The following is a 236,020-nucleotide window of genomic DNA, read 5'->3' on the forward strand; positions in this document are numbered from 1 at the left end:
CGCAGCTGAAGGTGCTGCATTCGTTCCATCGGCCGATGAAGATATCTGCCTCGTCTTCATGTGTAGCTGAAAATGTCTGCTAAAAGCTGTAATTAACTGAAAATGTCTGCCTTCGCTCTATTCCAAGTCCAAGATGTATACCTTCATTCCATTGCAAGCTAAAGATGTCTGCCTCGGCTTCATTCGCAACTGAAGATGCCTGCCTCCACTACATTCGTAGCGGGGTGTGTCAGGGGCGGCTTGAGAAAAATTCTTTCACGTGCGGGACCTGTTGTTTTCATTGACTTCATTTTTCTTTTGTCGACAAAGCATTTTTTCCCTTTCCACTCGGATTTAGTGCCCCTCATAGAGTGGGGGGCCCCGTGCGGCCCATCACACGGCCCAAGGAAATCCTGATCTCCTCTGGAAATCCGTAGTGTTCTGTCTTTCACAGGGAGCCGTGCCATCAATAAGGTTGGTGGGGGAACACTATCCTAGATCATGGAAATTATTTTAAGGGTACCGCAAGGGCAAAAAATATGAGTGTGAATACTGCCCTAGACTTCTTCGAAACCGAGTAACACCATCTATAGCAGAAGGCCTCCTCGCGAAGCTCGTGACGTCACTGAAGTAGTTCATTTCACCTGTAGCCATTGGATATAGCAGGCATGCCCCATCTTTACCCCTTTTTTTTGTAGTACAGTCGAATCCCTTCATAACGAACTCCAAGAGACACTGGCCAAATCACTTCGTTACATCGAAACTTCGTTATAAAGGAATTCCAGGTTTTTTTGCATTGTTCTTATGCAAACTTATCTGGGGGATTTCAAAAGTGTTCGTTAAAACGAGATTTTCGATGTAATGGTATTCGACTGTATATTTTTCTGGTTTTGAAGGTTATAAATTTTTCCATATTTATCCGACTTTATTTGGAAATTATGCATTATCACCACTAAGGAGTGAAATAAATGTAGTGAAATTTAATGAAACTTTCTTTGATTATTGTGCATAACCACCGAAGTATTTTTTATACACACAGTAGCATATAGGAACTAATTGCGACCGAAGCCAAACGTCGTATAAATGTGAAAGTTGTATAAACGAGGTTTTACTGTACATCATAGCGGACACTTCCCGTTAGCGGACAAAAGTTTTGGTCTCATGGGTGTCCGTTATCGAGAGGTTCTACTGTATTAACGACTGAGTTCACTGACAGAGGTGTAACTACAATCGCAAGTTAAACTCTGTCGGTAAATAACGGCCGTCTCAGTTATTAAAATAGTTATTAAAACAGTCTCCAGTTGAACAATGTTATTAAATTATCAAACAAAAGAGTAGAGAAAAACGGAAATTTTTCAAACTTTTATTAGTCTTTAAAAAAAATTTGTTGTTTAACAACTTGATCGAGAAAAGCAAAGTGTGGCTTCTCGTGTAATGCTTAAAATAGTTTAGCACAGAAATGTTTCCACTATTCAGGGGAGTTCCTGCGCAAGGAGTACCACGGTTTAGAAAAATAAAATAAGGTGTCTGATATATATATATACTTTATATGGCAAATGCTAGTAATGTGTTGCCAACTTTCTGTATTTTCGAACGGATTCAGAAATATGCTGTTCTTATGCCGCATAGCTATTTGTTTTGACGCACAAATGGGGCTAAATCGTTTTTCTCTTGCTTGGCGTGATGCGTAGTTTCGCGTCAGTTCGCCATTTTGTGCCGGAAGTGTCTCATTCCGAAAATCAAGTTGTCATTTCCTTACGAGACATTTGTGTATTTCTTCTCACAGCTCCCATTATTCACACACAACAGCTTTGGTTCATTAATGATGACGCGTGCAGTTTTTAATGCTTTTTTTAACTTCATTCATTGTAAATGTCAATCTGTATAAAAATCTGTGTGTCATGTAGGTTTCTTCAGAATATTTGACAGGTTGGTTTTTTATGGCCAGTTATGCTATACTCACTGCGCATGTGCGAGAATCGATTTCTTGTTGTCAGAAATTTTCCCTTTTGAAAAGGTTTCTGGCCTCTCCCCCGATTTCTATTTGCTGAAGAAGAATTAAAAGGATTTATATCCGTTTGAAGCGTGTCCCTTAATTCTCTTAAATGATTTTTTATTTTTGTGTGTATGAGATTCTGGAGCGATTCCCTATCGCTTTGATTCCCGACAACCCCCATTAGCTTCACGTCATCTGCGGAGCTAATGGGGTTGTCGGAAATCAAAGCGATAGGGAATCGCTCCAGACCCACTTAAACAGGATTGGAACATGGGCAAATGAATGGAGCATGAAGTTTAGCCTCGACAAGTGCATGGTCGCTCATTTTGGTTCCGACAATCCACGGTTCTCTTACGAGTTGAATGGTGTCACTATCCCGGATGCAACTAGGGTCACCGATTTGAGAATTCTCATTGACGAGCGGCTTAGGTTTTCTGAACATTGTTCAGCGGTGGTCAAAAAATCGAATAGAATGCTTGGTCTCATTTTCAAAAAGGTCTCTCCGCGTTCTCCTAAAGTCATTCTTCCGCTTTTCCGCGGCTTAGTTCGTCCTGGACTAGAGTATGCTGTAAGGTTTTGGAGACCCATACCTCCAGAGAAGAGCTACACGTGTCCTTATTGGCACACCGGGCTCGAGTTATGAGGAGAGAGTTCATATTTTGAATTTGGGAGAACGCAGGTGTCGGGGTTGGGGGATATGATGGAATTTTTCAAAATTTTCAACGGGATGGATAGGATGGACCTTGAATTATTAGTACGCCGTCAATTAACTGCTTTTATAAGGAGACACCAGTATTGTTTGGTAAGGGACAATTCTAGAGTATGGTGTCACAGGGAATTTTTCTCTAATAGGGTTATTAATAAATGGAATAGCTTACCCCCGGGGGTAGTAAATTCTAACACAGTTGACACGTTTAAAAAGAAATGCCATAAACACGTTGGGGTAAATCGAGAAGCTATCCATACTTAGAATAAGACAACCATAAGTATTCTTTATGGGCATTGTATAGTATTTTATCATGTATATATATTGTTTTTAATTGCATTTTTTTATTGATTTGGGTTGCTGTATTTTAGGAACAAATGACAACCATATTTGCTATGGGCATCTTTTTCTCAGCCACCTCGTTGGGCATTTTGCATGTTGTGGCTTTGTATATGTATTCACTATTTTAATTTAGTTAAAGCTTACGAAATTTAGAATCTGGACAAACTATGTTTGTTTTGTACTTTATTTTCTATAAAAAGTTTGCTTAGTTAAAACAAATTCTCGTGAAAATTCCTGTTAATTTGTTGATACATGTACGTTTAAATATACCGTGAATCATTATTTTTTCCCCCTATAACAACGCTTCAAAGTATTTTAACATTTTATTTGTTTTTCAGAATTTACCATACAGACCTCAGCAAAAGTCACTGAAGCTTAGCATGGCCATATTACAGTAGAACCTCTCGATAACAGGCATACATGGGACCAAATATATTGTCCGCTAACGGGGAATGTCCACTTATGGGGGAGGTACGATATATACAGTGGCATTATACGACTTTCACATTTATATGAAGTTCGGCTTCGATCGCAATTGGTTCCTCTCTACATTTTAATGTTTAAATGTATATGTTACTTGTGTGCGTGAAAGTGGTTATGCATGATCACCAATCGGCTCGATAAAGAAACTTTGATTAAATTTCACTACATTTGCCACTTTTTCCGGCGATTATGCATAATTCCCAAATAAAGTTGGAAAATCTGATAGAAAATAGGGAAAATTTTGTAACATTATTTCTTTTCATTAAGCCAATTAATTATTTTTACCCGTACATGATACGCGCAATACATGTTTCGCAATAAAAATTGAATAAAAATAAAAATTGTAGAAGATATAGACATTCATACCGACATTATCATGTCTTGTAATTCTGGCTTTCTTCACACACATCAACAAACAAAACCAAACCAACACACACACATTACCATTCAAATTCACCATCCTGGACCATAGTTATGTTCAATTAATTAAGTAGTTAATTGATGATTTATCATATTCACTAACACAATCTTGGGATTAAACATAATCTTAGTTGAAATGACAAATTCCCGGTTTATGACCAAAAATTAATAAATTTTGTATTGAGTATGGAAAAGAAAATTCAGTTTGCCTGATTTTACTGTCCGCTATTGAGAGTATCTTCTCTTCCAGACAAACTGTGACCTCCGGTCTGTCCCCTTAGGGAATATAAGCTGGTTCGTCTCAAGAGACGCAAGCCACGGTGGAAAATATCGAGACTGTCCGCCAGAGCCGACCTAGTCATTTAGCGGCCCCGTGCGAAAACAGTTTTGCGGCTCTCTTCAATATTATAAGAGATCTGTGGTAGGGGTTCCAAGGCCTCATTCGAGAATATGAGGGGCTACTATCGATATGGATTTACTGCCTTATTAGTGTTTTTCACCAACAGGTATGGCCACTATCGATATGGATTCACTGCTATATGTGTGTATTTTTCACCAATAGATCAAGAAAATTTCGTTCTGGCTTTTTAAAGCAGTTATCGTATATATATTATTCGTAGTCAATGCGATAAAATCCAGTTTTACGGCCCCTAATATTTTGCGGCCAGGTGCGATTACATCCTTCGCACCTGGCGAAGTCCAGCCCCGGTGTCCGCTAACAGGGAGTGAAATACTTTAAAGAGCTATTCTCCGGAACCCAGTATCAGAAAAGTGTCCGTTAACGGGGAGGTTCCACTGTACTTCACAGTATTACCAGAACTCTGTTTATTGCTACTATCACTTACTTTCTCCTGGGACCTAGATATAATATAACACTAACATATGAAGTTAATATTATGTCTATGTTCAGTGACCATTACGATGGCTTAAGGAACCGCAGGAGTCCACGGAACACCGGTAGAGAGACGCTTGCTTATTACATGATAGACAGAAAGTCGAAATAAAAAAAGACAATGAAGTTTCATACGAATAAATTTATTCATTTATTTTCGTATATATGTTGTGATTCATAAATTTTGTTACACATATTCTTTGACTTTTTTTTCCCAGTATGCTTGTGTGCCGTTTAACATGATCCGGAGAAAAACAAGAATGGAGTAAACAATTATTTTTTTTTCTAACAGTAAAGCATTCAACAATTGTTTCACAACAATATAGATTTTTTTTTTAACAATCGGAAAAGAAATATTTTTTTTTCCCACAACAATGACGGGATTTGAATACAAAAAAAGAAAAGTTTATAATTATCATAGCTTCACCTATAGAGCCCTTTTTTATGCTGCTGCTGCTTGTTGCCACGAGCTGTGCATCAAATAAAAAGCGAATCCATGTCCTCGCACAAGTTTTCAAGAAAGAGTTCTTCGCCATCATTATTATTATTATTATCAACATGTAGTTTATTATTATTATTATTTAAGGCTCGACTATCGCATTGTCTTGAACCAAGCCAGTATCTGCAAATGTTGTCGCTGCTGCACTCGGGATTTTAAATGACGGGATTTTCAGTGGAGTAAGCTGTAGGGTATCGACCAGATGGGGAACATTACTAGGTATGAAGTGAACACCAGATGCCTATATGAAATAAACATATATTAGACAGTTGAAATAATTCAATACAGAGTGGTTATAAATAAACTCACACTACTCAGACGTATGTAGCGCCCATTCTGATGGAGGTATTTCAGTGAAACTTGGTATATATGACCATGGGGGGAAAAGAAAGAATCAATAAAAATAGTTCAAGTTTTGAACATCAGGTGAAAAAGTGGTGCTATTTTTATCGTAGTTATCTTTTTCCTATGGTTGGAATAACGTATATATACCAAGTTTCAATGAAATACGTACACGACAACGGGCGCTACATAGGTCGGAGTAGTGTCAGTATAATTCAACTGACACTACTCAGCTTAATTGTACTGACACAGGAATCGTCAATCTGCTGCTCATGAGCATCGTGTTGCTTCTTGAAGCACTGAAGGGGATGCTCAATGCCAATTTTCAAGTCATGAGTTAATGATCGGAACCCCATTTAACTGTTAAATTAACCTTTAAATGCGTAGCTTTGCACATATTCAAAAGGTTTATTACTGCAGCCAGTTTGAAGATAGAAATTCAGAATTGACTTCTCACATAAGCTAAGGTCATATTCTTTTCCTTTTATATCTTGAATTTGTTGGAAGATGCCCTAATTAACGATAACAACTCTTTGTTGCAGAGCATGTGTGGCTGTGATTTCGCTCATTTGTTAAACTGTTTTGTTTGCATTTTTTTTTTTAACCGTGAAGTTTGCAACTCTAATTTTTTTTCTTACTATAGTTTGGACCACAAAGAAGGTACTGATGTAGTTGGTAATACATACTAGTAATATATACAGTGTATAACTAAACTGATGATCAGAACCGTAAGGGGGGTGATAGAACTCGCCAAAATAAACAACGTTCATCATACAATGGGGGGTCGGAAAGCAAGCGGCGAGCTGCGAGAGGGTGCCTGCGTGGTGAAAATGTAAAATACAGTAAAGGCGAATAATAAAGACTAAAGAATTTCTTCATAATCTAAAACTTTACAAGAAATGCTCAAATGATCGACCACCAGCTGGATGTGAACGTAGCCTCGTTCGTAAACAGTTCAGATGCTGAAAACTGTGACAGACCCCCGGTAAAGGGGACCAGCGTCCAAATGGTAAAAGTTGTGGGAAATTCGTTTAATTTAAGGCCTGAACCCGTTATAGATGGTGGGGGGGGGGGTTACTCTTTACTCTTTCTTCACGCAACACACGCCATACTGTCATGTGGTCGACACCTTGGTCACGACCCAATGCTCGCGTGCTTCTCTCATGCTGGCCACCAACTACATCAAGGATTGCCTCTATTCGATCGAACGTTCTCACACTCCTTGCTCAACCTGTGTCACGTCTTTGGGTGAAGAACGAGACCGTCTCCACAAGTTGAAATAATCTCCGATCTGGTGCCGCCCTGTTTGGAAATCGCCTTACCTACTTTACCGTACACCAATTCCATTCCGATCATGAATCGCCATACGGCAACCAGTGGAGTTGAGTAGGAAATGAAAGTGTCATCTATCGGTGGTCGCCCCGTTTTCTGTAAATAAAGACTTTTTTTCTGATGCTCTTGCCCGGATTCGAATCCGTGGATTTTGATGACAACCTTCATAGTGAAGGGCGAGCTTCTTACCACTGCGCCTCTCGGGAGCGCTACAGAGTCTTACTGCTTCTACAGCGTTGCCGTTTACAGCCCCGTAAATAAGGTACGTCGGCAGAGATGCAGCAATCGAATATTGCTGCTTCTCTGCCGACCAATAGCAACTGAATGACAGGTTCTACGAAAGGCGACGTTTCATCCACTTCAGAGAAAGCGCCTTCTCGAGGCTCTGCGTTTGCTTTCCGCACCCCATTGTATGGTGAAATTTGTTTGTTTTGGCGAGTTCGATCTCCTCTCACAGCTCTGACCATCAGTGTAGTTACACCCTGTATTTGGAATGTGACATTACTTCAATTTACAATAGTGTTACAATAGTATACATTTTACTTATATAGATGAACGGCAGTATATTGAAGAGGAAAAGGCCCGGGGGAAGATCCAGGATCACCTGGATTTCAACGCTACTAAATGACGCAGAATGTACCAGCTATAGCCAATTAAAGAGCAAAGCCCAAGACAGAGATGAGTGGCGGCTGCTCAACATAGGGTAAACAAATCTTAGGACTGATGTATCATTGATGAGATAATATTTGTTTTATGGGTGATTTTTAAGACTCTATGCGGTCTCTTTAAGGTTCTTTTATAAAGTCCTTCACAATTTGAGATAATTTTTAATGATTTTTCAGGCTTTCTATACGCGTCATTAACTATAAAAAAAATTTGCACATTTAAGGGTTAACGAATTCACATCACACTAACCTGTATATAATCACTATGTCAGATCTGCCAGATGAGTGTGCGCTATTCATTTTTTTTTATTTTGGGTACAAATAGTGCTCGAGAGACGAAATATGTTGAAAAACTCAGACTTGCGGCAAAAGAATCGTGACTTATATCTAATAATTCTGAAATTATATTTGTGCTTGAAAAACAGGGGTTCTCAAACTGTGAGACACGTCCTCATGGGAACACGTGACAACTTTCAAATTTTCCGAAGTATTAAGATTTTCTATAAAAAAAAATATGGCATTGAGAGGAGCATAAACATTTAAAAACTTTCGTCGGAAGGTGTGAGTAGATTTTGGGAGCTCGGAGGAGTTGCTACAGCAATAGCCTCGAAATCCCCTGTTTTAAAGCATGAGTATGCTGTACACATTTTATGCATGGTTAAATTCCATGTGCTGCACGAAAACGTCCGTCTTTGATGGAAATAATAAACATCTGCGATCTTATTCGACCTCAAAATAGTACAATGCTCACCTATAAAAATGTTTCAATTTACTCTTCAGCTTCTATTTTGGATTTCGGTCTTCCGGCTTTCATCATAGGCTATATAATGAAGAAAGCATTAAAGCAAAAAAAAAAAAGCATAGCATGAAGCTTAGCAGAAGCAAGAAATAGAGAGATACAGCAAAGTAATGAGTGCCAAAAATGATTCAAAAAGTTTAATTTGATCGTTGTGAGTGTTAAGCTGGCTTCTATAACGTGTTGTAAATAAATTATAGGCCCAATTATGCACTTCGAAGCTGTGATAACGCTGCTGATGAAAGTGTTTGTTACATTTACTTTCATATTTTTAAGCTCCAAAAGAAAAAGCCAAATTTCGCCAATCGAATTAAATGCTATCTTACGCAGGGTGGATCGTATCGACTACCCAACAATTACACACGTGATTCCTTGTGAAAAACTAATACAGAAAAGTATTTTCCGTTTCAGGATCGGACAAACATTAAGGGACTTATAACGTGTTGATATTTTGTGGCGTGTCAGTTTTCCAGCGGTCAGTTATGTACCATACGCCCATGAACAATAAAATTCCCATGAAGCGGGTTGCCGCTAATTGAAAATGAACTAAAATATTCGATTCCGTTAAAAGCCAAGTTCAGTTATTTTCTTTAACGATTGCCGCGTTTTCCTCTTCGTGTAGAGTGATGTTAACCTTGTTATTAAATGCTACGTTCGAACGTACCCCCCCCCCCCCCACCCCTACTGGCAAATTTATTACCAGCTATGTAGCGTATTAACCAAACGAGATCTATTGGAAAAATTGTTTTCCCAAAATCAACACTTTTTTATGAAAATGCGGTAAATTTCTTCACTTTACTGTTAAGTCAAATTTTTTGACGGAACGAACAAGGAAAAGAAACTGGTTTGAACAGCTTTAGCTTTCTTGCTTACTTTCAGGGTTATAGCATTGCTCTCAGCTTAAAAATTCCAAGTTATACGTTCGGCTCACGTTCGGTGAGTTTGGCAAGATTTCGAAAGTTACGTCATCAGTTTTTAATGCATTATGCCTGCATAATTATTGGTTAAATCAAAATACTGAAAACACTTTTTCATATTAGTTTTTCACAAGGAATCACGTGTGTAACTATTGGGCTGTCGACAATCCGCCCCTTATTAACAACGATTCATGAAGCATCATCATGAAAGAAAAAATAATAATTTGTGCACTCAAAAAATATGACGCTTTGCGTTATAACAGCAGCAAAAAATACAAAAATGTTTATGAGTGAGGCTAAGCAGCAGCAACAGCGAACAAATTGCTATATACACATTCAAAACGTAAACCAATATCTTAATTAAACAGCGCATTGATTTTAAGCGATTTTAGAAGGTATTCTCGACCGGAGAGGAAACTCAAACCAAGTAATTATCAATTACGAAAAAAAAAAGTTTATATTTACGATTATTTTGTCGTAACTCTTATTTCGTAGTTACGACATTTTATCAAGAAGCAAGAAATGGTTTCTACATTAATGATGAGAAGATAAAATTTTGGAAAAACTCTCGAACTCCACATGCCTTACTCAGCAAATATGCTGATAAAAAAATAGTCGTAGCAATCTACTTGTACTTAAAAGAAATATAAATGTACATTTTGGGCACCTGTACCCAGATTAGGATCTCCGCAGGCTTGTTATTATGCGCAGAAATTTGGCTGATAAGAAAGTGCGTATTTGTAGTCAAACGTGACGTGGGCAAACAGCCACCCATTATTAATTTGTCAAATACGATCTATAATATACAGGGTGTGCCATAAATATTTTAAAAATTCATAAAAATAGAAGTAATTGGTATATTTGAATGTGGTTTGCGAAAAAGTTATTCTCGCGAAGGGAAATTTTTTTTTAGCTCGGGAAAAAAATTAGTTCAATTTTTTGTCGATACAGGGCGCTGCACGAAAGTCTAGCATGAGTGATTGGATCTGAACCTTACTTCAATCTCCTTTGTATCTAAAAAGTTCGTGAAGCTTCGCCCTTCGATTCGTGGCTTAGGTAAAAAAAACTTCACCAATAGTATTTTATCTACCCATGATCAATATCATGATGAAAACCTTATCTAAAAGCTTGTCGCAAGAAAATTCAGAAATGAGCCGTTAATAGTACACCCTGCATTTTATAGGACTCTGATTTTCACATTGCCAGTGATTTTCTTTCATGCAGCGTCCTTTATCGACAAAAATTTGATCTAAATTTTTTTCTGTGGTACTAAAAAAATTCCCCCTTCGTGAGAATAACTTTTTTTTGCAAACCACATTTAAATATGCCAATTTCTTTTCCTCTTTTCTGTAGGTCATTTTACGGTCATTGTTTAAGGTAAGAGTCTATTAGCTTGAAACAGTTTACCTATGAGACATACATTGCATAGAGAGACACTTCAAACGCCATTCTTCACTTCTACCATGTCATTGCTGGACAAACAGTCATCTCGAATCCAGCATAATGTGATTTTACCCATTTTTACGAAGGGCAATATTACTTACTACTTAAAGGGAATTCGGCGCCATCTGTCAGCCAAAGTTACAACTAATCTAGGAAACTGGTTTTTTTTTTTTTTTTGTTGAAATTCCAGGCCTGATCCATTGAACGAACTACTTGTTTCATATTATTCAAAAAATAAAAACTTTGTCTGGTTTTTTAAATAACGTGTAAACCAGTAAAAAGAAAAAAAAATCATATATTTTAAAAACGTGTTAAATATATTCAAAGAGTTGTTTCTGAAAAAATCTGCACGTGTACATTACAACTCAAGTAGGTACAATGGTGAAGACAGTCAGCAGCGGGATGTGTATGTTTTTTTTTATCCATTTAAGGAACAGGGATTACTGTGCGCAATATTTAGCCTGATTCCGATTACCGATTTCGAGGCCTATGTATATCGTATTAGCCATCAGGTATAGATGGTCAGTAATGCAGCACAATGATCAATGGTAGTACTCACAACTGGGCTTGGTGCACGTCCGACGGATGCGGAGCTACGGTTCTTGGCTCGCAATTTAGCGACGGCGTTTTCAGCCATGTCAGCGCGTTCCTCGGCATCTTCGAGCTCTTGCTGAACTTTGCGGAACTTGGCCAAGTTCAATGCTGCGATCTCTTCCTGCAATGACAGAGAAAACAACTCAGTATAATAACAATTGTTCGTAACAATGCCTTTTACTGAGTAATCCAACAGCAGGACCAAGATGATTCCGCAAACACACCCCCCCCCCTCCCCCATCTACAAGGGTTGATAATGTACTCACTGCTTCTTCGATCTGCCTCTTGTAGGTCTTGATCTTCTGCTGAAGTTTGTCGACAAGGTCCTGCATGCGCTCGTGGTTCTTGCGATCCTCGTCAGCTTGGAATTGCAGTTCCTTGACGCGACGCTCGGACCGCCTGACGTTCTTGGCGGCTTCGGCGTGGCGGCGCTGTTCGTTGTCCAGCTCGGTCTCCAGTTCCCTGACCTATCGGTAATGGTCAACATATTAGTTTCGTAAGAATTCATACTTTGTATGTAGGGTCGGACTTGGGCAGGTGCAAAGGGTGCGATTGCACCGGGCCGCAAAATATTAGGGGCTGTAAAACTGGATCTTTGAGTAATTGCATGAGTTTTATTGCAATGATTTCGTATAATGTTTCACGATAACTGCTTTTCGAAAAGCCAGAACGTCAAATTCTCTTGATCTCCTGTATATCGATGAAGAATTTGTTGATTTATCAACAGCGGTAGTGAATTCACGGCCTCCCCCGCATCCTTGAATGGGGCCTTGATTTTTGATAGGACCCCAGACTAAGATTTTCAGCTGGCTTCTTATATTGATTTTCAAGAAATTTTATAAGTTTTAAATATTGGAAAATATAAGATCAATACCTAAGGCACCATCCAGAGCCCTTTCATCCTGTTTCCATAAGGGAGGCCATGGTCTTAACAGCGCAATGAGCCCTCGGGAAAAAAGACTCTCTGGCCCCGTCACCCTTTCACACTTGAACTGCCAGTCACCCCGATTCAAAATCTTATTTCATGTATTAGACACGATTTTGTTTTGCATGTCTCGTTAACGATGTCTGCATTATCCAGTATGACCCTGCGTTTAGGTGGCCCTGCTTTCTGGAACCTCCTCGGAAAGGGTTTTTTAAGGATCCTAATTCCAAGACATTTAGGCAGACCCTCCCTCCACCCACGTAAATTGGTAGAGTCAATCTCTGGCCTAACCCCCGTATCACATCTCTCTCGTGATATTGAAGAGGGTTTCAAAACTGTTGGTTGAAAGCTCTTTACCTTCTGTTCCAATTTCTGGATGATCTTCTTTCCACCTTTGAGAGCGGCGGCTTCGGCTTCATCAAGTCTGACCTGGAGTTCCTTGATCTGGGATTCCATCGCCTTCCTCATCTTCTCCTGTTGTTGGGCGTGCTCCTGCTCTGCTCTAAGCTCGTCGGCTAACCTGGCGGCGTCGACCATAGCCTTCTTGGCCTTCTCTTCGGATGACTTGGCCTCGTTCAACATCTCGTCGAGGTCGGCGTGCAGGGCCTGCATCTCACCTTCCAACTTCCTCTTGGCCATGGACAAGGATGATGATTGGGCGGAAAGCTCGTTGACCTGCTCGTGGAGCTCGGCAAGCTCGCTGTCAGCAGCACGGCGGGCACGGTCAGCCTGGCAATGACAATCAGAAAAAAAAATTATTGATTTTCCACAGTTAACTATACTTTATTCATGGACGTTAATCCATTAATTATTCACGACAAGAGCGTCGGAAGTGTTTTAGACACGTGGGTGCTCGACTTGAGTTTTATGTAGAAAATTTTGATTTCTTAACTAATGCTGGTGGGTGCTCACAAAGGCGTATTTACAGGTGCTATATATCTCAGGCGGCAAAATATTTTTTCCCATAGGCGGTAAAACCATAAATCAACCACTGCCTAGAGAGTGAAAGATTGACTAGGTCGATAAGTGACCAAACCAGTGACATAAAGAGTTTTCCATGTGAGTGACCAAACAGTATGCAACCATGTGAATGACAAAAACAGTAACCTAGAGAGTGTATGAGCATGAGAGGATCAAAAAGTGTGACTTAAAGAGCTAGTGACCAGGTCAGTGTGTAACCAAGAAAGAGGTGCAAGCATGGGCGTGACTAGAAGAGTGACTTGGAAATAGAGGCGTATTTGCGAGGGCAAAATGAGGAATGGGTGGCGAACAAACTAAGACTAGAATAGGAGAAGGGCGACAAAATCTGTGTTGCCGACAGGCGAAAAAACCACAAATCCGCCTCTGGCTGTTTATGCTCGTGCTACAAACTAATGTACGTGCCCACAGACCCCCACCCCCCACTCATACTGCATAACTCATTCATTTTTAGGCGTACTCACCTGTTCGAGGAGCTGTCTGCTCTCTTCCAGTTCTCCGTGCATGGCATTGCATCGCCTCTCAGACATGGCGTACTGTTCACGGACCTCATCCCTGGCGCGCTGTTCCTCTTCGAGAGCCTGTTGGACTTCCTTCAGTTGGATCTGGTGCTTCTTGATGTTCTTCTGGGCCTCTGCGTTGGCCTTGTTGGCGTGGTCGAGAGCGATCTCGAGCTCGTTGATGTCACTTTCAAGCTTCTTCTTCATTCTCAAAGCCTCGGCTTTACCCTTGGCTTCGGCTTCCAGACTGGCCTGCATGGAATCGATTGCTCGCTGGTGGTTCTTCCTGTATTAAGGGGTGAAAAAAAACAGAGGAATGAAGCATTTCATAATGCCAGAGGGTGCATTGATTAATGAACTAATGTTTAGTTAGCCTCCTCTTGTTTCCTCTTTCTCAGAAAGAAAGGACTTCAGGAGAGAAAAAAATCCTATAGATTTCACACCTATTGGGTGATGACACTTTTTGAGGAAAAGGGTGTTGAACTGACTGGGGTAGGGGGAGAAGCAATAGAAGCTACCATTACAAAAAGCTACATACAATATAGCATCCTATCAAGGCACGGAGAGGACAGTTTTTTTCCCCGAAAAGACGGCAGTAGGAGGACCTCTGTGTTTCGAAGTGTCTGATATGGTTGATAATTGTAAGAAAATCTAGGATTTTCACGCACCTGGTGTTTTCGAATTCTTCTTCCTTCTCCTGTAGTCTTCTGTCGATCTCCTGCCTGACCTGGGACAGTTCAAGCTGAGCTCGCAGGACCTTGTTCTCTTCTTGTTCAAGAGCAGCTTCAGCCTCTTCCAGAGCAGCCTGCAACTCTTCCTTTTCGAGTTCCAGCCTCTTCCTGGCCTTCTCGAGTTCGTGAACGCTCCTTCCGCCTTCACCAAGTTGGTCAACAAGATCCTTGATTTCATCTGAATTCGAAAGAATTGGAAAAAATATTCATTTTTCCTCCGTTGTTTTTTTTGTGAGAAAGTCACTGATATCTTTTCCAAACCACCACGCATAATAGTATAGTAGAGAGATTAATGTTGTTTACCCTGCAAGTTCTTGTTCTCCCTCTTGACGGACTCGTAATGTTCTTGGCTCTCTTCGTATTGAGACCTGAGCTTGAAGACTTCGGTGGAATAGTTCCTGCATTCCTTCTGAGAAGCGTCAAGTTCGGCAGCCAAATCATCGACCTTCTGCTTCCATTCGGAAACGACCCTGTCGAATGATTTCTGCTTCTTCTCCATGGCAGATGCAAGGGAGTTGGCCTGAATGGGAATTAAAAATGAGTCACGTAATTCGTTTTATCACTTCTATTACACAGTGCAAATAAATGCAGCACACACATGTAGTTGAGAACCAAGCCCTGAGGGAATAGCACTAGATGTCGAGAGAAAATTAAACCAGGCTCACCTTCTCAACTTCGATGGTCATGTCCTCGAGTTCACCTTGTAGGCGGGATTTGGTCTTCTCGAGGCCACTGCATTTGGAATTGAGCTGGTCGATGGTCTCCATGGCTTCCTGGAGCTTGGCATCCAGTTTGCGCCTGAACGGAAACAAACCTGGATTACTAAATTGCTCTCGGAATCGAATTAATGCTGGGAAAACTATTGCTTAAATAGAATCAACCGTTGATTCAATTACAATTTTCTGTTTTACTTTTCTGTTAAATGGTAGATGTGACACCAAACTTACTTGGTTTCTTCAAGCTCTTCCAAACGGGCGAGACCTTCGCTTTCGTATTTGGACCTCCAGAGCTGTACCTCGGCATTGGCCTTGCTGAGCTGCCTCTGCAAGTCAGCCTTGCTTTCCTGTTCCTCGTCCAGTTGTTCCCTGATACTGTCGAGATCGTGCTCAACGCTGCGGAATTTGCCCATTGCTGTTGCACGTTCCTGAAGAAAGAAAAAAAGAAAAAGTTAAAAAAAAACCGAAAAAAACTACCATGTGGTGGCGTACAATAAATCGAACGTGATTTAAATAAGGATTTACGTACCCTGCTCTCCTCATCAGCCATGCGCTTGACATCGTCCAACTGTGTCTGCAGTGATGTCTTCAACTTGCTGAGTTGGCTGATCTGTGACTCGGCCTCCTCGAGCTGCCTCTGCATTTCACCGTTTTCGACGTTCAATCGCTTCTTGGTGGCATCCAAGTCACCGAGAGTCCTGTGGGCTTCGTCCATCTTGCCCTGGAGCTCGGTCAACTGCATTTCCAGCTGTTTGGATTGTTTCTCAGCATTGGCCTGGGGAAAAAGAACAGGAAAGTTATCAATTTACGTCATTTGAACTAGATTGGTTTCATTGAAGCTAGACTGATTGGCGAATTTCATGAGAAAACAAAAAGCCTCATAATATCCTTACTTTTTCAAAAAGAATTTCAACTAATATCATAATGATAGTTTATAGCACAACCAGTATCAGTTGACCAGTATCAATATTCCTAACGCAGTGCCTCAATCTTTACGTCTTTGCGGAACCCTCAAACATCTTTCTAGAAAAACATACCCACTACAAGAACAGGGTGTTCTTCTTGATTGTACAATGTTCTAGAGTGTTCACTAGAAAATTTCTAGAATTTTAATCCTTGCTATTCAGTAGTATTTTTCATGGGACCCCGATGATCAAATCACCGTAGTTCAGTATTATCTTAGTTGAATGTATCTCGTCGCTCAAGAATATTCAAATACGGATATCGCTTGATCTTTATGAAACCTAATATTTCTTGAAGCATTGTTCATCATGCACTTTTCCACTCCTATGGGTCAGGGGCGTAGCCAGAAATTTCGTTCGGGGGGGGGGGGACCACTTTCATTTCGGGGGGGGGGACCAAAGTGACAGAACAATGGATTTGGCCATCTTTTCCCCTTTTTTCGGTCATTTTGTCACATTTCGGGGGGGGGGGGGACCAGACCCCCAAGTCCCCCCCCCCCCGGCTACGCCCTTGCTATGGGTGTATGGGCATAGTTAGTCAGGTTGGGTTTAACAAGGTTTTCAAAGTGTATGTCGTTGCTTCTAGGGGCTTTCGTGGTGAGTTTTTTCGATATTTATGTGTGCCTGCTCTGTCTTCTAAAGAGATTCTTTGTTAGACTATTCTGGAGAGCCGTGGATAAGCATAGGCTGAGGTGAAAAAGCCGCGGGTAACAAAAGTTTGCGATCCACTGATTTATGGGGATGTAAAAACACATCATCGCCCCGGCTGAGGAAGTAGCCCTGATCATGTATGTGTCAATTTGCAGATTGCTGCAAAATACGCGCACATGCACAATGCGCAAAGCTACCACAATGGCTCACGTCAGGTGCTACTGCACCAGGTATCAAACTTTGAATTTTTTGCTCACGTGATAAAAAATATTATTTTTTCATAAAAAAATTGTAGTAATAATAAAATAAACTACGCTTCAACCATGAGAATGTTTTTTAAAACATTTTAAATAATATAAAAAAATCACCGAAAACTATTCTCTGAAATATCACACGATTATTTTTGCCCTGATCCCCGAATCTGTTTAGCGCAGTCCTCATCATGACATGACACATAATACCATAAATTTTCCATGCAATACGAATTGTCATGCTTATTCTAAAACAGAAATCACCTTTCTCCGGCAAAAAGTATCCAACGTTACTTGTAATTTGTTCATCTCAGCCGATGTGATGGCACATTCTTTTTCCAATCTATAGTGCACATAATACACACACAAACGCATGCGCAATAAGAGACATAAGTTCGTGCATTTAAAAAAAGGTAAAAATATCAATTTAGTGTTTTAAATAACGCGATAAATCTATTTTTTTAGAAAAAATCGTATCATAATATCCTATGATGTTAATATTAGAAAAAAAATCCATATTTATATGTTCATGCAGGAAATTTTCTGTGAGGTATGAGCCGTACTCCATATGGGAAAGAATGCAAGCACGGGTAGGATATACAAAGGAATGCTTAGGTATATGGTGACTCGTGCTGTGGGTGTCACTTTTCAACTCCATGCCCCAATATGGGCCACACAATCGAGCAGGACATTTCTATTTATTTTTTACCTTCTCCTTGTTAACATGGTCCACACTTGATCGTACATCGTCGAGTTCACCCTTCATTTGAGCCTTCTCTTTCTCTAGCCTAAGGTAAGGTTCATTATAAAGTTCAATACCCCAACAAAATACTGTCAAATTACTGTTTTGACAAATTATTGGACTATTAATAATCGCGAAATAATATTTTTTATGAACATAATTGGACTTATCATTGTTTTGATAAGTCAATCTCTTCGCTGATTTAATAGTCATTGTTTTAACGAATCATTGAACTATCAATGATTGGATGTTCACTTTTGTGACAAATTGTTATTATTCACTGACTTAATAGTCATTGATTTAACAAATTATTGAACTATCAATTATTGATGGTCTAATAATTTGTCACACCATTGAACATACAACAATGACAGTTTTTAGAAAATCATTGGACTATCATTGATTGAATTTATCACTATTTCGACAAATTGCGACTATTCACTAGTTTAATAGTCATTGTTTGGACGAATTATTTACCTATGAATGATTGAATGAAGGCAAATTATTGGATTAATCAATGACTTCACAATCATTGTTTTTACAAATTATTGGACTAATCAATGACTTCACAATCATTGTTTTTACAAATTATTGGACTATACTGACCGAATAAACATCATTTTGAGAAACTATTGGACTACCAATGATTGCATAAATATTGTTTTGACGTATTACTATACTATCAATGAATTAATAACATTTGTTTTGACAAATTACTATACTATAATGAATTAATAATAATTGTTTTGACAAAAATTGTGACTATCACTGATTTAATAATTATTATTTTGACAAATTATTGGACTATCACTGATTTAATAGTCATTTTTTAAACAAAATTTCGACTATCATCGATTGAATGATCACTATTTTGACAAACCATTGGGCTATCATTGATGTAATAATCATTGTCTGGACAAATTATTTGACTATCTCTGATTGAATGATCACTATTTTGACAAATTATTTGACTATCCACAAATTATTGAATCATCACTAATAAAACTTACAGTAATTTCAAAAAACCAATCATCTAAAAGTATCAATAAAGATATTGACACTTCGGCTTTTTTGTTCAATTAGGTATAAATATCATAGAGGCGTACACAGTATGCCTTAAAAGAGAGTAATTCTAGTAAAACGACACATACCTGGCCTTGTGTTTGTTCAGTTGGTCAATCTGTTCGCTGAGCTCAGCAACGACATCGTTGTGCTTCTTCCTCAGGTTGCCCAAAGTCTGTTCGTGTTGAAGGTTGGATTCCTCCAAATCCCTCCTCAACTTGGACATTTCGGCCTCTCGCCTCTTGTTGAGCTCAACCTACGAAAAAGTATATTTTCTTATTGAAAGGGTCAGCTGGAAGGCATTACGTTTCACTGCGCTGTTACGCATTCATAATTTAGACGTATTCGCAATCATTTACGTCTCACCGTTTCTATCCTAGGACACATGGTAAATGGACTTACCTGGGCTGATGTAGCGCCTCCAGCTTCCTCTAACCTCTCACTGAGCTCTTCGATTTCACGGGCCAAGTCAGCTCGCTGCTTCTCAGCCTATAATCAAACATAGCGATTGAAGAAATTCACAATTAATGAATTTCTTACTGATCAAACGGAATCAATTAATATCTTATTGGGGAAACGGGAAAAAGTCTCGTCCAATATTATAGTTAAACTCACCTTAGCTCTGGCTTGTCTTTCAGCTTCGAGTTCCTCTTCAAGTTCTTCAATACGAGCCTATGTGCAAAAACATACTGTGATTACAATGCTAGCCTTTTTAACCCAAATCATGAATATTAATCGTATAATTATTGTATTGAAATGTGAGAATTTCGTTTTATTGGTCCATGTATAAAAAGCTGCGATGCATGAAAGCACAAAAAGAAAAAAATTCAATGAAATAATACTGAAATTCCAAATGAAGCTTACTCGTTATGGTTAATGCAGGTAATTTTTTTTTAGAGCATAGCCTTAGTAGAAGCGGAAGAGAAGGATATGTGATCGCTCACAGAATGGCTAGTAGAGAGCGAAAGAAACACACCAAAGTGACGAAAGAAAGCCTTGTTTTTTTTTAGACATGATAAAATTTCTCAAGAGATTCCTACTTCATAAATCAAATGGACAGTGCTAGGCGACGCGGAGAAAATCGGTTCTTGCAACGTCCGCATCATCCTCTTGGTATCCGTGCTCAAGGTATAACTCGGCGACACGTAATGAGATTTCTGATACGGATAGAAGACATCTTTCTTCAAGAAACCTTCCCCCCTCGAAATCGTCGACACCGCCGGACATGTAGCTAACACCACTGGTGTTTCTCTGAACGATTCCTCATCTCTGACCCCGTTCACTACACCATTCACTGCAGCAGTGAACGCAGAGTCAGTGTCGATTAATCGAGATGATTCGGTTGTGGTATCCATTGTCAATTATTCGTAGTGAGTTATCCTTTCTCTTGAAAACAATGGACCGCCGTCGATGGAGCGTCGAAGGTCTCGCTGGAAGAAGCTGACTAGACTGTGAGGGGTGATGTAAAACAACACACAGCGTTGGCAAAATATCCAGAGCAAGCAAAACTTCTGGAAGGTGACGGAAGAAATTCTATATCCATCTTTCTCTTCGGGGGAAGACGTTCCAAAAATGAACACTCACAAGAGATGACTCACTAACCGAGAACTCTCTCTCTTTCTGAGGCATGTCACGCCGACTCATTTCTAGTGTCCCGACACCTTTTTTAGACGAAACATCGGGAGTATGTCGTGCTGTTTTGCATGAGTCGACAGCTGATGAATATTACGATTTATTTTTTTTTTAGTTCAGGGGAGGATGAGAGACATTCACACACACTGTCAGTGACGAGGTGACATTTTTTCTAAGAATCTTCAAAAAATATCTAGAAAAATCAAATGCCTGGAAATTTTTTCTTCGCTCATATGAATGCTTACATATGTTATAGAGATTATTATCCAGTCTCAGAATAGTTTACGATCCAGGAGTAAATATAATTTCACTTTTCATGGCCATCTTAAGCATAGGAAAGTTGAATGAATGAATATAACGCTCTTCATGACTCATTCGTAGCACTCATCAGATAAAAATTAGGCAAATAAATGTCGTTCTAAAAATGCCAGTGTGCATATCCAAATAGGCCAGTGGTTCTCAATGTGTACACCGCGCTTCTAGAAGCGTCGCCAACCTCTGTCAAAGGCTTCGCGAAGCATTGGTGTATTGATTTTTGTCCGTTCAGTGCCTCGAAATGATTCTTTCCCAGACCAATCTGACAAGATGCGAATAAACGATCACAAGCCCGAGGGAGTCGTGGGTGTTAAAAGTTTGAAAACCACTGTAATAGGCAGTTACTTCGCCCTTAAGGGATGGGGATAGATATGCCATGCATTGCTCTCCACCATGTTTTGATATGAGAATCGATGAGTTAGTTTTTTGACAACTTGTTGCGAATCTAGTGGGTTGCAAAGCAAATTAGTTACTCCATTCGCAATCTCACAAAGTGACGATCTCTTTCTGAGAGAATTTTTCAATGAACACAATTTTCACGTCTGTTTGATGATGAATGAATGCTTCACTGAAGGTTTATGCACTCGACAACTCTGTATGACACTCGAAAAAATTCATTAATTTCAGCTGTTTATAGGAAACTGAATCCTTTTGAGCGTCTAAAAGCAACCAGTTCTTTTTGCAAGTCACTTATATTATATTTGCGAGCCACCAAGTACGAATTCGATTGGCGACATAGATACTCGGGACCAGTATTTACCTCCCATGAAAACAACTTTATGAAATCTGACATTATCCATCAACTGAATGAAATAAGAGCTTCGCGCTTTGACGCGTGCTACCGAAACGGTCTATTATTATAATTTTTTTTGCAGTGGACTGTATGTGTTAATTTAGATATACATCATCATAGTGAAAGTTATTGTTTCCCCCCCCCCCTCCCCCGTGGAATTTTGAGTTTCCGTAGGGACCAGAGTCAAAAATATTGTCATAGGAAAAGCAATACGTAAAGAATGATTTTAATCTTCCTCGGACCACAGTTTGGAAAAAAGCCTCAAAATAATTATGAATGTGAATGTCTGAAATTATATAGAGTAGTACAGAGAGTGAGAGGGTTTTTCTCAACCCAGCACATATCAAGGTAAAAAAGACTTTTTCTGAATATTATGCGGAGGTGAACTCGAAAAGAAGTTAAAGTAAATTTTTAATGTATTGGGGGTCATTTTGGGGGTAATTTGCTGAAGTTAGAGGGAGGCTACTAAGATTATGCTTCATGCGTACGTGTTATAAGAAGAGCAAATTCGTGTCTTTCACGGTGTAATTTAATAGCGCGGTTGTCCGGATTGCAAGAGGACCGGGATTCGATTCCCAGTAGTGATCTCAGTTTCAGACTTTTCTTCTCTTCATATAGAACAATCTTCTCAAAACGTATTTGCCCCATATAGCCTCCCATCCCCAGAAAGATTTTTCTCGTCTCAACGCCCTCTTGAGAAAAATCCTCAAAATCCTATATTATAGTTTATTCTGCCGTTCTACAAGGGTCAATATCGCTCACAAGGGAAACACCGACATAAAAGAAGAATATTAAGTATAAATGATGAGAAGATACAATATAATTTCGGTTTAAAAAAATTATACTAGTGGTCTTCCAAACTGAGCCGCAGGTAGCTTTGTGAGCTCTTTGAAATATACTTTGAACCCACCACATTTCCCACTTTGAACTCTGCCTCTGGTTGTATATAATTCAAATTTAAGGTCTAGAGAACTTATGATGGTATCAAGGGTTCTTGCTTGTGTTTGATTCATAAATGATGGGACATTTCATTGATATGTATACACGAGTTTTCAGTTTTTTTTACTAACGTAAACATGAATTTATTTTACCTCGTTTTAGTGGGAGAAGAAGTATCATTAGTGAAAGTGGAAGAAGCTTTTTTTTTCCCGGTCCCTAATGCATATTTTGGGCACAGCTACTGACTCATTTTCAGGGTAATTTGGCAGGTGATGCCAAATCATTTCCCCGTATTCTCAAGATATGAGGTTATAAATGTTTATATATTTAGTTATTTGAAAAAAAAATTAATTTTAATGAAACGGATCTCTAATTCCTTGAAATCCATATGCATGCATTTTCTTCCCAGTATAGTCTATTTTGTTCATCGTGTGATGTTGCAAAAAATATTAGATCAAGAAATATGAAAGTTCATCATAACTAATGAATATAGTTTTGGATTTCAGTTGAGAGTCAAACAGTTGAGGGGGGGGGGGAGTTTCATTTATTTATTTAATAATTGTTTGGCCACGAGGCCTATACAAGAGAATACGGTGATGACATTTGACAGAAGAACAGTTCATGTTAAAAATAAAATCGGAAATTGTTGAACAATCAATACTATTTGATGTATGCCAATATGTCAATCGATTAATGTTCTGGGAAAGAAACTAAATTTGAAACAACCTGAAATTATCTTTGCCTTCATCAAATATATATCGTCTATACAAAGAACTTTTTGGCTGGAACAGTGAAAATGACACATATTTGAGAAAAATCTGACTACCATCATTAGTTTTCGACACATCTCTTTGTTGTTATACCTTTAAAAGCATTCGAGAGTTCCTGGAATGCTTCCTCACTTTCCATTTAACTGTCTAGCTGTTCTAATGACTACAATCCTCGTGTCACGAACATAGCCAAATCTTGGCACTTTCATTTCTAGTTTTATTTTTAGAATCAGTAAAAGAATCTAAAGATAACAAGCATGATGAATAAGATGCGTGGGTATCACTGACACATTATGTTTGACGAGAAGTCGCAACATGAGTATTGATGAGTGTGCGAGATCTTGATGCATTTTGGGATGAAACTTTGGAATCTAGTTTTCATTCGCTGCTAAGAACTAAGTTGTGCACTGTGCCATTTCTGATATATCTAGATTAGGGGTTCTTAACCTTTTTCAGCCGCGACCCAAAATCAATCAGCTTTGCGACCCATGGGACTGCTTGTTCTTCAAAATTAGAGATACCAGGGACGCAATGAGTGCATTTGTAATAGGACTGTAAGTGGATCTGTACGACTCATCTATGAATCCGCTGCGAATCAAATTTGAGTTGTCACCTGTAGCTCAAGAGCACCTGTTTGTTAGTGGGTTTGCAGCCCCAGCGAATCAGAGGTTTGGGTCGTGATCCATAGCTCAAGAATCTCTGGCTGTTATTGAATTTGAAAGACCTACATCAGAAACCTCGCGATTCATACTTGGGTCACGACCCATAGGTTTAGAACCCCTGAACTACATCCTCATCTAGAGTGCAGAGTTTCACAAACTTTTTGTTCCAACGCCATCTTAAAAAAAATTGTTTCTTTCTCATCGGTTCCCCCCCTCCCAATTCAAGCCTATCCATTGGATTATCTATTATATATCAATTGCTTCTACTGTTTGTTCCCTGCACCATTAAATTGCCCACTTTGGGAAACACCGATCTTGTGAGAATATCACTGTCTTTGGTAAAACTACTGCTCATTTGGTCACCTTTTTTTCCATGCTATGGCTATCTTTACATATCAAAAAGTTTTGTGCAGACCTCGTGTACTTGAGAATAAATTCCATAACCTTACCTGCAGTTCCTTGATCTGTTTCTGGAGCTTGGCAACGAGGCTCTGTTCGTCTTCCAGCTTAGCAGACAAGCTTGCCATCTCTTTCTCTTTCCTGTCAATTTGGAAAACGAAAAGTCAGTCAAAAAGTCTCGATAAAACAGAACATATTAGTCATGGACATGATTAAAATTATTTTTTATAGTAGTTATAGCAATATCATCAAAGTACCCTGGATCGTTGCTTCTCAATATTTTTTCGTCCGTGGCCTCCTCTGGACTGTACCATATTTTGTTCTCGTAGTCCCACCCCCCCCCCCTCTCCCATTCAGGAGCGAGACCCTTTCTATTTATTGAATTGATTTATTTTTTCAGTGAATTGATAGTGAATAAAAGCTTTTTAATATGGTCGGTCTCCGGACCTCAGGGATAGAGATTAGAGATCTGCGAGCTTCCTCCTGTTCTGGTTCTGCTCAAGACCGTCCGTATATAGTTTGCCCCCCCCCTCCTCCCTCCCCCCAGGACAAAGTAGTGTTCTTGGGGTCCCTGTATTTTAGCTAAAAGCACCAACTAGCATATTTACATACTTGTTTTCGAAAATCATACCACCAGCTCTCATCATGTAGGACCATTGGCCTGTATGGGCATGTAGCCTCTGGGCCATGGTCAAATGAGCTCATGAATTGAGACGGTCTTAGTTCAAGGGTTCTTCTGCTAATTTGAAAGCAATCACAGTTTCACTTTTTCCCATCTATGTTGCTAAAACCTTCATTTTCTCACACCTGAAAAAACTTTCGCAGCTCTCTGTAGTCCCTTAACCACCTGTCATGGATCCGCCTTCACTTGATTTTAAACACCCCCCCCCCTTCCCTCAGAATATCCTACACAAGGGAGTCATTGATGTGCAAGATTGGGAGTGACTTCCCTATAGACCAGAGGTCTCTTCAACCTTTTTTGTAGTAGTGCGAGCACTGTCTGTACCTATCATCAAAAGAACACTCTTACGGCAAGTTTGACATACGAATGCAGGAAATCAGGATGATTTTAATCCTTGAATGCAATTGCTCTTTGCTGTACCAAAAAATGTGTAAATCCCCGATAAATATAGAATTAATTCTTATGATAGTATCAATTGTAATATTATTGGTTTTGTACATGTGGTTCCCTATCCTTCTGGGTCTCCACGATCAAGATAATAACGGGATCAAGGAGATAACGGGGGGAATGCTGACCTCTGGAGAGTCTGTTCCAGTTCCTTCTTGTTCTTTTCCAAGTCAGCGACTGCTTCTTGGGCAAGTTTCAGGTCTCCCTCGACTTTCCTCTTGTTTTTCTCAACATCGCCTCTCAACTTCTTCTCTCTTTCCAGAGAATCTTCCAGCTGTAAGTGTAAATAATGATTATACTCTCAGAAACATTCATAATTAACAAATTCATGAAACTTGAAAATCATCATGACGTCACAAATAACGTTGGAATTAATGAAATTTTCCAAATTAGTTGAGAAGTAATAGACAGATATGAGTTACAGAGACTAATCCAAAATTTCGATGGATATTTGTTAGGGAATGGTCCTTACCTCGTCCAAGGTCTGTTCTAACTTGGCCTTGACTTTCATCATGTGGTTCAGCTTGTCTTCGGTGGCCTGGAGGTCTTCGCCAGTTTTCTATCAGGACGAAAATATCAAAGGAATTAGTATAAATCGATAAAATATCGATAAATAATGACATGATAATCATTTAAATAATTGTTTTTGTTGCGAAGTGTTTCTCTACCTGTCCCATCTCTTGCAGTTGTTTCTTCTCCCTGTTGAGCTTGTTGATGAGTTCATCTTGGTGAGCGATTTCGTCATTCAAGTTCCTGATCTGATGGTCCTTGGAAGCCTTGTCTTGCTCAGCCTGAAATGTTGCGATAGTTTTTAATTTATTTCGTCCGAAAAAAAAATATTGTATTCTTTACATTCAATTTTCCACAGAATAAAATGCGTCTTTTTCCCCCCGTTTTCATGAGCTCAGACAACTTGACTATTAATTAATTTTACTATATATTTTTTTTCTTTATGCAGAACCTTTGATTTTTATGAATTAAAGTTAAACAAAAAATTTATTTGAATGTGAAGTGGATATCGACAGTATTTAAATGTTAGTCCAACACCAAACACGTGGTTGTTTGGTGTTGGACCCCCACTCTGTCCCTTGCGAGATATAAGAGGTCCACCTTTCGGCTGGGACATGATGGAAAAATCCTGCCGGTATCTAGGCTCGGCCACAGGAGTCATAAATTTTAGTCCGGTTCCGGGCATAATCTCAATAGTTCAGAGAAAAAATTTAAAAGTAAAAAATATATATATTGGAATAAACTTAAATTCTCAATTTTTTAACGAAGGATCACAGCAATTTATGTAATGAATAAATAAATTCCTTCGTGTTTTCCGATTCCTTAATTCCAATTGTTTTAGGCCTCACCAATCTCATGGGTTCAAAATTATAAATTATTCCCTTCTCCAAAAGAAGCAGAACTGCGGATTATCTTTAGAAATTTTTAATTTTTTAAATATAAATTTATTATTTACTTTGCACCGGACCGTACCACTGGCGAATCAATGAAGTTAAAATAAATCCCAAATATATATATACAGGGAGATCTGTTCCGTTGTCAGACATAAGATAAATCTTTCATAGAAAAAAGATTTTATATATAACTTTATATTAACTACTTAATATATACAAGTTGTAAAGGCATATCTTTATACAGGTTGTCTTGTGAGCGCTAATGCGGCCTTTATCTCATCAACCGTCCATCGGGAGGTATGATTCCAATTTAAAAAATGCTCAAAATGCGTTCAAAAATTACCCTGTACCAGTTTTGAGAGTGAAAATACAGTGTGTTACAAAATAAAAAAAATCTAAATTTTTAAAACGGTATTCTTGCCCACTAACTTCCAATTATATAGAAAGTTGTTGCCCCGTCCTTCCTGAGGCCAACAGATAAATTTCGTTTCTCAGTATAAGCTAAGATACTCGATTCAATATTCGCTAAGATATTTGAATTAAAAAATCGGAGTAAAGTTATGAAAGAACAGTAAAAGCGAACGGACAACCCTCCTTTCCCTCATTTATGCTGTCCTTTCTCAACCTTTCTCAGATTTTGAATTCGAATATCTCACATATCTTAGCACTTAGAAACTAGGATTTTTTTTGTTGTTGTCCTCAGAAGCTGGGCAACAACTTGCTAATTGGGAGTTATAGGACGGGGGACCGTTTAAAAATTTAGTTTTTTATATTTTGTTACACACTACCTTTTCTCTCTCAAAACTGGTACAGGATAATTTTTGAACGAATTTTGAGAATTTTTAAATTGAAACTATACCTTTACGACTGACGGTTGATGAGATAAAGTCCGCATTAGCGCTCACAGGATCACAGGACACCCTGCATATATATAGGTCCACCTTTATCTTTTGAACCGTTGGTACTTCAATTAGCAAAAGTATCCTAATAACATGCCCATTTTATGTCATTAATTTTAGTAAGAGCCGTATATGTATCGAGGTACGAAACTTTTCACTGTCACATGGTTCTCTAACTTCCAATTAGAAAGTTGTTGCCCCTCTCTTCTGAGCCCTATGTTTCCATTCACTGAGATATTGTTGATTAAAAAATGAAGAAAACAACTCAGAATTTAGAAAAGTTTTAACAAACTGCAACTGCAAAAGAATGTTTCGATTTTTTTTCGAGTTTGTCCTTCATGCTGTTCTTTTAATTTTGAGTGATTTTTTTAAATTCGAATATTTCGGCTGATATTGCATTTAGAAACAATAAACAAAAACCGAGAATGTCTTTCTTACCTTTTGGATGACCAAGTTGAGATCTTCGACTTCTTTCTTGAGATTGGAGATCTCTCCTTCCAACTTCTTCTTGCCTGCACTCAGGTTGCTGTGTGCATCTTCTTCAGAGTTCAGTCTCTCTTGCAATTCCTGCAAACGAAGAGCAATATCCGAAGCGTTCAATTTATCGTTCTCCATCACGAAAGCATCGCCGTTCACCATACTAACGGCAGCCATTTTTCTAATGTATCAATATATTTTTCTAACTGTTTTCATGAAAAAAAAAATTTTTTATCACAGAAAATTAGTATAAGTTCGATATCTCCAGTGAAATTAAGTCAGAGATTAATCCATCGGGTAAAGCTATTGAGTCATCACAAGGATCACAACCACCACGAACGATGATTATCCGTATGAAAGTGAGAGATTATTTCAGTGCGTCCGATGACGAAAGTCTGAATAAATCACCAGGAAAAAAAAAATCTGATAGGATACAAGTAATGTATTCACTGTGTGCTAGATCACTTCAGAGATGAGACAAGAAACGAGAGAGAGAGAGAGAGAGAGAGTGAGTTCGTATCACGGATGTGAACGGTTTCGTCTTCGCTAATGAGGAGGGATCGTGGTCGCAAATCAAAACTGGAAAATAAAGTTCGGATTATATCCAGGCAAACACCACACAAACTACGTGAGTCATTAAACGTCATCCAGACGTTATGAATAGGAAGTAAAAGAAAAACATACAAAAACCAACCTCTCACATGTCAAGTAAAAGATCAACCTCCACCGCCTACGCTAACGCCGTTTTGGCATTGGAACAGAGACAGGCCCTTATGGATTCATGTCCTTCTTTTTCTTTTCCATAGCGGTATCTTATGTTCGAAACACACGCTTTGAATTCGTCACGCGAAAACTGACACGTTTACTTCCACCTCCCTTCAACTATGTACGTATACTATATTTATATACATTCGAAGGGAAAACCTCGACATCTTTCTTTTTTGTTTGATGGTTTGAAAGGCTTCTGAGCAGATCCTGGAAACTGGCCATTTTCGGTTGATACTGCCGATGATCAAAAGGAGGAAAAAATTGACAAAAAAAATATGTATTTTGGAGGGAAGATTGATGATGTTGAAAATTTTGTATTTACGGGATTGGATACAGAAAAAATACGGTGGCCAAGGGAAGAACTTGTTATCAACCACTTTGCTTGAAATTCATCCTCCTCTATCCATCAACTAGTCAGACTTGGATATTTTGCTAACTATTCCACGATATGTTTGAAGAAAATTCTAGAAGACCCACAGAATAGAGCATCATTATTTGAAAAGTGGACTTATTACACAGCAACTTGTTTCTTCTTAAATTTTTAGAGTCTGTTCTAGCTTGCAAGGGCCTTGTTTTAGAGTTTTAAATATGCGCCCGACGTTAACAATTTTCTATTCGGTATCCGGTATGACTCTTATCTAGGGATTCTTAACACTTTGTGTTCCCCGAACCTTCTCTTTCGATAACACGAAGGCCAAGGATCCTTCCCCCCCCCCCTTGCCATTCAGATAAAAGCTAAGGACCTCTTTAGCTAATGAAAATCAGCATATACACATAAATCACCAACGAAAAGGACAAATGGACTGGCAAATAAAAAATTACCAATGAATTTCGACACTCTATAGTTGTTGTCTTCAGAGAAAAAACATAACCACTATCACGCTGACCAAGGATTCCAATTGCGTTGATTGGTTAACAAATCTTAACTCCCGGTTTTGCTCAGCATATGCATAGTCTAAGAGAAAAAAAGGGGTACTTTTATCATCAAAGTTCATGGACCCCTGAAATTTCTTCGAGGACTAAGCGGCGATGCTTCTCTATATCATTTATGTGATCTGCTGTGCTTTTCCATATCACTCAAGCTACCACGGCGAAGTTCCGGATAGCTCAAGTGTCCCACGGCATATTTTCATATGACATAAGTGACTCGCGGCACAGAGCATATAAGTGATCCGCGACACTTTTACGTATAACTCAAGTGGCCCGCGACAACTTTCCAAACCAATGCAATGGCCCGCACTCTCTTAAAGGTTGAACCATCCTGGGTTTAATATAACCACATGATTCATCCACGACATATCCCTTTCATGTTCTTCCGAAAGTTACAACGAGTACATCATGGCATTTGCATTAGTATAGAAGAAAGTTGATTTTTTTTTCTATTTTGAATATATTCAGTCATAAATCAACGACAGAACACAAGGACGGGTTTGTGTTAGTCTGACTCTTTTCTAATCAGTGCAAAACACACTCGGCTAATTACCCACTGGATGTCATCTCAGACATATTTTCGTACTCTACGCCCTGTTTCACGTCCACCGATCTCTCTCTTTTGAAATTTAAAAATAGTTATTAGATCTGATCCCCTGACTTTTTTCCCCCTTTTTCTCTTGGATGGAGTCCACAATATATATTCACGTGTCAAACACTTCTCATTCTCTTGAGCAAAATGGGCTCGGATTTCACATTGCACACATATACCTTGTGAAAGTCCCATCTTTGTCTACACGTTGTTTGAATTGAAAAGGGGGGGGCGGAAAGGGAGGGTGCCCATTAATTCTGTCGGCAGCATTCTATTTGAAGAGACTCTATGGAGGGTAGAGAGAGAGAGAGACACACAGAGCACCAGACACCTCCACTTTCAGCGTGTCATCACGTACTTCTTCATAGTCTCGTTGCGAGGTGTTAAAATAGCGAAGTTCTCGAGGGCCTACGTTCAACAAAGGAGTTAGCAGGTGCTAATGTGAGATCCTCGAAAGTAAAAATATAGCAATATTTTATGGGAAGCCCCTACTTGATGAAAACTACCTTTCTGCACACTTAAAACATTCTGAAAATTTTCCAGGCACTTCGATAAAGGCAGGAGTGTAGACTGTTGTTATCCACTAGCTATTGTTATCCTTGTCTAGAAATAGATATTATCCTGCGGAAGCTTAACATTCTAAATTTCCAAGTCTTTCCTTTCATGTGGTTTGAGGTTTGTTTCTCGAGAGCTTCAGTTTCTTTTCAAGCCCCTTCAACTTGTCTCCAGTTTGTTCATGCTTAGTAAGGGCAATGAATGAATGAACGCAAGGACTCTGCCACCGGACTTATCCCGTTGCCTATGAAGTATAATAATTAAATATTTGTACCGTTATAGACCTGTTGCTCTCTGTGGCTTTTTAACGACTTTTAAGACTTTTTAACGGGGAGATGCACTCTCCGCTCGCATTCACGCCTCGAAGTTTGGAACCCCATAAAGCCAACTTCTGCTGACCACTACTGTACTGTGGCACCGGTAAGGTTCGAACCCGGGTCCTCATGCTGTGAGTTCGTCACTATGACAACTCTACCACCACAGCGAAAAGCTAAGATAGGGCAATATTTTTTCTGTCAATTCGCTTTGTAACGAGTGAAGGATAACCGTGATTATGTTAGGGCGAATGAACATTGAATAGACGCCAATAATTCAGTTCTGTCTTAGTGATACTACTCTACTATCGAGGTCATTATTACCAGTTCCCTCTGCATCGACCTGCAAGAAAATGTTTTCCACTTGCAGAGAGATCGACGTTCTATATCTTTATGTCTTTCCCTAGGTTTGTTTCTTTCCCGAGGGATTCCTGGGTTTCCTACTGCTTCTTTTCAAGCTCCTTCAACTCTTCCTCGGTCATTGCTGAGGAGCAAGGACAGCTGGTTTTTCTATTCGATTTTAACGAGCTCAGACTAACTAAGAATCTGTCTCCACCTAGGTTCGCGTCTTTCTCGAGCGGCTTGATTGGTTTCCTTCAACTTCTCTTGAAGCTCTTTTAACTCGGCCTCAATCAGGCCATGCTGAGCAGAAAAAGGGCAAGATCTTATCTTTCAATTCACTTTGTAACGAGTTGAGGCAAACTAAGAGACTGTCATTCCTAGGTTTGTTTCCTCTCGAGGGCCCGATGAGTCTCCTTCAGCCTCTTTTCAAGCTTTTCCAACTTGCCTTCAGTCATGCTAAGAAGAAGCATCAGCTTGTCTTTCAGTTCGATTTGTGATGACCAGTTAAAGTCTTATAGAGTTCATAACGCCGGTCTGAAGTGAATAAACGGGTGCTGTTCTAGTATTCAGTTATAAGCGTCCGAGTGGTGCAATAGTAAAACATACTCGTCTACCACCATGAAGGTCGCCGTCAGGTCCACAGGTACGATCCTGGAGGAAAAAAAATGACTGAAATAACAAGTTCTTTCTCCTAACCACCCTGAGGAGAACACCGATAGATGGCGGCCTTCATTTCCAACCCAACTCGTTTGGTAGTAAAATTGCTGTATAGCGATATGACCGAAGTTGGTGTGTGATAAAGTAATATTCAGTTATATTGAATGGTTCAATCCAATCCAGAGTTCTTATCGAGATGTTACTACAATTATCATAATTTCCTGCGTGTAATTCGCAGGAGTGGATTTCGCTACATCGAGGAAAAAATTGCATTGTATAGGTAGGCCTCAGTGTCATTTTATCCGAACGTGAAAATTTCATTAACTAAAAATGAAATTTAAGAAAAATGGAAGTGTCACATTTTAGTAGAAGATATGTCGAAGATTTTCCTACTCAAATCTATATTCTATCTACAAATCCATTTAATAATATTGTATATATTTCTATATCAACCTCGCAGAAAAAAAACCTGCCAACAATACGAAGCGGTATAAAGACTACTTGAATACTTTTTTCAATCCTCTTCCAATATCCGATGATTTGCAATAATCATAACGACATGAACGTAAAAAGTATATTATTTGTGTAAAATAATATGAAGCAGCTCTCAACATTGTAAGCGTGTTGTATAAAACGGAAAGAGAAACCTGTTGTTTACGTATTTATATGTTTGTTATTCTAGCAGAAGTCGGCTGTGAGTCTGCTTTATGACAGAACTCATAAATGAAGCTCTTTTATGAGCGGGATCGCAATACTTACGTCACAACAAACTGCTTACGACGGAACAATAAACTGTTACTGTTATTCCGTGACATCGTAACATAATATGTGGATTTCATCCGGAGAATAAGAAAATCGTTTTGTTTTCACTTAATTAGTTCTTGGCGAAGTTTTAATTAGCCAGCAATTAGATTACGATCTCGCAGTCACGTTAGATACTGCATAAGTTAGGGCCACACTCATGTCCAGCCTGGTCTAATAGTTCTTCGCAGATATTTGCTTCCAATGCGCGCCTTTCCTTGCTATAACGAAGCACCAGCGGCATGAGCTGGCTACACGCTAGCTCAGCTAGGCTCAATGTTCCAATGTTGGCGAGCATTTGCTTCCAAAACACTCTCTATGTTGTGACTGTTGGCGTTCTTCGACCGCGAGACGGATTGGAACATCGGAAAGGAAAGTGGCTCCTTTGACTTTGAAGGGGGGGGGGTAGGTCCCTGTCGTTCTCTTTGACCAGCTTCCCAATACCTACAAGCCTCCAACATTTGACGATCATTGACAGTGGTGGAGCGGCCACACACTACTCGCCCATGACCTATCTTGCAACGTATTGGCCCACGCTGGACACGGGTGTAGCCTCGTCTCAGTCACATCTATCCCTATCTACATATAGGTTATTACGCGAACAGTCAGATGGCTATATTGCTCACCTGCAGTTGTCCCTCAAGGTCGTTCTTGATGGATATGCTCTTTGCCAATCGTTCCTCGAGGTCACCGCTGCCTGACCTCTCAGCATCGAGCTGCAGGAAGATGTCATTCTTCTCCTGCAGAAGCTTGACGTTCTGCGTTTCCAAGTCTTTCCTCAGCTTCTCTTCCTTCTCGAGGGCTTCCTGGGTCTTCTTCAGCTTGTCTTCAAGCTCCTTCAACTCGTCCTCTACTCTGGCCATGCTGAGAAGAGGCTTGACCTGATTTCAACGAGAAAAAATAAAATTTAATTCCTGCGTTACAAAAGAATCGTTTATTTGGTTCGAAACAAGCCCGTTCATTGCTATCATATGCATATCATTGTACGCATATTATTACCTTTTGGTAAAGTTTGTACCACAGCCAGTTGCGGAGTGTCAAGAACTTTCTCAGATTCCTCTGGATGACCAACAGGGCAATCCTGAGAAAAGATATAAGCACAAATCTCAGTTTCGTATATAAATCCAAATAATTTTTTTATATAACGCAATTTTAACACATTGTAATCAGTAAACATTGAAAAAATTATAAAGACGCAAAAATTAATCGTAATAATGAGTTGTCGATGGAAAAACACTAGAATATATGATAATAATCCATAAGTCCTATTATCTTACCTCTGTTCCTGCAATTTCTTGAACTCTTTCTTGCCGAGATACCACCTGATCCAAGCCTGCAACCAAGTGACAATTTTGCCCAAACGATCGTCACGCATTTCTTCAAGACGACCCAAGATACCGGCACGGAAGAAAACCTGCACGAGTACCAAAAACGTTACATCAACTCACGTGCAATCTTCAAATACACACTGAGAAAATGACATAGATATAATTCAGCTCTGCAAACTGAACCGTTTTGTTCGAGCATAAATAAAATTATAGCTGTATCGTGCACACCTGAAAAATCATGTTAGTGACAGGCTTTAAGATGTTAGTGGTTTTTTTTTTCTATTGGAAACCGAACGTAGTATTGCCATAGCAAAAGTTATATACGTATAATTTTATGGTTGCGTTAGTCAGCGATACTGCTTTGATTTAAGCTTCAAGAAAAGAGTTTTAGCATATAAAAATCATATTTCTGCTTTCTTTATTCCACGAACATTTATGGTGATCTGGTCGTGCATTTCTGAAGCAATAATGACTGTCTATTAAGTGTCTATGGATATTTATTGGAGCCTATATAATCTTATCAGTCGTGATAATCTATGAAGAACTCAGCAAAGTGTGTAACATTAAACCACCAATTTTTCAATCGTCATTTCAGTCTAATGGGACCTTAAAGTACGGTTTATAGTAAATTACGAACTGATTTTACCCATTTATCTTTTCGTGGTAACTCAATGAGGTATGATGGGTTTGAATTGCTGATAGTGACATTAAAAAGAAACCTGTTAGCGGATTCCGGTTCCGCATTTAATAGTGATTTTGAATTGTAATTTTTTAGTTATATCGTGATATAGAACTTGCAATGGGCAAAATTGCCTGAGCTCTTCCCTCTCGGGACACCAACGATTGATGACGGTGAGTCTAGAAAACTCGTTCTATCATCTTCCCTTAGATCCGAAGAATTCAGGTAAAATCCATGCCCATATCATCCAACACTGGCTATAGACTACTATAGCTGGTGTTGTATCATCCAACTTCCATTTTTGTCATTTTTTGGATAGGTGTGACACACACACGCGTAACTATATTTTTTAATAATTTCTCGGTCAGGAAATAGTTTTTACAGCCGATAGCCCTGGATAATTGAATCAGAATCCATTGCGCGGTCGCATTGGCCCCACTGTATTCCAAAAGTCGAAGTAGCGTCTCTTTGTGAGAAAGGTCGCAGACAAGAAACAACCAAACTGTTTTCGAACTTATGCGCGGGCGGAAACATTATCATACCCATCATAAGTACAGAAAATCGGTTTTTCTGGGTATATGTCCATACATGTGTGGGCCGTACTAGGTATTTTTTAAAAACTAAAACCTTTTTATGCAATGTTTCATCGAACAGTTATCAATAATCAATTGATATTCTGTCGGGCAGTTACAAAGCTTGTAAGTTATAGAAGCCAAGTTTTTGCTTATAATCCTGCTTATTATTTTAAAATGCAGCAGCAAATCACATAATTGAACGAATTCAACTTACTCTTGCGTGTGTTTTTTTCATCCATCAATGTTTTATTTTTTTACGTGTTTTAGTCCAGGAACGTTTAGTTTACGAAAGTAGAGGAAGAAGGTACAAGGAAGGTTCTTATAATGAGTTGGGTAGGAACAAGGAACAGGAATCATCGAATGCAGGAAGACTTGGGAACAACGCACGGTCTTGCTGGAAAAATTCAAACACAATAAACAAAGAAGGAAACAAAAGGACACCATGTGAGAGCGAGAGATAGAAAAAGAACGTATGGATGTTAAACCAGCAGTACTCACTTTGGTGTTTCCAGTACGATAGTCATTGGCATCCAACTGAATAGCACCAAGTACAGCTTCTGTTACTTTCTTGGCATCAACGAATCCTTTTGGTACAGCACTGGCAGCCAAAATTGTGTAACTACGCGAATTATGAGAAAATTCAATTAACAATAAAGTACTGGCGATTATATTTTTATATTTTCAAATATAAGAATCAAACCAATATATAGAAAAAATCATTTTCCTTACCGTTGCTTGAAGTCAGGGTACACCATCCTGTTGGGGAATCCCTTCCTACAGATACGGATTCCTTCAAGTACACCGTTACATGTCAACTGGTGCATTACTAGGGCAGCATCGATCACACCTGTAGGAATAATATTGATGGGGGGGGGGGAGGAAATGGCAGTGTGAGTAACGGTAATGGAAAGTTTCGCACAATATAGTTCTAAAACACACTGTGACTCGTATACATATGGATAATAGGAAAGAAGATTTTGGGTTATTGAGCTGCGGTACAGAAAGATTTTAACTTTCGTTTCGTCCACATTCATAAAATCATATCGATCCCAGGATGTCCCAGAACTCTCCGGTCAAAATGAGAGGTGTGATAGTACACGTCAAGACACAAACAAATTTCCAGTGGAACGTAGGGTCATAGATAATTTTTATTTTCACCGCATGTTAGCATAGAACTTAAGCCACTGGTACCAAAAAAAAGGAATAAAAGAAATGTCCTAAAGTAACCCTGTGAATATTCTCCCTCCCCCACACATTCGTAATACAGGTAGAGATAGAAAAGTGCGATATTTTTCTACCCTTCGAAATTGCTTGTGTTGACTGGACGAAAGAAATTTCCTTTCCGCTCCTCATGGTGTGAGCAAAGATGCCATATTTTGACGACTTATGAAGTGGAGAAAATGCATGTATTCCCTGAGCATGTGGGTTGTGACCCTGAGTTGCATTGGAAAGATTGTTTGTCTCTTGAAGTACACTATCACCCCCGTCCCTCTAATTTTAGTGATAGAATTCTGGAACACCCTGTGTATATGATTCACAAAATCAATTCATTAAAAAGTATTCTAATTTTTCATCAATTTTTACAAACCAAATTTTTGAAATTCGATTTTGTTAAGAAAAGAAAACCTTATCGCTATGACAAAATTGAATATTTAATTTTTAGTCAAATTTTCAATATTTAAATTTTTTTTAATTTACGTAACGTGAAAAAAAATTAATGCATATGTAAGAATCTTAATTTTTAACGTTAAGAGAGTTACAGATATATACTATATCAGAATACTTTAAATAATTAATTTTCAATTTCTACCTAATTACCAAATTAATAATAAACAACGGTTCCTATTACTTTGAACAGTCTGAAACGTCATAGAGTAAATTTCACACATTACAAAACATATATGAATCACACTGATTAACAATAACTATATGTATAACATAATATGGAAAGGTGTTATGTAAGAGAAAATTGTGAGAAAAAGAAATGGGAACTTTTTTCCAATAGGGGATAGAAGTTTAACAAGGACAACATTCTTTAAAGGTAACGTTCATGGAAATGAATTGAATGTTAATGAACAGTCAGGATATGATCACTCTGGGATGATTTCAAGGGGTTGCACCAACATCCTAATCCTTAGGTTAGAACTTGGTCCGAAGTTGGATCGGTTCATAAGGAAAATGAAATTTCTCTTTCGCTCTTTAGTCGAGAATTAAAAGGGGGTTGAGGGACAGGAAGGTGGTACAACCCCTAGATTTTAGAGTGAAGAGATAGGAATAACTATCAATGAGAAAATTCGGGATGATTAAAAAGATGTCATAAGTTACTCACGGTGATCGTAATCTCAATCTGAACTGCTCTCTTAAATTTCATTCTAGTGTGTGTCCGATAGTTTTCAGGTGAGAAATTTCTGATTTGGAGGGTTTTTTTTTTTTTTTTTTTAAGATGAAAAATAATCAAGTTAATTAGTTGTGAAGTTAATATGATGACTTACATATATATTCAGTACGGGACATTGAAATTTTGTGATTAAAAAAAAAGATGAAATTGGTTTGATGAGAAAAATTAGAATTATTCACAATTATTTATAGAGTTCCCAATAACGGCAACATAAACTCTGCAGATCTAAAATATTCACTCGGAATAAATAAAAGTGTGGCAGAGAACCTTTCTTTTACGCAGTTTTTCTAATTGGAAGTAACAGAATGGCTGTGTTCCCTATCTTGTTTGTTTTTTCTAACGATTTGACGTCACTTGGAGCAGCAAAACCAGTATTTATTCAAAGATGGAGATCGCTATCCTTTCTAGGGCTTTTTTAGTATTTGGTACAGCGCAAAAAATAAGTTTTGACTAAAGGCGCCTTTGAAGGAGAGCGCACTCGTTGTTTATCTCTGAGCAAAGATCAGGTATGCCGTTTCAAGTGATGTCTCGGAAATCATTGAAAAAAAAACTGGATAGGGGAACAGCGATTGGCTATAGTGATTATACTGACGGTACACTTTTGCTCAAGGATGGCAGATGAGTCTGCCTGGCATTTTAAAGAGCTCTAGTTTCGAGAATTTGTAAGTAATTAGAACCAGTGTCTACCAAATGCCTAGGATTTTCACCGTCATGTCATCGACCGGCTTTTGTGAGCCAGGGTAGCAAGTGCTAGTTTCAGTATCATAAAACTATTGGAACTGGTGAATACCAGTTGGCAGTACCAAAAACTTTTCGCCATCATACCACGAAGAGCTTGTGTAAAAGACGTGAAAAAGCATCGAATAACCACTTCAACTAATCGTTGGCGTTATCGATTGGTAGGACACTGTTGAAGCCATGAACTTGGCTTCCCGTTCTATTCGGAAACTATGAGTCGAAGACTGATGGTTCCTATATATAGGCACTCTTTCAACTAAACCAAGCGAGGATTCTTGTTCGCCAGAGTTTACGCTGTCGTTACCTGACATCCCACATAACATTTTATTCTAAACACTTTTCAAATATCATTATATTATAAACGGGTGCTCCAACTTGATTAATTTTAATTGAATGCGTTAAACTTAGTGAATTCACACACACACACACAATAACTTCTTCGGACTTCTTACCTGGTGATTTGGTCTCATTAGGGATAATGCATCGCACAAAGTGAGGAGCGGTACTGCGCAGTGTTGCCATCAGCTTGTTTAACTGTTCCTGTTTGCAAAAATCGTTTCTTAATGACAACTCATCGCATTATACAGCTTATTTGTTGTTGTTTTGTCGTGAGTATGAATGTTCTTACTAATGTGTATTTGTGTGTGTTGGCGCTTATATAGTGCATCGCCGATGTCTAATCCTATCACTGCATACTTACAACACCCGGTTAATTGACATCTTTTGGAAGATATAAAGGATTATAAGAGAGAAAGATTCCATATTGTTTTTCAGGTAAGGTATGCATTCAGGTAGGAATATATATTCAATAAATAGGATTTTTTAAGAGAATGGCTTTGGTGTGTTATTACGAACGGAGAAGCATTCTTCTTTCATACGAATACTTATAGAGGGTAAAAGAGAACAGGTAGTTTCATAATCCGCGATTCCCGTCACCAAAGGAGTTGGATAAACCGGGTAATAAATGGGGTACAGGCAATGAGAATCGAAAGATCGAGAAGAAGAAGTTCAGAAGAATCTTTGGGTAGGCGGGGACCGAGTGAATATTAATCGGTGCTCGGTTCAATTCGACTCATTTTACCTGGCTGTTTCATCTCGTTTGGAATGATGCATCGGACGAAATGTGGCTGCGTGCTGTGCAAGCTAGCCATAAGCCTGTTAAGCTGTTCCTGTAGTCAAACAATGAAGCAAATACAAGTTAGTTTACACACAAACAACACAGCATTGAACTCATGTCAAGTAAGCATCATTAGTAAAAGCTTTCACTGCAGTTACATTAAAAAAAAAATGCGTTTCTCTAATATCTACTCTAATTTATGCGGTAGCGTTTCTGTTAAAGCAGTTTTTAATGAGGTAGGAAGCAATTATTATACACTGTGTGGCAAAAAAAAGGCAAATTTTAATATTTTAACCATATTTTACGGGACAAGTAAATTTTCCCACCATATCATCCGGCCCTTAGTGGAGTAGACGCACCTCATCACCCCCTTTCCTGGATCCCCGCCCGGTAATCTAGTATTGTTTCAGACGGGCTGGATTAGAGTTAGCAATAGAACTGAGGTCAATTTAATACCTCAAACATATTCGGACCTTATAAACATCTTCATCCATTAATAGTCATTTTCTTTTCTGAAAGCGAGGGCATGTTTCCAGGATGATAATGCCAAATGCACCCGCTATAGTAATAGATTGAAATCTAAGAATTCATTCTTTGCTGATCTACCAAGGATCTGGTAAAAAAACTGATAAAAATTTGGCTAAAACAAATTTTAAAGAAATTGCATTACACACCTTTTGACGAGAGGAATGCTTTCGTGTAAAAAGCGTGTATATATAGCAACGTATTATAGTTAAGGGGCTCTTCTTTTTTGGCCAAGCAGTGTATAACTCGAGTGCTTTCGAGACTAACAGAAACTAAAATGAGCTTCTAAAGCAATTTAATATTCAGATCTATATATATAAAAAAGCAGCAGCATATTTCTTTAAATGATATGCGAAAAATACTAATTTTTTCATGAATTTAAGTCAAGTATCCTTGAAAATAAAGGATTTGAGTTTTCAAAAGACAGTATATTGGGAAAAAAGATGAAAGCCTAAAAGCATTTTTATAGTCATTATAAGCTTCAGAATTAATTAATAACTAAACTGTCAAATGATCGTTGCAAAGAGAAAGCATGAAGCACTTTGAAGCATTCATACGCAAGTGAGTTTTAAGCATTGTGCTTTGTTAGAAGCAAAATCATACTCTTTATATATACAGTAATTCGCTTTTTTAAGCATAAAAGTAGAAAGCTCTGTACCGTGACGAAAATACGTTCCAGAATATTCGCAAGAGAATCGACTGTAAAACTGTCCAAAACAAAAAGTATTCGGTAAATATTTTTTTTTCCTATTAATTTTTCGGTGGCCTAATTTGAATTCCATTGAAGCTAAATTGAATTCTGCAAATGGTCAATGTTATATATCTTTAGTTGTATGCTTCGTATATATATATTCAAGAAATATCTCATTCAAGTGTTGTAGCGTGTCATATATTACTTCAACAAAAATCTTTAAAAAACAATGACATAATATGTACACATGAAAATATACGAAAAATATATTCTTGAGATCAACGTTTCTCAGTATTGTGGCCGTTCCGGAAAAATCCCAGAAATGGTATCCCCGTTCGTAGGAATCCCCTACAATGTGGATGGGAAATCCATGGAACCTCCGCAACTTGGAAAGAAAATCTAAGAAGACCTTGCAATGTGGGAATGGGGTGATTTAAAGGAAATGCAAGGGATGAAGACGTAGAGGGGACTAGAGAACTTACTATACTAATGCTGACCGTAACTAGAATTTTTGTCGCCCCCCACAACTTCAAAATTCAATAATTTTATAACAGTGTTTTTTGTTCCCACCTAAAATTTCCGTCCTCTAAATTTTTCCACCCAGGGCAGTTGTCCCCTGCCCCCCCCCCCTAGTTCCGCCCTGCTGAGGATTGCTAATTACTATATGTGGGGGGGGGGTAAAATCTAGGTAACTCCTACAGTGTGAGGCAAAATCAGGGGAACCTCTGAAACTTGCAGGGGGGAGTGGGTTGTCCTAAGAAATCCCTAGAATAGGGGGGGGGGTGGCGTCGGAAGGTGCAATTTAATAAAATGTAAGAGTGAAATTTACAGAAATTTTGCAATTTGTGGGAAAATACGAGGAATCTGAGGCTCGGGAAGACCCTTCGATGTGCAATAAGGTGAAATTTAGGGGAAATGTAACGTGTGTGTTTGTGTGTGTGAGGACAAGATCTATTAAACCTCTATAATGCTGGAACAAAAATTTAAAAAACCTCTGCAATATTGAGGTATGGTAACATCAAGGTAACTCCTACAATGTAAAGCTAAATCTAGTGAAACACAGCAACGTGGGTGTGAGGCTAGAGAATCTTGTTCAAATGGACAACAACTGGGAGCGAAATCTTGGGGAACACGTGCAATGTGGCCGTGAAGTCTAGGGAAACCCTTGATGGGAAATCTTGATGATAAATGTAGGCAATCCTTACAATACACAAGTACACTAAAACATTGCTAGAGCTATCCATAACTACTTTTTTCGGAATCCCAGTCGAGAAACGTTGTTTTCATAGACTGATGACAAATAAATCAATAGTATGAGACGGCTTTCCCTGAGATAAATGTCTATCAAATAGTATATTTTTCTGTTAAATAATTAAAGTAATAAAATTATTTTTCAATATTCTTTTATGAATTTGATCTAGTCTCTCATCATTGAACATTTATGAGCAATGATAAAGTCATTATCTCACTAAATATTCTTGTATTGAACGAAATACATAAGTTTTGATACATACCCTGTACAAGGCGGATACAGTCTGGAAACTGGCACCCTTCTTCCTGCCGCCGCCACCCTTGCCTCCTCCTCCGCCTCCCTTAGGCTCGTCACCAAGGCCAGGATGATCCTCAAAGATCTCAGTCAAAAGCTTGTTGGAACCCTTCTTGAACTGATCGACGACGGTGTCGTTTACGGGATCCTTGTTCTTTTCCAGCCAGCCTGTGATGTTGTATGGTACCTATTTTTCGTGTGGACAAGTACAAATCGTACATGTACATGTTTACATTGTTCAGGGAATTTCAACTTTTAATGAAACGGAGAGAAATACTTTCATGTGGGAGGAGAATAAAAACTCTGGTACTCACGGTTCCGGCGTAATGGACAATGGCGAAGTGGGCTTCCTGTTGACCGGGCTTTGGTGGCCTGGGTTTGATGAAGTTGGGTGATTTGCCGAGATGGTTGGAGTTCAATTTGTCGATGAATGACTTATCAGTAGCTTTGGGGAACATACTCTCTTCCTCAAGAATGGACAAGATACCCAGAGGCTGCACCAAACAAAACGGAAATTAGACTAAATAAAAATTTAAGATTTCATAATAAAAAATAAATATTGAAACACTAAATGTATGCTATCACTTTACTTTCTTTTACTGCAGCACTGGAGCCCTGGACTCAAGAAATTTTTGGGGGCCTTTTGAGCGTAATGTATGTATCCAAAATCTCGTATTAGTAATAATTTTCAATACTCTGGCCTAATATCTGGGCCTAAGTCTCGTTCGTCCGCTCCTTAGGTCGCCTTCTTTGATGGGCTAATTATTTGATCGCCATATTTCACTAGCTGTTCCCAGATCGGAATAATTTTTGTCTAAAATTATTAAGGAATGTCACAATCAATGATAGAGCCAGGACAGTGTTCGGTTTGACGGCAATAAGTGTTGTCTGGACCACGTTCTGTTTAAAAAGCCATAATTGTCTATACAGGTTGGACTCGTTCAATTTGATGGCAACAATTGTTGATAGAGGCTGGACAGTGTTTAGTTTGGAGGCAACAATTGTCGATAGTGGTTGGACAGTGTTCGGTTTAATGGACAATAAACAAGTGATAGAGACTGGACGTGTTCGATTTGACGGCAATAGTTTTTAGTTTTGATAGAGCCTGAGCCATGCTCGGATTAATAAGCAATAATTATCCATAGAGGCTGGACAATGTTCGATTTAACGGCAATAATTGTTTACAGAGGTTGGGTTCTTTGTTTTGCATAGAGGGCAATAATTATCGATACAGCCTGGAACGTGTTCGATTTAATGGACAGCAGTAATTGTTGTTAGAGCTTGGACCGTGTTCGGTTTGATGGCAATAGATGTAGATTGTTCTGTTAAAATCGGGATATTCTAATATCCCCCCCCCCCCAAATTCCAGTAAACGATATTACATTTGGAATTTCTCAATGACTCGAATATTTTCGATATTTTCCCATCCGAAAACAGAAGTCAACAATTCGGTAATCCTCAGTACATGTAATTCCATCATCTTCACCTACACGTCATATATTAAGCATGAAATATTTAACCTTTTGTTTACAGGTATGAGTTACGTATTAAAAGTTGTTTTTACATTATACAGGAAAGAGTAAAAACAAAGTAATGGTGTCCAGTTGCGTCTCGGAAACGGTTATTTCCGGAACATTCCTTATCGGGATTGATTTAGAACTTTATTTTCACTCAAAGTGTTCTTGAACTTATCTCACATTCACTTGTCGTTCCCAGCATATCTTTACAGGTTTTAGTGACGAAGAAACGTGGCACTTATTACGTTATGAGTGTTTACGAATTTTTCCGCTTGTTCATGGCGATTGACGTTCCACTTGCAATGATACTTTGTGGTGTAACAGTTATATTATTAAATTGAACCTTTTTTTGTGAACATGTAAAATATACATAACATAAAATAATACAAGAATAAAATGAACTAAATGCATTTGCTTGTAAGCGCAGAAGCTGAAGCAGAATGGTATGATATCATGCGGAATGACCAAATTTAAGTGAATGGATTGGTATATGTACACCGTCTGTGCAAAAAGTTCCCGTACTTCATTTTTCGTTAGCGTGTTTTTAGTGCTATGTTTTGAACAAATATATCCTTTGCTAAATACTATGGCACTATAATTGTAGATTTGTGATCGTTGATTGTTGATCCCCAGAGGAGCTGTCTACTCACCGCATCACGCTACTGTGCGTGTTATAATAAGGAAAAAATTCTTCTGTCTCTGTGGTATATTGGTTAATGTGCTTTCCTGGGTTGCAAGAAGAGGATACTACAAGCTTTTTTTTCAACCTCGGCACTAATATCCACAAAGCCTCTTTCTTTGAGGATGGGTCTGTCCAAGATTGACAATGAATAGTAACCTTTTTTTTTGTTTCCTCAATGTTCTCGAGAACATTCTGTACAGATGGTGTATACAGCTCATGATTTAAGCACATGTATTTAATAAATGATTGTAAAATATCAAAGCAATGAAGGGGCGAGTGAATAACGCATAGCATTAGAATTGAAGCCGAAAAGCAAAGCAAAAGCTAAGCTGAGAATTTTTATTAATTAACGAAACAGTCTCAGGATTTCTACACTTCTACCGCAGTCTAACGGAATGCGTGACGTCACTACCCTGTCAGGCTGGACATTTCACATAGGAAAAATGATTTAATGGTTATTCAGAGCCATACCAAGCATCCTTCAGCGGGATGTTAGTAGGCTTTGAATTTGTACTTGGGAGAATCGGTTCCATTCCAAAAGCAAATGGTTCCATTTAATTTAATGAAAATGTATTGAGTCTATCGAAGAAGATTAGGATACTTTTTATTTGAATAATCGTATTGTGAAATGTCCAGAATGCGTAAAAGAATAGAAGAAGAAGAAGACGAAAGAAATTTCAAAGCCACACTCATTTCTCTTTACCTTTTCGATGAGCTCGATGCAAGCGGCCAGATCGAGCCCAAAGTCAATGAAGACCCAGTCAATACCTTCCCTTTTGTATTCTTCTTGTTCCAGTACGAACATGTGATGGTTGAAGAACTGCTGAAGCTTTTCGTTGGTGAAGTTGATACACAACTGCTCGAAACCGTTGAACTATAATTTCGGGACAAGTCATGGTAAAAAAGCGGATGAAGCATTTGTTTTGTGTGCATTTTTTTTTTTTGCACAGGAAAAGCAGAGGGATAACAAAACAAGAAAAAAGCGATTTCAGATTTAGCAAAGGTTATGTAAAATAAGCATATTTTTTGCTATATGAACAAGGAACGAGAGTGTCTGTAGAGTCATAACATTCTGAGAGCATTCAGTCATTACTTAATTCGTTCTTGAGCACCAATGTATCGGGTGATATTTTTGGAATTTTTAAGTTTAGAAATCTCTAGAATACTTTCAGACTCTCAGATCACTCTTAATTCCTGTCATACAACATAACAAAACAAGCATATTAAGATAATGCAAAATAAGTTATCTCAATCAACCTGAGTTTTTCTGCAGCGATTGGTCGAACTTGCGTGAAGCTTTTTGTTTTGATTGGTAGACAAAAAAATAAATATGCAAATATAAAAGCGGTGGCAGCAGCAACGTGGTTCCAGACATGCACGAAAGCTGTAATTACAAGCGGCAGCGGCTGGCTTTGCTGGGCTTTTTTTTTTTAAGCGTGTGTTTTCAGTTTTTTCCGTTTAAAGCCCGTTCGTTACCTTTTCAATAAGCTCAATACAAGCCGCAAGATCGAGTCCAAAATCGATGAAAACCCATTCGATACCTTCGCGGGTGTACTCTTCCTGCTCCAGTACGAACATGTGATGGTTGAAGAACTGTTGCAACTTTTCGTTTGTAAAGTTGATGCAGAGTTGCTCAAAACCGTTGAACTAAGTATGAAGGGAAGGAAAAATAGTGGTTTTTCGGGAAAGGAATAAAAGGTTATAACATGATAGATAGACAAAGAAAGAAAGAACGATTCGGCTAAAGGAGAGAAACACACCACACACATAAAATGGTATAATAAGGATGTACTAGAACTAACACAATCGTGTGAGTCAGGTTACATACTGTAATCTATCCAACAATGACGTAGCGTGTGAAGAAATGAAGCATAAAACAAATTTATGCTCTGAGAAAGACATGAAACCCCTCATTTTGAAGTGGGGTCCCTAGGCTGGGATATTTGGACGGCCCGCGCAAGCCAGACTTTTCATGGGCCTACAGTTAATTTATAGCAGGAAAAATAAAAAAAAATGATGGCAGTTGTCCCGGGCTCAGAATTGGAGCCCTGTCTACCCCACCCTTGTGGAGGAATGGAGAAAAAAATCACAATCGATCAAGAGTCCTCAAACTTTTTGCTTCCTCGATTTTTCAATATCTGCATGTGATATGTGCCTTTCCCCCAACCATCTAAAATCTATTTATGCGAATCTCTTCAATTTAAAAATCTGCATGAGCTTCTTCTAAGCTTCTATAATTTACACCTTCTTCCCATGAGCTCTCAAAATCTATATAAACATCTCCTCTAAACTCTCAGAGTTTGCATTTGCGCTTCCCTTGAGCGCTACCAAAATCTACATATGCACCTTTCCTGAGCTCTCAAAAACTGCATATGCAGCTCTCGTGAGTTCTCAAAATCTGCATATGCACCTCTCCTGAGTTATCAAAATCTGCATGAGTGTTTCCTAATCATCCGAAATCTGCATGATGTTCTCTAAGCTTCCAAAATCTACATATTCTTTCTTTACCCCCTGAGCTCTCAAAATCTGCATATGACCTTCCATGAGCTCTTAAAATCCGTACATGCGCTTCTCCTGGGCTCTCAAAATCTGCATGAGCGTTCTCTAATCTTTGAAAATCTTTGCATTCTTTCCCCGCGCGTTATCAAAAAATCAGCATTAGTTTTTTTTCTTCAAATCTTGTAAAATCTACATCTCTCTTTGCTGAGGTCTAAAAATCTGTATATGCGCCTCCCCTGAGCTCTCAAAACTTGCACCAGCGTTCTTTAATCTTCCAAAATCGCAAAATCGGCATCTTTCTTCCCTGAAATCCACATTAGAATTCTCTACTTTTCTGAAATCTACATCTTCTTCAACTGAGCTCCCAAAATGTGTATATGCGAATGAACCCTTCAAATCTGTATATTCACCTCCTCTGAGGTCTCAAAATCCGCAGTCTCGCTTACCCCGAGAACTCAGAAACTACAATGTTTGCTATATTCAAATAATGAGAATGCTTGGGAAGAAAGTTGAAGTTCTCCTGTGCCTCCACCCTCGGGAAACTTCCGTGTCTTTTCGTGAAAATATCAACATAGATCATGATTAGCATGTTCATTAATCGTCGAGGCATTGCAAAAATTAATGTAGTCTTTCCCATGAGACGCTAATGCATATTCAAAGGAACTCGATCAGAATGTGCTACACGCTACGCCATTGAAGAAAATAATCTAAATGTAGTTTCTGTGTTATGAGTACATTATATAACTACCTCGTACCCTGGAGCAGAAGTTTACAACCTTCTCTGCGAATTCCAAGCACCGTTTACGCCCGGCATTAGAAGAGCACTTATGGGGAAACTAAAATATTCTCAAACTCGAAAAACGTGATGCGAATTCATGAATGCAAATTGAATAGATCGATTCAATTAAAATTTTGATTAATACCTCACGATAAGGAATCGGGCATAGGCATAAAACACTCTTGTATGCTCCAGTGAACACTGAAATACTCGCTCAAAAGGTTAAAGACGTCTGCTCTAGAGTTAATTTGAATGATTTCAGACGGAGATTTACAAAGAGAAATAAAGTTTTTCCGAGTTCAGTGATAAATGCTTGAAACATTTTTTGCAACTGATACTCAGCAGTTAATTAGATGTGTACAGTATGTATTAGTAGAAAATTGGGGGAAAAAACTATTTCGCGGTATGTATGCACTAAATCTACATACTAAAAAACCATGCGTTAGAAATTCTCTTGATGAATATATCAATTAAATTTAATGATTCTTGGATCTAACGGCGACCTTAAACTCGTAAATGTGAAATGATCCGAAAAATTTCACATATGCCGAACCGGAAACCACGTCTGCTAATCCGAAGAATGATCTGCGGAACCATTCATGTCCGACTAACTCTGTTATGGAAAACCTTAAAAATTTAGAAAAAACTTAATGTTAAACATAAAGCTATTTATTGAGTACGAGAGTTGGTTTATTAGTGGTGCTCAACAATGCTGTATAGACACTTCAGACCACAAGTTAGGTCAGCGAATCTGAAAATGTTTGACGTCAACCTTTGTTTAGAGGCACTATGAGTTGATGTATTGACATATGTAATTTTTCTTTTCTAAAGCGTCTACATCCGCGTGTTATGTGTTGTCCTTGAGTGGTTTGCTTTGCTGAAATTTGCCACCAATGTGTGCGGATGTCACGAAATAATTCCTTGCGAACCAAGCAACGCGCACTGGACGAACGCCAAACTTGGGATGACCCATCGAAGCGACGGTCGGCACATTGGATACACTTGAGTTGCTTCTCTTAGATTTTGCATAGCAAAGGCTGGGGTGATGCAATCATAACCGGGTTGTGCGTGGTTGAGAAAAAAGCGGAAGTCCCGCGAATTTATTTTTCCCCCACGGTCAAAGAGAGTAATCATATGTAAACGTACCTCAAGACCATTTTACTGATAAACGATTACCAATGAAGGATAAGAGAGCCAAGAATGGCAAAAGATTGAGAACTAGTGTGTTAGATACATACTTACTCGGTCTCAGAACAAATAGAATTTCACTTTTTCTTCTCAGTCTATGAGCATGTGACAAAAGAAACGGAAGCTATTGTAATCGAGCGGTCTAACATGGTATAGGACTACACTCAATCCTTATCATGTTTTGGAAAAATCCCCTGAGTTCACAATGTATTCAAAATAGTGGTAGCATAGAGTACGTCATACAATCCAACAGTGTCAACAAGAACTGCAAGAAGCTGGCTGGAAACATCTGCATTATCACACCTCTAACGAAGGACTCTCAAGAATGCTTGGGCAGCACAAGTTGAGTCCGATCTGTTCAGTCGCTGGAAGTGCTCTACCGTTTCCTTTCCCCCCCCCCTACTACTCATATTCATGTCTCGTAACTTCGCCCCTTGGAATCCCTACCAATATCTACTCCAAGCTTCAACCTAAAATGAAGGTGTTGTTCGCTTTAGAACAGTTTCAGACATTCTTCGGACAGTGCTCGATCCTTTCGTTATTGTCAATAGATCAGGCAGTGCTGACGGCATCCGCATCATTTGGCAACACGTTTTAGGAAATTTTTAGAAAGCCTGTATGCGTTCTATATCACTTGTAAATAGGCAGTTGCCACTATTAACCAACTAACCCATGTATGATTCATTTTAATTAAATAGATGTACACTATATGTACACTATTTTTGATTAAACTATGTACAGATAATCAAAGTTCCCTGTTCTGAGTATTCGGTATGGAATCAACGTGTTCGTAGAGTTTCACTAACAATGTATGTGTTCTTTGAAACCCAATGAAACTCTTGAACAATGCTATGCCCCTTCGTGAGAAAAAAATTAGAATAGAAATAGAGTGCTGTGTTAGGGATGTCGGGAGGCCCTGCCTAAGCAGCTTAATTTTTGCACAAATCAGAATTTGCACTGATATTTTCATAGAAAACACTCTTCAGTGTGGAGCATAGCAACAGATTCCTTTGATCTTACTGTCTTTTCTATCGCTGCATTAAAATGTTCTTGGAGTTTCATAGCGTTTCGATGAATAGTTAAGTCTAAGGCATCTAGAAAGGAGGGCGGACTCATCGGAAAATTGGTTTTACTGCTCCAAGTGGCATCTAATCTTAAAAAAAAAGTGCAGTATAGGGATCAATAATTAACTATAGCAATGATACAGACGTCCATTTGCGCGCAAAAATGGTGGATGAACAAGCCTGTGGTTTCAAGGAGCCCTGGTTACGGCTGCCGATAGCTCAGAGCAGGGATACTTTAATCATTTACAACATGTATTATATCAGCACAATTCAGTAAAATTATTAACAAACAAAAAAATATATCAAGGAAACAGTTATTTTCCCGATATTATGCTGAGGTGAGCTCGGAAAGAAAAGTCATCACGTCTCCGCCGGGACTCGAACCCAGGCCCTCTTGCATACCGGGCAAGCATGCTTTTCTTTCCGAGCTCACCTCAGCATAATATCCGGAAAATAACTGTTTCCTTGATATCTCTGGCTGAGAAAAAAGCCATCTATATCTCTCTAAAAAAATATATATTATTCCAATAAAAGGAAAAAATAATTCACCTTTCGTTGAGGATATATCTATCAATATGAATCAAATATTAAGCAAAATCCCATTAACTCACACTTTTAACTCAATATTTGAATTTTTAGACTGTATGAATTCAATATTCAAGAGACATTATAACACAATATGGTTGACGTCGCAAGTATATACGTCTTATATAACTAAGATTAAGATTTTTCAGGAACTTACGTCGAAGATCTCAAAACCGGCAATATCCAGTACACCAATGAAGTACTGCCTCTTCTGTTGTGTGTCCAAGGTCTCGTTCAACTTCTTGACCAACCACTTGAAGGTCCTGTCAAACATAGCTTTGGCCAAAGCACCGAGAGAGTATACGACCTATTTTTTCAATGATAATAGAAAAAATTAACATGTATATAACTTAATCATTAGAAACATCAATGTATACAGGCTCTCCCAGATTATTCGTCCACGAGACTATTTCTGCAACTATTGACTTTGGAATTATACTTCCAATTACAAAAAGTTTTCAAATGACATGCGGTTTCTTTAAATCTCGTGATTTTTTTAAGGGCTTGAATACATAGAAGAAAAAAAAAATTCATACGGTCCCCGTGGGCTGAAACTTCCAATTAGGGAAATGTGGAACCAGCTCCGAAAAATAATTTGCAAAAAAAAAATTATTCACATTTTCAAATGAAATAACCAATATCAGATATTGAAGATGTAAAATCATTATGTTTTGTCAACTTATTGGTGTGTTGGCAAGTTTTCATAAGCTGGAAAATTTCGATTAGGGCTTCTACAGAAATGGAATGATCTCGAGTGTTGGTTATTCCATTTAGATTAAATTTTTATATCATTTTAAATGTAATTTAGGTTTATATGCGCGAAACAAACCCTCGGTCATCAGTGAAAAATATGCTGAAAACTTCAAAGTCAAATATATCCGTTAATATAGCATCTAAAAATATGGAACTTTTTTTGAATGTATGTATATATATGTATATATATTGATTTTTCTATGAATGAAACACCTTAAAAATTTTTAAGGTGAACATTTTAAAAACCGCTCATCATTTAAAAAAAAATTGTAATTGTAAGTGTGTTTCTAAAGATATATTCACTGAGCAAACAATTTCGGACAGAGCCTAGTATGGATGGCATTAATGCTTACGTACCTGTTGCATGCTCCTGCCCTGAGTGACCATCTCGTTACCGACCTTGATCTTGGGTTTCAGCAAGTTCTTGTAAAAGTCAGCTGCGTTGACTCCCAACAAGTGGGAGATCCTCTCACCCACCTCGGTACCGTCGGCCTCGGCCTGCTCTTCTCGCGGCCTCTGCTTGAATTTCATCTCGCCCAACATCATGCAGGCGGCAGTGATCTTGTAGATCTCGTCTTTGTAACTTTGAGAGAAACCCAAGACGTCGAAAGCGTGCTGTTTTTATTGCGTGCAGGAAAAATGGAATAGAAATGAAATGATTATTGACAGTTGACGGAATAACCCTTGAGACAAACAATAATAGTACATGCTTTGCCTGTGGTGATTTTACAGTTTATAAGGCTCTTTTATTTTTGATGACGATTTTTCTCATTGTTTCAAACATACGAGTATAGGGTGTCTCAGAAGTGTACCGCAAAAACGACATGGATGATGGTACACGTGAAGACAATTTCTGCAATGGGATGATCGCAAATTACTTTCACATTGAGTGCAAATTAACATGGAATTGAAGCGCCATTATCGTCAAAAAATACGGGAAGATAAAAGTCCTCTAGGTGTTAACCCCTAAAGTGAGAGGGGCAAATATATTTTCCCTACATGTGCCCATAAAAGAATGGGCGATATTTTTTTTTCTTTCGTTGTTGCTTATGGCTGGAAGGACGAAATTTCCTATTACTTCTCACGATATAAGCAAGGTTGCCCTAATTTGATGACTTCTAAAGTGGGATTTTCACATTATTCCCCCCCCCCCCACCGAATAAGTGAATTTATGCGAAACTATACTAGCAATTAATATGTGAATATTTTTCTACAGCGCTTGAGCTTAACATCTACATACTCCTCTTTTGAATTGATACATCAATCATGTGTCATCAGTTAACTAAATAAAACACAAACGCATTTGCAAATACACTGCATTTCACACATGAAAAGTTAACCGATGAACCGGCGTATTTCTTAGAATAAGCGCCTCAGAGACATGAATTGGAATAAAATTCTCAATTACATAGTAGAAAGTAAATGTGGATACTTTTAGAATTTATTTCGAAATTGAAGAGTTTTCAATTAGGGGAAAAACTAATGCTTCTGTTAATGAAGAGTAATACTACAAATTTCAAAATCGTAAGAAGCATCAGTGGTCCTTATTCCGAGAAATACGCTAATATGTAAACGCATAACTCCAAATCAAAGCAAAGCCATGGAAGGGAATAACAAAAGCTGAGTTTACATACATAATATGTATATAAGAAAGCGGGGGAAATCAGATAATAGAAAAGCAGTAGAATTTTTGTTAGTTTTTTCATGCATGAAAAAGAGTGAAAGCGTTTGAAATCAGAATAAAAAAATAAATAAATAAAATAAACAATGATATAATTTTGAAACGCTTTTAAATATAAATTTAAAATAAGCCTGGGGGAGATGAAAGCATAAAATCATTGCGAGGATCATTTAACGGATATTGAAAAGCAATGAAAAACTAATGAAAAAGCATTAAAGTAAACAGCAAATAGCATTGGAATAATGGCGGTAACATTTTTGTGGAAACAGCAAAAAAGCATTGGAACAATTGCAAATAAAAGCGTTGGAGTAATTGCAAATAAAAACGTTGGAGTAATTGCAAATAAAAGCGTTGGAGTAATTGCAAAAGAAATTGCTGGAGTAATTTGAAAAAAAAAACATAGGATAAATTGATAAAATGATAAAAAACAGGGGGGTGTAGTTGCAAAAAAATTGGAGTAATGTGTTTAAAAAAACATTAGAATAATTGCAAAAATAGAGCAGGAATAATTACAAAAAAGCCAAAGGAATAATTGCAAAAAAAGGTATAGGAATGATTACAAAAAGGCCATAGTAATAATTGCAAAAAAGATTTCGAGTAATTGCAAAAAACAGCCAAAGGAATAATTGCAAAAAAGGTATAGGAATAATTGCAAAAAAGGTATAGGAATAATTGCAAAAAAGGTATAGGAATAATTGCAAAAAAGGTATAGGAATGATTACAAAAATGCCATAGAAATAATTGCAAAAAAGCATTGGAGTAATTGCAAAAAAGCATTGAAGTGATTGCAAAAACGCATTGGAGTAATTGCAAAAAAAGCAGTGGAGTATTTGCAAAAAACATGGGTGTATTTGCAAAAAAAATAAAAATAAAGCTAAAAATCAAGCGAAAGCAAAAAGCAGTGAATTTTTCGAGCTTGTGTAGCATGGTTACATTGTGCTGCCTGTGCATGAAGTGCTATCAATAACATGTATTGTTGCTTTATTTTTCAACAATAGGCTTATACCTTGTACATATTTGGGTTTACTTTCATTCAAAGCTGTGCTCAAAGAATGAAATTTCTTTATTACTAGTCAGATAAAATCGAGTGAATTTCCCGTTTCAATCTTGAAATTACATGTTATGAAAAAGACTAAAATTTGAAAAGAGTGCAGGGGTTTTCTAAAATGCTTTGTTGTGGCAGCTTCGCTAATCTTTAAAAATCTTCTTGTGATTTCCTGTCTTTAATAATGCCATCTAAAAGGGTTTCATAAAGTTGATAACTGAGTAATTATCGTTTGCGCATTTGCAAAGCATGAAGTGAATTTATGCTCCAAGATCAAGGATTCTGAAATTCTTTGCTATGGCAGTTCTCATGTACTCCTAAAATCTGCACGCGTCTTCTCTGAACTCTCAAAATCTGCACGAGCTTTACCCCCTAAGCCCTATAAAAATTAATTTGATGCTTAAAAAACTGTTCATTACTGAGTAGTTTCACAAATTCAAAAGTTCTCACGTTCACCCCAAAGAGGTGCACTTAACAGTTTGAGCTATAATGAATAACGTCTCTACATGACGCACATAATTGTTGTTTGTAATTTAATATATAAAGTTGGAACGTCCAAATATAATGTAAAATAAGCTATTGTAACAGAAGCCATGCCAAGCCATTAAAAAAAAATTGCTGCGTAAGCTCGTTTTCTACTTAAAAAAAAATTAAAAGCAGAGCTGTGCAAAGCCTGGGTTTATCCACTCCATTCGCAATATTGTGGCCTGATCGCGTCTCTCATTATACTCACGTCAGTGTCTTTCATTTCCTGAACGTCATCCACACCGGGAATTTCGGTTTTACCTTGTGATACGAAATGGTAGTCGTAGATATCGTCGGACAGAAGACAGATTTCTGTGTGCCATAATACATAAATCGTAGATAGATAGAAAAGAGGAGAAAGAAAAGAGAGGAAAATAAAATTAGTTCTAAAAGAAAAAAATTGGGTGACATTAAAGAGAAAACCGAAACCGTCAGATGATGAGTTCGTCTGAAATTGAAGGAATTAGTCTCTGGACATTTTAATCAATCGCGTATCATTTGAATGATAGATGTTTCTCGAAACGGAATGGGGGTAAGAATCTCCGATTTCTAATATCGAAGAGAGATTAATATGATTCTTGGGATATTGACAAGAGAGAGAGGAGGTACGTATAGTGTATTCGAAGAGAGAAGAGAGAGTTGGAGTGGTATAGCTTTGCCATATACTTTTATGTCAGGTTCGTTATATACTTACGTCCGTGAGACGCATTTCCTCTGCATCATCTACATTTGGGATTTCAATTTTTCCTTGGGACACGAAGTGGTAGTCATAGATATCATCGGATAGGAGACAGATTTCTATTCGGCAAAAAACAGCAAAAAACGCAGTTAGTTCAATGTCTAATATGATGATGAATCTCTTTCAAATAGGAGTGCTTCTTACATAAATATTTTGTGCCCTTCTTGCTCAATATCGATCGGTTCAATTCCATCTTTTTTTTTTCCATGAGTTCATTTATCTCAATTCATTCATTCACATTCATTTTTCTCATCTACCAATTTTCTGTTTCTGGTATTAATGTCGGAACATCCTCACAGTACAGTATAAATAAGACTATCTTTAAATTTCCAATAAATTACTATCATATTTTTGAATTGCACGCGGCGTCTATTGATAGAGTCCAATAGTCGATGGTAAGATAATCGAGAATGCGATTTTCTCATGTTAAATCTCTAAGAAAGTACAGTCATCGACCTAGATTGTTTTTGTTTTTTTCGGTATCATTTACCTTTCTCTACGTCTCTATAGGCATACTGAATATGTATACAAAATATATATACATATGTATAAAGTAATCTAGATAAGCATAAACAAAAAACTCATGCTTTAAAAGATTATATTACTGTACCACACAGTATACAGGCTGTTCTGTAAGTGCTAATGCGGCCTTTATCTCATCAACCGTTCGTGGTTTCAGTTCTCAAAATGTGTTCAAAAATCACCTTGCACCTCCTCTTTCTAACCAGAACATGGCTCGCCGCTCTGTCTCAACGAAATCGCCCTGTACCAGTTTTGAAACTGGAAATACAGTGTGTCACAAAATAAAAAATCTAAATATTGTATATAAGCCCCCCCCCCTCCGTCCTCTAACTTCCAATTAGAAAGTTGTTGCCCTGTCTTTTCTGAATCGAACAAAAGAAATCCCATGTTTTTAAGTGCAATATTCGCTGAGATATTCGAATTCAAAAATCGGACAAAAGTTTTAAAAGAACAACATAAATGGAGGGAAAGAAGCGTTGTCCGTTAGTTTTTGCTGTTCTTCCCTAACTTTTCTTGCTTTCTTAAATCAAAATAACTCAGCAAATATTGCACCTAAATCAAGGGGTTTTTTTTTTACCTTGAGCTCAGAAAAGATAGGGAAACAACTTTCTTATTGGAAGTTAGAGGACAAAGAGATCGTATAAAAATTTGGATTCTTTATTTTTCGACACACTGCATTTTCACTCTCAAAACTGGTGCACGGCAATTTCTGAACATTTTAAAGCATTTTTTAAACTGAAATCATACCTATATACCAAAACGATGAACAGTTGATGAGATAAAGGTCACGACTAAAACAATTATGACAATCTTAAATAATTGTGATTTTATCCTCACAATATGAGGACCATAGCAATTCCACTTTTCATAATTTTGGAAGGTATTTAATTCTTGCAACCACCACTAGACATCATAAACTAAAGAATTGCTAATGAATTTTTTTTGCATGTTGCAATGCAGAAAATGTCGTATACCTAAACTGAAGATGATTGTTTTGGGGTACGAGTCTTATGTGTTCCAGAAGTGATATATATATACTATCTTTCTTCCAAAATTGGGAAGCAACAAGTTGGCAGGTTATTGCGTGTATATTGTTGGCCTGGTTGCTCTCTGTGGAGAGATTTTTTCAAATGAGAGATCAGCTGGCGTTCTCTCGCGCCTCTAAGTTGGAAAATCAAAGAAAACAAACTCAGTCAGAATTCCGTTAAAACTTCAGTCAAATTCACGAATTTGGTTGACCATCACTGTGCCACGTGTGGGAATCGAATCCGGGAACTCGAGAGGAGTCCAACAAAAAAAAAATCCCTTGTTAGTCTATCGGGTCAACGCCCACCAGACCACAAAATTACGAATTCTTTTTCACAGTTAATTCAAAGACATCGTATTCTTGCCGATAAGCAATCACTTTGACCGAACCTTTTACTTTCTTTGAGAGCTAAAATTCTCATCTTGTTATATTCTCCACTTGAAATCTCCACAAGGAGAACCAATGAATGAAAAAAGTGAATTCTAATTTCTCGGTAATTCGAACCCAACGATTAATAGCAAGATGAAGATATAATCACAACTATATCACAACGTAAGATTATATGCCAATTTAACGAGAGTATAATCAGTATAGCGATCTCAGTAAAAGAATATGAACTAAATATGAAAATATAATCACGATATCAAGATATGTGATCACAATTCTGTGGTGTTTGGTCCGAACATGATATCTCCAAAAAATGGCTTTTTGATCTAAAAGTAACTCTTGCGAATTATAACTAATTAAAAGTGAGGTAAATGCACATATACGTGCGTACGGCTGAACAAGATGCTGATGTATGATATTTTCATTTGTATTCGTGTGTAAGCTTTATTTTTGATTTTTAAATGACAGTGAAAATGCTCATATCTCAAAAATGTGATTTTGGAGCTATCATGTTCTGACCAAACACCACTGAATTATGACGACAATATGAGGATATATGTGGTCACAATCATGACAGCAATATGAGGATATATCATAGTTGTGATCATATAAACCTCATAATGAATGTTCCTTCGAATTTGCGCTCATACAGGGAAAATGCTCCCGCGATCATATTGATCCAAATAGATGAAAATGTTCTAAGAGTAACGGCTATAAATTAAGTAAAGTTAAGTATTAATAGTTATGATAAAAAAAAGTTGTAAACACAAAATTTTTTTACAATTTTTTTGAATGTCAATTTACCTTTGAGATTCTCAACACCTCCGGACATCATCTGGTAGAAAATATGGTAGGAACGTTCCAAAGTTTGTTGGGAAATGACACGAGCTTTCTCCAACAGATCTGTAATAATAATAATTATTATTATGAGTCATTTCATGCGAATCTGCATTTTAATTAGAAAGTTAAAAACTACTGTCTTCCTCATTAATTTACTCCTAAGTCATTTAATCAAATTTGAAAAGTTTTCACTAAACGTACCAAATTCCCGGGACGCAAAGTTAAAATTAAAAAAATTATGGAAATTTTCAAATATTTGAAACTGTTATTAATCATATTTGAAAAAAAAAAACTAAAATTTTTATTCTTCTAATTTAATGATTAAACAAAATTTAGAGCAAATGTAAAGCAAACTCATGGCGCCATCTATTGAAAATTAAGTTCACCAGCTTTTAATTGTCGATTTCAGTTTCCTCTCATTTCAAACATTGCGAATTTTCGAAATTTAAATGGATGAATGAAGTATGAGGTGAAAATCTCATTTCTCTGTCTTTCCCTCAAAAAGTAATGATTTTATGCTAAAATGAACATACATCAAATTCAGACAAATACTGTAAATTTAGTTGTCAAACTATGATTCTGAAACGTTCCAAGAGGAATACCAAAGTTTCTTAGGAAACATGAGAAAGTTCTAAAATTTTAAGATTTAAAAGGAAAAGTTTTTTCTTCTTTTTAAGCACTATCTTGAGAATAATGGGGTATGGGAAGGCGCTTCCAAACTTCCGGAGCTTTTATGAGGCGGATATAGATTTCAGAGCCTCGGGGAAGCCTCTACTTCAAATAATTTTCAAAACCCTGCCTATACATTGATTATTTAAGGCTTAAGTTGCTTATATATAATTTGATTAATAAGAATAACATGATAACAATTTCTAAGAATTTTCAGAGAATTCGAACTTACAAGTTTCAATATCGGCACCAGCCAGTTTACCCATGGGACCGAAGTGAATACGGATGAATTTACCCTAGAGGAGGACGAAGAAAAAAAAATTGATGACATATTGAGCAATCAAATTCATCTTTTGCAGAATATTTTTCAAAATTTTACTATATTTTTGTGAACTCTTGAAAATGTTGGAGATATACTTACGAAACGTGAAGAGTTATCGTTACGGACTGTCTTGGCGTTACCGAAGGCTTCCAGTACAGGGTTAGTCTGGACGACTTGATCTTCCAGGGTTGCCTAAAGAAAGAAAGATTACGAATCAAAACCCATTAATCAAACAACGTCACAATGTAATTATAACAGTATGTGAATTTTATTTCCTTTCTGTGTTCGCAATGGAAATCGACGATTTATAGTTGATCTCTACTGAATTCTGCATTTAAATCAAACTGAACAAAACACGAGCTATAAAATTATTGGAGCTTCATAAAAAAAATTGTCCAGCAACAAAGGTTTCTCGGCTTCTACGATGACTTTCTTTTCTAATGTGTTCAACAAATATGCGGATGATTAGACAAATTAGGACAGTGGACTTTTTGGTATTAGAATAATTAGGCAATTAGTACACTGGATATTTTGACATTAGGACGTTGGAATTTTTGACGAAAAGATAATTGGATAATGAGGAAATAGGACTTTTCAAAGAAAGGATAATTGTACAATCAGGACATATCGGAATTTTCGGCGAAAGGATAATCGGACGATTAGGACATTGGACTTTTTGGAATTGGATTCTAGACATTTGACTTCTTAGGAGTGAATTTTCTACAGTAGATTTTTTGGAATTTTGGATTTTAGATAGTAAACGTTTTGACATTAGGATCAGTGAACAATTAGGACATTGAACGTTTTGGCATCAAGATGAGTGGACAATTAAGACATCGAACTTTAGAAACTGGATTTCAGACACTGAACAGCATTTTTTATTCGAGCTATCTACTTTTTTCCTTTCTGTTTTTATTTATGTTTTATTTTTCAATAGTAACTTGCGTAATATACGCAATAGAATCGTAATGCATAAGTTGAACTTGCTCAAAGACGTTAACAAAAGTCACTAAATTTTCAAGTCATGTCTTCAGGGGTTATTCAGGAGATATTTTTGACAATAGACAATTACACAGTCAGTAAAGGAGCAGAGATTATTAGTCATCTATGATGGCACTATAATGATGTTGACTGTATATCAGGCACAGTGAGTGTTTGTGTTTGCAATTGCATATTATTACACTCGGCCCATTTTTGAGAAACTAATTGAAAAATCCAATTTGAGAAATTTAATTTTTGAGAAATATTACTTAGACGTACCTTCTTCTCCTTTGGTGCATCTTTGCCCTTCGGTGTGACAGCACCGACGTTGGCGTAGTACGCAATTACTTTCTTCGTGTTCTCAGTCTTTCCGGCACCAGATTCACCTCTGCATTAGGAAAAGAGAATAATAGTGAGCCACATTAAACCGTATACATCAAAAGTGAACAAGTGAAGGCAAAACACCATTCCATGTATAATATACACATTAAATGTATTTGAAAACGTATCCGTGTTTTGCATTTTAAATATCGGATTCGTTAGGGAAGCTTCTAATAACCGTTGTTATGTGGAAACTATCTTTCATAAATTAAACAGGCTCCAATACTTTCACTCCCACCGAGATACCACTAATTTTAGGGGTTAGTCTGCAACAAGCAATCGTGCAAATAAATAACAGCAAATTCATTCATGATGTCATAAAATCCTACTGAAAATACATTTCCCCCCCCCCCATTTTTCATGACGTGAAATAGAAATTTTTGTTATCAGTGTGTCATCTGGGAACTAGTAAAATTTGACTGGTTGTTTTTTAAATAACTGGTTAACTTTTCTATTATAATTGATAGAAAATAAATTTTCACGATGGTACTTACGTGATAAGCATAGACTGGTTCTCACGATCTGTGAAAAAGAGACGAGAAAAAAAAATCGATCAATTTATCAATTTAAATACTGAGGCAGGGATGGGGAGGGAAAATAACAAAACAGACTTATTCCACGAAACAAAAAAAAAACAAATATAAAAAGTAAAATGAGTTAAAAATTAAAAAATAAAATTTTTATTTTTCCCTAAACATCCAAACGAATCAGCTGGGAATAACATTATTACAACTTGTATATATTCATACACAGTTCATGAAACCTGCTCACGAACCTGCTCGCTGGCCTTTCGGGTAAATAAATAGATTTTTAAAAAAACGAATGGGGAACCACCATGTAACAGCTCTCATGGAATGGTTCCTCAATAATGTTTCTTGAACAGTGCTTTCAATGAGCGGTCTTCGACATTTTCGTCTCAGAAAATTTGATGTACGTAGTCGTATGCAGCGTTGTATTTAGAATTTTCGCTGACTGGAATCATTTCGTAGAAATACCGGTCAGAGAACACTGATCTAGATGCGGGGCAACAACAACGTTTCCCTACCCCGTTCCTAATGCTTTAAGCCGGGTTTTCCTAGGAGCAGGTTTTCACGCTGCACACGGCGCAGAAATTCTACTCCTAGGAAAACCCGGCTTTAGGCCAGTGGTTCTTAATCTTTTTTTCCATCCCGCATCAATAGTGCAATAGGATTGCACTGCCCCCCCTGGATAATGCGTTTTCCATCCGTTTGAAAATTTTGTTTTTCTGTAATTAATTATCCATTAATTATAAGTTATCTATTAATTAATTCCTACAAACTCTCGTGCTTATTATTTAATTCCATTCTCGGCTATGGTTAATATTTAGTTTGGCTTCTTTTTTTCATGAAAATTAATTCAAAAATAAACTGCAAAAAAATTACTTTTTTACAGTTTCTGAAATTTGGAAAAAAAAGATTGAAGGACTATTGCTCTGATTATTAGTGAAAACAGTGCTTACTAGTGTATCATTATTAAATTTTTTTACCCTTATTGATTCCAGCTGGAATAACGAATGATAAATGTTTTTTTGGCACTTGATTGAATTTTTTTCACGTTTTTCTTGAGTCATGCTCACAACAGTTTCAAATCTGAAAGCACCACGCTAACAACAGGAAAGGTACAAATACAAACATATTTTATAGGTATTAATGATATTTTTTCTCGATCGAAGTGGAAAGCAAGTACGATTGTTTAATCGAAATAGAAACTTTTGCCACACAAATTTCACGTGACACGTTTTTTCAAGGGGAAGACAAAAGATGAGGTGCTAAAACATCGGAAAGATTCATATTTTTTTGAGAATGGAAAAATTCAGTTTTTATCATTTCAATTTTCCTGTATAATCCCATTCAACATGTTGTGATTTTTTTCTCATCCCGTACCTTCAGAAATTCTTCCGGGCTTCCCCCCCCCCCTTCCCGGTTAAGAACCAGTGCTTTAGGCTATAATGTCTTTGGAACAGTACTTGTTGACAGATACGGAAACTAGTTTTCCGTATCTGTCGTATTAACAGGGGAGAGTCTACCTGTCTTCATAGCTTAGTTGGTAGAGCACTCGTCCGGTAAACGAGAGACCGGGGTTCGAATGCCCGTGAGGGCAGAGATGAATTTTACTTTCCTGAAACATCAATATCTCCTCACACAGCCAGTTTTTGGTATCTGTCGCATTAACGGAGTGACGTCTTTCGTCACGAACAGTACTTTGCCTAACAATTTTTCTCTAACAGGGCTTCAGACAACGTTTTCCATGAAGTGATTTATAACATCGTTCACCAACAGTGCTTTGAACAACATTCAATAACAATGCTTTGAACAACATTCAATAACAATGCTTTGAACAACATTCAATAACAATGCTTTGAACAACATTCAATAACAATGCTTTGAACAGAATTCACCAGCAATGTTTTGGACAGCATTCACCAATAATGATCGGATAAAAATGTTTCGTAACAAAGCTTTGAAACACAACAATTTAACAACAGTGCATTGGACAGTGTTTTCCCAACAGCGCATTGGACAGTGTTTTCCCAACAGCGCATTGGACAGTGTTTTCCCAACAGCGCATTGGACAGTGCTTTCCCAACAGTGATTTGAACAGCGTTTTCCAGCAGTGGTTTGGACAGCATTTTTCCAACAGTGCGTTACACAAGAACGTTTCTTGAACAGTGCTACGGACAACAATGTTTTTCAACAGTGCTTGAGATTTTCATGTTTTCCCTATGCTGACCGACAATGCTTTAATGCATTTCCCACGATTCATCTGTGGCCTGCCAAGTTCTCTGTTAACAATGCTTTCGACAATAATATTCCCTTAAAAACGCTTTCGACAATAATATTCCCTTAAAAACCGCTTTCGACAATAATATTCCCTTAAAAACGCTTTCGATAATAATATTCCCTTAAAAACGCTTTCGACAATAGTTCTGCCTTAACAATATACTTTGACTAATAAAGCTTCCAACAATGCTCTGAAAGTAAGCATTCTGCAATGCTTTGACCAATAATGCTTCCCAACAATACTTTGACCTAGAATGCTTCCCAACAATACTTTGACCTAGAATGCTTCCCAACAATTCTTCTTAACAATGCTTTGATGAACAATGTTTTTCAACAATGCTTTGATGAACAATGTTTTTCAACAATGCTTTGATGAACAATGTTTTTTAACAATGCTTTGATGAAAATGTTTTTCAACACTGCTTTGAAAGTAACGTTTCCACCAATTATTAGGCCTAAAATGCTTCCCAACAATGTTCCAGGAAATAACAGTTCCTCTCAATATCTAATCCCTACTTTGTAGTTAATGTTGCAATAGAGTTAAGGCAATGTGACGAGTAACGTACCGGTACGTGAAGCTATTTTTTGTACAAAGAAAATCTATTTTAGTTTTTCACTTTAATACCAGAAGAACATGTCTATCATTGACAGGCCAGCAATCTTCATCAGGTCGCAAAACTCGAGGGCTTTGCTCCAGAGTTCCTCAAACAACCTCCTAAATCGTCTTCTCTTATCATGAGCCTTTTGGGCAAAAAACACCACCTCTTCGACTTATTACATTTATATTTACACCAATTATCTACTTATTATCAGAGTATATTTTGTAAAAAAAATTCTATATTATAATAAATTAGAGAGTAATTATTTTTAAGCTCTAATGTGTTCCCATTTCCATAGCCCTTTCTTCATTTGTGGTATGTAAATTCACCAAGGAAGTTTGATACAATTATTCATGTGCAATCAGGTTGGCCTCCTTGTGAAAATTTATCATATAAAATTAATCTTTTCCAGAAGAATGTAATATAATTCAATCGAAAACCGATTGATGACGTTGAAAGTAGTCACATTTTGGTAAGAAAGAAAGTGGAAGCTCTCTACTGTTAAAACGCTATTCGAAACACACTGGTGGGAAGATATTGTCCGAAGCAGTGTTGATAAGACTAAATCACAATTCGCAAAACGCTATTCAAAGCACTGTTGGAAAAGTGTTGTCCGAAACACTATTGGTTTGAAGAGTGTTGCTCAAAGCACTGCTGGGAAAACGATGTCTGAATCAGTGTTGGGAAAATGTTATTTAAAAAAGATGTCGTCCATTGGAAATTGTTGTCCAAAAAATAGTCCCGCATTGTTGAGAAAACGCTGTTGGAGAAAATTGTTGCATAAAGTACTGTTACAGAGACATTATAGCCCAAAACATTGTAAAGCGGGCAGGGAATCATTGCTGATGCCCTACATCTAAAACAGCGTTCTACAACTGGTGTTTCCACGGAATGATTTCAGCTGCGAAAATTCCAAAAACAACTATGCTTACGGCTTCAAATAAGTATCAAATTTTTTGAGGGGGAAAATATCGAAGATAGCTTTTTTAAAGCACTATTCTGTTTGGTCCTAAGAAATATATCACTATTAACCTACATCAAGTTTCAAATAAAAATGTGAAGGAGATTCAATTAATGAAAGGTTTCGATTCCAGGAACCTCACACAATGTGTGCCAAGCATTGCAAGTCTCGTTACTGGAAATGATGGGTTCAAATACATTTTATTCAAAATGTTATGTAAGAAACGTTCTTCACGTTTCATACTCGGGAATTCGCGTTACCAGAGAAGAATTCAGATAATTTACAACCGCGTGATTAGGTGGAGGTCAACATCATGAGCAAAGTAATCTATTGTGATACCTTCATTCTTCCAGAGTAGCAGTAGACTTAAAGGTAGGGCCCTATAAACGTAAGAATAAATTACAGTCCTTGGCTTCGAAGCCAAAAAAGACCTAAACGGATAATAATAGCTTTTCTCTGGTAGAGCAAGCAATTCGTACGTGGTGTTGGCCTCGTACATTGCATTATTTTTCCTCTCTCTCTCTCCCGAAATGGTATTGTGACCGTGCTAAGACAGACGATACCACTGACTTTTCTCTGTCTTACTATTCTATTCAAAGGCCTAAACACAAAAAAAATAAAATAAAAGAATTTTCTTGGCAACGTTTCCAGCTATTCTCTTCAACTCCTGAGAAAGAAGTGCGGCAGGCTCCTTTCTTTCATTTCGTTTTGGCTCTATTTGTTCTGGGCCTCCTTTTCTTCTGCCGTGATCCATTTTCTACGTCTGCATATCTTCATGTTTTTTTTCTTACGTGTTATATCGGATGCTTACGTAAGGTAACTTTCTCAAGGTAGAAGAAAAAAAGTAGGTGTAAACGAGCCGCGTAGGGGCATTACACCCCACACACGTGACTCAACTGGAACATCCTGGATAAAAAAACATGGAGCTGAAGTAGAATTCGTTAGTTAGCGAAATAGCGTTTCCTGATCTGCTTAAGCAGTTCACGTTTCTTTCAAAATTTTGTTCAACAAAAATAATTATCTATTTCCTACATTTATTAATGAGATTATATAATATTAGGTCTTAATCCGGGGTTTACGCATTTCTGGGAGTGCGGGAAATCAATCCTAGACGGTGCAAGAATGTGAATCAGAATTCCTTCGAAGTGTGACCTAGTATAAAATAGGTTAAACCCATTATTCCAGGAGCTGAGACTTATCATGATTTCTGGTAGATTTTATAAACAATAATTTCTGGAAATAGAACGATCAATAAATTTCTTTAGGTGTTTTATAGGATTTTAATTTCGATTGGTTCTAATTCTCGATTTCTAAATTTCTATTTGGTTTAATTTCTATTAATGGTGTGAAACTCCTTTTTATTACAGAAAGAGATTCAGACCTATTTCGAACTACCTCTGGCAGAATTTTGTTTCAAAATATCTCTTCAAAGTGACCCTTGACTGGCATGATCACACAAATCCAATCATCAAATAAACATATAAACATGATTGGAATTGAACTGAACAGTGCCCAGTTCAAAAAGGCATTAAATCGAAATTATGTTTTAACCACCTCACATACAACCTTTTGGCAACAAATTTGCATTAGCTCTATTTTACGAATAAATCTGGTAATCTTGTCTCCTAACCTAATCGCACGTTAGAAAAGGAAAGAGGGGAAAAGAAAATGAATATAAAAGGAAAAAAATAATAGATAATTAGATAAGAGAGTATTTTTAGTCTTTTTTTCACCCTCAACTCAGTTGTGCTCTTTCGCTCTTACATGTATGTAGTAGAAAGATGCATTATATTTGAGGGAAAAAATCATTAAAAGGAGTATAGAAAGAAAGAAGAGAAAGAAAAGCACAACTTCAGTTAATAGGGTTACTATAAAGCCTCGAGATGGTGAAGAGAGAGGAAAGAAAACACAGAAAAAACTTTTTCCACTGGCGTTTAACGAAGTATTCCGTCCATGATCGTAAAGAGGTTAAGATATCTGCATTTGAACGATTCACTTTGTATGGAAATGAATAAATATCTACTAAGATATAATTATAGTAGGGAATGTATAAGCAGAGTTGAGAGTTGCTGCTATTCTACAATATGTAGCGGCATTTCCCACCGTTCTCATGGTGTGCGTAACGCGAAAATTCAACTTTCTGTGTTGTTGTTGCCCTTTTTTGAACTGGCCCGTCGACATGTACCGAGTTCAGGACCCGACATTGACTCAAAGGCTCGGGGCAGAGTAAGCATTTAGCTCCCGTCCCCCTGAAATAAATTATAGGCAGAATATACTAATAGAGAAGTTTTGTATGACCGATGCAAAAGAATCTCGTGTATTTAATTTTTCATCTCTCGAAAGCCCAGATCAAACTGATTGAATGATTTTCTTTCTTTTTTTATCAAATAATAATGATGACGAACACCGTATCATTAAGCACGTTGTATACTTACTTGCCAACATGGACGAGTAAGCACCGTCAGCAATAGCGAACAGATGAGGAGGTACTTCAGTACGCCTTTTGCCCTTGTAGATTTGTACGACACGATTCGTGTAAATGGGGTACCTTTTGTATGGGTTGATGGCGACGCAGAAAAGACCGGAATATGTCTATCGAGAAAGGAAAAATAAAATAAAATTTTAATAAAGTTCAAAAAATTACAAGTCGTCATTAGACTAAATTAATTTACAGTTAGATAACGGGCGTATTGGTTGAAATGAATTTCTTTTTGTTGAAAATGTCCCCACGTCAGGGCCGTCACTAGAATTTTTGCCGCCCCCACAACTTTAAAATTCGGTAATTTTACAACGATTTTCTTTGTTCCCATCTAAAATTGCCGCCCTCCTAAATTTTGCCGACCGGAGCATTTGCCCCCCCCCCACCGCCTCTTCTGGTTCCAGCCCTGCCCCACGCTCAGGCAACATTAACATTGTATTCATTTTGGGTCAGTAGAGAACTCAAGCTGTCCCGTCATAAGCTCAAAAATCCTCGCTAAGACTTAGACAGAAAGTGTCCAAGGAACCATACCTCTACGACTCAATTTCCGGCTGATACGAAAAACAATATTTATGATTTCACACAGAATCGAAACCGATGCCCTACAAATTGATAGTGCCTACCAATGAGCAGCGGTAGAACGCCGAGAACCTGTTAGGACCATTTATAGGCGATAACGGTTGTAAATGCTTTTTTTTTCAATTCCTATGAAGAGAATGGGAAGCCACTGTGTAGGAAACCTGTTAGTAACAATGATATTTATTACAATTTTGATTGTTATTTCTATTCATACTAGTCGTCGAATAACGAGCCTGATGACGTCAGTTCACACAATTACAGTTTCTAACTTCACTGTGAATTTACCACGTACTTGTCCACGCGCATCCACAGACCTGTCAAAACATGTTTTTGGTTCTCTACTGTATACGAAAGTCGTAGGTGTTATCGATTAGTAGGGTTTCCAACTCAATACGCCGGATATGACAAGGTCCGTCTTAACAGAATCATACGCCCCCGGGCATAATTATTATTTTTCACGGGGGAGGGGCTACTGGGCTAGAAGTACCTTCGTAAGCTTCCATGCTTACTTTCAAAATTTTTAGCTAGATAATGAGATGTTCCGCACTGAACTCATTTGGGCGGGCCAGTGCATTACAACGGCAGTGCATTGAGATGTAACACAGTGAATTTTATTTCTTCATTTATCTGGAAACTATAGGTCCTAGGGTATGGTTCTGTGGACACTTTTCCGGAGCTATTATGAGCGAGGATTCTTGTTGCACAGAACTTATCCTGCTTCTTACGGAACATCCTATGCATTATTTGTAGACTTTTCCGATAAATTTCAGTCGATGATACCATCTGTTCATTATAAGCCTGTGAGATTATACAGTGCATATTTGGGTATTTAAATTAATATTATAGATATTTTCAATTAAACGATTGAATGATGATACGGTTAAATAACTTGAGGGGTTTATTAGTTGAGGAAATTAGCATAAATACTGACGTAAATGAGCTGAGCGTAGTATCGTTGTCTCAAGTTGTGCAAGACACTAGCATCGTTGAGGTATGTCAAGTTGGACATATCATCAGCTTTTTCGTATTTTGGAGGATTAACCTGCTGTAGAAGATCTTTCTTGACTTGTCGAGACTGAAATTACAAGAAATTAAGCCATATTGTATTGAGAATGATATTATAGATAACATGAAAAACAAAGCATATGCGAGTCGTCCAGTTGCAAAACTCGTTGAGTGACAACCAGATTTTTCTAGAGAAAATCAGAAAAACTTTTGCATTGTGCATTTTTCTAGCTGACAGCTTGTTAAAATGTTAATTTTATGCCATCAGAATTTCAAATTTCAAGCAGTCAGCTCCATAAATACACTCTACATAAGTTTCTTTTCACTTTCTGTAAAAAAAAATCTGTATGGGATTATCCAGTTTTGAAACTGGACGACTCATATGAGAAAGACGTATATTAGAGGGTTTGCAACGGCTTTACTGGGCTTCTTAAAGGTGAACGCCCCCCCCCCCCAATGCTAATTTTAGGAAAATCGTATTTTAGAGGGGGAAAAAACTTATTAATGGGTAATTCAAAAATTCCGAAATTCTCGAGCCTCTTATCGAGTAATTTTTAGTGTCGTTCCTCACAGTTTGACGACCCCTGGAGCAGTGCTCGCCCACACGCATCTAAATGCATGATTCACGCATTTAAATTCAATTTTACTCCAAATTTCATTGAGGATTAAAAAAACTCATTCAAAAATTTTGGGTTTTTTTTTTTTTAAATATAGAGTTATTTCTCACTGATAAAAAAAAATACCGCTCTTTTCACAACCCCCCCCCCCCGTAAAATTTTGGAGAAGAGTGTAATTACTCTTCGATTTTATTTTCGGATTAAATTATTCGGACCAAAATTATATTTTCGGATAACATTGCCCTGGAGACATATATACATTTTTCTTACAAGTTCGACAACAAAAGAATGCTGTGCCCCCTCCTCTCACCCTCGACATGAATAAAATCCTTCTTCGTTTTAATCTGCTCTGATTATATTTTAATAGCGAAAATAATCATGTAGGCACATAATTATGCCCTGAAAATACGTACCGTGAAAAATGCTCATGGAAAATCATATCTAAAACAGTGACTCTCAAATTCGTAGTTATTTATGTGAATCACAGCAGTAATCAACACAATTAATATAATCAACTTCATTTAGTGCTTTGAAGGTTCTTCGGAAAGAAATCACATTTCTGAATGGCTCGACCTTAATTTGAAGGAAGCCTGGATATTAGGGCAGCTGCCTGAAGATTAGAGTCTAATATGTTTTGATCGCTTAGCGAGTATATCTGTTGTTCGAATTGTGGATCAGGAAAATTATGGACACATTTTTTCTCAGCCATCTCGTTGGGCATTTTGCCTGCTGTAGCGTTGTATTTGTATTTATATTTGACCATGCAAAAAATCAGGTCCAGATTTACATTCCTATCTGAAACTTTTAAATATTTATCAAATCCCTGTCTAGCTTCATTCTCTACTAATGTCTTTTTTGTTTAAGGTGACATAATAAGGTGAGATTAGTATATTTTTTGATAGACTTACCTCTTGTCCTTCGAATTCAACCGTACAGATATCACCCTGGGTGCTCTTGATCAGACCGAGCAAGTAGCCCTCTTTCTCGTCGACCACCCAAACCATCTTTTTACCATCGTAAGGCTTCGTTTGATCTTTACGTTTCTGTTCCATAGAAACGTAAAGGTATTGGGTGGGATCTGGGTCCTCTGCCATGGTTAATGACTTGAATTCACTTCAAGCAGAAGGAGCACAGATTATCTCGCAGCAGCAAACTGGCACACAAGCTTCGACCAGAACAGCTCTACATGAGCGGAACAAAACAAAACATTAGAAAAAAAAAGTTGCACTATCTTTTAGAAACAATATTAACACAAACAAGTGCATGATTAATGTCAGATCACAATTGCCTCAGACGGCGGATTTCAAGCACCATAGGTAGGATTGTCTTCAAAGAATGAGGAAGCAGCAGCATTGAGCAAACACACGCGAGCACGAAGATCTAAACCTTTTTTTAAAAGATTCTGGTTCACTTCCAACCACAGATTCAAAAAAGAAAATGTCTCCCTCTTTTTGAATTTGAATTTACAGTTAAAGTTTGCTGGAAAAGAAACAAAACCTTTCAGCAAATTTTAGCGGTGAATTCAAATTCGAAACAAATCAAAAAGTGGATGTCAATTTCTGCGGGACGAATAAATCGATGTTCGTTTATGCGTGTTTTATTTATATCTAAAGTAATGAAAGATCCAATTCTCCAAACACTTTGCGGCGTTTCTTGTTTCAATCGAATACATGAAACCATTTTTAAAGTTCAATTAATCATTTTTTTTATAATATAATCACAACTTCTATGCTATATAATATTTTATTTGTTTATCATATTTATGTTTATATTATATTGTCTAATAAAATAATTTTTCGATGTGCTTATTCATAACGAATAAGAACAGGTGATTTTTATTCCAATAAATGAATGATAAGATTCATTTTTTTATTGATGGTTATTTTCATCTATTTTTCAAAAATAAAATGAAAATGTAAAAATTTTCTAGAAAAAAAAGTTTTTCGAAACTTTCCTAATTAGAAATTTCCTAATTTCAGCTTTTCCAAATTAGTTTATATTTAAATGAAATTTTTCCATCGAAACAGCTTGAATTGAAAGAAAATGTTTTATTACTATCCTAATATGGAATTATTGGATCGTAAATTGGTTGATTTTCCCTAAATTGAGATTTTTAATTATTTTTGTTTCATACGTATATTCTTTTATATTTCTCTTATGTTTTCATACATTTTTCTTTCTTATGCAGCTTTCTGAAAATTCTAAACTTGATTATTTCCGATTACATAAATATCTAAACATTCTGTCACTTTTTTTTGTAATAAAGTTTAAAATTTTTCCCATTATTATGTGAAGCGATTCCTCTATTAACTATTCCACCAAACACCAACTCCGGCCATATCGCTATATTGCAATTTACTGTCATTAACAAGTTGCGTTGGAAGTGAAGGCGCCATCTATCGGTGGTCGCCTCAATCTCTATACAAATACATTTTTTCTTCCCCCGATTCGAACCTGAATGCACCCTTCACGGTGGTAAACGAAATAGATTCTTAGAGCACAAAAAATTAAACAAAGTTTTAAATAAGTTCTCCGGTTCCCTCTATTAACCAGGAAACTTGTCTAAAAATTTTAAATTTTTTCCATTTTTTTTGTGCTCTAAGAAGCTATCGCGTCTGTTGACATAGCTGTCTCACAAGTCTTATTATTATTACTTTTTTTTCTGAGGATAATCAATCTAAACCTGTAAAAACACATAAACTTGTAGACCTACGGTATTTTTCTTAACGTCAGCTGTGTCGTGATCGTCATCATCATTGCATCATTGACGTGTGAAGTTGCATGACGCGAGAGATTGAACTTTTATTGCGAAAAAACCTGTTTTTCACTGTATTATCAGAATTATATAGTATTTTTAATATTCTTTCATGTTCTTGTGTGTGTGTGATTTCGGATTTTTATCATTGTTTGTCATTGGAATCATTGAATTTTTATTTTAATAATTATATAATGACTGAAATTATTATTAAAAATTCCATTTAAATCTTATATGTAATGCATTAATATTAATTATAATTAAATCTTAATTGTTTATAAATTTTAATTATTTATTATAATTTTTAATTATTTATTGTAATTTTTAATTATTTGTAATTTTTTCTTCTTTATTTATAATTTTTTACTATCCATAATTTATAATTATTTATTATTTACACTATTAAAATCTCATAATTTTTAAAAAAATTGTTACGAGTCAATTCATTTGTAAAAAAAAAAAATGTGTTTTTATAAAATAATTTTTCCATCATAAAATATTTGTCTTTTTGTTCCAGCCTCAGTATCGCTTGCCTGAATGTCACAGGCATATATTAGACACCGATACCGGATTTGATTATGTTATTATATGATTTCCGTCAATTTTGAGCTCATTTTTTGAGATACAACATGAATGGAATGAAACATAATGAATTTTAATCTATCTATTTGGATAGAATTTAAATTAGCGAGGAGTAATAATTATTACTGATGCTTCCGTTTTATTTTTGAATTAAACTACCATAGATTATATACGTTGGATTTGATTACCATAGATTAAGTTGGATTTGATTATCATAGATTAAGTTGGATTTGATTATCATAGATTAAGTTGGATTTAATTGCTATTGATTACGTTGAATTTAACTACCATAGATTATGGTGGTTTTTTTTTCAGGTTACTTCAGTAAATATTACTTGAGTTTGATTCTTCAAACATTTTTTTTTTTCATTTTATAGCAACAATGAAGAAATTTCGCGATGCACCGATAATGAGAAACAATATAGAATGTATTGATCCAAAATTGATCTGATTGTTCTAATTTGATTGATTGTATCCGAGACGCAATAAATTGATTTAATTTGCTACTCTTCAACTTAAAATACATCAATAATAACTAACTGAGCAGTCAATGAGTGCTTTAAATAGTAGTTTCATGCATTGTTATGTTTCTTCTTCATTGAGAAATGGTATGAAGACCCCTATTAGTAAACGACCATGTCTTGGTAATGAAAACGGTCATGTGTATTTATTCTTGCATCACAAATCAGTTACATACCTATGAGTATATACATCTTACTAACTATATTTAAAACTTTCAATCGAAAATCTCAATGGATTTATTGAAGTTAGTGTGATTTGAACCGCTCTTCTTGTCGGGAAGTTCTCGTAAAATGAAAAAATTCTAGGCTGTACAACTATCCAAAAATATTTTCTATTAATATCCATGTCTCATCTTAAGAGTATTGAGACATTTAAAGAATTTGGCTTCGAAACACTTTCAACTATTTTGTAAATTATTATACGTTTCTTGTTCTTTCCACAGTGATTCTCAAAATGAGAAAAGAAAAGATTATGCTTATTTATGACCTTATAAATTCCCATTTTCTTCAATCAAGCATCAAGCAACCATTGCTTTAGACTGTGTTTAAAAATGACTTGCATGTAAAGAGGGAATATTTCAACACAGTCACCATGGGAAAACCTCAACCATACATCAAGCGGCGGCATTATATATCATGAGATTAAGTTCTCACTCGTAGAAATCAGTTGACACAATTCAAATAAGTTTATTTTTCCTATCAAGTTGCTTTCTTTGAAATAATTGATTCAAACTACTATTTCTCAAAATGGCACTGAATCGTAAAATTATATTAAATCTATGACTATATTTTATCGACAATTCAAAAAAGTTTCGTTTCTGTTTTGAATCTATCTTGAAAATTTGGTTGGAATGACCAAGTTTTATCCTAATACCTAAACCTCATCCCAACTCTTATGTCTATTAGATCTTGGAGATACACTAGGCTACTTCAAAATCATAATAAATTTCATGAAATAAACTGTTCAAAGGAATTTGCATACACAAAAAGTTTTTTGGGGCGTTTTTACTTTGAACATAGACTTGCAAATAAAAAAATCTAAATTCGAATCGATTTCTATTAATTTCTTTTTCAAAATTCTTTTCACTCCTATATCAAAAGATTGAAATATTTTGTTTCCAAACTTACGTACAGCTGCTGCTTCCCTATAGCAAGAGAGGGATAAGGATTTGTGTCATTGGAAAAATGGTTCTGTGGATAAGGTATATCGGATTAGGGTATATATCATATACGTGTATAGGAAACACGATTGGGGTTTTATGGGTTTTCATTCAGGGAAATGGTTTCTAATGTCTATAGTAATATCAAGGATGTCATTCATGAGTTATGAGGATGAGTAATGGAAAAAAATGATGAGGATGTTGGGTTTGGAGAGGTAGGTTCATAAAAAAAGGATGAAGGATTTGGATGAAGACAAAAAAAAGAGGATAAAAATAATAATCCACAATTGAAAATCTTTAAGCTTCGTATCTTCGACGGATTATCCATAAAGCATCAGTATCACACATGAAGTATAAAATAATAGTAGTAATAATAATGCATCGAAGATGCATTTAAGAGAAGCAATAACATCGATGTTCGCACACTTACGTTGGAAAGCTATTCTGCGTGGAGCGGTGAAGCGGGCGACACTTTTAAACCTGGGCTATCGGATGTCCCTATTCGTGACTTAAGGGAATTGTAAATTGGTATCTTCCACGCGATTGGCTGTCACGGGATGTCGGGGCGGTATTCGAACCCCTTCCCTAAACAGTGCGAGTTGTCTGCCAGAGAACAAATAAAGATGGTGAGAAGAATAAGAAAAGTAAGGGGAGGAGAGTGAGAATGACGTACGCCATCGTTCCATTTTTGGGTCAGAGAAGTACGAGTGCCACTCACGGAATCTGCTTCCACCACTGTTCCGGGCTTATTTTTTTTATTTCCTGCCCTCCCATGTACCGTTCTCCTCTATTTCTGTAGAGCGACTTGCCGCCGGTTGCCATTAGAAATGCTATACTAAAAATACGTGAAGACTACTTCCTTTTTGCTTTGTACGTCTTTCAATACGGTGGCCAGATGAGGCAGAGCGTCGATGTGATGTGGGTTACGCCGCTGTCTCAAGGATTGGAATAATTGTGATAGTTCAAAGTAGGCAGAGGGCCGTGAAAAATAATCAGGAAATTTCAATTATATTTGGTCTCACGTCATCTATCCAGTCCAACACGAGTTTTGCCACGTGAACTATTTCATCAGTAATCTAATACATCAGAGCATCCGATAATCGTGATGCATTGTTAGCATTCCTCTCATTCCGTTGGTGATATGAACTCTGCATTGGCGTCACAGCCGGTGGTGATCGGCATCCATGGTAATTTGTGGCACAGGCCCAGGCACGACCAGAATCGATTCAGAAATCGAAATTTCCTGCATTAAACTCAAGACGAGCATCCACAGGTTCGAAGCACTTCCAATGCTCCTGGAACTCTGAGATTTTGATAAATCTTGAGCAGAGAAAATTTATAGCTTTGCCTTGAAAGAGCATTACGAGATTGTCATAGAGTTGACCATAGGCATAAAGTTTCGATAATATTGAAAGGCAGGTCCCAATACAAGTTTAGATGCGTAGATTTGATGCAAGTTACAGCCAATCATCCAATGTTAAAATTGTAAAACATTTTACTATTTACTTGAAATCTTATTGACATTCACTTTGAAGGTCATGGCAATGTTATCCTAAGGCATGGGCCCACCCTGCCTCTCACGTGCATAGGAAAGGTTTCATAAAAATGAGACCCGGTTAAAATTTTCGGAAATAATCATTTGAATTGTGTGGTAGGTAGTCATTTTTTTCAGTCAAGTAAAAAAACAGGAGGCCTCAAAAAAATCTCTTTTCCGGGGGGGGGGGGCAGATGCTCTTTACACGGCCTTGTGTCACAGCAGCGAAAATGGCGACTTTCTCACAACTCCAGATGTTAAGAACCGCACTTGACAATCAGGACAGCATCTATAATAGCTATATTGCATTGTCATTTGAAGTCTCTTCGGAAGTTAAAGTATTTCATCGCAAATGGGATCCTGAAGTCATTGCCCGGCAGAACTTTTCAATTCGGATACACTTGCCAAAAAAAAAAAAAAGAACTTCCTTTTTGTAATAAATTAAAAGAATGGATGTAATAGAAACCTTCGAATAAACACTCCATTCATTTCTACATGATTTTTTTACAGGTTTTTGTCACCGAAGTATGACTATCCGTTATAGGTATTTAATGAGGGACTTCTACTCATTGAAAAATATATATATATATATATTTCAATGAGTAGAAGTCCCTCATTAAATACCTATATGCCTATTACAGTGACATCTCTGCTAACGAAAGCCTCGGATTACGAATTTTTCTTTCATGATTTTTCTGCCTCGGCTAACGGATGTGGATGCGGCTAACGAACATTTCCGTTGATGCACATGCTAACATAAAACAGCCGCGTCGTGAGCTGAATTTTGGCGCAGATTATCAGAATTACTTTCACTCTAGTCCAATTAACCCATGTCCACCTCGGAATTTTTTTCCAGATGTACTTGCACTTCTCATTCTGAAAGTTTTCGTACCATTTCATGCAAAATGAAGGATTCAGCTATCAGAAAATAAATTGAAACAAAAGGAAACACTTGTTTTCAGAGCACGCGTTCTTTCAGTGCAAGACAGCTTAGCATCAAACTAAATAGTCGAAGTATCACTGTCATTATATTATCTCGATACATGCGGAGCTACAGAAAACACTGATGTATTTTCTTCAGTGCCGAAACTAGAGGGGGTGGCTGGTTTAGTGCCCCAGACCAGTTGTGGCGAACATTTCACCCGTTTAACCTCTCCTAATACATTACAAAGGTGCGCCAAAATGCATGCTTGCCCCAGCTGACCAAGCATCTAGTTGCAGCCCTGCTGTTGTTATATCATGTAAATTCAGATGGTAGTTTTAGAGTTGTCAAATGTGTTTCATACCAGAAGGCTTCGGCTTTATGCAAAGATAAATTCTTTCATTTCTATCAAATTTACCAGCTACACCCGTACAGTGCAATCATTTATAAAGGGTGTCCTGCAGGCCCGTCATTTAGGCTTTTGAAAATACACTAAAAATGGTATATATATATATATATATATACCTACATTGAGTACATGTGCTTTGCCCCCCCCCCCAGAAAATGGTTGCCCATCCTCCACCCTGGAAAAAGTTGAAATGACAGCCCTGGTGTCCTGTAAGTGCTAGCACAGCCTTCATCTCATTAACCGTCCGTTGTAGAGGTGTGGTTCCGTTTTAAAAAATGATCGACAGGTATTCGAAAATTATCTTGCGCCAATTTTGAGTGTGAAAACACAAGTGTGTGTAACAAGATAAAAAACCTAAATTTCTATACGGTCCCCCTGTGCTCTAACTTTCAATTAAAAAGTTTTTACCCTGTCTCTCCTGATGAAAACAAAAAAAATCCATGTTTTTAAGCGCAACATTCGAAAAGCTGCGGAAATTTGGGAAAGAACACAGCGTTGAATGCCGGTAAAACGCTTTTTCCGCATTTAACACTGTTCTTTCCCAAATTTCCACCGTTTTTCGAACTCGAATATCTTTGAATATTGCATTTAGAAATCGAATTTTCTTTGTCGGCATCAAGAGAGACAGAAAAACAACTTTCTAATTCGAAGTTAGAGCACAGTGGGGACCGTACAATAATTTAGATTTTCTTATTTTCTGACGTACTGTATTTTCACTCTCAAAGCTAGAGTGAAAACTCTAAAAATTTTCGAACGCCTTTTGAACATTTTTTAAAATGCAACCATACCTCTACGACGGACGGTTGATGTGAAAAAGATCATGCTAGTACTTACACGACACCCTGTATATCAATTAACTCGTGTAAAAAATTCTTTCGATCCCCGAGGGCATGGGTCTCCGGATCGAGTGATACACTGAGACCCTCCTGCAAATCGAGCATGATTGATGATTATTAATATCGATTGATTGATGATTATCAATAGTGATTGATTGATAATTATCAATAGTGATTGATTGATAATTATCAATACTGATTGATGATTATCAATAGTGATTGATTGATAATTATCAATACTGATTGATGATTATCAATAGTGATTGATTGATGATTAACATTTTCATTGTAAATTTTATATCTAAGATATGCATATTTTTTCTCTTTTGTGAGGGGGGGGGGGGGATCGTCTTATACAAGGTTTTCCATTTTTTGCCGTTTTGGTGGTCAAGGGTATAGCCACTATATAATCCTTATACAGTCGCCTTAGTCAAGGGCGTAGTCTCCCAAACTTTTTGCTCCATCGGCCCCTTCATCAGAAATTTTTTCCTCTCATCGCTCCCCAACTCAAGTAAACCCATAGGATCCTATGTTAAATCAGTAGGTTCTATCGCCCCCCTAGACCCTTCCATCGCCTACCAGGGGGCGATATTGCCCACTTTGGGAAACACTGGTCAAGGGTGTCGTGTGTCCCCGTTCAAATGAGGTTAAGGGGGACCCTATCTAGCTGGAATCACCAGCCTTCAAATTTGCATACATTCTATCCGAGAATCACTGTACCAGATCTCATAATCATAAGGCCGTTTTATGCATTTGACGCACGCCCAGATAGGCCCGTGACGGCACTCTTGGCTGTCTTCAAGTGGTGAAGGGTAGGTTTATACATGAGTATATACGGTATTTAAATAAATTATTAACAAATATTATTTCACAATAAAATTTGAATGCTGTTGTAAAATAATTATAATAAAAGTAATTAATTATGTTCATTTTAATAACTATAATAAAAATAATGTCTATTTACTTTTATGAATTGTATAAATTACCTCTCTCCTGGATATGGCAGGCCATGATTAAGACAGCAGGGAGCATAGGCGGAGATTGACTTGGAAGTCTGGGGGGGCACGATGATGATGTCAATTCATCTATACATATATACATTAGATCAGTCGACTCCACGTTTGACTCTGGGGGGATTGCCCCCCCCCCCCCACGCCTCCCGCATCTCCGCCCATGGCAAGGAGGTCAGAAAAATAAAATATCGTTGATCGGGTGTACCAGAAAGTCGTAGCGATAAAACAATCATAAACTGATGATGATGATGCACTTCATCACCCGCCAATGGAATTTTTCTTCTTTTGCTGTGTCTTCTGTCATAAAGAAAAAAGAAAGAAGAAATTAACAGACGAAATATGGCAACACTGAATGTGTCGTCTGCTACGAATCAAACAATGAATAATCACACATACCTTCAGATGCGCGCGTACAGTGTGATTTCTTTTTCCCGGGGGATCACTTCGAAGATGTTCCCGCTCCCGGATATTAATTAAATGCCCGCTTGGACAATTCGATCCCGGCTGGACTTTTAAAGCTGCAATCCGTATTATACATACAATATACATTCTAGTAAGTTATGCTAATTTATTAATTACGAATGCATGTTTTTAAACTATAGCACTCCGGTATTTTAATAAGCGTAACGGTTATTTCGTTATTACGAGCGATGTTTCAGTGTTTCAATCGTGTAGTTTCAAGTTGTTTAGGGTTCCCCTTTACATCAGGTGTTTTTAACCTATGGGTCGTGACCTAAACTTGAGTCGTAGGGGCTGCCGATAGGGCCGTAACTAGAATTTTTGCCGCCCGGGGCAAACATTATTTTCCCACACCCACAACTTTAAAATTCGATAATTTTGTAACGGTGTTCTTTGTTCCCCACCTAAAACTGTGATCCCCTAAATTTTTCCTCCCTGGGCAGTTGCCGCCCTGGCTTCCAAGATGGGTCAAACAAAATCATTTACAGCCACAGGTTCTTGAGCTATGAGTCTAGATCCAAACTTGATACACAGTAGCTTCCTAGATGAGTCGTGCAAAGCTACTTACAGTCCCGTTATAAATTCACTTATTGCGTCACTGGTTTCACTAATTACGGAAAACAAACAGTCCCGTGGGTCCCGAAGCTGATCTTTTAATTAGTTTTAGGTCGTGACTGAGAATGGTTAAGGAGCCCCTGCCCTATATATTGGAGCCGGGTACCTGGGCTTGGCTCAGGATTCCTGACTCTTGATTAGGACCCCCCGTCAGGATTTCCCACCATCTCGCCCCCCATAAAAAGGCTTTATAGTGTAAAAATAATAATAGTATTATGAGAAAAATAGTATTTGTAATGTGGCGTAAACTTCAGTATTATTAATACTGAAGTTTGTCCCGGTCTCCCTGAGATGGAGCCCTGTCAGCCAGGCGCGTACGCAACGCGCCCAGCTGTTGACATATAGACGGGGTACGCCAGGTTTGGGACAGAATCGTCATGAGAGCATGATGAGCTCCAAAGTGAGGCCCTACCTAGCTGAAAATACTTTTCTACAAAAATTTGTATGCTTACTTTCAGAAATTTCAATCGCATCTCTGTGTTGTGACGCCAATTCTTCTCTTGCAGCCCTGGGGCAAGTTGGTGCTCATGGGTTAAGATGGTACTGGTTTGGGAGGGGCACAATGTGAATGTCTTCCACACAAAATTCTCATTATCCAACATTCCAAAAAGCATTTTTGAATTAACAGAAATTGATTAAGCTAGCATATATATAAATATTTACTTTCGATATTTTTAATTACTTTACTAAAATATTTAAAAGTATTTCTTTTTTGTCGTCTTGTGGACACAGGGGCCTGCATCCATCCGTGCGAACGCCTCTGCTGTCAGCATTTCCCATGAGCGAGGGAGCATGGTGTTATCGTATTAGTGTATTAACTCATCATATCTCTACCTGTTGGATGGTGATGGATCGACCAGTTGTTTAGGCAAGTGCTTTTGGAGCAGCTGTTGATAAAAAACGAAGTGTCTGTGTAGCAACTGAAATTAATAGATGCCGTCGTTGTCATCTCCCCACCCTCCATCGTGTTTTCCTATGGTCTCGGTTTCATATTTTCCTTTCGACTCGATTGCAATTTAAACTCGTTGACATTAGCCCAATAGGCATAGGAGAAAATATTACTTGTGAGTGATTTCCGCATGGGCAAGTATGGTGTTTTTGCCCACTGATTCATAATTCCAGGAGAATCAAATTTAAGCACCAACCTATCCAAAACATCTTTGAACCCTAATTGTGGGGACCCCGCTGAGGCGTTCGTGTGGTCAGAATTACAAACTCGCTTGTGAGGACCAGGGGTCAAACTCCACCTCCGATACAGTGGTGGTCTGCTGAAGTTGGTATTCTGTAATTCCAAACTTCAAGGTGCGAATGCAAGCCGATCTCCCCATTAAAAAGTCTCGCCGCAGACAGCAACAGGCCCACAACAGTACAAATATTCAAACATCACACTTCACTCAGAATTGGTAATGCGGATGGCACCAGTAAAAATTCACACAACACTATATACGCACTCAGACTGTTAGGTACAGATACTCACACTTCCGGCACTACTCAATCGGTAGTAAAATGCCCATGGCGATAGACCGGAGTTGTGCTCTGTTTGAAAAAAAAAATTGTGGGGACCTCCTCTAATGCTCGCTTTGCCCAGAGTCTCTCTCCTCAAGTCAAAAGGTATTAAGGAAACGGATATTTTCTGAATATTATGCCGAGGTGAACTTGGACAGTAAAGTCATCTGGTCTTCTCCGGGGCTCAAACCTAGGTCCTCTTTCAAACCGGGCAAGCATGCTACTATCTACACCACTGAATGAATGAACGCCAGGGTCTCTGCCACCGGACTTATCCCGTTGCCGAGATCTCTTCCAGGCCAGCTTCGTGGAGAGTCTGCAACAAAGGGAATGCACCTAACAGTCTGAATGTGTAGCTAGTGTTGTGTATGATATTTCAGTGCTGCCATCTATACTTCAAATTGTGAGTGAAGTGTAATGATTGAATATTTGTAACGTTGTAGGCCTGTTGCTCTCTGTGGTGAGACTTTTTAACGGGGAGATCGGCTCGCATTCGCGCCTTGAAGTTGGGAACCACAGAAAACCAACTTCAGCCGACCAGCACTGTGGGGTTCGAACGCGGATCCTCGCATCGCGAGTCCGTCACTATAACCACTCGACCACCACAGCGGCTATCTACACCACTGGAGACATGACTCTGCCATCTTTATATCCAGAAAATTATTATATTGATATTATAAAAAAATATATATGTTTCCTTGATATATCTAGGCCGAGAAAAAAAAATTCGTCTATCTCTTTCTACCGTCCCAAGTGGGGGCCATTAGCTGAAGTTAAGAGAGGCTACTAATGCCTCTATACTTCGCCTCATACCACAGTGCGTGAAATAAGGAAGGCAGAGTCATGTCTCCAGTGGTGTATATGGTAGCATGCTTGCCCAGTTATCAATATGGCCTGGGTTCCAGTTCCGTCGGAGACCAGATGACTTTTCTTTCCGAGTTCACCTCGGCATATTATCCAGAAAATATCTGTTTCCTTGATATCTATCTTGGGCTGAGAAAAAAGCCACCTATCTCTCCCAAAGGGTATTGTTCGTACAATACGAGATTTCTTTTTATGTCGATGATAAATTCATCATCAACGATAAATGTTCGCTAATAATTAGTTTCGGGATTGAAACACAGAGGCACCCTTAGGAGTATGCAACAGGTACGGTTAAATTGGGCCCCACACTCATGTTGTTAGAAATGTAAAAATATATATTAATTAATTATTATTCTTTTATTTCGTATTATGTAAAACAGGGTGTCTGTGAGCTCCAGCTATGAAAATATAAAAGCAAATACTGAGAAAACAAATTCGTCTTCGGAAAATTTTCTTCAGTCCAAATTTTAATCTATTTTGAAATTTTCATTAGTTTTTTCGTTAATTTACATTTAAAATAGTGTATTTATAATTTTTTGTATGGATATTTTTAGCAACCCTCTATGTTCTATAATAATATATGAACTTTTGGATGCAGGTTCCCTTCACTAACAAAATATATAAAATCAGTGCTGAATGGAATCAAAATAGTGCCCAGATCTTTTAAATGTTCCTGGTCACTCTGTTGCTGCCCAGATACAACATGAACATCGACATATAATGGGAGTGTTTTGGAATTAGAAGAAAATATAATTGTATATATTGATACAGATTTTTAATACTAATACAAATTTATTGACATCATACAGTGTGTAATACAGTCGACGCTCATTATAACGACCCCGCGTTATAGCGACCATTCCATTACAACGAAAAGTAGGATAAGTCCCAAATTTTTTCATATAGACAGTATCATATACGCTTACCTTTCGATATACCGACCACCCGATTTAACTTCCGTTTTGAACGGGACGCGTAGATTCGTTATAAAGAGCGTTGACTGTATTACCATTTTTCTCACAATAGTTACTTTCTAGATTTGAGACACTGGAACAACCATTGATATTTCATTTATTGCAACAAGATTTTAATAGAAAATCAATGGGGGGAGCCTCGTATGCGTGACGTCCCTAGTGTTATGGCAGATGTCACTCTTTCGTGACGCATCGTGGTTGGGTTCGGTTTTCGCAAAGTCAAAATCCCCAATATTATACATTACAACCATTGCTATTCATTAATTAATTCAGATGCCAATACTTTGATCCCTGCCAACTTGTTGGATGTCCTGCAACCTTGATGCAGTACATGTTGCCTAGTTCAGAATAAATTAGTTTTGTCTCTACGGGTGATTTTATGAAGGATTTCTAACATTAATAATCAACGCTATGGTGAATAGAGAAAAAAACTATCATTCGAATAATATTTCCAAGTTACAATTTGGTTGTTAAAAAAGTACTTAAAAAAGATTAAATAAAAGCTTATAATTCATTGCAACCTTACAAGCATTATAGCTATTGCAATGTTTTCTCAGTGGACGATCGCTGGAATCGTACAAAGAGGTAGTAAAAGCTATGGATGAATATAGAATCGTACATCCGTAGTTCAAAAAGGGGGAACGATGGAAAAAAATCCGAAGATGCGTTGTGTAATTAACGAAATGCGGTTGGGTGATTTTGGTCTATTGTTTCACCATTTTATGGATAGATGTCTTCAGGGCCGAAACTAGGAAGGAGAAGGCGGATCTCATGCCCCGGGTGCCAGAACAGCGGAGGCACAAATTTCACCCTTTAACTTCTCCTTTAGCATTAAATGGGACCGCCAAAATTCGAACTTGTCCCTGAACTTGACCAAGCATTTACTTGAGGTCCTGGATAACTTCAATACCAAACTCAGCAATTGGATGTGCTGCTACCACTTTAATGTGGATGTGTGTGTGCTCCTTTTTTTGGCATTCAAAAACCCATTTTTGACCGCTCCTCAAATTCATGACCAAATTGCACAATTGTTTTACATATTATAACCAGTTACTATTTTTTTATTTTATAAAAAAATTATCTCTGTGCACTGCCATGGAAAAAAAACTTTCCAGATCAAAAATCGGTAAAATTTTCAAAAATTTCATTTTTGAAAAGTCATAAAAAGTCAAATATATTTTTAAACAATTTTAAGAAATACTATCGCACTCTTATTATACCTCTTAATTTCCAAAACTGTTGATTTCATGTAAAAGTGTATGAAAATTAATTGAATTTTTTTTTTTATAACAAAGCATTATTGACAATACCACGTCGGTCAAAAATGCTTTAAGAAACTATGTAAAACTATAAAGAAAATTCATTCTAAAAACTGAATCTCCAATGCTATAAAATTGCTTTGTAAACATTGGTAAATAATGAATATTCTTCATAATGGTAGGGACGTGGAATGGACGAAGAGACGTGTCCGATACTCGCTAGCCACGGGAACAAATGGCTTCTTCGACGACGGCCATCAAATGACAAGATCGAATCCTTATGCCTTGCATGCAGTGTCGCATTCTTGGACGATCCCGATGAACTCGTCGTCAAGAAGAAACGAGTGCTCAACGAAATTCTCGACGGCCTGAAATGCACTTCCGAAAATGTGGTCAGAAAGTTCAACATGCAAGAGAACATCTTATCTGTATTATTAAGTAAGGCGTTTGGACATTCAATCAATATTTATTTTAATTTTTGCTCGACATTATACATTTTTTGTGCTTTGAGTATCAAAAGAGAAAAAAAAATTTTTTTTCAAATAAATCTTTCATGTTATGAAATATGATTCATGAGAAATATGGTGATGAACGTGCATGTGTGCATGTCATGTTCTTGTTTTTACATGGCGATGGGTGTTTTCATGGAACCTAGCTCCACGACCAGAAATCTACAGGGTTCGTAAATAGTTCAAAAATTCATAAAAATTGAAGGAATTGGTATAACATATGTATATTGGTTATATATCGGTTATATATTTGAATGCGGTTTGTGGAAGAGTTATTCTCACGAGGTCTGATTTTTTTTCTTTTTGTAGAGACAAAAAAAAAAAAATGCAACAAATAGGTTGAGTCATGATTTTTGCACAGATAATGCTAATTATTTGTGAATCTGCTGTATGCAATGAAATAAGTGCGTAACATGATTTGAGAAAGAAAAAAAAACATTAATAACATTTTATTCGGTGTAGTGAACGACCGGAGCAATATGAATATATCAATTATCATAATTATATTTTATTTATAGCTCAAAACTTTTGTACATACATACAGTATATGCGCGCGCACATATCTATATACCGGGATTTTAAAAATGGCTTTCGATGTTGTTTATGGGAAATAGGTAATTCTCGGGCTGTTTTTTGAATAAAGGATGATATATGTAGATCGGTGAATGTCGAATGTCGTTTGGGAAATTGTTAAATTCAATTTAACACACTGTTTTGTGATTTTTTTCGTGTGGCGCTCTTCCTCGAAAAAAAATTGATCAAAATTTTTTCTTCTCTCAAAAAATATTCCCTTTCATGGGAATAAATTTTTCACCAACCACATCCATACCAATTTGAATTTTTCAACTATTTACAAATATATGGGACGCTGTATTTTACTGTTGGTGTTTATTTTAGGATGCCATCACACTAAAAAATGAATAATTCCTATTATAAAATTAATTTTACAGCTTTCATATTCTGCTATGGTGTGAAAGTGTTTTTTCAATATTTTTCATCACTCTCGGTATTCCGCGGTAATATTCCCACATTACACTCATATTAAGATTTTAAAAAATTCAGTTTTAATGGGATTATTAACACAGATAAAATAACTTATTGTTAATTCGTAAAAAAAAATGTAATTTAAATTCTTGAGGAAAAAAGTTTTTCTTTATTTTTCTGTTCATTCTAACATTTGATTAGATGTCTTAGCTTGACGCTTTGGTAGGATATCTTTTGTTTATAGTCAAATTTTTAAATTCTTCCAAGTATTCTAGCCATGATAGGATTTTATTTTCAGCATTGTTCAGTACAAAATAGCTTTCTTCGCACAAATGTACCGTAAAGAACTGCAAAAATACGATAAATGCTATCAATACTATACCCGTAGAATGATCCACAACCAAAAAATTGATTTTTACATAAAATTTGAGCATATAATATGCTCTCTTTCTCTCTTCGAACTTCTTGATTAATTCTCTAAAAAACGTTTCGTGGCGCACGTGCAATTCACTCTTGCACACAGGTTGAAAAAAAAACCTGGTCTATAATAATAGAGCTTCATCTTCAATTTTAGTTTGTTTGAATGATTTTAATTTTTTTACAATTATTATTTTATCACTAACACGCTCACATTTAAAACATTTATTTCGATGATTTTTTTTTTCATTCTCCATCCCCTTTATCTCTTCTTTTGTGGTGCCGTACCTTAAAATAATTGAACTTTTATTTTTTTTTCAATGAAAATTTCAACGCCCTTTCTTGCGTAGTAATTTTTTTTCAGCTGGAAGAGGATATGAACAGGCATTTTATTTTATTTCCCGGTTTCTCTCTGAAACAGAAGATTCTTTAGTTCATCGTTACGTGCCGGATGTTCAGTAAGGGACACTCGCAATTAGCGAAATTTGAAATGAAGCCAAATTGTGAAAAACAACGTGTGCATATTCCGTTGCTGCTGAGCACTTAAAAGAAGCTAGAGCCATTTTTATCCATATGGGAAGCGAAAATTGCTTTCCACCATTTTTGTCACGTTTTTCGTTTCCCCCAACTATTAGAGAATTATTCATCGTACAGTTTTTCTTTTTTTCCCCTACACGTTTAACCAACTTTCAATATAGGCCTACTGTATTACTTCTCATTACACACATATATAAAACGCAAAATTTCCATAACGAATACTCTGAATTAAAACTTCAGTGGTTGTTCTTCAGAGCAGGAATTCCCAAAAAATGCTACATTCATGACATCATTGAGTATGAAAACAGAATTTCAAATATCTCTACGTAATAAGGTTTGATCTCTGGATTTGCTGTGGAATATCACTTGAGATTCAGTGATGCTGCTTCGCGGGTTGAGGAAACACTGCTCAAAAGCGTAGTAGAGCCAGAGTACTGCATGTAAGTTATTATTTTCAATGAGAAATTATAACATATTTGGATACACGCGTTCATTTTCTGCATAGATCTAGAGATTTTCTGAGAGAGCTTTGATAACTAAAATTTTTTCGAATTTGTTTCAATGATGTTTCCATGCAGTTTTTTGACGATAAAATATATTACAATTCTAAAGTCATTATTAATTTTTTTTTTATTTCAAGTTTTTTAATGAGAAATTGATCTGAAAACGCGAGATTTTTCTCTTACACAGAAGCTGAGCATTAAATTTTCTTTTCCAAACATATCTTTGTTATAGGATTGGCTTTTGTTTCAGGTTTAGCTTGTGGAAGAAACGATCAGCTCACAGATGTAGCTGCAGAGTGTAAGTTGGCACAATTACATAGTTTTAGTAAGATAATTCCAAAAATTTGAATATTATAACGCTCATTTTTTTTAGTTTCCTTTGCTCTTCCCCCCCCCCCAAAACACCGAGCGTAAAAAAAAAATGGAAGAGAAACACTCTATATTTGTCTATTATTTATATAGTATGCATATTCCACTGCGCTATAAGTAAACTTCCTTGTAGCTCAGTGGCATATTCCTACACTACCCCGAAGGAAAGGAAAAAAAAAACTGTCTTTCTCCTGTTATCAATCAACAAAAGCTGATTTGAGCCACTGGCAGTTGATCTGACAGGTTGTGTGTGTCCCAACTTCAAGGCGCGAATGCGAGCCGATCTCCCCTTTAAAACGTCTCGCCACAGAGAGCAACAGACCTTGGCCACCCTATTTTTCCGCTTGTTATTAAATGCGGCAGAGCGGCGAACGTGCCGCGGCACCGCAAAAAAATATTCTATTCAGGTCAGGCAACAGACCTATAAACAGTACAAATGTAATTCAATCATAACACATCACTCACTTCACTTCTGAAATATAGATGGCAGCACTGAAAAATCAAACACAACGTTACATAAGCACTCAGACTGTTAGGTATACGCACAATTACACTTCCGGCGCAACTCACTAGGTAGTAAATCGCCCATAGATGGTGGTAAACCTGAGTTGTGCTCAGTTTGAAAGAAAGAAAGGTGTGTATGGGGGGGGGGATGGATAGCATGTTATCAGGAGATCAGAAGAGGAAAACTTAGGCTGAACACATAGTCAGGTGACCACAAGGTACGGGAGTACATAATTGAGATAGTAGAGTGAAGGATACGCGAGTTGAAATAATTGCGACTAGGAAGGAGAAAATACATGGGGTGGCGGAAGAGATGTCCGCACATAGTAAAGGAGAAGAAGGAGATAGAAAATTACCGGAGGGGTTCTGAAATGTAAGGGTGTTATGATGATGATGATGCCTCCACAGAAGAGGCAGAGAGAAAAAAGAGGAGAAACGAACCAATCAGCAGAGATAGCAAAATTCCCCACATCGAGGTGAAAACAAACACCGTTGTTCGAACCCTCCACCTCGTCGAGGGCCTCTTTCTCTTAATTATGTGAGGTTTAGAACAAAACAATACAATTGTTTTTGCCGCTAATCTCCATTATGCACTCCCGTACCTCGTGGTCACCTATGTGTTCGGCTTTACAGCGGTATCTAGGCTCAGAACTGCCGAAATAAGAAGGTTTCAAGGAACCGTTCTCATTGCTTTTGTAAGAGTTAATTAGGGGACATGGCCTCCATTTCCTGCACCGGGACTCCAAGGATGAGGTTTCCAGCGGGCCCACGGACAAGAATTTTTCGTGTTAGCCTTTAAAAGGAATTTATAGTGTGAAAAAAGATAAGAATCGTCTTGGGCCCGTGCTGAAGCCTTGTCAACCCCAACTATGTGAGAGCCGTGGCGTTAAGTTGACAAGAACATGCTCAGCTCAGCTGTTCGAGAGTGCTCAGTTCGAAACTCTGTTCGAACACGGTGATTTCGTTCCAAAAGCTATGCGGCTGTTTCGTCTTTGAAGGAGCTTCGGAATCCTCTTCATCTTTCATCAAGGCGTTCCAAAAATTTCATTAAGTTTGTTGGGTAGTTAAGGCTGTAGTCAGCTCAGAGTTTTTCTGTAGTTTCCAACGTCGAGGTGCGAATGTGAGGCGATCTCTCCGTTAAAATGTCTCGCCACAGAGTGCAACAGGCCTACAAACCGTACAAATATTCAATCATAACACATCACTCACTTCACTTCTGAAATATAGATGGCAGCACTGAAAAATTAAACACAACGTTACATAAGCACTCAGACTGTTAGGTATATGCACAATTACACTTCCGGCGCAACACACTAGGTAGCAAATTGCCAATGGCAATAGACCTGAGTTGTGCTTGGTTGAAAGAGAGAAAGAAAAATCAGCTCTTAGAGTTCGGGGTTTTATCAAAATAATCATGATTTCTGATTTTTCCTTCAGAAATTTCTTTCCCACTGATAGGAGCATAACTTGACTGTCCATAGTCAATAGATTTGAAATGTAATAAGAAAAATTCATGTAATTCCCGAAGCAGTTAAAAGAGTATTCATTCGTTTTTTATTCATGTTTTCAGAATATAGCGTAATAAAAGTTCCAGACATTGCAAGTATTTCAAATGTTGTTCTGTATTTGAAATTTTCAGGTTTCATCTTCTTTATCCTACAGACGAGAAACGAGCATGTGAGTGAATTGACCGTGCAGAGATTGGCTAACTTGGTAGGTGAAGAAACCTTCTCTCTCTCTCTCTCTACTTTTTTCTTTCAGAGATTTCATTGTGTGTATGTGTTTCTTAGTTCCTTTCTCTGTCTTTGGCGTCTTTTACGCCTGTCTTCTTTATCTGTGGCACACACAGCTAACGAAAAGAGACAGAAGCATTCTTTTTCGGTGACGCAGATGTAGGAAAGAAGAAAAGAAGAAATGGAAAAACAACAATCTTTCTGGTAGTGTGGTTTTATTTTTAGTTGCGGGCTTCGTCAGGCCTCTGTGTCTTATCCCCTCTTGAGCATCAGAGTGCTTTTCAATTGTCACTCTGGCGGCAGTCGTCCTCCTCTGAGTAACGTTATATAGGTAATTTTCTACTGAAACTAGCTACTGTCGAAGGTGAAGTCGATACTTAGAGACGGGTGTTCCTTTTTCTTGTTTCGTTGTATGATTAATCAACTCTCACATCACCATCAGCATACATACATACATGGATATTGCCGTTGTATAACATTCTACAAAAAGTTATTCTGAATGATAAATCTAACCGTATTGACGTTTTCCAAATGAAGCATCATACTTTTTAAATGTGAAACTTATTCAATGCAACACGGAATATTTTAAGAAAAATCATGAATATATATATATATATATAATTGTCATGTAAAAGATGACTCCACTACAGTGGTTCTCAAAGTGCGCGTGACTTCTATTTGTAGGAGTGATTTGCTGGAGCAAAGTTTAGCCGACTTATACGCATTCTAATGCCATGTGGGTACCGCCAGTAGGCCTATACAATCACCAAGACAAGGGAGCCACGCGTGTTCAACGTTTGAGAACTATTGCTCTTTTGGGAATAGAATAAGCCTAGTTCTTGAAATATTTGAAAGGGCTTTTGGGAAGGACTTGCTTTTATCCTAGTTGTATGGGGCATTTGCTTAAGGTACTCCTTTTATTTCTGGGGAAACCGAATTAAAGCAACATAAATCTGCTTACTTATCAAACATAGGTGTCAGTTAAAGATGAGGAAGGGAGGGAATCTTTCTCAAGTCGAAATCCTTTTTATTCATTGATATTGTGATACATTATTGATGTTTATCTAATTTGTATCTCGTCGTATTCACATAGTTCTCAATAGTTCTGTCCTACTGAATACTACTTCACCGCTAAAAAAAATTAGGGACATTGCAAATTCGGTGATAATTAGCGACATAACCACATAGTTTTTTAATTTTGAAAAAAAAAAAGATTGAAATGAAAATTCATCACACATTTACATCCTTCGGGGTATACTGATTTTTTTAATGGAGTCACAAATCACGTGTTATCGGCAGAAAATGGAACATGTAACCAACTTTATAATGGTGGTCGAAAGAAACGATCGAATGCTTCTCGATTGCTTCAACGAATGAATGCGATGTCTCAACAGCGTGATTTATAGAAACTGGAACCGTAAGCCGAATATCAGAGCAAGTTCGTAGGCCTTCAACATCACAAAATGAAGATCGATATTTGAGACTGACGGTCAAGATAAACCGCAGGATGAATGCCACTCATCTACAGGAACAAATTCGGATAATTACTAAAACCTGCGTTTCAACTGAAATTACGAGAAACTGACTCTACTCTGTTGATCTTTATGCTCGCAGACCTATGGTGTGCATTGCTTTGACCAGATGCCACCGTGCTGCACGCAGACGGTGGACACAAGAACATGTCAGTTCGGGTAGAAATGTAGGATCCAATGCTGTGTTCTCGGATGTGTCCGGTTTCACTTTCCAACCTGAGAATAGTCGACTGTTGATCTGGAGAGAACGTGGCGCTCGAAACTATCCCGCATTCACGTATGAAAGTACTCAGTATGGAGGAGGTGGGTTGATGGCCCGTGTGGGTATCTCCATAACTGGTCTCGTGCATCATCGGATGGATCACTGATGGATCAGTGCTATAGAGACGAGATTATCAGACCCTTATGTGGCTGTGGTTCCTGTTATATATATATGTTATATTTATATGTATGACTTGGCAACAGCGCACAGCGCGAGCTTCAATGAGCGCGCGCCGTTCGATTGCTGTGGCATTCGAGTTCTAGCGGCCATGACGGTCGGTTGTGTTTCTCCGTAGCTATTGTACTAATGTTGGAATAAAGCGTATTTATGCTATTGTGTAATTCCGAATGCTCCTCCAGTCTGACTTTTATAAATGTCTAGTGAGAGACATTTCAGTGGCGACGAGGATGGGATCTAACGTCAGTCTGCAGGAGTTGAAAATCATCGTCTCGGCAGGACGGGAACAAGATAGAAGCAAGCGCTAGCGAGGTAGGCTTAATTTCTTCAAGCGATTTCCTCATACGCTCCGGATGGCAGGTTTCGGTATAATCGGCGAATTCGACCGCGCGAAAGAACCGTTTTCGGAGTATGCCGAGCGATTGTATCAATATTTTGTTGCGAATGAAGTTACGGATGATGTCCGCAGACGTGCGATATTCCTATCGCTGGTGGGTGCGCCGACGTATGGCTTGATAAGGAGTCTGGTGTCTCCAGCCTTACCCACGGATCGAACGCTAGCAGAACTGATAGACGTTCTCAGGAATCATTTTGAACCGGCTCCGTCGGAGATCGTAGAGCGGTTCAAATTCAACTGTCGCTGTAGGAAGCCGGGAGAGTCTGTGCCAACCTTCATAGCCGAACTTCGAACTCTCACCAGGTTTTGCAGTTATGGGCGTACTTTAGCGGAAATGCTACGAGATCGGCTCGTATGTGGGATAAATGATGACGCTATTCAGAGAAGGCTGTTGGCGGAAAGAGATCTGTCTTTCGATCGGGCGTCAGAGATCGCGATGTCGATGGAAGCGGCCTCGAAAAACGCCTCTAACCTGCGTGGTGACAACACGTCTCCAGCGGAAGTGCTGTTTGTAAAGCAGACGCAAGCGAAGCAGCAACGGAAAAGTTCCGGAGGTCATCACCCGTCACAAGCCAAGGTTATGTTTTCCTGCTATTCTTGTGGTGCAAGTGGACACAAGTCCTCAACTTGCAAGTTTGCCAAGAGTACGTGCCATTCATGCGGGAAGACGGGACACTTAGCCAGAGTATGCAAGTCAGTGAAGAACAAATGGAGTGTTGGAGTCAAAGGCCAAGGACGTTGTGCGAACAGAGTGAATCAAGTCGACCAGCTGGATAACTCGTCTCCGGCGTTCGATGTGTTGACGTTGAACTCGATGTCTGATTTCCCACCACCTTGTACCGTGCAAGTCGTGATTGAAGGGCTACCTATGGTAATGCAGGTGGATACGGGAGCACCTTTTTCGGTGATGCCTTATTCGATGTTCAAGAAGCACCGATGTCGATTTCCACCTTTGAAAAACACTCGTATAAAGCTCAGATCTTTTACAAGGCATAGTCTGAAGATAGTGGGTGCGATGGATGTTTCTGTGAAGTACGAATCCAAATTGGAAATTCTTCCGATCCTTGTGGTGGATCAGTGTTCCGTGATCTTGATGGGTCGAAACTGGATCCGCGAACTACGGGTGTTGAGCACTATTTATTCGGCTGGCTCTACAAACACGATCCAGGTTGACGTGAAATCTTCGTCACGGGACTTGCAGGCCGTCTTGGATGAACATCAAGAACTGTTTTCGGGGGGCCTCGGGAAGCTGAAAAATGTGAAGGTTCGTCTGAAAAGAAAAGACTGTGCTTCACCGAAATTCTTCAAAGCTCGTCCCGTGCCTTACGTTTATAAGAAGAAGGTAGAAGAAGAAATAAGTAGACTTTTAGATTTAGGCGTTCTGGAACAAGTGTCGTCATCGGAATGGGCGACACCTGTAGTACCAGTCCTAAAGGCGAACGGTAGGATCCGACTGTGTGGTGACTTTAAGCTCACCGTCAACGTTGCTACAGATCTCGAGAGGTATCCGTTACCCAAGGTCGAGGATTTGTTTGCTCGTCTTTCAGAAGGAGTGACTTTTTCAAAGATCGACTTATCGGATGCGTACTGTCAATTGGAACTGGATGAAGCTTCCAGGGACTTATTGGTAATTAACACTCATAAAGGGTTGTTCAGGTACACGAGACTGCCTTTTGGGGTAGCGTCAGCTCCATCAATTTTTCAGAGAGAAATGGACAAGCTCTTGCAAGGGCATGAAAATGCGTTGTGCTACCTAGACGACTTGCTGATAACAGGCAGCTCTGTTTCGGATCATTTAAGGAATCTGAGCAAAGTGTTGTGTACTTTGCAGGAAGCTGGTATCAAGCTACATCCCTCGAAGTGCTCGTTCATGCAGACGTCAGTAGAATATTTGGGGCATAGAATCGATGCAGAAGGACTACATCCAGTGCAAACGAAATTGGAAGCCATTGAGAAAGCTCCTGAGCCAAAGAATGCGGATGAACTGAGGTCTTTCATAGGTTTGCTGACTTATTATGCAAAATTCCTTCCAAATATGTCCTCTATGCTAGCACCATTGTATAAGTTGTTGAATAAGAATTCATGTTGGAAATGGACTGAGCAGGAGAGGAAGTCCTTCCAAGAAGCAAAGAGAAGATTGTCTTTGTCTTCGTTGTTGGTCCACTTCGATGAAAGTAAAGAAGTGCGTCTCGAGTGTGACGCTAGTCCGTACGGAGTAGGAGCTGTGTTGTCTCATTCTTCAGATGTGGGCGATCGTCCTATTGCTTTTGCGTCTAGATCCCTGACGAAAGCGGAAAGGAACTACAGCCAGATCGAAAGAGAAGCCTTGTCGTTGGTCTTCGGGGTTACACGGTATCGGAAATATCTTCTTGGAAGAACATTCACTTTGGTAACCGATCATCAGCCCCTAGTGAGCCTGTTTTCTGAGACTAAACCAGTGGCTCCAATGGCTGCTTCTCGCATTCAGCGATGGGCGCTTGTACTATCAGGGTACTCGTACAACATTGTGTATCGGAAAGGATCTTTTAATGCTAATGCTGATGCTTTCAGTAGGCTACCTGTGCCGACAACTGTGACTGATTCTCCAACGCCTGCTGATGTAATATTATTGCTGGAATCTATGGATGATGGCGCGGTGACCAGATTTCATTTCCAGAAGGAGTTAGATGCTGATCCTGTTCTGTTGAAAGTGAAGAGATACATAGCACAAGGCTGGCCCAGGCGTGTAACGGCTGAAATTCGTCCTTTCTGGCTCTGCCGAACTGACTTGTCAGTGGAAAACGGTATTATTATTCGTGCGAATAGAATATATGTGCCACCAAAGTACAGGAAGTACGTGCTGTCGGAGCTTCATGGGGGTCACCAAGGTATGGGTGCTCTCAAAGCCTTGGCTAGACAGTCTGTGTGGTGGCCGAATATTGATCAGGACATTGAGGACTTGGTGCGTTCGTGCATCGATTGTCAAGTCGAAGCTTCCGTTGCTCCATCAAACTTGGCACCATGGCCTTCCACAACGGAGCCTTGGAGCAGAATTCATATCGACCATGCAGGCCCGTTTGATAACCACATCGTTTTGTTAGTAGTGGATGCTGCCACTAAGTGGTTGGAAGCAATTCCGGTGTCTTCGACATCGTCAGCTGCTACGGTCGCTGCATTACGATCCCTCTTCGCGAGATTCGGACTGCCCAGGACAATCGTCAGTGATAACGCAACATCGTTCACTAGTCAGGAGTTCTCGGATTTCCTTCGTAGGAACGGAGTCATCCACGTCCGAGCTGCGCCGTATCACCCGCAGTCAAATGGGTTGGCTGAAAGAGCGGTGCGCTCCATGAAGGATGCGTTGAGGAAAATTAAGAGCGGCTCCTTCCAAGAAAGGCTTGACAGATTTCTGTTTCACTATCGAAGGACACCTGTCTCCTCAACTAGTCAAGCCCCTGGTACGGCGATGTTCAACAGAGTCATGAGAAGCAGGTTGGACCTGTTGAAACCGGGTCAACATCTGGCGACGGATCCCGATCTCAAACCCAAGTTTGCACCTGAGGATAAGGTATGGTGCAGAAACTACGCAAGTGCCCCAAGGTGGATCCCAGGAACGGTCTCCGCTTCAAGGGGTAGGGTCATGTCTGAAGTGAGTACTCCTTCGGGTCACGTGGTTCGGCATCGGGACCAATTGCGTCAACGGCTTTCGGTGTCACCTTCGCTGTCAGCTGGTTCCGAGATATCCCAGCAGCCCAATAAATCAGAGGGGCCCGATCAGACGGAGAATACCGAGTCCATCAGAAATGAACCAACGAAGGCAAGGAATCCTCATGCTGTTGATTCATCACCTCCTCATCTGAGGCGATCGCAACGTCGCAGGCGACCACCTGAAAGACTAGGTGTGTAGTGAGTTGCGTTACTAAACTCGTGCATTGTAGTGCAGACTTTCTTTTAGAAGGGAAGGTGTTATATATATATGTTATATTTATATGTATGACTTGGCAACAGCGCACAGCGCGAGCTTCAATGAGCGCGCGCCGTTCGATTGCTGTGGCATTCGAGTTCTAGCGGCCATGACGGTCGGTTGTGTTTCTCCGTAGCTATTGTACTAATGTTGGAATAAAGCGTATTTATGCTATTGTGTAATTCCGAATGCTCCTCCAGTCTGACTTTTATAAATGTCTAGTGAGAGACATTTCAGTTCCCAACTTCGAGGTGAAAATACGAGTCGATCCAGCCTTTAAAAAGTCTCCCTCACAGAGAGCAACAGGCCTACAACTGTATAATTATTCAACCATTACTAGGGAGCGGATTTCTGTATGTGTACATATATAATATATATATATATTATATATGTATATATTTCTTTTCTTTTTTTTCGCATATTTCGCTATTTTTACGTCATAGAGCATATTTTCAAAATATATTTTGCGTGTTTCATAATATTTTCGAAGAAAACTAAATTTTTTTTCTGGAGAATTCCAATTTGGCTTCAGACTGATTTTTTCGGTTTACGCCTCTGACGAGAGCTCTCTCTTCTTCTTCTACTTAGCAACCTTTTTGAAAATCATGTGCAAGCGCAGTGAATGTGCGCAGTGAATTTCGAGTGCACCATTTATGGCTACAATTTTTATGCACAAAAAATTAAACGTCCTTGCTGATTGGTAAAAAATCCTGAAATTCAGGTTTTTCAACCAATCAGCAGCGACATTGAATTTTTAGAGAATAAAAATAACAGCCCTTCAACGACTGTAAATAGATCAATCATTTGAATCGGTGTCATGATCGATTCAAATCAATCGGTAAGAACTCATGGGAAAAATTGGCTAAAATTGGTCAATGGGAGAAATTTTTTAGCGTTTGTAGGAAATTTTGAGAGGTTTTATCAAATAAAAATAATTATTCAAAAATATTTTTTTCAAATTTCGTGCAATGCTTTTTTAAATCTAAATATTCGGCTAGATATTTCAACCTATATATGGAATTTATTTGAATGGATTGTTTGCGACTGATTTGCTTTCTACGTACGTACTCGTATTTTCATCAGAGACTGATCTACATAGATGAATTTCTTCATAGAAGAAAAAAAATAGTTTTTGTTTCCAATGAATTTTTCATGAAGTATGGCACATATAAAATTTAAACAGAAGTATATTTACCTCTTTGAAATTCACAAGTTACTCTTTCTTCATTTCCAAACCAGAATAAATGATAACTTTCTTCAGCCTTATAACAGTTCAGTGTTGAAATTCTATTACTTTTGAACTGATTATAATTTGACATCATACTTTTTATTACTGAAACTATATATATGCTCCCAACTCTTCATCTGCCAGTATTGTGTTGTCAAGAGCAGTGATGAGCAAAAAATATACTTTCAGTTGCTACAAACATTATTCATGGCCATTAGTTTAGCAGCTTGGTGATTTTTATCATACATCGTTCGTCTTTGGTTCTACCTCTTGGGTTCTTTGGCAGCTATCGCTCTCTTTCAATGCTTATTACTCCAATTCTTAGCCAAATTGTGTTGTCATTTTCTCAGTCCAGTCATACTGTGAATGTCTGTTGCGAATTGATTTCCAGCACATGCGTGTTTTGCCTCCCCCCCCCTTCTTCCGTTTTCCCTTCTACCCAAGCTCAAATATAAAAGGCATATAAATCAAGTGATTCACAACCCTTGTTCTTGAAATGAACAGAAACATCTTGAGATACCTTTTAATAATTAATTGCTAGTTATTTATCTTGTAAGGAATGTCATTGAAATTAGGGAAAAAAAGAGCGTTTCATTCCAATCATTAGGGAAAGAATGAAAAAAAAAATTTTTGTATACGCTACTATGGTGGTTTCCAGTGTTTATGTGTCCATGGTTGAATGTATAACTTTTCATGAGAGCGGCCTGCGTAAATGTAGAAATTTATTGTCAAAAACGTACTATATATGATTAAAATGTTTCTCAGAATTTGTTAGCCGTTCGGGGGTGATAAGGAAAAGTGCGGAGGGCACCTTAGCACCCGCGGGTAACACGAAAGGAACCACTGCTGTAATCATATCATAATAACAAGTTGCTTATAATGACAATTTTTTGTAAGTGTTTTTTTTATAACTGCAAGACTAAACGAAAAAAAAAATTAAATAATAAATAATTTTATATTGATTTTGCCACTTGGTCTTTCAATAAGTAGCAATACGTTGTTATTGATTTACAGAACTAATTAAACTAATTAAACCGAAACTAATTACAAACGAGTGATGCACCAGATATGTTTGGAATTTTCAAAATGATTACTATAATAAAATACGTACTTCAAGGCAAGCTCATGAATGTTATCGTAAATTTATGTTCCCTTTTCATGCAAGTTCAATGGAATTTCAGAAATATATGATGGTCGAATTTCAAGTTATATATATAGAGAGCTTTTCGTGCTTTAAGAAACCAGAGGTGGCTCTAAAGATGTGCGATTCGAGCAGATGCACAGGGAGCTACTACAAAAGACATGCCGAATCAGTGGTAAAGGGAAAATATATTAAAATTAGAGAAAACATTTCTATGAGTAAAAGCCTAACTACGTATCATTAGATTATTAGTAGATCTAATGATTAGTAGAGAAAACAAATTTTTGACGCATGTTATCCAGGGCTAGTCCGATTAATCGATTAATCGGATCGGTAAATCGATCAAGTGTTAATCGCAGTTAAAAATTTTCATTAAGTTAATCGCAGTTAAAAATTTTCATTAAGTTAATCGCAGTTAAAAATTTTCATTAAGTTAATCGCAGTTAAAAATTTTCATTAAGTTAATCGCAGTTAAAAAAATTTCGTTGAGTTAATCGACACGATCAACCCGATTAAAATTCGATTAAAATTGTTATTAAAAGTTTGTGAATTAACTTGATTTGTTTGAAAAAAAATCGATGAGATGCCTTACACAAATTATGTTCCCATACATAGCATTTTAGTAAAGTGACAGTATTTAAAAATATTTGAATCAATATTTTGATTAAACTTTACGACAAGTCTATTCAACGAAAATGATGATTTCAGTTTTATATTGAGTTTGGTTGGAGTTTCAAAAGATAGGATCGAAATTTATTGTCTCCAATATGAACAGTAGTTATTCCTATTCTTTGAAGCATCTGCTCCTCTCCTCACAAGTACCATTTGAGAGAATTTTCTAGTTAAACAAGCTAGATGATCCAAAATAGTTTCAAAATCAATGAAAAACCTAAAATAAAAGATTTTCAAAAAAAAAGAGACAAGATCAATATTAAATTGTTTTAAACGGGCAGCCTTTATTTTTTAATTATTACTATATTTGTTTGCATCTGCAAAATAGGTGTGTGAAATGAATAAAATATTTTTTATAGCATAAATTATTATTATTTGATTACAAAAATATTCGATTAATCGATTCTCAGCTCGAATTTTATCTAACTGGGAAAACAGCTGCTAGTTTTTTCGGTCGTTTTTACTGTTACGGATTATGAGCCGGAGGGGTCTTGCACGGTAGAGAATATTTCTCAAGGCGCAGTTTTTCCACCTGAATTTCATGGATTTGTGCTTGTATGTACTGGAATACATTATTTATCAAAAAATTTCAATATTAATTATTGGATGTAAAATAAATAGATAAATAGATAAAGGCCGCTGTGGTGGTCGAGTGGTTATAGTGCCGGACTCGTGATGCGAGGATCCGGGTTCGAACCCCACAGTGGTGGTAGGCTGAAGTTGGTTTTCTGTGGTTCCCAACTTCAAGGCGCAAATGCGAGCCGATCTCCCCGTTAAAAAGTCTCGCCACAGAGAGCAACAGTCCTACAACGGTAAATCATTCAATTATAACACTTCACTCATAGTTAGAAAAACTGGGGACAGATGACAGCACTACACATAACAAGCATTACACAGAAACAAAAAACTTTACGTCAGGTTGCACTACACGTACACGCACATTCCCGCATGTACCGATTCGTTGGGGGTTTGTTGGGGGGTTCCGCGGGGGGAGGGGTGCATGTGTGGTGTAGCAGTAGTAGGTAGGGCCTCTAAAAAATGGCTCGGGGATCCATGATGTCTTAAGTCAGCCACCTCGTTGGGCAATTTGCCTGTTGTGGCGTTGTATTTGTATTTGTATTTGTATAAATAACGTTAGATGAACATTTTTGCGATGTTTTGGCTATACGATATCCATTGTGAAGTGTATGAATTCATTTCGTAACTGAAGTTCTCGTGTATGTACTATTCGGAGAGCTTTTTCTTTTTATTCGGAAATTTTTTTTTCTCTCTCTTTTTTGCTAACCGCGTGTGTTAAACTGATAATCTGTAAGAAACAAAATCTTTTTCTTTTCATTTCGCAGCAAAACTTTAAATACTTTCATTTTTAGGAGAGTTTTTCTTCCCTCTTCTCTATATTCTCCTTGGCACTGAAGTGAGGTCTGAACAGAAAAAAGTGAAGAGAAAAGCGTGCAAGACGAAAATGAAACTATTTCGAAGGGAAAGAGGATTTCGTATCGGTCGGTGATTCATTTGCAGAAACCTGCACAAAGCACATGGTTATTTCTGTATCACCTCGACCATATCACTGTGTCATAAATCATCGGTGCGCAACAGTAAAAACGTGAGGTATAGAAGCAACTAACGGTTACGAAAATATTCTTTATGTTGCATGGTTTTAAGAACTAACTTCAATGAAAAGAAATATAATAGCTTCCTTCATTTTTTTAGCTACTTTTAAAATTCGAAACGCATTAATATTACAAAAATGAAGCACGCTAATATGCATATTCACAATAAGCAGTTTTTCAAGTAAAAATCACTAAAATACACGTTTATAAAAAAATCACTGGAATTCATAATGCAGGAAGGAGAGCTGTCGAGTTGATACCCCTATCTCCCCAGCTGAAATTATGTTGTGCTTTGTTTTGTTTTTATACAGAGTATAAAATTAAATCACACGTTTTCTTTTTTGTTTCTAATCAGCATTATTGCAACTCGATCAACTACGAAATAAAATAATTTTTTGTAATAGGGGCCACACCTCATCGATTAATCCCTGCTCGACTGCAGTACAAAAAACTTAACATAAGTTCGAAGATGGAAAAAATTACCCCCCCCCCTTCCTGAGAAGATACTGCGTACGCCACTTGCTCTAAGTATGAGAATACCATTCCCGAAATTCCCCCTTGCCACATTTTACTGACGAACCTTATTTTATTTTAATAACTATACAACCCCCTTAAAACATGAATGCCGTATGTAAGCTCTACACGTTTTGTTCGGATAATTTTTTTCTAATTGGAAGTATGCTTCTAGGATCAATGGTTTGCCAGTAAAATGCTGCAAGGGGAATTAAGTAATCCCGCTGTATCTATTTAATAGTGATGTGGTTCCACTGTATTATTATCCTACAGCGAGTTAATATCAGGAATCTATGTAAACCCGATTTCCAGCAAACCTCTAATTAGTTTTACAGTAGTTAAGTAGTCTTGCTTGTTATTCTCTAATAAAATGCTTGGATGTGAGAAACTTCAGGCGAGAAATCAACCAAGAATTCCCCTCTTCAACACTTCCACTCTTTATCTCAGAGTTTATTAATAAAATCTAGCTCCCCAGCCCCCCCCCCCCCCAGTGCAAAGTCATCACATTTTGAAAAACTGCGAGTTTTTTGTTTCCCTCCTTCCTCATCCGTCTAATTCATAAGTTTTCTTTTCAGCATTTTTTGCTACTCTCATTAGAAATAAGCTCGTGTATAAATATACATGATCACAAGCAAATTGAAGTGAAAATTTTGCTCTTGGCAATGGTAGAAACTGCCGACATATACTTGTTTGGAACCGTCCCTCGTAATTTTAGTTCATTACAGCAAATGTGGTTTTGCTAGATCACTGGAGCTCCTGAAAACATGACATTTAAGTGTTTTTAAAAAACGTAGAAAAAGTTTGTTTGTGTTTCTGGGAAGTTGAAACAAACTTTATTTCAACTTTTTAAAACACCTAACTGTCATGTTTACAGAAGATCGATCTTGAAAAAACACCTTTTCTATGCATATGTACAGGGTAGTAAGGAAAGTCCCCAGGCCACATTTTCTGGAGAACCGTTGATCTTAGAAGCATAGTTCCAGTTAGTAAAAGTATCCAAATGATGTATAAATTTCAGATACGTCATTCATATTTCAAGGGGTTGCATAGTTATTAAAATACAAAAACTAACTTTTTATACAGCCCACCCATTTGTATTGTCACGTTTGCAGAGAACGGACAACAATATCATATACTTTATATAACAATACAATATCATAACATGGGAAAAAATTTGTTTACAGTTATCTGGACTTCGGATAATATTATCAATATTTTTTCCATTGGAAGTTTGCGCATTCTGAAGCTAACGCTTAACCAAACTTAATTTTTTCCTGTAAGTCATCTTTATCAGGAAGCAAGAGTATATGTAGGAGGCTAGGAGGTGTTCTCTCCCACCCCCCGTTGAGAAACATTCCCTTACTTAATGTCGTAATCAGTCCATAGTATTCGCTGTGATCCATGTTAGTGTGTAGCTGCTTTTGCAATGTCCTTCCTACAGAGAAGACAAATGTATGACGAAAAAAAGTCCTACCCTTCAGTTTTAGCTCAGTTTGTTGCAGTTGACCAGATTCTAATTTTTTTTCCTCGAGATTCTTTCTCAAAGTATCTATCAAACATAATATGTTTATGAGCATTAAAAAAACTAATTTGTGATAAACATTAGGGAGTTTCATTCTAACGCCTCACAATGGCTGCATAATAAAATGCAGGATTTTAGCTTTTTAAAAAAAAAAAAAAAGAGGTTCCGCTTTAGAATAGAATAAAAAAAATGGAAACGATTGAAAGCAGTTTGCAATCAATCAATTATGTGGGAAAGAAAAACAGTTGTCCCGTTTTACCATACACCAGCATACCATGCATCCCGTTTGACTAAACAAGATGTATGTCACCGTACTTGCGAACAGGACATTTTTTTCGGGTATGGTTATCAGTAGAGTACGAATTATATGCACTTAAAAAGTGGCAAAATATGCACTTAATGCCGAAATATGCATTTAAAAATGAAAAAATATATACTATCTTTACACACATCCATATCTTTTATGGATATATTTTTTCCGCCACCTCGTTTAGGCAATTTACTTGTTGTGTCCTTTGTGTTTGTATTTGAAAAATCCTGAATATATTGCATATGCAAATAACTTCTATATATTTTTTATTAGAGCATTTTCAATTTCTATTTAGTCGTGGCGGTTCAGTAACGAAAATAACAGTAAGAAAGAATTGCCAGACTATTTCTAAAAGAATTGAGCATTTTTGACGCTAACGCTGAAACAATTCATATTTGAAAAAAATCCTACCTGCGGGAAAAAAAACCCGATGTTATGAAAATATGAGCAATATTCATTTGGAAAACTATGAAAAAGTGATTGAGCTTCAATAAACCTTCACAAATATGCACTTATTCTGAAAATTCTTTGATTTTATGCATTTATATGCATAAATGCTGGAAAAAGCCAAAATATGCAAATGCATATGCGCATATGCATTTGCATATAATCCGGGCTCTAGTTATCAGAAACCCTGAGTCCCAATGTGATGTCATTAAGCGGCTTGGACTGTATGACGTATTTTTTTCCCGGTAACGACGATCCTACAACTACTACACCGTACATGCCTCGTAAACATTCCTTTGTGGAATCGGTACATGCTTAAACGTGTTTTCTGAGTATATGTGTGGCCCTAACGAATTGATGCTGTCAGCGTTGTGCGTGTTCCGTGTTCTAATGGTACTACCATCTGTTTCTCATGTTTTGAAGTGAAAATGACAGATGCCTGAATTTTCGTGTTGTGCAAGAAGAATCTACGTTATGTGAAAACTTGCCTATCCATCCAAATTTGATGTAATTGATGAATAAGTAACGTTAAGAACTGTGGATCCCTTATTTACAGTTTTCTTTATGGGTTTTATAAAAGGTTTTGAGGATTCGCGTAAAATGGGAAATTATGTCGGTGCCAATATGTATTTCTAGTGTATCTTGTCATAGGTGGAGATAGACTTGAAAGGAGGCTAGGAGTAGGAAGGGGCGATGATGATGATGTAAATTTTTTTCTATTCATTTACATTAGATCAGTCGACTTCATCATTGACACTAGCGGGGGTACATTGCCCCCCCCCCCCCCGCATCTTCATACATGTATCTTATTCAAATACTACCAGAACTCCATACACACACACCTTCGATTAACAAAATGTCATGAAGTAAATCTTTTTTTACAAGTCTCATTGGCGCAGAATTATCAATGGAGCTAGTACGACTACTAAGCATATGTTACGAACTCTAGTAGTGACGACTAGAGAAGACTCGAGTGTCGTCTTCTCATTACAGAAAATTTTCGGTGGTAAAAAAAATCTCCGCAACCTCAACCTGTATCTTCAGTTACAGGTATCCAAGTTTCTTTCATACCAGACGAATTACAGAAGGAGAAAAACATTCATACACACGAGCGCACAATGCACCGGAGGTTACAGCATTCACCCATATTCTGCTTTCTAAAAACAGATCTACATTCGTGGTAGAATGTTCCGTACAAAGAGCCTGTTAAAGAAACGAAACGAACTTTTATTTTTTTTATGGGGGGGGGGGGTCTTTCGCTGCTGATTCGTGAGCACGATGGAGGTGAGAGGAGAGGGACAAGAACACAGCTATTACTATTGGATCTGAGCCTTGCGCAGAATGCGATCAAGTGGGCGAAACTCCTCGGATTTTGAGCTTTTTTCAAATCAGCACATCTGACGATTCACGAGAATAGAACATCTCTCCTCGACTAAGCATAGTGTTCTTCTTATCATCTATCTTCTTATTCCTTTCTGACCCTATTCCGCGTTAGCAAAGAGATCTATCTCTCTCTATCTTACCACCATGGCCCGTCCAATGTTAAATCTTTTTTTTTTTTCCTGGACACCTTCCAGTTTTAGGAACCTGTGACTGGGTCATTCTCGTCAATGAATGAACTTCCATTCCTTGAGACAGCAGAACCCATACGAAATGATTTTTCTTTTTTATTTGCATCCCTTTTATGTTATTGATTTGCTAATAGTGAATGCTATCGCTGCAGAAACGGTAGTACTCTCGATGTTACGCAGTATAATCAACTGAATTTTATGCTAGTATAGTACACAAACTATATTTCAAAAAAAAAAAAAAAACTTACATATGCAAGTGAAGATGCAGAAAGAAAGCTTAAAAAAGGGATAAAAATCAAAAGAAAGCGCCAATCATTTTGTATTTTCATTAATTTTCATAGGTCAAAGGTATTCCATTCTTAGCATAAAAATATTTGCTATATTTTTGTCTGAATGATTAGAACTGCTTTTGGAAATCCAGCTTTCTGCAAATAACGATTCTGAATCTTCGAACACTTATTAATTACATCATTATAAGAAATCATTTGCACTTTATCTGCTTTCCATCTCCAGACACAGTTAAATAGAGTATTTCGAGCGTCCTCACTTTCTAACCGTAAAAAGTTTTGGTCGCATTGTGGAAGAAACATATTTTTTTCCTAATCATTCTACCTCAAGTAGTCGTCTGACGTCAAATATGACGTTATTATTGAATGATTTATCGTTGTAGGACTGTTGCTCTCTGTGGCGAGACTTTTTAAAGGGGAGATCGGCTCGCATTTGCGCCTTGAAGTTGGGAACCACAGAAAACCAACTTCAGCCGACCACCACTGTGGGGTTCGAACCCGGATCCTCGCATCGCGAGTCCGTCACTATAACCACTCGACCACCACAGCGGCCAACAGGCGTTTTAGTTTAAACTAAACGGAAATTAATATTTAATGAAACTAATCAATAGTTGTGAAGTCTATTACAACTGAACCACACATGCACCTCATCCATATTTCTCTTCGGAACCTCTAACGATGGTATGTGTTGGAATGTGCGTGTGCATGTAGTGAAACCTGACGTGAAGTTTGTTTCTGTGTAATGCTTGTTATGTGTAGTGCTGCCATCTGCTACCAGTTTTTATAATTATGAGTGAAGTGTAATGATTAAATAATTGTATCGTTGTAGGCCTGTTGATCTCTGTGGCGAGACTTTTGAATGGGGATATCGGCTCGCATTTGCGCTCTACTTGTGAAGTCTACATAAAATAGCACCCAATGATACTGCTACGATAGCGCGATCAGTAAAGGCACGGCGAGAGATATCTACAGACTAAAGTGACCATACGTCCCATATTTCCCGGGACAGTTCTAGTTTTTCTGGCCGTCCCGTTGCTGGTTTTGACGTCTATTGAAACAGCCTCTCTAACCTTACAAGAGATAATTCCCCGTATTTCAATCAAGGAAATATAGTCAGCCGAATACGGACGCATTTTTTTTTAAATATCTCTTGAAATAGTGCCATTTCTCTTCTGAAAGTCGGACTATTTGCAAATGGTCATTTTTCAGACGCATTTTTGACGTCTTCAAAATCGACAAAATGACCATTTGTATCACGTCTAGTTCGAGACATTTTATGACCTCAAAAACCGTTTTTATTGACGTCAGACGACAACTTAGAACCTTTAGCCGTCCTATGACTTGCTTCCCCAAAACGGTCGGTCCAGAAAATTGTTTTCTCAAAATACAATGGCATCTTGATAGTTCTAGGCTCTTTATAATTCAAAGGACTGAAATTTTTCGAATTCTCTTGTCAAGGCCCTCTTTTTTTCTCCCCCTCCACTTCTCCAAGAACGTGACTGTTTAATTTTCTTTAACGAATGCGAGTAATTTCAGTTTGGATAGTAATGTAATCGAGCTAGCCAAAATTGTTTTTAATTAAGAAAATGTGATGCTATAAACCACAAAATATTTTTAGTTCTATGTTTGTGTAAATAAGTACATCCATGGCCCCCACGAGGGGTGGGCTGGCAAGGCTCCAGCCCTGGGGCCCAGGACGATTTTCACCATTTTTTCGCTTTCTCACGCTATAAATTCATCATAAAGGGGCCCGTGAAAGCGTGGTCGGGGGCCCGCAAAAAATATCATAGCCTAGGGGGCCCTGCTCGAGGATGTAGGGGGCATGCGTACATCATTTACATTCTTCACAAGATTATGGGAAAAATGAATAACTGCGAATGGACTCATTAAATCTAAATGATTAAAAAGAAACTTTCCAGTTTTATTTAAATTATTTCAGGGTGTTGATAAGCAAAGTCATCGTGAAACCCCAATTAAGTTCGAAGGATCCAAAGGGGTGAACACCTGAGCTTGTGCATGCGTTGGCCCTTTCTCAGAAAGAGAATTGGACCATGCTCTAAATTAACAAGCTTTTGTCCTACTTCCACACTCAATGCGACACTCGTATGAAGATATCTACTTCTTTCTTAGATCTGAACTCTTCTCTATCTAAACAATGAACAATGATTTCTCTGCTTGAAATGTTTGCCTGACTTTTTGGCAAAACACCGCTCGGGTGCTTGAACGCTAATTGACAGCAATTAGGCCCCATGAAAGCAAAAACATAAATGCAAAAATATAAAATACACAGTAAATAGATGCGAATAATATCATCATCATCTCTGTTCAAATGGAAATTTATTAATATTTCATGGAGGGGTAAGCGGAACAATACACACCACCATTATGGGACTTTGAAAAGTTAATTAGAAAATTCACAAATGAAAACATTGATCCTCGAATTTGATTGTGATAATTTTAATCCTGAAAATGGATTTGCAATACAAATTTATGACACTTAAAGTGACAAAACGTACTGAATTTGAGGTTGTAGATAAGACAGATTCCTTTCGCCAACGCAATCAAATAAATAGATTTTGGAAATAAAAAATTGCACGAACGATGAGAAAGTTAGCAGCTAATCTTCCCGCCGCTGTGGGGGCACCGTGATAGACTCGTACTACGAGGATCCAGATTCAATTTCCACAGGAGACACAATGATGATCAGCTGAAGTTGGTTTCTGTGGTTCCCTAACTTCGAGGCACGAATGCAAGCTGATCTCCCAGTTGAAAAGTCTCTCCATAGAGAGCAACAGACATACAAAGGTACAAAAATTCAATCATTACACTTCACTCACAATTTGAAATACAGAGGGCAGCACTGAAGTTTCGTACACTACAACACTAGAGACGCATTTAGATTGTTGGACGCATTAGACTGCATTTAGACTGTGAGATTTGTTAGACTTGCATTTTGACATTACACACACATACAACCATTCGGTAACCGAGTGAGTTTTTGCGCCAGTTCACTACCAAGTCGGTAGTAAATTGCTCATGGTAAGACTGGAGTTGTTCTTGGTTTAAGACAGGGTTTTCAAACTGTGCGCCGCGGCTCCCTGATGTGCCTCCAATCTTTTTCAGGGGCGAAGTGGAGTGGTGACCCTGGCAAAGGGTTTCCGGAAATATTCTTTGTTAAACAGCTCTGGAGAGCCGGCGAAGCTTGCGGATAAGCATAATACGGGAAAGAGGCGCCGCGGGTGGAAAAAGTTTTGAGAACCCATGGTTTAAGAGAAAGAAAAAAATGGAATATAGGAACGTAAATGTGCGATTTTTCTTTCATACGTGTACTCTCGCCTATTCCATGAATATGATGTTGAAATTATTTAAATTTCTTTCATTTTAACGATAATCACACACAAATTTACCCAAATACTACTTAATGCAGTACGCAATTATTTTTCATTTATATTTCAGACTCAAGAAGAAAGAAATTACCAGCAGAGTTTAGTAAAGCTGCAGATCATTGGTCAAATTTTTGAAATATTTTCTCCAGTTTGTGAAAATTTCAAACAAAGTGCTGGTAAGTAAGGCTATTCCTGAAAATTCTTCATCATCATTTGAATAAATATTTCTCCTTTTTTTTTTTTAAAGTAATTTCATATACAGGTTTACTGTTCGACCGTGGGTGGGCATCAGGCCGTGAATGACGAAAGTCATTAGCAAGGCCCGGATGTTCTTGACCTAAACAATCCGAAAAAATGACCATACAAAATGGTCCAAAAACTCGAAAAAAATGCCTTAAAAACTAAAAGAAAAATGACAAAAAACAGCAAAATAACAAAACGTATTTCTTGAGAAACTGAACCAGTCATAATATTGACTGGAGGTAAAAGAAAAGAAATTCTTATAGTATCTATTGAAAATCACATTCATTCACACATTAGATTTCATCAAAAATTGCCAATGGAATTGTTCGAACAAACAATTCATAATTTATGACGGGGTACTAAAAGAGGGAAATATCACATGTGTGATCCAAAAAGAATGATGACCCCCCCCCCTTCATTCCGGCACCTGAGACCCCCGCTCCCCGCACCTATTACATGCGTTGAGACGGATTGCACTGCTCTGTTTTACTGTTCAAGATCAGCTCTGAACACAATAAGACAACTGAGATTTTTGTCAGGGGGTGATTTTGCGGAATATGATTTAAAAAGTGGCCATATGATCCATATTTTATTGAAAAAAATTCATATTTTCTACTGTTTTTGGAAGCCCCAACTTTTTCTTTCTTTTGTTTAGACTATTCTAAACAACTCACTGCGCTTAATTTTAGTCTTCTTTTTACCACCATCGGCAAAAAGGGCCGCAACTGGGGGGGGGGGCGGACAGGCGGCTCTCGTGTACAGGGCGCTTGATCAGAGGGAGGGGGTGCTAATTTCATTCTCAAACCTCTCCTTCAACATTACAAAGGGGGGGGCCAAAATGCACGATTGCATCTAGTTGCGGCTTTGTCGGCAACATTTCAAAAATAATAAGTTTAATGATGATTGTCGACTTTGCTTACTTTGTAGTTGGCAACTTTTTTCAGTTTGTCCTGTATTTTATCTGATAATATATGGTCATGAAAAAAATATCAAAGTGTGAACTGTAAAATTGGGAATATTATGGTCACATCACTTTACTTGTACAGGTTGAAACCGTCCGGAGTGTGGTTTTGATTCTTCATTGTTGTCTCCTTTGAAATTTTTTTTTAAACATTATACTTTTTTTATTTAAAACATTCCTTTTTTTGCAAGCATAATTTGTCAGTTTGTTTGAAATCAAATATTTTCAATTTTCTTTTTGATAGATAATTCTCCCTTCTAAACACCCATTTCTTATATTTTCTTCCAGGCTCTTATTGTTTTATTCAATATTAATTTCTTTATTTTTTCATTCAGCTGATGAATTCATCTATTATTTGGCTGTTGGATTGACTTACCCTGTTGAATCAGTAAAGCAGTCTATTCTACTTCTATTGAAGAACTTGTACAAGCCTAGTTCCATAAATGAAACTGTATCTTTCAACTTTGTGGATGCATATGTTTTGAGAGGTGTGCTGAATGCTCTAAAAGGTTCGAGCACTAAGGAAGTTCTCGTCATTGCTCTAGGTATCAGACTTTAAAATCATTCTCAAACCTAACATAAATTACATATTCTGATTAATTATTTTATTATATCTTAATGCCAACAACATTGCACGATAAACAGCTATCTTAATTAGTCTAAAATCCATCATCACATTTTAATAAAGATGCGTAATAGAACTCTGTTATAGTATGTTTTTGGGAATTCAAGGATAGGATTCATTAACATTTTGCTCATATGACAACTGCTTTATCATAATAAACCACTTTGATGGAAAATTCAATCCTCTAAACACAGTTTTTTTTTTCTCTTACACTCTTATTGCTTTATTCAATATTAATTTTCTTTATTTTTCATTCAGCTTAACAATTTGTCTATTATTTGGTTGTTGGATTGACTTACCCTGTTCTGAAAGTATATAATAATACACTGACTGGAAACCACAGCCTGCCCTACAATTATAGTCATATAATTTTGTCTTTAAAATGACTAGCATCACTCAAAAAAAAAAATTTGACACACCCTAGGGCTGGTGTTTTCAAACTGTTTGCCTCCAACTTTTGTCAGGAATGCCACAGAGTGGTGATTCTAACAAAGGGTTTTCAAAAAATTCTTTGTTAAACAGCTCAGGGAAGCCGCGGAGCTCTCAGGTGAGCATTGAATTTATTTCACTTACAAGAATTACACTAACATTACTATTAACCACAAATGCAGCATATTGTTAGAGAAATGGAAGCAAACAAAGTTTGAATGTTCATACAGAAATAGTTCTTCTCACCACCTGGACACATATGCAGACTAGTCCTGTAACAGTTTCTTTTTTGACCTTCTATCACTTTTTTGAAGCTATCTTTTTTTGTGTATACTCATGCATTTTTCTATACAGCACACTCTTTACTAGTAAATTTCTGAGCTGCTGCGTCTGTTTGAAAGAAAAGAAAGCATTCATTTTTAATATTTTTCATTGCTAATAGAGTATAGCCATATAAAACAGGTTTTTTGGTGGTAAGTTTTTGTCACCAGGAGAATGTGACCTTTGACAACTGATAGATGCGGTATTTTTACACATTTAGATCCACATGGAAGACAAATGGATTTGTTGAAAATACTTAAAAATTTTTAGTTAAATTTGTAGTTAATTTACTTTTGATTTATAAAGCATGTCATGAAATTATTTATTGAGAAACAAGAACTGATGATATCTGTCTTTATTTAGATCTGTTTCGTGAACTATTGGCCAATCCTTGTAATATATCGACAGCCTTTGAACTTAGTGGTGAAAATGCTAACATCACTGTGGTGTCAAAGAGAATTCTATTTTATAAAGACGACTTATTGCTCCAAGTTCGAATGGTGCAATGCATCAACCAGGCCTTATCAGTATGCAATGAAAATGATATTATTGCATTCCTTGAAAGCGATATTCCCGGTAAATTTATTTTTTTAATATTTGTACATTTTTATGACAAGTATGTGTATGATAGAAGAATATCTTTGTAATGAAGGGGCTTTAGAGTTTCACTTTTACACAATGTTAAAACAAAGCACAGAACCAAAACATTGAACATTTCAAAAATATAAAACATACATTTATGGATGTTAAATGTTTAGATTTAATTTTATTAAATTTTAAAAAATCTCCTTTAACCAGTCAACTGTCCAATTAATTTCTCCGAGCGTTACCCGCAGTGCCCACTTTTTTTTTGAAAATGTGCGCGCTTTTCCCTTTTTTTTGCCTTTTCTTGGAGGTTTGAAATATTAAAATATTTTTTATAGCTCGACTGTGTCGAGACATAATATGACACCCCAAAATTGGGGAGGGGCGGTTATAATGTCCTGTGACTAAAAGAAATGCTGTTGATGAATTTATGTGGAACCATAGTAGTTGAACCTTTGCTAAAAGATATATGAGTAATAAAACAGATGCATCTTCGTAAGGGAATTGGAAAAAAAAAATGATGGGGATGCAGCTTTGCAAAACATGACAAAGATAATAGTAATAATAATCTCAGACCTTGAAATATAATTGTCAACTCCATCTAGTGATGAGATAATAAAGTAGAAGGATGGCTGTACAGAGATGGCAGCACATGTATGACAAATTATTTTGTCATATCTGTGAAAAAGACAGAAAAGTCTTTGTGTCTGCAAATGCCGCCGTAGGCAACACCATTACGTATATCAGTGACGGCAAATGCCGTCTTAACCACTTGACTGGTGAAAAAAGACTGAAAAAAGTCTGTGCGTCGACAAATGCCGTCGTAGGCACCAACATTACGTGTGGCAGCGACTGCAAACGCCGTCATAACCACTTGACTGGTTAAACAATACATTTTATAATTTTGTGACAGTGAAATTTGTTTCCTACAAATTTAATCCTTGCCATCTATTTCTGTCTTTCAGAAATGCTGTTTGAACTGCTTATCTCAGAAAGTAATGTTCTTATCGAGTAAGTGCAATATACCTTCTTATTCAGAAGCTATAACAAAAAGACAGATAGGTAGTTAAATTTTGTTATAACAAACTTTGAGACCTAAAATTTGGTTTTAAGGCTTTTGGCATGCACAATATAGCGAAAGATTACTGTATTTGCTTTATAGTGTTGTATTATTTGCATTACATGTAAGGTGTTCGTGTTTAATTAATTTTGCAAATAACATTAATTTTGCATCTCTTACTGTGAACTGTACTACTAAACTACACATGCACCACGTGAATATTCTTCTGAACAACTTCTTACGAATTGGTACATGCTAGAATTGAACACACTAGCATGTGTTCTATACCTAACATGAAGTTTGTTTCTGAAGAATGTTTGTTATGTGTTCAGATAGTGTTGTCATTTGTCTTCCAAATCTGGAAGCAACAACACACAGCAGGTTATTTTGTATATTGTGTAGGGTTACCAGATTCGAAAACAGAAAGAAGGACACCTGTACACTCACCATTTTTAATGCCACTTTTCCTAATTTTCACAACAGATGTCGTCACTATGAATCAGCATTGGGTGTTGTTTGCATCCTGTTTTCTTTGTTTCTGAATGGAAGAAGTAACGTCTCGCACCCTTTCTTCCTTCAGTACACCTCATTATATATTAGTGAGCAAACAATGGTATTCTTAAAATGGACGTTGTGGTTTTCATCTTTCAGAGCTGTTTTTTGGACTGTCTTTTTCATATTCTAGAGCAGTCTTTCTCAACCACCGGACACTGACAGCTATCAAATCAATCTGTGAATGATTCACCATTTTTCCCCCACCCATTAGTTGTGCATATGACCAGGCCATCAACTCACAAAAAGAAACTAACTGGGCTTCAGGTTTCAAAAGGTTGAGAAACATTGTCCTTGAGCAAGCTAGGCCATGGTTAGAATAGTACTGTATCTGCTGCCCTTATTGCAACTTAGACATTGTATATTCTCTCTCTTCTTGTGTATTCATCTTGTATCCTGCAAATTTTGATGGTGATTGCTGAAAGTGTGCAAACATGTGTGGAAAAGCCCATGTTAATGAAGAGATATATGTTTCTCTCAGAGCAGAAAAAAAAAATTATCCAGAAAAAAAATCACAGAAACCTGAAAATGAGGACCTACTAGTGAATTTTCTAAAATGTAGCAGGAAGCTTGAAATGACATGAAAAATAAGGACATATCCTCCCAAAGAAGAATGTCTGGTAACCCTACTGTTGTGTTGTATGTGAATTTTTTTATGTTATGGGCCTGATTGCACTCTGTGGAGAGGCTTTTAAATGGGAGGTCAACTTTCGTTCCTTCCTCAAAGTTTGAAAACCACAGAAAACTAACTTCAGCCAACCATTACTGTGCTATCTCTTAGGTTTGATCCTAGATCCCTACAATCCGAATCCATGATTGCACAGTGGTAGAACGTACTGAATTGCTGTCTATAGATTTTTAATTCTTTAGAAAAAAAAATAGTATTTTATATCCATTATTATATATCATCTCTTCATCTTTCTGTTTCAGGAATGCTCTCAAGTGTATTTATCATTTTGCTGAACATACAAAGTTTTTCATCAAATGTCATGCCATATATGGTATAAATTTATTTTGAATCAATTAAAAGTTTATTATTCTAATATTTTTTTAACTACAGTAAATTATTAAATAATAAATTAACAATAAATTATTAAATTATCATAATCTACAATTGCAATAACACAAGTTGACTACATGATTTTTAAAATAATTTGGGAAATTAATATGTTTCTTGGAAAAAGTATGTACAAATACATTCATTGAATTTTGAAATTGTTTTTGAATCATTGTTTACTTTTTTTACCCTTATTTGAAAAAAAATTGTTTTTGCTATAGGCATGGAAGCAGTTATTAGATGTGCCAGTTTCTTGATTGGAGAGAAGAACTGGAGCCTATCTTCTGTGGCTTTGATTTTATTGAGGAATTTTTTTGCTAGGTGAGAGATATTAAACAGTGTACCTGAGAACATTGATGTTATTCTGAAATTGTTCTTTAAAAATTTATGTAATTTATGAATTATTGTGGATATGATAAAAACTTCTCTGCAATCAAATTGCAGTGTTATCCATTTCAGAAATGGATCAAAATTTGAAGATAAGCTTTTAACACATCAAGTAGCGCTATAAAAAAATTGACTGAAGGCTAATATGAACATATTAAAAATTGGATAAATGAGAATCTTTAGGAAGATGAGAGATACTGAAGATTTTTTTTATTTTACACTAATGTACACAACCACACCAGCTTTAGTCTACCAAAGCTGTTGTTGCCACAACCCAGATCAGTTCGAAGGTGTCCCCATCCATTTTCAATTTGTCCAGCTCATTTCTGTGTCATAGATGTAGATATTAAAAGCTTCTAGAATGTCTCCAGACTGTCCAGTTTGATGCTAAAAGCCTTGCACTGAATGGACATGTTCCCTAAACATAGGCTCCTGTTTCTTTTTCGTGCATTTTCTATTAGCTGAATCTTTCATTTTACATGAAACAGTTCAAAAACTCTCAGAAAGAGAATTAAAGGTACATCTGGGAAAATTTTTTTGAGATGAACATGAATTAATCGGGCTCGGCAGACAGTAATTCTATGAGATGATTGGTGCTAAAATTTAGTTTAAGATGTGACTGTTTTATATTAGCATGTGCATACATATCAATGAAAATATTCATTAGCCGAGGCAAAAAAATCTTCATTAGCTGAAAAATTTGTAAGCTGAGGTGTTCTTTAGCCAAAGTATTGCTGTATCAGTGAAATAATGATGTAAAAAACATTAAAATATTTTTAAAATTTAGAAGATAAAAAAAGTTATTATATTTGGAAAAAATTTTTTAGTGCCTAATAATATTTTCTGGTGAATTCTCAAAACATGAAGAAATTTTTTTTATGATTGCTTTGTATTACTATCTATCTAAATTTTTAATGATCTATTTTCAGAGAAAAAAATTGTGGTTCAGCAAAAGATGCAGTTTTTGACAAAACAATTTTTTTACTGAATATGTCATTCAAAGTTAGCGTACCTACCATAATACCAGTGCTACTGGATTTCCTCTCTGTATTTTTGAGGTATGTAATCTCTTGATTAAGGACAATACAGTCTTTTCTGTTTTTGCAGAGGAAGGAGATCGAAATAATTTCCTGAGTGGAAGCTTGTGCATAGAGCATGATAAAAATACATACACACGCATCATAATTTGTCAATTTAACAATGAAATCCTCACAGAGTTATTAACTAAAATTGTCAAGTAGTCCACTTGTGAAATAGCTTTTGTGTGGGAACTGAATAGGGGAGTAAAATATTTCTAAACTAGTTTCAAGGGTGATTTTAATGCGCATGATTCAAATTACAAAATTTTGTGAAATATATTGAGACTTAAATTTCCTTTTGTGCAGTTTTTATATGTACTTATGATATAGGGTGTGGTCATCCAGAGAAATGAAGGTAATTTTATTTGTTCATAGATGGATAGCTAACACTTGACATTGAAATTACTGGCAAACCATTGATTCTGTGGTTTTATTAGTTTCTTTATTAGAGTTGCAAGGGGTTGTATAGTTGTTAAAATTAAAAAAAACTTTTTATACAGACACCCTGTGCTCAAAAACCCAATTATAAAGTTGTTGCCCTGTCTCTCCTCATTCCAACAAAAAATTCCACGTTTTTAAGTGCAATATCTACCGAAATCTTTTAATTAAAAATTGAGAAAAGTTGGGAGCAGCCTCCTCATTTTTTTGATATGGCCTTTATTGGTTGCAGTTGTACTATAATATCCCATGTACAAGGGTTCAACAAAATGGTAACAGTTACCATACCTTCCATACCCAATGCTGTTGCAAACCTCTGGGAAATCTCCGCAGTATGCTGCTACTTCACATCTACATGATCCACAATTCATGTTATACTACTTGGTGTCAGAGCAAAATTGCCTAAGCTCTTCCCACCCACATGGGGCACCATAGAATGATGATGATGATGAGAAAAGTTAGGAAAAAACAGCAGAAACTGACAGAAAACAGTTTTCTTCTCCCCCACCCCCACCCCCTCCCACCAAATTCTCTCTGATATTTTTAAATTCAAATATTTCAGTGAATATTGCTCTTAAAAACATGGAATTTTTCCTTGGACTCCAAAGAGACAGGGCAACAACTCTCCAATCGGGTTTTTGAGCACACTGTGTCTGTATTAAAAGTTACTTTTTTTCTATTTTAATGATTATATAACCAGTGGTGTCGGAGCCGGGGGTGCTGTGGGTGCTCGAGCCCCCACGGAAGTTTGTAGAACGGGTCCGAGCACCCACAGAATTTATTCAAAAATCGAAATTTCCTTAATAAATCTCCAGACGGGCACCCACAGGTTCGAAACACTTCCGACGCCCCTGTATATAACCACTTGCAATATAAATGACTTATATCAGGTTTATATGCTACTAACTCTCAGTTAAATTCAGATACTTTTTCTAATTGACAGTATGCCTCTAGGATCAGAAGTTTGCTGGTAACTTGTGCTGCCATGTGTTAGCTATGCACCATGCATAATCAAACAGATAAAAGCATTATGTAGTTAAATTATTTTTTGAGCTTGGGAAAAACAGTGATCACATCATAGGCCTGTATTCATTACGAGTACAAATAAGATAAAAAAAAATGAAATCACATATGCAATTCAGAAAACAGTGCAACAGGAACAAAATTTTATAAATTATAAAATTAGTATTTAGTGGCATGTGCTAAGAACAAGTTATAGTAATATCAAATGAATAATAAGAAATCATTTATCTGTTTTATAAAATGGTCTCGTTTAAATAATGTCATCGTGAACTGATTTGAGAAAGATCCTCAAGAGATCAGATAAAATCAGTAGCATTGCTCGAACACTTATATTTCAAAGGTTGTTCACAGATTTTATTGAAAATGAAGATATGCAGTCAATGCTCATTATAACGATCCTCCCATTACAATGGCCATTATGACAGGTCCCAATTTTTTCCTATTTCTGCTATGTTATTTTGTATCCAATATAATGACTTTTAAATATCATTCAATCCATTTCAATTTCAATGACCAAACTCATCTCAGCCTCCCATTTTTTTTTTATGGACAAAATCCATTGTTGAGTGTGTTTGACCTTGACCTTTAATGCTTGGAGAAGAAAAGATAAAGTGTTGTCACTTGTACGGAAAACCCTGTAGTTAAGTAGCGCCCTCACCACAAACAGGGCAAGTCATATCAAAGCAAGAGTTAACTGGATGATGGTGATGTCCTCCCACACCTGCTTACCATCCTATTTTATTTTTCACATGGTGGCTCACTCCTACTTCCCACACGGTTGAGTTTTTGCAATTTTAATTAATTTTTCAATGGTAGAATTTTCAGGTAAATGAACCTATGTTTTTATTCAGAAAATAATTCAATCCTAAATAAACGGAGAGCTATATTTTTACAGTATTCCCACACATTAACTGTCATACCAGAAAGCATTGAAGGATAGCAGCATGCCAGAAAATTCACAACACAAATTCTGGATGACTCTTAACTCTTTAACGCCCAGATAGAAAACCTGGGAGGGTCGTGAAAATACCAAGTTTTTTGTGTTGGAAGTGGACTCGTCCAAATTTCGGCCACTTTCCCTCTACCCACCCTTTCTCCATGAGTTTCTATTCATGCCACCCTTTGCATTGATGTTCACCCTTTCATTTCAATGGAATTTTGGGAGATAATTTGTCTATATACTGAAAATGGAACCCTTTCCTCACAGTATTATCTCTTTGTAAAATCAATTGAAGCCTTAGTGCATTCTCAAGGAACATTCTAGTACATCAGCTTTTAAAATCCCATTGATAGGGCGTTGCAGTTGTCTTTTCCGTTCCCGCCTCTAACAAGAGCTGTCATCTCCTTCCCCATAGGTGACAAAAGCCCACCAAAACATACCCATACCCCCTAGCTGGGCCGACTTGAGGCGGTTATGGGCATTAACCTACTCGGCCGACTTCGGGCGATCTGGGCATTATAGAGTTAAATAGATTTATTAAAAATTCTTTTCTGTCCTGGCTCTTCATGCCATAATGATTTGGAGACCTTACTTGCAGAGGGATGTAGTCTTGGTTGAGAGGGTGCAGAGAAGAACTATGCGTGCTCTAGTTGGTACACAAGGCTTTAGCTTTGAAGAGAGAGAGTTGATTTTTTCAATATGCTTACATTTGTAGAATGCAGGTGTCAGTGGAACATGATAGAAGTTTTTGAAATTTTTCACGGGATGGATAGTATGGACCATGAATTACTAACATGCTGTTGATCTGCTGCTTTGACAGGGGAACACCAGTATCGACGATTGGTAATGGACAACTCAAGGTTGTGGTTTCGCAGGGAATTTTTCTCGAAGAGGGTTTTGAATTAATGGAATAGCTTACCGCCCGGGTGTAGTGAATTCGAATATAATTGACACACTTAAAAAGAAATACAATAAATATATTGGGGTAAATCGAGAAGCTATTACTTAGATAGGACAACCATAAATATTTTTATGGGCAGTGTATTATAATTTATCATGTATATATAGTTTTTATTTTTCATAATTGCACTTTTAATTGGGTTGTTGTATTTTAAAAATACATGGCATCCATATTTGTTATGGGTACTTTTTTCAACCACCTCATTGGATATTTTGCCTATTGTGGCCTTGTATTTGTATTTATAAAAATCCATTGAAATTGCTGAATGTATACTGTGAAACTCTCTTATTAAATCTCACTGTTCCCGGCATGCCGGGAACGGACCAGAACTAACATTCAAAAATCTGGTGTCCATCGAGTTTGGCACATGCCGACTAATGTGGAGGATCTCAGATTAAAAGCCTTGGCAGAAGTTGACTAGAAATTGATGTTGAAATCCAAAATAACTGAATCACTGAATATTCCAAAGAGTATGTAGTTCACTATAATTAAAAACCGTGATTCAATTATAAAAGTAGAAGAGATGAGGTTTCCTTCTATACATAGTTGATAACAAGAAGGGAAATTTCAATAGTTGGAAAAAGCAAAGAAGCTAAATTTTATGATTTTTTTGAAAATATTCAACGTAACGACCTCCCAATATAATGTCCGTTTTCCATGGAACAAAAGATATCATTATAGTGATCATCGGGTGTATCAAAATATCAATGAGGAGGGGGGAAGGCTTCATTTCTTATATTACTGTATGCAGAGAGAAAAAGAAGAATGTTAAGATGGTTGTTTGATATCAGTTTTTGACCTATCAGGAGTAATTGAGAAGTTATCTACAGAAAGTTCTAATTTTTTAGTTATTTTAAATCTTTTGTATGTCTTGGTGGGGAAAACCTTTCATTTGTGAACAGTAAATAAATCATTTCTTACTCGTGTTTAAAAAATAATTTATAATTTTCACACAGTAGCATCTATTTGATTTGTTTTTGCAACTTGAATATATGAGAACTGATATAGTCATGTTGTACTAGAACAATGGTTTTTAAGCAGGGGGTGCATGAAAAAGCAATTTCAAAGGTGCTAGTTAGGTAAAACAGTCGAGTCCCATTTTAACGAATACCGTTTCAGCAAAAAATCTCATTTTAATGAACACTTTTCTAATTCCCCGGATAAGTTTAATAGGAACAATGCAAAAACATGGAATTCCTTTTTAACAAAATTTTGTTATAGTGAAGTGATTTCTCTGGTCTCTTGGAGTTCGTTATAACAGGATTTGATTGCATTTCATGCTATATTAACTATTGGAGGGGGTGGAAGAATATGAATTGAAGTTAACATGAGGTGCAACCCAATAACATTTAAAAACCACTGTTATAGAGTATGCTGGAAACTATTCTGTACATGTTTTTTATCATGACCAATTTCATTCTAGGAAAGACTGTTTACCTTGGCCTGTCCCCTTGCATGAAATAGTATCCATTTTTGGTTTGGCAATAGAAGCAGCTAAAAGGTTCCTTCCTACTAATATAAATGATCAACTTGCCAAACAAACAGAGAAGAGATTAGTCTCTGGGAAAGTTCCAGTTGAAGGACAGATAATAGATTGTGGTCTTAGGGTAGTTAAAGCTGTTTTAAGGTATGAAATTGCAATTATTGTACCCATTCTAAATCATGCCCCCCCCCCCCACACCCATAAAGGAAAGGCTGATAAAGCTGTAGCTTCCCCTATTTTTTTGAAAATTTTCATTAAAAATTTACTTGTAAATTTATTCCCTAATCTCAAAAAGTTCTCGCAAAAGTGCCTGCCCAAATGATGTGAGGGCAATATTCTGGTCATTAACATATTTAGTCTAGTATCAGGGTTGTTTGGTTTAAACCATGGTTTAAACCTTGGTTTTAACCAAGTGGTGTTTTTAAAAAAACCACTTTGGTTTTTTTCAAAAAATCAAATAAAAGCTGCCTAAATATCATTTTTTTCCCTTGAAAAATATCATAATGGTTCATTATTAGCAAAAGGTTTCATTTTTACCACATTTTATATCCTTGGGGTACATTCTGATGGTATATCTTTAAATGCATAAGATTTTATAAGTGGTTTTTTTCAAAAAGTCTCATAAAAGTGGGCAGAATATTGAATATATATATATTCAATCGTTTTTTTTATACTTTCACACACACATTGTTAAGCCCAGTTAATCAAGGTTCTACTGTATAGTAATAACAGATTTATGAAAAATAATCAGCTATATACAAGGTGATTATGATTTAAGTTTTGATTCCAAAACTATACAATAAGTACTGATCAGAATGATTTGAAAATTTGCATGGATACTCCTGAAGCAATGGAAGTTTCTTTTGCAAAAGAAAAAAGTACAAAATGTGCAAGTAGATGATGCTGTATTTGGCCCGCAGTATAATCTATTTTGTGCAACCACATCATTTCAGCACTTCCACAGCATCAGTGGGTGGATAGAACTTCTATCAAGATGTACATTGCAATACCAGCAAAGCAGCTGCTGAAGACCCATTTTGACAGGATGCACCTTAACCCTTGCAACTTCTGGCTGTGGGGGTACCTCAAAATGCTATAAACAGTGGTCAGATTGCAAACTTTGGTGAATTGCAATCTCCAGCACATTCCCTATATGTTAGAAGTTCCTCAGGAATATTAATGGGATGGGAAAGGGCGCGCGCTTGGTTTAATAAAGCTGAATTGCAAGCACATCCACATTATGACCATGGCATACTCCGATTCTGTTGTCGAACAAGAATTTTTGTGCTTTCAACCTCATAGCCAGAACACGCGGTGGACAACATATTTAACATTTTTTAAGTAAGTTGTAGTTATTTGTTCAATTACTTCATTTTTTGTGATGTTTCCATGAATTATGAAATCGTGAATGCTATAATTAAGGTATCATTTTGCCATGACTGGCTATCGTTTCCATTCTGCAAGCAAATTTCCCACGTGTTGGATGATGTCATTAATTTTACATTTTTAAGTATTTTTTACCCTTTATCAAATAAAATTGAATTTTTTCAGGAATATTCATGTCAATTTGCAAGTCATTCTGACAATCGTTCTTTTTTACAGTGTTTTGAAATCAGAACCTTAGTTATAATCACCCTGTATATCGTAAATCATTGCTAATTAATCTGCATTATTTATGCTTCATTAAATACATTATATTCACCTAATTTTTATTACTTTTTGCAAAATAGCTTCCTAATTAAGTTTCCTGAAAGTAACTGGAGAAAAACCTTTATATACTATATGGTTAATAATAACATTAAAAGAATTTTCAAACACACAGTAATCCATTGAGTTAAGCAAAAAATAATTAAATTGCAAAAGTTGGTTTTTGTTAAAATGTAATAAATATTTATTGATTTAATTAGCATGGGAATAGTGTTAATTACATTAATAAACATTTTATTTTAGTTAATTATTGGAAGTGGGAATGATTTTTCAGAAATTTCATTGTTTTTAATGTTGATACTATTTAAAACAAAAAAACCAGTTTAAACCAAAAAAACCTGGTTTAAACCAAAAAAACCCGGTTTTTTGGTTTTTTTCAAAAAAACCGGTTTTTTTACCAACCCTGCTAGTAATTAACGTAAATCTGACTTTCACTTAATCTGGGGGACATTCAAGTACTACATCAGCCAATTTTTTGGAATTTTTGACCCCCCCCACCCTTGTCAGCAAAATTTTGTCAGCTCTGTCCCTACCTTTGGTGGGATCAGAGACATACGCGGGGGAGGCCTTTTTAAGAAAATCATTGCGACCCCCACTCTAAGCCATATATGGTAAACCCTTGGTCGGTGGACCAAATGTGACCCTGGGGGTTATCTGATGTCCTCTCAAACCTAATTTTGTAAAAATGAACTAAGTATCACTTTTACAGATTTCTTTAGTGACATATGGCACACTTTCAGAGCATTTAAGCAGCCCATGGTACATTTTCAGATCACTCAAATAGGCCGGTGGCCAGGGTTGTTGATTTTTTTAAACCAAATATATATTTAAATGTGCATATTACTAACACGCTAGTCATTAATCTATATTTTCTTAGAATATACAATTACAGAAATTTTAATTTATAAAAATAATGACTATTTAAAAATATTTGCACACTGCACTCATATGTAAGTCCCAAAAAGCCAAGCTCTTCATGCAGAGTCTTTCTGGAAGAAACTATATTTGCTGTTATTGTCTGTAACAAAACTTGATATTTTACATTTGAAGTTTTCTTCTGTTGATTTAACTAAATAAAAAACAGAATTTTCTAAATAATTTCCAGTATGTGTGAGATGAGCCAGATGTGTCAATAGTATCAACATGGATAACTTTGCCGCACTGTTTGATAACACACACACAATTGGTTCATTATGGATATTCATCCATCCATCGTGTGACATGCAAACTGACTAATTTTTTGTCATCCCTTGAGTGACATGTGGCACCGTTTTAGAGCACTTAAGCGGCCCCCCAGTGTGGTTCTACATAACTGAAGTTAGCCATGGCACATTCCCAGATTACTTAAGTGATCTGCGGCATTATTATCATAGTTTAAGCTACGGTCACATTTTTCGCAAAATGTGAAAGAAAATCGTAGAATGCGAAAGAAGTTGTAGCCACTTTCGCAAAAATGAGTATAGGAGGTACGAAACGAGTAGACATCCAACCATCAATCATTACATTAGAATTGTAGCATTTTGCTAAAGCTTTTTCCCCCATTTTCGCTTTCTTGCGAAAGGAATTTTTTATCCAGCTTAAACCCTGATAATTATGGATGACTTCAGTGATGCATGTCACAGTTCCAGACCACTTAAGCGGCCCAGACACATTGCCTGATCACTTGAAGGATTCACGGAATATTTAGAGATTACCAAAGGGGGCTCTATATAGGACTTATCAATAAGAGGAATTAGTTCAGCTACCCTCAAACGGGTGAAAGGTTTTTCTCATTTTTGGTGCACAGAGTAAGATGCTATTAAGAATATTTCATTTTTTTGTAAGGCAGAGTTGATGACGTAAGCATCCTCCAACATCCAAACCCTCTTGCCATCAAAAGTCAGCAAATTGAAACATCCCCCCCCCCCCATCGACGCTGAAGTAATACTTGAATACTTGAATGTCCCCTAGTGAAAACAAACTTTGTGATGAAATCAGTTATATATTTTTTATGTCACTGATACTTTTTTCACATTTGTTGCTCTCACATTTTGCATGAAACAAGTCCGTTCAGTTTATAGTTTCCTCTAATTTTTTTCAACTTTTTTCTGTATTTAGGCTGTGTAAAGAGTTTTTAGATGATCCTGTGACTACAGAGGATGTTTTCTCATGCCCTGACCTTGATAAAAATGATAATTTGATCACCACGAGTGGTTCCAAGCTTTCTGGGGAGTCAGCAACAAAAGAATTCATGGTTATGGCATTAATAGCCTTAGACAATACATTTCTACCATTCATATTAGTAAGATAATGCTTGTGTGGCACAAAATATATCATTTCTTTTGTTAATTTTTTCCAACAACCTTTCAATGAATGTTGAGCCCAGAATTCCAATCAATATCTCTTCCATTAGAAAAATGTCTAGTTCCATTTTTTGTACAAAGTGGTAATTTTGTGTACAAGTGAATAAGTAAGTTATATATAAATTAAAAACTTTCTGTGCATTCTTCAAGTTGAAATTAAATTTTAACTAAGAATTCAAGACATTAAAAATTCAGATGTTGAGTACAACTGATCAGAAGAGTAGATAAAAGCACAATTTTAACTATACACTATCACATAAAATCTTTGAACCAATGACAATTGCTGAATCCTATTCTTAATGTACATATATATAAGAATATTAATTATAATCTCTTCAATTTCAAGTTTTTCAGAAGCATTTTTGTGTTCTATGAAATAAGAATATTTCTCTTTTTTTTGCTGTTTGATTATGAGTAATGATTGCAACTACAATCATTATATTTTTTAAATCATATTTTCTTAAAGGGAATGCGGTACAACACTGTTTTTGGAAAAGTATCTTGCGTTTGCCTTATTTCCTGCCTTGCTGAAATATATGAACTCCATTGGAAAGACAACTATCATCTTTATTGTCTCACAAAAAAACTGATACAGTGTGGCCAATTGAGGAAGTTCTTGGAAATAAAAAGTGCCCAAATACTGGCATTTGAGAAGTAAGTTAATCTAAATATTTTTTTAAGATTTCCACATCCCAATTCTCTCTGATAATGTAAAAGAACAGTGAAATTAAGTTGTAGAAAGTAAGTGAATACTTGCATTCATAATATAATAATTTTTAATGGCAAGTAAAGGTTTGATATTATAGTGATTTTTCTGCTAATAGTGATTGTGAGCAATGTAAATAAAAATTTAATAAAATCAGAAAATAAAAATGAGAATATACCTTCTTTAATAAACGTTGAGTATAAATTTTCATGAGACGTTTCTCAAACTTTATTTTCAATTATATAGTTCTACTCTTTTATGTATAGATCCTTCGGTAATAAACAGCTTCAATATGTCTATTCTTATTTTCAGCAACAACTGTGACTTCAATGATTTTAAAGAAGCTTGTAATTCGACGATCAAATTCATGCTGTGGAGTATTCTGCAGAAGGAAGAATTTGTTGAAAGTTCTTACTTCGAAACTGTTGGGAAAGGCATAGGCCAACTTGATGGTATGACTTTGTATTGAAATTTCATGATGAATTTTTAACATATTGTATTAAATGTCATACCATTGAATATTGAAGTATATTCAGTAGCTGAGCCGAAAAAATATTTTAATGATAAATTAATTCATAGCATAAAGGTGCAAATTTCATATTTGAATTATACAATAAAATGATTCATTGATGAGAAAAATTTGGTTGACTAATAAAATGCACTGTGGAAAATTTCAGTTGTATAAAAACTTAACATTATGAAAGGGACTGATTTGATGATCTGGGACCTATTGCTTCTAGACATATCTGTAAATTTTTTTTTTTCATTTTACACACTTTATAAAATAATTTAAACATACATATTAGACTCCCCCCCCCCCCATTGTTCTTGTTTGAAGTCCTTGTAGCTTATGTATTAGATGCATATCAGTTTTAAAATAAATATGCATACTTTTTTTTGAACAGATAGTCTTGAAAATTGTATGCCAATACTTTCACAAAAGTGTGATTTTGAAGTTTCAAACAATGAAGCATTTAAATTATCAGCAGCTCAGCTAACATTACTGTTATTGATGTACATTTCTTATCAAGAGAATGCTCAGTAAGTAATATTATATTTTTATCTTTATCAAAGTCATTTTCAATATTTTTCTGGTTTTTTTTAAAATATTTTTTGAGTAGAAGAACAAACTTTAGTTTTAATATAAAAGTAAACTTTTGTTATGATTAAATTCAAGCATGAGTTTGCAATACATTGTACAAATTCAGCTTTTTATAATTTTTGGCCCAAAAAATATTCCACATAACTTATTTGACCATACTACTATATGAAAACATAACTAACTATACAGTAATTTCTATTAACTACTATAGTAATTTCTATCAATTATCAAATGTAAAAATGTATCATTATTGCCAGTATCATTGGTTTTCCCAATTACTTTTTTGATCCCAATTGGTTTTAGAAATTACTTGTAAAGCTTTGTGGACTTTAAGTTGTGACCAAAATTTCTGCAGCAAATTCAGTTGCTCATAACATCTGTAAATAATTTTTTTTTAATATTAATGATTATCTTATATATAAATGTGAAAGTATGTATGTATGTATGTATGCTCTTTATACAAATCTACAGTTTTAGACCGATCGTCGCCAGATTTTGCATATATACCAAACAGGTCCGGGATTGAACCGTAGGCTACTTTAAAAGTTCGTCAGAGCTGGGCAAATGCCCGAAATGGGCGAAAAACTGCCTGGCAACAATGGTTTTGGGGCCTCAACAATTACTTTCGGAACGTTTACTTTGGTTACCGTGGTTCCCAACAATGCGTTTCAGACGTGTATATGTCTTTACAATGGTTTGTCACATCTTTAACGCTGCCATCATTATAGTTTATTCCTTTATAATGGTTTGGCTCTTTTCCAATACTCCCAGTAATTGAAGAAAACCCTGGAAGCGCCAGATATTTTTGCTTGCATGTATACAGGGTGTCCTGTAAGTGCTAATGCTGCCTTTATCTCATCAACCACCCATCGTTGAGGTATAGTTTCAATTTAAAAAGTGCTTAAAAGGAGTTTGAATAATATTCGCTGCAGAAGCTGGACATCTGACGTCACTAACAACAGAGAACAACTACTACGACGATAAAACAGGGAATAAAAATGTTCTACGCCAGCTGATGAACTCAATGCTTGCCTCAAATCATCAGCACTCTACTTCACCAAACACCAACTCTGTCCATATCGCTACATTGCAATTTACTGCCATTAGTGAGATGGGTTGGAAGTGAAGGTTCTGTCTATCGTTGGTCGCCTCGAGTTTGTTAGGACATCAACACTCTGGCACGAAGCTAAAAAATTATCATTATCCACCAACATGCGAGTTCAACCGCCCATCGTATAGGTATAGTTTCAATTTAAAAAACTCTGGCACAAAGTTAACACTCTGGTACGAAGTTAAAAAGTTATCATTATCCACCAACATGTGAGTTCAACTGCAAAATGACTCAGCACTGCTATCATTTTCACATCAGTTGATCAAACTTGGCAATGGAAGAATTCCCGTAGACCCAAGCGCTGGACTGATTACGTTCCCAAATGAATCTTGCCAGTTGTTAAATTCAGTTCAAGAACTTGCAGACAAAGTCTTCCCAAACATTCAACAAAATCACCGAAACCATGAATGGCTTTGTGAGAGAATGGCACCGAAAAATGACAGTGTGAACAAGATCAACGAAAAAATCCTAAAAATTATTCCCGGAGACTCCACATCTTACAAATCGGTTGACACTGTCACAGACACGGCGCAGACAGTTCTGCATCCTGCAGAATTTCTAAACTCTTTGTATATTACGGGTGTGCCACCACACAACTTGACCTTCAAAGTCGGAGCACCTAAAATGATTTTAAGAAATTTGGAGACACCGATACTCTGCAATGGCAACAGACTCTGCGTGAAGAAATTGCACACTTACATCATTGAAGCAACGATTCTAACTGGATGTTCCGGAGGAGAAGACACGTTCACATTCCACTTATCCCAATTATCACTGAAGAAATGAAATTCACTTTCAAGCGATTACAGTTCCCGATTCATTTAACTTTTGCCATGACAATCAACAAAGCGCAAAGCCAGTTGTTAGCGGTAGCAGGTATCAACCTACTTGAGCCCTGTTTTTCACACGGACAGCTTTACGTCGCCTGTTCGCGTGTTGGTAATCCTAAAATTTTGCACATCTACAAACCAGATGGACAAACAAAAATATTGTGTAGCCACAAGCAATTGTCTGAAGTTTTTAATTAAAATGTTTAAAAATGAAAGTAATTTTTTCTTACTTAATGCAGAAATATTTTGATTAAGAAATAATTAATAAGCTATACATATATAAATTTTTTATGGGGCGGGCAACGCATCGCCGAGTATCAGCTAGTCTATATATATAAAATTGATTTTCTGTATGTCTGTGTGTATGTTCTCTATAGAAATCTACAATTTTAGATCAATTGTCGCTAAATTTTGCATATATACCAAATGGGACCCGACTTGAACGATAGGCTACTTTAAAATTTTGTCAGAGCAGGGCAAATGCCCCAAACGGGCAAAAAACTGTCGGCAACAATGGTTTTTGGGCCTGAACAATCACTTTCCGAACGTTTACTTTGGTTACCGTGGTTCCCTAGCAATGCGTTTCAGACGTGTGTATGCCTTTACAACGGTTTGTCACTTCTTTAATTCTGTTAGTATATGCATATGTATAATAGTTTATGCCTTTATAATGGTTTGATACATTTTCAATCCTGCCAGTAACGAGGCTTTTTGAATAGACGTCATAATCATCATCAGCATCGCTTTGAGGGTCAAGAAAAGGGTGATCCTCATAGAAATCAGTGTTAAAATTGCCGATTTTACTGTAGAAATGCTGAAATTTTGTGGAGTTTTCTGTCACATCAATAATTTTAAAAACTGTATTGAATTCTTGATTTCTGAAATATTGAGTTTAATTAGAGATATACGAAGCCCGGGAGATTAAATATTAAGTAATTAGCTGGACCTACTTTTGAGTTGGACATTCATGCAATAACATTGATTTCAACTTTTTATTTATATCTTCTCAAGCATGAAAATTAATGTCTCCGTATTGTCTTTTGATATTCAACTGCATAAATTCATTGTTTAGGATGTTTTAAAATTAGTTATGGGCCCGTGAAGTGCATCGAAGAAATTCCACAGCTTCAATTAAGCATTTTTGAAAGCTGAAACAGGCAGATGGATAACTTAAAGTTCGGGGGGGGGGGGGATCGAAATACCTAGCGCCCCTTAAAAAAAGGGGAAAAAATATATTCGTTTCTATGTTTCTTTAAATCTAGATTTATTTATTTCATGAAGTCGCCATATTGGTTAACTTCGACACGGTTTGCATGTCCCTCAAAGAAAGAGGTAGATATCCCATGATCCAAACAGCCTCATTGAAGAAAACCCGGGCAGCGCCGGGTATTATAGCTAGTACAATATATTATTGTGACAATATAATACCCAATTTGAACTTGAAATGCATCTTGTTCTCTTACATTATATTGTTTTTGATTCACTCAGATCAGTGCCTGCAGATAGCCTACAACCACATCTTTTGAATTTCATAAGAATCAATGAATCTATGTCTGAGCTACCTGATATAAGTTTAAAGCACTTGGGTTATTTGCTAGCGGTAAGCATTTAATTATGAATTTATTACAGTGACATAGTATCATATGCTTTAAAATTTTTTAATAATTTTTGATTACTCAGGAGAAAATATGATATTGAGATTCGCAAAATAATTCCTTTCACTGTGCTCCAAACAGCTCATACCACCTAGCTGCCTAATAGTTTGCTCATCAGCCTCTAGTTCAGTTTTAATATATATATATCCCAGTTTTATTAATTTGTATTAACCAGTATTAACCTTTGTGTGCATACAATGACTGCAGTGAGATGAAATAATCAAATAATTTGCTATGCTTCAAACTTGAAGTATATTTTTTATGTTCTAGCTAAGATTAACTCAATTCAAAGTGAAAGCTGACCATTTTTATTGATTAGTCTATTTTGAAATTAACTAAAATATGCATATTCAAACAATATTAATCAGATTTCAATAGTATTTGTGCTCTTCATGTGGTTATGAGATTTTAATTACCCAATGATGATCAAATGAAAATGCATTCTTGTCTGGTATTTACTGTTCTGTGCTTGACTAATCTTTTGTGAAAATTTATAAAAAAATTCTCACTGTTATTTTGTCTGCAGATGTGTACTTGCAAAGCTTTTATGGAGTCTCAACATGAATGTAGCTATATCAAGAATGGTAAGCAATAAATCAAAATTGTGTTATTTTAAAAGTTTTTGTGATATTCATATCGTTCAAATTTCAGCTGTGCTAAAACTTTTATTTTTTTTTGTTTATGTAAAATGTAAAGCACCTTTTACTGTTTCTTATTTTTTTTTCAGCTAGTATGATGGTATGTGATAAATTGTCAAAGTCATCATCTTTTAGAGTTGTGTATTCTCATGATAAAATATTCCTGTGGTGGTGCTTTATATTCGATCATCAGAACAATTTCACTGATTATGTTGTAAGTATGATTAATTTGAATTAGTATGACACAATAAAATGATTTCTTTTGCATCTCAAATTTGTTTTTTTAATAAATTTCTTTTAAAAAATTATACTTATACAATTAATGTCTCTAATGCCTTTGTGATAATTTTGACTCACACACTCAATCTGGTCTATTATGCAGGGAATGACTAACAGAGCAAAAAAATGAAATAAATAAAAATATTGCATCAGTAAAGAAAGTAAAAGAAAAATTAATGTGCTTAAATATTTAACTTTTCTAAAATGTTTTCTCTACCCCAATCATGAACATTCTTATCACACATTCTTTAGTTCTGCTGAAAGAACTGAATATGTATTTCAATGAATGAAATTTGTCATGCTATTCATGTACACACATTTTTTTTAATTTTTGCATTATATCTGTATTTCTGCTGATTAAGGGTAAAAATAATCTAGAAACAAATTTGTTTTGACAGAAAATATTAAGGAATTTGATTTTCTATCAGTTGTATTCTGAGTTGCATAAATTTTTTATTAATGATTTGTGTTTGTTGTTATTTGACTATTAAAATAGTTTTTGCAATGGCTGACAAGAAGTATAGAACCTGATGGAAAGGAAGAGTTGAAAATTCTGACTCGATTGCTTTGTTGCAATGAGTTTTTTAGGAAAACATTTTTGGTAAAAAATAAACATTTATGGAATTTTTCAAAATAGTTCTTCAATCTAGAGAATTGTTGATATTTTTTGTTATTTTAACTCGTGACTGAGAAAGCAAGAAAAAAGATTCAAAGTTCAATTTGCTTCATAATCAATACAATTTTTTTTTAAATTAGAATAATGATTAATAAAATTTTACTCATATAATGTACTAGATGCTGAAAAAAAAGTTTTTATGCTAAAGCAAGAAATTAAACTACACAGAATAATTTGTCTGGGATTTTTTTTTAATTGAAAAGTCTTGATATATATGCCTACATATGCCTGAATACACAAATATTATTTCTTCTTTAAATTAGTATTTTTCTATTACTTATGTAGTCATATGCTTTCATGAACTTCGCCATTTAAATTATTATGCAAAATTTAAAATTTTAATGTGATGAATATGTATGTACTAGAATATAAGTAGGATAAGGATTCTCTTCATTTCTAATTTCATCATAAATTAGTTTTTTAGCATTTTCACCATAAGCATCAGATTATCATATTCCATTTCAAACCTGTGGGTTCTTAGCTTGTGTGCCATCAGAGTGGCATCAAAGCCAGGATTACTTAGTACCTACAGTATTTTTAGCACAGGGTCATGCACCTCCCAGAATTAATTCAGGAATCACACAAAATTTCCTGTACAAAGCTCAAGATGAGTATCCACAGGTCTAAAACACTTCTAATGCTCCGAAGTGTTTTGTAGAAGATTTTGATTTCTGAATTAATTTTTAGGTTGCTTGGCCATGTGCCACAAAATACTGTGATGCTCAAGCACCACCAGTTCCAATATATTTCTAGTTTGCACTGATACTGTCATCAGTATATGAAACTTGAGGCTCATAATACCCAAATAATTATGAACGTTTGTTTATATCAGGGATCGCCAACCAGCGGCACGTGTGTCACGCCATGGTATCAGGAATGGCACGCGAATGCTATTAAAAAATTTAAAACATTCATTCCATTTTTCAATCAAAGAAATTCTAACTTTTAAACAATCCTTTTCTTATGAATGATAGTCTTGTGGGCAGTCAAACCTATATTTAGTATGGAAGACACTCATAAGAAATAACTATGCGATGACTTTTACTATTCAATGTGTTTCTGTTGTGTTTTTCATCTTACTGGATGTCCCATGTGTATGAGATTCAGGATTGTTCACATGGGGGACATGCATGGTATAATACAACTAGCAAAAATATCTGGCGCTGCCCGGACCTTTCCCATTTACTGGGAACATTGAAGTGACGAACCACTGTAACTGGACAAAAATGTCTGGAACCCATTATTTGGGAACCATGGTAACCAAAGTAAACATTTCAAAAGTGATTGTTGAGGCCCTAAAACCATTGGTGCTCAACAGCTGTTTGTCCATTTTGAACATTTTTGCAAATTTGCTCAACTTTCTCTCATCGTCTTTTGAAGAAACATAATATTCAAGCTGGGCCCTGTTTGATATATACACAAAATTTGGTGAAGATCAGCCCAAAATTGTGGATTTGTATAGAGAACATACACACAGAAATCATTTGATCATTTTTGTCGCACCACGGTCATTTTCTGCACACGAGGGCTAATTAGACCGGGACCTACAATTTATTTCTGATTCCGAACGGCAGGCTTGTTTTTTATACTCATCGAGAGGTTGGTGCGCTAATCCCTCGATGGGGGACTCCCTGCGGTAGCATTTTTTGCTGCGGTCAAGTCGCCGTTTTTTTGTTGTACCCCTGTGTCAGGAAAGTTTTCTGACAAGGACGAACTGGGTATCGAACTCGCTACACCTCTAAACATCCTTTGGTACTTTAGGCGAGCATCTTATCGACCAGGCTACCGCGCCCCTACACAGAAATCAATTTCATATATATAATATATGTTACATTATACTGTATATCCATGCAATCTTGAAGGAGGATAACCCTTTTTAAAAAGTTTATTGGGGGGGGGGGGGCTGAAGCACCCTGAGTCCTCAGGTTCCGGTGTCTATACCCAACATGGTGTAGGTAAGATGAACTTCTACTGATATACATACATATTTAATCAGCATATAGATAATCAAATTTATGACTCAAAAATAAAAAGTTTAGAGCTCAAAATACTGAACATTTTTACGGAAATAAAATGACAGCCAAACAATATTTTATCTTGTAAAATGGAATGCATAGATCACGTGGTAAAATTTGTAGTGACACAAGCATTGAAAAAAATCTTGGTTGCGGCACAGCTTGAAAAAAGGTTGACCACCCCTAGTTTATAGTCAGACAGCAATATAACAAACTCTGATTAACAAATTCGGCTACTTAATGAATTTTTTTAAAGTTTCTGCACTTATATTTGTATTAATCTCAGCCCTGAGAGATATAAAAAATTTTCTCAATTTAAGAAAAAAAATGTCACAGATTTAACCGATTTATTAAATCGGAATTCGACTGTGTATTATCAGATAAACAGAGAAGAGATGCACATAAATAAACATGTTGATTTTTCTGGATATATTTAGGCATGTCTGTGTGATTGTTCTAGTGATAGAATCATTCTGGCATCGAGGTTTCTTAAAACTTCTTGGGAAAATGAGGTAAGTAAAATACTCTGAAACAGTAGTTTTGTTATCTGGAATGAATGAATATATGCATTTTTTATTTTCTATGATTATCTACATTAAAAATTTGCCCTAATTTAATCATGTTATAGATTTCACAAGATAACGAGAATCTCAGAAGATCCTTCATAATGTTTTTGGCAGGGTTGGTTGAATACATTCCACGGGTTCTTGTGCAGCAGTTTCTTACAAATAATGAAGTAGAGAACTTTTCAAATGGTATGCTATGTGTGTATATCATTTCAGTCACCATTCTGTCCTTGTGCACACAGCATCAATGATTAAAATACAGTAATACCCAGACTTATGTCACCCAGCGTTATCATTGTCTTGTCCTATATATATATATATATATAAATTATTATTTTTTCAATTGCAAATCTTGAAGGTTTGTGATGTCATGTTCATAGAAGGGAAACGTTAACATATGAGAATCACATGGAAACAACAAATATATAAAAGGGAAAAAACAATCTGTGCATTTATCTTCCTTCTCCTCAGGAAGAAAGGTATTATCAGGGAAAAAATTCACTTCAACTTACATTGTTAGTTTTGTAATGAATTACTGATGTAAATCTAGGTATTACTGAATTTATTATCAGGGAGCTACATGCAGAACATGATCGAGTATTTTTATCTCAATGTTACTGAAACATTAATGTCTTGAAGCTAAAATGGAAATAAATTATTATGCATCATTACTTTAATTGAGATTTTATTTTTACAGAATTGAAAATTCCAGATATGCTTGACTGCTTACAGTGGTGTTACAAACATTTGCCTGATAGCAAGCTGGATTCAGAAATTGATTTGAAAATAACATTTTATGGTACGTGTATGTAGATTAAAATAGTGCATGTGTATTATGCATCAGATTGATGCTAATGTTGTTAATGTGCTTTATGTGATCAGTTTTTTTACTGATAAAGTATTCTAATCTCTGATTCGACAAGTCATGATCCCAATCTTGATCCAAGCATAAATGCATGAGTTATTGTTAGGAATCTGCTTCAAACTGTAGGTTCTGGTGTAATTAGTACTTACACATATAAAATAACTATGATAAAACTAACTAAGCAATGTATCTTGTCATAGTTTCAGGGCCGTCTTAAGAGCATCATGGGCCCCCGGGCCAAGTAATTTTTCATAGGCCCTACCAGGTAAATTCTTGAAAATTTCAACCAGATCCCATTTTTGTGAGGCCCCTTTTCTCTTGAGGTGCCTGGGTAGGCTCATGCTTTAAGACAGCACTGCATAGTTTAGCTGAAACAGTAACTAGTATTTCACAGATACCCCTCAGGGTAAAGGGCTTATATCCCCATGGGACAGAGCCTGGGCTACGACTGGTCTTACAGTTGCAGTATGTCACAGATGACAAGCTTTCTTGACTTTGCCTAAGATATATCTAATACAGATGAAATCTTTTTTCACAGTACTTCTTACTGTTAAAACTTATCTTTATATTATGTCTGCATCCAGAACAAATTCTAAGTTAACAATTTTCTATAGAAAGGAACAGGGAATCACGTATTAGCTGATGAATATTATTTTTCAGAATAAATTGAAGAGCTTGCAGCAACAGAGGTGTAGCTCCCTTTGCACTTTCAAAAAAATTAAAAGAAAAACGTCCAGGAGCAACCCCTTTCTTGCCCTAATGCTACAATGATGTATATATCTGTTGTGCAACACAGGAACAAACTTCTGGAGTTACCTTCATCTAGAGCAGTATTTCCCAAAATGGGCGATGGAAAGGTCTGGGGGGGGGGGGGGTAGAAGCTTTGCATTTAGTATAGGATGCTATGGGTTGGCTTGAGTTGGGGCTATGAGAAGGAAAAAAAAATTGAAGAATTCGCGATGGAACAAAAAGTTTGGGAAACTATGATCTACAGCACGGGTGGCCAATCTCTGTTCGAGAGCCAACATAATGGCACATCGTGTCGCTGTCTGCATCAGGAACAAAACTCTGGTATATAAACCGCATGCACAAGGGGAGAGAACTCCGGCATATAAGCCGCACCAGTATGATTGCTTGTTATTGGACCATAACCATTTTGACAGGATTTATTAACTAATTAACTAAACTCTTCATTTAATTAAATACAAATTATAGATAATTAATTATTAACTAAACTCTTAATTTTTTGTGAAAAATTATTTATGTTTTCTCATAGACAGTGAAATCAGAGCAGTTAAGGAAACTACTAAAGTAGCTACTTTAGCATGGACTACAATTTCCTACTAGACCAAACTCAAATATTTGCCTCATGCCCAGCTCTCAGAGCTGATGGTGGAATCACAGACAGGCTAGTAAACAGCCCAGGAAGGTGTATTTAATGTATGTCAGTAAGGCCGAGCTGTTTACAGCTCCTCACTGGATAGAATTTTTCTAGAGTTTTTATCAAAGTCAGGATATCTGCCTTACAAGTCCAAAAAACTGGACTCTGAAAAATATTTTGGGTTGACACATCTGATTTTTTCCAAGTTTCTTGTCAACTCAGTGAAGTCAGTAGTTCCTTTATGTGTGGTTAGAAAAATGTCCACTGATTTTGGACATTCTCCTGAGATTTTTAGCTCTCGAGCTGATGTTATCAGTTGCTCTCAGCTTGATCAAATCTAATGAATCAGGTGACTAACGTATTTAAAGAGGTTTTGTTTTTTAAAAATAAAAATTTTTTGTCAAATCAAAATAATTTTTTTTTCTACATTAACTACAATTTTGTCAATTGAAACTATTATCAAAAATATAATAGGTTTTTCATCTTGTTGCAGGCCGCACAAAATTACCCTGATTCAGCTATTGGCCATCCCAATCTACAGCAAACAAAGGAAAGGTTTTTGTTTTTAACAAGATAGTGAACTTGGCTCAAAAGTACAAATTTGAGCTGACTTCTTGCTGCAAGCCTTTTAATTATATGTAAAGTACTATTATTTAAGTGGTACTTCGGCTAACAAAGACAATTATCTTTGTTAGCGAAAATACCACTGTATACTGCAATTGAATTAGTAGATGCAATGTTTATTTGCTTTATGATATACTATATGATATACTATATGATATATGATATACTATATGCGATATACTATATACTATATTACTATGCTTATGATATACTATATACTATACTTTATGATATGCTTTATGATATATAATTTGAGCTGACTTCTTGCTGCAAGCCTTTTAATTATATGTAAAGTACTATTATTTAAGTGGTACTTCGGCTAACAAAGACAATTATCTTTGTTAGCGAAAATACCACTGTATACTGCAATTGAATTAGTAGATGCAATGTTTATTTGCTTTATGATATACTAGCTATATTACCCGACGCTGCCCGGGTTTTCAATTACTGGGATGACTTAAAAAGTGACAAACCGTTATAAAGGAATAAACTATTTTACATAATACTGGCAGGATTAAAGAAGTGACAAATCATTGTAAAGGCATATGCATGTCTGAAACGCATTGCTAGGGAACCACGGTAACCAAAGTAAACATTCCAAACGTGATTGTTGAGACCCAGGAACCGTTGTTCCCTGACAGTTTTTCACCCATTTCAAGCATTTGCCCAGCTCTGACAAACTTTTAAAGTAGCCTATCATTCAAGTCGGGTCCCGTTTGGTATATATGCAAAATTTGGCAACGATAAATCTGAAATTGTAGATTTGTATAGAGAACACACAGAAAATCAATTTTATATATAGATTTCCAATTTTTATGATGACTTTTATTATTTTTGTTCTTCACAAATTTAATAAGTAACGATTGATATGAGCAAATGCGGAATTTCTTTTCACAGCTCACATCTTTATGTATATGAATTTAAAAAATGATAATAAAACAAGAAGTGATGAAGAATTTCTTATTATAAGGCAAGATGAAATAAATAAGAATAAATCTATTAAAGCAAGAGATGACCACAGACGTTTAAGATTACTTGCGATAAAGTAGTTTCTTGAAATTTAAAATAATAATAATCATTTTTATATGGGTGCTATCTTGAATGTTGTGTGGTTTGTTAACAAGTTAACCCTCTCCCAATCCCCCTCTAAACCTTTTCGTCATTACTCCTACAGTGGTCAAGTTTTTCTCGAGACAATTGAATGATGAGCAATCAATCAAATGCTTATCCTACTTGCAATCGGTGATTATGAGGAAGATGTTTTCAGCTGATCACAGAGGTAAGCTTTGTTTTATATTTTTTTATTAAATGCATTAATATTTTATGAATGGTTTTTATTGATTAAAAACACACTAACACTTTGAAAGATAAATTCTCTAGGCAAATTATCACCTGATAATGACAACAGCCATTACTGTTGGAGGAACATTGAGAAGAAAATGAACTTGTATTGATGACAGCCCTTTGCCTTTAGAACTTTGGTTTCAGGCCACGTAAACCTTATCAATTAACACAGTTAAACATCAAGTAATACATGTTAAACTTACTTGAATAAAGAAATTAATTTTTTCTTTTCAACAATTTTTCCTGCTATAAATTGTTATTTTCTGAAATCATTTTGGATCAGGGCTGTAGAAAAAGGGAGAGATGAAGGGGGATCTGTCCATTCCCCCAAATATTAGAAAATGACTATTTCACCTCACACCAACTCTGACCATATCGTTATACATGATTTATTGCCATTAACGAGTTGGGTTGGAAGTTGAAGGTGCCATTTATCTCTGTGGTTGCCTCAAGCTTATTAGGGCAAAATATCTTATCCTCTGGATCAAACCTAGGACTTGACGGCAACCTTTGTAGTGGTAGACGAGCATCTTACCATCACTCCACTTGGGCACTTTATAAAAAATGACTGGTTTTTATGGAATAACATCGTTAAATCTATTTTTCTATCATTTTAGTGATTTCTTCTAATACAAATTTTCGGCTATGGCCCTGTTAAGATCTTTTTTAATTTTTTATTATTAGGCATAACAGATTCTCGTGATTTCCAGCAAGTATAGCTGAAATAAATTAATTAAATTCTTAATTTCATTATATCTAATTATTGAGTTCAATCAATATTACAATTTTTAATCTGTGCAATTAATAAATGTAAAAGTATCGGAGGATTTGGTTTGTGAATGCTTATAGAAAATATGTAATTTAAAACGTATGTGAAACAAAAAAAAGTACTTTCACTAATAAATTGTTCTATACAAGATCACAAACTTTTTCAGAATGGTATATTGTCTGTGAAAGTTCCGAAGTGGTGACTTTGCTTGAGAATTACATGACGAATGAAGAGTTTCAGTTGAAATTGACAGCCTTGAATCTAATTTCATCAGCTGTAGATTACCAAGTGCAGAATAATTGTGAAGTAAGTCTTGGTTGAACAAACCATGAGTTTTGGTTTCTTACATTGACCATTGATTGGGGAATTTTATATTAATAATAAAAATAGGTGATACATGCATGCATAGTGGTTAAAAATTATGATGGGTAAGTAATTTAAAAAAAAAGCTGGATAGCAGAAAAGACGCATTACCATTGTATCCTAACTCAGGTCGACAAGACATTTTCTTATTGTACAAAAGAACGTTCAGATGTTTTATGAGTATGAATGCCACTCCGAATTTTTTCAGACACTGAGATACTACTTCCGCTTTTCAAAGAGCATTAATGGCAAGATTAACATAGAAGTACATTGCTACTGTATTAAGTACCCACCCGAAGTGGTTAAGGTATCATCTGCAAGACGGGGGGGGTGGGAAAGTCCTTTTGAAATGAGCCTCAAACTTCATGTCCTACTTTAATTGACCTTCATATACATAATATGACTTAAGTGTAACAAAAATTAGAAAGAGACAGAGTCTATCATGTGATAAACTAAAAGAAAAATCAACATTTAATCTAGTTAATAGCAAAATTAATCAATCCCATTCCCCAGGACTTAAGTTTTCCAAATACATTAACACTAGAATAGAAGCACTTTTGGTATACCTAGAAGCGAACTGGGTCAAATTGACCCAAACTGTGAAGAAACTGTTTCATAACAAAAACAGGAATTTCTTTTCAGTTCAGTTTCCTACTCTTATTCAATGTTGTTTAATTGTGTATTCATAACGGAAAACTGCATTTGTTTATAAATATAAAATAGGCTTCAAAATCAGCTAAAGATTAATATAATTCCGTAAAAATAAGATTTAGTATACATTATTTACACTGTTCAATACAATTTTTTTTTCAGTATTCAATTCCATAACATGACAAAGTTGGAAAATAAGCATGTCAAATTAAGTATGAGAAATATGAGAAAATCTTTTTCTCCTAGATAAATTTTCATTGTGGTATCATTGTTTTTCTGTAGCGATGTTTCATGCAACTGTATTTTCACAATTTTTATTGTCTGATAATATTGTTCATTGGTTTCGTCTCACTATCCCTACTAAGCTCATATTTTTGGCTTTTAGCTTACAGAAGTTTCAGCTACACTTTTTTCCTAGAGTCAAGTCACAAAATTTTTTTTATCATCTGCACTTAAGTTTTATAGATAAATGAAACTAAGTTTGATTTGGGTCAAACTGACCCACTCTGCTGTTCTAGTGTTGATATTGCAACGATGTTCATGCAAGAAAAACATTCAGTGGGACCTGGGCTTCACGGAACATTGAGAAACTGAAATAATATTCAGTTTTAGACAGATTTCCCAAAAAGATCTAGTGGAACCAAAAAAGATTTGGTATAGATACAAAAAATTTCTATGTGTGGTTAGTTAGACTTTATTGGACTCTGGAGACACTACAATCAATTTTTTCCTTAAAAATTTGACCAGATAAAAGAGTCCAGAGATAAAAAGTCCAGATAAAAGAGTATTTTTCTTGAAAAATAGTTTTGGCTCCTAAAACATTTTGTTGGTGCCTAAATAATTTCTCGATTTGTCAAGCCCTGCTGTACAGTGAATCTCATATTGCAATACATTAAATATCATCCTTTATATTTCACACGTAAATGATAAATTTTAACAATTTTAATAAAAAAAATTAACATCTCAAATAATAAATATCTTCACAACATCCAGTCTTCCGTATATCTTGTAATACTTTACTTGTATATCGAGTATAACAAGTAATTTACTTGTATAACAAACGAGGATATTGTTCTGTTGAAATTGAACTGTTATAAACAAATGTTTTTAAATTGACAAATTTTCTTTTTCAGTCATCTTCAAGAATTAGGATACCTGTTGAGACACTGTTTGTGTGGTTGACTGCTCCATCCCAACGATTACAAATTGCTTCATTAAGACTTGTTAATGGACTCATAAAAAGAAATTTCAGTCACTCTTCATTTTGTATATTGATATCCAAGTCAGATGAACACAATGAGTTCATGAGGAGCAGACTCAATTTGCCCACTGATGATGTCAAGAAGTTGTTTCTTCTTCTTCAAAATATCATACTTAGTGTGAGTTTTTTTAAAAATGTTATGTTCTTCCTCGAAATTGTTAAGCAATCTTAACTCTGGAGTGCTTGTGCAGTGAAACTTACAATGAATGTGATACAACATCTTTGAGGTACAGTGAAACCCCTCAGATGTGGTCCCCCCTATTTTACAGCCAAATAATAATTTCCTGTTGTATAATAAAAGTATGCATTTCAAACCCCTGATTAACTGTCACCCCCCTCTTTTATGGCAGAATTATTTTTGTCTCGCTGATGACCACTACTACTAAACCAGACATGTACCTTGTCCATATTCCTCTGCGGAACCTCTAATGAATTGGTACATGTTGGAATGTGTGTGTAGTGAAACCTGGTGTGAAGCTTGTTTTTGTGTAATGCTTGTTATGGGTAGTGCTGCCATCTGCCACCAGTTTTTCTAACTATGAGTGAAGTGTAATGATTGAATGATTTATCGTTGTAGGCCTGTTGCTCTCTGTGGGGAGACTTTTTAATGGGAGATCGGTTTGCATTTCCACCTCGAAGTTCTCGCTGATGAGTAAAACTTTAAATCGTGATAGAATATACCAGTTGTCTATTAATAGTGGTAAAAATTTTAACATTTAGTAACACACCAAAACAATCTTTATTTTTTGGTATAAAATGCATGGCCAGAAATGAAATGTGCAGATGCTAGAGGGTGCAGCAAGCACCTTTTTCACACTAATGTAAGAGCACCGTTCACTTCATTAAAAAAAAAAAAAGGGCGGCTTAATTTTAAGAAATAGTAGAACATGCACAAGACAATAATTTTTTGTAAAGAAATGAAATCCTTTTTCATTTACTGCCAAACATCTATAACTTGAATTATTGATAATACGAAATACCCCTATTCACCTGCATGTCTGGAAACAGCAAAGGAGACCAGCATGCTAGGAAATTCGAGTCTAACTCCAGAAAATTTCAAATATCTGACTCTAAAATTAGACTAAATTGACTGATTTACGTTGCCTGTTTTATGATCTTTTTCTTTCTTACAAACTATGTTCAGATAGTTCTAGCTTTATGTTTGCTTCTTCTAATACAAATCTTGTATCAAAAATGTTGGATGCCAAGCTTATTTGTTCGTGTAGATTAGATGAGTTGGAGAAATATAAGTAGATTGCAAAGTTTTTTTACTCCTTGATTGAGTGTATAAAATCAGAAGCAAAGCAAAAAATTAGACTGAACAGAGAATTGATGAGAACAGACTGAGAATAATTGCACTGCAAAATATTATGGTGCATATACAAAAGTGTCAGCATATTTCTTCAATCTTGCATATCTAGTATCTATGCATGAATAGTGCTGCTATGTGTATTTCAAATTGTGAGTAAAGTTTAATGTTTGCATATTTGTATAGTTGTAGGTAGGGTGACAATTATGGAAGAGCAGAGAGGTCTGGTGCTCTGGGTGCTGGACCAGCAAGGGTGCCGTGTTTGTTTTTTGTTCGTTCAAAACTTATGAAGAGATGGGGGGCACCAAAATGGTTACTTGCCCTAGGAACTGTGTCAATTGTCGTTTTTGGTTGGGGCCCTGGTTGTAGAAACTCTTGCAAGACTTTTCAATGGGAAGATAGACACATTTGTGCCTGAGGCTAGAAAATAACGAAAAACCAACTTCAGCAAGCCACCACTGTGCCACTGATGAGATTCAAACCCAGATCCCTGTGATGCTAATCCCTCAAGATTACCACATGACTGCACAGCGGCTACCATTGGTGCTGAAAATATTCTCTCCTACTTAGTAGAAAAAATTCCATCATATTTTACTCTGAACAGAGTTAAATTTTTGGTGATAAATGACAAAAAAAAAAGATTACTTGAAAATTCCAAAAATATGACCAATCGCTCAAAAGTGATTAAAATATGACGTGCCATAGAAAATCTGTGAGCCCTAGTTATTAGATTAGCTGTGATCTTTATTGAACCTTGCTTTTCCCATCATACTGGGAATGAACCCCAGACCCCAACATTCAAAAAGCTGGAAGAGCTTTTGAATGTGTCCCTTGATTTTTACTAATGCAGGGAAAATTTTAATATCAATCGATAGAAGGCCTTCAAGATATCTATGTTTGATTGTATGTTCCAAATATTTAGTAAATGTTTATTTTATTAAATCAATTTTTTTCCTTTTCCAGAAGGTACCTATCCTCCATGATACAGGTGTGAAGGCAATTTTGAATCTGATGGACCTGATTAATAGAAAAGACTCATTACTTGGTGCTTATATATTTTTTTTTTCTCCAAATACAGCATGAAGACAATTCCTGATTTTTTTTTCTTTTTTTAGGAATACCAGTGTGTAGAATTAAAAATAGAATATAGAATTTATTTACAATAAATTATTATCAAAGTTGATCTGATAAAAAGTTGTAAATTACAAGTGAAAATTGAGCCTTTAACCCTTTGAGCAGCACAGCAGAAATTAGCAAAACCTCTATTGAATACCATTTCTCTTTCAATTAAGTAGGGTTTCTTTTGATTTTCAGCAGGTACAAAGGGGTATAAGATAAACTTTTCCATTGAGAAAAAAAAATCAACTTCACAAAATAGCTAAGCTTGTCTGTGCTAAAGGGCTCAAAATAAGGGGCCTTTTGAGAAGCAAGATATCCCGTCAATGCTTGCTTAAAGGGTTAATAATTGTTATCAGTTTATAAGAAATTTATTCTGTGCTTTACATTAAAATAACCTTACCAAAATCAATCTTAAATATCATTTAATAAACCTGACTATTTTTGTTTCAGAGAAACATATAATGCACAGACCGTGGACTAAAATAATGTTCCTCAGCATCATTGAGACAGATAAGACAAATACACTGAAACTGTTGGAAAAGGTGAAACTTTGTATTTATTCAGTTCTAATTAATTAATTATTTTAGTTAGATTAACCTCGATCTTTAGAATCTGCCTAAAGACTAATAATGTGAATAAGAAATTTTCAGCTAAAGACTGCCTTTTTTCCCTAAATTATTTGTCCATGTTGGACATGGGATAAAAAAAGTATGCCTCAGGATATACAGGGCGGTGCGTTACGTCCCTTGGCTGCATATTATTGGTGAATCGTTGATCGTAGAGGCATACTTCCAATTAGAAAAGTATTAAAATAACATGTAGAACTCAGATGTCATTCATATTACAAGAGGTTCTACAAGTAATTAAAAAAAATAAGTTTTTATTTGGTTATTCTGTCCAAACAACCCAATTAGAAAGTTGTTGCCCTGTCTCTCCTGAGGCCGGTAAAAAAATTCCTCGGTTTTAAGTATAATATTCACCGAGATATTTGAATGTAAAAATCGCTGAAAATGAAAGGAATGTGTAATCTAGTGGATGAGCTCATTATGCAGTTTCCCCCTTTTTTCAGCTAATTTTTTTACATTAAAATACTTCAGTGAATATATTTCACTTGAAACATGGAATGTTTTTTTGTCAACCTCAAGAAAGACAGGGCAACAACTTTCTAATTAGGTTTTTTAGGACAGTGACAAAATCAGCCCCTCATCAATTTTGGAGCAGCAAACTTTCAGTTTTGGAGCAGAAATTTTGAAAATGGAGCAGAACTAAAAATTAACTATGTCTGCAATATAAGGAGTAATTTTTCTTTGAAATGCCAAAAGTTTTGCCAAAAATAGTTGAAACAAATAATTCTAAATAAATTTCCTTCACGAATTAAAGTCCATTTAAATTTTTTCTGAAGTATCTTATCTGTCACTACTAAAACATGCATCACTGAAAAATGACGAATAAAAAAATCATTACTCTATTTTTAAATTAAACACCATTCATACTGAAAACCTAGGCAAGAATTTCTGCTGCTTGAACACTAAAATCTTATTCATCCTGATTTAGCAAAAAAACGTGCACAGGGCTCCCACTCAAAAAGTTAGAAAAAGCAGGACTGAAAAGTAGGATGGGGGAGGGTACCACCCTTAGACAGCATAATCATAGCATAATGAAAAAAATAACTTGCCAAAGTTTTTAAATTTTTTTTTTTTTTCATAGCACTATTTCAGTGTCTTATAAGATTAATTTGAGCCAAAGCAAAATGACAGAAATGACTTGGTAACAAAAACAATTTTTGGCCAAAAAAGTACTAGCAACCACAGAAAATTATTTTCTGGCGCTCCTTACAATATATATTACATTCTTTTGTTTTTAAAGTCTTCCACAGTCCAGCCTGTCAACTCTCTTCAACAATATACAGCAAATTATGAAGGCGTACATGTCTTTATAATTTGCTTCATGCTTTTTCAAGAATGATGCTCCTTGCACACCACTTTCAAAAGCACAGTGCAAAATGTGTAAATTACAAGATCCGCCGTAAATAGACCAAGGTGGACCGGATGGTTTTACTCTTTGCTGAGCACATTTTAAATATTGTTTATGCCTCTTCATGCCTGAAAAATATAGAAGATGATTGAATGCTATTGGGTAGCATCAGAATTACTGAACCTAGAATAGGCATGTGTATCCAACTGTTTTGTAATGCAAACTGTTACTTCACCTACACACAAAATGTGCACCATGATTTTGAATAATGAATGTTAGTTATTGTGCAAGACCACATGAAGTAGCAAATGCAAAATAATTTTTTATCATCCAGACAGAAGTTTTTAATGACTACTCTACTTGTTGAACTCTCAGACTAAGCAAATGAAAAATGAATAAACCAAATGATCCACATACATCCCCCCCCCCCCCAAATAACTCTGAAAATGATACAATTTCTTCTTTGGCAGAATCATTAATCACAAACTACAACATTTGTAATATTTGGCAATATATCAATGATTTACTGCTCAATTAAAAACCAATTACACAAATTTTGTTGATAAGATTTGGTAAAAAAGTAAAAGTAGGAAAAGTAGGGCATTTTTTACCAAGAAGCAGGACAAGTGGGAGCCGAGTGCAGAATATAATAAGGGTTTTTGTGAAAAAAAGTTAGCTTCTCACGGAATTTAAAGAAATGATTAAATTTAAAAACGAAATGCAAAAAACAAGAAAAATATGAATACCTTATTTACTTAAACAATTTCTCAACATAATAGTATGTTAATAGATTAAAAATGTTTTTTTTCTGGTTTTCTCAGCCTGAAGCCTGTTAGAATATTTTCTTTACAAATCACGAGTCACTTTCAAAAGTTCAGCATCTCAATGACAATTTTTTTCAAATTTTTCATGCCCTTGAACATAACATTTTGTGTGTTGTATTCCATTAAAGCATTGGATGGACAGATTTTTCACTGTTCAAACAGACTTTTGTTAACGCTGAACTCTCTTTCACTCTCTGCAATACCATGTGATGTGCTAAAGATAAAAAGAACTGGAAAAATTTTGAACTTTGGGCTGCTTTCAAGCTTACAACGTTTGAATATGTTTGCCCAATATCTATCTATTCTCTGAACTGATTTCTCTTCTTGTAGTTCTACAACATCCCAGCAATACATGAGGGAGTAATGTACCATCCCAACAATGCATGAGGGAGTGCAAAAAACAAGAGGGTGCAAACATTTCACTCTTAAACATGTTTTGGAAAGGTAGGGCATTTATATAATAGATATCTCGCAGAAGTTATGTAAAATGAGCATGCTCCTAGTACAAACTCCTTCCTTTGACTATTGTTAAGAGCATGCCCCCTCCCCCACCAATGGAAGGGCGGACCGTGCGGCCATATTGGGCGCCGCTCTAGGAGGGGTGCCAAATGAAGTTGAAAGGGTGAAAAAAAAAACTTGGTCGACTAAAAAAAACGGTGTTCGTGGGTAGAGATTTTTTTAATCGAGCCGCCCTTGTTCGCCAAATACGGATTTTTCGCGATGTGAAATTGTCACGATCGGCAAACGCCGACGATAACCACACGACCGCATAGTGGCTAGATGACAAAACTATGGATATTTTAGCTGGAGTTTTTACAGATCCCGTTTTTTCTCAACGATCTCCGAAAACTTTTGGTAATTTAAACGAGTAAACCAATCCCCCTTTTCGATTCTTCGCAAAGGCGCATGTGCAATCTTGTGAGATATAAAGCGAATTTGCGCCGTAGATACGCTGTCTTTGAACGCTGGTTGGTAGCTGCGAAATTAGTTATTTTCAGTGCATAACCCGCAGGAGAAAAGTCTCTCCGAAATCGGAAAATTCGGCATATTCATTCAGGGACTTTGATAGTTTAGACCAATATATATATATATAACAGTACAGGACTTTGTACTTCAAGGTAGTAGAACTACTTTCCAAGGTCACAAGCTAACGCTATTGTGGTAGATGGTGTGGGAAATGAAAAAAATTGAAGTTCCCCATACCTTTTTCCTCGTCTCGGAAAGAACGCGTCCCGTGAACAAAATTTTCATGCTTTTTTCCTAAATTCTGGGTATTTGATGCACTACAGGGCATTAGTGGTACCTCATTTTCAGCATTTATTATAAATTCTAAGTTTTTTCTACTTTTATGAAAGATAATGTTTCAATTCATAAGCTTAATCTGTTATTTTCTGTTAAATAGTTTTCATATTTTTTGAAAAAAACCATTCATAAACTATGATGTGCGTAAATTTTGAAACACCCTGTAGTTAAACATATTCTTCTCATCGACCTCTAACAAAACAATTTCTATTGCCCTTGCTGGTAAACCAACCCATTATATCCTGTGTTTCATCTGTAGCTTCTACTATTCCCTTGATCTGTTCCATCGTAGAGATTGGGAAACACTGGTTCAAGTCTCTACTTGCATAACCCATAGACCTCTCATTATGTGCTGATGTAGCCACAACTAGATACTTGTTCCTTGGAGACAAGTAGTCCCATAAATTTGTGCATAGTTTAAAAACTAATAATGCTTAGAGTAGGTACATTTGAATGTGATTTGAGAAAAAGTTTATTCTATAAAGAAGGGGGGGGGGGGGTTTGATATTGGGAAAAATTTTAGCTCAAATTTTTGTGGATATAGGGCACTGCATGAAAGCAAAGGTCATTGGAAATATACAAATCAGAGCACTATAAAATGCAAGGTGCATGATTGACCTTGAACACACAAGATTGTCATTGTGATGTTGACATTGGTGGATAAAGCACTATTGGTGAAGTTTTACCTCAGCTTCAAATCGCTGGTGAAGCTTTGTTGGACGTTTTGGACACAGAAATAATTGAAGAAAGGTTCAGGTCCCTAAAATTCTGTGATTTGCTTTCATGCAGCACTCACTTCTGAAATATAGATGGCAGCACTGACAAATCAGACATAATGCTAGATATGTACTCAGACTGTTAGGTGCATACACTTACACTTCCGGCACAACTCACGAGGTAGTAAATTGCCTATGGCAATAGACCTGAGTTGTGCTTGGTTTGAAAGAAAGAACCCTCTATCGACAAAACTGTAAACTAAACTTTTTTCTTAACCGACAAAAAAATACCCTAATTACTTCACAATTCAACATTTGTTTGATGAAAGATAAATATTCATCGCGAGGCACTCTTTTTGAGGTTGCTTGTATTTTATGCATTTCGGTCAGTAGCTATTGGTCATTTCAGCCTTGTGGAAAAAAAAAAGTAATACATTTATTATTTTTTCTCATATAAAGTGGATGATGTTCTATGAAACAGACAGCTCCATCATTCCAGTTATCCAGCGGTATGTGGAGATTGTATCTGAAAATGATATCTTAGATACAAATGATCAAGAATTTCTACAATTGGTGAGTTATGATTCATTTTTGTTAGGTTCAGATATCATTTTATCATGTTGCTTGATGGTGCTGCTAACAATGTTGGGAAAAAAATTTTTTCACGTATCTGTAGAATATCTAAAAATGTAGATATGAATGCATGTGGAATGCAAATTTTTATGCATGAATAATGACGCATGATGAATTAGCTATACAAAAATTTTTAATCATAAAATGTTACTTTTTTTTTAGGTACAAAAAAGTGCATATCAGAGCTGTCTTTCTGAGAATATAATCAAACGGCTGAAGTCAGAAAAAGTGGATGATCTTCAGGTAGAGAACGATGGGACTGATGAACTTTTAATGGGTAGAGTGAGTGAATTAGTACAAAGTTGCATCGGAAGTTATTATCCCATAAAAAAGAGCACGAAGAAAGCAAAATAAAAGTATCAAACACAAAATGGGCATTTTATATGTACATGAGTTTATTATTTACACGATACCGTGACCAAAGAAAAACCAATTTTTTTTCCATTCAAAAAATGTCTCATTTGTGCATATCTGTCTTACTTTTAGGGAAAAAAATTTAAACTTTGTAGCTATTGTATATATACATTAATTTCCAAAGTAGAGTGGAGTTTCGAGTCCTAGGTAAACGGGACTGAGGCCACCTCCAATTGCTGAAAGCTTAGATTATCCGAAAAAAAAACCCCAATGAAATTGACTTTCTAGGGGAGGTGTCTTAGACCTACACATTTGTATTCACTCTTACCTATTGTTTTCAAAGCAATGAGCAATGGCTTAGTTCCTTGAGATGAGGGTTACCAAGACAATGGCTTCTTTATAAGGCAAATCCAGGACTGATAAGGGCTCTCATATCCCTAGGCCCCGATATATTTGTTTTACTGTATAAATTTACTATAGAGGAGCCTGTGAAAAATTCTGGCACGGTATCAAGACCCTTTGAAATTAAAATTACTTGGATTTTTTGGAATAATCAAACAAAATTGAATAAAGCTCGTTCTCTGCAGAAACAGATAAAAAAAATAGATGGATTTTAAAAATTCTAGCACCTTGGATTATCAGGAACCTCAAACAAGACTAGGATTTGTTCCACATCTCCACAATATTAATCATCCGAAATGTACGGTGCTGATGAATTTTTATAATATTCTATGTAGAATGTGAAAGTGGTTTTGTTTACAAGGCAAATACTGTACCGTAGGGTTGCAGTATATCACTGGTAATTGGTTGGGGTTCTTCCATAATGTGATTATATGGTCCAGGAAATTTTCATTTATTAAAAAAATATTAAACATGTTTTTCTCCATATTTCCAACAAACCCACTTGAATTTTTCCTCTCCACTGAGATCAAGGATTTGAATAATTTTACAAACTTCTTATGAATGTACAGTAGACTCTCGATAATCCTGCATTTTTTAAGGTCTTTTTCAATCATAGAAGAGATCAAGCATTTTTGTCAGAGTTTATATTATTTAAATGAGCTTTTTGCAATTGACTTCCTGTAATCCGGCACACCCTAGTCTGATATGTGCTGGATTAACAAGAGTCTACTGTATATTTCTCATATTTGTCTCGTGTTGAACATTCCCCCCATCTGTTATTTTAATAGTGCTTCACCTTCATTTCCTACCATTGTTGATTTTAGCGATAATTGCCGAGTTTACTTTTGACATCATAATTGGAGAGAATTGATAATTTCTCATATTTTTCTCGAAAAATCATGGTTAGACTGGGAATGCAAGGACAGTGACTTTTCATTCATGCGGAATAAATTTGAGGTTTTTGCTTTGAACATATCAAAATATTCTGGTTGGAAACCAGATTTTCTGTAAGTCTATAAAAAACATCAGCAGCACTGACACCTATGTTAAAACTAATTTTTGACAGTAAAATTCGCGTGTCCTGTCCAAACCCCAACCCTTTGTTCACATATTGAAAAAAGTGAAATATTTTTCCCCTTTCCTAACTCAAGTCAGTGTAAAATACAGTATCTCATTTACAAGTAACATCATAAGCAGATAGAGACTTTTTGAGCAAAAGGAACAAGAACTGTTGACATGGAGAGCTTGTGCAGTAGGGTGGGTTGAAAATTTTTTATATTTTCAAATCGCAATAGTGCGGAAAAGTTGCCTCCTTTAATAAGAAAAACGATGAAAAAATTTCTTTTAAATCAGTTGATATCTTCCGTTCGGGCATGGTACTTGAAGTTTATAGAAATTGAACATTTTTCTTAAATTTTTTAAAATTACGTAAAAATCCACAATAGACACACTATATTTTATGCTTAATTTATGGTTCAAGAACATAAATTAAATTAAAACATCATTAATATTTCAATGTTCGCAGGTCGCACAATGTGACCAAATTTTTGCGACTCAGGATGTCGTTTTTTGAGATTGAAACCCAAGCATTATCCAGAGCCCTTAGGAACAACTTTGGCCAATGGAGAAAACAAACTGGCTCAACAGACCAGTCCTGACAAGGCAGGGCGAAGACGTAAGTAGTAGCCTTTTGCCCGTCGCTACATAATTCTTGAAAATGTTCGCAACACGTCGAAAGACAAAACTACTTCCCGTCAGCAAAAAAACCCGAAAAATGTTAAATTTACCGTATATACTCGTGTATAAGCCGACCCCCCCCCCCCCACCCCACAATTTCAGGACCACCAAAATCTCAATAAATTGAAAACCCGTGTATAAGCCGACCAAAATCTGTGCATTTCAGAGAAAAAAAATCATATATTTCCATGCAAAATGAATAGCTTACGGAAATTTACAATAGAAAACGATTCAAACTTTTTAATCTGTTTCTTCTGAGTCTCCAAGCTCATCGTAATCCGTCAGATTATCATAGGGGGTGCAGCATCTTCGTTTTTATCTTCATCTGGACTGTCTCATCGCCATTGTCACTTTCAAAGAGGATATCAATCATCTTCAGTTCCGTCCATTGCATTGCTAATGCAACACTTTCTGAAGGATTGAATGATAATTTCGGTGGAAACAGAATTCCACGCCTCCTGTACCCATTGGCACACTAGGCCAATGTCAGGTTTCTTCAAGGCACCACTTTTTGTAGTTTCTTTATCATCAGAACTCATCCATTTGATCCACAAATTCCTCAAATAGTCTTTGAAAGACTTGTTGTTGCTCACATTAAGGCTTTACAATTGACATTAGCCCACCTGGTATCAAAGCCAATGATGTTTTTGATTTCTTTGCCTCGTCTTTGACATTATCAGGGTTTTGAACATATCCCATACCAACAATGCCGGTTTCTCGAACACTGCTACAAAAATGACTATTGATTGTGGGGTCGAAATTTTCTCATCCAAAACTGACCCGAGTATAATCCGAGCCCCCACTTGAGGAAATACGGTAATTCTAATTTATCTTTAATTTTATCTGCTTTATTTTGGTAACCCCAAAATATCTTGGGCTCTTGGAGCACTTTTGTCTGCATCGACAAGCCCAAATAAGGGTTAAAGTTGTTTTTACAGTCAAACATGTTTTCCACCTTTCCCCCCTCCGATCGATCAACTGCCAGTGGGTGGAGTCAGCTTCTGTTTAATAACAATGAGACTTTTCCATGTTCTTTCAGCACAGTAAATATAAGCTCAGTATAATATTAAAAAAAAATTCTCTTCCTAGAAAGCCAACGGCCACATACTTAAAGGGATTAAGTTCTGTAGCATTTTTGATCATGTGGAAGCCTGGGGTTTTCGTAGAATACCAGTTGAAAACCTCCAGTCTAAAGCAGTGGTTCCCAACCTTATTTTCCTTCCTGCACACTCTTGATTAATGTCTTCTTTATGTAATTAAATTAATTTGTATGAATTCTTTTAATTATTGTCTTTCCGGCTATGGCTAATATTTAATTTTGGCTTCATCTTTTTTTTTTTTTTGCAAATTCAAAAACTAACTTTTTTGAAATTTTAAAAAAAAGATTCATTGAATAGTTCATTTATTGATTCCAGCCACAACAACTATAAATTAATGTTTCTTTGACACTTGACTGGATTTTGAAGTTTTTCCTGAGTCGTATGTTCACAACAGTATCAAATCTAAGTACAACATGCTAATAACACGAGGTACCAATGTAAACAAACCACAAAATAGTTTAAATGTATAATGATAAATAATAGTATTTTTTCTCGACTGAAATGGAAAACAAGTATGATCAGTAATCGAAAAAGCTTTCACAACACAAAGTTTATATGTTACATTTCTGCCAGGCCCCAGCTTTTGAAAATACGCTACAAATGGTATATATATATATATATATGCGTACGTTTAGTACATGCTCTTTGCGCCTCCCCTCCCCCTGGAAAAAGTTGAAACGACGGCCCTGATTTCTGCAAGCAGAAGATATGTCGAAATATCGGTACGATTCATATTTTTTAGGAATTTAAAAATTCAATTTTTATTATTGCAATTTTTTAAATAATCAACATGCAGACATGCCAACTTTTGCAATCCGGAGATTCTCCCGACGGGGGGGGGGGGGGGGGCACTCATAGAATGGATCAAAAAAAAAAATTCACACCAAAAAAAAAAAAAAATTTATCAATTAAGAAAAAGTTACATTTCTCCCCCCCCCCCTTCCCAAGGCAGGTTCTGCATTGCCCCTAAGCAGAATATAATTCCATGCCAGTCATTCCATGCAGAATAGAGAAATCACATCTATAGTCCACCGATCACGAGAAGAACACTGGCTATGTCACGTCGGACAATTCTATTATTTACTTTTAGATAAAGCAACTGCCGATCGAGAATAGCGCATTAGCAACGGCGCTTTCCCGTTTGGCGCCTTGAGCGCTATTTCGGCCTCCTAGAAATTTCACTAAAAGCGCTACGGCCAGTGATGGTAACCTCTTCCAGCGAAATTTCCCTCAAAAAACACCCTTTTCACTAAATTTTTCCCACGCACTCAGAAAATGTGCTACCATCAAGCGGGGCAAATACATAAGTATTTTACAATAGAAAAGTATTGCACTGCATTAATTCCTTAATTTTTTGCAAAAATTCTTTTGTTTGATGAACTCTCAAAATTTCCCACAAATGCTAAGAAATTTCCCCCTTGTACAAATTTTGGCCAATTTTTCCCATGAATATGGGAAATTTCCCACGAGTTACCATCACTGGCCACGGCAGTGCTCTCAATAACATCGTCATCGCAGTGTTTTTGTTGCGTAAACACCGGCTGTTCGACAGTGTCGTCCAAAGCCGCTTGTAAGTTGTAATACTTGTAAGTAAGCCTACTCTTAATGCAGCTTTGGTGTCGTCTTACGGCATTCAGGGCCCCCACATCCTAGAGCAGGGCCCCTAGCCTGGGATCTTTCACGGGCCCCTTTATGATGAATTTATAGCGTGAAAAAGCAAAAACATGGTGAAAATCGTCCCGGGCCCCAGGGCTGGAGCCTTGTCAGCCCACCCCTAGTGGGGGCCATGACGGCATTGTCCCATTAGATTCACAAAAATAAGATCTGGTTGAAATTTTCCAGAATTTACGTGGTAGGGCCTCAGAAAAATCACTTGGCCCGGGAAAGCCTCTTAAGACGACCCGGCTGCTCGAGCACTTACGGCACATTATTTTAACCGGTTGAGCGGTGAAAGGTTTTTCGATTTCTATTTGAAAAACGGTGTGAGGTTATACGGAAAAATACTTGTAAAGTGGCGAAGCTTCTTTATCTCAAGTAGTGCTATCCCCCCCAACAAACATGCAGGACAACAGAGAAGGCGTGGTTGGTGGGGTCCATCCAAGTGACAGGTTGGCTACACCTATTCCAAAGTGATCCTATTCTTTACTAATACACACTCAACTTCAGTACCTGTTCTTTTGTTACAGTATTGGCCATTTTTTTTCTCCCTGTCGTGGTCATAGACATATTTAGAAGTTCATTTTTCCTATTGCTGTGGAACATCGCTAAAATGACACTTGATACAACGATATTTTTGAAGTATTATTTGGAAATGTCTATACTTTAATGTTAATTGGCTGCCTCTCGATATAGCGATAATCCCACTACAGCGATATTTTTTCTTAGTCCGCAGACTATCGTTACATCGATGTTTCACTGTATATATATTTTACTTTTCTCACTAATTTATTTATACAATTAATCTATTTATACAACACGAAATGATTTATACTTCACGTAAAAAAACTAACTGATTATAAAATATATCAATTTTATGTGTATATGGAAGGAATCAATTATTATGATGTATTTAATACATGCCATTAATAATGTAAGATACATTATAAACGCAAACGTTTTAAAAGCCTATTTGAGCCTCATTTCGATAGGTGGCATGTTTAGCAACGCGATGTATCTTACAGAATTTTTTTTTCTTTTGATGAAATTTACTTTCTTTGATGATATACAGACCAAAAAAAAAATAAAAGGTAACAAAAGAAATGGAATATTTGTCAAAATTTTAATTGAATCAACGATAACAACTGCTTTTCAGGGTTTATCTCAATGTAATGTCACATTCAGTTGGTCACATATAATTGAATTTTTACGCTTCGCATAAATTACATGTGTTATCATAGGATTCTATAAACACATTAAAAAAAAAACCCGCATACATACACACAGCTGTACCCACTTATAACGAAGCTAGAAAAAACAGCGAATGTATTCAATATAAGCGAATTTCATTACATCCGTACCAGCTTGGAAAATGATACGATTAAGCGAATAACACATTTTGCACGAGCGATACGCATTTTTCAGTAATCTGAACATTCTTAAAATGAATAGATTAAAATAAAGATTAAAAACTTAATTGATGATATAATAACATTCCATATGAATGTTGTTATATCATCAATATGCGATTATATAGAAAATAATATGTACCGATTATTATTTTTCCTGATATGATTGTAAATGTCAACCGTATTGCGTTTAAATCATTTTTGCCAAATAAGCATGCACAAAATATGTCTTTTATTTTAGTAAGTGCATAAACACCAAACAATTTTTGGTCTCTTTTTTGAATCATTCAAAGAGAATGAAAGAATTATACAAAAGGAATTATATTATCAAATCCGGACCACAATCATCCCATTCTTTTTTGCATGCATGGTATGTATTACGAAAACTACTATATATATATCGAGTAGCTTTGTGTATCAAAATTATACTAAATACAACATAGGCGTTCTCAGGCTTTTCTCAAGAATGGGGGGAGGAGGGGTCAAATTTTTTTTCTTCTGAGGGGGGGGGGGAGTGAAGTTTTTACTGAAAAATAACTCTGTAATCTCGGCCAAAGCTTGAACCCCTTCTCCCCTTTTCATACGCCAACGAAGCATTCTGTATTTGGGGGGGGGGATCGTTTCATGCCTTGACGCTGCTCAGAAAACATGTCAATTTCAATATTATTTTTGACAAACCGACATCTCTCTATGATTTTTTTTCTTTCAAATTTCACATAAAAAAGAAAAAATTGAGGAAATTAAAATGTCGGATAACACAGTAGATTTTGCTTTCGAAGACAAATTAAACATGCAGCACAATGTTTCACAAAGGCCACATCACATACGTTTTCAAATAAAGAAAGTCTTGGTTTTGACGTATACCGCGTACGAGCTATTTCTTTATAAAATTTAGTTCCCTTGGTAGGGTGCAAGTCACAGACTGTTATTGCTTTCAAAAGAGAAAAAAATTCTTTCTGAGCCTTTCTGATCGGTATATCGATATACCGATTTCTTTGATCGTTAGAGTTGCTGTCGCTAGCCATAATTATAAATAGTCACAATTATCACCAAACACTATGCCAACGTGGTGATGACCCTAAATCATAGGAATCGATACATGGGGCCGGTCAAAGCACAAAATTTGGACATTGGCTGGGCAAACTGCCCAATTTCGGGCTTCGCCACTGTTATGCAGGGTCGCAACTAGATGCTTGGTCACCCGGGGCAAGTGCGCATTTTGCCCCCCCCCCCCCTGTAATGTTGAAGGTAAGGTTTGAGAATGAAATTTGCTCCCCCCTCTGGTCCAGCGCCCAGGGCTCGGTCGATTGCGCCGAAAATGGGAGTGTTTGTATTCCCCCAACAGGTCGATTGCGCCGTCTGGAAATCGGGTTGTTTGGATATCGGGGTGAGCGCAATCGACCTATAAACGGTTTATCTTCTGCGCAATCAACTTACACCCCTGCTCCCTAGTTGCGGCCCTGCCAATTTATATATATTTATTTATGCAGACCAAGAAAGAAATATCGTTGTATATTGGTTATCGTTATATCGAGAGGCATCAATTCAACATTAGAGTAGTGACATTTCCGCACAAAACTCGAAAAAATATCATTGTTGAAGGATTTGTCGCTTATTGTTGTAGCGGGGTTCCACTGTATTTAAAAAATTTGTAAAATATAATTAAAACATTTATAATTAAAGCAGCAATTGTGTATTAACAAATGGCACGAAATATTATGCAAGTCTCAAGTTAAATCTATATACGTATAACTTTATACGTATAACGTAAAAATTTAATTTTAATTTCATCTTCCAGTCAATAAACTTTTTGTTGGATTTTAGTGGATTGCATACGTTTATTTATGTGTTTATATACAGTGAAATCTCGTTACAATGTCACTGATACAACGATAAATCCATGGCCCCCACATCCTGGACTAGGGCCCCTAGGCTGGAATCTTTTGCGGGCCCCCCCCCCCGACCAGACTTTCGCGGGCCCTTTTATGATGGATTTATAGCGTTGAAAAACAAAAATAATGAAAATCGTCCCGGACCCCAGGGCTGCAGCCTTGCCAGCCCACCCCTTGTGGGGGCTACTACAACGATATTTTTTTGTCTTATTTAGCAATGCCTATAGCCTAATATTAAAGTGCTGCCTCTCTAGAATATCGTTATATCGAGATTTCACTGAAAAATTAAAATAAAATAAAAAAATATTTTTGAGAAAAATTTTGACGTACAGCTTCACATGTTGTGAATATAAGTGTGGAAAAAACAGTTCCCCTCCTTAGAAAGATAAACAGTTTCTCTCCCTCTTTCTCTGTACCACCCCTCCCTAATTCCATTTTAACAATCTAGCATTCTTACTTTCAAGATACCAGTAAAAAAGCCACACCTTATTCTGTACAGACGGTATTTATTGTGACGGTCTATAACCAATTCATTGTACTGTTCAACCGAGCGCTTCATTCATTTGAAGGATTAGGAGGCGTTGAAGGTGTCAGTCAATGTACAATAGGTCAAGGGGGAAGGAACAGGTCTTCCATGACCCATATATTCGTCACCACCGCTCAAGGATTGGAAAAAGTTTGACCCATATAGTCGTCATCACCACTCAAGGATTGGAAACATTATGACCCATATATTCGTCATTGCCACTTGACTGGTTAATACAAGAAATATATTTTTTATTCCGCAGAAGGGATCGAAAACTCCAGCCTTTTTTTAATAATCAGTTCCATGCATCAAGCTGAAGCCGAACACTGCTGGTATAAAACATTTTCGACCATGGCCCCCAGAAGGATGGGCTACTACACCGTACACCAACTCCGGTCATATATCGCCATACGGTAATTTCCAACCAGTGGAGTTGGGTGGGAAATGAAGGCTCGGTAGGTAAAGAACTTGCTTCGAATGTTCTATGCCCAGATTCGAATCCATGGACCTTGATGGTAACCTTCGTAGTGACAGACGAGCTGAAGACGAAGGATGGGCTGACAAAATCCAGCCCATAGGAGAATTCTTATAATTTTCTTCTTTTTCCACACTGTAAATTCGGAATGGACGGCCGGTGAGAGATCCCAGCCAGGATCCCTGCTGCAGCATGAGGGGACCATGCCCTTAAGCATATGCCCCCACATCTTGCAGTCAGGCTCTCAGATTGGAATCTTCGACGGGTCACTCTAAAATGAATTTATAGTTGTAAAAAATGATTAGAATCATCCAGGGCCGGATCCCTGTCAGCCCTGCCCTTAAGGTGGCTATAGACGTAACTGCAAACTTGACAAGCAGGCATGCTCAATCTTTTTATTTGTCACTACTGCATTTGTCACCTATTTAAAAAGCCCATATGAGTAGCTTCTGCGGAGAAAGTAAAAAAGACGATGATATATATATATATGGCTATAAGAGAAGGTAAACAGAAGAAGAATGGCTAATTGCTAGCAGGTGGCATTCTCTTGCTGCGGTATAGAAATTAAACCGAAGAAAATGCCATATAATTTACGGTAGTAATAAATTATTATTGTTATATTAATAATACTCCTTTTGTACTAAATTATTAATTTAAAGTAATTTAACAATTCGTTTATTTTATTATTTTAGGAATATAATTATTAATTTAAAGTAATTTTACTCCCTTCATTACTAAATGATCACTACTCCCTTCGCATTTTTTTCTGTACCAAATAGTTTAGCTCAAAATATTAAATTTAATAAAAATTCAAATTTTTTAAATTAAAAAATTTAATTTACTTCCAAAATTTATAACAACAATTTTCCAGTACATCTTTTAACAAACGCCAACACAAAGCGCAGCTCACTCAAGCGTGAAGAATACCCTCATAACAGAGATTTGCGCCAAGACAGCCTTTACTGGCAATCCGGGATAATTTTTATCCTTTCCCTGCGCCGAAATGGACCCTCTCCAGAGAGGGGGGGGGTTCGCGTAACTCTTCTCGTGATCTGAGCACTGTACATACTGCTCATAAAATATAAATGTTTCCGTTTCCTTTCGTGGATGCTATCTATCAGCAGACCTGCCAACCTTGAAAAAGCAAAATTCCTATAATTTCCGCACAAAATTCCCTGCGAAAATCCTGCAAGCATACGATAACATAGCTTCCAACTTTGGGGAATTAGAATTCGAGAGGTTTTTACGCAGATCCAAATTCTATGTATAAAAAAATCAATACAATTCTAAAATTTTTTAGAAAACAATGTAGGGATTTCTCCTTTTGCAAAAAACGTGACATCGTGCAAAGCCATCGCGCTAAGTCGCCAATCATTGCCAACCAGTAAGTTAAATTACCTGTCAATACTGCTTTGCCTAATCACGCCAACAAAACGGGCTCTAACACGACCTCCTATATAACCTAGGTGGTCGTGGCTCTAAACGGGCCATACAGACGAAACTGGAAATATGGTCAAAGCAAATACGAGTCATCTCGCCAATTTCGGATGTTACAAAGCCCAATTGACGCTAGCTGGCTGTTTAGCGAATTTTCTCTTTTCCCCCTAAAAATGAAATACAGTCGAATCCCGTTTTAACGAATACCGTTATAGCGAAAATCTCGTTTTAACGAAGTGATTCCTCCAGTCTCTTGGCGTTCGTTATAACGCGATTCGACTGTACTTTTTTTTATTTTACGCAGTGATGACAATTTACACGACGGCAAAGTGATGCTATGGTAGTCCCAATACTTATAGCTGGAAATAAACAACCTACATATATCCTACTTATTTTCAAAATTTTCTGTACTATACAAAATACCATAAGGTGGGGGTCACTTGGACATAAGACCCCTCACAAGAGTGGGATTGACAGACCTGCAGCGCCAGGCCTGATATGATTTTTACCATTTTTTTGTTTTTCACACTATATTAATATATTTGAAAGGGGCCTGCGAAAAACCCCATCCTAGCGAACCTGCTGCAAAATGTAGGCGGTGAGGCCCAAAGTGGGCAATATCGCCCCCTGGTGGGCGATGGAATGGTCCAAGGGGGGAGATAGAATTTACTGATTTAACATAGGATCCTATGGGTTTACTTGAGTTGGGGGGCGATGAGAGGAAAAAATTTCTGACGAAGGGGTGATGGAACAAAAAGTTTGGGAGACTATGCTCTAATATATATAAAAGCTTTATTTCTTCACACATTAATTTTTCTCTGCAGCCCTCCAAACCACCTGTTACGGACCCTTTCTCCATTTTCTTCCGTGGCCCCCTTAAAGTAGAACTCCTTAATACAGAAGGCCTTAATATATGAAGGCGTCTTACCTTAAAGTATCTATTTGGACGTTCGAATTCAGGGTTCCCCAATTTTTTAGGTATATAAGGAGGTGCCCAAAACGAATAGCTCTGGTAGAAGCAAACGACAGGCGAAAAGTTCCTTTTTTTATTTTATTACTGCTGCTGCCATCTTATCTTGAAAATAGTAACTATTTAACAGGTGAGCCTAATTTTTAAGAAAAGCAGAATACTTCATTCAGTCAAGTTCCTTGTGGTAGAAGCTGAAGAACTGAACTGAATATTCTAATGCACAGTTCAGTCATTTTTCTGGTACATAAGGAGGTGGCCAAAACAAATAGCTTTGGTGGAAGCAGACGACACGTGAAAAGTTTTCCTCTTTTCTATTCTACTACTGCTGCTGCCATCTTACACAATAAATAATAACAATTTATAAGGTGAAGCGCTCATCTAAGAAAAAAGCAGACGACCTCATTCAGTCTGATTCCTTATGGATTAAGCCAAAGAACTGAACTGAATGCTGCAATTCACAGTTCAGTTATTTTTTAGGTGAATGAGGAGATGCAAACAAACGACCTTTGTAGAAGCAGACGACCGTGGAGATTAAATTATAATTAAGCTGACCATATTTTCTCAAGAGAAATACGGAAAATCAGAATTGAAAATACGGGACATCTCCAATTATTGTTAAAAATGCCAAAACCAAACAAAATTGCCAAATATTGAAATTACGGAAAAATCACAATGGCGGGAAATGAAACATTACCGCAAATTGTGGTGGATTAAAATGAATTCCACGATAAAAAAAAAACGTTCACCAACACAAATGTGGGAGATTAATATTCTTATTTACAGTTGTAATTATCATATAATTTATGAGTTGAAAAATAGTTTCAATCTTTGACTTTAATAAAAGAAAAAAAAATAAATTAACGTAGGCTTCTTGTAAAATACAGGAAAAACCGGGACACGTTTGCCAAAAAGTCGGGACGGCCAGAAAAACCGAAAATACCGGTTCTATCCCAGGGAATACGGGACGTATAGTCACCCTAATTATAATGAAAGCGATAGTTATAATTCCAGAATCAATGAAATAAATAATTCCTGCATTAATGAAACGAATCCAGCACCTTGGTAATGCTGACGTTCGTCACCCCCGACATCATTCATCGGAAGACCACGTGACTCGGTTAAAACACACAATCCCGTTATTTTCTTATGGCATAAATAGGAGTTTAAAACAATAAACGGAAGAAATAATTTCAGCATCGGCGAGATAATTCCAAAATTAATGAAAAATTATAGAATTAAAGAGATAATTTCAAATTAATGGAAGAGAAAATTCTAGAATTAATGGAAGAGACAACTCCAAAATCAATGAAAAATAATTTCATTTTTTCCTCATCAAACCCGGCAATATGTAATTAAAATCCGGAAACGTTTAAAAAAATCCGTTGTTGCCGGACCAAATCCGGAGAATTGGCAGGTCTGTATCAGTGATTGACAATCTTGGGTATATGAACTCTTAAAAGCTCCGGAAGAAACAAAAAAAATTCAAATTACAAAGGTGCAGATGAAAAAACGTGTTTACCGCACGGCTGTTAATGGAATACAATAATGATTATACAGGAATTTCGGCAACCAAGGGCTTCCCCCCCCCCCACCCGATAAACACTACGAAAACAAAGTAGTGTCATTGCCAGTTGCTTAAATGCGGTCACAGAAACTGTTTTTAAGACTGCTCTCGATGGAAATGACCACGGCTGTCTTCTATGGGTGTTTTCCCTAACAACGACGACGGTAATCATTGACACCACGACGTGAAAATCGCTCGTGTAAAATCTAATTTTCTGCCAAAATCCGGAGAGCGGGAGGAAGGATGAAAAATCGGGAGAGTTGGCAGGTCTGAACATTTCTGGCAATTTTTTTCCACCTCCACCCCAAAAAAGCTCTTTCGCAGCCCCGATTGGGAACCACTGGTCTAAAGCCAACGTGTTCAACCTTTTAGGGGAGAGCGGACCACTTCGCTGATTGGAAAACATGTTACGGGACACTTAAAGTGATCTAGAACAGTGTTGGCGGGTTACTTAAGCGATCTGTAGATGTGCCACGGCTGCGGGTAGCCTAAGTGTTCCAGAACAGTGCTGTGTTGATCGGTAAATATGCTGTGGGATACTCAAGTGCTCTTTAGCTGTGCTATGTGTCAATCATGTAATCTAAATATGTGCTCTGCGCCCCCTGAATGATATGGAACGGTATGGCAGGTCCCTTTAGTGATCCAGAACTGTGCGTGCGTGCAACAGGTCACTCAAATAAATGCACTGTGGGTCAGTAAGTTCATTTTTACAAAATTAAGTTTGACGTCACGAGTCTAATGTGGGCCATGGGTTGAGCATGTGTGGTCCAAGACTACCCTGCATAATTTGAAAAAATTTACTGGCTGATGCTTTCCAATATTCAGTGAAACTGAAGAACCAAAAATCAAAGCTCTTGACCAAAAACTAGTCTGACAATTTTTCACAACAAAGAAAAAAAAAAAAAACTTTTTGAACGTGAACGAATTACATTTTCTTAGAGTAAATATTTCGTGAAGTATTTTTAGTGTCTTTTGGATCCCCCAATCATTCCACCATAGCTTAATTGCTATTTGTCTGAGTATGATAGATAACTACAGTGAACTAATCATGCACCAAATGACTTTAAAAAAAAAAACAATTTTTTTTCCTTTGTTTTATTTTTCCTTATGTAGAAAAATCATGTACAGTTCATTCACCACCCTTCACTTGGTGTTGCCCATTCATTAGTAGGCTGGGCGATTGGGGTACCAGCTGCAGGAGGAGCAGCGGTATGCTCAGCTGGAGTTGGAGCAGGAGCAGCGGCAGTAGATGACCAATCATCCGTCACAGCCCAATCTTCGCTTGTATTGAAGGTGGTAGTAGGTGGAGCGGTATCTGCAGACCACTAAAAATTCAAAGAGGGAAAAAGTTTCACTATCACTTGCAGGGACCGGATGAAAAGCCAAGAGTTTTTAAAAATAGTTATCGAGGGAGGAAAAATAAATAACAACAGACTTACATCCTGGACTTCAGCAGGTGCAACGTTGACATCTCCGCCTCCCCATGGTTCACTTGCATACTCTTGCTCTTTGGCAGGTCTTTCTGCCTGGACAGCCGCTTGCTCTTCTTTCTCAGCCTGATAAAAAATGTCAGCACTTATGAAATACAAGCAGCAGAAAAACATTTAAATTGATGAAAGATGCTAAAACTATATGAATAAATCGCTGCAATAATTACAGTTGGCCCTTGGAATTCGATGATTTCGTATTTGCCAGTTTATTGAGAAACACTATCAAGGTAATAATACTTGTATCAGAACAAAATACAACTTGTACGTCTTAAATAAACATTCAAAAAATCCCTCTTCAAGGCACTTCTGAAAATATTTATACGTGACCGTTGTTTAAATGTTTCTAAAAGTGAAAACTTGCAAGGAAAATTCAAGAGGTTAAGCTTCTTTGCTGCAGTTTCCCATTAAAAATAGACTTACCGCCTGGCAGTCGAGTGGTTAGGGAACTAACTTCTCACTGTGCAGGTCTGGGTTCGAATCCCGGTTCGGGCATGGATGTTTACTAACACTAACAAATTCCCTGGACGGATCACGATGATCGCTTGGGAATGCGTGAAGATCACATTATTAAAAAAAATTTCACCAGCTGTAGCTACACCTGTTACTATACAGGCTTGGATCCACATGCCTCTCATGTAGAAAGCGCCATTTTTCTGTGGGTGCAATGAAAAAGGGACGCAAGTTATATATTACACAACTTGCAACTATAATCGTCATTATTTAATCTGCAAATCTGTGGATATTGATGAAAAGAATAAGTCATATCTCCCAGTATTTTGTACGAACAATGGAAAAGCTTGGACAGCAAAAACACCTTTTCTGGATTGTTAATGGAGAAGGGTTTGCTGATGCACAGATAAAAGAAATTACACAGAATTAATAGCAGTTGAGAAATCGATGGGGGGAGATTCATCAAGCAGATTGCTTCTGAAACCGAAACGATGATATCCAACGAAGATAATCAAGATTGAGAATTAGAAGACAAGTTCATTATGAGCGACATAGCAAAGGCTTTGTAAATTCAATTCGGCAATGGATTGTTTCCATGAAATGCATACCTGTGGTATACTTTTCACATGTAGAAAAATTGGTAAAGTTTAAAATCATTATATTCTTACAAATTAACTGGAATTTAGAGAAAATGACTAACAGACATTGTGTTTTTCTTCCTAGTACGCATAGCCTTGAATCACTGGACCTAACGTCCTACCCCCGTTCCCTTCTTCCATACCAAGTAAATAAAGTAGAAATGGGATGCCTAAAAGTCAATTTTAGGATTTGGATTATTCCCAGATTTTCTGTATTCGAGGTCACCCCCTGGAATGTAACCCCCACAAATATGGAGGGACAACTGAATGGTGCAGCATCGAACACAAAGTAAACAAATAAATCACACCTTTTCCATCCTAGTCAAGCTGAGAGAACGAGAAAAACAAAATACTATAACACAGATTTTTATGACTAACAAGCAATCAAATAGCACTGATAAAAAAATATTGCAAGTCAAACTGGCACAGCATATAAATATGGATCCATCGATAAGTTTATTGTAAATAACAAGAATTTGAATACATATAACCAATTAAAAATTTTAATTACCTTATTTTTGAGACTTTATACACAAATCATTCAAGGTAGTCTTTTCAATGAATGTATAGCAGAGCTTAACAAATGAAAAAAATCTAGGGGACCAGGCAAATATTTTAACCCTTACAGAGGCTATCCCGAGATATCTCGTCACACTTGGTCTGCTTTATTTCGGTCACCCCAAAATATCTGTTCTGCCTTTACATCTTTTGAAAAACATGTTTCAGGAGTTTTGTGACACCTCATCCTCGTTGCAAAATTATCTATCATTTCACATACTTCAGTTGTAACAGTTGATACTAGATAATTTTCCACAATATCATCATCCATGATGACGAAAGGGTCTACCAAGAAATATGCTTAACTCTCCATTGATGAGTGGAAATCTTCGAAGTGGCTGTACCACTTTTTTCTAATATGTGTACATTCATCTTAACTAAACCCCGAAACTTCTCCAACTCCTAATCCCATCTTGTCTGTAATCACCACAAAATTTGTTAATCGCGATAGTACCCAATTGTCTGGGGAAAATATGTTGTAAAAAAGTTTGTATGTTTTTTTTTTGACACTAAATAAAGTGTTCCAGACTTTGCCACGAAGCTGGGCTGGAAGAGATCTCGGCAACGGGATAAGTCCAGTGGCAAAGTTCTGGCGTTCATTCATTCATGTACCCCCCCTTTTTTTCTTTTTTTTAATCGGTGTGGTGTCCATTTTCTCATCCACGAAGGTCTGTTGAATCTTGCAGATTGTTTCTACTCTAGATTACTAACATTCACATAAAATTTAATGCAGTAGCATTGTTTTTCCTGCTGGTTTGTCAAACACGCAAATGTCATGCCACTCGCACTTCCTTATTCATCAATTCATCAGCTGACAGGTAAAAATTCAAGCATGCAGAATTAATAGGATAGCCTACACATATGCACCAAGCTATACCTCCCTAGCTCTCTCCACTGATTTCTACACAAAAAATTGTAGTCAGATATTTTTTGAACAAACTTTATATAGGAGCCAGATCTGACTCAGCGAATAAAAGATTACAAATTAGTCTCACCTCTTCAGGATCACGATAGAAGTACAAGTCGACCATCACTTCCCATTTGAGTTCTCTGCTTATTACACCTCTCATACGAAGCACTTCTCTGGCCAACATCCACCACATCAACCCGATCGAGTGGGGACCCTGTAACAGAAAATAATCATGACACAAATACACATTATCAAACAACACACATTCAACCCCCTCTAGTAGCTAAAAGCACAAAGAATATTTTTTACCTTGTTGTTGCATGGTATAGCAATATCCACATATCTCATGGGAGAATCAGTATTGCAGAAGGCAATGACAGGGATGTTGACGTAGGAAGCCTCAGTCAGCGGCTGATGGTCGGCACGCGGATCGGTGACAACGAGCAGACGAGGCTCACGGAAGGCAGCCTGAATCTGATTGGTGAACGTTCCTGGGGTGAATCTTCCAGCTATGGGAGTAGCACCAGTGGCGGCAGCAAACTTGAGAATTGCCCGCTGACCATACTGGCGAGACGATATTACGCACACATCAGATGGATTTTCGATGGCGACAATAGCACGAGCAGCCAACAGCAACTTCTCCCACGTCTTCTTCAGGTTTATCAGATGTACACCTAATAAATTTTGAGTGAAAGTTTGGGTTTTTTTTAATGTTAAAACTAGAAAACTTATTATTGATAAAGCTTCATTAAATCGTTTCATTAAAAAAAGTATCAAAATGAAAACATTTTTTCTCCAACAAACAGAAAATGTGAAATAATTTTCATAAACATTGTTCCACAGCAGAATTGGCCAATAGCTGGCCTGGGGGATGCATGCACGCGCCCCCCCCCCAAACAAGGTGAAAACACAACTACTACTAAACCAGACATGCACCTCATCCATATTCCTCTGTGGAACTTCTAACAAATTAGCACATGTTGGAATGTGTGTGCACATACAGTAAACCTTCCGTGAAGTTTGTTTCCGTGTAATGCTTCATATTTGTAGCGCTGCCATCTGCAACCAATTTTTTTAAACTGAGCTTTTTTTTCAACTCAGTTATTGAAGTGTAATGAATGAATAATTATAGTATTGTAAGCCTGTTGTTCTCTGCGGCGAGACTTTTTAACTGGGAGATCGCCTCGTATTCGTGCCTGGAAGTTGGGAACAACGGAGGGGAAAATACAGTGAAACCTGTAGATAATGGAACGTTGATAGACTGAAATACAGTCAAATCCTGTTATAATGAACTCCAAGAGATAGGAGAAATTGCTTCATTAAAACAAAATTTCATTATAAAGGCATTTCAAGTTTTTGCATAGTTCCTTTGTATGCAAACTTATCTGGGGATTAGAAAAGTTTGTTAAAACTAGATTTTTTGCCATTACGGTATTCACTAAAACAGGACTCGACAGTAATATTCCATTTTAGACAGACTTCCGTTTTATAAAGGTACAAATAAAAGCACTAATCATTGTACAGACTACTACTGCAGGGTGGTGATTCAAAAGTCACGCAACCCATTCTAAACTTTTACTTTTTAAATGCTATCAAGAAATAAATAAATTGAAAAAAAAAAACTATATAGTTCGAATAAGTCAACATTTATGGATACAAAAACAAAGTTTGTTACAACATGTATTCGAATTGCGAGCCTTTTGCATGAATGCAAGCTCGCATTCTTTTTGCCAGGTTTCTCACCACTTTTCCCAGGGCGCGCTCACTCTTTCAATCTTCAATTGAATGGTTTTTTTTAGTTAATCAATGCAATGAAGATTATTCTTGTGCATTTGTCTTCAGGTGTATCCGCAGGAGAAAAATCAGGGGATGACAGTTCTGGTTATCTTGGTGGCCACAATCCTTTCAAAATAATACGGTCGTCAAAAATGGGTGGAGTAATCAATTGTCTCATAAGATGCGTGGCAGGTTCAGGGCTCTCACTCAAAAAATTTGAGAAAGTAAGAAACAGAAGGACTAGAAAGTAAGACAGGGAGGGTACCCTTCCTTTAGACAGCATAAATTTTTTTTTTCTCATAGCACTATTTCAATATCCTATAAGATTGACTTGAGCCAAACCAAAATGACAAATCACTTGGCGACAAAGGTGTAACTCTAGCAACCACGGACAATTCTTTTCTCTTCTCACAATATATGTATCACATTCTTTTTTTGGGGTCTTCCACAGTCCAGTCTGTCAACTTTCTGTTAATATGCCGCAAATTATTAAGGCATGCACTTTTTTAAAAGAATGAAGCTCTTTCGAGACCACTTTCAAAAACACAGTGCAAAATGTGTAAATTACAAGGTCCAATGTAAATAAGTCAAGGTGAACTGGATGATTTTATTGCATTGTCCATCCTTTTTTGAAGAGATTTGTTTAACAATTTCACCGTACCATCGTGTTTACCCATTCTGAATGGCCAATACTATCCACCCGACTGGCGTTCGGCACGCTTTCCATCCTAATAAGACTCGAAATCTACCAATGTATGAATCAATTCGAGTCATTTTTTCTACGTGTGTGAAATTTTACTGGTGTGGCATATAAACCACACCAGTAAATGACTACCATGATGCACCATTATGTTATGCAATGGTACAGACCCACAGTGGGTGGAAATGTACCAACTCTCCCACACAAAAAATAAGTTAAAATATAAATTTTCATTAACATTTCCCTTTTCCCCCTTTTGGCAAGTATCCAGTATTACCCGAGATCGTTCAACCATGGTGCCACATCTAGACAAGATGTTTACGTCAAATCAACTGCCACTGCCACATTGTCGTTCTGGAATGGTGAAATGTGTGATATGCAAATCATGACACAGGATCAGCAATGATAGGTGCGCACTGCACTCCAAGCGAGCAGTCCTGATCGTTGGATTGCTTCGAGAGAAAGACTACATATAGTGATGGTGGAATCTTCTGTGATCGCTTCATTTTCACCAACTTGCTCCACCTAGTTATACCAGGGCTGGACATGAAAATCTTTAAGTGCGCAAAAATTTTTTTACCCAGTTTTTTTTCAGGGCATAGTGACTCTCTTTCATGTGTTGGCAGATATCTTGAGACTAAAAATTCCAAAAATTTTGTGTTGCTCTCAGCCTGTAATTTAGTAACCACATAAAGAAAATTTCAGGCGGCAATACCAATTTTTTACTCACCATGGCAAGCTGGGCTTTGTCCAGCCGAATTATATAAACTATGGTTCAAGTCCATCAGTGTCCTCAGACTCACTGGGTCGTCATCTAAGGTCCATGGATATAAAGGAGCAGCTCCACTCAAAAAATTAGGACTAAAACAATAGGGTGGGGCAAGGTTACCCCCCTTAGACAACATAATCATAGCATAATAAAAAAATCCCAATAATTTTTTTCATAGCACACTATTTCAGTACCCTGTAAGATTGATTCAAGCCAAAGCAAAATGACGATTACAAAAACAATTTTTGGCGCCAAAAGAATGTACTAGCAACTACAGATAAATCTTTTCTCTGTTCGCTTCACAATATATATTTCATTTTTCTTTGGAGTCTTTCACAGTCCAGTCTGTCAACTCTCTTCGAAGAGGGATTTAGTTTATTTAGTTGAAGGATAAAAATTGATGGTAGAAATTCACACAATTTTTTTTCAAGCACTTGAAAATGGTTTTTTTCCCCTAAGGACAGCAATGATTTTTCGAGGACGGCACGAACCCGGGAAATAAAGCAGATCAAGTTGATAGGGGAGCGCCCTGTCAGGAGATTTAATTACTTCAGAAGAAGTAATTTTCTGGTAGATGGGACTAGAAACTCGGAAGACTTGACAAAGAAATGAAAGACACCAAAAAAGAAAAAGAATTTAATGGTGAAAAAGTTAGTCTTTTATTACTTTCTTCGCACAGCATTTAAAAGTTACATTAACATACAAAATACTTTTCAACAGAAAAGTGGCATAAAAAAAAAAAAAAAACTTATCTTACTCGGAAGACAATTCATTTAAACACAAACTCAAAAAAGTTTTCACAAAAAGGGAAAAAAATTTAGAGCAAAAAAATACAAGTTATTACCATAAGAAAAATACTACACTAAATATCTACAACACACATCATGGATCAAAAATGGAATGCCACAGTACCTCCCTATCAAAATACAGTGTTTTACATCCAAGGTCTGACACAGCACATTCCCAAAACATATTTACAGCGAACCTTGGGGAAAAAATCAAATATTAGAAATAGAAAACTGATGTGTTCAACTGAAGGTCTCTTGTGTATTTTTGGTTTGTTTTTCAACCCCCTCTAATTCATCCGTTTCAGTAGCAAATTAAAAAAACAAGGGCCAATACCGCAATCCCTCTCCCTCAGAGTTCCCCGAACGGAGTCCACTAGAGACAGGTTCAATGTTGTTTCGAGAATCTCTTCAAATTTAAGTGAAGGAGCCGATGAAGCTGAACAGATATTTTGTCAGGACTTGTGCTCCCCTCACTACAAGGAGAGCTCTTCAAAGATCAATGTGAAAGAGAGGCACATGTTCATCAAGCTTGCACTCATATAGGGACAAGTCTCCCAAGCACAGACTCTCACCTTGAAAAAGAATTAGCAACTCATTAAGGCCACATGCAACCTAATTCCCAGCAGCTACCCACAAAAGCTTAATGTTTTCACTTGATTGCCACCTAATAACTGGCGATACAAAGCCGACAAATAGATCATCACTCGGTTCAAGGTGGCCACTGGACCATGTTTTATATTTACCTTTCTACCTCATAGACATCGATGATTTGTATAGAAATCACTCACTGCTCCAACATGCCCTCTTTGACGTCATTCGCCAAAACCACATGTTATCACCCTCTTCAGCATGTATATGTTACTGCCAAAGCCAGAAATCAACCTGCAAGCAAAATGGATGGGTCAACTGGACCTAACTATGTCTGAATTTCCGGCCTTTGCCAGCTCCATATGTATGAATCCATATGATTTTTATGGGGGGCATTGCCATGTTGGCATTTTTTTGTGATAATTATGGCGGCATAATTATAAATATCTATTGATCAAAGGAATGGGAATATCAATATTGTAGAGGCCGGGTCAACTGACCACCTTCAGGCTTTGGCAGTAACATCATCTACTTAACATATCTTAACATGGAAATATCAGGTGTTTAAAGGTTATGGAACCAACAGAACTTTTGAAATAATATAAATTACTTATATAAATTAAAGAGCAAAAACACCGCCGAAACGTTGGTAGACAGCAGCAGTAATATTGTGTTTTGATTTGACAAAAAATTATACTTGTGGTAGCATCTTTCAATATGGGTATGGAGCGTTTTAGTTCTTTTACAATCCAGTAGACTGAATATGTCACATCACATTCACCACTACTGGATAAAATTTGCTCCATTGTTTGAGAATATTTTCGCTTATACTCTGTTGGTTTTAGTTTCTGCTGGCAGACACCAAGATTTTTTTTTTTTGGGGGGGGGGGGGCCATGACAAAAGATTTGGGAACTGCTGGTCTAGAGCAAGGAAGCTGTGAGTGGCTTTGAGAGCCACTGAAGCAAAGGGATGATTTTGATTTAAGGTGAACTGAAAAAATTATTTTTAACCATTTAGAAAGTTTGGCTTGTGATAACTGCATTTCAGCGATAGCCAAACAACTCTAGGGAAAAGTTGCCAACACCTGAATTGATAAAAGGTAAGAAATTCTGTGTGGCTCCATGACCGATACGTACCAAAGGAATGAAACATGAAAGTCAAGATAACATGCGGCTGATTAAGCAGAAATTTATGGACACTAAAGACAACCTCTAAGAAACTTATAATAATGCATCACAAATATTAAACATTTATCAATATCAGAAACGAGTTCATTAACAAGTTCTTACCGATTATCAGGACTTTTGATTGAAAGGCAAGAACCAAAACGTGAAAAAAAAGATGATTTCAAATGGACTAGAAACAGTTTCTAAATACTAATCAACCCCTGCTAATATGTAAAATAGAACAGGATGGCAGGCATACAAAAAAGTATTTCAATAAAGAACATGCAACGAGAAACATAATGGCAAGAAATAAGAATCGAGTCTGAACAAGTTCATTGTTATGCACAATCGGCCTTGCAATTGACTCATTCCGTCTCCAAGCTAGTCACAGCAGGCGCAGGAACAGGAGAGCTTTCTACGATTTCCTCTGCATCCTCCTCGCCATCTTCTTTTTCAGTGGCAGGAGGTGGTGGTGGTGGTTTTGGATTGAAAGAGGAGATGACGTCCATAACGTCCTGGGCAATATGGGCCTTCTGACTGTCTGTGAAAGCCTCCACATGTTGACAGAGCGGAGTCCTCAAATCCTGGCAGGACTGGAGAACCTCCTGCAGTTGGGGAGCGGGCAGCTGCAGCAGCACTTGGAAAGACTGCGGCTTCGTGCGCTGACAACACTTGATGAAGCCCTCCCAGATTTTTTTCTGCTTCCACACCTGCTTCTCGATTAGTCTCTTCAGGGTGTTAGTAACGAATCCCAGAAGATGAGGGTAGCTGGCGAGAGACTGTATGACAGTCCTCATGAGCAATATGGGCAGAGGGTTGAGCTCCATCAGCTGTTGTATCACGACTGCTAGAACCACCTGGGTGTAGACGTTTTTCTCTTCAAAACATAAGGAGGTAGCTTTGATGATGGTTTTGAGATTGCATTTGGCTTGATCTATGTTATGAAGCGCAACTAACAATTCGGCAGGACCCAGAGGACCAGGAAAATTACTGCCTATCAGTCTGTTGAATACTTCTTTCACCACAGTCGGGTTCAACTTAATTAGTTCAGGCAGAGCCGCTATCACTTCCTTCTTGCTCAAGCCATTTATGATGGGAATGAGGAAGCGTACATCAGACACACGCTTGTGATACAAGTCCCGCACCCTAGAAACAAGTTCAGCAGATGGCGGTGCTTTGTCAGTGAGAATATGGATTATTCGTGTGACGAGCGTCTCTGCACCCTTGGGACAATTCTCGACAAACAAGAGCAGCTCTGGAGACTGCATGCTCATGCCCTTCACTGGTGTCTCTAAAGCCCTGAGAATGATTCGTTTGATATCGGCTGTAGTCTCAACATACACAGCACCAAGATCATGTATTAGGTGATGATTCATGGGCAGAAGCGACAAGTACAGGTGCAGAGAGATTTTTGCAAGCTCATCTGTCCACTGTGATGGCTGTGCACCCATCAGAATGAACTCCGGTGGAGGGATTGACTGAAGAAGAAACTTCAAGCTCCTCAACGCAAATGCTTCTATGAATGGCTTCAGATTATCAACCTGATGCAGTTCGACCCCACAGTTTACAGCTTCGTTACGCACTTCAGCTCTCTCGTGGAGGGTCAATTCAGAAATCACACCCAAGAAATCCAGCTTCCTGGGAGGTTTGCGCAACGTCATGCTCTTGGCTATCTGCAATGCCTGCTTCGCACTGTTTTCGTCTATGCAGTAGGCCTTCAATGAGATCAACATGCTCAGGGTGACATAAGGAGCATCAAACATGAAGCGGCTGAACAGATTATGCTTCTGGTCCTCATTCTCCAGAAGCCCACTGAGAAGATTATTCACAGTCTCTTCGTATTTAGTCAACGGGTTCCTCAACGAACTACTAAAACCCTGATAAGCGACATATTCTTCGTACATCCATGAGAATGCCAAATCAAGTCTTGTGCGAGGCGATTCCAAGATGTGATTTTTCAGATCGTCTGCGATGCTGCCACGCAAGTGAGTAGCCAAACTGCCCAGGATTTTGGCACGTACGGATGATGCACCACGATTTGCCATGCTCTTTTCGGAATTAAGTATTCTAGCAAAAGCCTGCCTGGACATGTTCTGACGTTTGTCCTCATCCAAAGGTCTTGTGATGTCATGTAGATTCATTCTTATTGGGTATCTCAGACCTGTTGTACCCGTTGGCATCAGGACAATGGGAGTTCTTTTTTTCTTCTGTTCCACTGCACCCCCCACGACGGTCTTAATAATCTTGGTATCTTCTTCTTCCTCTTCCTCAGCACTTTCTTCTGCCTTTACCTCGGCAGATGAAGCAGACGCTGCAGCTGCTGCTTTAGTCTCCTCGTAACCTTTGCCTAATCCGGCTAGAGTGAGCTGAGCAGCAAGAAGCCTGGCCAAATGCTTTATCTGAGATTCTGTACCGGCAGCTGCTATTGGAGTGTAAGATGACTGAAACTGAACGGGCATGTTGTCCGGTAAACTGAGCATGCTAACGAGCACGAGATCCGAAACATTCACATTAGTCAATCTGGGATAAAGATCTTCGGATGTGATATCGATAGCTGTATTTTTTGCTTTTGCGATTTTTTCAGCCGCTCTAGCTTTCTTGGCACTTTCCTCTTTTTCCTGATTGGTGAATGTCCCTTCTTCAAGTTTTGCCTTCTTTGTGATGATGGGATCTGGTTCTGGCCTGTGTCTCTTTCGCAATGGGTCAATCTTAGGAAACAATTTTGCAATCTGTTGCGGAGTCGCACCTAAATCAGACAACATGGTTGATATTCGTGGATAGAATTCTTCCGCTGCTGGGTGCTTAGCAAGATTGCTCATCAGATGGAGCTTAAGAGTTTTCCGAACACTGCTCACCTGCGACTGCCCCAGGGTCGGAGGGAGATTTGCGTGTAGGGACTCGAATGCCTGAAGAACTTTTGGAAAGAACTCAAACCTCTTTTTTGCAATGGTCGCCAAAGTTTGTATGCACGTCATAAGATTGTAGTTCGAAATGTGAGAAGCTCCGTGAAAAGTTATCAGAGAATCAAACATGCTCCTTGCCTCCTCTTCCATTTTCCGTGGTCTGAAAATATTCATGATCATCGGTATATCATCCAATGAGATTTCACCTTCTTTGTAGATAGTGTATTCATCCTTGTACGTTTGCGCTAGGATGACAGCCTCCAAAAATCTGATCACCTGAGTCCGCACACCATCATTATCACAGTCAAGAAGAGCCACGATATGACCTCTCAGCTCAACCATAGATGCCCACAGTGCTTCCATTATCTCATCGACACTTTTGACTGAACACAGCCACTTCAAGGTCACCTTATAGAGTTGAGTTGCCGCTTGAATGACTCTTTTCTGAACATTAGGAACATCTTGATTGATTATGATTATAAGATTACCGATCAACTTCGGCAGATTGTTTGGGTCATGTTTGCACACATCCTCTATGAATGCCACTATGAACTTACGCACTTCTGCGATCTTATCATGCTGAAAGCTGACGACCTCATCAAGGAAATTATCAAGAAGTCTAGGTTCTTTGTATAATATCAATTCCTTCACTTGAAGTAGATTATTAAGTGTGTTTGGCTTATTGATGACTGCGTCGTTCAACAGTTCCACAACTTTTTCCGCCGTAGCAGCTTGCTGAACTGTCTCTTCTTCAACAAAAAACTGTGCCGCAGTACTACGCCGACATTCCACAGAAGACTGTTTTTTGGATTTATCTGACTTGCTTCGAGACGAGCTGCCACCATGTAGCTTCTCTTCCTCAGCAAAGAACTGCGCCGCTGAACTCCTCCGAGATTCAGTTGGCTGGGAATGCCTCCTCGACTTTTCGGGAGGTTCATCATCTTCAGCTGCTGCAAAATCGAGTACAAAACTAAGTGCCATGCTAGCAACATGGATAGTGGCCGGCAAAAGTCCTGAACTATAACTTTGCTGTATATGCAAAGCACTTTCGTCTATTTTAATAGTTTTCCCTCCCATTGCGAGGAAATAAAAGAAAAAAGGACAAGATCTACATTTTTTTTCAATATAAAATTTATTTCACAATTTCGAAAAGATTTACAGAGCACACAAAATTATGTGCAAGACTTTTGATGGCCTTTGCCGCATATATTGTCATAAATCGGAAAAGCAACATATAATATAAACGTTACTTAAATCACATACAAACCCTAACATAAAAAACTTCAATTGTAAAAACTTTAAGTAACCTTGTCTATTACGCAACATACTACGACCGTATTACAGCAATCTTAACAATCCATGATCAAAGACCACCTGGGTCTAGGTCAATTCGTCGCGATCAACTTGTCGCGCGACAATTCGTCGCAATCAATTTGTCGCAGCGTCAATTCGTCGTGCTACAAACTCGTCGCGGTACAAATTTGTCGCAGAGTCAGTTCGTCGCGGTACAAATTTGTCGCAGAGTCATTTCGTCGCGGTACAAATTTGTCGCAGAGTCAATTTGTCGCGGTACAAATTTGTCGCAGAATCAGTTCGTCGCGGTACGAATTTGTCGCAGAATCAGTTCGTCGCGGTACAAATTTGTCGCAGAGTCAGTACGCCGATCAAATAAATTTTCAAAATTCAGTTTTCATGGTATTCATGCCACACTTCCCGCTTTCTGGCGGGATCTCCATTTCTCGCAGCGAGGGGCGTTGGGCGAACACACGAAGATGATAGATAAGTTATGATAAAATAAATTTTTAAAATTAAATTTTCACCGTATAAGCCGCACTCCCGCTTTCTGGCGGGATCTCCATTTCTCGCAGCGAGGGGTGTTGCGGGAACACACCAAGATGATAAATTAGGATCAATGCCCATCCCAAAGCACAATTTGCCTAAGGGGTCATTTAAGTATTACGTCAGGATCGGGGAGGGAGTTTCGGATTTGTTGACTTTTGATGGCGGGGGGGGGGGGGGGGGGGGTTGAAGGTCGCTTACGTCATCAACCACCCCTTTTTGAAGATATGAAATATTCTAAGCTGCTGGTGAAATTTTGCTGACAGGGGAGGGGATGGGGGTCAGTGTTTTGCTGATTTTTGCTGACAAGGGGGAGGGGGTCAAAAATGGCTGAAAATCTGCTTACGTAATACTTGAATGGCCCTAATTCACTATTGAATATGTATCTGCCATGTAGAGAATACATCTTTGAGGAATTTTTTACCGACAATATATCTAAGGCTAGCATTACACTATGAAAGTGTTCTAAAAGTCCTTTTATAAAACTTGAAAAATTCAACCAATAAGATTATCGGTTGCATTTGCTCGAATGTAACCTATGAACTTTATTGGTTGGATTTTTTGAGTTTTTAACTTGAGCAACTTATCCGGTGCAAATTAAATTTTGAAAATGTATGTGATCGCAATTTATCATCTCGGTGTGCGCCCCAACTCCCCTCGCTACGAGTAATGGAAATCTCGAGAGAAAGCGACAAGTGTGGCTTATCCGGTGAAAATGAAATATTAATTAAATTAAATTATTAATTATTTCAGGTTCTTGTGGAGATACTGTAGTGGTTAATGTTGGTGGGAGTCTCGAGTCCACATGGGACAGATACAAGTTTACACTTAAAGAGAGCCTCCGCTGTGCTGTAATTTGGGGAATATCATAAACACCGACATTTTTTTACAGAATTTTAAAATTTTATCATAGAAAAAATGATTTTTTTAACATTTACAATAATTGAATAATAAAACATTAATATCAATTGTAATTTTAATTTCGATGTAATTTCGATGATTTTTTTCGAAATGACAAAAAAAAAATTTAATAAACTGTGTGCATTTCTTGATGGAAAAAAACTTTTCTTCATGTTTATTTTTTCACGTATGTGACAAAAAACCTACATACAGATCGCGTGACGAGTTGACTCTGCGATAAATTGACGTCCCGACGAATTGGTTACACGACAAATTGTCACTGCGACGAATTTGTACCGCGACGAATTGGCTCTGCGACGAATTTGTACCGCGACGAATTGGCTCTGCGACGAATTTGTACCGCGACGAATTTGTATCGCGACGAATTTGTACCGCGACGAATTGGCACTGCGACAAATTGATGCGCGACGAGTTGAGCGCGACAAGTTGAGTGCGACAAATTGACCGGCTACGAGACCACCTGTAGGTCACTGAAAAATAGAACGTTTAATGCAATGGAGGATTCCCAGGCATTCTCCTATAGAAAGACAGAAATCTAGAGAAAGCTGATTTCCGAATAGAAGAAATTTCAATAACGCAAAAAAAAAAAAAAAAAAAAAAAATCTGAAGCACTGGCACCTTGCATTTGCAAAACTATCACAGCCTAACCATTTTATACACAAGCGCTTAAGTATTTCCCTTATATAGTTGCCTAAACCTCTTTTATGCTGCATGCTCAGTTCTATAACAAAGTGCTACAAAGTAATTGAACCGTGGATAACTTTTGGGCTGTAATGCTCAACTTTCAAAGTTTGCAGCTGGTCCTGGTAAAATATTTTAGGCATGACATATTCACATTGAAAAGATTGCATCACTCAACATTGCCAAAGGGAAACAAATGAAACAAGACAAAATGAGTTTTTACATTTCTCTAAAAGCTTCACTTCAAATGTGAAACTTTGAGAGGACTTGCTTAGTATCAAACAATACACTTTCAGGGTTTAAGCCATGGTTAAATTTTTTGCAAAATATAAAAGAAAATCTTAGAATGTGAAAAAAGTAGTATCCACTTTTGCAAAAATGCATACCGGAGGTACGAGACAAGACATCCAACCTTAAATCATTAGCATTGTAGCATTTTGCTAAAGCCCCCCCCCCCCCATTTTTGCTGAAGGAATTTTTTGATCTAGCTTATACTCTGTACACTTTGCGTATCAAAAAGTACATCTAAGTCAAACCATGTCATGCGCTAAGTGATGGAGCAAACATTGAACTAAAAATGTAATGGATATACTATTCTCACACACACACCCAATATCACCAAGCGATGCTAACATGTTCAATGACATGTTTTTCATCCATCCATTAACCCCCAAAACAGAACGTTAATACTGTTCTGCGATGAGATATCAGCTGACGAAATGTTCTGTGGTAAAAATCCCCATACATGTAACAGTGCATTTTTGCACTTTTTCTTAAAATTCTTCCAAATTGTTCTGCAGTAGCACTAATAGTTCTGCGACGTACGTCACAGATTTTGGCACATTCTGCTTTGGGGCCATTAACATAGTAGTTCAAAGTGTGGGGTGAAGAACCACTCAAATCTTTGATGAATAACACAAAAATGAATATAGTCGTAAAGTTGATCGGTTCTCATAAACAATATTTAGACCTGTCAACCTTAATAAAGTAAAAATCCTATTACTTTCTTACGAAAATATAATATTTACTTAAGTATCCAGCAAACGTACCTCTAAATATTAAAAAAAAAAAATTATGAGCGTGATAAGAATCAAAATAAGTAATACATAAGGGGGTCAGTATTACCCGTTTTTTACAAAACACCAGCCATATTTTTTGTTATCATTCGGTGTGTCCGACAATTCTAAAGAAATGTCTAGATTTTTTCAGATGGCTCCCTGAATTCTTGATATTTAATGGAAATTTTGTTACGTTGAAAATTTTTTTGTGAACTCATTATAATTGACCGAGATTTGCAGAAGCTCTCGATTTCCCACCCATCGATAGGTTTCAGCAACAAATTAAGAGTTTTTTCCTACAAAAAGCTGTGCCCCATATTTTCCAATGTATAGATCCAAATTTTTTGTAGTTTTCACTACAGAATAAGGTCTACATAGCAATACATAAAGAAAATACAACGACTGAATTATCTACCAGTCATTTTAATATTAAACACGCACATAAAAAATGTTTGCAACATGAATGGGCCTGCCATGTTTAAGTTCATAGATTCAGATAAGAGGCCAACTCCTTTTCATACAGGCTACCACACCTAGAATTAAAGTGGTATGATGCAGCACAAGATCTCTCATGTAATGAGGATCGCTTTCTAAAAATAAAATAGTAGCAAAAAAAAAACCCCCCTCAGCATGCCCACCATATATATATAGTCGAATCCTGTTATAACAAATGCCAAGACGCCGGCGAAACCACTTTGTTAAAAGAAAATTTCGTTACAGAGGAATTCCAGGTTACCTAGCATTATTCCGATGTAAACTTATTTGGGGGATTAAAAAAGTGGTCGTTAAAACGAGATTTTCGCTATAACGGTATTCGACTATATATTTTAAACTTTTTATCCCAAGTTGACGGCAATAATTGAAAACCCGCATCGATATAAATCCACAATCCGGACGCCCGAGAATGTAGCAAAATCCAACACTACAGGGTTAAATCCGGATAGTTGGCAGCTCTACACATTACTTCAATGGCTAGCCTTACAAACGACATTCATGGTATCAGGGAGGAATCTCAGGAAATTTTGAGCATGGCCAACAACGATGGTAGAAACAATATATAAATAACCGAGATTTGGGATGATGGGTTTCATTTCAGTATCTGGTTAAAATAGGAGCAGCAATAAACAATAAATTTTGTGTTACGAACCAATATAAATAGTTTAGTCACAAAAAATACCCCCCCCCCCCCGTCTTCTACTTCACATATTCAAGCAAACTTACAAAAAAAGTTTCAATAACTCCCGTGCCTCTGGTCTAAAAACTTTTCAGAAAAATTGTATTTTTTCACACAGAAAATTCCACAAAAACTAAATACATATTTTTTTGTACATAAATTTCAAACATTGGTGTATGATATTTTATTCATATTCTGTATATTTTTGTGAATACTTTAATGAAAGTTTCGCTTGAATAAGGTGGAAATAAAAAAAGTTTATTTTCTTAACGAATGTTACTAAAAAGTGAGTCCCGGAAAAATATCCATTTTTTAAACAAATTTCAACTCTCTTAACCAAACAGTTTTAGATATATTAATAGCTGCCAACTAATAAATACAAAAGGGACTTTTCCAAATAAAATAAGGATTTTCCACACATAACAGTTGAAGCATAGGAAATCCTTATTCAATAAATGAAGTCAAATAAAATAAGGATTTTACACACATGGAAGTTAAACCCTTTGGAATAAAATCCCTACGCAAAAAACAAGTGAAATTGGAGACCAAAACTTCAATGGTGATATAAAAAATATATATATTGTGTTCAATCAGAAACTATATGAACAAACATTCTGCGTGCGAATGACCCTAAAATCATGGAAAAAAGTGTCAAGTTTTGAAGAACACTGACTGTTTTGTAACACTTGCTTGATGTTTTTTGATTTCACATGGGTGATGATGTATTTCACATGGGTGATAATAATTCCATAGAATTATTATCGTGGGGGAAAAAAAAATCTTGTTAAAACAAACGTATAAAAAAAAATAACCATAGTAAGTGCTATAATTTACCATCTGAGCTTCGTCTTTTGAAAACGTACTGCTCCATCTGGAAATCCAAATTGGTTGCTCCAATGTGAGTAGCTGAGGCGAGCAACTTGGAAACATCTTCCTCTTTCAAAGCTAAAGCTGGTGAACCTCCTGACATTTTTGCAGGTCAACCTTGAGTTACGACAGTCAACCTTCGAAATGAAATGTTTACATTAATCATTGCGCAACCTCAATATTCAGTGAAAATGGGAAGGGAAACTGAATGGTCCTCATATCCGTTATGAAATGGAGACAGTGCTGTCATAACTCATGGACCCATCCAGACGTGGCTAAGTGATTGACTCGTAGCGAGAAGATCCGATACAATTTTCAAAAGCAATTGTAGAAATTGGAAGGGTTGGTATTTCCAGCCGAGTATAGAGGGAGGGCCCATAAAAACCATTTTGCTCAGGTCCTTAAGATGGCAGTCGATGGAGATCCCTAATTTTGGCAACTTTTTCCCTTGCCACCAACTTGTGACACCTTGGAAACATTTATTTCCCCCCATGCTCTAGCTGGCTTATACTTCCTTCATCATCTGCTAGAACTTTAAACCTGCTGGGTGAAATATTAATACCAGGACGCTATACAAAAATTAAATTTTTTACGTATAATTTAACCAAATGCAGTTCAAGTGCATCAAATTGACAAAAACAGGTCACAAAGCTGGGCCCTCCTATCATTCATTAATTCACAAATGTTAACAATACATTTGCATTGCAATAAGCTGCAGCATTTCTTATTTTGCACCATTTGTATTCGGGGGCAGAGAGATCATGACAAAGTTAAAGCAAAATCACATCTATAATTATAGCTGTAGCAATTTTACGCTCATCTTATTTGCATATTCACATGTTAGCGATTGGATGAAATGTTTTCTGCATTATTCCACTTTGATCATGTAATGGTGCTGTTACTGCAATCTGCTCACAGTAACGTTTCAGCACAGATTCCCTCCCTCATTCTGTGTTAAACTGTTTTTGTTGAGCCGAGCCCTAGCAACATCAGAATTTTTTTTTTTTGGTGAATTTCAATTTTGCACTAATTTTTTTTAATTTGGTGGGGTCAATTCTCAATAAATGGCATAGCTTTTCGTTTTCAACTACACCAAACCAGCAATACGGCGACACCATCCTCTGACACGTTTTTCTACATTATTGGGTGTTTATATTGTCCTACTGGTAACCCCAGCAAAATAATGGCGAATTGAGTTTGATAAAAAAAAAATTCACCAAGCTACAGTACACCACATATTTGGCATCTCCCTACGGTAGTATAAGCATACTCTTAGCTAAATTATGTGTGGATTATTCAGACTTGCGGTGGCTCACCAAACACTGTGGCCAACAGTCGCCAAGTGCGGGGATGCGCGAGAGGATGTTTTGTGACTCGACAGTCCGGAGCATAATGCTGATTTGATACGGTCCTCACCATATCACCCGCAAGCAAATGGCCTCGTAGAGGAGCTACACAGACCACAGAGCTACACTCAAAGCTGCCATCAAGGCATATAATACAGAGCACTGCCTTGCCCACTATATTACTCGGTTTCCACAGCGTCTTCAAAGAAGATCTGAAAGCTACCATCGCGGAATTGGTATAGGGCACTAGTCTCAGACTTCTCGGAGAAATATTCGATCCCACTCTGAGGGAAACATCAAAAGAACTTGAGACTATCAAAGAACATTTTTCAAAATTACAACCGCGACCAACATCTTGTCATGGACCACAAAGTATTTTCGCCCACCCTTATCTAAAGGACTGTATTCATTCAACACAATGGAGTGTGGAAGCCGCTCCAAGCTCTATATGACTGACCATTTCAAGTGATCCAACGACGTGAAAAGACATTCGACATCGATGTCCGTAGAAAAAAACTAACAGTTTCTCTGGACAGACTGAAACTCCCCTTCCTGGCTTCAGACGTGAACGATTTCAAACCTTTATCAACAAGAATTACCCTGCCTACGCCTCCCGTTCCTCAGACAAGACACGTCCTGGACGAACTGTCCATTTCCCGAACCGCTTTGAACAGTAAGTTCGCTACTGGAGGGGGAGTGTGCGGTGATGCTCGAGAGGATGTTTTGTGACTGGACAGTCTGGAACATAATGCTGATTCGATAAGTTGTGTTGTCTATGATACAATAAAAACTGATTGCTATAGACTTGGATTATTACACATATGTGTACCCTAGGAATTTTTTTTCCAATTTCTAACTTGGATAATTGCTGTGCCCTGGAGGAAGGAAGATGAAAAACAGAAAAAAGGCAAGCAGTAAAAAAAAAGCTTTATTTCCCAACATGATGCGCTAGGATTGCAAAATCTGAAAGAATTTCAATTAAAATGTAGAAAACACGATTACATGGAATTTTTATTGCACAATATTTCCAGTCAATCAAAGGATCGTTGCAGAACAATGCAAAACATTGGGGGCCTAAAATGCTACGGGTATTTGAATGTGTTAACTCATTTTAAAGTTCCAAGCTTGACAAACTAAAAAAAATTCACTTTCTCCAAGCGCCACAAAACCTTGGTGCCATCACTCCTTTATGAAAACTCCTCATGGAACATGGAAACAGTCAACATAATCAGTTTTTCGCCATTTTCAAGCAAAATGTAAGAGACAAATAGCGACGAATGCCAAATCAGAGCTTTAGGCAACCCATGTATCGAAACATCGCCAAATCAGATTGGTACCCGTATTCCGTGAGTATTTGGCCGCCGAGGGGGGGGGGGGGGTCCGGCTAGCTTTAGTATGTTGGATGCATTATCTCGAAATTGATGAATTTGAATTCCTCGGTCCCCACGTTCATTTCCGAACGCAATCACGATTACAAATACCTATCAAACTGGGATATCATTTTGATAATAAAATAGCCAAGCCAAATACGTGTACAACGTTAGGCTTAACTCTGATACAGATTGTAACACTCAGCGACTGAATAATTTCAGCGTATAAATGAATAGAAAAGTAGAAATTAGTCTACTTTGTATTACGTATACATGGTATTGATAGTTAATTCAGCTTGAAACAGTTCAGTTATGAGCCAAGCCGATTTGACCGGGGGACTCTCCCACGTGGCCATTCACTTTTAAGCTTATTACGAGATCAATGTTTGAATAATAATTTGTCATTCTCCCGGTTATTGATCACTTATATACCCATCATTATTTTCATTAAATGATATATAATGAAATTCATTATTTTTCCAATGTTTAAATTATTCATAATTGCTACTTACACTAATCACAATGCCACAAGGAGGAAATTCAAGTAGAAAATGAGCTTCGCTGGTTGTTGCCAATCGCTTGTGGACAAAACTGTCTGCACTATATCGATTATAATAATCGTCGGATATTCGATAACAGTATCGTGACCATGTTATCAACAGTTTATAGGCAATCCTAAGGTGACCATACGTACCGTATTTCCCGGAACAGTCCCGATATTTTCTAATTTTCTGGTCGTCCCGACTGTTTTGGCAAAAGTGTCCCAGTTTTTCCAGTTTTTTACGCGAGCCATACTTGAATTTTTATTCTTTATTGAATTCAAAGACTGAAATTGTTATTCACCTCATTATATATCATATTATATTATACGATAATTAAAACTATAAATAAGAATATTAATCTCCCACATTTGTCTCGGTGAACATTTTTGCTCGTGGAATTCATTTTGACCCACTGCAATTTGCAGTAATGTTTTATTTGCCGCCATATTGTTTTTCCCGTAATTTCAGCAACATTTGGCACTTTTGTTCAGTTTTGGCGACATTTTTGGCGCTGATTGGCGATGTCCCGTATTTTCCGGTATTTGGAATCCCAATTTCCTGTATTTCTCTCGAGGAAATATGGTCAGCCTGGGAAATCCCAATTTTTGTTTTTCTTAATTTATGTTTGAACAAAATGGAAAGCGTTTCGCTCCTTTTACTGACTGTGAAATGTTCATAAAATGTGGGAAATGTTGATTCAATGAGCTACCTAGATTTAAGTTCCAGCAGGTGCTTCGGTGTAATTCGAAGTGATCCTATTTTTAAAAAACGGGACATGTTACTTATGAAAAACAGCAGAGCTCACTTGAATTAATGAATTAAAGAATTTAAAATTGAAAATCTTTATCGAAAATTTTCTTAACATACGTGACAAAATGAACGTCTCACTAAAACGATGAGTTAGCTGAACACTTTTGACTCTGATACCCGGATATATAGGGTGGAGAATTCGAGGAAAGTGTAGTCATGAAAAGTGCACTAGAATGGGAGAAGGCAGCGAAATTCGTGTAGCTCACAGGTGGCAAAACCATAAATAGTGACCAAAAACCATAAAAAAACCACACCGCCCATTAAAAATGGGTGGTGTGGTGAGGTGAAAGTGTAATCAGGATTCAACAGGTGTGGAACATTGCTCCAGGGTGGAAGCAGTGGAAACGTAATTTGCCTAATAAGGTCAGAAGACATTTAACTGTGATGAAGTAGGATGTTACTTATGTGTGTACCAAAATTTTAATGCACTTGTGTCTCGTCTCGACAAAAAAGTGCATTTTTATCGAATCTCACTTATACGTTTCTCTCACTTTCTACGCGTATTTTTTTCTCTTCCCTTTGCACCGACGCATAAGTGAGAGTACACTGTATTTTGGTAGCCCAATAAAACATTTGGCACCATAATTTGGCACCTTTCCCCACCCCCTTTGCAATGTTGAACGAGCACCAACAATCACCAGACTCGCCAGTTCACATTAAGTTGTAGCCCAGATTATGTTGAGCAGACAAACATTTTTAAAGAGATTTATCTTTATGAAATGTTGTAATTTGATAGCTTTATTAGTTTTTCCGAACTGCATTTTTTAAATGTAAATTCACAAAAGTAAACAATACATATTGTAATTTATAAATGAAGTAATTTACAATAAATATTGTAATTTAATACATTAATAAAAATGTAGAATTTCTTAATTATTTCTATTTGACCATTTTTGTCGCACTACGGTCATTTATTTATATATCACTCCTCATGTTACTACACGCTTAATCCCTGTCCCAAGAGTTGGTTGCAGAAATGAAATTCAACATTGTAATATCAATATTTGAATCGATATGTTATGTGATGCCATTTATTTTGATGAAAATATGAAAGAGGTATATAAAACTTATATTATAGTGATTATTACATCGAGCTTAGATTACTGGGGAGGGAGCACCCAACCGCCGCGACGGCTTAGACATCAAGTGCAAGGAAACCACGTGACTCGGTGAAAACAAAGTTCGTTTGTCCATAGAAATGTTCATAGTTCGGTCTCTAACGGCCGTATTCACCAACACAGTTTCAACTGCAATCGCAGGTTAAACGATCAGCGCTCGACACGGATTGGTTAAAATCCTTAATTTAACCAATCCGTTTCGATCTTCAATCCTTTCACCTGCGATTGCAGTTGAAACTGTGTTGGTGAATACGGCCGTAAATATTGGGTTTTAAAGATTAAAAAAAAAAATTGGGAACTCATCGAAAGATGAAAAAATATTAAATTATTTATTTCATTAATACTGGAATCATTTCTTTCATTAATGTGGAATAATTTATTTCATTAATGATGGAAAAATTTCTTCCGTTAATGCTAAAAAATTTCGTCAATTCTTGAATTTTCCTTCTAGAATAATTATTATTTCTTCCATTACTTCTGAAATAATTGCTTTCATCAATTCTGGATTTGGAAATCGCCAATAGCAGTTTTTTGCCTTGTGGCATTTGCAGCGAATTCACAATGGCACTGACAATTTGAGGGAATTAAAATTAATTTAATACTCTAGAATACACTTTATATAAGACATTCATTTTAAAAATATTGTTGCTGCTGCTATCTACTTTCAAAATCGGAAGTGCCTTATGTGGTGATGACGAAGCTCAGGTATAAAAAAACTAAATTCTACTCGTTCAGCTTTGCTCCTTATAAACAAAGCTTATAAACTGACCTGAAAGATCAAACTTCTAGTTCAGTAATTCTTTCAACACCCAAGGAGATATCCAAAACAAAGGACCTTCACACAAAGAAAGACGACAGGTAAGATCATAAAAAGTCAATTTTTCCACACTCCCACTTTATAGTAATGTGCTGCCATCTGATCTCAAATTTAAAAGTGACTAATGTGGTGATGATGAAGTTTAAAGTAAAAAAACTATATTCTTTATTCCGCTCAGTTCCTTATAAACAGAGCTCATAAACTGAAAAAGGAAATTCAAACTGAAAGTTCGGTTATTTTATTTGAGCGTAAGGAGACGTCCAAAACGAAGAACCTCTTAATGAGCAGACGACAGACGGTTTGTTCGGTTCCCTACAAGCTAAGCTCACAAACAGAACTGGAAGTTCGAACTGCCAGTTCAGTAATTTTTTCAGGACATAAGGAGACGTCCAAAACAAGTAACCTGGAGAGCAGCAGAGAACAGAGGTTCTAGACCAGAATTGTACTGGAGGGAGCATCCAGCCGCTGCGACGTCGTCTACATCTAATGCGAGGAAACCACGTGACTCGGTGCAAACAAACACGATCCCCCATAGAGACCAATGTTAAAATTTCCGATTTTAGCATAGAAATGCGGAAATTTAGTGGGGTTTTCCACCGCATCAACAATTTTAAAAATTGAATTGAATTTTTGATTTTCGAAATATTGAGTTCGCTTAGAAATGCGAAGCCCAGAAAATTAAATATAAAATAATAAGCCAGACCCACTTTTGAGGTGGATATCCATGCAATAACACATTGATTTCAACTTTTCATTTATATGTTCTGAAGCACGAAAATGAGAATTAATATCTACGTGTTGCCTTAAATTATCCAATTGCAATAATCCATATAGTTTAGAATGTTTTGAGATTAATTCTGGAATTATTTCTTTTAATTATTATTTCTTTCATTACTTCTGGATTAATTGCTTTAATCAATTCTGGATTTGTTTCTTTCATTGATATTCTGAAATTATATCTCATTAGTTCTGGCATTATCTTTTTCTTTAACTTTGGAATTATATCTCATTAATTTTGGAATCATCATTTTTTTCTTAATGCTGGAATTATTTATTTCATTAGTTCTAGAATTTTTCTTTCATTAATTTTGGAATTATCTTTTACTTTAATTCTGAAATTACCGCTTTGATTAATTTTGGAATTATCACTTCATTAATGCTGAAATTACTTCTTTCATCGATTGTGGAATTATCTCTTCCATTAATTCTATAATTTTTTCTTTCATTATTAATGCTGAAATTATCGCTTTCATTTATTTTGGAGCTGAAATTATCTTTCATTAAAACTAGAATTTTTCTTTCATTTATTCTGGAATCATCTTTCATTAATTCAAAATTATCTTTCATTAATGCTGGAATTATCACTTTCATTAATTTTTAGAATATTTTTTTCATTAATTCTGGTATTATCACTTTCATTAATTCTGGTATTATCACTTTCATTAATGCTGGAATTATCACTTTCATTTATTTTTAGAATAATTTTTCATTAATTCCGGAATCATCACTTTCATTAATTACGGAATTATCACTTTCATTAATTTTGGAATTATCACTTTTAGTAATTATGGAATTATCACTTTTAGTAATTATGGAATTATCACTTTCATTAATTTTTGAATAATCTTTCATTAATTCTGGAATTACCACTTTCATTAATTTTGGAATTATCACTTTTATTAATTATGGAATTATCACATTCATTAATTTTTGAATAATCCTTCATTAATTCTGGAATTACCACTTTCATTTATTTGGGAACTGAAATTATCTCTTTCATTAATTTTGGAATTATCTTTCATTAATGCTGGAATTATCACTTTCATTAATGCTGGAATTATCACTTTCATTTATTTTTAGAATAATTTTTCATTAATTCTGGAATTATCACTTTTATTAATTATGGAGTTATCACTTTCATTAATTTTTGAATAATCTTTCATTAATTATGGAATTACTACTTTCATTAATGCTGGAATTATCACTTTCATTAATTTTGGAATTATCACTTTTATTAATTATGGAGTTATCACTTTCATTAATTTTTGAATAATCTTTCATTAATTCTGGAATTACTACTTTCATTAATGCTGGAATTACTACTTTCATTAATGCTGGAATTATCACTTTCATTAATTTTGGAATTATCACTTTTATTAATTATGGAGTTATCACTTTCATTAATTTTTGAATAATCTTTCATTAATTCTGGAATTACTACTTTCATTAATGCTGGAATTATCACTTTCATTAATTTTGGAATTATCACTTTTATTAATTATGGAGTTATCACTTTCATTAATTTTTGAATAATCTTTCATTAATTTTGGAATTACTACTTTCATTAATGCTGGAATTATCACTTTCATTAATTTTGGAATTATCACTTTTATTAATTATGGAGTTATCACTTTCATTAATTTTTGAATAATCTTTCATTAATTCTGGAATTACTACTTTCATTAATGCTGGAATTATCACTTTCATTAATTTTGGAATTATCACTTTTATTAATTATGGAGTTATCACTTTCATTAATTTTTGAATAATCTTTCATTAATTATGGAATTACTACTTTCATTAATGCTGGAATTATCACTTTCATTAATTTTGGAATTATCACTTTTATTAATTATGGAGTTATCACTTTCATTAATTTTTGAATAATCTTTCATTAATTCTGGAATTACTACTTTCATTAATGCTGGAATTATCACTTTCATTAATTTTGGAATTATCACTTTTATTAATTATGGAGTTATCACTTTCATTAATTTTTGAATAATCTTTCATTAATTCTGGAATTATCTTTAATTGCTCTCATGAAAGGAATGCCACATGCGACTCATGAAAGGAACAAATCTAAATTAAAGAAACATAGAAATGAATCGATCTGCCTGTTTTTGCTTCAAAAAATGCTTGATTAAAGCTGCGGAATTTCTTCAATGTAATTTATATGGGCCCATAATTAATTTCAAAACATCCTAAACTATATGGATTGATGCAATTGGATAATATAAGACAATACGTAGACATTAATTTTCATTTTCGTGCTTCAGAACATATAAATAAAAAGTTGAAATCAATGTTATTGCATGGATACCCTCCGCAAAAGTGGGTCTGGCTTATTATTTTATATCTAATTTTCTGGTCTTCGCATTTCTAAGCGAACTCAATATTTCGAAAATCAAAAATTCAATTCAATTGTTAAAATAATTGATGTGGCGGAAAACCCACTAAATTTCCGCATTTCTATGGTAAAATCGGAAATTTTAATATTGATCTCTCTCTATGGGGGAATCGTGTTTTTTTTCACCGAGTCACGTGATCTTCCGACGGAGATGTTGGGGGACACCGTTCTCAGCACTACCAAGATGGAGACCACAGACGTCATACTCCCTCCAGTAATATAAGCTCGATGGGTTGTTATATTATCCCTCTAATATCAAGAAGAACATTAGAGTCAATTCAATTCGCCCTTGTATTGGTAGTTAAGTATTTATTAATTAATTTTATTCGGAGCCTGGGCCCTTTTTGGCCAGCCCCAAAATGACAATGCGTGAATCTAAATTCCGCAATATTGCCACCGTGCGGTCGTATGCGCATAGTACTGGACTCTCATCTTGAGGATCCAGGTTCGAACCCCCTTTGCGGCACAGTGGTAGACGTCTAAATTTGGTTTTCTGCGGTTTTCCAGCTTCGAGGCGTGAATACGATCCGGACTGGAAGAAGGAAATTTGTTTTTGGCTTACTTCATGGAAATTTGTTTTTCTCCAACAATGTCTGAAAGTTTGAAGACTTCTTATCTAAATCGTGCTCGTATGCATACATAGATGGGTAAAAGTTACTAAGCAACTTCCGTAAGCTTCTTTGAATATTTTTTGAGAAAAGTAATCTCCGAAAAAATAAAAAATGCAAATACGGTCGACGCCGTTTAATGTAATCGCATTTAAACTCGAGGTCTTGATAAAAATAACCGATTGATAACTATATCCAAAATATATCCCGGTCACCAGTTCTATTATCAAACTTCCCGTCTTATCGAACGGGACGTATGGTCATCGTATTTGAGGCCGGAAAATGGGGAGAACTCAATTTTTCTTTCCCAAATAACTCGTTGCTAAATTTTCAATCGTTTTCCGTTGTATTTTTCTCACCCTTTAAGCTAAAATCCTGCATTTTTTTTTTCATTCAATCTATGTGAGAAATTAGAATATAAATTACTGTCTAATGTGTATCATGAATTCCGATATTTTTTATAATGTACGGTACATTCCATAGATCTCGAGAAAGTCTCTTCAGGTGAAAACTGTGAATCTGGAAAAACTAAAAGGAGTGACCAAGAACTGAAGGAATAGACTTTTTTTTTCATCTAACATTTAACAATTACTTCACTATAGGAAGGATGTTGCGAAAGCAGCATCACAGTACGTGGATCATAGAAAATAGTACGGCCCAATTACATTAAGTACGGTAATGTTTATCAACAAGGGAAGGAAGAGAACATTTTCTAGCTTCCTATACAGTTTTATAGGCTGATAACGATAACTTACAGGGGAAAATAAATGAAACGATGAAATCTTAGCTTCGAAATGAGCGAAAAAAATCTTTCGACGAAACGAAAGATTTAAATATATAAAATTCATTTTCTGTGTGTGTGTGTTGTCTAGTCTATACAAATCCACAATTTTAGATCGATCGTCACAAAATTTTGCATATATACCAAATGAGACCCAACTTGAACGATAGGCTACTTTAAAATTTCGTCAGAGCAGGGAAATTGCCCCAAATGGGCAAGAAACTGTCGGCGAACAATGGTTCCTGGGCCTCAGCAATCACTTTCAGAACGTTTACTTTGGTTACCGTGGTTCCCTTGCAATGCGTTTCAGACGTGTATATGCCTTTACAATGGTTTGTTACTTCTCTAATCCTGTTACTATATGAATAATAATTTATGCCTTTATAATGCTTTGCCACATTTTCAATACTCTCAGTAATGAGGCTTTTTGAATAGACGTCATAATCATCATCACTTTGAGGGTCAGGGAAAGGGTGATCCCCATAGGAATCAATTTTAAAATTGTCGATTTTACTGTAGAAATGCGAAAATTTGCGTTTTCTGTCACATCAATAATTTTAAAAATTGTATAGAATTCTCGATTTTTGGAATATTGAGTTCGCTTAGAGATATACGAAGCCCAGAAAATTAAATATGAAGTAATTAGCCGGACCTACTTTTCAGTTGGATATCTACCCAATAACATTGATTACAACCGTTTATTTATATCTTCTCAATCATGAAAATGAATGTCTCCGTATTGTCTTTTAATATTCAACTGCGTAAATTCATGTAGTTTAGGTTGTTTCAAAATTAATTATGGGCCCGTAAAGTACATCGAAGAAATTCCACAGCTTTAACTAAGCATTTTTGGAAGCTGAAACAGGCAGATGGATAACTTGAAGTTCGGGGGGAAATCGAAATACCTAGAAACTACCCTTGAAAAAGGGGAAAAAAATTCATTCCTACGTTTCTTTAAATCTAGATCTGTTTATTTCATGAGTCGCGCAGGAAGTCGCAATATTGTTTTACGTGAACATAGTTTGTATATCCCTCAAAGAAAGAGGGAGATATCACGTGATCCAAAAAGCCTCATTGAAGAAAACCCGGGCAGCGCTGGATATTATAGCTAGTGTGTGTGTATATATATATATATATAGTCTTTAGTTTTATGATTGCATTTTTAATTGGGGGGGTTGGGGTTCCTGCATTTTAGAAATATATGACATCCATAATTGTTATGGGCATCTTCTTCTCACCCACCTCATAGGGCATTTTACCTCTTGTTGTCTTGTATTTGTATTTGATTTGTTTTTTGTATGTGACGATGGAGCATTCTCATAAATAACTTGAAAGCAATAAAGTTTTTATATGTTCGGACGTCTGTAGAAAAGATGAAAGGAGAAGTATAGAGAGAAAGAACTATTTGTATTTGCTGCGGAATATCATATGCATTACAAATATTATTTCTATTTGATATTTTCTCTTTGAAAGAAGCTCGTGGAAAAATGAAAGATGTATCTTCAGAAAATTTGATTTTCCCCCCGAACCTCTTATCTCGTGTGTGTTGAAATTCCTATTTCTTTTCTTCTTCTTCTTTTTTTTTTGTATTTCTTGACGAGATTCTTTTTCTGACAGCAAGCTGTATGACAATTCCCCTTTGAAATGAATTAAAATATCAAAAAGAAAAGAAAATAGGAGCTAATGAGAACCCTTGTAGAAATCCAAGTAAACAACGAGTTCCGTCTAATGTCATTTCCAGTTTATTTACTCGAACAATTTTTCTTTAAAAAACGCAAAAATATAAATACGATTTTATAGTTCCTACACATTCGTCTCTCTTGAGAAAAAAATAATAATGTTGTAGGATGGAGAATTCTCTGGGGAATTCTTCAAAAATTATTCTTCATTTAGAAAATTCCACGGTTTAACAAGAATCAAGACTTGCGACATATTCCGCTAACTTAAATACAATTACAGTGCGGGGGAGGGGGGGGGGAATGAAAAGAATATTTTTACAATAATGAAACTTAAGTACATGTATCGGTGATGTTGTTTACAATTTTTAGTGAAATTACAAAGATTTCTGAGAAATCGTTTTTGATATTTTCATGTTTTTGTGAATTCGCTCCAGTAAGAAATTAGAAGGGCAGAAACGTAAGACATTTACATTTCCCCCATTTTACAATAGTGTAGCAGTGCTTTACTTTACGCCAATCATTTGTTTTACGTCACCAGAGTAATAATCCAATAAAAGTATTCCATCTTTACAACTACCTCATCAAAAGAAAAAAATGCCAAAGGGTACAGAATTGCAAGAAAGTGAAATTCGCGAAATTTAGCTACTGCATGGCACCGGCGTTTCTAAAACGTACGTAGCAAATAAAATTGCATGTTCTCGATGTGCCGTCACAAATGTTTTAAATCGTGGCATATGTGAAAAAAAAATCTGGGAGCACCACATGCGCTCGTCTGCTCAATTAAAGCGCAATGTTTGTGCTCTAGCAGTACAAGGAGCAAAATGCCATCCAGAAATATAAAATCTGCTTTACAACTGCAGTGCTCTCAGCGGCCGCTGTGCTACCATGTGAGCATCGTGCTGGACTCTCATCGTGAGGATTCAGGTTCGAACCCCCGTTGGCGGCACAGTGGTGGCCAGCTGAATTTGGTTTTCTTCAGTTTTCCAAATTTGAGGAGCGAATGCGAGCCGGCCTTCCATTTAGAAAAGTCTCCCCACCGAGAGCAGGCAATACAGCAACGCAATGCTGACATAACCCGAAAATTCAAGCATTTACCATATTTACCTGAAAATATGGAACACAGATGGCAGCACTACCTCACCAAACACCAACTCTGGTCATATCGCAATTTACTGCCATTAATGAGATGGGTTGGAAATGAAGGTGCTGTCTATCGGTGGTCGCCTCAAGCTGATCGGGAAAACATCTTAACTATATCCTTAATCGGATTCGAACCCGGGACCGTGACAGCAGCCTTCACGGTGACAGACGAGCATATCTTACCACCACGCCACTCGGACAGATGGCAATTGCTACGGAATACATTCAAACTAATAACCATTTTTTAGAGGTTTGACAATCGTAAAATTTTCCTTTTTTTGCTGAAAATTTTCAATATTTTACTGCGATTTTGAAACGAAGGGCGGAATTTTTCTTCTCCTCGGACAGTTTTTGTAGAAACCCTGTATTTAATTAATCACTTAATCCTTGTATTAGCTTTAAAATTTTAAACCGTTGAATTATTTAACTTGAAGAGCAAACATGATGAAAAATAAAACTGAGGATGGAAATGCAACTAATACTTTATCATCGCATTAGGTAAAACCTCCTAGAAGGGAGACCTCTTTTGGAATCGCCACTCCTTTATTGTGCCAATTTTTTTCTTGCCAGGAAAATTTAACGGAATCGATTGTGATCATAAATTGATTCAATGGAAACGAAAAAAAAGAAGAGTAAAATACAGCAATTACCTTTCTACGATGTTTTTACGAAAATGTTTAAAATTGATATTAAAGCATCGAAAAGAGATATCAAAGGGAAAAGAACGTGTAGAAAATAATCATAATTTTTTTTGGAAACACATAAATTTAGAAGAAGAATAAAAAACTACCAAAGGTCGATGCTCTTCTAAAACTTCCCAATCATCTCTACCAATAACAAACGCCCTTAAGGGTCTTGAGAATTTTCGATTACTACTTACAAATTTCTGTTCGAAAATATTGAATTTTTTCTTTTTCAATATTGATGAACCTTCTAAGAAACTTCCTTAATTTTGTTTCAGAGGAATTTCTTTTTAGCTCGTATAGAAAACTCTTTAGAAAATTCTTAGTTATATCAGAGGACATTTTCTAACTGTGAAGAGCAAGTTATTTTAGATAAGAAGAACTTTCCAACGCACCGTGTTTGTTATTATTGCAACACGTCCTTTCGGTATTTCCCTTGCAGGGCCGCCCTTGCCAAACGCAGGGCCAAGAGCGTCTTAACAACCCCTCCTCCTTAGTTCCAGACTAAAACACTCACCTAAATGTAAATTAACAGAAAAATTAATTAACAGAAGAAAAATTTAAATTGGATGAAAGAAATGATTCCAAAATGATGAAAAATTAGGATTTTAAAGGTGAACCTAAGAGAGGAAAAAGGATCTCATAAAAGTAATATTCTGAAATTTAACGAATATTTAGTAGAATATTTATAGAATTGATGAAAGAAAGGATATCTATATTACCTATGAAAATTCAGAATAAATGATAGAGATAATTCCAGAATCAATGAATGAAAGAACTAATTTATGACAGAAATAATTTCAGAATCAATGAGAGAAATAATTATAGAATCAATGAAAAAAAAAGATTTTTGAAAGAAATTATTCTAGATTAAATGAAAGAGATAATTTATGAAAGAAATAATTCCAGAATCAATTGCAGAAATAATTCCAGAATCAATTGCAGAAATAATTCCAGAATCAATTGCGGAAATAATTCCGGAATCAATGGAAGAAATAATTCCAGAATCAATGGAAGAAATAATTCCAGAATCAATGGAAGAAATAATTCCAGAATCAATGGAAGAAATAATTCCAGAATCAATGGAAGAAATAATTCCAGAATCAATGGAAGAAATAATTTAGGAATTATTGAAATAAATAATTTAGAAAAAAAAGAAATAATTCCAGATTAAATGAAAGAAATAATTCCAGATTAAATGAAAGAAATAATTCCAGATTAAATGAAAGAAATAATTCCAGATTAAATGAAAGAAATAATTCCAGATTAAATGAAAGAAATAATAAATTCCATAATCAATGAAAGAAATAATAAATTCCATAATCAATGAAAGAAATAATAAATTCCATAATCAATGAAAGAAATAATAAATTTCATAATCAATGAAAGAAATAATAAATTCCATAATCAATGAAAGAAATAATAAATACCAGATTCAATAGAATAAATGATTCTTCGAAAAAATTAATTGAAAATAATTCTTCGAATTGATGAAAGAAACAATTCTTTTAGACCCAATTGATATAATTTTGTTTTTTTTTCATTCCTATCACGATGAGTAAAGAGCCCAGTGCTGTACACTCGTCAGGGCGGCTCCATTCTCCTTATATTAAAATACGAAATAAACCAAAAACTAACAATCATAAATGTTTGCATAGATATACTCACGTTTATTCGAATTCATTGATGGGAAAAGAAATTGCAAATTTTATTTAAACGTCTCTTAAGAAGATTAAACAAGAAACTGATTGAGATTTGTATTTAAATCTCACGAGTATTCTTTTCCTGTATGGTTGCATTGCCATTCCATATATATGTGAAGCATGTACTCTCTTCATTTTTCTTTAAAAGCATCCTTCAATAACGGGAAGATATGGAATGGCTTCACTCATCTACGTCGAAATAGAAACAAGAGAGAGAGAGAGAGAGAGAGAGAGAGAGAAATATCAAATGGGAAATGGAACAAACACATGCGTATGTCTGATGATTGCTTCTCCCTCTACGAAAACAAGAATTTTGAAGTGCAATTTAGAAAGAACCGGCAAAACGATTTTGTAAATTTTTTTTTTTTCTTATTATACTCGCTATCATCTTCATGAAATTCCCTCCTCGTATTGATGTATTCATTTCGTGTTCTAGCTCTTATTTTTGTATATGTGAGGATTTCAGCAGGCTTCTAGCTTTTACGTTTTCGTGATCGAAATGTTGAAGAAAATTTGACGCAAATGATATTCTTTCAAAAAAAGAAAAAAGTGACTTGGAAAAATATACGTACTTTGGATATGAATTTTTTTTTTACACCAGTATAGAGCTGGAATTCAGCTAAAAAATTTTCATTTGCCTGTAAGTATGTACAAATATTGCAAACAAGAAGATGTTTATAACAATTTATAAGGAAATTGAATCGAAATGACTTTCCCGAGTACAAACGTAAATAACTTTAACCCAGGGAGTACAAAACCTTTTCATGCTGCGAGTCAGATATGCAGTTATTCTGAAGCTCGTGGGTCAGAAATTTTACATGGCTTTGAAAATTTGTTATCTGTAATTGACAATTTTACTTGCCGCCAATTTGTAAATTGCAGCGAACATTTGTTGGTGGTACTCTACTTACCTTCTTCTTACCTTGTAATTAACAACTCTAGGTACCTTCGACAATTTTCTAGGCTGTGATTGCGCAACTCTATTTCTTTTTTGTCAAATTTTTTTGGGCTGTATTTAGTGACCTCAATTGCCTTAGTAAACAATTGTAGCTGTAAAGGGCATCACTACTTGTATTTGAATTTTTTTTTTTGGCTATAATTGGTGATAACCCGTTTAGATCGCGATATATTTCCGGCAGCGTGCACTATGTTCGTACCCTAAAGCACGATATGCACGTTGACATTCCTCTGAGGAATATCTAACGAGCCGATACATGCTGGAATGTGTGTGCACGTGTTGTGAACCTGAGGTGAAGTTTGTTACTGTGTTTTGCTAGTTATGTGTAGTGTCGTCATCTGCCATCAAATTTGAGATTATGCTTGAAGTGGAATGATTGAAGATTTGTACCGTTGTAGACCTGTTGCTCTCTGCGGCGAGACTTTTTTAACGGGGAGATCAGCTCGCATTTGCGCCTCGAAGTTGGGAACCACAGAAAACCAACTTCAGCCGACCGCCACTGCGGCAACGGTAAGGTAGATTTTTTTGCGACCCACTGGTTGGTCCGTTTCTCCCTTTTTTTCCCTTTCCCATCAAGAGGGACCATAATCATCATCACACCCTTACATTTCAGAACCCTTCAGGCCGTTTTCTTTATCCTCCTCTTCTTTTACTATGTGCGGACATCTCTTCCTCCACCCCTTATGCATTTTTTCTTCCTACCCGCAATTTATGTAACTCGTACCTCTCCGGTCCACTATGAGCGCAACCTTAACACACGGGGACTGTAGAAAAAGTTTATTTTTTTCATTTATTTATACGACTCTTCCAAAAAAGCAAAAACAATTATGACACCTTAAGAAGCCGCCTATCATTTAAAAAGTTCTTTTGTAATTGGAAGTGTACTTCTGATTTTAACGGTTGCAGAAACAGTCCTGTAGGCAAACAATCCGAATCGGCCTGGATAGAACCACATATAAATTATGTGGTTTCCATTAGTGACATTTGAGAGCTTTGACATTTTAAAGTCATTGATGTCAGAGCAGGTTTAATGCACTTCATCTCCAATTTCACGCTCTTTATTTAATCGTTCCCATTAAAATGACATTCAAATTATGAAGGTCTGAGTTTGAAGAGATGATCAGAAAAGTGGCGAATTAATTCTACTCGGATGAACGGTACATTAACGGTGCTCGCGAAATTCGAAACAGATTTAACACCTCTGCTCTATAGGTTCGAGGAAATATACAGGGTGTCCCATCAAGATCACCTAAATTCTGCACAGCCAAATATTCCTCGCTTGGAGTACATAAATAACTGTACGACCCATAGTTTTCGAGAAAAATGCGAAAGAAAAGTGTGACGTCATATATCCGGTGCAAGAAAAAAAAATTATTGGAAACATGAACATCGGTATTTGCATATGTTTACATAGGAAAAGATGTTCAAAATATCCACCGCGCATATCAAGGCATGCAAGCACGCGCCGTGGAATGACGTCAAGCCGTCGTTTGATATAGCACCGCATATGACGTCATGCTCTTCTTTCGCATTTTTCTCAAAAACTATGGGTCGTACAGTTATTTATGTATTCCAACCGAGGAATACGGCTGTGCAGAGTTTGGGCGGTCTTGATGGGACACCCTGTACATGAAAAGAATTGACTTAATTCTTCAAATTCCTTACTTTTTATGATGAAATTTAGACTCTGAGTATGAGTGAGTCTGAGTAGAGTAGCGTGTTATATATATTTATTCTTTGATAATGGGATATCAGAACTGGCAACATGTTGAGATCTCTTCCAGTATAGTGCACGTTGAACTGCCTGGAAATGTAAGTGTCAATGTCCTTTAGTCTCGGCACATTGGCCATATACACCACCGATCTGTTGAAATGAGGAACATTTTAAATAGTTAGAGTGAGCACCAAGATCAACATAAGGCACAGTACTACTAAGCCACAAATGCACACCGTCCGCATTCCACTGCGGAATTTCTAACGAATTGGTGCATGCTAGAATGTGCGTGTACGCGCAATGAACCTAACGTGAAGTTTGTTAGAGTGTAATGCTTGTTATGTTTAGTGTGATGCCATCTGCCTTTTTCTAACTATAAGTGAAGTGCAATGATTGAATAATTGCACCGTTGTAGGCCCGTTGCTCTTTCTGGCAATACTTTTTAAAGGTGAGATCGACTGAAATTCGTACCTCGAAGTTGGCAACTAGAGTAAACCAACTTCAGCTGACCACCACTGTGGCGACAGTTGGGGGTACTAAAGGCACAGTAGTATGGCTGTCACAGTTATAACCGTAAAAAAAAAAAAGCAGCAGAGCTTATAGTTCGATCCCAGACGATCCAAAATTGATCATAGTGTAGTCTCGCCTCTTCTCTGGTAAAATGCTACTAAAGTCACTTGATCCAGGTTGTGGATGGTTCGAAAAGGAAAACAAGTACCCATAACCGTTTTAGTTAATCAGGATAAATGCTTCATTTGTAGAGGGAGCAAATACGACCCGCGTAAATCCCAATAACTTGTGTGTGCCTAACAGTCTGTGTGCGTATCCAGTGTTGTGTGACGAGCTAGTGATGCCATCTACATTTCAAATCGGGAGTGAATTGCACAACGATTGAATTATTTGTCCCTTTGCAGGGCCTGTTGCTCCCTTTCTTGATTTTTAATGAAAATGGGTCGCATTCGCGTCTCGAAGTTGGAAAACCCACAGGAAACCAACTTCAGCCGACCCAGAGGTGCTGCCTGCAGGGATCGAACCATGTTTCAAGCGATGTGAGAGCATCCTATATTGACCCATACGTCTTAACTAAAATTACGTGAAGTTGGGATGCTAAATACGGGAATAAATATCGCCAATTATGTAGCCGAAAAAGTTACCTCAGGAAAAAAATCGTAGCTAGTTCCTGTTAAAATCGCTAGTAACCACCAATGGCAAGAAATTAAGATTTATATTTAGTATTCATCGCAATATTATTTATATAAGTTAGAAAAAAATACTCATCAGTTCAACTGAATTTAGAAGTTAACAGTCAAATAAATGTTGTTGAAAATGCGGGGAAAAAGCCGCAGAATATATACACAGCATACATTCTTTTTTTTCTTTCACACCGAGCACAACTCAGGTCTTTCTCTCTCGCCATGGGCACAATTTACTCCCTAGTGAGTAGTGCCGGAAGTGTGAGTGTGTTCACCTAACTGTCTGAGTCAGTATCTAGTATTGTGTCGGATTTCTGCCATCTATATTTCGGAAGTGAAGTGATTGAATATTTTTACCGTTCGTAGGTCTGTTGCTCTCCGTGGCGAGACATTTTTTTTTATTAATTTGACAATACACAAATATGCATATGAAATTGAGCGTGCACACAAACAATAAAGACATCTGTGTGGCCCCAAGGGACAATTGTCCTTCCAGGAAGCCCATAAGACTTATATCTTCTCTGTTTACACAAGCAAAATGAGAGAGAAAAGAAAAATAATAATAGTAAAAGTAATACAATGAGTGATATATATATATATATATATATATATATATATATATATATCACTCATTGTATTACTTTTACTATATATATGCATATTTTTCTCTTGCTTTGAATATTTCTATTTGTTTAGCCGCCAATTTGAACCAAAATACATTACAATGTTATTAGGTTTTCTATGTCCATGAAGACATAAAGTAATGAGATAAAATTTATTAGAGAAAAAATATAAAATAGACGATTGTAATTTGACAATTGAGAAGGTTTTGCAAAATTTTCAAGAATTTAACTTCTTTGCGATCACGAGCATAATATTACGTCCAAACACCAGTGGAGTAAATTCAAAGAAGTTCTCTGTTATATATATTGTACCAGTGCACCACAATAAGTAATACAGCAAAATAGCAATACCTTACTGCATTACAATAAGCAATACAGCACAATACGTAATACAGTGCACCACAATAAGCTATACAGCACAATAGCAATAAACACTGCATTAGATTAAGCAATACACTACAACACGCAATTCATTAAAATAAGCAATACAGCTCAATACGCAATAAAGCACTATACATCGCAATAAGCACCACAATGCGCCGTAATCACTAAAACACAATAAGCAAGCGATACACTATAATCAGCGATGCACAACTATTTGCAGTACATCACAATAAGCAATACATCCCAATACGCAATGCGCCACAATAAGCAATGCAGCCCAATACGCAACGCAACACAATAAGCAATATAGCACGCGATGCACCACAATACATATAACTATATGAAATACAGTACAATACGCGATGCATCACATAAGCAAAGCACCATAATAAGCAATGCATTAGAATAAGCAATACAGCACGCGATACATTAGAATAAGCACTACAGCACGCGATGCATTAGAATAAGCACTACAGCACGCGATGCATTAGAATAAGCACTACAGCACGCGATGCATTAGAATAAGCACTACAGCACGCGATGCATTAGAATAAGCACTACAGCACGCGATGCATACCGCGTACAATACGCAATGCACCAAAAATAGCAATTTACCACTATTTACAATGCCCCGCAATACAGCATAAAACGTAATGCCCCACAATACGCGAAGCACCATAGTATACGCAAAAAGTACTGTATTACAGTAAGCAATATATCACGCGATGCGCTGCAATGCGCAATTCACAGCAATACAGCATAATACGCAATGCTACACCATCGGCGATTCGGTGCCACCATTTAGGCATTAGCAATGCACCATTTTAATGGTAATAAGGCACAATGAGTAGTGCAGCCTTATATTAAGGGCACCACAAAAAACAATGCACCACTATATCAGGGCACCACATTAAGCAATACCACACAATACTTTATTCACCTCCATCGGCAATACAGGACAGTGCTTATTGCACCACCATCGGCAATACAGCACAATAATAAATATACCACCACCGTAGGCAATACAGCACAATATGCAATGAACCAAAAAACACCACAAGTACTGCATTAGAATAAGCAATATGACACGTGATTCACTAAAATATGTAATGCATAACAATGCGCAATTGGCCAATATTTACAGTGCACCACAATAAGCAATGCAGCACAATACCCCATGCACCACAACACCGCATATTATGAGATGCATCGCACTAAACAAAGCACTATAATACGCAATGACCCACAATAATCCAAAAGCAGTGCATTATAATAAGCAATACAGCACTCAGTGCATTACAATACTTAAAGCATCACAATCAGTAATGTAGTAATGCGTGTAATCAGTAATATTGTACACCACAAATAAGCAATGCAGCATAGTATGCGATGCATCGCAATAAGCAAAGCACTATAAAAAAACACTATAGTACGCAATGCACCACAATACGCATTAAACGCGGCATTACAATGAGCAATACAGCACGCGATGCACTACAATATGCAATGCACCGCAATCAGTAATGCACCATTATTTTTGCAGTGCCGCAATAAGCAATGCAATACAACGCGCAATACAACGCGCAATGAGAAGCAAGTATTCATCGTCGAATCAAAATGAAACCTGTCAATTTCCTCATTAAGAGATCTGTCCAATGCCCCGCCCTGGGTACCCGGACCCTGTGTGTTGGGAGCACTTGTGCATACCTCTGGGTACATGCACAAAACTTGATCCCTACAGGTCAAGCGGTTCCCGATGTCCTCAGGAGTTAAATGAAAACTCGACCCAAAATCGTAACCGACTTCCGTAACACAAAAACGTCACCCACTTCCGTAACATAAAATCGTCACTAATTTCGGTTGCTTAGAAACAGGCCCTTTTCGAGTTTGTGATTTTATATTATAGAGTAGATTAGTTATATCGTCATCTTCTATTTTTAACGCTGAGATCGGCTCACATTCACACCTCGAAGTTGGGAACCACACACTCCGGCGTATATTCTGCGCAATGGCAATATTTCCCATGCTTGTTAGTATATTCTGGGAGTTTAAGAAACTTATATTTTATTACTTCGGCAGTGATTGCTGATGTCCCGTAATTTTTTCCGAAATAAAATCGCGCTATTTATTGACCAAACTCCAGAATGTTTTGTGATTCCGACAGCAATACCCGCGAGACAAGAAGCATATATCACACTCAATACACATGTGCGCAGTCCCAGCACAAATATATATCTAGTCCACATTCTCCTCTCCTCCACCACCTCTATTTTCCACTTTTATTTACTTTCCACAAGCAAATAAAGAATAAGCCAAAAGAAACTTATACTTGCAAAAATGGAGTCATTCTGATTTATTTCTCGAGTTTCCAGCTATCTCCAGACTCATAAATCTTTAAAAAAAAATACGCAAGTACTACAAAAATAAATACCGTACATTTATCATCCGTGCCTTTATTATAGTATGGAAATAAACTTTCTACCAAAAAAAGAAGAAGAATTGAATGTGTAAATCTGTGATTTACAATTCCGATCTATAAATACGAAAATCCGACTTTTCTTACAATATCTGAAAAAAAAATGAATAGATAACGTGAGGTGTATTACAGTGTTATATTACTCCACGGAATGCATACGCGAGATGGAAAATCCGTCACCTAGATATTATTCGTCTGGGGGTTGTGAAATCATGATCAATTATGATTTGGATCACGACACCAGATGTGTTAATGGCATTCAAATGAATGACTAATCATCGAAAGGAGGGGGGGGGGATATGCAAATCATTTGGAATACGTCTCGGCGTTAATCGCAGTCGAGAAATCGTATCGCGTTTCTGATTTTAAGGCTCTGCTATTACGGGGGGGAAGGGGAATTATTACCGTATTTTACTGTTATTTATTGATTATTTATTAAAATGAATTTTGCGTCGATTGCTTTTGTAGATGGCACTCAAAATAGGTATCTTTCTTTCTTTTTTGGCTCGTATACTAATATAGGGTAGCACACGGGAAAAAAAGAAAGTGTCGTTTTCATGTTACCTTGTGTTTTTATGCATGTGTGGCGTTTAATACATTAATGAATTAGATGCTCCAACTGTCCGGATTTTGGTATTTTGAGCGCAATACGTTAACCCTTTCCCGCAAAAGCTTTTGAAGATAAATTTGAATGATTTGTATCGGACGTATACGCGATAAATATGGTAGCCTTGTTCGCACGTTAAAAAAAGGAAGAAAGGGAAAGAAAGAAAAATAAAACGATAAGGGGTAGGGAGGAATAGCGTAGGAACCATGGACTTAAGATATAAATAGACCGCGCACGCTATTCATAAAACTTGTCGAACGTGAAGAAAAGATGAGCAGTATTGTCGGGGAAAGAACAGGTTCTGCGCTATTACATTTGGCGCGTTTTCGCAGAAGCTAGGATGTTGCTGTAACGAAATTTGACTCAATTCGATCAAGTTGATGAAAACTTTCCTTCATTTTTTCAATGAATTTCACTCATTTTTATGTGAAATATTTAGGGAGTATCAGATTTGAAAAAATAAATTCTATAAAATAAACAAATATTGGAAAACGGAACAACGTATATGTTGTAAAGCCTAATTCATTTATATTTTTAAATATTCTCTTCATTCACTTTGTCGCTTTTAATTTCGAAAATTTATTTATACTAGGGGTTATTAAAACAAAAATATATCTTTCCAGAGCATTACAATTACTCTATATACTCATAATTAATGTATAATTAATTATAATGCATCATATTATGTTATGTAATGTAACACATTCACACTCATACCATATTCAGTCATGAAATAATATTCAAACAATAAGAAAAAGTTTCATTTCTAACATTCCTGAAAAACCTTTTATAACCTCATCACACAAAACTGTAAACACTTACATAATATTTCAGGATTAAAATAGATTTTACTCAAGAAAATTACAGAATCTCATCATCAATTTCTCTAAATTATAAGAATTAAAATTCCATGTAGAGTATATATGTAATAATTTAAAGCGTGTGTATATATATATATATATATATATATATAATATTTTAGGATATAATATTTCATATATATAATATAATATTTACACATGTCACACACATATATATATATATATATGACATATGTAATCTCTTCGCTCCAAAAGTATGCATATGTTAATCTTAATTTAAGGTATTAAATCGTTTTTAGATTCTTTTTCAAGATAACATCTGAGGTACACAATATATGACTTCAGGTTTTAGTACAGATATTGACTCAAAAAATCAATTGAATAATTAATTTTCTTGTTTGAAGCGGCAATTTCACATACAACAAACATAAATTAATGAATAAAAAAATTTCTTTTCTGTAATAGTTTTATCTCAGGTGTGAAGAGGGGGTAAAAATACTATTATTTTTAGAGGTTGTTATGCATTTTTATGCAAAACTGCAATTGTCTAGAGGGTGGGGGGGGGGCTGTTTTCCTCACATTCTATTTAAATAGAATATTTTTCATAAATTTCTCCTTCTGAAAAGCATATTTTCTTCCAAGTTGAGCAAAAACTCGAATGAACTCACTAGCTCGCCAAATCTCGCCAAATCTTGCGGAGACGTATATTTCTGTTAAAACTTCATAAAACTCACAATTTCAATCATTTATTGCCAAAAATTCTATTAAAACATTTAATAATGATTCATGACATTTGAATTTTACCAAAACTTGGAACTTTAATTGAATTAAATCCAAAATGGAGTCGTTAAAAACTGAGATTACGTCAGAAATCCATTGCATCGTCAATTTAATATGCCAATTTTTAATTTATAAGAAGAGGAATAAGCAAAAAAGTATTTCCTTGTGAAAGGATACTGGTCCCCCTTTCCTAAACCGCTCAGAACATCCGAAAGCTGCGCAAGTGTTGGCCATTCTAATCAAAAATAAGACAGCGCGTGTAGATCGTCATACGAGTAGCCATAAGGAAAGCATTGCCAGCGAGATTCCCTGACCAGCCTTTCGACCGGAGTCACGTGACTCCGGATCTTTGCTTCACATTGTAACCCCTCGCGCGCACTCTATAGTATTATTACTCTGTGGTAGGAACAGACAGCAGATAATTAGATAAGGGAGTTACAGAGAGATAAGATATGCACAGTACCTTGCTTTTTTGTCCTCACCTACGTGTTCTCTTTCTCACTTCCATGTACAGCATATGATAGAGAGGGATCAGTTCTCAGAACAATACATTATACGTGGGAGGGAGAATGCCGGATATATGACCAAAAAAAAGCCTTTATGTTCAGTTCTTAATCAGTTTCTTTCAGTTGACTGTATTCAAATTTCTTTTACCAAAAGATTTTCTCAAGGGAATGTATGGAACGTACCGTACATTATGAAAAGTATCTTGATTTCTGATACACTTTAGACAGTTTCATTCTAACGCCTCATAATGGCTGAATAAAAAAAAAAAATATTGCAGCATTTTGGCTCAAAGGCAAAAAAAGAAGTACTTTTTTTAAAAACATGGAACGATTTTAGTTAAGGTTTTTCTCGTTAAGTAGTATATAAATTTATTTGATACGCAAAGAAATGCTTCGGAGAACCACGGAATAAGAAAACGACAAAGAGGAGTAAAACACGATGGAGGAGAACCATTTTATTGTCGGAACGTGTCACATCCAGTCCCGGATAATAAAACCATATTCACAGTCGAACTCCCTGAAAAGGAAACAAGAAAAATCCGAGGAGTTGAAGAAGTTACACTCCTTTGTAATCTTCACGTTGCTCTTCCTACAGTATTTCTTTTTTCTTTCCTAAGAACCATCTGAAAGGAAACAAAAATAAAAGGTAAAATAAGGATTGTTCTCTCGATAGAGAAGAGGTTGGTCGTTTCTCCCCTTTTTTCTATATTACTTTGGACACAACTTTTCCTGTGCCGAACGATAGATTTTTAGACGCCTAGCAAAGCCATTCATTGAATTTCCAGGAAGAAGTTGTTTTTGTCTCCCTCCACGCAAACTTGCAGACAGAGTGGGATGGACATCGCTACCGGAAAAGCACTTCGCCACCTAATTTGACCGGTGACATTTCCTTGGGAAAAGTGTTATCTGATTTGGAATGTTATCATCGTCTTCATATGTTCGTTTTCTCTTCTATTCACACTGAGTATTTCTACCATTGCAAAGAACAAAAAGATACCGAATAAAATAGGCTGCTGAATAAGATCTTCCCGAGTTTTCTCAGTTTCTGCTGTTGTGGAATCGGTATTGAGATTGCCCTGAGATTTTTCTGGAATTCCACCAGATGTTCCGTCAGTATTTGTGGTGAGCGTCTTCAGTGGATAGCACAAATAACAAATTAGATCTTGGAAAAGTAGGCACGCACGAGTTTGAAATCAGAGACCATCTAGCGATGGCATCTTACATTATGGAGCAAAGAGGACAAGGCCAGAGAGTGTATTTGATTAGCCTCAAGCAGAGCCGCCCTCAAGGCTGTGCGACTGGGGCGGTCACTCCGATCCCCGCGGTTTCGTTAACAGAGAAGTGAAAAAATTTATACAAATTTTTTTTTTCAATATTCAGGGATTTTTTCCTCTTTCATTTATTCCAAATTTCTATCTCTCTCTCAATTCTGGGATTTTTTCCTCTCATTAACCCTGAATTTCCATCGATTCTGGGTCTTTTTCTCTCATTAATTCTGAATTTTTATCGACTCTGGAACCTTTTCCTTCATTATAATTCTGAATTTTCGTATCTCTCTCTCTCTCTCTTGATTCTGGGATTTTTCCCTTATCAATTCTGAACTTTATGGATTCAGGGATTTTTTTCTCTCATTAGTTCTGAATTTCTATCGCTTCTGGGATTTTTTCTCTCATTAATTCCAAAAAATTCCACCAATTCTGAAATCAATTATTCATAAATTCAGAATTTCCATCGCAATTCTGCATTTTTTTTTTTTGAAATTCAAGTAAAAATTCAGAATTAATGGGAGAAAAAAAACCTGATTACTTTTCAAGATTTTCCATCAATCCTGAGACTTTTACATTTGATTAATTCTGGATTTTCATTGGCGGGTAGATATTTTTCAGCATTTCTGTATATTCTGTTATAATGCATCAATCTTTCAATGCCGATTCTCTTCCCACCCCCCCCCTCAACCCCCCCCTCCCCATAAAATCAGGGCTAAGGAGTTCTGAAATTATTATCGAAATTGTAGAAAAAAAAAAACTGAAAAAAAACAACAACATAATCTAACGGACGACGCTTATTTTCCTCATTTTTATGCCGTTTTCCTGCCTTTTCGGCGAATGTTGCATTTAGAAAAGTGGAATTCTTTTCGTTGGCTTCGAGAGGGACAAGACAAGATTTTTTATGTGTACGACCCTCAAAAAATTACTCCATTTAAAGAAACCCCGCATGTCTCTCTCTCGCTCTCTCTCTCTCAGTATCTTCTAAATATTTTCATGAAGTATAATAATACTAAATTCTTTCATGAAGTGTACTTCTAAAGTAAACGGTTACAGTGGTAGTCGTACGGATAAAGAATTCAAATCACCCTATATAATCGATTTCCACTAACGCATTCATCCACAAACAATATTTACACTCACTAATTATCTTGAAAACACATGTGTAGCTCACACTACATATTTATCAAGTGATTCTTCCCATTCCTCCACGATACGATCTGCTAATGGCTGAAATCGCCATCAAAGAAGAAGATAACGCAAAGTGATGATCGTTTGCGGTGATCACAAGAGATAAAAAAAAAAAAAAAGAAGCCCTAAAGCGACTGCAACAGTTTTTGTTGGCTTTGACTTTCCATTTGCATGGGCATAATTCCAGTTCGCTGAGATTCGTTATCACCAGGACCCGGATATGGATGACATTCGGCATTTTTTTACATTTTTTCACACTTATTCGATTCAAAGTCATTTTTTCCAAGTTTTAGGGCATTTCAACCACTTTACGATCAAGGACGTAATACTGCGTCCAAACGCCAGTGGAATAAATTCAAACAAGTCTGTTTTCTTTCCTCTATCCTCATCACCACGGAACTTTGCTGCGACTCTATGAACAAAATGCAGTTCTTTTTACCTCCGTGATTGAGGAGTTAAAAAGTTTTTACTATAGCTTCTGTTCTAAGGTTAAATAGGTTCTACTACATACATGTACATAAGAAGGGAAAGAGAACAGGTAGGTGAGGGTAAAAAGAGAAATATACTTCATACGTACTCTTTCTAAAAGAAAGAAAGAGTATAGTAAAGAATCTACAATTATATCATATTTACGATGTATATACATAATTCTATAGCTTTGCTTCTAAAGTTTTATAAAGAGACGAAGAATTCTACTTGTCAGAGGCTAAATCTCGATTGCTTTCATTAAAAAACTTATCAGGCTCTTCGAGAAAGGAAACATCCACCCTCACTAGAATTAATCAGTAGTAGTGAAAACAGAGAAGTAGAAAGTATCAATTAAATTTATTCATAAAGCCCGAATTGACGAGATTTATTCAAGTTTGAATAATTAATTCACTTATAATAATTATTTTGCTGCAGAAAGTTGGGTTTATTTTTACTTTCCTTATCCTCCATAGGGAAACAAAAAAATTATCCCTATCTTCTTCATGTAAAACTCATGAAACAAGCGAGGGACGCCTGTACTTACAAGGGAAAATTTTCAAATCTTCCCTAATCAAATTCATGTTGAATGATTTTCAATCCGTATGATGCTGCATGCATTGAGATTTCACAAGCTTTGTTTGGACTGGGGAATACTGATGGGCATATGGCGTACAGTATTTTGAGGTTTCGCCATTCAGTTCTTACCGAAAGAAGGCAAGGAACGTACTGATTCATCGATAAAGTCAGTGAAGCTCTTCAGTTGTGCTAAAAGTGTGGCGATTCAATGTGCTACTGCGAAATTCAACAAAAGTTCGTCAACAACTTAGTACGTTCTAGACTGGAGTATGCCGTAAGGTTTTAGAGACCATACCTACAGAGGGACATGTACTTAGTTGAAGGGGTGCAGAGAAGAGCTACGCGCGTGTCCTTATTGGCACGCAGGGCTTGAGTTATGAAGAGAAACTTCATTTTTTGAATATGTATACCCTGGGTGAATGCAGGTGTCAGGAGATATGATCGAAATGTTCAAAATTTTCAGCGGGATGCATAGGATGGACCATGAATAGTCACGAATACCGTCAATCGACTGCTTTTACAAGGTATTTACCAGCATCGATTGGTAAGGGATAATGCGAGGTTATATGGTGTCGCAGGGAATTTTTCTCTAATAGGGTTGTTAATAAATGGAATAGCTTACCCCCGGAGGTAGTAAATTGTAACACAATTGACACGTTTAAAAAGAAATACGATAAACATGTTGGGGTAAATCGAGAAGCTATCCATACTTAGAATAAGACAACCATAAGTATTCTTATGGGCATTGTATAATATTTCCTCATGTATATACATATATTGTTTGTAATTGCATTTTTAATTGGGGGTTGCTGTATTTTTGAAATACATGACCATTCATATTTATTATGGGCATCTTTTTCTCAGCCACCTCGTAAGTCATTTTGCCTGTTGTGGCCTTGTATTTGTATATGAAATGGTTAAAAAAAAACAGTGGAAAAAAATTTCTGATTCTTGACAGGAATATCTAAAAATTTTGAAATTAAAAAAAGAGTATTAACTTCAGATATTTTTTTCCAGATATCCGTAGAAGTTCAGTAGAAGACATCGATGTTGAGAGAAGTTTATCTGGGTATAAGACTTCACTTGCAGAAATTTATGTACAGCAAAACCTCTCTTTTGCGGACACTGACATGACAAAAAATTCGTCCGTAAAAGAGAGATGATCGTTAATATCAGGGGTTTGAAATGCATACTTTTATTATAAAAGAGCAAATTATAGTTTGGCCGTAAAAGAGGGGTGACCGCATCCCTCTTTAAATTTGTGTAACAGAATAACAAAGTCATACTACAAGCGTATAGATGAACAAATAATCGTGATGAATCGAAGTCTAAATTGATATTGTAGTGTGTCCTTAGCACGTCTGGAGTCGATACCAAAGTTCTGTTGGTGGCGGTCCGTCCGTGTGCTTTGGATGTCGGATGTAGGCCATACAACGACAAATCGACGTACGTCTGCGTCATATGGAATCCTGGTCCAAGTCAGACAATGTTCGCACATCCAGGTGTTTCAGTTTCTTCTAGGCGCACATTGCTGCTTCATACGTACCCTACATCTTAGTTCTCCTGGGCAAATAGGAGAATTTCATCATTCCCGAAGCTACATTGGCTGGCTAGAATGATTATGTGTGGCATTGATTCCCCAAGTTTACATATTTCAGTGTTTATCGTTTCGCCCATAGAAGTTCTCAATTCAAAGCCATATCATTTTCGTGAATTCCCAGTACCCCTACGTGGCCGCAAGTTGTAGACTCTCTCTGGTATCAGCTTTACTGGTCTGGAAGGCTGAAATTCACCCTGCTCCTTCCATAGTCCACCCTTCTTTTCGTGCAGCAAATTCGATACCGACAGCCTGATTTGCGTAATAATAGGCATCTATTGCATGTGAGGGACATCTATCGTCGACTTTTAGAACTTTTTTTTAATTAAAAAAAAATTCCGAACTTTCTCATCCCACTCATGCAAACTGCGTTCCTTTATCATCATTCATTCATTTATAATTAATTTTTAAAGTTTTAACGAACTATTGACGCACCCGGTACATTAAAATCGAAGCCACGATTGAAATGGCTTCGTGTCAAATACACTTTCACACAATTAAGTCCCCCCCATCCCTCACGCTATCAATTACGAACTCTACGCTTCGTGGATTTTGTAAAGAGAGTTTTAATTACATCTCTATCTATAGAATATAATCTCCATCTTGAATGGCTTAGTGAAAGCGCTCATTATATCATTATATATAATGTCGCCGATTGCATTATTATTTTTTGATGGCGGCTCTTTCAATTAAGTATTCATCAACGAGTTAATCAACCTACGATTATGAGACTTCTCCTTAATATATTTAATGAATATATAAAGATATATATTTAAATGGATTCATTATATGAGCGTCACGACGAATTGCAACTTCATTAAGCGATGAAATGAAACTGTAATAATGAGACGGGACAAAGAGACCAGGACTTTCCAAGTGGAAATATAACATCAATTATTATTTTTAGGTGATATTACGTCAAGTATTTCGCTGTACTTTATAAAATTTTTGGTGTTTTTCACACGGAAACTGTTAGCAGTAAGTAATTAATTAAATATAAAATTTCGGACTTGAAGGAGGGTGTGTGAAAAGTCCTTGGCACATTTTAAAAATTAACCACAATTGACATAAAAAAAAGTACGGTTTACACAAAAAAAACTTAATATGGCCTAAAGCCGTCATTTCCAACGTGCGGCTCACGTCCCACAGGTGGGTAATAGGATTTTTAGGGGGGGGGGGCAATTCGATTATTTAAGGAAGAAATCGTGATTATTAAAAATTCATATTTGATGAAAAAATAATTTCTTGAATAAAAGAAATTCACGTCCCATGAAAAAATATTCCACAAATTATCACAAATTATTAAAAATGTCATATTTAATGAGGAAATAATTTAAATATCAATGAAAATTCATATTTAATGCAAAAATGATCTCAGATGGAGTAAAACTTACCAGTAATGTAGGGCCTCAATATTTACCCCGGAGCCCTGGGAAATTTTAGAATGACTGCATATTTTTAGAATTTTTTCTATTAATCGCACTGTACCAACGCGTTTTTCAGGATTATTTTGATCTTTTTATTGTTCAAATTTAATAAAATTTCTTTAATTTTTTTCAAGAAAATAGTTCACCATGGAGCGTTATTAATGTTCTTTTTAGGCATTTTTTTAACGCATATTTTTGGTCATTTTTTTTTCTTTGCGCATGTTTTTCGGAGTTTCATTGCATATTTTTCTTTTGTCTCAGAACAGGGTATTCAAACTGTGTGCAGCGTCTCCAACCTTCGGCAAAGGTTTTTCGTAAATATTCTTTGTTAAACTGCTCTGGGGTGCCGGTTGAGCTCGCGGATAAACATTGAATAAGGGAAAAGAGCGCCGCGGGGAGGAGAAAGTTTGAGAACCCTTCATCTCACATACCCCAAGGCATACTTCAGTGCTTTTGATATGCATATTTTTATTTTTGTGCATATATTTTTTAATTTTTGTGCATATATTTTTTTAATTTTTGTGCACATTTTTAATTTTTAGGTCACATTTCTGCATTTTTAGGTCACATTTCTGCATTTTTAAATGCATGCTTTATATATATATATATATATATATTCATTTTTATTTCACCTATACTTCGATATTTTTGAAGAGATACATCAACATTTTTTAACAACATACTTCAGCATTTTCAAATGCCTATTTCAACGTTTCTAAATGCATATTTTAACAATTTTTATGAAATTTTTAACATTTTTCGATCATTTCAAATGCATTTTTGCTTATATATATATTTTTTTTTTTAATCCCATACATTATTTAGACGGATTTATTTCCATTTTTTATAGATTTCTTAGATTTCTTGTCACACCTTGGCATTTTTAAATGCAGATTATCGTTATTTTTAGGGCATATCTCAGGCATTTTTAGTGCATGCCTCAGCGTTTTTTAGTGCGTATTTTGCCACTTTTCCTTTAGCGCATATAATACGGGCTCTATTTTTCACAAAAGCAACATTTAAAAAAAAAATGTAAATTTGTTGATTTTGCCTTTAAATTTTAAAATGTGTCATCTATTCTTTGCCTACCCTGTAATGCTATTTTCAACCAATCTGGATAGTACGACAGTCTCAAGAAAGATACACAACCGTATGATTTAGGCTCCATCAAAAACTCTTACCTTACTATATCACGCTTTCTGGTGTAAAACTCGTCTTTTTTATATCATATACACGTACACGCTACTCTCATTTCCTTTCCGTGCATCAAAATTTGAAGTACAGAATGTTTGATGTACATATTATGTTTGGTTTGTTTTACGGACACCCACTCGGATACAGAATAGAAGTTTCTTGAAGGGTTCGGTGCCTCCAGAGCTATCTTAACCCGATCTTAAAAGAAAATTTCTATTTTACAGATTCTTAAAAAAAAATGTTTTTGACGCGCACCACGGTTGTAAATCCCGCTTTTATTACGAGAGCCTCTCTCGTGAAAGTTTTTCTATCAAGGTTTTATTATTTCTCTGGAATCGAAGTAAAGAAGCCATCTATACAGCTACTACCAAACCGGGATCTGCAAATTTTGCCTCCGACATTTCGCCCCGGATATTTCGCGCCGCCCATTTCACCTGCCCTAACCGTATGAGTGACCAAGTCAGCGACCGTATGAGTAAGTGAGGGTGAGTGACTGAATGGGTGAGTGAATGACCACATGAACGACCATATGAGTAAGTGTTAGTGACAGTATGCCTGCGTGAATGACCACATGAAGGACCATATGAGTGGCCATATGAGTAAGTGTTAGTGACAGTATGGCTGCGTGAATGACAATATAAATGTTCGAGTGACTGTATGAGTGATTGTAGAACTCTCTAGGTCACTTTTTTGATCACTCACTGACCTAGACCCTTACTGTCTTGGCAGAGGTGGATTTATTTACGGTTATACAATTTTTGCCGCACTTCTTCCATTCTACTAATTTTTTTGATCACTCATTTTTGAAATTGGCCGCTCCTCTGAACTTGCCGCACTGGGCTATAGCCCACTAACCCCCGTCCCCGTAAATACGCCACTGGTCTTATTCTTTGTGCATTTTTCTATTTGTTTCACCCTCGTAGTTCATTGCTCATTTCCTTTCATCACTCAGGTAAGAAAATGGTTTGCAAGATAATGATATTTTTATCCTAAACTCATGGCAAAAAGGGCCCATTGATTGCTAAGTTTCGGCATCCCCACCATTCATAGGCCGAGAGACTCTCTCATGTGTTGCGGGTTTGTATAACTAGCATAATTCCACCAGCGGAAGACGCCACCGCGGCGTCATGCAATTTTTTGATTGAAATATTCAATATTATGCTATTTAACTTTAATGTTGTGTTTCATACACTGAAATGAACCTATATATAAAATACGCCGGAGAGAGAGAGAGACTCGGAGAACAAATTAGTCTCCGCAGTGAAAGTGTTACTGAGTAGAACGATAGCGGATATCCCTAAGGCTATAGACCGCGGTTACGCAAGGCCTAAACATTGCGTAACAACACCATCTATAGAATAATAGAAGATACCAATCTTCAATACCATCTTCTCTATGTGGTGTTGCACATACACAAAAGGAGTTCCAAAGAACAAAAAATTCCAAGTCGAAAATTAATTCAGTGTTCAACAAGGCTTCTGTTTAAGGCTCTGTGAACCCCTTCGATAGCTTTAAAACAAATTCACGAACTTCCCCGGTTGTTGTTTCACGCCATTAAAGATAGAGGAAACATTCAATATTGAAGATTGGTGAATAAAAAAAAATGTTTATTCACACACCAGGGCGCGATCACCGTTCTTGTTTCTGCCTTCCCCCTCCCCCCCAACAACCAGAAAAGAATCCAAACATACAACTTATCAACTTATATAACCTTCACGCGTGTCTAAATTAAATTACCGTAACATAAATTTAATTACTCGCTCTTCCAGGCCCTTCGATTTCCACCGAAGGATGTTTCATTAACTGCTCCAAGCTCCCAAATATTCGGTGTTTAATTAAAAAGGCACCGCGAAGAGTTCTCAACAAAAAGTAAAGTGAGGGGAAAAAATAATTTTGTATATACGCAAATCACACACACGCACAACTCTTGTGAATACGATTTTTATAATAAGATCATCAATTGTCACACACACACGGGCACAATTTATATTCCCGCAGCATAAATCCCTCAATACTGTCAGTATAAGTAATTACGGAGTTAATTTGAAAATTGTTTTTCCCCTACCTTCAACACATAATTTTCTTAGACATATTAAAAGAAATTATTGCATATACATAGGTCCAAGGGTGGTGTCACTCCCCGCTTTCCAAACGAAGGTTTTCAACAACTGGCTGATGCGAAGATGAAAGAATATACTGCAAAAAAAGGTAAAGATTTCGCATACGTCGGCCTGCTTTATCCAATGGCTGCAGGTGAAATGCACGACTTCAGCGACGTCAAAGCTTCGCGCGGAGACTTTTTGCTATAGAAAGGGTGTTGACACTTTCCGGGTGAGCGCCCCGCCTACCCAACACCACACTATAGACAGATCAGCGTCTCCTAGAGATAGAACGCCTCCGTATGCTGTTTGTGACGTCAGTAAGTAGTCCATTTTCCCTCAGAATATTCAGGGAAAAATTCCCTGCCCGTAACAGTATCACTGTTGTGCGAAAAAGAGATGATCTCTCGAGCTCAGAATTGGCGATTTTTATGCCCCACATCCAATCACCATGCGGTATTTGTGAGCCAATCAGGAAGATTCTACGCCAAAATAAGAAGAAACGAAATAGGATGCCGTGTTTCAGAATGTGGCAAACTTGCTAGGTAGTCTGAATGACGTTCATAGCAACTCGTGCGGAAACCTTTATCTCTACCACACACACACACAGTGTGCTGTTGGCCCACATCACTAGACTAGAAAAGCAACGAATTTCGATCTTTCCTTAGAGCCAGCGTACATTGAGGGGGACCGTTCATTGACGGTCGGATCTAACCATGCCAAGCTCGCTATCGCTCACGCTGCCACCAGATGGCGACTTATTATCGAAATAAGTAATTTAAGAATCGGTGGAAACAATTATTTTTCTCTCGTTGTTCATGGAAATTCATAATTAATTGAAAAATATTTTTATACTTATTGAAAGAAATATTTTCGGAATATATATATATATTTTTTCATTTTCTCAGAATAAACTTTTTTGTTTATACTTCTAAAATAAATGAAAAATATTTCCATAATAATTGAAAGAAATATTTTCAGATTTAATGAAGATTTTTTATATTTGATGTAAGAAAATAATTTCAGAACACACGAAAAGAGTCATATTCTTAATGGAAAAATTATTTCAGAATGTTAATCAAGATTCATATTTAATGAAAAATAATTTCGGAATTAATGAAAACTCACATTCAATGGGAAAAATATTTTTCCCACTATTAATCCTCTATGGTCCCATATATATTTGAATATACACCACTAATGCATGTGTAAAAAAGCATTATACAGATTTATTTTTAAATTTTTGTTAGTGTTTTAAAAACACCTCTTTTCCTGTCATTTCAGAGGGAAATAAGGCTTTGCAAATGAAATACTATTTTTTTATCTAGAAGGAGCTGATTCCTTGTCAGTGCCATTTTTGCGGGAGCTGATGAAATTTTACGCGCGTGTTCAAAGATTTATAAAATTTCCATAAATTGAAGGAATCGAAAATAAAATTCAAGGTATAAGCCACTGAACTTTGCTAAGCAAGATTTTATCTGTTTACAGCGGTGATTCCCAACGTGGGGCCAACGCCCCACAAGGGGGCTATTTGAATGTTTTGGGGGGGGGGGGAATTTGTATTTTCAGTTTTTCTATGAAGGCTTTGAACCTTCCGAACTCCCGTCATTGTTTTTTAAATATCAGTTCAAATTTTTAAACAATATCTTGACTATTTTTGTTTTTCAGTGGAAGGGGTTTGACTAAGGATTCTTAATATTCGGTGGAAAATTTTTGCCTAAGAGTAAGACAAAGTCCACAGACCCCCCCCCCCCCCTTGTGTCAATAAAATGAAGAAAAATGAAAGCCCTGAAGTAGTGATTCCTGAACTGATTCAAAGTAGATGTATTCTTTGATCAAGTAGTGATTCTTGAACTGGTTTATAAACAAATGATATTCTGTATATAGCAATGTAAAAACAATGAGTTGATTGTTTTCTCATCCAAACTCACGGACGCCCCTGGAGTCTCTCCGAGGACCCCCGATCAAGGGAATCACTACTTTTAACCAAGTAACAATAGATAGGAATGTGGGAGGGGGGGGGCAAAGACCCCTGGTTTCAAAATTTAAGCAGGCAAAGCAAAAAATAATGGTTCTTACATTTAAAAGGGGAGGGGGAACTTTGTTATACAACTTGTGAAGTTTCACTGAGAGCGAGGGGTTCCCCTGACAAAGTACGGGGGGGGGGGCATAAGAATTTCAGAGATGCTTTGGTGGGGCATGGCCTAAAAAAAACCGTTGGGAACCACTGGTTTATAGATAACATTAAATCAAGGTAAATTGTTTATTTTACACTTAATTAACAATTTAGCTGATTAAGAAATACATTAATTAATTAAACTGCTGTGTTATGTAATAAAATGTGTTATGCAATTAAAAATATGCTAGCAGCACCCATTAAAGTCCATTTTCGTAAAAAAATTGTTTTTATGGGGGTGGGAGTATTAATAAAAAATCATATTTAATGAAAAAAAATGACCTCACAATAAATAAAATTCTCCGGTAATATAGGGCTCTCGTTTGACTAAGAGCCCTGGGCCCCACCCGTTAACGCGGTGAAATAATTGCTTCAACCCAATTCTGAAATTATCTTTCACTATAACCCATTTTTTAACGACGACTACTGATTTTTTTTAAAAACAAAAAATAATGAGTGGAACCACTTCCACCATTTATTGGCAATGAAAAAAACTTAAAATTTAGAATGACAAATTTTCTTACCAACCGGCGTTAATGACATAATTATGAAAAAATGTCTCATTCATTCTAAAATGATTTTTTTTCCCAATAATTATGACAATTTTTCTGGTTAATTCTGAAGTTATTTTTGTCATTACTTCTTAAATGTTTTTCTTGAAGTGAAATTTTTTGAAATTACTTCTTTCATCAATTCTGTAATGCATTTCTTAATTGAGGGGTTTGTTTGAGGGTTCCATGATGTAAGCCCTTTTGTCAGAGGGCAACTACTACTAAACTTGCACCTCACTCATATTCCTCTGACGAACTTCTAACGAATTGGTGCGTGTTGGAATGAGCTTGACCGTGTTGTGAACCTACCGTGAAGTTTGCTTCTGCGTAATGATTGTTATAATGCTCGCATCTGCCACCTGTTTATCGAACCATGAGTGAAGTTTGGCGATTTAATATTTCTATCGCTTTTGCAGCCCTGTTTTGTTTTCTGTTGCTCGCATTCACGCATCGGAGAAGAGGTGCGTTCAACTGCAAAAAATCTTTTAGGTCCACATGTATCCCAAGTGCCTACTTTTGGTGTAGAACGTTATACAGCTGACGAACTGTATCAACAACTAGCAACTTTTTCCCATGAAAATTTAGCTCCCTTAAATTATGGACACTAGTGTAGTTCAAGGTTATTATCAGGATCCACTGTCGTGGTCGAGTGATCATAGTGACGGACTCGCATCGCGAAGTCCTGGGCTCGAGCCCCACTAACGCCACAGTGATGGTTGGCTGAAGTTGGTTTTCTGTGGTTCCAAACTTCGATCTATTCCCGTTAAGAAGCAACAGGCTTACAAATGGTACAAATATTCAATCAATCACACTTCACTCACTTCACTTCTGAAATATAGATGGCAACATTGAAAAAATCAGACCCAACACTACATATGCATTCAGACTGTTAAGTACACACACACACTTACCCTTCCTGCACAGCTCACTAGGTATTTCCCATGGCGATAGACCTGAGTTGCGCTCGATTTCAAAGAAAGATAATGTAGTTCAACGTAGTGGTTTTTTAAATAACCGCTTGTTATTTCAATAATAGCTCGCACCGCTTCAAGGGGAATCAAAAAAGTGAAGACCATTTCGGCAGCTTCTTACTGACCCCCGAGAATCGACAGACCACATTTTGAAAACCTTTAGCTTAAGGAAGTACTAAGGAAGGTAATTTGGCACAATTCCTCCGGTCTTTGTTGCGATGGAATAAATTTAATGCCCGAACTTGCTTAAAAATTTTCCCCAACGCTTTTCCAAAAGTTTCCCTTCTGTAATCCTTGTTGTAGCTGGGGGTCATTCAAGTATTACGTCAGCACCGGAGGGGGGGGGGGGTTTCGGATTTGCTGACTTTTGATGACATGTGGGGAGAGTGGTTTGAAGGTTGCTTACGTCATCAACCACCCCTTTTTGAAGATATTAAATATTCTAAGCTGCTGACCAAATTTTGCTGACGGAGGGGGGGGGGGATAGTGTTTTGCTGACTTTTGCTGACAAAGTGGGGGGTGGGTCAAAAATGGCTGAAAATATGCTTACGTAATACTTGAATGGCCTCCTGGCTGTTAGCTGCGGGAAATTTTCCCTCTTCCTTAATAATAAATGACCTTTGCTACAGATTGGTGAGAAGAAGTGTATAATTCAAGATGACATACGCAGTTGCGAAGGGGAGAACTTCTAATGAAGAGGAGATTGAAGCTGCTACCCGCCAACGACAGAGACATTAAAACCAGAGCCAGGCAACTTCTGACTGATCGTCTTTACTCCAGAGAAACAAAGCCATCGGATGTACTTAATGAGATTAGTATTTAATCATGGAATACGCGAAGATCGCCATGAGTAACGTTCCATCCCGCAATTTCAAAAGACTTTTATTGAATTATTTTCCCATGTTTTGTGTTGATGAGAAATTTAATTTAAATTCGGAAAATTTAAAGATAATTTGTATTTATGGGCAGAAAGAAATTTAATTTTTATTATAATTTCTCTCTCTTTTTTCAAAGAATAAGTCTCAATCAAATTTTTGATATACACTTCAAACTATATACAATGTATATAGTATTGCCGCAATGTATTGCCGCTGTGGTGGTCGAGTGGTTATAGTGCGGACTCGTGATGCGAGGATCCGGGTTCGAACCCCACAGTGGTGGTCGGCTGAAGTTGGTTTTCTGTGGTTCCCAACTTCAAGGCGCAAATGCGAGCCGATCTCCCGTTAAAAAGTCTCGCCACAGAGAGCAACAGTCCTACAACGGTAAATCATTCAACCATAACACTTCACTCATAGTTAGAAAAACTGGGGGCAGATGACAGCACTACACATAACAAGCATTATACAGAAACAAAACTTTACGTCAGGTTGCACTACACGTACACGCACATTCCCGCATGTACCGATTCGTTGGGGGGTTCCGGGGGGGGTGCATTTGGGGTGTAGCAGTAGTAGGTAGGGCCTCCAAAAAATGGCTCGGGGATCCATGATGTTCTTAAGTCAGCCACCTCGTTGGGCAATTTGCCTGTTGTGGCGTCGTATTTGTATTTGTATATAGTCCAGCGGTTCCCAACCTTTTTGACTCGCGGAGCCCTTTCTTGTACATAATTTTTATGGCAGAACCTTGTATATATAGGCCTCTTTTATTTATTTATCTGCCAAATGTACTGATTTATATTATTTTTCTCGAGTCGCCGCGGAGCCCCTGGGAGGTGCACAAGGAACCCTTGGGGCTCCGCGGAGCACTGGTTGAGAACCCCTGATATAGTTAATAATAATTTTATTTTTTTTAAATTTTTTCATTATTTTTTAAAATTTTTTTCATTATTTTTAAAAAATTTTTTCATTATTTTTTTAAAATTTTTTCATTATTTTTTTAAAATTTTTTCATTATTTTTTTAAAAATTTTTTCATTATTTTTTAAAAATTTTTTCATTATTTTTTTCAATTTTTTTCTTTATTGGTGATCAAATTCTTCATTTCTTGAGATTTTGAGACTTTTTCCTTTTTCAGTAATTTAATCTAATTTTTTTTCTCCTTTATCATGAAATTTCTTAATTTCTTTACAATTTAATTTTTTTTTCATTTCTTTCACTTTTTTTTTAGAAATAATTCTCTGTATTTCTTTAATTTTTCTTCTCAAAAAATATTTTTTATTTCTTTCGTTCTTTTAATAATTTTTATTCATTATAATTTTACATTTTTTTGATCGGGTTTTTTTTTTTTTCCATTTCATTTTTAATATAATTTTCTACTTTTTTTTTTCATTTTGATATATTTTTCATGTTTTCATTCGTTTCGGTTACTAATACATAATTTTTAATTATATTTATTTGTAATCTCTAAATTTTCTTTGGTTACAATTTTTAATTACTTAAAACTTTTAATTGCTTTTTCAAGAATTTCCTTTCATATATTTCTAACAAGAATTTTAATTTCTGCGCATTTTGAACTGAATTTTCATTTTTTTCTGCTGAAACTAAATTTTTCTTTCTTTTCCTTCAGTTTAAAAGAACTATCTCTGAGACTTCTTTTATTTTTTAAAAATTTAAACCCATTAAAATCACAAAACTTTGGCGTTGATGTGAATGAATGAAGAAATTATAATTCATACGCGCTATATTTTCATGCTCTTTTCTTCTTTCATGATGAAGATAACTTGAAGAATACGTTAGAAATAACCCCAAGTTCCAGCAGCAAAATAGTTTTTTGTTTAAATAAATTTTTAATTGTTCAAACTTTTAAATAGACAAATGCCGTGAATTTTTAAGCAATATAAATGAATTCAATTAACACTTTTACCTTTGTCTTCAGTATTTCTGATTGATTCTAATGTGAATGCGGATGTGTTTTTTCAACTGTAAATGGCAACTTTACTTGCTTTTGACATTTGTTTTGATTGTAAATGCTAACTTTACTTGCCTTTGACAAACTTTTTTTGGCTGTAAATGGCAACTTTACTTGCGTTTGAAAATTTTTTCAGTTGTAATTGCCTTTTAGTTTCTTTTAAGATGCACTCTGTTTGAAAGAAAGAGAAACCACTAAACACATATATAACAAGCATTACACAGAAACAAGCTTCACATCAGGTTCACAACAGGTGCACGTACATTCCATCATGTACCAATTCGTTAGGAGTTCCGCAGAGGAATGTGGACAAAGTGTATGTGTGGTTTAGTAATAGCCACTTCGTGAACTGGCTTGTCAGAGCCAGAAATTCGGACATTGGCCGGGTCAATTTACTACGAAATTAGCCAGTTTGTGAACTGGTTGATTTCGGGACTTGGCAGTAACATATATTTCGTCAAATGAATTTTCGAGAAAGTCCATTCAAATTTATGACGACAGAATTTCCCGAAATCTCCGATGGCGTCAAGGTTGACGATAATTAAATTTTTATATTTATCTTTTCATCTTTTTCTTTTTTTTTTTGTCTTTCTTTACTTTTTTCTTCCAGCCCCGCTGTAGGGCAATTCCCCTGCCGTGGCTTCAGAATTTGTATTTCCTAAAAAAGAAAAAAAAAACCTACGAAATGAACTGTGAAAAAACACATCCTTCACTCTAATTAATCCTGCTTTTAATTTCCCCCACAAGTGACACATAGGGTTACTAAGGAACACACGGCAGTGGCGTAGTCTCAAAGTCGATGAAGAAGCTCTTAAATCCACGGAGTCATAAAAGTCTCGGACTTATTACCCGATGCCGCGTTCGTGCGGGAAATAATAAAGGCGCTAAAAGCCTTTTTGGGTACAAACTCACGCGGTACTTAATCCATGATAGTCATATATAAAGTCAAGTTTATATTCTTTACTTAATCACGCGACGCAGTAAAATAACTAATTACACCACTGACCTGCATGCGTCATATTAGCAGCCATTTTATTGGTACGATTTCGATGTGGGATTCATGAAAAAAAAATTCTGATACTTGAGTGAGGTTTTTTTTTTCTTACGGGGGCCGTTCAAGTATTACGTAAGCAAATTTTTAGCCATTTTTGACCCCCCCCCCTCCTTGTCAGCAAAATTTCGTCATCAGCTCTGTCCCTTTGAATCCTAACTCATATTTTCATAAAGGGTGGTTGATGACGTAAGCACTATCCAAACCCCCTCCCCCCCATCGATGATGACGTAATACTTGAACGGCCCCTAGCCAATATACATCAAGGAAAATATAAACTTTCTCGATATTATGCGGTGTCATCTGGTTTCCTCCAGATGGAGTCTTCATCGAGAACACTGGTCCTCTCTCGAACCGGACACTAGCGTTGGAGGTAGATAAGGTGAAGCAATAAGGGGTCATTCAAGTATTACATCAGCATCGGGGGGGGGGGGTTTTGGATTTGCTGACTTTTGATGGCAAGGGGTGGGGGGGGGATTGAAGGTTGCTTACGCCATCAACCACCCTTTCTGAAGACATGAAACATGCTAAGCTGCTGGCGAAATTTTGCTGACAAGGGGGGGGGGGGAAGAGGAGGGGCAGTGGAGAGGAGGGGCAGTGTTTTGCTGACTTTTGCTGACAAGGGGGGGGGGGGTCAAAAATGGCTAAAAATCTGCTTACGTAATACTTGAATGGCCCCTAAGATTAGGAAGGCCGGGTCGTGTTTCCCGTGGTGTGTATAGTGGCGCACTTAACCCGGTTTGCAAGAGAACCTTATTCTATTCCCGACGGAAATGAGATGAGTTTTTCTTTCCGAGTTCACATCCACATAATATCTACAAAGGTCCATTTTTCTTGAATATTATAATGACTCTTAACAATAAAAGAGCATGCATTTTTCATTCTTGCAAATCATAGCATTCAAAATTAAATGGAATGGAGTATATTCACTCATACCCGTGGGGACATTGAAAATAACTCAGTATTAAATTTTTCGTTGCGTTTCGAATTTCAATTTAAACGCATTTACAATCGCCTCGCAATTTCCTACTTCAATAGGTTTTCCAAAATCATCCGAAAAATTGAAACTTTTTTAATAAAGTTTTTAGAAGTGAAATTTTAGAATAATATTAATATTTTGAATGCTTGGAAATTTCAACAAAAGATAATATATTACTGTATTTTAAATTAGGGCGTATTTCGTAATCCATTGAAGATTCCATAGACTGTATGTTTATGCAAAATTTGATTTATGTAATTTCTGTATTGTCGACTGCAATTTCGATTGTTTTTCTTTGTAATTTTTTTGGAAATGCAGGTTTTCACTTCTCTATTGTAATTCCTTCCGTTCTTTCCTTTCAAGTTTAAGCTACTTTTCGATGATTTTGAAATCCCGTCTTGGTAGAATTTAGATGGTTTGGAGACATTAAATCACCAAAAACGATTTCGATACCATTAACATAGATTTTTCTTCCATCTAAGGCTTACGTGCTTAACCCATTACCCGTGGGCCAAATGTCACCATTGGAGTCATTTGATGTAGCCCGCGACAAATAACTAAACAACTCAAGTGGCCCACGAAAGATTACGAAATGTTTTTAGTGGCCCATTCCACAATTCTAGATTACTTCAGTGGCTCGTGGCACATTTCCATTTCATTCAAACTGCTAACGTCACATATTCAGATAATAGACAAAACCATAAATCCCCGGAGGTGCCTCAGGCAAAGCAATAATCGGATGACCCTAAAATTAAGCAGCCTTTGCTTTCATTTGCTCGAATTTTTACATGGAAAAATGAGGCATTTGTCCAAGCTGCATTCGCTATTTAACGTAGCGCCTGATCACATTATCGTGAAGTGCCCCTATGAACCCTAGAAGTCCCCCCTTGGGACGTGTCCATGCGTTAAGATGGCCCTCTGGGGCCATTTATTTAAGAAATCAGAAGCAATCTCTCCCTTCTCCAATTCAGATGCAAACAAAATGGATGAAACATCACTCAATGCTCCGTTGAAAAGCATTTTAAAAATGTATACATTATTAAAAGCGGTTCTGTGTGTATTGGTTGGAAAATAATTGTCGTTCGTTGTTGGTGTGATGGTGATTTGAAAAACTGATGACAGATGGCAGCACTGCAACAAGCATTACACAGAAACGAACTTCATATTAGGTTTAAAACACATATACGCACATTTTCAAACATGGCTAAGGTCTTATTCGATCATTTGCTTATAACTAGGCTAACCATATTTGCTCTAGCAAAATACGAAATACGGGAAAATACGGGACATTGTCAGTTATTGTCAAAAATAATGCCAAAAGTAAGCAAAGTTGTCAACTTGAGCTAAAATAGCACAAAAGTAGCCAATCGCGGGAAATGAATTAAAAAAACGTAGACAAGTATGAGACGAATATTCTTATTTGTAGTAATTATCGTAATGTAATTTCTGAGTTGTAATTTTAATTGGTGATTTGGAGAATAATAAGTCCAGCTGGCTTCGTTGAAAATACGTGAAAAACCGGGACATTTTTGTAAAAAAGTCGGGACAGCTAAAAAAGCAGTAAAAACCGGGACCGGACCCTGGAAATACTGGTCGTATGGTCACCCTACTTAAAACTCTTCATTGAGACCGAGCGGCAGGACATGATCTGGTAGGAGAAGATGTAATGACGCCTTCTGTAGTAAACACGTGCAAGAAACATAGCCAACGTTGCTTGTGCATGCGTCCTCATATCCACATTGAAAATGTAAATAATAAATAAAATCGTTAAAGTGGAACCCCTGCCGCCATCTATGAAGTATAAAAGCCACTAAACATCAGCCTGCTTAACCAATTCATGTACAAGCTATCAGCAAGAAATTTTTTTCTCTATTTAACGAATTGGCGATAAATCTGGTAACCTTGTCCTAACTTAACCGCACGTTAGAAAAAGGTAGAAAGAAGAAAGAAAAAATATGAAAGGGGAAAAAAGCATAAGAGATAATGTAGGTAAGGCAATTTTTGTTTTTAGAGTCTTCTTTTCACTATTACCCTACGTGTTACTGTTCGCTCTTACATGTATATAGTAGAAAGATTCATTATATGTGTTGGAAAAACTCATTATAGGAAGAAAGGAGGGAAAGAAAGAGCAACTTCAGCAGAGATAGGGTTGCTGTAAAGATTTGCGATGGTGAAGAAAGAAGAAGGAAAACACAGTCGGGACTTGTTTGAATTTATTCCACTGGTTTTTGGACGTAATATTACGCTCGTGATCGTAAAGAGGTTAAAAAACTCGCGCGACTGAGCTGAATAAAATCTTTTATTCAGTGGACCGCATTTGGAGGTTGCGCGCCCCTGTGTTGAATTGTCACGGGACAACGTTTGGGGATCGCTGCAGTTGCCGCAGCATTTTGTTTTCATCAAATTCTTTCTACCAACGCCCTCTACATTTTTTTTTGGTCTGAGGGAAATAATTGGGATAAAGTGAAATAACGTTTTCGATTTCACTCAAAGTTCTGACGATAAACGGGAATTAAATTTCGTCTGAATTTTCTCATGTTCCAATTTCACCATTTGATTCCTATTTTGCTTTTTTTTTCTCATCCCAAAAAGCCGCCATCTTTTTTCTTCTTTTTCATCCAATTCCTTTTTGTTTCAATGATTTAGGTTTCTTTTTGCTCTTGGCGTTTTTTCATTCAGGGGGATAAAAAAAAACCATTAGTATATATTTTTCTATCCAAAAAGCGTTTTTTTCCCCTTATCAGGAAATGTTCTTTGTATATATCGATTTTCTACCGATTTATTTTCAAATATATTATCTCTGTTTTTTTGTATGATGTTTAAAATCTTCTCAAGGAGCTGGAGTTTTGTTATTTGCAAACATTAGAGCGAAAAAGAGTACTTTACATGTTTTTTTAATGTTTTGAAAAAGAAACTGCAAGCGTTAAAGTGAAGAAAAACAAAAAAACATGGCTTTAATTTCTGCTACCAAATGAGTGCCAAGAGGAATATTTGTTATTTTTTGCATAGAAGGAGCGCCGCCTTTTGGGTAATCAATAATGCAATTTTTCATTTTCGAATGAAACGACCCCCCCCCCCTTTCCCCCAGTGCTTATTTCGCTGATGCACTTTCGTTCTCCAAGATTACGTTCATTAAGTGAATAGTTTTCCACTGCCAGTGTCTCACCTATGATCGAGAAGACAGATGGCCGCACATGCTCAATTCATGACACATGCACAATGATGACTTGGGCCGAACGGATAGTGAGGCAACCACGAGGTACGGGAATGCATAATAGAGACTAGCGACGAAAATAATTGTAATGTTTTGTTATACACCTCACATACTCGAGCAGCAGCGAGATAAAAAAAGACAAAGAGTCCACTCAACGAGGTATGCAACTTGAACAGTCCTGTTTGTTTTCATCTCGATTTACTGATTGGTCCGTTTCTCCCTTTTTTAATTTCCCCCTTCTGCGGAGGAATCATCATCATCATCATGTCCTTACATTTCAGAACCCCGTCGGACATATTATATTTTCCTCTATCCTTCTCCTCTTTTACTATGCACGGACGTCTCTTCCTCCACCGCTATGTATTTTTTTCTTCCTATAGTCGCACACAATTCTCGTACCGCTTACTTCTTCGAGGCACTATAACCGCAACTTCAGACGTTATCCATAGATGAACCCAATCAAACTCACAAAGACATGCCTTTTTTTTTTGTATTTATTTATTAATTTTTTTTTATACACATCATCCACGTAAACAACATAGTCATATATATTCATAGTTAGTGTATGTTTCCAAGCAACAAGTGAAAGTCACACGAAAATAAAAACGAAGTTCCATCACAAAAGGAGGCCCTAGTGGAGCACCACCCTGTGGACAAATACATACCGATGTCATAATAAGTCGGTCTATAATCTAACATCATTACATGAACTAATTCCACCAGCATGCTATTGGTCCTTATGTTGTGACATCAAAAAAACAAAATGTATGCTGTAGAAATGCTAATATATTACAAATATTACGATAAAGTTACAGAAACTTTTTTTTGTTATCTCGACCTGAACTTCTCCTACTGGTCTGATTAGATGCATTGATTAAGAAAGACGGAAATTCAATTGTTATTACAGTATGCGATGATTTCATATCGACGATATCGGCCAGTTTCATGCGAAAAATGGAAATATCGATTTATATTCGAATTTGAGATCAGTGTTTAAGTCTGAATGTGTCCCACAGTTCTACCGTCAAAATGAAAGAGGTGATAGTACACGTCAAGACAAACAATTTTTCCAATGGAACCTAGGGTGATAAATGACTTTTATGTTTAGTGCATTTTAACAAGAAACTTAAATTAATGGCACCAAAAAGTAGGGGGGGAAAGTCACTAATCCCTTCACGTACAAGCTTTTGGCGATGAATTTGGATGATCTCTGGCGAAAAATCTGGAAACCTTGTCCTAACCTAACCGCAAGTTAGAAAAAGGAAGAAGAGGAAGGAAAAAATGAATATAAAAAGAAAAAGAGTGAGGAGAGAGGAAAAAAAACCACAGGAACTGGATTGAATTTGTTCCACATGCATTTAGACGAAATCGAAATATTTTTTCCGTGATCGTAAAGCGGTTAAGTAACCCTGGGATTGAGGTGTGGGGGGGGGGAAGTATTTTCCCCATTAACATAATACAATTAGTATAACGTCCCCTCCGTATTCGCTTGTGACTGAAAGAAAGAAATTTCCTCTGTCACTCGTCATGATTTGAGCAGGGTTGTCATATTTTGGCGATTTCTGAATTAGGTAGGATGCACGTATCCCCCAAATAAGTGGGGTTGGTACCATCGTGAAAATTGTCTTGGCGTGTACAATCTTCCCTCTCGCTTTGTCGGTAGAGTTCTGAGACACCACTCAGCAATAATGAAACTCAAATTTCAGCTGGTCCATATGAATAATGTAATATAACGTACGGCGTTAGCGACTGGTCGACATTTTGTGGAATTGAGAAACCACTAATGTTTTTTTAGTAATGAAGAATAAAAAAGTCAATGTGACTGATAATGTATTAGCTTTATTTAAAGAAAAATTAAATATTTCAAATCTATTTAAAACCCACGAGATTGAAAAACACGTCAATTATTTTCTTTGATGTCACGTTCGCAAAAATAGTGCGACTGTCACGATAGCTATACATCTCTATGAATGAGTGTGACAAATCTTCCAACACAGCAATGTGTTGCGTTTCTTTTTTGCGAATTTTCATTTCTATCCTTTTTGAGCATGCGCGTCGCAAAACTTTTCTATTGCCCAAAAAACCAATTTTTGATTTGCGTTTGCAAATTTCTTTAAAAATTTCTTAAATATATTATTTAATTATGCAACCGGTGATCATATACATAAAAATTCTGCAATTTAAAGTCACCAATTCGGAAGAGCGACCGGAAATGGGTTAAGTACATACATTCGAAATGATCTATTCAGTTATTCAAGACATCTTTGGAAAAAACTTTTCACATTCATATCAAAATCATATTGTTATGTATATTATATAAGGAGCAATTCAAAAAAATCTGATGGTCTCTTGATGGTAAAATATTCCTTATTGAAAACAAATGGCTTAAAAAAATAATTTTATCATAACGATAGATTTTCTTTTTTTTCTTTAAAGAGGAAACGTCTGCGCGTTTCTCAAACGACGAAAAATTAACTTTTTTTTTTGATTCGTGGGGCGCCGCTATCGCCATATGAAATCGCAATAATATTCGAAAAGATTTCAACTCGTCACTTCGTTTGCACTTTTTCCCGGAATATAACGTGTTGCAATTGATTACAGTGTTCTTCAAACTTTCCGCACATGAGGACCGGTGAAAATATTTGAAAAATTTTGCTCGCCGGTGAAAATGAGACAATCCATTTGCGGACCTGCAAAAAACAGATCATGGACGTAAATATTTTCATGGATAGGAAAAATAATTTGCAGACCGGCTGAAATTAACGAAATGACTTGCGGAAGGGCGAAAAATATATTGCACACCGAAAGTATTTTATCTTTAGAATCTGAAATTATATGAAGCGGCTACATAGATTTTGCAGACAGGCAGCAAATTAAAAAATAATTTGCGGACCGGCAAAAAGATAATTAAATTGGAGAGTTAACTTGTCGACTGCAAAAAATAATTGGGAAATATAATTTGCACGACCGGCTGACGGCAAAAAACCGCAATGAAAACAAATTTTGGGACGATATTTTTATTTTATTTAAGCTTGAAATTATGTAGCGGCTACACGGATTGGGCGAAATTTTTTTTGCGGACTTTCAGAAAAAATTCTCACGGACCGGCACCATCCACGGACTAGCGGTTGAAGAACACTGACATTCATTCACTCAAAAAAAAAAATTTCCATGATTCTTTTAATAGATTTTTGGCGTAGAGATAATATGTAGAAACAATAAATTTAATACTATTATACAAATAACTGGAAATGAATTTTTGAATTTTAAATATGATTTCTTTTTAACGAAAAATCAAACAAATGCTTGAGTATAGAATTGCAACGTTAGAGTTATTTTCAAACCACGTGCGGAAAAGTTCAAGTTCACGTATAAATACAGTTTCCTACGAAACACTATTCACTCAAAATGTACACATTTCACAAATTTTAATGTATATATATATATATATATGTGATTCATTTTCCATAAATATTCACGCAACAATCGACCCCGTTTGCTTCAAAACTTTTCTCAAAACACACGCGCGCACACACATATATAAATGTATGAAAGTTCAATAAATTCCAACCGGTTCTTTTACTGTTACTCATTCAAAATTAATTTCAAATAATAACACTTAGAATGAATCAGCGAATGCATTATCAAGTTCGGAACGAAGAAGAATTAATTAGAAAAAAAAAGAAGAAATATTTTATATGTCTCATAATATTTATACGTACATATACATATAAAAATACGTAGTATAATTTAAGAAAAATCGAAACTGGACCATAATCAAAAGCTCACACGTTTTTCGGTTCGAAGAAGGCTCGTATTGCCGATCGGTTCTTAAATGGGGGATGGGGGGAGTACACATACATACAAATGTATAAAAAACTTTATTTTTGTAGCAATGACATTCGCACGCCTCCCTCAAGTCACATTTGTGGTGACTTTTCTAATCTTGAGGCCTGGGGAGTATCTCATTTTTTAATGTTGTAAATTTACTTAAAAAGAGGGCCTCTTGGAAAAACCGGAAGATTTCGGGCTCGCAGGCCCCCCACGCTGAGATTCGGGTAATAGAGAGTTTCGAATGGGTGCTCAGGTCAAATTACCCGTCAGAACACCAGAGTGAGGCCGGTATTACACAATAAAAGTTTGATAAAAATTATTTTATAAAATCTGAAATATGTAACCATTAAGCACATCTGTTACATTCGAGCGAACTTAACTGATCCACCTATTGGTTGCATTTTTCAAGTTTTATAAACGAACTTTTATCAAACTTTTATAGTGTAACCCCGGCCTAATTGAACCATAAATTGAATAAATGGCCTGCTGCTGTATGAGCAACATCACAGCTTTCTTTTTTTGAAATCGAGTTATGTACTTGATGTTTCGAAAAGTAGGAAACACTGTATGCAGAGAAAGAATTAAAAACCAATGTAGAGATGGCATAATATCTATTAAATCTAAAATCATACAGGGTGTAACTAAACTGATGGTCAGAACTGTAATGGGTAATAGAACTCTCCAAAACATATAACTTTTACCGCACAATGTAGGGCTAGAAAGCAAGCAAGCGAGCCGCGAGAGGGTGCTTCCTCTGGAGTGGATGAAACGGCCCCTTTCTCAGAATCCGTCATCCAGTTGCTATCCGTCGCCGATGTGACGCCTGTATTGCAGCTGGTCGTCGCCAATTTAGGAATTTGTAGTAAAATTTTAGATAATAATGATTCTTCGTCCTTTATTATTCGTCTTTACTTACCTTTTCATTACGCAGGCGCCCTGT

General features: G+C 36.6%; 4 protein-coding genes and 1 non-coding gene across 18 annotated transcripts; 2 read left to right on the forward strand and 3 right to left on the reverse strand.

The window, feature by feature from the left end:
* Window positions 1-4,945: 4,945 nt before the first annotated feature.
* Window positions 4,946-75,745, reverse strand: LOC149078304 (myosin heavy chain, muscle-like). Of its 14 annotated transcripts, none has more exons than XM_089241952.1 (41): window positions 75,573-75,745; window positions 71,033-71,306; window positions 69,434-69,577; window positions 67,880-68,036; window positions 61,578-61,605; window positions 60,982-61,090; window positions 59,821-59,913; window positions 59,632-59,695; window positions 58,695-58,793; window positions 55,424-55,527; window positions 52,322-52,579; window positions 51,369-51,518; window positions 46,574-46,744; window positions 43,213-43,392; window positions 42,867-43,085; window positions 39,472-39,559; window positions 36,613-36,730; window positions 36,382-36,502; window positions 34,579-34,715; window positions 34,301-34,382; window positions 33,928-34,182; window positions 28,304-28,432; window positions 26,232-26,354; window positions 26,036-26,122; window positions 25,692-25,837; window positions 24,485-24,575; window positions 19,540-19,596; window positions 19,327-19,413; window positions 19,014-19,180; window positions 17,830-17,908; window positions 15,786-16,031; window positions 15,488-15,684; window positions 15,206-15,338; window positions 14,844-15,060; window positions 14,478-14,718; window positions 13,774-14,095; window positions 12,689-13,060; window positions 11,673-11,873; window positions 11,372-11,527; window positions 8,408-8,476; window positions 4,946-5,558 (listed from the first exon to the last, which is right to left on the reverse strand). In XM_089241952.1, the coding sequence occupies exons 2-40, from the start codon at window positions 71,216-71,218 to the stop codon at window positions 8,426-8,428; spliced, it is 5,865 nt and encodes a 1,954-aa protein (XP_089098078.1). In that variant the 5' UTR covers window positions 71,219-71,306; window positions 75,573-75,745; the 3' UTR covers window positions 4,946-5,558; window positions 8,408-8,425. The 14 variants fall into 14 exon arrangements, with proteins under 14 accessions (XP_089098078.1, XP_089098073.1, XP_089098077.1 ...); XM_089241947.1 differs by lacking the exons at window positions 39,472-39,559; window positions 46,574-46,744 and adding exons at window positions 40,101-40,188; window positions 45,801-45,971 and having other exon boundaries at window positions 75,573-75,736; XM_089241951.1 differs by lacking the exon at window positions 46,574-46,744 and adding an exon at window positions 45,801-45,971 and having other exon boundaries at window positions 75,573-75,691.
* Window positions 63,133-63,204, forward strand: TRNAT-GGU (transfer RNA threonine (anticodon GGU)). The gene has a single exon. It is a non-coding gene; the product is annotated as a tRNA-Thr (tRNA).
* Window positions 75,746-85,724: 9,979 nt separating the features above from the next.
* On the forward strand, window positions 85,725-151,444 carry LOC149078306 (meiosis inhibitor protein 1-like). Its single transcript, XM_089241432.1, has 29 exons — window positions 85,725-85,971; window positions 88,716-88,781; window positions 90,996-91,069; window positions 110,158-110,263; window positions 111,627-111,836; window positions 113,030-113,242; window positions 114,217-114,262; window positions 115,794-115,864; window positions 116,142-116,241; window positions 117,237-117,365; window positions 122,172-122,375; window positions 126,036-126,219; window positions 126,747-126,934; window positions 127,299-127,438; window positions 127,892-128,027; window positions 131,518-131,629; window positions 132,211-132,268; window positions 132,412-132,536; window positions 133,098-133,202; window positions 135,730-135,804; window positions 135,921-136,047; window positions 136,556-136,657; window positions 139,903-140,007; window positions 141,008-141,147; window positions 142,989-143,234; window positions 145,389-145,470; window positions 145,995-146,086; window positions 150,820-150,933; window positions 151,156-151,444. The coding sequence occupies exons 1-29, from the start codon at window positions 85,725-85,727 to the stop codon at window positions 151,345-151,347; spliced, it is 3,789 nt and encodes a 1,262-aa protein (XP_089097558.1). The 3' UTR covers window positions 151,348-151,444.
* Window positions 151,445-165,648: 14,204 nt separating this feature from the next.
* Window positions 165,649-171,942, reverse strand: sta (stubarista 40S ribosomal protein SA). Its single transcript, XM_089241433.1, has 5 exons — window positions 171,768-171,942; window positions 168,871-169,235; window positions 168,647-168,775; window positions 165,955-166,071; window positions 165,649-165,840 (listed from the first exon to the last, which is right to left on the reverse strand). The coding sequence occupies exons 1-5, from the start codon at window positions 171,940-171,942 to the stop codon at window positions 165,649-165,651; spliced, it is 978 nt and encodes a 325-aa protein (XP_089097559.1).
* Window positions 171,943-172,445: 503 nt separating this feature from the next.
* On the reverse strand, window positions 172,446-187,109 carry Sym (symplekin scaffold protein). The gene is made up of 3 exons (XM_089241955.1): window positions 187,021-187,109; window positions 183,760-183,929; window positions 172,446-178,202 (listed from the first exon to the last, which is right to left on the reverse strand). The coding sequence occupies exons 2-3, from the start codon at window positions 183,893-183,895 to the stop codon at window positions 174,715-174,717; spliced, it is 3,624 nt and encodes a 1,207-aa protein (XP_089098081.1). The 5' UTR covers window positions 183,896-183,929; window positions 187,021-187,109; the 3' UTR covers window positions 172,446-174,714.
* Window positions 187,110-236,020: the final 48,911 nt, after the last annotated feature.

This window comes from Pholcus phalangioides, unplaced genomic scaffold (genome assembly GCF_987345545.1).
Source record: "Pholcus phalangioides strain wild (caught in Gottingen) unplaced genomic scaffold, Ppha-v1.0 ptg000014l_1, whole genome shotgun sequence".
In the NCBI taxonomy this organism is placed as follows: domain Eukaryota; kingdom Metazoa; phylum Arthropoda; class Arachnida; order Araneae; family Pholcidae; genus Pholcus; species Pholcus phalangioides.

What these genes read in the sequence shown, in the direction of transcription:
- sta (XM_089241433.1), bottom strand. Translation starts at nt 171,942, where the DNA reads ATGTTGTCTAAGGGGGGTAACCTTGCCCCACCCTATTGTTTTAGTCCT. An exon ending in CTATACCATGCAACAACAAG is followed by an intron (nt 168,776 to 168,870) that starts GTAAAAAATATT and finishes TTTCTGTTACAG; the next exon opens with GGTCCCCACTCGATCGGGTT. An exon ending in TCTATCGTGATCCTGAAGAG is followed by an intron (nt 166,072 to 168,646) that starts GTGAGACTAATT and finishes ATTTTTTATCAG; the next exon opens with GCTGAGAAAGAAGAGCAAGC.
- LOC149078304 (XM_089241939.1), bottom strand. Translation starts at nt 71,218, where the DNA reads ATGGCAGAGGACCCAGATCCCACCCAATACCTTTACGTTTCTATGGAA. An exon ending in TTGAATTCGAAGGACAAGAG is followed by an intron (nt 69,578 to 71,032) that starts GTAAGTCTATCA and finishes TTGTAATTTCAG; the next exon opens with TCTCGACAAGTCAAGAAAGA. An exon ending in ACTACGCTCAGCTCATTTAC is followed by an intron (nt 68,037 to 69,433) that starts GTCAGTATTTAT and finishes CTTTCTCGATAG; the next exon opens with ACATATTCCGGTCTTTTCTG.
- Sym (XM_089241955.1), bottom strand. Translation starts at nt 183,895, where the DNA reads ATGTCAGGAGGTTCACCAGCTTTAGCTTTGAAAGAGGAAGATGTTTCC. An exon ending in CAAAAGACGAAGCTCAGATG is followed by an intron (nt 178,203 to 183,759) that starts GTAAATTATAGC and finishes TCGATTTTGCAG; the next exon opens with CAGCTGAAGATGATGAACCT.
- LOC149078306 (XM_089241432.1), top strand. Translation starts at nt 85,725, where the DNA reads ATGGACGAAGAGACGTGTCCGATACTCGCTAGCCACGGGAACAAATGG. An exon ending in CCTTGAAAGCGATATTCCCG is followed by an intron (nt 113,243 to 114,216) that starts GTAAATTTATTT and finishes TCTGTCTTTCAG; the next exon opens with AAATGCTGTTTGAACTGCTT. An exon ending in AAACTTCTTGGGAAAATGAG is followed by an intron (nt 135,805 to 135,920) that starts GTAAGTAAAATA and finishes ATCATGTTATAG; the next exon opens with ATTTCACAAGATAACGAGAA.